General features: G+C 46.0%; 5 protein-coding genes across 12 annotated transcripts; 1 reads left to right on the top strand and 4 right to left on the bottom strand.

Moving 5' to 3' along the window:
- Window positions 1-3,990: 3,990 nt before the first annotated feature.
- LOC112573131 (histone H1-delta-like) lies at window positions 3,991-5,733 on the bottom strand. Its single transcript, XM_025253202.1, has one exon. The coding sequence runs from the start codon at window positions 5,626-5,628 to the stop codon at window positions 5,026-5,028; it is 603 nt and encodes a 200-aa protein (XP_025108987.1). The 5' UTR covers window positions 5,629-5,733; the 3' UTR covers window positions 3,991-5,025.
- A 20,861-nt stretch (window positions 5,734-26,594) lies between these two features.
- LOC112573130 lies at window positions 26,595-30,587 on the top strand. Of its 2 annotated transcripts, none has more exons than XM_025253201.1 (4): window positions 26,595-26,920; window positions 27,538-27,606; window positions 28,053-28,146; window positions 28,866-30,587. In XM_025253201.1, the coding sequence occupies exons 1-4, from the start codon at window positions 26,918-26,920 to the stop codon at window positions 29,612-29,614; spliced, it is 915 nt and encodes a 304-aa protein (XP_025108986.1). In that variant the 5' UTR covers window positions 26,595-26,917; the 3' UTR covers window positions 29,615-30,587. The 2 variants fall into 2 exon arrangements, with proteins under 2 accessions (XP_025108986.1, XP_025108985.1); XM_025253200.1 differs by lacking the exon at window positions 26,595-26,920 and adding an exon at window positions 27,168-27,323.
- Window positions 30,561-34,390, bottom strand: LOC112573126. The gene is made up of 3 exons (XM_025253190.1): window positions 34,014-34,390; window positions 33,252-33,352; window positions 30,561-32,832 (listed from the first exon to the last, which is right to left on the bottom strand). Exons 1-3 carry the CDS (start codon window positions 34,279-34,281, stop codon window positions 30,589-30,591), a joined length of 2,613 nt encoding a protein of 870 aa, XP_025108975.1. The 5' UTR covers window positions 34,282-34,390; the 3' UTR covers window positions 30,561-30,588.
- Window positions 34,391-56,383: 21,993 nt separating this feature from the next.
- Window positions 56,384-172,647, bottom strand: LOC112573132 (phosphatidylinositol 3-kinase regulatory subunit alpha-like). The gene is given in 25 exon segments (XM_025253203.1): window positions 56,384-61,125; window positions 62,202-62,381; window positions 62,743-62,985; window positions 63,289-63,530; window positions 63,857-64,040; window positions 64,272-64,476; window positions 65,408-65,523; window positions 66,713-66,920; window positions 67,377-67,508; window positions 67,683-67,685; window positions 68,381-68,427; window positions 68,429-68,456; window positions 68,560-68,670; window positions 68,925-69,023; window positions 69,320-69,442; window positions 69,669-69,720; window positions 74,929-75,009; window positions 86,596-86,730; window positions 88,864-88,976; window positions 98,228-98,275; window positions 124,387-124,455; window positions 167,347-167,494; window positions 168,449-168,650; window positions 169,509-169,734; window positions 172,508-172,647. Coding segments are annotated over 23 exon segments (2,946 nt in total). The 5' UTR covers window positions 168,599-168,650; window positions 169,509-169,734; window positions 172,508-172,647; the 3' UTR covers window positions 56,384-60,896.
- A 1,805-nt stretch (window positions 172,648-174,452) lies between these two features.
- On the bottom strand, window positions 174,453-206,342 carry LOC112573966. Of its 7 annotated transcripts, XM_025254706.1 has the most exons (3): window positions 205,745-206,342; window positions 189,115-190,229; window positions 174,453-177,103 (listed from the first exon to the last, which is right to left on the bottom strand). In XM_025254706.1, the coding sequence occupies exons 2-3, from the start codon at window positions 189,132-189,134 to the stop codon at window positions 176,542-176,544; spliced, it is 582 nt and encodes a 193-aa protein (XP_025110491.1). In that variant the 5' UTR covers window positions 189,135-190,229; window positions 205,745-206,342; the 3' UTR covers window positions 174,453-176,541. The 7 variants fall into 7 exon arrangements, with proteins under 7 accessions (XP_025110491.1, XP_025110493.1, XP_025110492.1 ...); XM_025254708.1 differs by lacking the exon at window positions 189,115-190,229 and having other exon boundaries at window positions 205,745-206,338; XM_025254707.1 differs by lacking the exons at window positions 189,115-190,229; window positions 205,745-206,342 and adding an exon at window positions 195,992-196,788.
- Between the last annotated feature and the right edge of the window lie 3,120 nt (window positions 206,343-209,462).

Here is a 209,462-nt window from a genome sequence, read left to right as displayed (position 1 = left end):
TGCTAAGACCTCCCAAATATGGATGAGGAGGGGCTAAACCTCGCAGGTCGTTTATCTTCTCAGTGTTTTCTCGTGGTCCGCAATCCTCTACTTGAACAAGTTACCAGGAGCTGGCTTATGTCCTTTGTCGGCTGTTTACATGTGCAAAAAAAATAAAATAAAAAGAAACCTGGTGTATCTTACATCCTTCCCTTTCACTCTTCCTATCAGCGAACTGAGGAGGCACTTGTATGATGATGGAGTGAGTAAAGAGGCTGTTACAGTACTATGAGGTACATTTTTATTTGTGAAAAGCCACTTGGATGATGATACACATATTACACTAGTATGGCTGTGACCACTACATTATTAACCTTTTACTGCAGCAGACATTGTGATGATGCAACCGAAAACATCGTACCTCAGTTTGTACAGAGACCCTGTGTCTACCTGTGAAGAACTCAAACTCTTCTGTGCATTCTTCAGTTCATCATCTTCATTCGTACCCTCAGTGGTTCCAGGATGCCACCCGTTTGTTGGCGCTTGTTTCTTTGTTGAATGGTTGACTGGTTGGTTGTAGTTAGTTTGCCTCCACATGCAGATATGCCCTCTTCAAATATTATTACAGGACATAAGCAATAACTAGACAAATCACCAAGACAAACGCACAGAAACTATAGACATATTAGATAAACATGATCATCATCTCCAGAAATATTTCTTTATTTGAAAGCATGGTAAAGATGCAATGCTTGTGTTGAGAGAAAGAGACAGAAAGAGAGAGACAGCGCGCGGTGTACAGGTAGACGATTTAGCCAACATCGCAGTGTGGGCAGGTAAACTGTGGCCAACAGGTGCAAGCGGAGCAGCGGAGGAGAGGTCATGACCTAGCAGGCACCATTCTCCGGATTAGAATTTTGACTTGACAAGCTCGCGGGAAGAAACCTCCCTTTCATTCTCACGGTCCAGGTTAACAGTGTAGTGTTCACTTGTCACCATTGCAGTGACAGACCTCGGGTTCGTATCTTGTCTTGGGATATTCCTTTTTGAATGTGGACGGCTAGGTGGCGCAGCGGATAAGTGAGAATCGGGAGCCTGAATCCTACGCTGTATGTCTTGGAACATTGTGTATGCAAATTATAGGTTTAGCCTGTCTTGGTGGTGGAAAAAGGCGCTGTATAAATAATAATAATATATCATAAAGCACCCATTCTTGCTACAGTAATTCATGGTGCACCTATTAAAGAGCTCATGCACAAATATCCATACAAACACATACTAAAACATGTATAACCAAGGATGCTAACTTTAAATAAACTATTCACTTGATGCGATACCATTTCATATGCTGATCCTAAGAGTTTTCTTGAGGTATTCCAGCTTACTCTCACTTCCCCCACAGCACAAAGTCAACAGCATGCAAGCACTTTCACTAATAAGTCCAATCCATGCACTGCAGACCAGGAATGCAGTTCATTTCTGTATGCACCAGATGTCAAAGGTAGCCATGCAGTTCTATTACCACAGGGGTGGAGCTACACCAGCCTGTAAATGCTTCCCTACATCTCAGTGAAGCAGGATTCAATCTATGTAATATATCACTATGTGAAGGAATGCACTTTTGATGTTCCTTCATCACTATGTGTTTTTTTTCAAGGGGTAGGTGTCAGGTACATCCATGGTTGTTACAGTAAAAACTATGTGCACCGAGATAAAAGGTTTGATTCCAGCTGAATTCTGATTTTAAATATCTCAAACTAAAAACAATGCTTTGTAAAGCATGCAGCTGGCAACAGACACGACACATTTAGATGGTATGGTGCATCGCATTGCAACAAATGTATCAAAGGAAGATAACTCTTTCCTGAGTCTCACCCTGCACAACACTACTTTCCTACAATTAAATGTTTTTTCCTCAGCTTAGAACTCCATAGGTTCTCATCTGTGTACACATCAGAATAGCATTTGTCTTGATATACTGCATCCAAGAATCTCTATTACAACAGCATTAAATTTTAATGGCATATTTGGCATCAAAATTTTCACAGGCCACTTTAGTTTGATATTCAATGATTCCAGAGACCCAGACAAAGTCTGTGTTGAAGGCTTCAGTTTGAGAAATGATTACTTGTCAGTGCTGTTGGATTCTAATTTTACTTCTGTGTCCAATGCAATAACCTAGCACTCACATCACCCAAGTTATTGTTAAATGATAGAGGCAAGGCTGTATGTGACCTTACATCTGCAACGGTGTAGGAAGATGCTCAGCTTTGGTGGGGTTGGCAAACTCCATGCTTACAGTGAACAATGTTCACATTCTTGTCCCCTCAGTGTCTTTATTGAGGGGGTGTCTGCCCCCACTGGTTCCTACACCCCTGATCTGTGGGAGTATTATTTCCTCACTTACTTTTTGTGAGGATGGTACTCATCTCATCCACTTCACTGCCTCACCTTCACCCACTCTATGGAGTTAGGTTATCCACCCAACAGTTGGATAAACAAGGGGGAAATTGGCTGCATCACAAGTATTGAACAAGCTAGTGTGCTTCAGGTAAAGTTGTCATCACTCTTACCACTGGGCTATCTGCTCCCCAGTGCTATGTATAACAAATTGATCACTTTTCAGATATGTTTTAAGCTGCTCTGCTTTTGTTTCTACATTAGAAGGCAGGAACAGAACCAGTGTATGTCACATTTAATATCGTAATTCAAGTTCCTCCCATCCTACTGAAATGTCTGATATTTACACCCTTGACATGTTAGTTTGTGGACAGTTGTTGAACCAATGCATTTTTGTCTGAAATTACCTTTCACATCTCTGGCCTAGTACTGAAACAGGAAACAGCAATAAAGTGGGAGGGATTTCCCCCATGTTCAAAGTTAATGAAAGGATCCACTAGCATTATTTTGATTAGGGAATGACATTCATTACTGAGCTTTATTTTCTTCCTGCAATACTTGTTCCTGGGCTTTCACAATGAGCAAAAGGAGACTGAAGACAAAATGTCTCACATTTCCAGGCTGTCATCATGGACTGTCTTGGTGGGCCACAATGCATGTGAAGAGTTACACCATTTTCCAGTTTAACTGAAAGAGCAACCATTTAAACATTAATACACTTTGATATTAAGAACAAGATATTAAAGGGAAGCTAATATTACTCTGAAAATCTAGCAAATATTTTGACAATCAAACCTACAACTGGTATTGAATATTTTATGAGGAAAAGAACAGCAAAACCAAATTGATTTTGACACTTCTGATCATGGTTGTGGTAAAACCTCTCAAAGGGAGGTAATCACTTACATTCCCGGTTTGAGCAAGTCGCCCACGTCAGGGATACTTCACATATATGATACTCCATAAAAATCTTGTTGACAAGGCTGTAACAATTATTTTGCAAGGTCACCCTGTCAGTATTCTGTCAAGAGTTTGTATAGATGGCAGCATAGTCATAGCATCTGTGCGAGGTGATTCATGCTACCCATGGAGTACTCTTATTAATGTTTTGTTGAGAGTTACTTGTAGATATCAACAGGTGCCATATTTTAGTAACAGAAAGGTCTTGATGGGGTGGGGGTGATATTGCCCAACAATAAAAGATTTTATTAAATGAAAATTTGGACATACAATCAGGTAGTAAAGAAAATCAGAAATCCCCTTTCGACAACTGTTACCTGATATCATTCACTGGAACATTTTTATCCTAAGACCCTTCTTTAGCTGAAGACTTGAAACAGTCATATGCACAAAACTTTGGCAAACCTGGTCAAAAGTTACAGATACAGAAAACTAAACACTTTAGTTAATTTATGACTTATATTGTTAATAACCTGATTAAGCTAATTTAGATTAGGCTAATGTAAAAAATGAACCTACATGTTATTTATCAGTCAGTGTAATGAAAACACACCAATGTTGTTGATTCCTTGTGAATCGTCAAGTATAATCTTTAAACCGTGAATTCTTCCAGTTCAGAACAATATACAGACCAAACATTTCTGCAACACATTTTCATAAATTCATGTAACTTTATTGATGTTTGCTCAAGCCAGCAAAACAAAGCAACTTTCTGAGTCCAGTGTTGAATAAATAAGGGAAGATGTGCTGAATACCTACATGCTGCTTGAAAAGACACTAGACTTTGCAACTAGCAATTTTATATGTGGACACAACACTCATTTAAAGAACTGGTATATTAACTTTACAAAGTTGCTGCCAAAGAGAGTCTTCAACACACTCATATACATCAAAACAGATCATTCAGTGGGCACAAGGACTTAGATACTTTATATACTACAAGCACAAGCTATACAGCAATTGTGCTAGAACTGCCATGAAACTTTTCTGACAAATTTATCCACAAGCAAAACTGACAGATTACAAGAATTATCCAGATAAAATCTTTTAAATAAACTTAATGGTTACTATACACCTGATACTTCTAGCAGCTCTTCTAACCACATTAACAATTACTTTCTAGTATCATGACTGCAAGAGACTGAAACGCATAAAAGTATGCACATTTGGTATGAAACAGAAAGTGTTAACTATCACACTACATGATCCATAACACAGACGAAGGCATGTTTCTGACTGACACATCATAAAATTGAGTTTTCACCACTAGGTTCATGTGCAGGCCTGAATAAGTGAAAAGACACAGACACCAGATGTAGAAGTTTTCATGACAGTTCTGCGACATTAACGATGCTAAGACTGTCGAAGGTTGAACGAGCGACATTCCGAAAACAACGATGACTCATTGCAAGTCACGAGCCGAGTTCAATCTCTGTCCAAGAAAGACAAAACACAAATCTGTACACAAACTTGCTCCTACCTGGTAGGATACAGGTTCAAGCCACAGCACATTATCCATCAACCTTTCAGGTCACAAAATATAAATTTCCCTCATCTTGATGAAGAAAATACATCACTGCATAATAAACGTTATGGCGACTGGAGAGAACTCCACTGTACAAGTCATTGGAAGTCTTCGCAAATATTGTCACAATGTCCAGTTTTACACGAAAACAACGGAAAAGTTTATTTCTTTGCTGCTTTCTTTGTACTGGCTTTCTTTGCTGCTGGTTTCTTCGCTGCCTTTTTGGGAGTTGCCGCCTTCTTCGCAGGTTTGGCCGCTTTTTTGGCCGGAGATTTGGGCTTTTTGACTGCAGGCTTCTTTGGCTTCTTGGCTGCTGGCTTCTTTGGTTTCTTCTCTCCTGCTGCCTTCTTTGCTTTGGGTTTCTTGGGTTTGGCAGGAGACTTGGGTTTGGCTGCCGCCTTGGGTTTCTTGACTTTCTTTGGCTTCTTCACTTTTTCTTCTGCCTTTGCTCCGAGCTTGAACGAACCTGATGCGCCGGTGCCTTTGGACTGCTTCAGCGTTCCGTTCTTCACACCAGCCCGCAGAGCGAGCTTCAGGTGGTTGTTGATGGTCTTCTCATCTTTTCCAACATTGAAGTTGGCGCAGATGTACTTGAGCAGCGCCTGTCGGGAGGAGCCGCCCCGTTCTTTCAACGCAGTCACTGCCTGCTTGATCATCTCACTGTATTTTGGATGGTTCGCTGGTTTCTTGGGTTTGGATGTCTTCTTCTTGGGAGATTTGGAGGGGGCAGAGGGCGTGGAAGCTGGGGCAGCAGCATCAGACATGATTGCAAGGGATGCTTGTTCACACAAATATAAAAGGAAGGCGAGGACGAGAGTGCGTCGTCTGCTGCGGACTGAGGGAGAGGCAAGCCGAGAATACACGAGGGTCCGCCGAGCGCTGCACCTAGTGCGCCAGCGCGGGCCACAAAGAGAGCAATGTTCGAAAGCCGCCAGCGAGCGTCTGCGGGCCTCGCAAGCTGCCACATTTGTGTTTCCTACCTGCCTTCTCACTCCCCATCCCCTCCAAACTCACCCATAATACTACCATTTTTACATCTAGAATTATAGAAGGGTTATTTAACTAGCTGCCTGTCAAAGCACGAAGCGTCATATTAATTATTTTTAGAGAAATAGAAAATTTACGACGATTTGGAGGAGGTGTTCTAATACTGTAGGTCGTCATTTTAAATGTTTTCGAACAAAAGCAACACCCTCTAACGGGTTTCAAATGTCTGACTTTAAAGTCCTAAGTTTTCTTTGTGTGCATCAATAATATTTCTTGTCACTTGTTTGCTTTTAAGGCATAAAACGGCGATTAAGTTTATGTCAACAAACACAGTTCCAAGCATCCGCCGCCATTTTCGCTTCATGTATTTTCTGTAGGGGTCGGAATTTTTCTTTAACGAGTCGTAAATGCAGACCTTCGATGTCAAAAACTATCATGGTAATAAAAGTTTAAGTGCATTTCAATGTGTTTATTCAGTTTTTTGTGTTTTAAAGCGCAAAACTATTGCAGTTAAGGAGAAAATGTCTCCTACACAACCATCATGTTCTGAGCAAAATGGAGGGCCGATGAACGCATTTGTTTGAACCAAAACAAACCTCTTGTAGAGGCTTCTAATCATAATTTATTTGTTTTTTGCGTTTGTAGTTGACAGTTTGTGACATAAAAATATCAAAACTGTGGGGATCTCACAGCTTTGTCACTCTTTATTGACCGAGAGGAATTTGAAGCGTAGTTGTAAGTTGTCACTACTGCGGAGTCTCTACACGACTGACATCCTACGGGTCGATCGTCTCATGTTGTTTTCCAGCTTAGAAACGCGATTATTCCACTAAACTTGCAGAAAACCTTCGTGTGCTAATAGATAATTTAAAACTTTAAAACTTTAGCCTACAAAGAAGCCCTAAAACTGTGTGTATCTGTGTGAAATATCGAGGGCTTGATACCTGCTGTCTCAGTCTCCAACATGGCATCCACCACAGTGTCGACGTGTTCAAACAGACTGCTATAAATTGGTCTGTAGCAATATCTCTCCCAGAAAAATAATTATAACCAGAAATAAGACTTTATTATTTGAAGACAAACATTAGTGCACGCGGCAACCGAGTGCAAGACGCCGAGGGTAGAAGATGTTTGAACCCCAGAACCCCAGATGTCGTCTGCCTCACTGTTTACAGCAGCTCGTGACGTCACGCCCCAGTCAGTCGCGATTGTTTATATTTAGGTTTCTCTTGGAGCCTGCAGGATCAGAAATGGTCGCCAGAGCAAACGGATTGCCACAGATTATGGAATGTCGGCAGGTGTGCTTTTAAAATTTTTTTTGATGAGGCAGCGGCGTTTTTTCATCGAGACTCGGTGAGCAGCACGAACTATGGCTGATAGCACGTGCGTGCACGCTCACGTCGACAGTTTTTAGCATGTCCTCCAGTTCCACGCACACCTGTACGCTTCCCTTTAAAAAAAAACAACACTTTTTGGTTTTTTTCGCCTTGTATCTATTATTGCTATCGCAGTGCGTGTACTACATCTACAGTTCGCGAGAGACTGGCGAAGATAGACACATACTTGCAACATTTGTAAGCAGCTGTCAGGAATTTGAGCTTTTGGTGAGTTTACTAATTTAAATATTCCAAACGTAGAGTCTACGTGTGTATAATTAATGCCACTTTTGAGTCTGAGTATATGCAGGGCCGCCGAGAGCCAGCCCGGGCCCCGGGACAGACGACCTCTCCGGGCCCCTTGTACTTGTAATCGTAAATTATTTTCCCAGTATATAATATATGTTTACAATTCGAATCTCAATATCTACACTCAAACTCAACTTCTGCATGTGTAATGCTTGGGTGTTCTGTCCTTAGACCTTTCTTTAAAAGAAAAAGAGAAGAAGAAAAAAAAATCCACTGACCAAGGCCGGGCCCCCTTGACAGCCGCGGGCCCGGGTACACCAGGCCCCCCTGTCCCCCCCTCTCGTCAGGCCTGAGTATATGGGTTAGAATCCCTTTAATACACTTACATGTCTTACCTTGCTGAAAACCCTACGACGACCTTACCCTTCGATCCATATTTCTATGGTATGAGAATCTGCGTATTAATTATTAATACAGTCGATGATATAGCATTAGCAATAGTTAGCAAAGCATTAGCAACAGTTAGCAAAGCATTAGCAATAGACATCATAGCATTAGCTACAGCTTCTCGAGCAGTAAATGCTAACAAGAAGTTACCAGGTCCAGTTTAACTTTTGACCCTGAAATCACCCAATCGCTTTACTGTGCTTATCTTTGTTCTTGCATTTTACTCGCATAAAATAAACGACTCATTACTTAATTCTGAAACAAAATTATTGGAATAAATCTGTTCTTGGTGACAAAAATGGACATCAGGACAGACAACATATCCGCCATTGTCAAAAGTAATCCTGTCGGCCCATCCCCGCCCCTATATAAAGATTGCTGTCAGATTGTCGAAGAGATTGCTCAATACAAACATGAGTTATCCATGTGTGGTAAAAGAAGATGTTTTATAACAGTTTAAATCGATAAATAATTATAAACTGTTGAGTTCACGAGGTCAAATACTAGTATGGAGCAAAACTGGATTGAACCAAGTGAGTCGCTGTTTTAACCGTGGATGTTTCTATGAGTATCCATTATGATGGGATAACCCTGCATACTTTAAAGTGTGCCCTTGTATATCATACTCGTAATTCCCTGTCATCCTCCATCTCTTCCTCCCACGTTAGTAGAGATTCTGCTTCGGTGCTGAAAAACTGATGGGAAGCTCAAGGGAAATAACCTCTGTCACTGCCGTCTTGAGAGGGCTTGTGGTTATCGCCTCTTGCTAATTCTTTCTGTGGTCGTAAATATTGTAGTGCAGTCATACAGTCACAGAAAACCGAGCAAAAGTGTAGGAAAATTGGACATAGTCATGATTTCAGTCACTTGAACAACAAACACTAATTATTTGAGACTTTACTCAAGTGAGTGTCTCTCATTCCCACAATGTCTCCTGACAATGTTCGTTAAGTTAGAAAGTCTTGTCACATCAATCAACTTGTCTAACTGTGTTAAAACACGAGTAACCTTGCAAACAAAAATAGAACAAACAGTTAAAGCCTGTTTCGAGCCTGATGATTTTCTCAAGTTTCTCTTCTAGTCTCTGTAATTTTTTGATGGCGAAATTCTCGAACACACCAAGTTTCAAAAGAAGTGACAAGATCCACTCATTCCAATGCTTAATTTACTTTATTCAATATTTGCAAATGTATGCCTAGTGGATTTGACATTAAAAATAAAACCCACTGTTTTAAAGTCTACACTTTGACCATGTCTTGTAACCCTACTCGCATTGTATGCTTGTCGGTATAAGAATGGTGGAGGCAAAATAAGACAAAAAACAAAACAAACTGTATATTTTAATTTCAATGAGCCGGAGAGTTATGTCCAGAAAATAGGTCATGATGTTCATTCACCCCCAACCCCACTCCCCACCCCACCCCCCACACTGAGCGCCAACAATGTTGATGTCAGAGCACGCGGTGTCATGTGACAAACTATTCTCCATACTCCAGTTTATACTTCCTCCATTGCCTGCACTGTTCTTCCTTCATGCCACAGAGCTGTTGTACTCTGAAAGTGGGAAAGCACAATTAAGGCCTCAACCTAACTGTCGGGTAGATGGTTTACAAGCAAGTTTTCTAATTGACACTTTGAGGGTCAGGGTGACCCGTCATTCACAACGGCCTGATATTGTTTAATAATGCAATACAATAATCTTTCCGGTTAAATGAAGGTTGTTATAAATATTTAGACAATGTTACATAGACTCAAGTGTTGTTTGCTGCAAACAAAGAAAACAAAACTTGTGTTAGAGTTTTCGTTGCTGTTCACTTTATACAGACCTTACTAATAACAAAGTTCATATTTGTTGGTTCAAAATATTCTTGAAATGTGTTAAGTATTTAGTGCAAAGGAAACGAATTTAGTAGAAACTCTTTCGAGGCCTACAAAAGTAAATAAATAGTCTGATCTGAATATTGACAAACCCTATCGAAGAGCTCCTTATGTTCACCAGAAAAAATAGGATTAAATGGTGGAACTACATTTTCATTTTTAAAGTGTGTCAAATTATGATGCCTGAAATTTCTGAATATTTAAGTTCTCTTTAAAAAAACAAGGAACATATAACGGTATGAGTACATTTCAACCGGAGGGACTGTAAGGTCGGTTAGAAATGGGAGAGAAGCTGCAAAATAAAAAAATCCCCGACATCATGAATGTCGTGCGAGGACAGTTGTTTCCCTTCTATTATTTCTTGTCTACAGCCTCCTCTCGTCCTGCCGGCGACTACAGGTCTCCCCACGAGCTTTTGTACTGAGCAGTAGTACAGACAGGTGAGTGCAAAGCTGACGAACATTGGAAAAGAAAAATTTATTTATTTGCCAAATGACATTACACGAGAAACACTTCGTATTGATGACCAACTTATTCGACAAATAACACACACACACGCGCCCCTACACACGCCCCCTACACACGCTACTGTCATGAACAATGAAATGCAAGATAAAATAAAAAAATTCCTCTCTTAGACCCACATATGGACTCACACCCCTTCCACACTCTCTCTCTCATACACCAGACACTACCCAGACATGTCAGTTCGTGGAATAAGTACAGTCGTGTCCGTCGGTGTGTGCTGATCTCTCTGTGTTGGTGGTCTGTGGTAAGAACTGACAGGGCCGCCGAGAGCCAGCCCGGGCCCCGGGACAGACGACCTCTCCGGGCCCCTTGTACTTGTACTTGTAAGCGTAAATTATTTTCCCAGTATATAATGTAAAAAAAGATCCACTGACCAAGACCGGGCCCCCTTGACAGCCGCGGGCCCGGGTACACCAAACCCCCCTGTCCCCCCCTCTCGTCAGGCCTGAGAACTGAACTGGCAGAGAGGCTGACAACCTTTTACACCTTTAACAAGTGCATGGAACGACCAGAACCCTCCTTCACATCTGCCAACCAGTTCTTTCTCTTCTACTGGTTGTCTGAAGAAGTCCCCCAGCTGGCTGGTAGGTAGTGCTGCGCCCACTCAGCTCCAGATCGTTGACTTGATGAGTCCCTCCTCGATGGTGAACCCTCAACATCATGTCTCAGAATGATTCCACTGAGTCCATGGCGCTGACAAAGAAAGAAGTGCGCGCGTACACACACACACACCATACACCTGTATCCAACAGACTAACCGTCAAATGAAATCATACACCTACATGTTAACACCCCTCCCCCCAAAAATGACACTGTAAGGTCTGGTGTCCAGAAAGGTTCATAAAAAATACTTTTTAAAAGGGCCTACAGTTTCTTTCTTTGTCTTCATTCTTTTTACCATCCTTCATTCATTTCGTCTTCCATTCTTGTATCTCTTAATCCTTATTTTTAACTTTTTTTCTTGCAAGCCTCGCTGGTTGCCGACGAAGGACACAAGGTGTCCCTCCCAGTAATTCAGTAGATTTGATAAAATCGATTGTAAAAAAAGAGCTTCCTTGTCGGAAAAAGCAAGCGAACTGCCATCCTTACTCGCCAGGCTCTCTCTCTCCGTATCTTGGCAACAGAGGAGAAATTACAGAGCTATTTTCCAATATCGCGAACATTGAAGCAAGGACGAGAGAAGTCTGTCGACAGAACAATGACACACCAGGGTCTGTCAGTTGAGTCCATTTCTGAAATAATGGTTGACAGAGCAGCAGATGTGTGTCCTTGTTTTATTATCACAGCAGCAACGGCTGAGCGGACATTGCTCCCCGGTTATTGCGGTTGACAAAATAATTAGCTGAGTGGAAAAGAAGAACGATTTTGTCAATTATATCTTCCTTTAGATAACATTCTTTTTTATTCCTAATGCCTAGCTCCAGCTTTCCATGTTTTGTAATATTTCCTCTTCACAAATATCTTTTCCTCGTATACATGTATTATTTTCGCTCATTTCCTGAAACGTGGTTAAAAAAAAACATAAAAAGGTTAATTAAATCTGAATGGACAAAATTTTTTTAGCAAAAAAAAGGTTAATGTGAACTTCGTGACTTTTTGTTTGTCCTTCATTCTGTTTTTTCCCCTCGTGTAGTGGTAGCTGGTTGTTTGACATTTTTACTTGCAGATGACTTCGGGATATAGGTGGATGGGTGATGAGGAAGGAGGAAAAGGAAGAACCCTGACAACCAGGCATTCAGGGTGACGAGTGCTTTACCTCGCGATTTTTTTATAAGGACAAAACTAATTATTGCTGTTGGGCGATACAGGAATAACAAATGTAAGGAAGGAAAGAAAAGAGCCTGTACACAAGAAACTATGGTCTAGAATACTCGAGATCATGACTGATTACAATAATTTATAGTGCTGTTAGAAGATGCTTGTAGAGAAAACAACAAAATAGGTCAAAAGTGAAGATAATGTACTACTCCTCCTACTTCTCCTCCTCATCATCATCTCTAATTTTTGTTGTGAACAGGCGTTTCACACACAATCAGCAACTAAGGCTGTAGCAGCAGGTCTTTAAACAGTTTCTACAGTCAAAGAAAGAACATTGTGTCCGAGACGAGATCTGAACTCAAGGCTCCAGTCATCGTTGGTGACAAGCGCTGTAACCGTTGCGCCACTGGAACCTCGAGTAGCGAGCAGAAACCTGAGTAAAGCTCAACAAGTCAGTGCTACTGGAAACCAGTAATAAATCAGAAACAGAACTAAAACACAAAAGGTCAATGTTACTGAGAGCCACTAGTAAATCTGAAAAGAAAGAAGGAAAAAAAAAAAGAAAAAAAAAAAGAAAAAAAAAAAGAAAAAAAAGGAGCAGGCAATTGGCGAGTAAATATTATGCAAATTAGATTGACCTTCACCATCTCCACTGTTTTCGACAAACATCTGTAATCGGTCGGTGCCCTCGACACACGGGGTTTCTCACTGGCTACAGTGGCCGGGTCCAGCCCCAGGGTGCTGGCTAATCTGGATTACCTCGGACACGCGCCTCACCTGCCAGAGGACAACCCAACAAGGGAGGTAATGGGCCAGACACATGCTTGCCTTCAGTTCACATTTTAAAAAACTAGAATAAATACGTAAAAAATATTTGTACGAAGTCTGTGTTGTTTTTGCAGGCTGTCGGCTTTATCCGACAGTGACGAAGGGTGGTGTGTAGGGGTGGTCGGGTGCCCAGAGCTAAAATCGGCTCAACACCTGTGCTCGCCAGTCCACAAAGGTGAAGACACGGGAGTGGTGGAGGTGGGGGTGGGGTGAGGAAGGTTCTGGTCATTGACTTCTTTTCACAAACTTTATGTTCAACGGAAATCACTATCACATCTTGGCCAATCGTTGCTGTCGGTACAAGGACGGACGTGTGTAGGTGGACTGCTGTCTGTCAGCCGAGACCAACGCTAACCTTTATTGCGAAGTTCTCCGATGCTAGTCTCGGCGAGCCTAAGCAATGAACGTGACTAAACCGGAAGCTTTGTACACACCAGCCTCGTTTTAGTCAAAACCGTCTGCCAGCAGTCCAGCAATACAAGTTGGTGGTGCAAGTCTTTCTCGTGTCCTTGTGGTATCAGCATTGGGGTCACATTAGATTTATTTATTTTGTCGGTTTTCCCCCTTGTGACACATTAGCCTGCCACTGGCTGTGGCCTTGGCGACAGACGCGTTTCCACGCGTGACAACATCACACACACAGCCACAAGACGATTTGTCACACCTGTCGATGGTCTACCTCCCTCCCTCCCACCCTACTGACGTGTCCTTGACATGTTTGCGACCCACTTTACCTGCTAAGAGTGCACGAGGCAATAATTATGGTCGGAGGGAATAACTGCTAGGGATGAGAGAAGGAGGGTGGGAGAGGGGTCCGGGTAGAAACAGGGGTGTGAGTAGGAACAGGTTTGTCAGCGTCTGATGTGAGTGATTGGTTTGGAACCGGTTTGCAATCGAAGGCACTTGACTGTGTGTGTATGTGTGTGGATGTGTGTGTGGATGTGTGTGTGTCTGTGTGTGTGTGTCTGTGTGTGTGGATGTGTGTGTGTGTGTGTCTGTGTGTGTGTGGATGTGTGTGTGTCTGTGTGTGTGTGTGTGTGTCTGTGTGTGTGTGGATGTGTGTGGGTGGGTGGGTGCTTGCGAGCCATTAGAGAACGATTATTCAGATATGTCACGTGGACCTCCCGCTGAGCTAAACAGCAAATCTCGTCCGTCAACGAATTTCGCTTTGCACCACATTCACGAGGCACGTCCACCCGGTTTGTTACGCCACCCGGACTGTTGTTCCCGGCTAAGTGGAAATAGACTTAAAACTCTGTATTCTTGGACATTGGGTAGGCCTACCCAAACTTATTTATCAGTCGGTGTTATGTTGAAAATGTCTCTTTCCGATAAATTTTCTCACCCACGGAGATTAGTTGATTTACTACAGCGAACATATTTTTGTAGACTTTATAAATAGACTGGTCTGAAAAAATTATGCAGACCTGTTCGGGAAATTCTGTATTACTTGAATTCTTTTGAATGAGGGTAGCAGACGCCATGAAAACGAAACTGAACATTGCAATGAAGATTGTGCCTTCAGTTTTCTTTGTTGGTCATTTCGGTCACTCGTCCCCTCACCGCCACCCGTAGTTGGGGGATCACATGGGTAGTCGTGACAGGTCCCGCTACTCTCACCTACTGTAGGTGATGGTCAGCAGGTCCTGTACAGGACGACCTGTCCACCCTTTGACCTTCGTAAGTCAGTTCTTCCTGTGACCACCGCGGCGTCCACTACCCTCCAGGATACCTTGAAGGACAGTCTTCGACAGGATGTCTTGTCGGGTCACGTGACCAAAGACCAGCTTACGTCACTTGACTGCTGCAAGTAGAGGTTAGTGCTGTCCTACGAGTGGCCATCTTGTTTCCTACAAAGTCCTTATTTCGGAATGAAAATAAATTAATGTTTTTGTCGAGGAACATTTTGGTCACGAGAACTGAATTCCACTTTCCATAATTCCTTTCTTGCTTTTTTTAAATATTTTTTCTGAATGTTTCTGGGTTTAGTTGTTTAGTTACCTTACCTCTGACCCCTCTCATCCCCGACCCCCAAAAAACCCGCATGCGCAGTGACCTCCTCAGCGGCTCATGAATCGTATGTTTGTACAGTTTGCATGTGGAGATAACTTAGCCACTTGGTTCCCTCACCATCGTAGGACATTGGATAACTCACCAACGGACAAATAATCTAGAAAGTCGTAGGGAGGTAGCCTCGTTATCACATGGAGGCTGCGAGTGTTTTGTGTGAGTTTCTCGCCCACAAGCCGCACGCGCTGGCAGTGAGAAGTGAGAAGGACTCTCACATCACGTGACTTACACCGATTAAAAACCTACCCGCAGCACGTGCTTTGCCTCGTCACGTGTCCACTTCAAGGTGGTGTCACGTGATCACATAAACGGCTTCTAATGGCGCCCGGTGGCAGGGCAACTGCTGGCTGGGTGACCTCACAGTTAAAGAACAATGAGCTGGACACCACAGTAATGAGGTAGATGTAGGTGTGCATGGACTGGAGCAGGTAGCATCATCTCAAGAGTTCATTGGTTTGAAACCTCAGCACCGATGACACCATGGGACACAGTCTCCTTAGCCTTTTATCCTATTTGTGAAGCTGGTCTGTAACCTGTGAAGTTATCCTGTGATTGAGGCCACGTGTGTGAAGCTCTAACAAATATGTAATTAGTGTATTTGCCTGTCAGGTGAAGCTAGTCTATAAACAACATTTCATAAAGTTACAATGAAAACACAGTAAGTGTAAGCTAGTGAGCAGTGCTCACCCAAGTGCTTGTTGCGAGGTGTGAGTGTATGTGCGATCATGCTTCTACACTCTCTCTGCCTTTTTTTCACAAAGAAGGGAGGACAACATGAATCCATATAGTGTTTTTAAAAAAAGACAAAACTAAACGTGGGTGATGATGATGATGATGATGATGATGATGATGATGATGATGATGATGATGATGATGATGATGATGATGATAGTGAATCTTTTACGACAATGTCCTGCGGCGAGCGACCCGGATCAAGGACACTTCCACGTGACTGTCGTTTATCTGGTTCTTGCTGCCACGACGGACTCAACCACGAGGTTGTTGTAGCAGCGGTTGCTGTCTTGACGAGTGATGAAAGGTAGTGCTCACATTCAAGTGTCAAAGGTCAGCCTCATGTGTCTGTGGTCAGAAATGCGAAGGAACATGTAGTCAGGGAAGTGATAACTGAGTTGATGATCGCTGAGTCTGTGGGTGAGCAGATGACTGTGACCACTCCCAGACAATTGCGGATTATTACAGATGATTATGGATCACAAGGTATATCACTGAATAGACAGCTGGACAGACAGTTGGATACATCTCTGGATGAATAGGCCTCCCCTGCGAGACAAACTACCGTAAATCTCAGCCACAAATGTCTGTCCCTTAGATTCCTAACAGTGAATACAACTTCTGGAGTCCGACACAAAAAAAGTTATTTGTCCGAAGTTCCTACAATCAACATTTAACATTTATTTGGGATATTACCGTTACTGAACGTTAACGGCTAGAGTCGCTACTCACTGCCTCACTCACACACATACATACACACACACTCTCACACACACACACACACTGCCTCTCTCGCGGTTAATTAACAACATTTATGCTATCACGAGGTAAAAGATGGGTGAAGGGGGACAATATCTCCGCCAACTTTGCCAGAGCAGGCAACAGACTTACATCGTAACAGTTACTTCTGAGGTGTATCGTGAGTTACCTTTGTGGTATGTGTTACGTATTGTACGTGCGGTGAGTTTGTAAGCATAACCCAGGTGTTGTAAACAGGTCTCACGTGCAAAGAAAAAAAAAGTGTCTTAGACGAGATATGAACCCATGACAGCTAATTCTGAGTGTATTCGCCACAGCGCTAACGGCGTTGCCCCACCTGACCGTCTCTGACAGCGAAGTCGGGTATCTTACGTGGATCACTCAGGCCAGACACCCGAAACGCCTCTCGAAATGGCAGACAGAAGAAAAAAAATCATCGTATTCACCGCCAGCCACCTTCGCGTGCATTGCGGGGACAAAAAACTCAGCTTGCCAAGTTGTCAAGTTGCTAATCAGATGGGTCGACACCCTGATAGTCGGGATGAGCGCGCCTTGACATCCAGGTCCAGCCAGCGACCTACCTGAAGATGAGAAATGAAGACAGACGGTGCGAAGCGACTCAGAAGACAAGTCACTAGTAAATAAAATAAGTAGGGAGGACCGCTTGCAGTCTGCTAATCCTCCCGTCACGAGCCTGACCATCAGACGAGGGTTGGCTTTATGAGGCTAATATCCACATCGTCGTTTAATCAAGTCTTCGGTTGCTACATCCGGGTCCGCATGATGAGTAATGTCAAAAAGCAATGAAAGGAATTCAACTAAAAATACTCTGTGAGCGTATGGCCACAGCGTGGAGAGTAAGAAAGAGAAATAAAATGCCGTCGGCCTAATGAAAGAAATGTGACATTGGCGTTGTCACAGTACGTGACCAAACATTCAAACTCCGTACTTAGTGAATATGTCAAAGGTCAGGCTATTTTCGTGAAGAGTCGGAGTTCAAGTTTAATTTGGGAGTGGGGGGTCTAGGGGGTGAGGACAGGGGAGGGCGTGTTTGCGAGACAAGGTATCTCTCATTATGTTGTATCCTCTACATCGTTCTATTATTAAGTTGTTATCGGGCTGCTGTGTCAGAGAAAGAGAACAGCTCCATCCTTGCAGGAGATATTTTAGGCCTCGGGTTACCTCAGCTGCCGGGCATCCAGACACATGTTGTGAGTCTGATGCCGGAACGGGAGCCGGCGACCTTTGCGTGAACCCGGCGAGCATCGTACACGTCAGCCGCTAATTTCTCGGTTTGTGGGTTAGAGAAAGGCGCACTTTATATGCTTTAATTATATTTTATTTCAGGAACTACTTGACATCGTTTTCTGTAAGGGAAGCGGAGATAACTTTCACATCAGGAAAACAAAATATTCTCCGTGGTACCAACACATTTCAAACAGCAACCACGTGACGGGAGGTCAGTAGGTCAACAAAGAATTAGTCTTAGAGACATTAAACCTTTCGCTGTGAAGTGCGCCATATGCAATCTCCTCCCTTCAACGAATAATTAATTTAAAAACACCCTTACTTGTCAGATAAAACAGTTTGTAAATGTGAAATCAATTGATAATGACGACGGCACCAAACATTTCTGGAGAAAAGGTTGGAGGACAAAGCGAGTTTGTCTGATGTCTGGAACCTCGTGATATTTCAGATGTTCGGTGAACAAGTTGTAATTCTCGCTGGTGACATCCTCGATGTGTGAGGATAGCACATCCAAATGCATATCCATCCACATCGCTATCTTCTTCATCGTGTGATGTGTGTGAGATAGAGAGAGGAGGGGACTGCATCATGCGTTGTCAAGATTTAATCACCTCCCCTTGAATCCTAAGCGGGTGGGAAAGCGCACCACCCACCCACACCTACATACGTCACTGGATAGTGAGATGATGACATAGCCGACTAGTCATCGCTGGGTTAACGGGCTCAAGACCCTCCCACAGCAGGAACAAGCGGGTGGCGACAGTCCGACCTCTGTACATGTAGTAGTTTGTCAAACTGTTGTCGGCGAGAAGCACGGTCTGCACTTGCTGACCATCATCGCCCACGTGCCGGCCTCGTGAGTGTGGGTGCACGTGGTGCACGTGGTGCACGAGCTGAGTGCTGACCAGTCCGTGGAGATAATTTCTCCTCCTCCCCCTGCCCCCCGCGCGTGGGATGCCGTCACTCTCTGCAGCAGACGCAGTCGGTCGCCTGGATACACGAGGTCAGTGAACTCGTCAAGAGAGAGAACAGAGTGTCACCTGACGAGAGGAGGGGCAGGGGAGGATGCTGTACCTGGGACCGCGACTGTGAAGGGGACCTGGGTTTGGTCAATCAAAATGTAAGCATAAGGGAGGGAAGTGAAACATACAGATGGTACCTAACCTATCTAATCTTTCTTATACACCGCACGTAACCTCATATAAACTGTGTAGAGCCTTCAGCCCCAGTGCTAAGGGGAGATTAATTGTACACTTGACATTACAGTTGGAGGCTGGATGGTTGTCCGGTCTGTGACTAGAACTCACCATCCGATGTCTACCTGATTTATCAGGCAAGAATTTGTAAAGTTGGGAGGAAGAAGCTGCTCTGTTCTGCTACCAACCAGTGATGACAGTCACACATTTCTGTTCGCAGTGAATGGTGGAGAGCCGAGGACCTGTGATGCTGCATGCTTCCCCCCAGTGGACACACCTGCTCAATGGACACCCAGACCATCTCACATCGCAGGAGAACTAAACAGGAGGAAAAGAGAAAAGCTAACCCCGAGAGGAAAGGTGTGTGGCTTCTAACACCCGTTCCCAACAGGTCAGGACACGTTTTTACCTTCGCTTTATTGACACGGAGAAAGTGGTGAACAATCATCCTCCCACAATACAGCAGAACTGCTGAGGTCGACTTTTTTCTTCTTTTTTTTTTTCAATGTTTTTCTTCTTTTCCCTTCTTCCTATTGGCAAACGCAAGGCTAAGAAATACTTGAACAGAGATGTCGGGTGCGATACCACTGACAAGGACAGGGTGGTGGACTGGGATTGAACACATTGAACATGGACTGGCAGGATTTTGGCCAGGTGTGTACACAACAGTCGCAGACACCAGAAGTGGTTTGTAGTCCATGCTGTCCACCTGCTGCACCACAGGTAAACTGTCAGGTGCGTGATGTAGATGTGTCAAGAATGGTGTAGATGTAAGATCGCAGGTTTCTATGGTCAACCACTTACCTTACCTTGTTATATAACCAGCACTTGCTCTGTCTTCATTTGTGTAACTGTTATAACTGCACTCACTTGCCGGGTAGAGTCGCCCGCTGGGAGCAATAAAGTCGGTGGCTGTTGCTGTCAGATGGCAACTAAATCCACGATTTGTGTGCCGTTAATGAACTGCCCTTAATGAACCAGACGAAATGGATATTTCACTTTAATTTGCATCAGTGTAGGTGCGTGCATGTGTGAGAGAGAGACAGAGACAGAGAGGACAACTGTTGTTAGGATTAAGCTGCTTCTCCATCCCTCCGCCTCCCAAAACCTTGACTAGAACATCGTAATCCACAGGAAAATTGAAGAATTAATTGCCCAGGTGACACTTTGTAACAGATTTCGGAAAGCGACTGTTTAGTTTACCTGCGCTATCGCTAGGAAGTGACGTCATGGTCCATCACCTTCCAGTTCTGCGCGTGCGCAGGGCCCTCGAGATGTCAAAGCGAGGTCAGCGTCAGCGGAAACCATCAACACAACATGGTCTTGACTTCCGGCATCGGTGGCACAAAAACACAGTCACACGCCCTGGTCTCGATCGCGGACGGATTGCTGTTGTGAGCTGCCTTCAAGGCTTGCACACTGCGCAGGAGACTCAAAAAACAAAAAACAAATATAAAAAAACACAACCAGGTCTGCCTACCCACTCCACCCCCCTTCTTTCTGTTTTCTTCTAATCTGCAAACAACAGATGTTACAGAGATAATGGTGATGGGGGATGGGGGTGGTAGAAGGAGGGATCGGAGTGAGGAGTAGTGATAGAGAGATAGATATAAAAAGAGAGTTTGGTTTATTTATTCACCACTTTCTCCGCTCACTAAAGGCGGACTCAAAGTTCTTTACGTGAACAGAGGTCCATGAGCATACATTATATAAGTATCCAATGCATCTTACTATCATTCGTGTGCGCACGCGCGGCGTCCCCGATGGCCAACCTGGTTAATAGTGTCACATCCGGGGAGTTGAGCATCGCAATCGAGATTCGTCGTGTAGCAAACACTGTAGCCAGTCCTCGATACAGAGTGTTGCAGGCCTCTTTCTTTTTTCTTTTTGTGTCGTCTTCCTTTTGACTTCCTCAACCTCCTCATCGTTGGATTTTTCCGCTTTCCGCTGAACCCACCAGGTGGCATCGCTTTCACAGATGATGGGATGTTTTTCCCATTCCCAGAGTCAAGTTTCCCACACCAAGGTCTCCAGCGTGTTTTTTTGTTGTTTTTTTTTTTTTTTCTCGCAGGCTCCTCCTCCTCCTCCACACACACAAAGCACACATACACACATAGACACAAACACACAAACACACACACTGGACGCACGCACACATACACACAAATGCTCTCATACTCTTTAATTTTCGTATGTTATTATTGTAACTGTTATTATTCTTCATTTGTTATCATGTGATTATTGTTTTAACTGTTCTTGGTTAGGTGGTTAGGTTTTAATGACTGATCTGTCATTATGTTGATGTTTGTATTGTAATTGTTACTATTCTTGACCTTGTTTACCACTTCCATCACCACCATCACCGCCGTCGCCTTCTTCTTCTGCTTCCTCTGTCTTTAGTGCCAGACATTGTTATTAGCAAGTTACTTAGTGTTTGGTTGACTATTTCCACCGTTGCTGTGCGGGTTGTACGGGTTGTATCAGGGGTCATGACCCTAGTTTGGTCCTTCTCCTCTCCTGGTGTCCGCTCCTGGCAGTTCTGTAATCATCTGGACGCAAGGACCGCGACAGGCGAGTCACGAATCCAGTCCGTTTTGTTTGTTGACTGTCGTGGTTAGTTTTCCCTCGTAAGACGAGTGTTTGTCTGCTTGTCATTGACGACATCATCGCTACATCAAAAGCCGATGTCGACTGAGGTCCTTGTCTCTAGTGGAGAGACTGAGATGTGAACCGCTTGGTGAACTGGTCAGCACCACTTCCGGGTCAGGTGACGCTACATGACGTCAGCGGAGAATGAACCGACAAACACTGAAACATCAGAAAGGTCAAGGTTTGGCAATATTAATAAATTATTAATTTTTTAGTGCTTTCCCACCATTAAAGGCGGACTCAAAGCGCTTTTATGAGAGACAAATACACGCCACCTGCCCGCCATTGAATCCTTTACACGTTCACTGAAAACACACCTCATCCGTAAACATGACTCCTAACATCCTATCCCATAATGCTCGTCGTTTGTCGCATCCTTCCTTTTATAATATCATGTTACTGTCAGCTCTTGTTCTTGTTATTTGGTTCCTCCTTTTGTTTTCTGTATTTGATTTTATTCTTCGTTTAGTACGGTTGTTAATTTTTGTATAGTTCATATGTTGTTTGTTTGTTTTCCTGTCCTTCGTATGCTGTCCATGTGTTGTTTGTCTGTTTGTTTTCCTGTCCCTCGTATGCTGTCCTTGTCTCGTTCTTGTTCTTAGCAAGAGCATGATGCTTAGTGTGAGTATGCACTTTACACATGTTGCAAACCACAACCTACTTCTGTATCAAACTTAATGACAGATTTACGTTTTCTGGACTTGATAAATGTTTTACCTTCATTTCATCTTTGATTCGCGTCTACTTAATATCGACAGTTGTCTGCCTCCACGATAATCAGTGAAGAGAAGCAGCCCGTGCTTGTCAGGCGATAAACACGTGTTTGATAAAAATCACAAAATGCTAACAAGAGGTGAACCGCGATTGTCCTTCAGTGAAATTACAAAAATAGTCTTGAACAATGGGCGAGACCTGATACTTTGCTTCTAATGACTTTCTGTCCATCTTTGATACACAAACAACTGGTGAAGACAGTTTGTCCTTTTAAAAATAGAAGGACACATCTTACATTGTCCCTATGAGTCTCGCCCATAAAAGGACTTGCCTTTACAGGAATTGAACTCCGTTGCTAGGGACCGTAGCTGTCCATTCTGTCCCGACTCTGAAGAGTCCAAACTCTTCAATTTTTTATTTTATTTTCCTGCCATTCGCTCCTTCCTTCTCTTTAACACGCACGCACGCCTCCGCCACTCAGCAGCCACACACACAACTACAAACAATCCACAAGTCGTTATGAACACGTGCCGAACAGACAGACACCCCGACAAACGTGTTCCTCCTTCTTCTCTAGCGACTTTTTTACCTGCAGTCTTCTCCCAAACAGCACTGTAGACCCTCTACCCACACTTGCAACCCACACACCCGGAGCTATCGCTGTAATGAGGACATCGTCCTACCTTGACCCCGACCTAGTTAGTGGGGTGGGGGAGGGGCCTGCACGTGGCGTGACTGTAGCGGCATTGAGGATCGGCCGGGGATCGATCTGATCACAGCACCAGGACCTGAACCTCACGAGGGCGCCACCAGCACGCCGTGACGTCAAAATCGATACGTCACCTCGTGTAGGGCGGGCGCGTCACAACGTCAAGACGGATACGTCGTGACATGCCGTCGTGACGTCAGGGTCGGCACGTCACCACGTAACCACACGTGCGTTACGATGTCGAGATAGGCGTTAATACATCACACCAGTAACTCACTCTGTTGTGTGAGGGTAGTGTGTGTGTGTGTGTGAGTGCACGTGCGCGCGCACTGAGTTGACTTTTTTGCCCTCGCAGTCCTTTCACGCTCGGTCGCAGATGCCATCCCCCTCCTCCAGTGACCTTTCCCAGTCCACCCACCCTCCGAACGTTGCTGACCAATTAACCGGCAGATGAACTGCATTAGAGTCGGAGGATTTATTTTGTAGCAGATGACGCAGCATGCTGGGAAATGTCTTTTGTTGTCTGTGTGTGTGTGAAACAATCGTCAACGGCAGCCATTGAGAAATATTATATACAGTATATATATATATGTATGTGTGTATGCGTATGTGTGTGTATGTGTGTGTATGTGATGTTGCGGCCCTATGCTCCTCGAGGAGTAACAAGTAACAATAAACTAAACCATGTGTAAAGGGATCAGAGAGGTCAGTGAGCTGAAGTGGAGGCTGAGCCTCACTCACTCGCTGTTATCGTCTGCGTGTCGGCAACTATTGACTCGCCCCTTTCCTCCTCTGTACACGGAGGCAAACAACAGGTGGCGCTTGTGCTGTCTGACGCAGATGCCCTGACAACTTCAATTGATTACATTTTTAAATTAAAACAATTAAGCCGTGACACGTGCCACGTGGCGGATACGGGGTCAGGTGATTCCTCTTGTGGTCACGCGACTCTCTCACTCGCCCCTGTATATCATGACGTCATCTCTCACTCGCCCCTGTACATCATGACGTCATCTCTCACTCGCCCCTGTACATCATGACGTCAGTCTCTCACTCGCCCTTGTGTAGTAAAAGTAGACGCAGTCGCTGGTCAAGCCCATCACAAAGAGAGACAAAAGCTGAACAAGTCACCCAAGCGAGGTTCTGTTGAAGGATCTCCAACATCTCATTGGGTCTCCCTGACGAGAGATGACTGCGACCTAGTGCCAGTTAACGGACGGGTGGTAGCGGTGATGATAATGATGATGATGATGATGATGACCCTGTCCAACAATCTCAATGCCTGTGCAAAGCCATCTGATGCCTTTCCAGCCAGGCTAAAAACTCTTACCTCAGATACTTTAATAATTCTTTTCATCTTCACTCACTTTTCTTTCCAATGTTGAGGGGAGGGAGTGGAGGAGGTTGTCTAACACGTGTTTAGACTTCGCTCGGAGGACACGATCCAAAAAAAGATGTTCTCACGCATGCGCGCTATATATTCCACCCTGCTGACAGGATAACAGCAGCAGCTTCTTCACTTTCTGAATATTAAGCACGATCAAAAGAAATTTTCCTTCAAGATGTAAGCGTGGACACACAAATAGCCCGCAGTTGCAGCTGAGATGACGAGAGATTACAAGAAAACGAGCTCCACTGAAAAAAACAGGGAAAGGGGGGACTGGGGGGACTGGGGGACTCTCCTGAGTTTCAAATGGTATGAAGACAGGCCGGCTGCGTGTTTGTGTGGGAAAAATGAAAGGGTTTGGAAGGTAGAGGTTTTCAGTGTTTTCTCAGAAAGGAAACAAAAAGTCGTTGACGGGGGGTTGCTGGGGTCGTGTCCGGAAACTCGTCCAGGGTTGCGGGTCTGGGGTGAAGGCCGTGAAATGCGGGATGCTCGTTACTCATTTGTAATGAAGTCTGTGTGACAGATTGAAGCCAATAAAAGATACTAATCTCCATATGAATCATGTTAAAAGGGAATAGCCGGCAGTTCCATCATACAGACCATTGCTGTATCATGCATGCAAACACATACAACCCTGGGGAGGAGGAGCGGGAGGGGATAGCTCACCGCCAAAACAATAAATTGTGCAAAGATAAAAAGCAATAATTTGCAACTTCCCAAGAGGCTTCGGTGAAATATTCCTCATCTACATCCTGAAGCATGATGGTTAGATATGCAGATTAGATGAGGCGTGTCTCAATACAGGTGTTTAACACTTCTCTGTCCTCCCTGACTGACTTCACGGCGCCATGTCGACCTTTGAACTGTCGCCACTCTGCGTGTCCATCTGACTGTAAGGATGTCAGACTGTCGTGTTTTCACTCACGAGCCTTTTTCTGTGTTAAAGTTTTATATTGGCTGATACCAGAAAAAATGTCGCCAATTAAACGGATTGAAATGTAAGGAGGGAGCTGAGCAAGGTCTTCCCGTAGGACGCTGGTTATTATTTGCAGATATCATCTGACTCTCCTCGCACACTACCCTGACAACTACCTCCCTCCCCGACTATCATCATAATCAGCTATTACAGTCACGGTTTGTTTTTGTAGGGTTATTGTTTTTCTCAAAAGTGCAAAAAACCCACACAATACAAAAACTCCAGGTCAAAGATGTGGACGAAAGGTAAACGATGGCCATGCAATACTTTTGGTGACTCAAAGACATCGAGAGCAGGGTCAAGGGTCATTTGCATGAGACTGGCGAAAAGCTTTATGACAGAAGGTAGAGTGTGTTTTGGAGAAGGGTTGTGGTCGTGCGTATACGGGCTTTAAACGAGAGAGGAGACACCTTGCTATAACTACATAGTTCAGAAGGGTGGGGACCTTTGGTATCTTCTAAAGTAGGCCAAAGACAGAGCACCGTGAGGGACAAGCACTCTCATACTGCACTCACCTTCAGGAGGGCAACCCTAACTACGACCCCCCGCCCCCGGCTCATGCTCCCAACACTTGGAGGTTGGTCCCCCAAGATAAGGACCAGTCGTCAGTAACGGCCTCCACGGGTAGGCTGGTGCTTGCTGCCAGGGCCATCTAGATGTCCAGGTCTCTCGGCCCCTGTTTTGATATTTACAAGACAGGTGCCCACCCCTAATGACAGGGTACAACCGATGCACATCTTGCACACCTTGCAGGATAGTACTTTCCCAAATCTGTGTGAATATCACTCCCTCCACCTTCATCTCTACACATATTATTTCTGTTAATAAAAGATTTCAGACATCATGAACACGTTCGTGAAAACCTTTGACATTGGACGTGGACATGAAGAAGCTAAGCGTATGTTGATTAAAGCTTTAGACAAAGCGAGAACTGGGCTGATGGGTAAGCAACAGCTGTCCGTGTACAATAGTGACGTCACGCGTTTGACCTCCTTAAAGAGGGTGATGGTAACCTGTATTTCAAGAACGGACTTGTGGTGGTGGAAGCGAGTATTGGTGTAGATGTTCAGACAATACAGTCGTGTACTGAGGACAACTACGGTTCTGGGGTCGAAATAAGAAAACAACGCACCTTTGTGGAGACCCGACACCCGCAGGTAAGTGTGACTAAACTAGGACATCATGCACCCGACCCCAGCGAAATGAGGGCATGCTGAGAACCGGAGGTAACTGTCATGGCGGAAGAGCACGCGTGGTGTAGATGCTGAAGATCCGCTGAATCATGCGACCGCCTGTCACCACCCCACCACCCACCACCACCCCCGTCACCCGTCCACCCGACACGTCACGCGCCGACTACCCGGATGGCCGAATGCAAATAGCAGCATCGATAGGCTCTCTTTGTTTGTCTTTTGACGACGGCCTGAGATGTTTGCGCCATCGACTGTTGCTTGTCTGTCACTTGTGAGCCGCGGGGCACTTGAAAGTGCGAAGCCAGTTTAGTCCGCGACGAGCTATTCTGGGAGCAGCGCGCGCGTCTTCAAGACGAGGCTAAACCAGGAATGGTACGTAAGCACCTCCTCAGCAGCCGAGGCAAAAGCTCTGGTGCCACTAGAAATGAATCCCCCGAGGCCGTGACACCAAAATGTCTCCTGGTGGAGTATTTTTACCTCCTTGATTTTCTCTCTCTCTCTCCTAACGACTTTAAATACTTTCAGCCATGCTTGTCGTTTGGTTTAAGATCAATGTCACAAAATGAACGAGTGATGAATTGTTTACCTGTTCGATCAATCAGTCCTGGCATGAACGTAGATAGGTGGACTGATGTCTGTACGCCGAGACTCACTGTCGGCCTCTTGCGAAGTGATCCGCGGTCAGTCTCGGCGAACCTCTAGCCGGTCGTACTTCCGGAATAGCAGCGGGAAAATGGAATTTGATGAGACGTTTGATGTCAACAATATAATTACCGTAAGTGTATTGCTTGTTTGCACTTTTAACCAAACTTGTATCTATTTAGAACACAAAAGTATTTGCTTCACTAGTCTGATATCTTTTGTATGAAATAATAAATAATATGAATTGCATTTAAACTTTTAGATCTAGAATCATGAAGTGTTCGCATATATGCTTCACCTCCGTCTCTCGCTTTGATATAAAATCCGGTATTTTGTGGTGCTTTCAGGATGATGATTGCTTGCTACAAATGCAAGATAGTAGTAGTACTGTTACCAAATCGGCAGTGACAGTCAAGGTAAATATCATCAAGGACGTATATAGGATATTCGTGATATCGTACTTTATTGCGTGCAATATTTTGATCATTGGACACAGTCCAGGATTAACATTTAAGCACATAGACATTGTACTCCAGTCCTGCAGTCACTCATGTTTAACAAATAATTTAAGATAACAAATTTATGTAGGTATATTTTGAACATCAATGATCACAAATTGAAAATGTCAGTTTATGACTTTAAGCATGGGAAAATATAATTATGAATTAAATGGTAAAATGATATATATATATATCCAACATAAGAAATAAATTGAATAACAGATAATATTTTAGTTGTCACCTCATTAGAAAAAACGTGCTTTCCATTCAATAAAGGTGTTTGATTGATAGATAATATGCTTGATCAGAAAGTAATTCATGAGCAAATCACAAAAATATTCAACCTGTTTATCACATTCCAGACAAATGTACAAGTCATCAGTGATGTTTGCCAGTCCTTGGCAAATGACAAGTGCTTGACACCAGAGGACAGAGCATTTTTTAATCAAGGTTACAGTGAGTAGCAAACATGGAATCTGACATATATATATCTAAAATTATACACACATCCATAACATCATAAGTCACTTCACTCTATATAGAGCGATAGCATTTACACCAACACACTACTGGCGGATGTTGAAAAAAGAGTATCGGTCTATTCACATGATCAGCAAATTATGGTGACACACAAAGGCAGGAATGGTGTACACACTGTGTAATAAATAACATTGGATAAAGAAAATTATACATTAAAGACAAATGCAAGAGACATGTACACCACTGCAATACATTTATATGGGGCAAAGCAAAAGTATATAAGATGTGCGACACTTCTAGAGACATGTACTACTATGCAATACAAACAAGCAAAACAAATTATATATGCTAGTAACAAATGTAAGAGATGAGCACACCACGTGGAAAATAGTCCCATGAGAAACAGCAAATATGACAGGGTGGTACAGAAATACTAGAAGTAGGAATGTAGACACTGAATAATAAACACGACTGTGCAGGGTACGGTAAATTATTCAAATCAGTGACAGAATCTAAGTACCATGTGTGAAGAACATCTTGGCAAGAATAAATAGTAGTACTAACACACAAGAGTCGTACTTCTATAGGGTCTGAGTATGTAATGGGATTCACTACACTATCATTATTACAGGTTATCATAGCATTGAATGATTTAATTACATTTGTCTCATTGATATATATATATACACTTTCAGAGGGTGAACTTCTTGAAAAAGTGAAGTTTCTGGATGACTGCCTTGTGCCATGCAAGATGTTTGTACGTGCTGCAAGAGAAAAGGCATGGAGTCTATATCATGCAGCCTACATAAAAAATATGAGCTCTGTGGTGGAATGCACAAAATCGACATCTGCTGCTGCATGGCTTTGCCTTAAAACATTTGAAAAGTTAATTGCTCTGAATTATCCAGTGCAAGCAGAGCAAAATCAGGCATGCCAGTCATCAGCATTCCATGATAAACTGAAAGACATTATAGCTTATATAGGAGGCAGCATTGTAGCGAAAATAAAAAGATTATGCAAAGGGGAAGAGCAACAATGTTTGGATGCCCTGTGCACCAAACATGATACAACCATGCTGACAGCCACTTTAGACAGGGGAGGGCTCATTTATTTAAATGAAAAGGCTAAGGAATTATTTTATGCTCTAGAACATAGGTTTGTACAAACATGTAGAAGTACTCCCTCAAGCTGTAGAAGTGTAGATTTTGCAATAGCCTGTGTAGATGACGAAGAGCTGTTACATAATTTTTATTCAATTTCTTACAAATCGGATATTAGTGAGACTGCTAAACAAAGGGTGTTTTGCATGGTTGCTCGTCTGTATTTTCAAATAAGAATTCACCATGAGTGTCATAAGTTCATGGAGAGGCACCAGCAGCAGCAACATGCGTCTAAGTCAAAACAGCGCCTAAGGAAAAGTTTACAAGATGCTACCAATGCTTAGGATAATTATTTGCTCTGACATCAGAGAACCTTTGCAGTAAAACAGTATTGGGAAGAACAAAAAAGCTCTAGATGTATATCAGCAAGTAGGTTCAAAAATCATAAACTGTTGTAGACAGAAAGTAAGATCTATTTATCAAAGTAACAATAAAATAACAATATCTATGCAATTAGTGTTGTGGCCCTTTGCTCTTAAAGGAGTAACAAGGACTAAACTAAAGTATTATGTGATGCATACACTGAAACACTTCAAATTGAATATTTTGTATATTATGCATCTGGAAAGCCAAAGGCATATGAAGGACTGTTTTTTGCTGATTTTAGTTCTGTGTTCAATACAGTACAACCATACTAAAACATGTTCAAGCACAAGAATATTTTACGGAGTTCAAGTGTTATGCTATACCTGTATGCAGAAATAATAGGAACATGATCTTATCTTAGATAGGACAAGTGAAAAGTTGGTTGGATTTTTGTTTTGTTACAATGCATCTCTTGCCTTATCCGTAGCTTGTAGGCAGCACTTGTTGGAATTTTTTGTCCCCATAACTGAGCACACTTTGCAAATAATTGCCCATTGGAATTGATAATGTTAGTCATTTTTCATTTGACAGTTTCAGAATAATGAAGTGTATTTATAGAGTGCAATATCCTACCCTTATAAGCCAGCTAATGGCATGTTCCAAATGCAGTCATAATAAATATAACAATATTATTAATCATGATATGGAGAAATGTAGAAGCCAATCAAGATTACAGCAATTAGGAGGAGTTTGCTAAATACCTTCAAAGCTGGAAAAATTTGAATTTGGCAATTTATGATTTCATGTTTCTTGCACAATATGGCATAAAGGACTCCGTAAGTTCTTTACCAAAAATACTGTAATAAACAAAGAAAACTTGAATTTAAACACTTTTTAACACAGTTGTTATGAGCATGACTTGTGAAATAATAAAAGTTATTTTGACATCTGCTCAATTTCTTCTCTTTTTCTTTAAAGGACTTGTTGTAATTGTTGGCTGTACATTTTCATTTTGTTGGTTGGCGCGTGGTTGAATTGCTAGTGCCAAGGTCCTCTGGAGCCGAATGTTAATTTCCTGGTGTCCAAACTGATGTAGGGTGGGATTATCATCAGTACGCCCGATGCTTCGATGCCTTCCAAAGTGTTCTTCCAGTGGGTCCTGGCATAACTTATTACTCAGGAGAAAATCTACCCCATTAGCCAACAAATAATGGGATGCTTCAATGAAAGATTTTATTGTCATCACAAGACCTTTGTAGGTCTGTAGTGACAAAAACATTTTTTGCCGTTCACTACAAGTAAAGTTACCAGGGCGATTTTCAACAGACTTTTTCCAGCTATGAAGGTATTCAGCAAATTCTTTCAAAAACTGGAATCGAGGATCATCATGGGATGTGTATGGCAAAAGATCTGGCTTCTTCTTTCTTTCTGCCTCATGTAAGTGGCGGACATTCAAACAATCAAAAAATCTGTCCATCAACAGTATAAACTTTGAAGTTTCTACGGCATCAGGGGATCCATACTGCCTCATGACAGAGCCCACCTGCTTACTCAGGACTTGTGCAGCAAGGCGAACATTCATCATTGAATGTGGTGTTAAATGTACATGGTTATATGTTAATTTTGTTCGACTAAGCCCATTTTTCATATCTTCATAATATAGGTCTGCTACATGTTTCCAAAGCAGGTGATGACCATCCTTCCACATGTACCTTTTACTTCCACTGCTTGCTAGATTATTTCGTACAGTCTTGACAAGGTGTGGGGGATCAGACAAAAAATAAATGTAACGATCGGGGGCAAAGACGTTTAACGTCTTATAACATAGGTCATCAGCATCACCGTGAAGCTGTTGAAAACGCTGGTTGGCAGGTGCCTTGTCACAAGTGGACACAATAACTTTGAGGCCACAGCCTTCTACGACACCCACAGCCTGCCAGAAAAGAGGATACAATTCATCGGCAGTTGCAGACCGAGTACCAAAAAACCCAATGCTCATTTTTATATGAGAATTTATCCCTACAACATAAAAAACTAATGCTTGAGTTGCAAGTTTGTGTGGCACATAGCTGAAGTCAAATTGCCACTTATCTTTATTTACAAACCCAACCAACTTTCCACTTCTCTTATCAAAAACAAGATCTGCTTTGATTGACATTTCGTCATGAAGCAGAGTAACAAAGCGCTGATTTAGCGCAAGTTTTACGGCAGCCTTTTTCAATTCTTCGGCAACCTCTGGCTGAAATCCTGCAGAAGCTTCATATATATGCGTGTACTCTCTAAGAGTTGATGAGCCTGGTAATTTCAAAACTCCAGTTTTTCTGAGAGTTTCATACGCTGATGGGCTCTTGCTGTGCAAAAGGATTGCTAACCTTAGCATCATGGGGTGCCATCTGTGGCCATGATCCTCTGCTGCAAATGCTTTCTTCTGTTCTTCCCAGAACAGTTGCTGCAGAGGTTCTCCAATGTCCAAGCAATTAATTTCTTTCAGACTATCAGAAATGTCAGGGTCTATGTCCATGTATTCCTGTTTTAAATGTTTTTGAAACTTAGCAACATCCTTCTCCAGCCTACTCTTATCTTTGCGGACTTGTTTAAATGCTTCCTTCAGTTTGTCATAAGGGATACCTTGGAGAGAGTCATTTGGTCTTATTGCTTCTTGGCAACGTGCTTCTTGTCTGCTTTTTTTTTCATAGAGTGTCTTCTTGACTAATAAACAATCTTTGCATGTTGCTTCTGCAGTACTCACCAACAGTGAACAGGTAGTTGCCCTTATACAGGAATAAGAGCAGAGCTTACCATTCTCATAGACATATGTAATGTGTCGGAAATACTTCTTATCAGTTATTTTAATTTCAGCTAATGGTTGCAGATCAGTTTCAGTGACAGCAGTGCAGAGAGTCTTCTCACCCAATTCTTTCAAAAATATTTTCAGCCTAACCATTTCAATGTCTCTTGCAAACCATGGTGCAGGCATTTGAAACACACTCACATTTGCCTGTAACCCAGTTGTTGCAGACAAGCTCACCTTCACATACACTTCTTCAGTTTTACTTGACAACAAGCCAAGAACGACAGCATCATCAGAATTTTTCATAATAATCCACTCAGGAGGCAGATGTGTCAAATCCTTCTTCATGTCCATGAAGCTGGTGTAGGCAATACGAACTGGCACGACAGGGGGCTCACGCACCTTCTGAAGAAAAATATGTGACAATTTTAAACATATGCTACTCTTTACTTAATCCATACACACAACATGCTGTAAATTACATGCAGTTAATACAAAAATAAATCTAGATTTATCTTCATACTATTACACTTTTCTTCATCACTGGGTTTCCCCTTCCTGTTTGCCATAACTGAACACTTATGAAATTGTTCACAAAGACCATATTTCAGGTAATGTACCACTCCTCAGGTGCCACAGAAAAACTCAGATTTACTTTACAAACAGTAGTTCTTCTCACAGGTATTCATAGTTTATCCCATCTGTATAAAGTCCTGTTATATCATGGGATCCTTATCTTTTTAACGTAAAGATTTTTGTTTTGTTTTAACGTAAAGAATCTGTTCTTTACACTTACAAACTTTAAACTTTATAATTACACTTACAGGCTTGGGTCTAGCTGTTTTGGGAGTTTCAAAGGATTTTTTAGGCATCCATCTAGTTGGCATGCTCCCAGGAACTAGTCCCACAATTCTTCCAGAAGGTCCTGTTAAAAATGCCAAAATGAATAAATAATTAAACATACATATAAAAATGTATGTGCTGATATATACTTACAAAAAAAAAAAAACACCAAACAAATCAGCCTAAGAAACATCTTAAATTCGCTGTGTTGCCGGAGGGGTGTGTGAGCTGCAAGCATATCACTGGTAATAGTGAAACATAAAATATAAAATTGTATGAGCTGATATACTAAAATACAACAATAACAAATCAAAGAAAACAATGGAAAATCAATTTATGTATTTTCTAATCTTGATTTTAAAACTCTAATATTGGTTTACTGCATAAGAAACATCTTCAATCATCTGTGTTGGCGAAGGGGTGTGGGAACTGAAAGCACTGATGTTGATCTAGGCCTATTCATATACAACAAGTTTTTTTAAACAATAAGAAGAATATTTACTCAATGCACTTCTCAAGTAATCTAATGAAAATTTAATGAATGACGCGATTATTAATAACTAAATTTTTGTTTCAATGGGGATATTTTCATCTATGTGAAAATTATCTAAACCTTAAATCAAATCAAAGCAAACTTCATTGACTTATCAGATCAAATCATTATTGACAAATCAGTCTCTTAGTCACGAACTAAAACATGTACAGGACAAAGAAGAGTAAGAGGTAAACAATAAGATCAATACCTTTTTTAATGCATTCTTCTTCAAAGTGCCTTGAACAAATCTTGGCTGTCAATGGATTGAAATTTTTGTCTGAACGGTTTATTGCATGAATGAGAGCCGTTCGCCACTTGTCTTGATCTGTCGATATTCCTGCCCGCGGAAGCGAAAAAAAGCTTAAACCGAAAGATTTGATACTCGCACAGTGGCATTCTGCCATGCAGCAGTATAAACCACCGTGTGTTCGTTTCTTTATTGTCGTTACTCTTGCAGATTTTACTGACATAGCCATTGAAGTCCTTCGCTAGGCTTAACCGGAAGTTCTGAGGTCCCGAGCCTCGTTCTAGCAGTTAAGTGAAAAAAATCGTCTGCAAGCTGTCCAGGGGATCTACGTTCATGGTCCTGGAGCCGTTGAAGACAAGGTGCGAGCACAGATAAGGTCGTGGTTTGTGCGGCCTTGACCTTTTGACAGGTCGACAGTCGCGCGCAAAATACTTTGCAGGTGAGAGTTGAAGGAGGTCTCACCTGACATTATCCACCAGCTGATTATCGATGAGCAAGTAGAGGACAAGTTTGGCTTTGCAAGCGATGACCACTTAATGGAAAGGTAAAAGAACTCTCGTGGGTGGGTGGGTGCTGATTCAAGTGTCGTGGGTTCGTATCTCGGCTCTGACATGGCTTTCTGTGGATGGGAGACGTGTTTACAGGCAGTCTGTAGGTTTTCTCGGGTACTGCGGTTTCCTCCGGTATACGTGCGTTTGTGTAATGCGTTCTAAATCATCCTCCATCATCATCAGATTTCTTATCACTCTGTTATCCTAAGACGTCGACAAATGATGTGAAAGGTCGTGTGATATGCCACGTTTCACTTCAATGTTTTTATTTTATTGTGGGGTTGGGGATAACTGTATTTTCACCCCTTGAAACAAGTGTTCTCATCTCTCGTTGATACAGGTGAGCTGACAGGTGTCCGTGAACACGCAGTCCACGTATGTCTGTGTTTACTGTGCTCACCTAGGATGTGTACACGCAACCCAGAGAGAGAGAATAAGGAAGATTGTGTGAGGAAGGAAGACAGGTCGAAAGTACAGAGGTGGGTGGGTGGAGTTTGATAATGGCGGGAGAGGGGAGGTAGAGCAAAAGAAGATGCTGGAGATTACGTTTGTCGTGATAACATCCGTGGTGTGAGGTGCAGGTTGGTGGTGGTTGTCGTAGTAACCTCCGAGGTATGTGGTGCAGGTTGGTGGTGGCTGTCGCAGTAGCCCACGTGTCACCTATACTGTCGTCAGGTGACCTCTCAACCCCCCGTCGTCGTGCGCCATAAATCTTCAGCGCCTGTCGGGCGAGGCCGCCTCACGACCTCTACATTTTTACCTGCTGGTGACGTCGACACCCACATGACCAGCCAAGCGAAGCGCGCATGTCAATCTGCACCTTGTGTGCAGGCGGCCAGGTGGTGGGCACGGGGACTGGAGGCGCGGCACGACAGGTAGTCCAGGTGTGTCGCCTCCACTCCGCCAGGCTTCGCATTCCGCCAGCCGCCTGGTCCCCGAGTCGACCCCCGACTCCCCGGCCTGCTAAAGTGCTCCTCACCTTCACCTTATTTTCTTTTCTTTTTTGCTTATTTTCTTGAGAGGAGGACGGAGGGTCAAGTCATTCCGAAGATTGTGACAATGTTATTTTCTCAGACATGAGACATCAGACAGTTTTATTCCTCTCATGGAATGCGAACATATTCCCTGTATGGCGTAACTCGTACCACCCACGTTCACATCCTCCTGCTGGGGGAACCTTACATCCACGTTCACACATCACTTAGAATCTCAGCGCCTCGTGTACCTGTCTGACGTCACTTCCCCACAGAGCCAGTACTGCTCGTCCGGCTACACGGATAGCGAGCACTGTCCTAGTCCAGGGAGGTACAGGGGACTTTCTGTGAGGATTGCTTACTAACCCGACTTCACGGTTACACAGCACACAGGGGCACGCGCAGGAATGAACTACTCCACTTAAAACCGCCGACCGAACACCACCTTGATAGTTCTCCCGACTCCATTAGAGTGCAGATGAATACACAGACATTGTCTCCTGAGAGAATGGCGACTGAGACCTGTGACAGGTACAGCACGCTCTGGCCGCGCAGCCCTTGGAGTTCTGACTTTCGGTTGACTTGCATCGAGGTTTATGACACAAGAGTCCGACTTCCCCCGAGTCCATACCCTCCTGGCTCAAGTCTCTGTTTCGAAGAAAAATCTCCTGGTGTTGAAGAAAGCTGAATGGTTTTCTCTGACCACCTCCCGTACAACATGTTTCTCTAAAAACCAGTAAATGTAAACAAGGCGTTTGACTGGAGGCGCCCGGTAGTGTGGGGGTGAAAACACCATGGAATGAAAGGTCTTGGGGTCACATCTGGTCTCGGGGCACACTCTCTCTGTGACCCCTGTTCGCAAAGCCAACTTTCGTGTGGTTCCCCCAACCCCACCCCCGAGCACTCTGGTTTTCTCCTCATCCCCTCTTTCCTCTAGGATGTCTAGGTGGAAGCACTTTCCCGCTAAACGAACTCACCTTTTAATTACTGAATGGTCTCTGTCTGTAGATGCACCGACAGTTCCAGTCAGGATTTCATTTCCCTGTTCTGCTTACAGTGTCCACAGCACAATCATGTCATTTTGTCTGTATTTATAATTGATCTTATCTTTCTAACTCTTTTAATTTTTGTCTTTTGAGGGGGGTTCAGCCCCTTGATTTTTTCTGGTCGTTAGTTGGCCAGCAGCGGACAAAATTCTCCTCACAGACTCTCTCCCAGAAAAAAAGAGGTTAATGACTGCGGTTAACATCGTTCCTCAAATCCTCTTCCTTAAACAACAAACTTTAGAGCTTCACTAAACAATCGGGTTTATTTTTTAGTCTGGTTTCTGTCTGTAAAGTCTGTGCTGCAGTCTGTCCACGTGACTGTTGTGAAGGCCGGAAGTAGAATGGTGACAGCGTCGGCCATTGCAGGCAAGGTGCGGAGGTCTTTGTGTCTGAAGAAGCTTAAGTCTGGATGTGGGAAAACTGGACAAACAGGATGAACACACACCTCGGGGATTAAGATGTCAGGAGAGCGTCCGAGTACTGTCAGACTAACTGCCAATAATGTTTTTATGAACAATAACAACAACGGACAACAAAGCTCCAACATCAAACTGCTGCAAGAACACTGACCAGTCCTGAGTTGCCTGACCTTTCCTCCCTTTGTGGAGGAACACTGCCTACAATGGCCGCTCATCCTCCGAAAGTTATGACCACTTTAATGTGCAGATAGGAGCCGACAATATTCATCCATTCCATCCTGCGTCCATCGTTTCCCCCGGAGACTCGCTGGACTGCAGGGAATCCGGGAAAGTGCTTGCACTTCCTCTTGTTCAGTTTAGTGTTGATGGATTGTTGTCAGCAATAAACTTTATGTTTGTCGTATTTTTTGTCAACTTGTTCACAAGGGCCACACGGTACATTGTAGTGAATTGGCGAAAAGACGAGACAAGAAGAACCAACGAATATTTTGTGGTTGTCGTGAGCTTTTTCTGGCATCTGCAATCTTGACATGCAACAGGCCGGGTGGGATGATTCTTCGGGGTATGCTGATAGGTCACATCTGGACTGATAGTGGAAACAGTTTCTTATAAACATCTTGCATTATAGTGACACCACAAAATGTAGTTTGTGAGTACTTTATATTAATATATCATATATAATATATAAATATTGTAAGCACTTTCAGTCTGCCATTAATGGTGGTGTAAAGTGCTCCATAAATTAACTTTGCAATTATTATTATTTATTAACAAAGGAGAGAGGGGGACCTGGAAGTAGTATACATTACAACAACTGACATCAGAACAAATTTATCACCAAAAGTGGATTTGTAGACTCACTATTTCGTGTCTGATGTGTCGCCCCGGTCCGGCACCAGACATACAATTAAGGGATAATAAGGATTATTATACACGACACCATGGCCCTAATCAGGAAGACTGAGCAATGAAGACAAGTGGCATGCAGGCAATCCGATGATGACCCACAGTTCAGTCAAAAGTACACTCAACCTTTTGTTTTCCGCCTGAAATTTCGGTTAAACACTGACAAAGCTGTGTAGCCCCCGCCACCACCACCCCCCACTAGTGCATCTGACGAGAAAGCCACTGGCTTTTACAACTTTTTGCTCAGTGCTATTCCGCCTCAGCCACCACATACATCCCCCACACCAACTCCCATCAAAAGATTTAAAAACAAAGTCACGTGAGAAGTGAGAAAAGTTGTAATGGGCCAGAGTGGATCACTCAACGTGAAGGGAGGGGTGGCCATGAGTCATCCAAGATGTATTTATTATGAGTTTTGGCTCGGGAAACATGTACGCTGGGGTTCCTCTTTATGACACTGTTTTTTTTCTTATAAAATAAACACAAAAATTGTGAGAGGTAGGGGCTGAGTAAGAGCACGGCTCTCTGGTAGTCATGTCTGCCTCACTAATCAAAGAGTTCATGTATGAACAGAAGGAAAAATTAACGACAAAAATATGCATGGATGCTTGATAAACAAGAGATGTTAGCCTCTATACACCAGGTGGCATCTACAAATGGTAGAAAAACTCGACTCTACGGTTGGCAGACCAGGACTGATGGTTGGGAGACAAGTCACAAGACTCAGGCTTGCAGTGTGGATGGAGGAAACATTGGATTAAAATAGAGAAAAAAAAACCTTCTGCATATAAATCCATAGACACCTCGTGACCTGCTCGTGCAGAGCCTGAAGTTGAGGTTTACTGGAAGGTTCGGGGCAGAAACAGGTTCCAGACAAAGCCCAACCGTCTGTCCCCCACACAAAGCCTCGTTTCCGTGGTTACACGGGTGTGAGACAGTCACACAAGAAATCACAACACAGAGTACTTTTCCAAATAGTAAAGAGATGCTTTATTTCCTCCGCAGAATGGTGTAGGAAGAAAACAAATAGGAAGACAATAATCTTAATGAGAGGCTGATAAAAAGCACAGAACACACGGCGACTGTCCTACTGGTGTCTGAGCGCCAAAAACAGAAAACAAACACAAAAAACAAAACCTGAAAGAAAAACTTTGTAATCTTGCAACCCCGCGTATACTTATATACCTTCATCCATCTAAATCTTCCAGAACCCCCTCCCACATGTCATGTGACCGTATCCTGTTACCTGGCCGTGACCTGGTTAAATGAGTTCACCGGCCGGTCAAGTCCAGGGCCCACAGTGTGTGTGTGCACGTGCATGTGTCTGTGTGTGTGTGTGTCCCCCACCCCCAGTGCCTGACCTACAAACAATAAGTATCTGTACCAAAGGTCAGGCAGCCCAGGGTGAGGGTTCAAAGCTGTTCGAATGGTTTGCTTCATAAGCTTTACAACAAAAAGGAAAAAAAGGACAAAAGACAAGCCAACTGGTTCGCCGACCTCCTGTGTCAGGCTGACTTACAGAAATAAAAAACAACAACAACATGATAAGTGCATGAAAAGTCCACCTTGTAACAGCCAGGGGCTCATGTCACACACGAAGGTCCATCCGGACAGACGAGGCTTGAAGAGAAATGTCTGCAAGGTGAGACAATGTCGACCTCTCTGTACCTTGCGTGGAAGATGTCATCTATCTCAACAGCCTCCTTTCTACCTCCTTCCTCCACTCTCTGCCATCTTCCTTTTTAATTTTCTCTGTTCCCTTTCTGCTCTAAAAACTGCGACAATGTGAAAAATTACTCACCTGCTCATAACGGACATTTACGATTTTCTGTCTGGAGAGTGAACAGTCTTACATACACAGGTGTGTAAAGTGATGAAGTCGCGGACAAACCATTTCAAATTGTCCTTTCCATGTGTACTCCATCTCTGTTATGTTCATTCCTTACTCCGACCTTTATTCAAAGTTCACAGCTTTTTCAGTCTGCATTAGAAACTCGGTTATCCACAGCTGACACCACAATTTTCTTAGTTTTCGTAATCTCTCTGATCACCGACCAAAGACAGCCAGCAAATGTCCAGAATTCATTGGCGAGGCAGCTGGTTAGTCAGGAGTGGGAAAGTCGGGTTTACACTTTAGCTTTAGTGCAAACACTATTCATGTTTCTCTTCCCATGTCCAACCCACGTCACCATCAACTCACACCCGTAACCAACCAACTTCCTGTCACAGAAGTAGTCTTGGATTGGTGACTGATATCTGCTTTGTTTGTATTATTGTTGACTTCAGATGCCCCCATGGAATGAAAGCAAAATAAAGATGTAAGATATCAGGACTGAGGTCAGGTTTCTTGCTCTGCCTGTTTCATGGACTTCCTAGATGACAAGCTCAGTAAAGCTGACAACTTGTTGTAAATCTTGTCAATGTTGTCATCTCACTACTGTGTCATCATCACAGACACAGTGAGCCCCACGTGACCACACAGACATCATAATGACACGGTCTGACGGTCTCCAGTTACTGGCCTGACAGCTGAGAGCCGCTGACATACTCACCCAGCGACCCACCCCGTAACCTACATCTGTATGTAACGATGTCCTTTCTTATTATGTTAATGTAAATTATTACACACCAACCTCAAAGGTGGGTGCGGCTAGATTAATCATCCACCAAGTGCTGAGCGTGTCACGTGTGTAGGTGAGAAGCGAAACCGCATGTTGCGTGACTGTCGCCATGTTGTCTCCTTCCACTTCGCGACTCTTCTTAGAAATGGAGGAGGAAAGTAGAGTGTCAGCACTACGACCTTTGAACCTGATAGTTCGCACTCTAGCCGGTTCCACATCCAACCTACCCTGATGTTCAGCGGGTATCTGATTCCAGAGGATGAGGGAGGATACAGCAGCAAGGGAGAAAATGTGGGGCACTGCCCTCACACAAAGCTAGTCTCGAGATAAATGGAAGATTGTAAAACTTTATTTCCCTCTGACCTCAAGGTTACGAGGCAGCCATTATTTATTTTCTATTTTTTATTTTTTAGCTTTATACAACAAGCAACAAACGGAGGTAAATGTCCGCAGTGATGAATTTTGCAACCCTGAAGGAAACAACCAAACTGCCCAGCCATGTGCAGCTGCACGTGTTCTCACACACAAACACAGAGACTGACTACCGCTCTCAGACAAGGTTCGGTGCGTGCACTCAGTGACCTCCCACAGTTAGTGGCTCAGTCAGCCAATCGCCATCGTTCTCACCAGTCCATGGCATGGTGCCACCAGAGTGGATGGAGGTGTGTGGCTCCCTCTGGCACCCGCTGCTCCTCAGTACCTTGCTGCGACTTCATGGTTGGCACCCAGACCCTAATGGCCTGGCACCGCGGCCCCACAACGCGCCGAGCCGCCGCCAGGGACTCAGTTGACCTCTGCCAATGGCCGCGAACTTGCAGAACCGGAATGACTCCCGTCACCCGCTAACCTCTGACCCCCACTTTACCTCCCGGACCCACACCGCAGCGTTCCGGCTCTGTCTATGCACCTTCTGGCGACCTTTGTGTACTGAGGACATGAAGCTCTCGTCTGAGACTTTAATGACGATGTTATCAGCTTCGTGGTCGTGTTTATTATGTCGAGTTTTGATGGACTCGAGCGTCTACATACTCACCTCCCTCCTTCACCACCTCGCACCTTATTTCTGCATCACCCACTGGTCACCTACTGAAGTATTGCTGCTGAGGTCTTTACATGTGATCGTTGCTGAGTTCTCAACTATCACAGTCATCGCAACATTTCCATCATCATCATCATCATCAACAAACAACCAACAATGACTACATTGTTTATCAAAGCGTTGAAGATTATCATAAACAAAGGGGTTAAAGGTTTGGTGGGGGCATATTTTCTTTGAAATGATTGAGTGAAGCTGAGTGGAAGATACTGTGTCCCCAAATATAGAGGAATACCCCCCACACACACACACATGTTACCATCTCATCGCTCGCCTTCAAACATCTCCACACCCTGAAGAGCGAAAACGTGACGTCACGTTTGTACACAGGCGCCTAATTAACATATCCCAAGTATCTGATTGTTGAATACATGTGATACGAAAATGTATGCGTGTACAATTCTGTTGTAGACTTCTTTTGTGCATGGCAATGTTGTAGGCAGGGAGGTAATGCACCCGGATTTGTGGCGGAGGAAGATGCTTGGCATTGACAAACTCCGTGTTGACAGCGAACTTTCACTTTCTTGCCTCAGTACTGCTCCTGAGCGAGCGACCTACCCCTCGCCCACTCCTACCCCGCTGATCCAGCCCTCGGATTAAGCTGCCCTACTCACGAGCCGTCCGTCATGCACGCCTGCACGCACACTGAGTGCAGAAAGGTGATAATCGGCTTTCATTGTCGCAACTTTCACTGTCGGTGAAGACATTACACAGAAATCACAGGGTGGCGCCTGGCAACCGTCGGAGCAATGACCTACAAGTGATCCAGTGTGTCGAGAGCACAGCAAGCATATCCTCCCCCTTGCGTCACCTTTGACCCTTTCTGAGAGATCAGATACTTGGGTAGACAGTGCTGCAGCTTAGCGACCCTCCAACCCACCCCCCTCTGGTGAAACTAGAATTATCCAGAACCTTCGAATTGTATAAACGAGCTGAGTGTGTGTGTAAGTGTGTGTGCACGTGTGTGAAACCTCTTTAACATTGTAGTCTCTTTAACTATTCCTGTTCTCCGCTCCTTGATGATGAAGACATTACCGGCCACGGCCGCCATTACGGGTACCCCCCCCCCCCGAGCTGTTAAAGCCCCGCGCACGTTGTCGCCAGCACACACGAGGAGCCTGGCTCTCAGTGGCATCAGAAAATAACAGACGATGAGACCTGTTCTAACTGGCACTTCACGTTTCTTCTGACATTTAGCCAGCAGCGACCCCGTGACCTAATTCTCGGCAGGGAGGGCGCACTGATGGATGATGTCATTACCCCGATCCAGTCCTGGCTATTGATTGGCCGCCAGGCTGCACGCGCCAGGACCGGGGAGCTGACGTCGACAGGTCGAGGTTTAGTGTGTTAGTGGGACGTGGAGTTGCCCACTTGCAACAGTTTTTTATATTTTTTGCTGAATCTGTGGGGAGTGTCGGGGGGAAGGTATCCTCTGAGCCTTGGGTATGTCTCCGCCACCCCTCCGTGCTTGAGCGTTTCATCTTCTCCGCGACAGTTTGGTTTCTTTTGTTTGAAGTGAATATTGCAATGTCAGCGAAATTCAGTCGTTGTAGCAGTTGGCTTTGAGTATTATGGAGAGCATCCTTCTTCGGTTCGTTTTTTTTTTCATTTCTCCGCGCGCGTGCCAGTACTCACTCCTGCACACAGGCGCGTGCGCATACAAGCTCACCTGAGAGATCAAAGGAGTGAGAGCCAAGGTAACTACGAAGTGTCCTGATTGGCTGGGTCATGTGCCACGTGACCACCTGTCTGTTTGCTGTGTCTAGTGCTTGTAGACCGGTGGTTAGCGTGGACAGTAGTCTAAACAGTCCAGTCTATGGTTAGCGTGACATCCACGTCTGAACAGAGAGCCGTCGGGTCGATTCCTGCTCGGCGGATGACTTGAAACTTTCAATTGTTCTTCTCAGTATGATGGCATGATGGGTAAACAAGGGTTACTTACAGACTTACAGTTCCCTGACAGAAACTGTCAACAATAAAGCCTGAACTTTGTTTTTATCTACTATCAGCCGGATGAATGACTATGGTCATGATAGCTACTTCAGACATAGCCTTCCACGACTGTAGCTAAAAATAAATAAATTCAATCACGACAATGACCAAGCATTTGTATACAATAGACAGCGGGTAATTCTCACTTCTTATAACAACACCCGGGATAACCTTATCTCCTCGTTCATAACCACGGTCCTTGTTGTTTCCCTGCTTGTCCACCCACCCTCACCTCTCCACCCGGTGAACCACCGGCCAGCAGAAGCTGATTTCTGTTGAAGCAAACAAGGAGGGAAATGAGTGTTATTAGATAAAAATAAAAAATAAAATAACGGGAAGAATACAAAAATATCCCGCATGAACAGGAGGAGAGGGAGTTGAAGGACGAGATGGAGGTTATCTCGGGGAACAGAAGAGCGAGCAGCGGTCACGTGATCAGAGGCATTGATCACGATGATTAACAATAACGGGGAGGGCATGCATGGATACCGGCGAATGACGAGTGTTGGCTGAGTCGCTTCTGACCTTCTCCATGGCATCCTCCGTGTGTCCATCCTTGCTTTGTCCTGTCTGACTTCTCCGATCTTTCCTTCCTTTTTTGGGTGGGGGGAGTGGTGCGGGTGGATGTCTTAACAACTGTAATTCAGGCAGAGGCCTTGCATCTACCCCCATCCCGTCTCCCCCTATCCTGGAGGTATTTTCACAGGTTTCTTCCTTACAGAGGGGAGAACCAATCCAGAAGCTGAAGCGGCCCTCAAGTTGGGAAAACCCAGGAATACTTCGCGAAGTGCTGGTGGCAAAGTCGTCTGTAGAACCCGGGTAGCCTGATAATGGGGCGACTACACTCGCCCCCAGTTGCTGTGGTATCCAGCAGACACGGGGGTAGTGATGGTGGTGCTGCCAGGATGTCGTGGTACTGATGGTGAGGTACTTCAGGAATCAGGGAAGTTTGTCTGTGATGGTGGGTTAGGGCTTCTCACCACTCGCCACTTGTCGGGTTTCAGACTTGGGGTCACTGGGGGGCTTCACGTACTACAGGACCGGGGGCTGCTGTCCTCGTGCATCGCCAGCCGCCTGCACGTGCGGGTACCAGACCTCTACAGACACCCGGGCACCAACGTCTGTGTGTGTGGGGGGGGGGACATGGGGGGGAGGGGATGTCTGTATGTTCCGTGACCATGGTGTGTGTGTGTATGTGTGTGACATGCAAAGCAGAGGAGACGGATGGGGGAGGGGAGATGTGCGTGCGTGTGTGTTTATGTGGAGGGGAGATAACTGAGGTCAAGATCGAAGGCCATGAGTTGTCTACTCAAGCACTTGAGGGTCATCGTCTCTCACTCACAGTAACAATGATTTGAAAATATTAGCAGCCGCTCTGACAGACTTCCGATGTCTACAAGTTTAGACAAAAAACGCTACACACACACACACACACACACACACACACACACACACACACACACACACACACACACACACACACACACACACACACACACAGACACACCACACACACACACACACACACACACACACACACACACAATGTCACACCGCGTTCACAGTGCAGACATCGCTGAAGAAAGAATATTTTTTACACTGTGTCCCTCTTTCCGGTATTTGTTTTTCATCTCGTCGAATTCATTCTTCTTAAAGACACCAGGTCCCTCGCTAATTTTTTCCCCACTCTCACCTCCTTCCATTACTTTCTTCTCTCCCTTCTCGCCTTTTTCCTCTCTCCTCATAGCCGTTGATCCTCCCATCTAAGTTGTGTAGAACAACAAAATGATGACATGTGTAAAGTGAAAACATTCAGATGTTGAATGCTTGTCTACAATCATTTCATTAAGATAAATCATGGTATGTTCAAATAACTTTTAAAAAGACGATGACTTGTCTAAAGGTCACTAAGTAGCCTTACAAATATCTTTGACCGTTATTCAAGAGTTAAAAATAAAGAACGTACGAGAGAAAAAGAAATAACTGGAGGGATAAAGGACAAACCCCAGGCTATCTGTTTCCCTCGTCACCTGTCAACTATTTACAGCCACAGCCTGTCAGGCAGGAGAGAAGAAAAAAGGTTGGCCATGGAGGTTCCAGACACACGGCACAGCACCCGTTAAAAGAACTATTGATTTGTGAAGACAGCAATGGTCACGTGACTAACCCCTGATCACACTCTAAGTGTGGGTATTGAAGTCTGAGAATAGCAGCCGGTACCGAGCGCGTGCTGGTGCCACTCGCAGGAAGAATAAAGCCGCCAAGTCATTTCTACTCCACCCCTTCCTGTCTTTCTGTGTCTCTGGCACCCGCCACAAAGATCCCCAGCGCGCATTATCGGTGACCCTCGACCTTTGTAAAGGTGATTTATTGATGATGTTGTCAAGTGAAAGACATCCACGGCTAAATTTGAATATCGAGCGTTAAGTGTTCCAGTGTATTGACAGGCACGTGTTCATCCACCTACCCGCACTCTTCCTTCTTCTCTCTTTCTCATTCACACACACACAGCGTCAGTGCAACACAGTATACTTGTATAAGTATATCATAGAGCGATATGTGTTTATATATAATACTAGTCAAGATATCAGCGTCGCTTGTAGGTGAGATTTTATGGGTAAGTTTAATTTTTACTTGCCAAGGTTACCCGGGTTAGCCATCAGTGTAGCTAAATAGTGAACCACGTGTTCTTTTGATGTCTCCTTCCTTGATGACCAATGGTTCGTGTTCAGCGACGACAACACTCTGTTCCTCGTTAAGACAAAAATAAAAATGGTTTACTCGTTCTCCCATCCCTCATTTTCTCTCTTTGCAACTTGGTGGCTCGCTCACTTCCTCCTTCCCTCCGTCTCCCTGCCCATTGCCGGGATGGTCTTTCACTCCCTCCAGCTTTCTCGCTCCCCCTTTCTCTCTCTCCGTTTTTCGCTCTCATAGGATGCTCACTCAAACTGCGACCATGTCCATGTCGGTTCTGATGATTTCATTGTGTATTACTGTTTCAAACGTAACCTATGACCTTCCTAGCATCCAAAGGACGACCTGCCAAATTTGGTGGGGTCAGACAAACGTGGGTATCACGTGATCAGTGGTGTCTCACACGCACACACGCATACACATCATCACACTGAGCTTCTATTGTACAACAGAGAGGTCGAGGGGTGGCCAGGGAGACGAGTTAGGGACTGTGCAGCCCATGAAAGATTTTGTAAGCACCATCAGGTACAACGACGACTCCAACAACAGCGCTAGCGACTACAGCTACGACTACACCACCGGCGGCTGACGAGAGGACGGCGTGCGCCTGGCGGTCGACAGGACGACGTCACAGATCACGTCAGCTGCTCGTGGAGCCTATAATTAGCGGCCACGTGACGTACCTTCCTTTGGCGTGGGCTTGCACTTTGTGTGGCGTCACCTCAGGTCATTGCACGGTACATCTGAACACCCTCCCCTCACACTCCCCTACCTCTCTGTCTCTCTCTCTCACGCTCCGACAAACACTAAGTACAGAAGACAGAATATCATAGACTTACTGCCTCCTGGCAGACAGACAAACACACTGACAGGATGGTATTATGCTACAGGACGGCAGAGATGGGGGATGGCATATGCAAGGGGGAGGGGAAGCACTCTTATGTTTCCTGTCATTCAGTCTGGTGAGCACGACTGTCGGGGGACTTTGGTCATGTGACCAGCACCGGCCACCCAAGCTCCGCGCCACGAGAGAGCAGGTGGAGCGACTGCGGCTCAGTTGCTGATTATTAAAAGCCGTTTCCATCAGCACGTCCTGGTCAACAGAGTGCGGGGATGGCGAGAAGGAGGAAGTACACTTTGGTCATAAACAGCGTCTGGAACTTAATCCGTCCCGCCAGTGACCTCAGCAGTTTTATTCCTCTCCAGGTTCACGACCATCCCCTCGCCATCGACCTTCACCAGCTCCATTGTTCTCAAGTGCGTACAAAGTCCATGTTTGATGGGTTGTAGCTCCTGGTCACACCACAGACCTGGGTGTGTAGCAAGACGACCTACCCGGAATTTCTGAGGGAGTAAGCTAGATATCCACCCCTGGGTATCGGACGATTTCGAGTAGGATTCAATTTCTACTTGAATCATCACGTTTTAATTACTCATCATTAGGAATAACACATCATGTTTAAATAAAGTTCCGCCATGTGCAGACATCAGCAACTGTAACAACTACCACCACGTGACAGTGTAGCACATAGCAACCCAGAGCGAGGTTCGTGTGACCGTGCTTTGTCCTAAAGTGCAGTTGGATGTTGGCGACACATCACGCGCTGCTCTCATGCTCCTCCACCTCCCTCTCCCTCCCTCTGTTGCCTGCAATGTCTAACAAGTTCATTGTCATCTGGGGATCAATGGCACGCTGCGACCCAACGGTCAGATCACCAAGAACACCCCTCCGCTTGTCCTCCCATTACGACCCGTCACGACCAAAATAGTTCCCCAAGATGGCTTAGCTCCATCTCACTCTCGACCGTCCATTGCCGGCTGCGGCTGATTAAAAAAAATTAAAGTGCTTCAGGACTTTGCCACAGATTACATCAAAAACAGACTTTCTCTTCCGGTAAACTTTGACCTCTGCCCTCTGGCAGCCTGCGTCACATAAACGGAGGCTGCAATCAAAAGCTCAACTGTAGGTCGCGCTGGTCACATCCAGTGTCACGTGACACAGAGATCATGTGAGCTTTCTGTTCCTCTCGTGGATTTTATTTTTTTTATCAGTATTTTTTGAAACCACTCACTATCCTGCTCCTTTAAGTGAGATGCATTTTATTCCAATAACGGGCTAAAGTTCTTTTCCAGATACGATTTCCCCGACTGTGGAGGAATATTCCCTCGTCCCCGTCTTCACGCATACAAACATCGTTCATTCTTGTCTGACCATTGGACAAGCCGTTCCATGTTCCTTTTTTTAGGACCACTAATTCTTTGAACTGAGAAGATAACGTGAACCTGTGAACTCTCCCTCCTTACTGGAGAACTTGTTCAGCTGACAGGCCAGCCCCTGGAACAGACCAAGGTCTGAGACTGTCTACGTGGCACTCAGCTTATCGGCGTCGAGTGTCCGTGTCGGGTGTCTTCTTCAATCATGTACCCAAGAAACTTGTCAAAGTTCTCGATGTTTCGCACTCACTGCTCAGAGTGGGGTTTGGTCTTTTTATTGTGTCAACCTTTCCTCCAGTCGCTAATCGCGAGGTCACGACCTGCAGAATTAACATGTTTCCAAGTTTCCCATTGGCTGAGGCCTTCACACAGGGAACATACCCTGTACAATGTCGTCGTCTGTAATGTTGGTTCTTTCTGTGCAGACGTTCGTCCATCTTGTGGGAAATAGTATCTTGCTGTACTCAGTCATTAGAGAAAATGCCAGTCCTTGGAGGCATCTACATAATAGTACTAGTGCTAGTCTGTATGTGTGTGCTTCGTGATTATGTAGATAGTAGATAGTAGATAGTAGATACTAGCTTACTTACAATGTCTGCTCTACGGACAGGAACTGTTTTCACTTGTCTATTGATGGGCTTTGATCACAAATTGTGATGACCTGGTGGATGTGAACTACCAGCTTGAGATCAGTAAGTCCGACAGACCCTCATCTGTGCCAAGATGCTACACCGCTGTTGTGACTGTTATTGAGTGGATGTGGTGGTCTGGTGTACATACAGTAGACATCTACCTCCTGTTACAGCATCTTCAGCTGAATATTATCGTAGTTTGACCATGTGTTGTTCACTTCCATGAAAGTGTTTGGTGTTGCGATTCATGAAGCATGAAGACCAGTTGATCGTCCTGAAACTGTTATCTCGGTGGATTTGCACTAGTTCTCTTCTGGCGGCTGGAACTCATTTTGATTTTTTAAATAGACATTCTGCAGCCAACCCAACGAGCAGCCACACCTCCCACACACCTCCCACACACCCCAAAAAGACTTCTACTTGTTATATCTTCTACGACTGGACTTTGGGTATGGCGGGAAACATCATCAGCCTGGATCAGCTTTCCGAATGATTTGCGCAGCTGGAGCAGCTTCTTGCTGAAGATATCATTCATCTCATGTGGCATTCCTTAGACAGCAATCTTCCTGGTGTGTTGCTTGTGTCCGTCTTTGTTTTCTTGTTTACTCTACAGCGCCGCGAGCTTGCCGTAGGACCCGGGTATGGCGCTGTATAAGTTCACTATTATTTTTTTTTTTCAATACCAGTACTACTACTTACATGGTGGACGGTCTCTTACATATTTATTTGACTCTTTAGAAAGAAGACAACTTTTCTGCTTCCTCTCGCACAACTTACAGAAGCATCTTCCCCTATGTTCCCTCCCGCTGTTTGTAATTCTAACCCCAGGCCTTCTCGACTGCTCAATTCATTTTGATCACATTGCTGGAGTTTTCAATTAAACAGTTCGGGTGGTTGAATATTGGCTCCAGCATCCGGAGATCTTCTTGTCTTTCAGCTTTGATGAGTACAGACGAGTATCGCAGTATCGCTAACCTTTATCCAAGTCATCGTGAGGTTTGCTTTAAATGACATTTCTGACATCTTGTAGTCATACACCGAGCACTTGCTGACCCTGGCGCTGTGAGCGGCAGCCATCTTGGTCACCCGACTATTGTTTTTTCTCGTTGTCATATTTTTCATACTACTTTTACACTTGGATTCTGTTCTCTCAGAAACTCACTGGTCTCCTCACCTCTACCGACCCTCACAGTTGGTGAAGGAGGGCTGAGTGGTTCAAGTCCTGGGTCGCGCGACTACCTTTGTGTTTATATATGGGGTTTATAAAAATGCAATAAAGTGCACAGAGAAGAACGTGGAAAACCCCTGCACTGCTACAGGGGCTCTAATGACGTCAGCGTGCACTGCTACAGGGGCTCTAGTGACGTCAGCGTGCACTGCTACAGGGGCTCTAATGACGTCAGCGTGCACTGCTACAGGGGCTCTAGTGACGTCAGCGTGCACTGCTACAGGGGCTCTAATGACGTCAGCGTGCACTGCTACAGGGGCTCTAGTGACGTCAGTGCGGCCAAAGCCGAAGTTGGCTGATAAATCAAATCCTGATCATGTTCCTTCGTGAGTGTGATGATGCCAATCGCAGGTTTATTGTTTATTATTGTTTGTTTAAAGAGGTTTCTTGATCTAACTATTGGACACCGCCAAGGTCAGCCACCCCCACCCTGTCCCGCTCCTCCGTGTGAACGTCACGTGTGGCGCATGACGGGAAGTCCTTTGTCTTTGTTTTGTAGTCGTTCCTCTCTCCTCTTCCCATTTATCATTTATCTTCTTTCTCTTTCCCTCTCACAGTTTCGCACGTTCTCTCTTTCTCCCACCCCCCTCTCTCTCTGTGCATCCTCCACCCCACCTTCTCTGTTTTCCCTTTCCACGCTGTCATCCGCTGAATCAGACCCGTGGTCGGCAGAGCATGACGACAGGTCTGTTTGCAACCTGATCTCGTACCCGCTCACCGCTCAGTTTACTTTCTTATTTATCTCGCTTGCAAAGACCGTGAGGACTCCGGTCTGTCTTCCTCCCTGACTTACGATCGCCGCACATCTCTCATCTCTCATCTCTCCTCGCCGAGGTCAGGGCCACATGCCCTCAGCTTCTGTGAACTTGTTTCCAGACGCACATCCACGTCGTCTGCCAAAGCGCACGTGCGTCTGGCTTCGGCTCGAACGACATTCCTCTCGAAAGAGTCTGCACCCATTGGTTTCGACCGAAAATAAGTGGCCGACCCCCTCCATTAGATGAAGAGCAGGTAATTTCTGTAATCTCTGCAATACTCCAAAACATCCTTTTCATAAAACTGCGCAGCTTCGGCAGTTGTTCAAGAGTTCACGGAAAGGTTATGTGCGTGCGTGTATGTGTTTGTGCGTGCGTGTGGTGAGTGCGTTAGATAGAGAGTACGCATGTCTGCAGACAGGGTTGGGGTGCAATTACTGGGGTGGGATGGCGGGGATGAACAGCAAGATGTAGAATGGCGGGATGCAACTGCAAGATGGAAGATGTGCAACCTCACTCGTCTGGCCGAATATTGAGACCTGAGGGCGACTACCATTCTGTCGTCTGCAGTTCTCTCCGTTCTCTCAGCTGAGACTTGGACGAGACTTAAAGCCGCTCACTTCCGGTGATCACGTGGCTCGTGTCTTTGGGCAGAAAACCGGACAATTCGACCATTGCTAAAAGTCGATTCGACCACGAAGATAAATGAAAATAAAAGCAACAGAAAAAGGAAAAGTTCGTCTTTCAGCCAGAGTCCAGGGTCTGGAATAAGCTCATTACACGTGACTAACCATGTGACTAACGAGTGATGTATGTGTTCAACGTCTTAAATAGTCACACAACTTCCTGGTGTGTGTGTGTGTGTTTGTGTGCATGTTTACGCGCTCTGCTTGCAGACGTGGGAGGAGAGATAAACACTGTTGGACACGTCTTGTGCTCGACCTGGATCCCCTAGATGGCGCTGGACAATGTTTCAACACTTAGACGACTTGACTGCCGCAGTCGGCACATGGCGGGTTTCTGTTTTGATCTTCTCCATAGCGGTGTTCGCGCATGCGCACAACTCAGAAGACAGAAGGAGATAAGAGAGCAATGATTGTTACGATTGCTTGTAAATATGTTTACGTGCACTCTGGTGTTGAGATCCAAGCTTGTATTGAGAAGCGCGCGCGCACGCACACATACATGTACGTGGTCCATGTGAAGAATGTGTGTGCGCCTGTGTGTTTGTGTGCTTCGCTTACTCGTCACCAGACAACAAAAACTGAAGTAAGCGGGAACAGATGTCTTCCTGGAGAGTGTACAAGAGTTGTCTGTGGCTGGCACTAGTTGCAGGACGTGAGGCAGCGCGTGCAATCCTGATTGTGTGAGGTAGTTATGACGGTGATGGGGCGCCATACTGTGTGTCTCCTGCCATGTGTGAGTGTGAGTCAGAGAGACACTGTCAGTGACATGGCACAGATATACAGGCACAAGGAGGTGAGATAGGAAGATAGAATTGAATTAAATTTATTCATTGAAGAGGCCTTCAGACCATTCAAGGAAGGGGGTCAAGTATAAACCCGACATGTGTTCTGTCAGACATTTAAAATGACATCTCTCTCGCTGTTCACACCTCGCAAAACTTCAAATTTTTCACTTGAGCCTTCATCATTTGGCAACAGGGCAACTCTTGCTAAAAACAAATCTCTGAGGGACTTCAAAGCCGTTTTCTTACTACCGAATTTTTTCTGGAGCCGTGCAAGTCCATGACAACGGACGGCAATTTTTTTAAATAAAAGAAGGCCAAGCAGTCTTGTAGATAATATTAAGTATTATAAGATTTTATGAAGTTTCCTGTCATCCATGCCAGTAATAGGAATCCATGACTTACTACACCGACACCCATTAGACAAGGAGCGCCACCCCACTGTCTGTCTCAACATTGATGTGGGGTGCAGGGGTGCACCTCTGTCCGACACGCTGCCTGCCTCCACTCACCCTGGCTGTGTGCAGTCACGTGGTCGGCCTGTAATGACAACCACCTCAAGCAGTTAGCCAGGGTTCGTGACCCAGACTTCATTATCTGGCGACAGCCATGCAGTGTGTCTCGGAGGTTACAGGGAAAGTTGAGTTACCCACAATGCATCTGTGTGTGTTAACTGGGTCGGTGGTGTGCGATAAGCTTCTTTCTCATCGGTTTATCTTCTTGTCGGGGTTCCTGGGCACTTTCTTCGCCACCTTGAGCAGACGGAAGTATGAGAGCCCTGACATGCGCACTGGGGGTGACCTGAGAGCCGTGCAGGTGTGACGTACGACTTGGCTCAGTCCCCACCCCGGGTACTTGATTTGTTTGTACCCAAATTGATGTAAAATGACAATAGGTCAATCGAACTACGACGACAGGTAGATGTCGTGACGACAACAGGTGGATGTGACGACGACAGGTGGATGTTGTGACGACAACAGGTGGATGTTGTGACGACAACAGGTGGATGTTGTGACGACAACAGGTGGATGTTGTGACGACAACAGGTGGATGTTGTGACGACAGTAGGTGGGGTAATGCGGGGTTAAAGGTTTCTGTGGTCCTAACCTGCGTCCGTTTCGTTGATGAAGTATCTGTGCAGTGTGTGAGCACTTTTCAATGTGCGGGAAGACAGCCAACTTCTATTTATCCACATTATAGTCGCTGTGTGAACCGCTGACCTCAGAATAATTATCAAAGTAATGTGCAGCTTAGGAAAGTACACGACGATGAAGTGCTCGTTCGTTGAGGACGAAATTAACGAAGTTTAGGACAGAAACACCGCACACTAAGTCACAAATAAAAACAAAACAAAAATCAAGGCCAACCATTCTGTTGTCTTCAGACTCCAGTCACCAGATAGAAGCGAGTTTTGTTTTGCCTCCTGCAGTTTCTGTTGATATTTCCGTTCTTGGCCGGTCAGATGGACGGCTGATCGCTGTACTTTGCGGGTTCTTATTGCCCTGTAACAACTGTTGTGCTGCAGTATTAACATGAAATACAACAGAAATATAGACAAACACACAAAGCTTCCACTCACACCACTCACCTACATAATCAAGCGTGCACATTATAACGGTTACTGGGCCGAGGAGGGGTTGGTGGGTGGGGGAAGCATTTAACCGAATTCCCGGTGCGCGACATATGGTCAGGCTATTGTCAGGGATTTCCGAGCCTATTGCGACACTCACAGTCGCGTCATCAAGAACAGGTGATACACTTCAGAGCAGTGAAATGCACCTGACAGTAGGCGTTCTCTCGAGAACCGGAGAAGATAATAGTAAGTGATTCACTGTGTCAAGGACAGGGTAGTGGAAGGTGGGGGCCAGTGACTCCACCGCCTGTACAGTTACAAAATAAAATCAGGTTCTCCATTTCTGCTTGATGGGCTGGGAGGGATTTCCATCTAAGACCTCAAAACAGAGACTTTTCGATACTACTCAGCAGTGGTGTGTTCTCAGACACTACCCACAGTTTAATTATTGTCGAAATGTACACAGATGCCCACATTGTAATAAATACAACGGAATGATCGATATTTTCGTATCCGCCGAATCCCTGGATTTGAACTAGACTTAGGTTTTCGACAGTTGGTGAGTAAATAAGCGGGTTTGGGTGGCCAGAGAGTATTTTGTTTACGATTAAACATCAAGTGTTTGATGTTTGTGACAGTGAAGCCTGCAGTGGCCGCCGAGGGTGAGACACTTGTGTGCGGCAATGGACGTGTGCAAGAGTGCTCACCCAGTCATGAGTAGACCGCCAGGTGGCCATGACTGCTGCAGCGACACATTACCCCGTTCTCCAGCGCCAGACTGACTCAGATGACTTCATTATCCAGGTAATGCTGGCTGCCCTTGACATCACCTTGCACGCGCGCACGCACGCACGCATAATTAGCTTGTGTGTCGCTGAGGGCGTAGAAAGCAAAACCACACGAACGACAAATCAGAAAAGACAAATGACATTTTCATATTTTTTTAAAACGGGAACAACCATGACAGAAAATCACTTACCTATCACGGATTTAATTACGTTTGAAAGTTCTCACTAGACCTCAGTGAGAATCGTGTTATCCACTGAGCCATGGGTGAGTCTTTACCTGAGCTCACCTGCCAACACCTTACTTCGTGACGACTGCGCCATTGCTATCAGGCTTCAAACATTTTCACATCTTCTTCGGTCTGTTACTTGCATTTCTCTTTATTCCTCACACTCTTCACTTTCCTGCTCTCTCTCTCTCTCCGTACCAACGTCTGTACCCTGGACCCGGAAGCTGCTGGACATCGAGTCCATCAATGACAGGCGACGGTTGATCCACTAGGACGACTCTGTACCGATCCGGTATTCTTGTCCCTCTAAGCTGTGAGGGTCAGAGACACACTTACATTATCCTCGAAACATCCATGACCCCCAGTAAAGGTCAAGCAGCTTGTTGCCAAGCTGTAGATAATCTTCTGTAATCTTGTTCATCTCGATGTTGACCGACATTGATGCACTTCAAACATGGCCTGCACTCGACAAGACCAGACGATTATGTGGTGAGCTCCTCGGCTCAGGTTACAATGTCCTCAGCCAGACGATTAGATGAACTGATTCCAGTTTCATCGCACCACCGACTAACTTCAGTGCGTCATCGGGGAAATAAAATAATTTCACTGAGCGATCTCCCCAGTCTCAACCTGATTCAGGCAGTGAACTGTTCCTCCTGTTTACTGTTTGATCGATGAGTTAAGTTCTGTTCATGATTTGCCCAAACCTGCCGCTGATGAATGGAAGATGTCTGCTTCCACTGGCATGAATGATGATGCAGGTGTCTCTTTTCTTAGTTTACTGGCAGCTGATGTCCCCTGTATACAGGTCATCAGCGAAATATTTTTTATTGACCTATTTATGTTTTTTTCGATACATTTTGTGTTTGGGGGATGGTACTCTAGTGACGTGTCACTGCTGACTACGGGACACTTACAAATATTTATTAGTCTGTTTGGACACGAGAGCTCAGCAAGGACTGGCAAGCAGACCAGACGACTGTGGGGTACTTTTTCACCCTGTATGATGATCGTTGATCCTCCTGAATCAGGTTCAGATCGCGAACGATCCACCTGTCAAGACACAGCTCACTGTCGATGTCAACATCTGCAATTTATTCACATCAACGCTCGCACACACATTTCACAGCGAGACTGAGACAAGCACTTTAACATCAAGTGTGTTTTATTCAGTAGTCAACGGTTTAGTTCTGTACAAATAGACCTACATCATTACATGTACAGCAATACACTCTTCTTATTCTGTTTTACTTCAATGTTTTGCAAGAACGGAAACATATACTCTGGTCGCAACTGTTAATTTTCGTTTCTCGCACACCATTGCAAGAAAATAAGTCATCAACATCCCAAGATATGAAAAAATAAAGACACGGGCCTAGACGACCTGCAGCGAGTGAATGCAGGTCCGTCGATCACCATCAAAAAATAAGTTTCACTCTCTCACTCACCCCATTGTACACACTAGCACACACACTCGCGCACTCACACGCCCACCCTCTGTAAGGCAGCCCAGCTAAATGCGCTTTGAAAGAAGTTCTGTTGAGCGCTAGGTACCCGAGATCACAGGCGCAGCCATCGACAACGACCTCAACAGCACCGTGGTGTGGACGAGCCAAGTGACATGAGCAGCGACTGGACAAACCATTTGTCCACTTCGACCTCGAGGTCAGGGGGCAGGGGACAGAAAGACAGCTTGAGAAAGTTCAAGGCAGATATAGTTGGGGGAAAAAAAATGAGTTCAGCCGCAGGAACGTACATCAAGCTAGGAGACAGGAACAAACGTCACTGACATGCGCACACATGTCTCACCTCAACTACCCCTCTACCCGCTCCCACAGTCGGCTGAACTTGTAATCTCTTATCAAGATCGATGGGACCAACCGTGATACCACCTTTTGACAACAGGGTGCAAAGAAAGACGGGTACCAGCGCGCGCCTTGTGTACACGCACGTGGCAAAGTCGACTTAAGCAATGGCTGAGCTACCCAGGGTAGAACACTTGGCAAACTAACTCGCCCACCTTTGTCCTCGCCAAAAACCAAAGCCTTGGTGCCAGACGATAAAAGCAGGGTCGTCTCGACTGCCTGGCTGCCAGAATGTCCTGCTACTGTGTCGACATGCATGCAGATTGTTTTTACACCAGTCACGCACACAAACACACAGCTCGTGCACACAATGCCCTATGTATCACAAGTAAAGCACGCGCGGTTAAGGACCGGTTAAGTAGTATAGTACAGTAGTGTGAGACCGAAAGTTCCAGCATTCACCCCACTGACACACTACAGCCACGTTTGGAAGATTTCTTTGTACAACTAAGCATTCAAAATATACAATTACTGAAGATGGCCCTCCATGCAGGTGTAAAATGAAAACAAGGGAATGCTACTGTGACGTAATATCAATGTGGTTACTGGTCCTTTGCCGTGCGAGGGCGCTCGAGGCCTCTGCTGCTCGCGCTGAGTTACCAAGGAAACCTGACTAGATACCAAGTAGACCTTACGTCGACAGTTCCTACAGAAATTCATGAAATCGTCACACCCGGGTGAGGACGGCCCCAAGGTTTCGCTGACGACTGGGGCTTGCCACCCTAAGATCTGCTCATAACTTGTTGTGGGGGTTCAGGGGCAAAGGTTGGCTAGAGACAACCACTAAGTGTATTTACGTCGATTGGACTACCCAGGTGTTACGGAGAAACAGCTTAATCAACAAAAAAGGATCTTAAGCAAATTTGATAGCAGTATTGGCTCATTTCGAGTGTTCCCTTGAAAACAAAGCGTAGGGGGGATGGGAAGTGGGATTCAAGTAACTGACTGCTTGTCCCGGGGACTGACGGACCTATCCTGCGACACTTTGTCGAATAAAATTTCTTGAAAACCTAACTACCAAGATACAGGAATTCAGTGGCGAAATGTGCAGAAGGAAAAAAAAAATGAAGACAAACTTCCTAAAATAATCAGCGGTCACCTAACCGGACATTATGATAAAAAGATGAAAGAAAACAGGGAAGAGGGGGAAAAAAACCCAAAATTAAATCGCCTCAAATAGAAAACAGCCTCCCCTTTTTTGTTGCAAACAATAAGTGCTGGTAGAAGGGGATGGTGGCTGTTAAACTTCCCGTGCAAAATTGTAAAATGAGAGTATCAATCGATAGATTCCCCGGGATGAGGTGTCGGGTGGATGCTCCGTGTCCATCAAGGTTTCAAGCCGGCGGTTTGTTGCACCACTCGACTGTGACCCTCACAGACTCTGTCCCCAGGAGCGATGATGCCAAGAAGTGTGTGGACATCCTAGTTTTTTCTACAAGTCTTGTGGGAAGACCGATTTTATCTACCGCATGATGAGGAGAGAGAGAGAAGGGGTGGGGTGTGCCTCTGCTCTGAGACGTACCTGAGCCTTGGATAAGAGGCTGATGGACGGTAAACCACAATTGTTACCTACATATACGATTAAAGGCATTATGGACGAACTGCGGAGCACAGCATGCGCCAACCTCCCCTCTCGACTTGCACTTGAGAGAATGTTGGTGTCTCAGGATTGTGTGAGCGTGCACTGTTGTGGGAAAATGTCCCCAAGCTCGAGACACACTCCCCTACCAGCCCCGAAGCTTGTGTACCCTACACCCACTGCCGAGAGGGGGTTGAGGGGCAGGGTGGGAGTCGGGCTGACCACGAAGTGGCCCACTGCACAAGCCCTGTGCTGCCTGCCAGTTCCCAACACCACCTCTATCCACTTCCAGCAGTTCTCCTTGTAGTCGGGCTGGCCGTTCGCCATATAAAACATGAAAAATAACTCACCGGAGAGCGCGTAAGATGCACGCGCATGTACCGTTCCATCTGAAGGAACATGTGGAAGAAGAGAATATGGCCTCCAAATGAGCACGAAGTAACCTACAACTTTCGTGTGTTATAGTGTAGGTGTCACGCACACACACATGCACACAGTCAACAAATTGTGAGAAGCCAGCAGCCAATGAAGGCCATCTCTCTGCACAACGAGAGAATCAGGAAGTACGGACAAAACTATTTTTTTCAGCTGCTCGTCTCCGCCGACGGTATCTCCACAAAATTCTACAACATTCCATGACTGCTCAAGACTAACTGCACGGCGGCGGCACGAGCAGACAACCATCTTCCCCTCCCCCTCACGTGTGCAACACCCCAGGTGCTGTGCAAGAGCCACAAGTTCAAGCAGCTCCCAGGCCTGCTTTGTCAAGTGTGACCAACCCAGACATGCGTGTTTGCCATTTTGCAGTCACTAGTAGTAGAGTTTGCAGACAACCTGCCAGCAAGATACAAATAGTTCAAGACTCTTGGGGTGTGGGTAGGGGACTGAAAAAAGCACCAAGGGCATGAGGAAGGCAAGGGGGTGGACAAAGGGGTGGGGCACAGCGTTGGAGGGTGAGGGAGGTTGGATACAGGGGAACGATTATAGCGACTCAAAACAAATCATTACAAGTACCCGTTTAAACAGTGACCTCGAACAAGCCTTCAAAAGGGTGTTGGACAGGACCAACACGCACTTCCCGTCTCTGTGGGCCTGGCAAGGCCGGGTGTGACTTGTGTCTTAAGCTGCTTCCCGAGTCTTTTAGAGACGCGAGGCTGGCTGGCTGGCTGGCCGGCCTAAGCTTCAGTTCTTTGCGCTGCTGTTCTTGCTGTGTTTCTCCTGCTGAAGCAGCTCGCGAATATATTTCCAATGCTGGCGATCTCCTTGTCTATTGAACATCACTGCAAGTCTGATTGCAGCTCAGCTGATCGCACTCACAGACACAAAACGTCTCCAGGCCACCCACCTCCAATTATTATTTATACGCACACCTCCCAACACACTTGTCTCTTACAAAACTGGAGGGAAGGGGTGGGGTTAAGAAAAAAAAAGCATCTACACGTCCAGTCTGACGAATGTAAACCAATGGTACACTTTCGTTGCCACACACTATTTCTCCGCGCCACTCACAAAACACTCGTTTTAACAAGTTTCACCAGTATTCACTCGCGTGTGTAAAAAAAAAAATTGCAAGAGAACAACGCTGGTTGACTGTTCTTTCTCCGCGCCTACCACCTTTACACCCGTGCACCCTCAACTTTCTTTCCTGCAACAGAAACCCACTGATTTGGTCCATTACCCAGCATTCACTTGAGTCCAGGGGGGGAAAGGATGGATCAGCCTTTGCGACACATGTTTATAACGTAAACACTTCGATCATTTCGAGCTGTACTTTGGTGCAGATACCGTTGCTCAGGGTAGTCAACGAAGATGAGAATCGTACAAGGCCAAACACTCCTTTCCTGAAGAAAGACAAAGGGTGTGAAGATATAATGTTTTCCTCTAGCGGTCTTGAAGGACGCTAAACACTCCGAGAGATTGAAAGAAAATAATAAAAATAAGGACGATTATCACCATCCACACTGCAGACCCTGTGGTACAGTCCTCTTGCAAGTGGGGATCGCCAAAGCAGAATGTCTGTCCATCCATGCATGTGGCCGATACAGTTTGGTCTGGATGGGTGAGCACAGCTGGCACCACCGTAAGTCACACACGCACGCACGCACCACACACACACACCGCTGCAGCCTCCTCTCCCACTCCTCCCGCCAGCAACGATGACATCCATGCTGGGAAGATTGTCGGGGCTGGGGAGTGGTCCGAGGCAGTCTGGACTACTACTGTTGCTGCATGCGCAGATACACGTCATTGTGGGGCTGCGGTGGGGCCGGGCCCCGCACAGGGTACAGCAGGCGAATGTCCAGGTCATTGTTGTGCTCGGCTAGCGACGTGCGATGGTAGTGCATCACCAGGTCCTTCAGCGTCGGGAAGATGAAGTAGGGGTCCGCAAAGCCGTACCCGGTGTCCCGATGCAGCACCTTGCAGTGGCCCACCATGCCGCGACACCTGGCGACAGAGACACAAGCTACCTGTGAAAAGTGGACGGCGTGAACGTGTGCTTGTGTGGATGTTTTAACTGGTAAACTACAACCGACAAGTGAGCAGAGACATTCAGGTGTTTAGGACTAGGGTTTGTGCACTGGAGGATGACTGAGCGCTCACTTGTAGTCAAGGGTTGACTGTCAGGATGTTCGCGCATGCGTAAATCATGTCAGCGCCGAAACATCGTGGAGAAAAATATCGTCTCTATGAAACATTACATTATCTTACATTCTTGGATCAGCTGGCATGACTGTCGGCATCAAGCTTTCTCAGACTTACACAAGGCAGTAGGTGCACTACAGCTCTGTTACGTGTTACAAGATACAACACCATCAATCATCAAGCCTGGCCATATCCACATACAGATTACTCAGTGTCTGCAGGGTGGAGATTGCACTCATCCAGCTCCTTACTATACCTTTGTTATAACGCTAGCAGACCATGTTCATCCTAACCCCTCCCTCTTTTTTTCTTTAGCTGTAAGACCTTCGAATACGAAAAACTGGCTTTTAATTTACAAGCTGCAACATTCATCCATTTTGACTCCTTACCCCATCTGCCTTCCTTCCTCTCCCCTACAAAAATCCTCGAATAAAATGTCTGAGGCTACTAATAGTTCATGTTCGACATCCGGGCTAGCTTGGATTTCGTCATGCTCAGACCCTAGACACAGCAGGTTGCGTGCAGAGAGGTCTGCGAAACTGGGGTCACCTGATAACAGCCTTCCCCCACAACTCGCGTCCTCCAGCTACCTGAGCGTCGCACACCTGGCAGGTGTCCCCAGTCCCCAACTACTGCCACGTGAAGGTGGTGGTGATGAGAGCTAAGATAGGCGAGTAGGCGAGGGTGAGAAAGTGTGAGTGTGCAGGGAAGGGGAGAGAAGGAACTAGCCTCCAATTCTCAGAACTACACTGAAACTGCCAAATCGGATTAAGCACAATCTAATGATGAATACTATAAAGTGAAGACGATGACCACAAATTCCTGTAAAGAGAACCGTCCCTAGTGCACAGGCAGCCAGCCAGGCTGCGTCTACTCACACTATAGACAGCACGTGCACTGTGCCCTCCTCCGGTTTGGGCCGGATGAGGAAGGTGCCGTCTGTTCGTCCTTGCAGCATCTCCTCGGCCCGCGAGCGCTGGCAGTTGACGAACCAGTGAGACTCCTCCATCTGTGGCAGACCATAGTCACTTTCTGGCAGCAGCAACGACCCTGCCGGGCTGCAATGAGTCAAGAACGAGCACGTAAGGTCAAGGCTGTGAGTCGAGAAGGTGAAGTCGCCATTAATTTCCCCCTAACGTTCTAGTCCTGATTTTTCAATAACTCGAATTATAAAAAAAGTGAAACACACATAAAACCCATTGCATTCAAAATTTCATACTACCATTCATACATCACTTAGTCTTTAAATGTTTTTTTTTTAAAAAAACAACAAACCTCAGAATTACATCTTTCAGTGTCAACAGCTATGTAATCAATCAAATACCCAGACAGCCTTCCCACCGCCAAAGTGTTTTAAGGCCAAACACTACCATTAGCAACATAACACACGAATAATCCGCGAGGTGGGTAGAACCTGACCTGTCCTTCTTTCCTTCCAGAATGTTGTCGAGGAAGTCGTGTGTCTTGCCGTGGTCCAGCAACCATTTCTTGAGCTGGTCGCGCTGGCGGGTGAGCCGCTTGATCTCGGGCTTCATGCCGTTCATGTCGGAGATGAGCGTGCGGTTCAGGTGCGACTTGCGGTTGATGTCGACCTCGAGGGCGCTTTTGCTCTCCTGGATCTTCATGTAGCGGGACTTGAGCAGCTCGTAGTTCTCTTGCAATCTGCTCGACACAGAGGTCGCAGGTGAGGTCAATAGAGAACTAATTTTTTTCTCAAGAGACTCAAAACACTTCATTTATTGCTCTGAGCTTATAAACAAAATACTAAATAAGTCGATTCACATTTTATTTCAACATGAAACGAAAGTTTTTGATGTCAATTTTAATTGGTAAAAGCGTAAAATACAAACTCTTATCCCTCCCCATCGAGAAAAATGCCATCGCCCATTATAAACACCCACACATAAGATATTCTAGAAAGCAGGGGTTGGGAAGAGAGCTAATCTGGGAGCCAGAGCTACTTACTTCTGAATCTCGTGCGGCGCTGCTTCCTGGTGCATGCGGCGGTGCAAGTCCATCTGCTCCTGGAAGACGGCCATGGTCTCCTTGAAGGCGTCCAGGGCCTGGTGTTTGAGTTGCATTTCCTGGGATGTGCGTGTGTGCTGGGCGTACAGTCGGTCATACTGCGCCCGCCGCTCCAGGTACTGGCGGTTGACCTCGATCAGGTTTTTCACCTCCTCTGACACGTCCTCCGTTAGCTCGCTCTCCTAGGAGATCGCAATCACGTAAAGATCACGTAGAGTCAATGACGTCACAAACACGTACGTTTCCCCGGGTGACTACGTTCCCCTCTGGTAAACGCTCTCGTTAAATTACCTTCTCGTTTTTCAGCGAACTCCATAAGGCGGCTATTTGAATTCTCTCAGTAATTTATTTCTCTCATACTTGTGTGCGCAGTCAGGGGACAATTAAGGGAGTGAAGTTAACATCACACTCTGTACAATGACGGGAGGAGGAGGAGGAGGAGGAAGAGGAGATGTATGATTCGTGTGATCTGTGAAAGCCTTAACTGTAAAGGAAGAGTTCAACATACCAGGTTCATGTTCCTGCTGACCGGGTACATGAGCCGCGTGTCCAGGGTGCGATTGTACATGGCCAGAGAGTTGGTCTGGTAGTGCTGGATGAGGTCAACCACGGAGTTGAACTCTAGCGGCTCCACGAAGCCGTACTTGCTATCCTTGTGAAGGATCTTGATCAGCTTGTTGCTGCCACCTTTCCTGCAAGCCGACAAAGACACACCACGTGCTATCAAGGTAGTCCGCCATCATGACTACAAGCAATCTATCGTGATCAAGTTTTTTAACATTTCATCGCTTTCATTCACTTTCAAACATGTCTAAAAACCGACCCCAGCATACGACACCTACCCCCTCACACACCTGCAAAAAATGGCCTAGTTGATAAATCCACCGAGGGATCATGTTACAGCGAGCAAAGAAACACTGTACCTCAGCGTGAGGGTGTAGTCACCCGGGGTGGTGGCATCTCGCACTAGGAAAGTGCCATCTGGCATATCTTTCAGCTTTTCGTTGACTTCCTCGCGGGTGATATCTCCCCAGTACCACTCTGCCTCCTTCAAACGCTCCTCGGCTGACGATGGAGATGGCATAGTGGGTCCAACGACTGGTCCTGGGAAGTCGAACCCTAGAAATCCTACAAAATATTAAAACAAACCTACTGTAACGGGACTTTCTCTTATGAAAACACTTCCCTAAATAAAAAGAATTTTATTTACCCTCTGATACACAAATACTGATATTTCTTTGCGCAGTTCACCAACGAAACCTTCCTTACCGACACTGCTCCCCCTAGCAAGTCTTGGCCTCTACGCACCAAGCAAACCGGCGACAATCAACTTCCTTCTCGTCCTAAAGGTCGTAGTCGTCCCTAACAGTCACTTACAAGGGCATATATATGTATACAGTGGTTCCAAGGGTTTAATGTAGCTTTCACCCCTGAAAGCTTGAAAAATCTCTTTGGATCCGCTCGATCACAAAGATATATCCGGGAATCCTACAACGCATGGGTGTCGTCAAAGGGCACGCGTCTATCCCCGTAGCTCAACAGGTTTACTATTGCGTTTCGTTGTAAAATAAAACTGTCAAGTCTCTCTCCAAGCTTTCTCGACAGAAACAGGATACAGTCACGCGTCGCTTGACGACTAAGTTATGTTCTGAAGAATTCGACCGTTAACGATTTCTTCATTGTGCGGTCGCCATAAGAGTACATGTAGGCGATCCGTCATTGTGACCACCACTAAAGTGCATGTAGGGGGTGGGGTCCGTTACTGTGACCCCCATAAAAGTCCATGTAAGAGAGGTCTGTCACTGTGTGACCACCATAAAAGTGCATGTATAAAAGATCATCATTGTGCGATCACCATAAAAGAACATTTCTGCTGTCAGCAGTGATCAAAACGTTTCTGGTCTGACTATATCCGTCAGCATTCTGCTCCCCCTAAAGCACCTCCGTACCTCAACCCCCCAAAAAAGTTAAGAAAAAAGGACATGCCCCAGGACATCCTAGACACTTTTATGATCTCTTTCTCTCTCTCAGCGCGTATAGAGTAGTAAGAGCCACTTACGAGGAGGCAGGATGGGATTTGGCGAGGGGATAGGGGGAATCTGCTCGCCCCAGTTGCCGTTGCGCAGGAGCTCTTCGATGATGTCGATGTGCAGCTTGGTGTTCTCGATGATATCTCTGCAACGACAAACAAGCACATTGTCCCGTCTGTCAACCTTACTTGATGACCACACACACACACTACCTAGCCTTTCAAAAGGCAGCCTTAGCAACATCACCCGTTACAAGCTAAGCGAAGTGCTTGCTCACTCTTGACTCTTTACCTTCTACAACTACAGCGGCAATCCCCGATGGACGGTCCCGTCTCACTTCAAGCCCCTCCCCACAGCCTTTCTCCTGCGTTGCTAGCAGGCAGGGACTCGGCTGCCAACGGTCGCGGGTCTGACCATCTCCAAGCACGAAGCACGCCGGCCGCGTGGCCCCAAAAACCAGTCTTTCGGGTTTGCGCACAGGTATGTGAGCTGGGCCAGGCAGTTCACAGGGCTCAAGAGGGCCCCTTGCCAGACCAGGGTCCTGCACTCCCAGGGCCAGGTGAAAGGCCAGGGGAAATATTTATTGCCCCTATCTCCGACCTGTCCTTTACGTCACCGCACTATCCTGAACCCTAACCCACCTGGTCGGAGGAGGACAATAGAAAGAAAAAATCAACAGGCGAGGTGAGGAGCGGTGGAATGGAGGGAGGTAAATAACTGTCAGAAGGAACGCGATAGCGGACGGGGCGACGGTTGACATGTCAACAGTGTCAAATCAATCCTTATTGTCCAAGACAGAAATTAAACTTCAGGTCATGGCCTGTTACATGCGGGTCTGCATTTTAGTTTAAAAAAAAAAAGAGACTCCTGCAGAGACCTTGACGGCGAAGACAAAAACAAATGATATCCCCTCCCTCCACACCAACCTTCCCATCTTTTATCTCTCCCCCTCCTCCAGGACATCAGTGCACTCGCATGCACAAACAGATGTGAAATGTCAGGCACGCGAGGGATGTTGTTGCCCGCGGGTAAGCACGTGTGCCTTGTTCAAGTGTGAGGCCCCACCCACGCCTTGACCCCCTACACCTCACGCTTTTATGTACCACGAGGACCCCCGCCGACCCCCCAAAAAAACCCATGTCACCAACATTATATTTTCTCCCATAACCTGCAAGCAACAGCATCTCTTCCTACAGCAACGTATGTGATCTTTTATCTCTCACACACCCTCCCGCACTCTTCCCCCCAGTCATCGCAGTCTGCACGATTCGTCCACTCCCCCTTTCCCCCATCATAACGACTGCAATGTGCACGATCGGCCCACGGCCACTTACACGATCTTCTCCCAGGGCGGGCGCAGCAGCACGTGACAGAAGACGTGCGACAGTTTGTCGATGCCGTCCGCAGTGCCGGACTCGGTCTGCATGCGCCACAGGCGGCAGAAGTGCGCCATGATGTAGGCCAACGTGCATTTGTGCGCCGGCGGCATCTCCTCCACCAGGTCCGTCAACGACTTGGTCAGGTCAGTCTTGCTGGCCGTCTCTGCACAGCCAATCACAAAGTATGTACACGAATCCAGCTGTAGACCATACTATCACCTCTGAGGGGTGGATAAAGTGGGGAGTAGAAAAAAATCTCGAATAATCTTCGCCGTAAAAACACATCTCCTAGCTCCAACTAAATCAGCACTAATTTACCACAACATCATTCCCAATTACTGACATGAATGTTCCAAATACCTGAAAGAATTAAAAAAAAAAAAAGCAAAAGGGCGAAGAACGAACATTATTAAGCGGAGAGACGGCAAAGAGACTGATAAGGTTTCTTGGAAAAATGCAAGATGTCTGTACTTGCTGCCAACGAACCCGAGAGAAACAATCGTCACAATTTTACATCTTCCGCCACAAGAAATGCGGATTACAGGATGGGAAGTTGGGAAGAGGAGTGAAGAATGTGGCAGAGGAGAGAGATACTCTAGATGATAATCAAAGCACTCACTGGCAACTTCGATGAACTGGTTGTACATGTCCACTGGAACGACAGGGTTGGGCAACTCTCTCAAGTACTTCTTCAGGGCACCCGCCACACTGTGGACATCAGACGATGACAGGTTCACCTTGTCCGGCTCACCTGTGAAGGACAGACAAGGCGTTTTGTACCCAAGCTGTTTCTACTCCACTCCCCTACCCCGGATACACTGAGGTTCCCTTGTCACTGCACACTACTCCTTACAGACCCACTGCACACTTTACTGCATACACACACACCCTCCTGCACACATCCTTCTCCCCTCACACACGCTACTCACTCTTCACTCGGTTGCTAACCCCTCCCTTGAGCGTGCTTAGGAGTTACAGTGCATGCTCCTGCATTCCTGTATGTCCAACATGCATCCCCAAAGTCAGTCCCTGTTGATATCGCTTACTACAGGGAGAGGGCAGAGAGTGGAGGGGCTACACATCCTGTTGCAGGACACCGACAGCGCCAGTCGAGCGAGGAAAGGACAACAAAACCACTTTGGTGCACCAAGTTTAGGTGAAACATGTCTGCTTGTCAACCCTGGCTAAAATGTGTGGAAGGAAACCTGTTCAGTGACAGGCGCACTTCTCACCTTTTTAACGGGCAAAGCATGGGATTATCTTCCTAGAAACTCCCCAACATCCGCCCCTTCCCTTTACTAGACCCCAGGTCACCCCCGTCTTCTTCAAAGACTGCAAGTAGCATAGCGGACTCGTACAGCCTGTGACTGGTGACAGGAGACAAGACCTCACTATGGTCTGTAACTTCCACCTCAAACTTCGATGACACTTTCGCTCTACACTAGGGTGTAGAAGGGGCAAAGTCTGTACCACACAGCTCTGTTTAAAGTGTACTAAAAATAAACTTTTAAAAATTAAAAAAATTAATGCCATCGCCAACTTTGTTATCTTACTACTTGTGCAGGAAAACCAAACAGCTGACAGTCACTAATACGATTACTGTAAGGTACAAGCTCCTCTTACCCAGATTGAATGCTGCCTTGATCGCATTGATGTCTTCTGCTCTGGCCGAATTCGATAATGCTTAAGGCCTCCGATTCTGGAACAAACACCAACATGATTTATTGCCTCAACTAAGTGAACAATTTACAACTTTCTACAAAAAGTGTGGAAATGTGTGTGACTTGGCGACATCAACTTACTGTGTTCATGGCACCACTTCTCGATCTCCTGTACACATCGTATCACCACCCAAGGCGCCTCCAGTCGCGACTTTTCCACCTCCTCCGCCAGCTCCGAGCCGAACACGCCATCTGAATGACACAGAAATGTCTGATAGGAACTGGACATCATGTCAAAGGTCAGACAATATGGTTAGTTCCAAGCCAAACATTTCATGTGAACACCATACTCTCTCTCTCTCACACACACACACACATACGTCAGAACCAAGTTGAACAGTTCGTTCAAACAAGTCCGACAGATGTCGGATCCAACCATACACTTCATGCAAAAGTCACGAACAAACATCAGACTGGAAGACTGAAAGATGCAAACAGTGACTTACTCATACAAAAACTTTGTCTCCGCAGTCGCTCAAGCTTGGGTACGTTGCACTGGGTCGGGTGCTGAGCCGAGCAGAACTGGTGACAGCTCAGGCCGCACACTGCCACACACAAAGCAAGAGGGCGAGTCAGACAACAGGGTACATTTTATTGTTCTTTCTCAATTTTAACCCCACATCCCCATACAATCACATTTTCAGCGGAATAAGCAACAAGAACCAAAGAATGAAACTACAAGAAAAGTGCAGCGGACTTTACATCAAGTGCAGATATTATCGAATGTCTCCGTTAAACATCTATTTTTTTTTAAAATCAGTAAAGTGCATCTTGTTGGTCCCATGTCATTTGTCCACGAGGTCCCCCCACTGTAAGCTGTGCCCACGTCACGTGGCCTCACCTCGACATTGCAGCCCCTGGCGCACGAGGCCGTACAGGAACTTGTCGCACACGTGACAGCGCTGTAACGACGTGAAGTTGTACTCGGCGAAACGGTGCTCGGAGTCTCCAGAACAGCCAGCAGCTGTAAGGCAACAGATAGTTGATGTACATCTCTACCAGAACTTACTAACAGAAAGACACCCCCCCCCCAACACACACCTTTACAATCTTCTACAACAGAAGCGGCAGGAGACAGTTAATTCATAAAGCTAGGGGAACAAACTCTAAACGAGGCCGCGAGGGCTGTGACAAAGCAAAGCACTAAACACTGCACTATGCTAGGAAAGGGGAGTGAGGATAGCCCTTACCTTCCATTTCTACACACTGTCCTGCGGTGGGCAAACTTGAGGCATAAGGTTGCTGCAACAAACAAAACAGATGTTAAATAAGTGAAGCTGCTTCTAGTGAGCGCCGCTGGTTGGATGAACAGTTCTAAACCACAATAAAAAAGTTCGCTTCACCGTACACACCTGTGTCACCTTACTCGGAACCCATAACCCGTGCTACTCGCCCCTCCTTGACCACATGGAATCTGAACGGCGCAATTTTCAGCCAAACCGCTGGCAGGCCTCCAAAGTATTTGAAGATTGCAAAAGGCACTTTCAGAAGCTCACACATGCCACCGTATGACTGTTTGGAGTTTGACCGCCTCCCCCTCCCCCCCAAAAAAAAAGTCAAAAAACAAACCCCTAACCCTCGACCATGGGGCTCGAGCAAGACGCTGGCTCACCTCCCCCCACTCCCGGCACACCAGCTACCACGGAAGTTGTCAATGAAGGCGATGGAGGTCGCGGCGAGTAGGCAGAGGAGAACCGCATCGCTTAGCCATCCCCTTGACCTGCTCACAGCAGCCACAGGACGACATGATGGGGGATACAGGGAGTGAGGAGAGCTTTAAGGGCTCTTGGTGAGCTTGTGTGTATGATGGAGGTTACGGTAGTTGGCGGAGGTGATTGTGAGGGGGGAGGGAGAGAAGAAAAAACAGGAGGGGTGTCTCGCAGAAAAACCCTATCCCCACCCCCAGCAATTACCTTGTATCTCACGCCCCCATCTCACTTGCACCACCAGCAGCCACCCACCCTCCCCACCCACCACTAACCCGATGGCGGCGGCCATGTTGTGGAGGAGACATGGAGACATCTGTCAAATCATTATGCGCACCGGAGGAGCTCTGTTGTGGGGGGAGGGGGGATGTAGAAGGAGCAAGAGGACAGGTTTACCTAAGGTTTTTGCACCTACCACCACACTGCAACTTTTTGACAAACTCTGTCAGGTGGCGAAAAGTCTGCCACAACTGTCCGCTCTTTGACAGCCTTCCCAGCATTCCTTTACTCTTTCAACACTTTCATCCCCGATGAGAAAGCCTCTAGAAATAATGGGTTAATCCAGCCAACAGCGGCAAGGAGGGTGTTGAGGATTTCTGTTCACAAATTCTCGTGGGAAGGAATATCTGAGAAGGCGACTGTAAACATTAGGATTTGCTGCTCTGATACTTTAATCTCAACATCCCGCTCACGGAAACAGCATCAGCAGAAGTTTACGACTACCGTAAAAGAAAACAAAAGAACAAACCCAGGGATGAAAAGAAAAAAAAGTAGTAGAATTAAAAAATGCAGCAAAAAACAGAAAAGAAAAAAAAACATGAAAATGAGGAGAAAGACCACGATGTCAAGCAGCAGGCCAGCGCCCTGGTGTCCATGGAGACAAGTGCTGCTGGTGTGACTGGCGGTGGACCACAAGTTTCCTTGCTGAGAGCACCGGACGCACCGCCTTCAGCCCGGCGCCAGGCAGGCGGCCAGCCAGGGGAAATGCCTCTTGACATGGCGCTCCAAGACATGTCAAATTACCCGCCATCCTTAGGGGCTGGCACCTCCACCACCGCACGAGGTCCACCACCAGCCCCTCATCACGCCACAAACTACAATCAGCCCGAAATATAGCCGCGGGCAAGATCATGTGCAAGATGCCACAAAAAACATTGCATGTGACACACACAGACTAGTAGACGAGGGGAAAGTCGTTCCCCAAATGTAGAGGCAGTTAATGCTTGCACCCTGCGGCCAAACGACACAAAGCACCCACAAGGATACACAGAAAAAAAGGAGGCTGTCCAAAATTCAGTTCAAGAAGACGGAAGGGGGAGACATTTCGGTTTTTATATTTTTTAATATTTATGCGCGTTTTCTCTCCAGCAGGCCATACAGGGTACAACTGTGCCCGGACTGGGTGTTACGAGCCGTGTTACAGTCGTTGTTGCCAATGAACATTACAGATTCAATCTGCGATGGCGGCAGTGAGCAGCTGAAGATGGAGTTGGTAGCCACCCTTCATTTGGCGCCGACTGAAGGAAGGCCAGCGCACACGGGTGTAGCGGGGTACACAGGGGGGGATAACAAGGGTAGAAGTGATAACTTTCATGCATTTGAAAGCCACTGACAATGTGAAGAACTGGTCCTTGACAGCTTCACAAAGATTCTTGGTCCACCGGAAGACAGGTGTGGGTGTGTGTGAACGGGTGCATACAGGTCACCGTTGTGTCCGACACTTTCAAACTTACAACTACTGCAGGGTCAAGTCTGTGTTTGACCTCTCCTGGCAGAATATCCCCCTCTCCCTTTTCCCAAGAAACCTCCGTGTAAAAGCTTCTGGTCAGATTCCCGACCTAGTGGGGAGTTGTTGTGTTTGTCACAGCCTGAAGCCGGTTGAACACAAAGGTGATCTACCGACGAGTGGAGCATTGTGCGTTCGGCTAATCAAGAGAAGCGCGTAGAAAGAACAAAAGCTTCCACTTCCCCTCCCCAATGCTATTTACTCGTACACCTCCCCCTTTGCTCAGCCACCCGCCTTTCCCGCTCTAGAGTGAAGGGTTGGAGGTCAAGGCTGTATTAACTCACACGCGCAGGTCGGCACGAAAGTAAACAGACCCACTGCCTTCTCCTTCCTCTTGCAACACCTGCCCTTCCCCCCGTCCTCTCTTTCTTCCCGTTCTAGCTCCCCGTTGTTGAGGTTTGCAGTGCAAGAGGTGGGAGGACAGGGGGGAAAGTGAAGATCACTGCTCCAGTTCACGGCCACGATTCATCTTTCCCTTCCTCACAGTCAAGGTTATCGGTGTGTGTGTGTTGAACATCAAACCTTTATTCCCTTGTTACTACAGCTTCGCAGTGACAAGCTGGCGCTAGGGGGAGACGGGTGGGCGGTTAGAGACTGCATGTGGGGGTAGCTCGGTAACTACACCTTGCACAAAGCATCCCCACCACCACCACCACCATACACTCTCTCCTGTTATTGCTACAACGTACGGCAACTGCAGATCACGTGTTTGCTACGCGCTATTAAACAGCACACGCATGTTTGAACACCGTGCACACGTTGCTATGTGTTAATAAACACTCGACAGCGCGGCACGTGCTTGCATGAAGGTAGGCACTTCTTGTCCGCGACCAGCAAGGGTAGGTAGCGCTCAAGCTCCTCCTGATGTCCGAGATAAAACTCCTCCCGCTGTTACAACCAGCTCAGGGCCAGGTGCTAAGGCATTGGCATCTTGGTCAAGCCCCCAGTTTGGATCCGTTGTCCTCCAAACCCCGACAAACCCCACAGCCGCCTTTTCGGAGAACTGTGCACGTGCGTGACCTTTACATCGACTATCAGTGTGACCTCCGACGGTTCTGATGTCGGCTCATGGCTGTGTGCAGCATCCTAACATCGGTACTTACTACGAAGTATAAACTTGTTAGCAAACTGCACTCATTTTTAGGTGTAAATACCCGATGTTGTTTCTGGCGAGTTTTCTAAATAAAACAATCAAACAATAAAACGCTATGACTACTAGGAACAGACAACAATCGCAACAATCTTATTGCTGGCTCTGGTTTCCATGGCATCAACATTGCCTTTCATGTTCTGAGACCTTTTTCATGTGAATGTGCAGTTACTTGCTCATTCTACTGTTTGATATTCACATAGCTTACAGTGATTTAGTTCGTAACACACGGGAACCATTAAGTCTTGATGAAAATAAACAGCACACGACACCGTGTGGAATTGCAGCGTTGATTAAAACTGATTGAGTTCAATAAATTTTTTTTTTGGGGGGTGGGGGATAGTTACCGAGCATATCAAATGTTGCTGTAGTGTTTTGTTTTTGTTTTCTGGTAGTACACTTTTTTCTTCTCATTTTTTATAACTATTGTTCGCTAAATTTTTTGCTTCAGTGAATATTTGCTGGGGAGCCAAAGAGCGGAAGTTACAAATGCAAAAAATATTTTAAAATCGTTCTGGAGCGCAGTACAACTCGCACAGTTGTGGTTGAGTCCGTGTGCCTCTACGTGTGCAAGTCAAATTATTCCTCTTCCATCGCCTGGACAGGTAGTCCACCCTGACAATGTCTGCTGGTTGCCGAGGACACCGCAGGGACCCGAACATCTTGTCCTCCATCGGTCCTGTCCATGCTCAGACTCTGGTGAGTCAGACAAGTCCTGCAGGAACTGCACCAGTCACTGGCAGCGAGTCGAGAACTCTGGGAGTCTCCAGCGCGGAAGTCCAAGTGCATACATGTTTGTATTTACAATGACTGGGACTTCTTGCTTGGCTCCTCCTGGCAACAGATGTTTGTCTCGGTGGCTTAGTCCTACAGCAAGTCTGTAGCAATGACCTCCACCACACATCTTCCTCACAACAAGCTCGGCTTGGTCTGTAAACGGCAAAGGGTATCTCGGTCTGATTCTCACAATCCAAGCAAGTGGAGGAGAACGTCCCCTCCCTCTATTTCCCACTACAAGCTTCCCTCATCTCCGCGGTTAGAGAGAAAGCTCTGCTTTTTTAAATTTCACCTCCCTTCACGCAACTCTTGAGAAGGACTTGAGTTTCTTCCGCTATCTTCTTTTTTCCCTCCGGTCTGGCTTCCCTCGGAGTTGCGCAAGCTTTAGGGGGAAAAAAAAAAATCGGCCTCCAGTGCAGCGGCACAAGAGCTGCAAAGCGACATGGTGGGGTCAAGGGTCAGGAGGGTGGGAGATGGGATTTGGCGGCAAGAGATTGGGTGGTTGTGTGCGTGCTTATCTTGTGGGCGCGCAGAAAGACATTGCACGTGCGTGTGTGTGTGTGAGTGTGAGAGGGAGAGAGGTGGGTGGTGGTACAAGGGTCGCGAAAGGTGAGCACGAAACCGGGTTGATGTATGACGTGCCTCGCCAGAGGCCACCCTGACCTCCCGCAGCCTAGCTTCCTGACCCAGTGACTACCTTATACACACGCCTACCGAAACCTGGCCTCACCCACACTCGGTGCCCCCCCCCCCCAGTCATTGGCATTCACTTCCCCTTCCCCTGTATGTGTGTATGTGTGTGTGTGCACGTGCGCCTATCCTAACTGTAATAACAGTCTTGTAGGCTCGCAAGTTGCTGGGTTGCTACGACTGAAATAAACCCTTAAAAATAAAATAGGGAAAAGGCCGGTTTCAACTGCTGGGCTCTCAGACGCACCAATCCACAATTAATGACATGTAATAAAGCTCTGTACAAACTGACATCTCGACATCAACATGTTATCAACAGTAAGGACATAAAGGTGACTCACATTATCTGGGTTCCTTCCACAAAGCTCATCAATGCACACAAGAATGGACTTCTGGTGATAATCTTCCTTTATTCCCATATCCTGCAACAGAGAAGAAAGGAGGGCTGAACACACGGGTGTGCAAGCGGCTGGGCACGGCTTGCAACTGCGCAGCATCCAGTCACGGTAGATGGCGCTGCAGTGCCGCACACAGTTGTATCTGTTGTAGGCTTAATGGCATCATAATAAAGTACAAGCACATCAGCGTGGCGGTGGCAAGGGGCAGTGTGAGTTATAGTGTGATTACAAATAGCCACAACAAAGACCATGGTTTTACATTTCCCAGAAGAATGAAATGGCTCGGCAGTTCTTCCTAGTTCAGGCAAGTCTTCAACCCTGAGGTCGAAGGTCAAGCGCACTTCTCACAAGACGAACATTTCATCTTCCTCTTTCAAACGCCCGCGCGCACGTGAACATCCGTCTGTTGTAACCCAAGGACAGAGGCATCACAACGGTCACTTTGCATGTTTTGCTCCTGTCACTCAAAACACATGTTTTATTATTCATGCTTCTTCCTCTGTGACCTGCTAACCCAATTTCTCCTCGTTAGCTTCCCCCACCTCCCAACATCCTTTTCGCTGGCACGCACGTGTACACACGGATCTCACACATCGTTGTGAGGGTAGAAACTTGTTAAGGCCACGAACCTTCCCGAAGGTTTCTCCTCCATAAAAATTTCTATCGTGACTGAATGGCATTACTGTTGTTGGGTGTGTGTGGAGGTGGACAGGGTGGGGGCAAGAAGAGGAGAGAGGGAAAGGTTTGTCACGACAAGAAACCTTCATGCACGAGCAGCCAACAGGTTCCGACCCACAGGGCAGTGAGAGTACTTTTGGGAGAGTAAAGGGAGAGTAAGACTTCTCATCTTGCCCCCTCTCCTCAACTTTATGATGTGTCCCCGACAGTCTCTCGCTCGTCCAACGTATTCAACTGCGCCAAGCACCATCTTCTATTTATTATAAAGCACAGTGTGTTTCAGTTCCTGGAAACCTGTACGATTCCTCAGATAAAACCACAAAGTCCACTTTCACCTCTGCAACATTATTCTAGTTCTCGCTGTCACAACCCTCCACTTCCCCGTCCTTCTCACCAAAAAAAAACAAAAACCAAAACCCGGTGAATCACCTCCACTTCTTTCCATTCTTGTCATGAGCTCCCAGACCGTTGGGGTGGAGGGGGCAAGTGGAGGCGGTGAGAGCGAATCAAGTCGGATGGAGCACGCTGTGAACTTGCAGGGTGGACGGGCGAAGGATAGAAAGACGAAATGCAGCACGAAATGGAGGTTGATGGGGGATGCGAGTCAGGGGAGGTGCACACAGGGGTGGTGATGGTGAAGGACGAGAGGGGCTGTGGTGTGGGTGGTGTGGGTGTGACGAAACTCATCCTTGTCCATTCCTTGTGCTGCGTGCCGAGGGAGGTACTGCCAACTGCACGGGGCTAGCAGACATCCTTCTCTCTCTCACACACACACAAAGCCCACTACGACTTCTACAGGTTCACCTGCTACAGCGTGGCAGTGGAAGGGCTGTACAAGGGCTGTACGAGAGCGGGAGAACTTCATAAAAGATTTTAGCAGCCAGCTCGCAACTTCTTTTGTTACCGCGGGAGGGAGAGTGAGAGAGAAGACTGGGAAGGAGGGGGATAAGGAGTGAGAGACAGGAAAAGTGTATGACGGGAGAAGCACTGTCGTGGTGCCGTTACGGCGGCTGTTGGGATGGTGCTGGTGCGTGCTTGATGGGGTATTGTGATGGATGGCACCCGTCTGATCGAGAACGTTCCTTCCGCTGTCCACAGCGCGCTGGCCTAACTGCCACCGTCGCTTACGTCACCACAAGCGTCAACGGGTGGTGGGGCAGACGAGGGGAGAGTAGTGGGGTGGGGGAGGAAAGAGGGCGTGACAACTGAACGATCACCTGACCAGGGACGAGAAGTCGGTGGTGACTGTCTCTGTCACCATCCCATGTCCTGCACACTACAATGTACAGACGTTCTCAAGCTCACCACGGAGACTGTTGTTTGTTTAATGTCACTCGTGTATCCACGTGCCCACCTTCACCGACACATCAATTAAAAAACAAAAGGTACAGGTATAGCGGTGGTCACTGAAGTGTATCTTGTGTAAAATAATACAAATCCAAGGTCGATATACAAAAGGAGTTCGAGTGGGTTCGAATCGAGGGTTCTGGAGTATCAGTCAATGTGAAAGTCCCTTGTGTTCTGTCACGGTGCAAACTGCTGGTAACTTAGCCGACTGTCTGTGTGAGTGTGTGAATGGCAGAGAGAGACAGAGACCCCCACCCCCTGCTGCGGTTTTATTTCCACCTGAAATTGTTTTCTGTCCAGAAATAACAGTGCAAACAAAAGGGTGTTGAGGAGTAAAATGACTAGTTGACAGACTGCGGGGTAACGGCGTATGGCGGACGGCATCTCTACTACAGCCTGGCGATACTAACGTTTCTCACTTGGCGAGATGACATGGAGGGTGGTTGGTGGGGGGGGGGGCGGTTGAACCAAACCGGTCACGTCAAAATAGGTCTTGCGCACGCGCAGCGTAGTTGGTGTCGCCTTCAAGGAGAGAGGCGAGGGGGTGCGCGATAAAAATCAGCCCCCCTCCCCTTCAACACAGGAAGTCAGACGTCAACGGCTGGAGGTATGACGTCACATGTAGAGGGAGGGCGCGGAGGAAGGGAGGGAGAATTTTTTTTTTTCTGAGCTGCTCCGGAGCAGGACCGACAAGATCGGAAAACAATCAGTACCCGGATTTGGCGACGTGTGTAACAAAAACAGCATACCGCAGATACCCTCCTCCCCACCCAACCTCACCCCTCTCTCGCGCACTGACTTCCGGGAAGTGCAGTTGTGCGATGTGGACTGGTGCGTGGGAAGGCGTTGGGGAAGGCTCAGGTAGCACGGAGGCTGCTCCGAAGATGCGTGGTGAGGGGACCTCAATGACCTGCTCGCGTGATGGTGGGTAGGTGCGCGTGTGCATGCTGGGTGGAGCAAGGCTATGCAAGGCGTCAATAGGCGCCACTTGATGCCCGCAGCACTTACTGATGCCATTTCCCGAGGCAAGGGAGCAACTTCTCATACCCTCGTTTTGCGTTAGGCCCTCAGAACAGGTTCAACCGCACATCTTTCATCTACACAGTTATCAAAAGACAATAGCCCCATCAGTCACACGCCGATGATTCGAGTGCCTTACTAACAGGTAAGATGATGGCAGAGAGGCGAGTGGAAGGAACTGGGGAGGTAATGGAGGGAAGGAAAGGAGCTCACGGCGACACAGAGAGACATGGAGCACGCGAGGTCACGTGACCTAACCTACTTTCGGGTCGGGTCGGAACTGTCAAGAGAGGGGCTGGTTTGTATGAGGGGCGGGAAGGGAGGGGGATACCTCCGGCGGGAAAGACGAGGAGCGATTTCGATGACGTTGATGACCTTGATAGAAGAGCCAAGTATTTTCCCCTCTTAGCTTCCTTCGCCTTCCCCTCCCTCGTAAAACTTGCCATCTCCTCGCTCACGTGAACACAACACAAGCCGACTGCTCCCCCAGCATCCACCCTCCTGTGGCGCTAGTGAGCTCTGAGTTGATTCCTCTTGTAGGCCAAACACACAAGCTGCTCTCCTCCTCTCTCGGCTGCCATTAAAAAAGTCACCTCAAATCATTGTCTGTACAATCTACCCATGTACACGCTCACATCTTGGACAGGTGTACACCCTAGTCCTAGCTGACTACTCCATCGCAGATGTGTCTCTACAACATGTGAGCACCCGGTGTCTCCACACGGGTACAGGATGATAATGCCGCTGACAAGCTGCGATGAACGCGCGGAAAATGACATCTTGGCGACAGGTAGGTGCTGAGCATGTGGTATACATCACACTTTATACATCTCACTGTGATGCTGTCACAGGAAGCGCTGGCAGTTTGGGAGGATGGGAGATAAAAATACTCACAACATGTGTCAGGAAAGTCCTCGTAAAAAAAGTAGTTTAAGAACTGAAAGAAGGATGTAAGCGGGTCACGTGACACAGACAGTTTTAGTACGAGGGTGAGAAAGACCTGAATACAACATCCCGCTACCTGGACAAGAGAGGTCGCTCGCTGACTTCCGCAACAATAACCACACACACACACACAATGGAACTCTGTGCAGAGAGAGAACGACAGCGAAACCGAGAGACTACAGGGGTCGTAGTTCTGAAGCGACAGCAAGTCGTACCCCCAGCCCCGAATAAAATCGGGAATTCAAGAAAAAGTCTCTTGTTTCTGAAGTTATAAAGTGGTGTCCAGACCCCGCGGTAGCTACCTCGTGTTTCTGTATCCCAGGACACCTCTGAAACTATCAGCTCGATAACTACGGCTCCAGGTGGTAGAACAACACATTCAGGGTCTGTACACACCTTTATAATTTTGGAAACAAGATGCTTGTCCCTGTCCCATGCTGCCCCCTTGTTTCATAACTACCGCTCCAGAGGGACTGAGACCTCGCGCCAGATGGCTGACATCATCCTCGCGGTGTCCAAAAATATCTCAGCCAGTTGTTTCCCGTTCAAATTCCGGTGGGCCCCAGTTACTTCTCTAGACATCTTCCAGGCATCTCCTCTCCCCCTCCCCACTAACGCTGGCCCTCAGGTACGGCAGTGACAAGTCTGTTGAAAGCTCGGTGCTCACCTGCGGACTCATCAGGCAACACTCAACACTACTCACGCCCAGCTCCTCGTCCTCTTTAAGCACAGTCACCCCCGCCTACCCGCTCCCCACACCAAGACTACTCACCTACACCGGTCCCCCGCGCCTCATACTTGGCGTCAAAGCTGCTCCACCGATGCCAGATGAGACGGTGGTCCAGAAGGACACCACCATGGACACTAACCACCACCTCTGCCGCCGCCACAATCGATCACAGCATCTATCTGGCCAGCTCGCTGCGTACCGCCGACAGGCGCCCGCCCCAGTTCCGCGGATCCATTTCCAGCAAACTCTCCTCCAGTCTGTATAAATAACCTCCAATGGGTCAGCTCCCTCTCTCTCTCACTCCACCCCCGTGCCACGCAAGTCTCGCGGACTCCCGCGTCTCCAGCGAGAGTCGTCTTACGACCCTCTCAATCCTTTACCGCCAAGTCCTTTTTTAATTTTCTTTCTTTTTTTCTCGGTGAACATCTCACGTCAGCTTGCACCAGATGATCCCCAGGGACCTAATCACAGTTCTCTCCAACATCCAAAATGTCTGCCACTAGGCTGCTACTAATGGCGACCTGATATATCCGAGGGCCTTGTGTTTCACGAACTTTCGCTGCTACGACTCGTCCCAAAAAGTCTAAGGGTGCAGCAGCAGTTGCCTGTCAGTGAACCCAGGGTCAGCGACTGTCAGCATGGAGTACCCGACCGGCTCACTGCAACACGAGCAGTCTGTCGAGCGTCAAGGCACACAGGAAGTCGAAACTAGCGGAAAGGACGTGTAGCCACCTCACAGCAAACAACGGACAGACCGCTTTGTTTGAATGGAGGAGAACGAAAGTCCATTTACAGTTTCGGTGTCGACCTCGTTTTCGCCTCCTCCTCCTCCTCACTCCGACAAACCCCAAACCCGCAGTACTGCCAATCCCGAGTTACATAAGGCAAAAGGCGAGGTGAGCAGCAGAAGCTGTAGTCAAATGTCCGGCAGCCCCTTCGCAAGGTTCTGACTTTCCGCCTGTTAGATGTCTGTCTCTTGTTGGCGAGCTGTTTATTTACCTTTTTCTGCCACATGGAAAACAGCGAAGCCGTATGTTGTGGAAGGCCCGCTGGGCTTCCTCGTGTCTCTCGCATCACGCGCTGAACCCTGGCTGACCAGCAAAGGTTCTGCTCGGCGGAAGACCAGTGGGCGGACTGCAGTGCATCAGACATCATGAATCTCTCCATGGACACGACAGCACAGCAAGCACAGCACAGAGTTAGGGTGAGGATGGCAGTGGTCATGTCACACACTCTGACAGAAACCATCCCACTCACTGACAATGGGATGAAGAACGAGAATCTGGAGTTGGGGCGGGGGGAAAAGGGAGGGAGAAGATTTAATCGCATCGCCAGGTCACCAGGTCCCGTGGACATCATCGCTTCCTTGTGTGCAATTTTAGCTCTACCCGCCTGTCAATCTTGTGACATCTTTATATATACTGTACGCACGTTCTGACTTCCGCCACCCTAAAACCTTTTCATAACTGTCTCGACCATCACACAGACAGCTGTTCCACCAACAGAGATGCCTCCCCTGTCGTCTCACTTGAAATGCTCCGGAAGCACGCGCCTTCAAACGGACGCGAGATTACCTGGCCTCGCCTCACTCGCGGAGGGAAGCTTATCCAACGGAGGATGGTTGGGGATGAGAAGAGGGAAGAGAAGAAACAACAAAACTGAGCTTTGCGAGGGCGGAGTAAGAGCCGCCCAAGGTTTCTATACCCGCGCACCATACGTGTTGTGTCACTGAGCGTTTAGCTGTGCAAGCGGGTGACCGTTTGGAACCCGTCCAGCCCAGCCCCAGACTCTTGGCCGACTTCACCGCAATCATTTCACAGCTGGGACTTCTAAGGGAGGGAAATCAAACATGAAATATCCAGCTGACACAAATATCGCAGAAAGAACCAACTTTGTTACATGCTGTGCAGACATATCTTAGGGTCCGACGTCTACACTATTGCTTAAGGTAAACCTTGGATGAGCTAGCTGCGAGAGCGCTTGCTGTCACTGTCCGTCGACCCCCACGTGACCCCACGCATGCTAGCCGCGTCAGAAGAACAAAGTAATGAGGTTAACTTTTGAGAGAACACACACACAAACGCGCGCGCCTCACCTTGTGCAAGTCCTTGGGCATGCGTGAACAACAACAGCATGCCAACCCCAGGGATTCCCTCCAGCTCCTTCATCACGCACTGGGCCACAGCCACAAGCTCCTTCCCCCACCAACCGCCCTGTTTCTACCTCCTCCCGTCTGTGCTGTCAGCCTGCGGCCAGGAGGCAGGAGTGAGCGATGGAAGCTGGTGTCGTTACCGGCTGGCGGAGACAAGGAACAACTCGTACACTGCACCCCGCGCGGTCTGCATCAAGGCGGCGCCACCGTGTGTACAGCAGGGGGTCGGGGGTCAGGGGTCAGGGGCTAGAGTTACGAGGCAGGTGCAATGTAGACACGGTCACCACCACTGCACCGTTCTGTTACAATCATAGGACTGACTACCTCACTTTCCCCATCAAGTGGTCAGTGGTGCCCAAAGTGTTGGCTGAACAATGCTGTTTGGAGAGTGAGCGGAATGTAGGGAACAGGGGGAGATTCCTTCGTGTAGTAGAGCCAGCGCCTCCCACTGACACCGCAGTTAAGTTACAGAAAGTAGTCCTCAGACACTTTTGACCCCACAGATCAGTGGAGATGAACTGGGGAGAACAAGGTTTGGCAGACAGACTTACGCGATTACAGAAACACACTAACCCTGAAAGCAAGCAGTTCACCCTCCTCCCCGACTCCATCCCAATCCCTTGCGTACGTATGCACTAGTCAGGAACTACTGTGGTACGCACGGCCTTTTAGTTGAACAGATGTGTTGCCCGCCCCTCCAGCAACCCAACACGGTGACCCCTGGTGCGACCTTTAGCCCTCGCTAACGCTCGGTTTCCCGCTGCACACGAAGTGTAAAAATGTTAAAGAGAAAAAGAAAATCCTTACAATCTGCAATCAGAGAAGACTCAGAACTGAAGAACACCATTCTCGCACAGTGGCGGTCAGTAGAAGTGGGTGATGTGAGCCAAGAGACAAGCTTCCATTGGAACCTGCATGTAAGAGAAAGGTGCCGTGACGTCACGTGAGTACAGGCAGGCAGCAGGTTTGTGTCTCAGACACCCTGTTGCACTTTCGCCTGTCGGCTGCTGGGTGGTCGTGACACTTGTGACGTGCGGGAGTTGGCTCCAACGGCCTGCAGCACCCACTGAAGCCACCTCTCCCAACTCCCTCCACACGTCTATGCATTCCTGTCCCAAGCCTTTCAAAAGCTCGTCAGACTCCTGGAGGTGTGTGACGTCAGGACTTCAAAGAGGTCGTTGGCACTTTAGCTCCCTACTCTCCAGACAGAATATCACCTTCTCGCACCACCAAGTCCTGACAATTCCAGACTTTCCTTGTCCGAGCACAAAGCGCGTGCACACGCCTCCCCCCCCCCTCCAGCAAAAAACAAAAAGCCACACACCCAACAACAAAACTCACGTGCACAGACGGTTGCTGCCGACTCGACGGTCCGTCCGGCTGGCAGCAGATAGTTCACTCCTCTATCCCGCCCCCACTTCAGCGGACTGCAGACACACAGCAGCAGCAGCAGCAGCGGCGGCGGCGACGACGACAGAGAGGTGGGGGCGTGGTTAGCACGAGGGTACGAGAGGAAGAGGGAGGAGGATGCAGCGGCCAGCATGTCTCGTGCACACGTCACCGTCCGACAGCCAAGGGCTGCAATTCAAGCGGTGGGCCAGACCGACCGATCGACATGGCTGTGAGGTGCCAGACTGCAGCGGCCAAGAAAAAAAAAAAACAACTCTCGGCGCTTCTACCAGTACCAACACTGCATCTGAAGAAGGATCTGGATGAGAGTGGATAGCACGCGAGGACGAACATTTGGAAGGGGTGATGGAGGGGAAAATGAACGCCACTGGTAACTTTGTAAGATTCTTACCTCACTGACCTCTAGGAGCATAGTAAAGGTTCTAAAAAAAACAATCAGCCCCGTCTTCCCTCTTTAAAAAGAAAACCACAAAGAAACGGTACCGTGAGACGAAAGCGGAGGGGAAGTAGCCACACTTTCCCGCTAATATCGCCAAACTGTAGTGACCTCCCATCAATATCTTCCTGCCAAGTGTCTTGCTATTGATGCAAGGCTTGAGTCTGCTTGTATGTTGCAGAGCATCCGTCCTTCCACTCTGAGGCCTTGTCCATTATGTCCAGAGAAGTACTGCAGCTGAGTTGTTTAAAGCATAGTATCACAGGATTAGAATAAAGTTGCCAATACACCCCATCAAAACCAAAGTGTTTGAGAATGAAAGTGTTTGAGAACCAAGCTCTCAAAATGTTGTCCTGGATTTTCACTGTTGGTCACAGTTGCAGTAACTGCTAAGCCACTATAGGGGTGGGGAACAGCAATAAAGCTTTTTAAACGTGCACTTCACCGCCAGTTCCAGTTACTAACAAGCCTTCTCTGGCTGCAGCCACTCAACAGAACCCCTGCTGAGAGCAGTAAATGCAACATGGAATTTCTGATGCTATCGTCAGTGGCTTGTGCACTGACCTGGACCTGCAGGGATAGACCCTGCTCACATGCTGCACACAACTTGCTGAACACAGCGCAGCCATCTTGCTACACACGATGCCGTATGCAACACTAACAGGCTGACATCTATCTCTTCAGTTTTAAAATAATGCAATTATCACTGGCTGCATGTGGATTTTTACCTGCAATACAACATCTGGTACCTAGGAGATATTGTGTAAGTATACTTAAACAGAGGAGATATCTGTGCAGATGTGTCTAAACTGGGAAGGGGGTTTGAGGAGGACGCAGTCCTTTTATGATAGCAAAACTAAAAATCTTCTTAAAAAAAGTCTGCTAAAACATTATCTTGCAGATATTATGGCCCAGCAGAATCTCCAAGAAAAACTACAATTGGAAAATTCACCCCAATAATCTGAAGTAGGTGAAACATGGCAGGAAACAGGTGTACAGAAGATAATCAGGCGAATGACTTAAAAAAAAACAAAAAACTCACTCCCCAGCTTTCTTAAGACAGAAACTAAGTCCATAAGGTCAGCAGAAGAAAAAGGTGACTGTTCACCGAAGGTTTTCTCAGTGATTACCTTATGAAGCATCTAGGTACAAAGAGAAATTATTAATTTCATTCTCATCTAATCCCAAGTTTCATTTTGAAAGTCTGACGACTAAATAGTGTCACTAACAAACCTGTAATACTCATAAAAGTTCTTAAAGAGACCTTTCTCATTTCAGTGAAATCCCCGTTAAATCATACTGATTAAAATGGCCACCCACATGCCTTGACCAAGAGACTATATCAACCCAAACATACATTTGTGTGGCAGCTCTTGAGACCAGGCACTGTTCTAGCTTTCTTAGTGTGCATATTCCCCGAATACTGAGGTGGCATCAGCAATTAGCAAGAATCTCTCATGCTGTAATAACATTCACATACAGTTCCTCTTGGACTACAAGACTGCTTGGCTCTTTCTAGCAGATGCACTTCAGTGCTTTCTTGTAGAGAGTTCTTACACACGTGCTCAGCTCAAGAGTAATTTTTCTCCCCATTTATAACTAGTACCAAACCCTCCACTGCTTCTCCACCAGTGCTGTTATTCCACTGTACTTCATGTTCATTCTTTGGTGTCAGTGTAAATAGCAGCAAAGAACACAAGATGTCCCAGTGTAAGCACACAAGACGATTTACCAGATGTACCACTATGAGGACAGGCTTCTTTCCCTGGAATGGAATCTGGTGATCTTGGACTGTCTGGCCTGCCGATGCTCTGTCTAGCATCCACATGCCTCCGTATCTTGGCAATGTACAGCGCATTCCTAGATCTAGGCCCTACAGAAACATATCCGCACACCTAGGCCCTGCGGAGACGTGCCTCGTATGCCAGATCTGATGAAGCATACGCAGTGTATCAGACCTACAGGAAGCAAAACCTCCCCTTCTCTTTGGAATGAACTCAACCAAGGGAAGACAGGACTCCTGGATGACCGCATGCTTTGGTCGTCCTTACCTCTCAACACCTTCAAACCTGCCTACTCCTAATTCCTATTTCGCAATCTTTCTTTGGCACCGGAGCCATGCCCCATCAGCAGGTGTCTACCTGATTTAGAACACCTCAATTTGCAGAGTTTAAAAGGATGGAGAGTAGAAGCCTCCCAAGACAAGTAACCATGTGTTCTCTCCCTTTTTGTGGAAATGAAGATACTTTGGTTATCTGTTAGAGCTGGAGCTTGATGGGGTGGGGAAGGTATGCGGCCTGTAAAATACTCGTTTCCAGGCACACCCTTCAGCCTTCAGAGTTCTAGCTTCAAGTTCCATCCACAGCTGATACTCTTCTGGCACTGCCCTTGCCACTGCCATCATCAGCAACGGCCAGGGGTGTGGGAATGATAGGGTAAGAGAGTGACCTCCCTCTCTCAGGCTGCTGGAGAGAACATTGGGTCATGCCAGCTACTCCCTCCTTCCCTTATATCTTCACCAACACTTGCCCCTTGCATGAAAGACCATGTTTCAAGCCCCCACCACTGATCTCTCTCATAGCTACAAACATGTTTTAATACAGATGTTCATAGACACCCAACATCTAGTTTCCATCTTCTTTCGATGTTTAAGTACCAACATGTTTTTTCAATTAATGCACAGAAAAACTTCTTCAAACATGAAAACATTTTTAAATAGAAAATTAACTTATTAAAACAGTGACCTTCCTGAAGGGCAGACTTGTCCTCATCTTTCCATTTCGGGTGAGTACTTGTCAGAACACATTTCTCATCTGATTTTCACCATAAGTAAAGCAAAATATCAAAGATCATACAAGATGCTGGAATATGAAGGTAAACAATGCTACTTACATGTAATTTGTCAGCATCCATCACTTTCAAGTCTTCACCAGTCACTTGTTTTTCTCGGAAAAGCTCTGCAAAGCGGTACAAATTCAATGCTGCCATCCATTCGATCACATTGTTCACGGTCCAGCTTTCGAGCGGCTGACAGAAGGGGAAGGAAAAAAATTTTTGTTAATGAAGCACACACTCACAGAAATCAAATTTTAAAAAAATTTGATTTAGTGGACAGTACAACAAGAGAGTATTATTAGCAATTTTATTGATGCAAGTGAAGAAAAGAAGTCGCCTAAAGACAGCCGAATATCAACTTTACAAAAAAATACCTTCACACACACCCTTTCTCTATCTAGTACTTAAGTTTTCCTTCTGCCAGCCTTAAGTCAAGAAAAGACAAACTTAAAGAGAGATGCATATTTCTAAGCAGTAGGAAGGAATGAACATACAGTTTCCTAAACAATAAACATCAGCTCTACACTCAGTCCAGACTGCAAAAAAATACTAGGTCTGCTTTTCAAAAGAAATGTGAATGAGCACACCAGTGAGAGATAGTGAGGGAGAGTAACTGAAAGTGGGTCAACAATTAATTAATATCATACATGAATTTTTAAAAAAGTAGATTAAAAAATATTAATGGTGAATGTGCTACACTAAACTTCCTTTTCCAAAGGCCCCCCCCCTTTTTTTTTTTAAAAAAAGTTCATTAGTAATTTCCTGGCTCGCCTGTATCCTATGCAGCCATCAAACCGGCTTTCTTGGAATGCTATGGCGATAGTGGGGAGGTGGGAAGGGGAACTAGGTCAGAGATAAGTACAGAAAAGTGGCGGTGATGGCATGATTCCAAACCCACACAGTGCTGTATAATGCTACCTGCTACCCGAAATGTGTGCGTGAGCCCTGCCTATGGCTGAATGATGGTAGTGGAGGGGTGGAGAGACAAGCAGAATGTTAATGGGTCTAATCTGGAGGTAAGAACGCTGTCCTTACAAAAAAAAAAAAAAATATAGTGAAGGGGGAGACTGGGAGTGTTGCTAGTAAAGGTAAAGTGTACCAAGAGTGTAATCTGAGAACAGGGTAAGTGGGGAACACTGGGATGGGGCTTCTAGGTTGTGAGACTCAAATACCAAGAGAATGTGGGTTAATTTCAGTAGAGTGGGAGCACAGTTCCTTGGCAGTCACCCAGACTTCACTGGCCTGAGCATCTGCTTTCTTCTCCCCTTACCTAAACCATATCCATTCTACTTCAGCCTGTCGGGGGATAGTCTCTACCAGAATGAAAAGTGCAGTAAATGTCACCAAGTCCACCAACTTCATTCACGAGCATCATAGGGCAAGAATCAAACAGTTACACGAGGGCACTCTGCTAGACACAACTCACACACATTACAGCTACTGACTATCTGGCCATCTTGACAAAATCATCTTTGAAAACAAGAAAACCTGGGCATTTATTTCTAACATCTTTATCAGCTTAATTGTTTTTCTGGAAAAAAATGTGTAAAGAGGAGGTGATTTAAGCAAATATAACTACCAAACATCAAGATCCGAACTGCAGTACAAGTGGTATTCATACAGTATATTTGAAGCAAAAGAAAGATCAAGCATTTCTCATACTTTTGTTACAGGAGGTGGGGCAGCTGAATATTTACCTGTATTAGATTAGAATGTGTTATTAATTTGAACTCATAATGTTTAATGTTTATGTGCATTGCCCAAGGGACCACATTTTGACACTCTGGTCATAAAAGCAACTCAAACGCTCCACCTCCCCCATTTTTTTACTAGTCACAAACAGATTTGTAAACTTTAAGTATGCTAGATGAAGTTGTACACTTGTTTCACCAGCAATTGATATCCCTCATCTGAGATAAAAAAAAGGACATTTGACTCTCAATCTGTGAATAATAATTAAAAAAATACAGGAAGAGCTTTCACTTTCGTTCTGAAAGGGGACCAAATCATATTTTCTCACGACTGTGCTCCATCTTTCTTTTGTACAAATAGGCAGTTAAGAAACCTTCTGGGCTGGTGTTCTTCTGATAAAAAAAAAAGAAAAAGAAAAAAAAAAAGACGGAAACACACAGCCTGTGCTTTTATCAGTTCAGCCTGCATGCCGTTCTCAAACAATACACCGCAAAGGGAAAAGTAGGTGAAGAGTCTATGGGTTCTGATGTTAAAAAAAGAAAAAATTGTATGGAAGAAGCATTTTGTCAATGAGCAGCAATTACCCAAAGTGAGGAAAGAGGCAAAAGAAAGAACAACGGACTGTGGCCTCACCACAACATGGTCTGAGATGTGGGGTTCAAGCTTGGCAGCTGCTGCACGGTCACGGTTGCAGTGGGAGTTGACGATGAAGGGAGCACAGAGTGTGTGGCAACACTTCCCACAAGCTGCAACACATGTGATAGAGACATACAGTTCCCACCCATCTCCATGCAAAAAGACATGTGCACACATACCTCTATGCACAAGGTACACACTGAAACACACAATGCATATGTGGAAATATTTTCACAATGCAATAAAAAGCTTCCAGATTGCAACATCCACCACATTAGCTGTAGCCCAAAGACTTTTCCTGGACGTACTTCATTATTTAAACATCATCTCTGACTACCTCCTCAACTGACAGTTTATAACTGTATAATGAATGTTTTTGCAGAAGTCACGCGTTGAAACACATTAAATACTTCTTAATATTTGTCCTAATACACTGCTGCTGGCCAACTGTTTGCCCTACGATATCAACAGTTCTCTGCAGAAATAAAATAAAATAAATTAGGTACATTTAAATTAGACTGCTCATTGATTGGGTCACATTGACCCAAACCATATCTCTGCAGCCATATCTACTACCTGCCTGAGTCAAAGCAACCCTGCCATGACTGCTTGGCAATACAAATCACACAATGGGGCAGAAAACGTGATTCATTTTTCTGAAATCACTTTTTTTAAACGCGCTCGTCTGGTAACTTAAAACATTTGTCACCTTTTGGGCATTTATTTAACAGGGCCTGGGTGAGATTAACTTGAGGTGTTGGGACGATGTGATCTTATGTGAGAGGATATGGTCATAGCGGGGTCGATTTGACTCATGCAGAAGGTCGATGTAGCCAGGGCAACATGGTTTCTGGTCAAAATGACCAGCTCCCCACACACCTGTTTATTGTCTACGCACCAGCACATTAACAATGCTTCCTTGTTTTGCAGAAGTCATGTGTATAAAAATAAGAATCTCGTGACCAACTGTACTGTACTGCAACTTTTTGCTGAAATAACATTAAAAGATATAAATAGTGCATTTTAAGAGAAACATCTTTATCTACCAGGATGCACGTTTACTGACTGCTCCTACCTGGAGAGTTAGTTCCTCTAGAAATCTTCACTCAAGTGTAACAATGGCAGAATAAGTATGCATGACTCAGTGAAAGAGAATATGATCAAAAGTATAATAATATGATCATCAGAAACCATATAAGAAGCCAAAAATATTTTAGGCAGGAGATAAGACCATTAATGAAAATAACCAAGGGCTTAATAATGATGATGAAGTTGTACGCAAGACTGTACACACTGCACTTTCTACAGTGGTGATTAAGAGAAAAACTAAAATTAAAAATTTGGAAAACTAATCTAGAAAATGAACTACTGTTAAGAACATTATCCTCACATGAAGAGATGTTTAGGCAATGAGTAATAATATAAGAAACAATATCTTGAATATTATTTACTGTTATGAAGTTTTGGGGTTTTTTATTCACCACTGAATCCAGTGAAATATGAGCAGTGCCTCAAATATTACGATACCTTCGGTCAAATGCCATGCAATGGGCCACAGAACAAGACCATTAATATGTAGGGCCACACAGAGGACAGTGTGTAGACTGGCTTCCATCCCCACCCACTCAATTTTTAGCGCTCTCTTAAATGAGATTTATTCACGTGATTGTATTAATGCCGGTTGTTGCTAAACCATCATAAGTTGCTTTGTGATGTCGACTTTCCCACATCATTGTCACTACACCCGTCCTACACAAGTCCTTCAAAACACCTTCCCCTCGCATCCCTTTAACAAGTTTTGTCTCCGTGAATCCTGCGAGCAGAATACAGAATCAGCAAGATGTACGGACGGAATAATAATGATAAAAACCACTTATTCCTCACGTGCGCAGGTGGAGATAAGTGGGGAGGTGGCGGCAGACCATGGTCCTAACGCAAGGACGCGGCCTCGACTGACCTGACCTCGGGCAGTATGGCGGTTGACTCACACGCGCCCGGTCCCGGCCACTCCTGACCCCAAAGGTCACGCCGACGTTTGATCATCGTACGTTAAGGCACAGCTGTCAGATCAAGATACCTCCACCCTTCCCTCCAGCACCCTCTTAGCTTGCCCGCCTCCTTCTCCTCCTCTCCCTCCCAACGTCCCCTGGCGCTGCAGCGGTGCGTTTGACCCTGTCCTGGCCCCAAGCCGCGTGGTAGGAAGATCAATTTTCTCTTGTCCTTTGACCCCGCCGTGTCAACCAACACCCACCCTGTACACCCTCTCGCACCCTCAGCGGCCGGCCGCTACAAACCCACTGACACACATTCTCCCTGCGCAACCAGCTTATTTTTAGGCGCAACCTTCCATCCGCGATTACTGCCACTCGGCACAAATCACGCACGCTCCCGCTCGTGCACACACACACATGCAGCACGCTCGCACGCACGGTGTGTAGGCAACTTCCCTCGCCGACTGCAGCACGCCGGGTCACAAAAGCCGGCATTTTCTTCCTCAAACTTCGAATAGAACCGCTTTCCTTCCAACCTTCAAAGGCAGACGTGGCTACAGTCAGCAGCGCCACCACGTGTCCGTCAGCACGGACAGCAACTCTGTCTGTCGTCCCTGGGTGGCGCCAAGAAAATGTCCAGCACCCTGTCCCACCATCAAACAGGAGCACACGCACACATCATGCCCTCTCACGGGCTACATAAAGAGGAGCTTGAATTTTTATTTTCTTACTTTTCTCAAGTGTGATGCAGGCAGCCGCCGTGTAAAGCCCGTCCGCCCCACGCGATATCTAGCAATTATTTGCTAAGACAGAAATATGGAAATTCAAGTACAGACAGCAGTAAAATGCTAGAGATCGATTCCCTCCGCCCGATGTTGTACTGCACGTATTCCCTCCATTTCTTCTCCTGTGTGCGCGTGAAAACGTGCGAATTCTCGTACACTTGCACGAGACAAAAATGAGTGGGCGAGAGGGGTGACAAAATGTGTGTGGGGTTGCAAGTGAGCAATAATAATAATTGTTGGTACTAATCACGTCCCAAATGTGTATTAGTTACCATCAACCACAAGTCTACCCGCCATCGGACGGCAGCATCTCGAGGGCTGACGACATCAACCTTAGCCTCGTGAAGGGCACGAGACATCGTCCCAAGATGTCTTTTCTCTCAAGGACAGCGTGTAACCGCCGACCTGCTTGTATGCACGGCGGACACGAGAGCAGACGAGTCTTGATGATACCTGTACCTGGCGTCAGTGCCACCTGCGGAAGATTGACCGAGGGCGCGCACGCGCGTACACACACACACAGACGCACGCGCACTACGCCATGATTCATCGTCAGAGAAGCGTTCAGAGTTTGATGCCAGCCCGACACAAGAAAGATCGCCTTAAAAAAAAAAAATTCTATCCACTGACATTTCAGACCAGGTTTTGAGGGCGAGAAGCTAAAGTCATTTTCTGGAGATGGTGGCGCCTCTCGTGGAGGTTGGCGACATTATGTGGAGTCTGCTTCCAGTAGGATGTGAAGCTGTCTTGCATATCCTCTCTCTCAACAGCTGTGAATGCCAGATTTTTATTATACCAGTCCTTGGTCCTGGTCCTTTCTGCTTGCTATCAGTTGTACCTTTTCTGTGACCTGCTGACCTCACTAAGTTAACGCAAAAAACCAAGCAGGTGAGGGACTAAGGAAGTAAGCGTTACAGCGAGAAAAGCACCGAAAGAACACAAAACAAATAACAAACAAAAACTGAAAAAAGAGGCAAAATAGTACTTTCAAATCACAGATCATTCAAGTAAACGTGAAAAAAAATTATAAGACCATTTGATCATCAATACATCGTACTTTGGCTAAAAGGGACCGCGGCCACTACACCAACATCCACCCGGAGCCGGTAGCTGGCCAGACGATGGGTTGCTGTAGTCAGTCTTGGGTGAGACTAGGTGGGTAACTTACCTACAGGGCAAGCTGCCTTACACACTAGGCTGTGTAGAAAACATCTTAATTCGCGTGTAAACCGATTCCTAACACGTACAGCCCTGTGTACAGTCAAAGTAGACTACAGAAGAGATGGTTGCCCTTATCACCAGTGTGGCCTGCAAACGCTGAAGATAATAAAGATAACAGAGAATCAAAAGTTGCCTTCTAAATATTTTAACGGATGAATTGGAGAGCCATAACTGCTGCATAAAAGATGCCGTTACAGATACAACAGTAAAAAGACTTGCCCAAGGTGCAGGGGCGACTTACCTAGGTATCCATAGTCCATCTTTCTGGACCTAGTACACTCCACATGTGTCTTGCCGCTGTCTACTCCTTTAATTAAATCCAGGATTTCACAGGTTCAGATAAAACCACACACACGTGTAATAATAATAATAGTCGATCATATAACTCCTCAGAAACGGAACACAGGATTTTCCCTCCGTGAGGGCACAGCAAGTCCCCCTGTGAGGGCCCAGAGAGCACAATCGGTCTGACCCCGAGATGAGCACCGCTGCCTCACACAAGTCACGTGCCGAGTCGCTGGATCCCGCAGTCCACGCTCGTCTCTCTCTCTCACCAAAGGAAGCCGCAAGTCCAATCCATCTTTCCCCCCAGCAGCCTTCGATCGGAAGGCATTCCACAAGAAAACTGCAGCGAGGGCTGTAAGCGTGTTGCGAGGACAGAATCTAGCCCAGCTGCACCATTAAAAACCCTCGGCTAGGAAACCTTCATGCACTGACACACAGCCTCGCCGCCACGTCCTCTCTCCCTCTCTCGCTCCCCTCGCACGCAGTCAGACCCTCTCAGCAAATGCCTACCGGCCCAGCGTTCCACGAAAGTGTGTCACGACCTCAGCCAATGGGAGAAGGGCGAGGCTTTGACAGACACGGTGTCAGCACCGCAGTCTCCGCCCTGCCCGCCAATCGCAAGCCGAGAATGGAGAGCACGGAAAGTGGGGCTCTCGGCCCCCAAGGTTACGCTGCACACAGCTGAACAAGCGCTCTCTCCCCCCGCGCCCCCTTGCCCCCCCGCGCCCCCTTGCTTGCCTTCTTTGCCCTCGCGGTGTTGCCGAGCTGCTGGGTCAGCTGGAGCCTTGCCAGATTGCAGGTCAGCGAGAAAAGGGGGTAAGTCACTCGCTCCACTTCGGCGTGTAGGCCGCGTGCTGTGTCAGCCATTGCCCACAGGCGGCGGCACTTCTGACATTCCAATCTCCACACAAACGTCCATACTCCGCTGCCAGTTCAAAGGTCAGTGTTTGGAACGGACGACACACACACAATAAGTACAGATTGTAAGTATACAGTCAGCTGGGGGTCAGGCAGCGCATGGCCTATCAACCATGAGGTCCGTTATTAAGAGTAACGAGCACACCCTGTCTGTGATCTGTGTGATCACAAAACACATTCACACAATATTTATATACACATCGTCTCCCCTTCATCTCCCCCAAAACAAAACAGATACACCAGCAACAATGGATAAACTGTTGACAATAGATTAAGTGATGGGAATAAATGGCTGCAGCATCTCTCTGCACTGACCCAGGCCTCACCAGGCGTCTTCCCACAAACCACAACAAAGCTGGTCACAGTGGACCACTCCCACATCGGCTTGGAGAGAGAGAGATGTAAGGTTTTGTTTTGCTGTGATCAATCAAACGGCGCAGAAGCGATAAAGATGTTGTTATGCTGATACGGGTTTCAAAGTGCCCTCCACACACAGGACCCCCCTCTCCCGACCTCTCCAAGCCCTGCCCGCTTGCTCTGGCGATCTATAAAGGAACGAAAAGGGTTCGAACACTTGGTCCAGGGGCTGATAGATGAGACCTAGGAGCAAGGAGTGTGCTGTAGCCACGACTGAGGCGCCATCTTGGTTGTGGAGGCCGACCTGAGCATTCAACTGTGATGACATGACCGTCGTGGTATTATTTCTGTTCACTGAAGGCACAAAGTGGATGGAATACTTTATAAACGATAAGTCTGCGAATAAACAATCAGACTAGCGATCACACACTGTGGACAGCTGCTGTACCACAATGGTGTCTGACCACGTGTACATTTTAAAATACATCGTCAGCCACCTCAAGATGCGCTTGCAGTGTCCTACTACTACAGTGTCAGAGCGGGTGGCAGCACCCCAAGCAGGAGCATCCAGCAAAATGCACCCAATCAAGAGTAACGAACATTCTCTCACCTCGGTTACACTCGACCCGCACACGCAGCGCATTCCCTTTCACCCCAAGCGACCCACGCGGCCTTGACCTTAGACAGGCGAGTGGCTCACCGGGTGGGTGCTGTGAGTGTGAGTGTCACCCGGCAAGTCCGACTCCCTAAGCTGCTGGCGATAAGGCTTTGTCAAGATCCACCCTCGCTTCCCCCACAACCTGCGCTCAGCTTGTCGCCGATAAGGGGACGGGGCGGGTAGGGGAGGAGGAGGAACCGAGGGCATAAGCTTGGGAAAGGCGATAACTCCCCTCCTGACCCGCTGACCTCGTGAGGGCAAGTGCCAGGGCAAACAAGCGCACTGGTCCCACTTCCCATCTCTCTCTCTGTGGACGAACAACAGAGACAGGGTAGGACGGAACTTCTCAGGACGACAATCGCCATTGCCGCTAGCAGTTGTGTTGACGTGGTCTGGGAGGAGGAGGAGGGAGAGTGAGAGACACTCACACAGCTGAGCAACGATGAGGAAGGTAGGGAAAGGGGGAATAGTCTGTTCATTCCTACAAATCTTCCTCCCCCTCCACCACTCTCGTGACTCTCCTCCCCTATCCCCAACCCCCGCCCTGTAGCTGCAGCAGCCGTGACGTCGGCAAACGTAACGACGTGTGCGCGTGCTCACACATGTGTCAAATGTTCTCTCACTCACACACACGCACCCTGCTCGCTAAGTACAGTAAGGTCCCGTGCACGCCTCGTGTGACTATCGGCACGTACCCTAGTGCACCTCGACTCACCTACCCCGTGATCGTGTGATCGGGTATCAGGTTACCGCAGTAACACAAGGAACGTCAATGAGCGGTGCACACATACCCACAGAACTCTGGCTTTACAGCCGATTGCTAGGCCCTGCCTCGCCTTGCACTACAGCTCTTGTTGCCAAGCAACGTATACAGCGAGAAAAACACAAAACTAAAAAATGTGGGCTACGAAAGAAAGAAGGAGGAACAAAAGCAACAGAAAGAACGACAGCTGGATGGAGTAAAGGAAAGAACAGACAACGTACACAAAGACAAGAAGAAGACAAGAAGTTGTGATTCACTCACTTCCGTAGTTTACCTAACTTCCTTTCTGTTATCTGTGGCTAATCATTCACTCAATCACTCCAGAGTGCCTCGGCACAGTAAGTCGTGCTGGGTGGCTTCGGTTCTCAGCAGAGACCAGTGGGGTCAACTGTCTCCTCCGTCATTCGGTGGCTCGTAGTCCCCTCCCTCCCACAACATTCCCTTTTATATGTAAGAACTTCAACACCCGTGTGATCTGCAGTCCAGTACTGGGTACTGGGTATCTGATACGGTCTGATAACATGGAAGAGGGTGGAAGAGAGGAAGAGTGGCTAGAGGAAGTGCAGGTGTAAGTGGTTAAGCTGGTCAAGAGACAGCATATCTGTCATGTCTGTACACCCTGCTGCTGCCTGTGCACGCGCTTCGTCCCCCCGTGACCCCGTGCGCTGGGCGGACACAACCTTGCATCACGGTGCATGGCCTCGGGGTGGGGTGGGGATGAGGGTAGGAGAGTGTGGAGGAGCGCAGCGGTCTAGGACGACAGGGAAGACAAGCAGCTGTATATCATGGGTTGTGTCCTCTTCCTCAGGCCTGTCGCATCTTTTTCATCTTTCTCTCCACCCCACCATATTACATCTTGCACGGAAACATCCCCAACCACTCGCCGTGACACGACAAGCTGGAAGTCTTCCTACCACCACTCCCCCAAACACGTTTCCATCTTACCTGTCATCGTAATGTTCGTCCCCTCTCTCCGCCCATCTCTTCTTCCTTCCTCCGCCTCTGTCCACCCGAAGCACCCGCTTACTTTTGTACCAGCCATACAGGGAAAAGTTGGCGGCGGGGATGGGGAGGGTAGGTCGCTAAAGACAAGAAACACACCGTGTGATGTATGTTTACTGAGCACAGTACGAGCGTATCTGCACAACCTACTCACCTCCGCGCTTTTCTGTGTCGACTAGAAGTCGAGCGCAGTAAAAAAAAGAGTGCCGGGCGGAGGTGGCTGTGCTCGTCCCATGTTCAACAGCTACAACCGCAGCCATGAAGGAGTCGGAAGTCGACCACTAACTCTACTCACATGGTCACAGTGGTTGCTTTGTCCACAGTCCTGACGACCATGTCTTTAGACCCTCACTCACGTTTAGCCAACTCTCCGCAAGATGTAAGCAGCACGCAGAACAAAAACGCTTTGTACCTCCGTCGGGTTAAAAAAAAAAGAAGAAAGAATAAAATAAAAATCAAAGATAGGAGGATATCAGGAGAATCTACGGCAGAATTTTATTTTGTACTAAGGAATCCATGGGATGGGAAGTAATCCAAAATGGCAACAAAGTACTGTTTAAGATTTTTGCTCTCTTCCTCCAAAAAGTTCGGTGTTAACTCCTTATCCTTTTCTCTTCTACCCCGCTCCCACCCGCCAACTTAGCACAGCTGAAAGTGTGCTTGTGGTACTTCAAAGCAGCCGCGCCAATGGGAAATCCCATGGTGCATCTGGTGAAAGTGGGGTGGGGAAGGAGGAAGGTGGGAGCCCGCCAGGTGTCTGACAGACCCGTCGCCAGGTAATGGGGGCAGTTCGGTAAAGGGCGATAACCTCAAGACACATCCGTTTCCAGCCCTCGCCCGCTGACGTCAGCAGAATGGGAGGTGGGGGGCTCAGGTGAGACTTGCCAGCATCTTGCCAGCGAAATCGCACGTGGGTTAAGGGGTATGCCAGCGCGTCATGTGACGGATCTCATGCAGAGTATGAGAAAAGCGGGTGGGCAGGCATGTACTGGTCATACAGGCCGCTGTTAATGAGGTAGACACGCGATATCATATCCTCCTGTCTTCCCTCACCCATCCTCCCCAGCAGCGATGCACCGCGCAGCCTGCGACGTGAACTGACCTGTGACCTTAGTGCAGTCTCGGCCTCTCACGTGCCCACGATGGTTTGTTCCGGAAAAGTGACCTCACGAGGGCTGACGACAGCATGAAAGGAGAGGAACAACGAGTTTCACGACAGGTTTGGATGCGAGCATCGGTGTCTTGCACAGAGGGAGGTAAAGGGAAAGGGGAGAGTAGATGAGTCTGCAGTTATCTGCACCTGGTGCACCTGCAGAATTGATGAGTAGGATCGGAGAGAAGAGAAAATTGAGAAGTGGGTAGGAAGTTCATATGTACTTACCTTCACATCGCTTGCCAACAGTTTTCTGCCCCCAGATGTAGTCATGACCTGCAGAACAAACAAGCAATATGTTTAAAACTGTAGGCATGAACGAACACACAAAACACACAAACCACACAAACCACACACACATGCTTGTCTACCTGTGACAGGACCAACACAATTTTAATGACGACACCAGGAAATGAAATACTGTTTCTAGAGACGCTGGCAGCTAATAAACAAGATTAAAGATGGAGTAAAAACTCTCGTCTGAAAATGTTCAGAACTCCTCTGCCACCTGGGTCGTAATTAGCTGTGTATCGTGAAGATAAAACATCAGGTCATTAAAGCTGCAGTGTCTGAATGCAGAAGGAGCGGAAGACAAAGAAGGAGTCTGACGATTGTTTTACTGAGTGAACTGTATCCGTCATGGCGGCGTCGGCACAGCAACGGGCAGACAACTCTGCCTGCAGCAGCAACTCGTGTGGAACGGCTTGGCGAGGGCATCTCCAGAACCCGGGCTTCCTGCACACCCCTGGACAACAGCCCAAAAGCTGAAGACCGTTGCAACCGATTCCATGAAACAGGAACGAATCGAGGAAAAAAAGTAAAGAAAGATAAGACTAACACAAAAAAGTAAAAGAAGCTGACCTCACACGCACGTGTTATTTCTCTCAGTGGTGCGGCGAGTAACTTGCCTCCCTTTTCTGACAAGTTGTAAAGAGACGACGGCGATTGTGTACAGCAGTAACAACAACAACGACTACAAGAAACGGGAGTCCGGTTAAGACTACGCTACTTGCTTTATCTCTCGCGCAAGTCTCGCAAACGAGCTCAAAACACAAACAAAATAAAATGCCAGACGACCGTCGCTATCAGCAGGTAGCTGCTTAGGACGCAGACGACAGACGACAGACGACAGACGACACACCCCGGAGTGGAAGCGGTCGTAATTTCACTGATGTCGACACGACTCGCTTGTGTTCACGTCGCTGATGTACATGGACAGAGGTTTGCCCTCGTGAGCGAGACAGAGCTTCCCTACACTTTTCCCTCCCCATTCCACCCGACAACCCGGTCCCACTGCCAGGCCTTCCGGGTGTGTCACGTGATGCAGACGATCCGCGCACTTGCTGCTCCAGTTTGTTCTCATTACTAGACTTGTATGTATGCGGCACTCACTCGTACGTGTGTTCCCAAGCGCCCCGAAGTGCACACCACGTGACGAAACACTTCTGCCACTTTCCACTTTCAATAAAAAGTCCGACTATAAAAACCTGGCCGATGGTCGGCCAAGTCCAACCGGTGCAAGCGAACTGCTTGAACCGACAGACAGAACAAGATGCTGAATAAATAAATAAACGTGCACACCAGTCAACTCAGCAGATTACAGACATCTTACTATGGTCGATACCACGACCGGTCACGTGGCAACCTACCCAATGACTACCCTCCCAACTCGCTTGACCTAGAGGTCATCATCACAGTTAAAATTGTGTGAAAGCGTCCCTCCCCTCTTCCCCTACACATCCTGCATTCACACAAATCTGCAGATGAACAGTGTTCACCCTGGTGTCTTCATACCTCTGTCTGTCACAGACTTGATGTGAACTTACACATTCATTCAGTCAACCAGATCCACATCAGCTTCCTATACACTGATCAGATCCCCAAACCCTCTACAAAGTCAAACTTCTTCCACAGCGGACACGGAGTATGAAATATAAACTATCAAACATAAAACTCTTACATTGTAAAATTAAGTTTCTGTGGGTTCCTTCTCATATGGGAATATAACGAAAGAAAGAGGCAGATACAGTAGATGGATTTTCAATGAACAAAACCCTAATCATTATCAACCTCAACCTTTCTATTTCCCCCAGCAGCCTCAAAATGTTCCACTTTTTACAATACAAACAGATTTGAGCATTCAGGTAAAATGAGACTAAATGGCGAAATTCACAAAGTAAAAACATCGTCTTACAGGAAGCTGTGAAGACAGACACCACTCCAAACGTACTTTTATAGTGTAATGAAAACACATCAGAGAAAGAAATCAGAAAGATCTTTAACAAACATAAAAAATAACAGTTCTTTCAACCTACCTAACGAACTTTAGTATGATGTTCTGTCTTTAACGACACAGATGGTGGCTAAGCATCAACATTCTCTATTTATTTTAACAATAGTAAGAAAAACAAGGAAACGATAGTGATACCTTGCATCAGACCCAGAAACAACTAATTACAACAGTCTAAATGTCTTGCTACGAAAAACAACTAAAAATAATCTTAAACTCCACAAGCTTCGAGACAATATCCATCACGGACTCTAAGAACAAGGAATAAAAAGTGAACGACAGTAATAACAGTAACCAACACCTGCGACCCACAATCTACCACAATCCCTTCTACTGTTTACCCCCTCCCTTATATTCCCCAGTTTCCCTCTAAAACTTAAAAAAAAAAATCGCCATTACTTTCATTCCCTCCCCTGCGATCTTCATCAATAGTTCTTTCCCTTGCACACCAAGACACACGCATGCAAGCACAAACGAAGACCTGAGACAGATAAAGTCTCAGAAGATAAAAAAAACAAACTTATTTTAGACAGTTCGTGGACAGACAAAAAAAAAAAAAAAAAAGCAAAAACAAAAATCCCCCCCCAAAAAAACAAAACAAAACAAAACAAACAACAGAGATACACAGGAGACCGACTCTCCCCCATTCAAAGCCGCGTCAAAGTTGTTTTCCAACATGAATGAAAGACCAAAGGAAAAAGAAAAAAATCCAACTCTTTGACAAGTCGCTTGGAGCGAGGGTGAGTTTCCTCGATCGTAAATCTGTCCGGCAGACAAGCAGACGACTTGCATGTTGCCAGTGTGCAGTTAGCACGGTCAGACCCCCCCGCAGCTCCCTCCCCACTGACGTCCGGTCTCCTCCCACTGGCTCCAGAATAGGGCAGCAGTCCCTAAAGAGGCGGAGGATGGAATAGGTCCTACAAGACAGCCGGGGTGGGAGGGAGAGATCGGAGGAGGGTGGGCTGCAAGTACTCCAAGTTCACCTGGCAAAGCGGCCCAGGTGGCGCCATATCCCCCCTCATTCATCTGTAGCCGACCGTGCATAATAATGTGCGCCGGTTTCGCTTCACGGATCAAACAAAATTCCAGCTGCATTTGCCAGTGCAATTATGCAAATAATTTATTATACAAATATTTTTAACGCAATGTGCAAAAAAAAAATATCAAATGAAAAGCGGCACTCAGGCAGATTGTGCTAATGGCAGCTTCGAACTCAGCTACCTTGAGTTGTCCGCCAAACTGAAAACATCCACTACAAAAATTACACGAGGTTGGCGAGCTAGTCTAGTGTTTTATGACAACTCCTTGTGTGTGTGTGTGGAAGATTCCCCAGCTCCATTAATTCCCGGCTCCCCTAACTCCCCATACCGCTGGAGTAAAGCAGGTCGCATAAATAGTCCGCAAGTCAGCTACGTTTTATTATGTATCTATGTCCATTTTCTCCGCCTGCAACAGCAATCATTCTTCCTTTTATGCTCTAGCTCGACTTCGGAGAAACGAACCAAGGATGTTTTGCGGCCAGTTCGATTTTTTGTTTCAGGGAGGCGATGCGGCAGATGATGGAAAGCAGTAAGAGAGAGAGAAAGGAAAAAAAAAAAAAGCCCGGGACTCGCGGTGCAGAAAGGTTGCGCGCGTAGCACACCTGTCAAGATGTGTGTGTGTGGCCATATAAGTGCGTGTGTGTGTGAGGGGGAGTGGGGAGGCTACCCACTAATCCTCTAATTAGTAAGCAGCTAGGCTTTGTCGCGCGCCGCCGGAAAATTAGAAAGTCGAAAAAAAAGATAAAAATAATGAACGCATAAAGCTGACGTCGACGCAAGTGTTTTTCCCTCAGGTAACTCAGTTTATTGTTTCATTCTTTCGGCGAACTATCAGGACATACAAAAAGAGAGGAACCTACATTTTGCACAGTTCGATGCGCATGTCTGACTGCGAGAATGGACCGCAACCCACAACTGATCTGCAATTAATGATACTGTAATTAGAGACATGCACATGTGGATTGGAGTAATAGTCTAGGTCTTTGTCCTGCTATGGTTACAGAAGACTAACTAGGGCTACAGATATATCGAGCGGAGGTTACACAACCCGAGGGTACTGTTGCACCTCTCGTTCATAACTATACAATGTGCCTGCTTTCCAAACCTCTGCATTCCTCCCATATTATTTGTTGTTTTAATTTGGAAAATAAGGCAGTAGCAGACAAGATGGAGAGTACTTTAATTAATTATAGTTGTTGCATGTCGTTTTCATTATCATATTACGACCAACCCCTCTCGTTGCCGCACATCTGCTTAGCCACAACAGCCTTAAATTGAGACTAAACTGGAGATAACCAATGAACAACAATCAGTTTATGTTCGGTCGGGTCTTTATACCCCAGGTGGACCTCATACACTCCAGATAATACACGAACGAATCTGAAACTGTCTTCACTCGACAGACAGCCTTAACGCCGCCATTTGTAAACAGTCAAAGCCTCGGGTCTCGTCGTGTAAACAATCAGCAGTTGGTGTGACGTCACCCACCTAGCGGTTAGCGGCGCACCATGCACCCTGCTCCAGGTGTGGGCAGACTGATGGTTGGGGAGGAGGTGAGAGACGAAAGAGGCGACGTGGCTGTGGGAGAGGAGGGAGGATGAAGGGGAGAGTGACGACGAGGAGTGGCAGACGGCACCAGAACATTCTCGACACCAGCATCCAATATGTCATCGCACAGTGTGCGGACAGGTAGGTGCTCAGACCGTCGTAACCTAGGTCACATAAACATCCAGCACACGCTCAACCAATCAAAACACACCGTGTACGAGGGCAACAAAATGACAATGGTGTAACTCTGTGATATTGTAATATCATAACACCAGCAGGCCACCTTCCTTAACTCTCATAGCTCGACGGAGAAGAAATACTTTACAACAACACACTAATAAACCCAAGAACAAAACCGTTAAAAACGCATAAAACAGCAAAACAACCTGCCAATAGCATGAATCAACTAGTTTATGCCATCTGGTGGTAAAGATTTACAGAATGCGGTCACCTGGATTTTGTAATCTTCTACCCAATGACAGACAATGCCATGACCCAGTTGGCAATCTACTGCAGATATGAACATCGAAAAGGAAATATTATTATGTGAAGAAATGAATCCCATGACGATTGTTTGACAGCTCATAGACAGCGTCAAGATATCTTAAATGGGAATTGAACCGTGGTGGGCACAGTTACGCACCAAAAAAGACTTTTCTATTTTTGTTCTACTTATACATTTAATCTGATGTCATTACCCATTCCATCCACACCCGTACTCCCATTCCCCCTCCCAAGAAGGATGAGAGACAGAGTAATGGAAACCAAACTTGACTACTGTAAACCCTGGACTATCAGCTGATGTAGAAAGCCTCCATTTGGATTTGAGGTCAGCAGGTGCTTGGCCCAGCAACAGAATCCCGACAGACGTCTGCGACGAGCGGTCTGCTGTAGAGGAGGGAGATGTTGGGGGCACTGACCAACTTCACAAAGAGAAGCCATCAATACACACCACACTTCATCCTGGGACCAAAGTCGACCCACAAGAGAACCAGTGTCGTCAGCTCCCCGGCGTTCACAGACAGGGTCACGGAGAAAGTGGATCACGAGGGAGAGAGACCGCCACACGGAGGGGGACAGGTTCTGGGAGCCACGAGGATGTCGCGCCAGCCACAACTCGTCCTCCGTGCAACAGGCACGAGCATCACGAGCATCAAGCACGAAGAAGGGTGGCTTGGCCACAGTTTCAAGGGCCGGCATCCCTCTGTCTCTCTTGGCACCTGCTAATATTTTTGTTTAAGACTGCAGCTATATCGTCTGCTTCCATGTGGACGACTCATCGTAGAGGTTTACTTAGAGGCCGCCAACGATTAGATTCATTAGAAGATGCGGCTCCTTGCTAGTAAATACTGATGCTAGACTTACAGCTGTAACTTTTACAAAAGGTAAATCAAGTTTTGTCTGCCTTCTGTCATTTTTAATCAATGATTTAACGACGATACATACGTCTGTTGCGACATTTCGTCTTCGTCTGTCTTACTGTAATTTCAGTTTGTCTCATCATTTTTTATTTAGCTTATTGTGATAGAACACAGCCGCAGATTTTAGTGCAAAAAATAGGTTTAATGAGCTTGCAGTTGCCCTAAAGCCGTAAATTCGTTGTTGTTGTTGTTGTTGTTGTTGTTGTTGTTGTTGTTGTTTAGCGTTAACCAGCCAAACCAAGCAACAAATCGACACAAGTGAGCAACCAAATTGCGAATCTCGTCCTTCAGCCACTCATAACTGCGCTAAGACAACTCCCCCCACCCCATTTCCCCCCAGACATTTTTCTTCTTCTGCAAGTTCCACGAAGTGAAGTGTAGGGTTACAAACTTCATCCACTTCGTGACGACTTTGTCTCCTTGATAATGTCAGCCAGACACAGCAACAATGGCGGCCATAGAAACTGTTTTAATGACAGTTTGACAGCACCAGCAGTATAAAGACCTGTAAGAGATTAATATTTGCCTCACGACACCTGTTCAATGCCCAGGCAAATATCAACAAGCACCATGTGCAGCCGGGCGTCTTGACTGCACTTTAAAGTGCACGACTTGCAAAGCCAGGACATTAAAAAGCTGCCATAAACTTGACATACCGACTACAGGCATTGGACTCACTGGCATTGACACAGGAAGCTCGCGAACATGTGCAGTAACAGTGCACCTAAATAAAAAATCCTAATATAATGTTTGAAAGAGAAGTTCACCTGAGAGTCAGGTGCCACACCACAGGTCTTGCGACACAAACTACAGCCAGCAGCCCGCGAGCTCCGGACACGTGAACACGACCGTTCACTTCACAGTCACAACAAACTGCAGCCTGACAGCAACGCTCTTTGGAACTCAGACAACGAAGAAGGAAGGACTGTAAATGTTAAATCACATGACCCCAAATGACCAATACATACTGCTACTGCTACGATGAGGTGGTGGCTTAAAAATCCAACAAAACAACAACAAAAACAAGAAGATGGAAAACCTCCAGAAAGGACCGATTATTAACCGCCCAAGGAGAAATTGCTGACGAAGTGGACTGTGACTGTGTTGCTCTGAGATAAGGTTTAGAGGCAGCACGATAACCGGGTGCCACCAGTCCTGGTACAAGACAATCATCAAAATACGAGGCCGCCGTCCAAACTTCTGAAAACACACGAGGACATTCGTAAGCCTTCAAAGGCGGCAACAAGTAAGGATCTGATGATGATGATGATGATGATGATGATGATGATGATGATGATGATGATGATTGCTGTTCGAAATAAGCATTTAATCTTCCCTCCTCCCACCTCTTCGCAGATGCCAACTCCACAGAGGGATAGAGGGCGAACCAAAAAGAATGAGATAATGGGTTGAAATACTTTTACTCTCCATCTGTACAGTTCCCATGTTCGGATTGTAATTTTTCAGGGACATAGTTTAACGGGTTAAGGAATTTCAAGATCCTGCCACAGAAAGACAACTTTCGGTTGTATTTTAAAAAAAAAATGCCCTGTGTTTGTTTCCGATGCTAGTCACAAGCTACAAGACGTGTGTGAGTGCAGTTCAAGACCCGGCTTGGCGCAATCTATTTTTTTGTTCTCGCTGAACATTTTCCACATCTTCTTAAAATGCTCCGAGGGTGTCTGAGCTATCTTTGACCAACTACCAACCTCCAGCCTCCATACACCCCACTCTTTTTAAGTATTCATACTTTCGTGACACAAACACTTTTTACGAGCTTCTCGAAGTAATCACTAATAATAGTGAGCGGTTTCAAACGGTTACTAAAGATGGTGTGTAGAGGCCAGGGACGCTGTAGACCTGAAGGGAACTGCTGAAACAGCAGAAGGCGGGTCATGAAGCACAGACGAGACTATTTTAAGCCTACCTCCTCTCAGTTTCAACCTCCCATGTGGCCTTTACGACGAGCTTTAAAATATCGCGTATTATTTTGTGGACAAGAAAAGTCTGTTAACGATTAATAAAATAAAAATGTGGTAAGGGGGGGGGAGACTGGACGAGCGTGCCCTCGGGTGGAGGGGAAAAAAGAAGGGATGAGAACCCAGGGAGCGACAATCCTCTTGCGCAATTCCTGACGGGCGACCACACCACCAAATCCCGCGCAACCACTACTACCACCACCACCACCACCACCACCACCACCACCACACCAACACCACCACCCCGCGAACACGTACATCGGACAGACGGACGCCTTGTACAGACAGCATCACGTGTGACGATGATATCGCTGAGCGTCCACGACGACAAGCAGATGTGGTGTGTGCGTGTGGTGTGTCGCGTGCGTGCGTGCGAACGTGTGTGTGTGTGAGTTAGAGAGAGCAAGCTTGGGGGTGGAGCTCCACACAACTCGCGTTCGATGAGATTTTTTCCCTGCTTCCCACAGAACCAATGACTTGTAACACGAGAGTAACGTGCTCGCTGGCAAGACGGCAACGTAACGTCACAGACAGCGACGGCGGCAGCTTGTGAAGTTTGCGAGCGCCACCTTCCTTCACAAGCCTCCTCCCACCTCCGGTTGGCTGCACGAGTGACTGTAGCCCTGTTTTTAATGACTGCAAATAGCAGCGACCTATGACCTATGCAGATTCAAATGTCTTCTGTCTACTGACCTTGGCAGCGAGTGCAGCGTGGTGTGTGTGCTGCAGCAGTAGTCCTCCCCGCCCCTCCCACTTCTACCCCCGCCCCACCACACTTCCCCTTTGTCCTTTCTGCCCGCGCTGTTCTCGTGACTGTTATCTTCCCCATTGTTCTCATCTGCATTATTAAGTGTTCTAACCGCCATTATTACTCTTGTAGACCACAGAGTCCTCCTCCTCCTCCGGCCAGATGTTACGTGCGCACATATCGGACTGCATTCGTCACCACGGTAAGTGGGAGACCGACTACTTAGTTCGTACATCTGTACAAAGGCGGGTTGAAAATGTTACTTTAAGGGCCAGCAATGGATGGAACTAAGGCAGAACCTAGCTACACTACAACACCAGCATCCCTGTCCGCGCATGGCCGGTCACGACTCGCGTTACGTCACGCAGCATCCTTGCGCAGGCGAGTCCGAAGAGCCGGAAATAATCCCTTAGGAGGTGAGTAAGTGGAGCTCTTGATGTGCCGACAGGGACGTCCGATCCTGACGACGAGCGCAAGAAGCGACATGTGGGCTGCTGGCACAGAACAACGACCCCCGAGGTCGACGACCTTTCTCGTTTTCTTTGAAGTCGGACGGGACATACTTAAATGTCATCTTGTCTTGAACAGGAGTTGTATTTATACATCACAACCCACTTTACAAAGATAGAGGATTGAAAAAATAACCAAACAAAAAACAAACGAGTTAACGACCGCAGGGAACGATGCCAGTGTGCTTACGTCACGTGATCTTTACGCGCGCATTATCACGTGCTTTTTTTCATCTTTACATTTCTTGTGGCGATAGAGCAGGTAATGGGGAGATAGTGGTGAGGAGGACTACCCCCGGCCCTAGCACACATACACGAGCACTCACACACGTACATAGACAAGCGCGCGCGCACACACACACACATACACAGGCACACATACACACGCACACACACAAACACCGACTATTCTGTATGTCGGCTGCAAGTGGAGGCAGCATGCAGGGTTATCAGTTCGAAGCCCAGCCAGACACAAGCCCCTCACTGTTCCATCAGTGCACAGCATCTCTGTGCCTGCAGGCCGCTATCAGTGGAGATGGCAGCTCGTCGGCCTCACAACCTCACAACCAACTCACAACATCCAGACGCAGGTGGTGCAATTACTAAGCTGTGCATCTCGCCATCCCCAGTGTCAGGCACAAATATATGAAAGCTGTGAGTGGGGTGGGGTGGGGTGAAGGGTAGGGAAGGGAAGAGCAGACGAGTACAGAAAGTGCACGCATACTAATAGGTCAAACCTGCGTTTTCCAATGCGGCAGACTGAATGGTTTGTGTGAACGACCACCTCACACCTGTACCGCCATTACCCGACATTACACGGGTAGAAGGCTGCAGTCTCTGTCCGTGCATGTGTGTGTGGTGTGCATGCCTGCTTCTCGTGTTTGTTATTCTTGCACTTAAGGTGTTACACAACTCACCCAATACCCTGATCAGAGAGAGATCACCGACAAGAGAAAGTCAGGATTCCGTTGACTGCACAGCTAGAGTGTTATGTAACAGACTCAGATCCCACAAATATTCTTACACACCCGATCCCCACCCCAACCTCTCCCTATTCCGCTCACTCACATCTTGTGGACAGAGCAGGAGAGAAGCAAGCAACAGAGCCCTGACAACACAAGTAGTGACTTTTATGTCTTCCTCACACCCTCCTGTCCTCCTCAACACAAATTTTTCGAACAACGGCAAATAAAATGTTGACAATGCTTAAAACAAATTCTTTAAGGAGTCCACAAAGAGTGGAACAGGGGTTGATGGACAGTGGTAACCTAAACAAGTATTTTCTTATCAAGGAAAACATCGCAACCAGCCCAGGAGTCGCCCGACCACCGCCATGGTGACAGGTGAAGTCTATAGATGGTCCTCTCCATGCTGTGATGTGACAACAGGTGAAAGCTAGCTACACCTGGGCAGAAACAGTCCCACACCTTCGTTATCATCATGATGCGGATGTTGCTGGAAACCATTAAGGGTTATTAAGTGAAAGTGAATGAACTGAACTGTAAGTGGCTCACGTTAAAGATGATGGGACACACCACGTGACGCAAGACAACGACACCATCATCATGCACACCACGTGACGTAAGACACCATCATGTAAGACACGTAAGACACCATCACTGTGCACACCACGTGACGTAAGACAGCGACACCATCGTCGTGCACACCACCTAGATGTTCACCACGCGGGTTGTGGTGCTGTGCACTGCTGTGGACACCTAGCGGCGCTCGTCTGACTGCGAGATGACCTCAAGACTGACCTGTGCACATCGAAGCTTATCGAGTAGACGAGGTCGCAGCCACTGATATCAGCGGGCACTGGCAGGTCAAGGTGGCAATCATGGTCACTGATAGCAATACGTCTCTCCTTTCTTACCATCCTCGTGCAGGCTCCCCACCCACACATCGCCCACATTATCATCGTCTGCTCCCTTCTCGGCGATACGTCTACACCTTCTTCTTCTTTGCATCCATTAACCGCTGTTTGAAATGAAAAGTACTGGCTAGTACAGTTCTACACTATAACAGGACACAACCTCGGTAAATAAACAATTCTTATATGATGTCATCTACAGTCGTGTGTTGTTAGGTCTCAACCACATATACACCACATATATACATATATATATACACCACATCTGGAACTACAAACTTCACCGCAACTCCAACACAACAACAACAAAGCGATGTTGTCATACTGTGAAGTAGGTCAGCCGGTCCACCATACAGATGCAGGTCACAGAAATCCCTCCTCCCCACTCCTCCCTCAGACACTGGGACACACACACACTAACAGACATGTTTGCAAAGGGAAGGCAGGAGGCAGAAAGCCCCTCCTTGTTCGGCCTTCAACTCCGACTTTGTTTAGTTTCTCGACTGGCCTTGCCAGCCCTCCACCTCTCCTCCACTCCGCATTAATTGGTGTTGTCCGGGATCAACAGCCAAGGCCGCTGCACATGCAGGCCAGCCCTAGTCCCCTGAGCCACTCACCAGGCTATATTTAGTGCTGGCACCGGGCCAACACAGCCCCACACCAGGTCTCGGTGTTGATCAAGCAACAGAAAGTGTGTCTTGGTGCCAGACAGCCGTCCTCCGTGCCCAGAACGAGTCACCAACTCTGTAATAATAATAATATCACAACTTTTATATAAGTAATCCTGTTGACAGGTGTAGCACGAGGTAAACACCTGTGTGTCATCAGTACACTGGAGTGACGGCATGACTGAATGAAGGAACAGAGTGGTCTGGTAGACAAGAGGAGGACTGGTCGCTGGGGGAACTCGGAATGAAGCAACAGGTGGATGAGATGAAACATTACTGATAACAAATAACTGAGAGATGCCAGCCTGGGAATACAGTAGTAGCGGCTACAGGAACAATGATGTATGATGTGACCAACAGTGCCAGGTGGTACACTGACAGACTGCCATCACTGACAGACACTGACAGACTGACAGACACCGACATCACTGACAGACACTGACATCACTGACAGACACTGACAGCACTGAGAGACACTGACATCACTGACAGCACTGAGAGACACTGACATCACTGACAGACTGACATCACTGAGAGACACTGACATCACTGACAGACACTGACAGACACTGCCATCACTGACAGCTCCACCATCAAGGGCCAGCAGTCTCAGTGCTGTGCCATTGACAGCATGATGACTATTGAGATGACAGTAACGAGTAATGATTGAAGTAGGCAAAGAGCTGCTTGAGGACAATCAATCGTTTCTAAGATTGTGGAAAGGAAAAAGGTTTAGTACAGGACGATGACTGTAAATCAAACCAACTTCAAGAATTATCGCACGGCATCGAGTCTCTTTCCTCCCGAAATCTTAGAAAGTGAAATGAGCGATGTTACTGTGGACTTGACTGGTGGTGTAAGTCACATTATAGACTGTGATATAAGTTATATTATAGACTGTTATATAGACTGTGATATAAGTTATATTATAGACTGTTATATAGACTGTGATATAAGTTATATTATAGACTGTTACATCGATTGTTATACTGATGTTACAGAAAGCAGGCGGGTCAAACCCCTCAACCACCAGGGGATGTGAAGACGATCACAAGCTAGGGGCTGGCTTGGCATCAACGGCTGCTTGCATCACTCGGTGGAATGAGCTCAGTGAGCAGGCTGATGGTTCTCCAGGGGCGAGAAGCAGATACAGTGATACACTCAGGCTGGCACCAGAGCCATCTTCATGTGCGAAATGGCGCCAAACTGTGGTGGAGCAGGATCATCAAATGTTAGACAGTAGGTCGACATGATCCATGGCCGCCAGTGGACAGACTGTGTTGCCCACTCATACGTCCATACCGTAAATAAAAGCGACTCGGGAATTTGAGATGGTAACAGTGTACCTCCTCTCATCCCTTCTTTATTCAGATGACATGGAGACAAAAGGCAATGCTTCTGTTGACGAGACTAGTCACACAGGGCGACAGGAGAGGAGGGCGAGGGGGGAGCAAGATGAGGTGAAGTGAGTGAGGCTCTTACAGAGGAAGCCAGCTTGACACGACTAAAAATATAAACCGTGACATTCTGCCATCTTGAACACCGGATAAGGGGGGGACCGTCGACAGCTCGTGGTCACCACCACAGCTACGCACGTCACACAACACGTCACGGCACGACTCTTGTAACGTCCCCGCCAGGTCTCCGCGTCACGTCAGAGCGGAAGTCACAAAGAGAGCCTGCGCAAAAGTACATCTCTTGGGATTTGATCCCTGAGTACAACCGCTCCCTGCACTACTTGCACAGTGAGAATTGGTTTAGCAGGCCGGTAGTTAATAAAGGTATTCATAACTGGGGGATAAATGTAGTGTGGAGTGTGGAAAAGACAAAGACGTCACACGCGAAAACTTCTTAGTCACAATATGCGCGCGCACACATAACACCTATATGAAGGGGGAAGGAAAGAACAAACAGGTTTATATAACAGAATAATACACTTTAAAAGAGTTTTAAAAAACACACAATGAAAAGCCATTGATCTTTAGCGCAGGAAGTGTCGTCAGCGGTGCTTAGTTACTATAAATAGTCTCTCGGCTCTGCTGTTGTTTTTTCTTCTGTGAAAGTAAGAAGGAGGGCTAACGGCAGTCTGAAGTGGAGCCCTTGAAGCACTCGACAGCAGGAAGGTAGCCAACCAGCCGCCAAGAGGTGTATCGAAAACCTCTTCTTGATGGCGGTGGGGGGAGCGGCGGGGAAGGGTGGCTGGCAGGATCGAGTAGCAGAAGGAGCAGCCTGGGGCCTGGGGGTGTTGGTGAGGGAGTGTGGTGAGGGAGGGAGAGCAGTAAAGACGAGGGCACAGCAAGTGGGTCAGTTGGCCACGCAGCTCTCCCCCTCCCACACACACACACCTTCCCGCCCGCGTAATCTGACGTGTTGAGATGTGGGGCCTGCCAGTGGCCAACTGTGCCAGCCAGCAGCATCATCAGTTATCTTCCCATTCATCCCCCACCTCACCCACCGCCTCCACTATCGCCGCCGGACAGCAGCATCAGCAACAGCTGGGCAGGAAGACTCAGTGGTTGTATGGCGAGAGTGTTTCGTCACCTCGGGGTAGGGTTAAAATATACACACATACATCACGTCCCTTGCTGCTTCCATCGTCTGGTGTAAGCGGCTGAGTTCCACTCATCTCCATCTAACAATCGTTAATGATAGGGAGGGGGAGAGGGAAGGGGAGAGGCCTGCATTAGACGTTATGACGTCAGCACACGTGTCCAAGACGCACGCGCCTTTTTTATATCTCACTTTCCCCTCACCTCCATTCCGCGGAATCAGGACTGAGCCTCCAGAACGTTCGGCACCGCCATGCACTTGCTCATCTTGTCTGCCAGCGGCGAGTTGGGGAAGGTGGGGTGGAACTACCAGTGTGTGGGAGACATAATCGGGTGGAGCTGGTGAAACATGCGGGGTCCCGGGTTCAGATCTCGTCTTGGAAAATCCGAGGGAGCTTTATCATGACATCACACCCGTTTAGCTGTCAGGCAAGTTGTCTGAAAACTTCCGTGTCCTCGCCCTTTGCCATCTTGACCTCTCTTCTTACACACAAGATCGAAACCAATATGAGTGGAAGCACTTTCCTCTCCAATAAACCAAAAACAAACAAACAAACATCCAGCAGGTGATATCATCCAGCGGCCCTTATATGTACGAGGAAAAGACAAGAGCTAATGTAAAACCAGTTCTGAGTGACAGAAGTGTTGAAAGGATGTGACACCCGTTGATCTCAGTAGGATTAAGCAGGGAGAACTCTGCTTCACACATGGAAACAGCAAAACCAACCGAAAATTTCCAGCATAAGAAATCTGTATCACCAAGTGTGATGATATTTGTTTGTTTATTGGTGTTTTATGCCATGCCAGCAACTAAGGCTATATCATGGCAATAAAAAAGTTTTTATGTTTAAAGGTTTCAGGGTAAATTTTCTCCAGTTATTTAACTTAAAATCAGACCACGGTAATAAGTTAACTAAATGTTAAAGAAACAAATATGGTGTAAAATGGGTGGTGGAGCCCAAAAAGGCCGCCAACAAAACAGAAATTACATAAGATATATTAGACTTAGATTTGGTGTAAAAGTCCTATTCTTTTTAAAAAACCAAAAATAGCTGCCGATGGGATGGACCTAAATAAAACATACAATGAATCCACTGTATAAAATTTTTGACGAATGGTCTGAAGCCCCGGACAGTTCATGAGAAAGTGTACTACGTCAAGATGTCCCCCACACCAGGGGCAACCTGGTGGTTGTTCCCCTCGCAAGAGTATCCTTGCGTGGCATATGTGTGTCCTGTCTTTAGTCTTGTTAGGACTACCTCCTCCCGCCTTGTGGTATGGCACAAAGGTGGGCGGTCAGAAAGACAGGGAAGAGTGGCGAATAATTTATTCTGACAGAGGGTGTTCCAGAGGTTTTGCCATAAAGTCAGTATGTAGGTTGTAAGTACAGTTTTACAGTCAGATGAAATAAGGAACTGTATTTTACCAGGGGACTGACATGCAGCCTTAGCAGCCTGGTCTGCTCGGACATTGCCTGGAATGCCAGAATGGCCAGGGGCCCAGATAAAGACAATGTCCTTGTTCGTTCGATAAGTGCTGCATGAATTTTATGAATCTTGGCCACAAGGGGTGATCAGATTCATTTGAAATAAGAGCTTGGAGAGCAGAAAGAGAGTCTGAGATTATCAGAAAGTTGTGCTCCGAAGAGCGGTGAGCATGCTGCAAGGCAAGTATGATAGCATAAAGTTCTGCTGTAAAGATAGAACTTTCGTCTGCCAATCGGACTGAAGCAGCCCGTTGTGGTTGGCAGGATGGAACTGCAGCCGCAGCGACTGGGCCACCACTTGGGATTTTGGAGCCATCTGTATAGATTGAACAGAATTGAGGATAATCAGAAATAAGTTTACGAAAATGTTGAAGATAGATGGGGTCACTAGTGTCCCTTTTTTGAAAGTTGTAAGATCAAAGCGAATCTCAGGAACAGGGAGAATCCAAGGAGGAGTTGTTTGTAGAGGTAAAGGCTCTACCTGCTTGATATCTACTCCGGCAGCTTGAAGATGAGGTGCTACTCGGAGTGAAAGAGGCTTTTGCTCCTTGGTACGAATGGCATACAGGCAGCACGCTGAGGTCTGAAGACAGCACGATACGCAGGATTCCCAGGATGGATTTTAAGCGACAGGCATACGATAGCATGAGTTTCAAACGACGGAGAGAAAGTGGAGGCTCACCAGCTTCTGCGTACAAACTTTGTACAGGAGTGGGCGGAAGGCACCCAGACAGATGCGGAGCCCTTGATGATGAATTGGATCAAGAATTTTAAGGTAGGACTCTCGAGCAGAGCCATAGATAATGGATCCGTAGTCTAGCTTTGAGCGGATCAGGGCACGGTAGAGACGTAGCAGAACCGTGCGATCCGCTCCCCAGCTGACATGGCCAACTACTCTAAGAATGTCCAAGGCTTTCTGACAAGATAGGCGTAGAGATTTGATATGAGGTAGAAAAGACAGTTTACGGTCAAAGATGACCCCAAGAAATTTAACCTCTTGGACCACCTTGAGTATCGTGCCTTTGACAGTGATAGAAGGGTTTGGAAACATACCTCTCAGTTTGCAAAAGTGGATGCATACTGACTTCGTAGGAGAGAAATTGAAGCCGTTTTCTGTCACCCACTTTTGTACTGCATTTACGCACAGCTGAAGCCGGCGTTCGAGGCATGGAAGGGAGCGGCCTCGTATGCAGATAGCAAAGTCATCTACATACAAAGAGGCCTCTAAACCTGGACAGACTGATTTCAAGATTGAGTCGATTTTGATGTTGAAAAGAGTTGGAGAAAGAATGCTGCCCTGAGGGACGCCCATTTCCTGTTCCTGAGGATCAGACAGTATAGACCCTACTCTGACTTGAAAATGGCGTTTGAAAGAAAATTCTCAATGAAGAGTGGCATACGACCCCGGAAGCCCAGGGCATGGAGGTCTAACAGAATACCCCGCTTCCAGGTAGTGTCGTATGCCTTCTCTAAATCAAAAAACACCCCTAGAACATGTTCTTTGCCGACAAAAGCATCCCTGACAAAGGTTTCAAAACGGACCAAATGGTCCAGGGTGCTGCGGCGTTTTCTGAAGCCACACTGCAGGTTGGAGAGGAGACTCTGAGATTCGAGGTACCAGGTAAGGCGAGCATTTACCATACGTTCTAGAGTTTTACATAGACAGCTAGTGAGAGCGATAGGACGGTAAGAATTTGGATCAGAGGTATCCTTACCAGGTTTTGGAATGGGTATAACTACTGCCTCTCTCCACGAGGGGAAAAAAGCCGGATACCCAAATAAAGTTGAAGATATCTAGAAGGAGAAGGAGAGAAGACTGTGGGAGATGTTTTAGTAGCTGATAGGAAATATTGTCAGGACCCGGTGCAGAATCCTTGCACTTTTGAAGGGCCTGTTGTAGTTCAGAAAGAGAAAAAGGTAGGTTGTACTTTTCGGAGTTGTCTGAAGAAAAGTCACAACCCGATGATTCTTGGACAGATTTTAAGCGTTGGAAGTCTGAAGAGTAGTGAGAAGAGGAAGAATTATGAGCAAAGGTGGATGCTAAGAATTTGCGACATCCTGTACCTCTGTAAGAATAGAGTCTCCAACCCGCAGATGGCCTATTGACTCAGCCTGAAATCTTCCCTTTATCTTCCTTATGGCCGCCCACACCGCTTTGGAAGTGGTACGGAGGATAATGAGGACACAAATTTCTGCCACGCAAGTTTCCTTGCCTGTTTAAAGATATACCGGGTTTGAGCTCGGGTACGTTTAAAATTTATTACATTTTCAGGAGTGGGTTGACGGAAAGCAAGACGCTGGGCTTTTTCCGCGCGCGCTGAGCTACCCTACACTCCTCTGAAAACCAAGGCACCCTTGGTCGGTTATTACGGTGCCTTAGTACCGGAATCGTTTCTGATGCAATTTTATTTAAACTTGTGGTGAAAACTTTAGCAGGGTGTAACATCGGGTCTTTTCTAATGTCTTCAATCTCAAAATTAAAGAACGGGTTTCTGGTAAGGTGGGTGGAGCAGAGGGCCTGAAATTCAAGCCAATCTGCCTTAGTTAAATTCCACCCACCTTTGTGAAGGTTATCGTCCCGCTCCAGACCATTTGTAAAATATAAAACAAGGGGAAAATGATCGCTACCACACAGGTCATCATGTACAGCCCAGTTAAATCTAATAAAAGTGCTGGGCTGACCACTGACAAATCAATTGCTGACTCTGTGCTGTTGTGTGGACGGCAAAAGGTGTTTGAACCGTCATTCAGTATACAGAGATCATTTTCCATAAAAAATGATCCCAACAACTCTCCTCTGGTGTCAGTCGAGGCCCCGCCCCACATGGGGTGGTGTCCATTAAAGTCACCCAAAAGAAGGACGGGAGTAGGAAGTTGGGTTAAAAGACTCTCAAGTCCTGTCGGATATCCGAGCTGATGGAGGTAGATAAAGACTGCATATAGTGATAGTTTTGCCCAGAGAAACTCGGGCAGCAACAGCTTGAAGATTAGTATTTAGTGGAACCTGGCTATATAAAAGGTTTGAACGAATAAAAAAGAGCAGTCCCTCCTGAAGGTACATCATTTGGTGAGTCTTGACGTAGAACTCGATAGCCTTTGAAGGAAAAAGAGTTGTTTGAAGAAGATGAGTCTCTTGCAGAGCTATTACATCAAGAGAAAAGCGAGATGTTAGGCATCGGAGTTCTTCAAAGTTTGCTCGGATTCCTCGACAGTTCCATTGAAGGATTATAGACATGTGTTATCTGTGAGAAAGGGACGTAGATCGCCCCAAAGTAACTGAAGGAGAAGATCCAGGAGAGGCAGGGGCGGCGGAAGGAGAAGGCGACATTAAGCGTCGCTCATCCATATCCATCCCCTGCTCGCCAAGAGGAGTGAAGCGATTAAGAACTGGTATAGGTGCTGCTGTGGTGGTCCCGGGTGTAGTGGATTTTTCAGGTGATTTTTGTTTTGTTTTGGTATTCTTGTCTGTCTGTGGTGTGATATTCTTGTTTTTTGGTTGTTTTGAATTGCGCGTTTGTTGTCTGACGTGTTTCTGGTTGGTGAGGTGGAAGGCTTTGACTGTGATGCTTGTGTAGCTTGGGATGCTTGAGTTTTCTGTGTTGACTGGGCGCCACCACAACTTGCAGGAGGAGGAGGAGAGCGGCATAGATTGAGTTATAGGAACAGGGCCTTCTGAGGAGACCCAAGTCATGTCAGTCTGTATGGACACAGAGGTGGAGGGTCGCTTTATGACTGCTGCTGAATAAGATATGGAATTCGAAGTAGAAGGTGTTCCTGAGGAGCCACCCACTACGCGACGGCGGGCTTCAGCGTACGAGACGCCAGATTCCGCACGTACGCGTTGAATGGCTGCCTCTTCCTTCCACTTCGGGCAGTCTTTAGATGATGCGACGTGTGCTCCATCACAGTTTGCACATTTTGCGCTTGAAGAGCAATCAGCTGCCGCATGGCCGGTACCGCCGCAGCGAAAGCAGCGGGCCTGGGACCTGCAGAAGCTCGCCCCATGACCATAACGCTGGCAGTTGAAACAGCGCAAGGGAGATGGAATGAAGATTGAAACTTTTACCCGTAAGTACCCGACCTCAATGAAGTCGGGTATTTTGGGTAGACAGAAGGTTAGAAATAAGGTGTTTGTGGGAATAGATTTCCCATCCCTCTTTAGTGTGACTCGTTGTACTGCTGAGACCCCCTGAGATGCCAATTCTGACCTGATGTCAGTCTCAGTCATCCCAGCAAGGTCCGGGCAACGAATGACCCCTTTCGAAGAGTTGAGGGATCGATGTGATGTAACTTTTATGGGGCGATCGACGAACTGTTTACCGTCCCATCGGCGTAAGGCTTCAGAAGCTTTTTGATTTGCGCACTGAACAAGGAATTGTCCAGAGCGCAAACGTCTTATAGCAGAAAAATTGTTGGAAATGTTTTTAAAACCTTTCGCTATGGCAAAAGGTGATAGAGACGAGAGAGGTCGGTCCTGCTCTGCGCCTTCTACCACCAAAAAACGGGGCCAGGCCCCCTCAATACTTTCTCTCACTTCCTCTTCACTATCAGAGGAATCATCTTCACGTATGCGTTTCCCCAGGTTAGATAATTTTTTGGCCATGATAAAAGGATTAACGTTTCGTTCCTTGTGCTCCCCACCCACCACGGAGTCCAACTAGGGATGCGACCGAGCGGTACCACTTGGTATTTCCAGCAGGGTCACACCAGGGCTACACAAGGAATATACTCTGGCCTTCCAGAAGCAAGACCAGATTGACCCCGGCCGCAGCCTTCTAGCAAAGCTAGGGCAATTCACGACCAGCCGCTTGATTGGTGTGGGCCACACCAACCCCCCGTCTAGGGGAAGTCCGGGCCAAAGAGGTGTGTTGGTATGATGGGCCGCAGCCCATCAGGGACCTCAACCTCCAGGATCCCATTCTCCCCCGACACGGGTCGCCCTGCACGGCAAACGCAGGGGACCTAAAGAAGGCCGCAGACAGGAAATGATGTTCGAAGAAAGATGTAATGGGAGAAGGAAAAACAGAAGAAGGGCCGGTGAAGTCAGAAGAAAGGAAGGGTAAAACTGTAGTATATGAGGGAGATGTTTACTTTGAAAAAGAATAGAGATGAAAGGGCTAATGAAGCAAGAAAAAGAAAAGCCTAAGGAAAAGGGGTGGGCCAGCTTTGTCACCCAGCCAGAGAAAGGCTGGGTGTTCGCCCCCGGCACTAGAAGCCGGGCCCTTGGGGGCAAGTGTGATGATACCCGCGACTAGTGAGTCGTTGGACAAAAGAACAAAAGACACTACAGCTGTTGCTTGCTTGACTGGTATTTACACCAGTTGAGCAAACTATTTCAGTTATGTAAACAGCTATTACTTAAAATAAACTAACAACAAACAAACAAACGCGGGAAGCAAGATCCGAACCCCGAAACCACCGGCATATTAGCATCGGACTTGAGGAAACGAAGCCTGACGTCAGCAGCGCGTGTACAGTGTTCACAGTGTCTTCACCAGCAAGTTGTGACGGTTTAGTGAACACCAACACAATCTCATCACCAACAAGATGTTATAGTGAGCATTAGTGAACAGTCACAGGCAGTACGTGCAAAAGCAGCGCGGGACACTAGAAGCGATCCTGCTAGCATCCTGTAAACTCTCCGTGAAAAAAAAAAAGGTAGGGGAGGGATGAACAAGCTTATTTAATTAAACTTGGCTCCTCCACACCCCCTCCCCAGCTGTAGCTGTGTGTTGACAGAGGACGGGTGTGAGGAGAATGTGGGGGACGGTTTGAAAGCTGTCCGCACTGGCGCACCGTACTGCTGGGGCAAAGGTCAAACGTCAGGGTTAGTGGGACACACACACAGCCACATGCGCCGCGCACTCTTTCCTTTTGTGGATTGTCACCACGGTGGAGATTAGGCCACCCACCAGACAGGGTCCTCCACTTGTCATCGCTGTGTGGGGACTAGCAGGCAGTTTATTAACAAGTGGAGAGAGGGAAGAAGGTTGTGAGGTAAATTATGTGATTACAGGCACACACGAGAACTCCTGTGAAAAGCGAAGAGCAAACGCGTGCTAAAGAAGAAATTAAAAAACAAACAAATCGGACAAACAAAACCACCATCAAAACAATCTTCCCTTAAGACCCAAAAACAATCCCCCACCCACCGACCCCAACAATTAAAAAAAAAAGCCAACCAACCGAAATGACCCTTCTTCATTAAGAAGTGTGTCAAGAAAGAATAATAATAAAAAAAAGCACGTGAGAGGGATGGAAGGAAAAAAAGAGGCGCTGAGTCAGCCAACTCAACACTTGTTCTAATCCACCACCACCACCACCACCCACAGCTCTCCTCAAGTAAGATAGACTGAAAGTGCAAACACAGCGACGACTCACACACAATAATGTGACATATACACAACTTATGTTCACTTCAGTCTAACAGCCGACACGCATGACTGCACATCAGGTGACAACATCAAGTTTTAGCAACTCTCTTCTGTCGTCGGCTTCCACCGACCTCCCATCGCTCAACATCAATACTTGTTGTGGATATCTCCACGTGTAAACAAAGTTCACTTTATTTGACTGACATCTGTGCTTGTCTTCTCTTTCTTCTGTAGTATTCGTCCTACTTCCACCATCACTAGGGAGAAAACTCTGTTTATTCCATTGAAGTGCTACTAAAATATCTTGAATCCACCTGCTTTTACAACCCTGACAACAACTGTTTCTGGTCTGCAAGATGATAACATTGAAGGGTTAACCCTTTTCTGCCGCCGGACCCTGGCCTCGTGACGCCGAGTCCCCAGCTGGACCCTCGCAATGGCTCCACACAGACAAACAAACATCCACTGCACATCAGATATCCGTCTTCCCAAGTTAGTTCTTTAGAATTCAGAGAACAATCGACTGCAGCACTGACCTGACAGTAGGCCAGGCCACGCATATTCTCGGGTTAGTTCTGAGAAACAGGGAAAGGAGAGGCGGGGCGAGAAATGTGTCACCCGAATCCTAATGACATCAGCCTCTTTAAATCTTTAAAAATATATATATAAATATTAAAAAAGACATGTAATAAATAAAAGAATTAAAGTAAACAAATAAAATAAATAGAAAGAAATTTGGCTAACGGAGGTTAACTATTCTAGCGACAAAATATTTTTCTTGCAATCATCCCATTCTGTAGCTCACTTCCACCACAGGAGGCTGCGACACACCCGTAGAACTGACGGGATTGCGAAGGATGTCAGTGGTAGAGTGTCAAGATGACAGTGGTAGAGACAAGATGTCAGTGGTAGAGTGAGACACGATGTCAGTGGTAGAGTGACAAGATGACAGTGGTAGAGTGTCAAGATGACAGTGGTAGAGTGTGACACGATGTCAGTGGTAGAGTGACAAGATGTCAGTGGTAGAGACAAGATGTCAGTGGTAGAGTGAGACACGATGTCAGTGGTAGAGTGACAAGATGACAGTGGTAGTGACAAGATGACAGTGGTAGAGTGTGACACGATGTCAGTGGTAGAGTGTCAAGATGACAGTGGTAGAGTGACAAGAAGTCAGTAGTAGAGTGACAAGATGTCAGTGGCAGTGTGTCAAGATGTCAGTGTAGTGTGTCAAGATGTCAGTAGTAGTGTGTTAAGATGTCAGTAGTAGAGTGTCAAGATGACAGTGGTAGAGACAAGATGTCAGTGGTAAAGTGTGACACGATGTCAGTGGTAGAGTGTCAAGATGACAGTGGTAGAGACAAGATGTCAGTGGTAGAGTGTGACACGATGTCAGTGGTAGAGTGTCAAGATGACAGTGGTAGAGTGACAAGATGTCAGTGTAGTGTGTCAAGGTGTCAGCGACTGTCGGGACAAGATGGAGGGTGAGACCCACAAGGAGCTGACGAGGGGCTGAGGAGACGACTGTATGTAAACAGGGTTTCTATACGAGATGCACTTCCAAGGGAGAGGAAGCGGTCGATAGGAGGCGCTAGTGCACGTGTCTACATCAGTGGATCCGTCAGCAGCCAGACAGGAGAGAGAGAAAGAGGAATATCAATGTGGAATCTGTGACGTATGTCAGCCGCACGCACGCACGCATGCATCATACACGCCGGCGCCAGTTCTTTTGTCTCGTCAGCAAGTGTAACGGTCCCGCCGCGGGAGGATGAAGACGAGTAACGAGCGTGCTGGGGGTCAAGGGCGAGGAGGATGCGAGGCGCCCGGTGCTTGCGCTCGTTCTGCCGCACACAGCATGAAGAGGAGAGAGAGAAGGTGGGGAGGAGGATGTGCGAGCAGCCAGACCATCAGACAAGATAAGAATGCAGCAACACAAGACCAGTGGAGATGGGGGTGTTGGAAGGGTTGGGATGGGTGGAAGACAATAAAGGAGGAAGACACCTCATTAACACATTGGATGCCAGACGACTATATCCGGGTGCCACGTCATGCACCAGTTCAGTCCCGACCCTGGGTCGTGCTACAGCCAAACACCAGTATCGCATGTTTAGCTCACGACCACAAGAGTTTGCAATGATTTCAAAACCAACCACTTTCCTGCTGCTACTTTGATAAAAAAAAATTTAAAAAGATGTGGATTGGCTTACAACGCCGGGTGGCGCTAATCATCTCTGCTCCAACCTTCTCTCTCTCACAGTAACACGTGCGTCAGTACAGTCTTTTCTCTTCCTTGTGATTTCCTTATCACTTTCTTTTCTGTGGCAAACTTGCATTAATTATTATACTCAACACTATAAGACTTTGTGAGATGATGTTGCACACGGAGCCAGTGTTCTGAGGACGGTTAAGGGAGGGACAGGCTAGGCTATATCGGTTGCTGGGTGTATTTACATATCTTTTGTACATTTTCCATTAAAATGATTTATCGCAATGAACCACCCACCGTTACGTTCACAAGCAGGTGCAATGACATTCCTACAGCAGGCAGTCGTCAAACTAAGGTATTCCCACACAGTACCACGGGGGTAAGGCTTAGCCACCCCAGTGCCGCAGGGTGCCTGTCGTTGTAATAGCATGGGCTGGAGAAATGTGAGGGGAGGGGGGCAGACGATTGCCTGGCTCCTAACATGTCATTGTCGGTTTGACCAACACGAGACTGCCGTCTGTCAGACGCTGTTGTTGCTGTTGTAGTGCCAGTCCCAGGACAAGCATCCATGGCGGCTGCAGAGCCCCAGTATCACGGGTGGCAATCGTACACGCATGGCAGGCAAGACCAACCCCTCGCCACCCGATGCGGTGAGGCGAGAGACAGGATAACCTGCGGGACACGTCAGCCACTTGCAGACCTGCTTCTCCCCTTCAAACCCTCCATTCCATGTTCCACATCCATTCCATGTTAGAACTGTGACACAACTCGTCATGCGCACAACCCCTTGTCTAGTCTGGAGGCAGGTGGGTGGAGGAGCAGGGGTTGTGCAGGGGCAGGGTGTGAGGAAAAAGGTGGAAAAAGGAGGGTGACGTCAGTGAACTTCACCCAGTCTCTGTGACCCGGATCTTCCATCTCGCCCTGCACGGCCCACAGGCTGTCAGACAGCGCGAATAGGTCCTCACATACCATCTCCCTTCTGGCTTCTAAATACTTTCGACATTTTCACTCTTTCCATGCATCATTCACAGCCAGCCTCTGTCTCTCTCATCCCCTTCCACCGTCTGTGCGCGTGCGTGTGCGTGTGCGTGCGCATCCACTTGCCTGTAAGCGGCCATGAGACCAGTTAGCACTGTAACAACCTCGTCCGTTTTTTTTTCTCTTACTTTCATTAAGGTTCACTATAAAGTCGGTCTCTTTAAAACTGAAAAACAGGGTTATGTAAACTGGGATACGGCGAGAAGCACGTCGGTTTATGAAGCCCATATACATGCCACCAGGCCTCGCCGTGTCTTTCTATTTTGCCGTTAAACGTAGGATAGACAGTGACGACAGTGACGACACGTCAGACTAACGACAGTCAGACTAACGGCCAACAATCAACAATCAGCCATTAGTACAGAGTCCTGCTGCTAACTAATGATACCCACTACAAGGACCATTCTGACATTTACAGCTTGCTGACTACTTCAGCACCAGACACTTCAGAGTAGCAACAGTTCGCAGCAAAGCGGATGCTGATCCACGGGTGCTGTAAGACAGGAAGAAAGAGAGAGGGAAGAGGCGAAAAAAGGAGAGAGGGAGGAAGAGCATTAAGGAGGCATGGCCGACAGACGGGTACGTGCTGTGTGCATTCAGTAAAACAGAAAAAAAGAAGCTGAGAGTGTGAGATCACACGGATACCGAACCGTGTACTTACAGTGCATGCAGGGCGCAGGACGTAGGAAGTAGACATCAGAGCCAAAGCGATGAGGTATCTTGGGTGGGCCTGCAACACAGGAATAACGAGGCTAGTCACTCTCATAGACAAACATTTTAAACTGTACAGAAATAAATTCATGATTGATTCCATTTTTAAAAGGTTGTATTTAAGTAAGTTCACGGTTGTTTGGATGTTGATGAAAAGGAGCCGAAAATGGAAATGATGAGTTGATGAAAAATAAAAACCAAACTCCATCGTCTGTAGACCTCGTTACTGTTTGAACACCGCCAGTTCCGGCAGCCTTTCCACACTCGGGTATAAAGGTCCAGACAATGTCTATCCACCCACCATTCGTTTCACCCAAAGCCCGCTGAAAAATCTAATCAAGAAATGGCGGGTAGAGGGCTGAGGGGACACCACGGACGCCGATGTGTCGGGCGGAGATTAAATCAGTCAGGAAACTGATCGTCGGCAGATGTCCAACAACGACTCGTGCGATGCATCGCGTGGTGTCCACGGCTCAATTCAAGCTGTTTCACTGTACTCATGATGACTGCTCTTTGAGCCAAATAATTAGCGACAGTCGCCCCGAAATAGCAACCTATCAAGCCTGTATACAAACCCACCCATCCCCCAACCCCTCTCCCTCCAGACAAAAATTAGTGTTGGAAATACTGCAAGATAACTGGTTCATGCGCTCATCCACCACAACAAACTTCATACCACAGACGCCAAATGTTACAAATAAACAATAAAGTAAACATGGAGGAGAGGAGTTGACTAAAGATATGAAAACAAGAGACAGGGTGTGATGAGCAGGGTGAGGAGATAATTGTGTCAACGTCTCTCAAAAGCACCCGGAATGTTCCAGCACATCTAGGGTCAGTTTTCCCAGCGGATGCCACACCCGAGGGTAACGCCTCCGGTTGATGACGCGCCTGTGGATGACACAGCCGGTACTGACGTGTCAGCGGATGACGCATCCAGGTGATGTCACGGTGGATGATCTACTCAGGGGCAGCCATGCAGGTCTGTAAACCCATTCAAGACGTTCCACACTTGACCGTGCGACCATCTCCTCATGAGACTGCACCTTCCACAGACCAGCATCCGCAGTCTTCATGTCGAGGGGAAAGGCATGCCGGGAAGGGGTAGGCTCCTCCTGCTTCCCTCTTACAGATTTTCGCTGTCCCCCTCCCCATCTCCCCGTCCTGGACTGACTGTGGAGAGAGCGGCGCATGCTGCCGACAGTCCAATTAGCTCCGGCCACAATTGGCCCTCGTAATTACTCTCAGATTAGAACCTCTCTCTCACACACAGAGCAGGCAAGCCATCAGGATGTGGAGGGGTGTGACGTGTGAGAGAACATGTTTCACAATCGTCTCACATACGCGTCCATGTTGTCACCAAAATAGTTTCCACAAGAACAATGTCTGCTTTCACGTTCTTCTCGCCCCTTCACTCATTCTCCTACTTCCCCTTCAAGAGTATCTTGTGACAAGACAGCCCCACAGGTAAGGTAGGGGCTAGTCGTGTGTTTCCTGACCTTCACGGTGTTACCTGTACAACAATCATGCTTTGACACTCTCAGCCCCACACATCAGTCACCAGAAGGTCCTGGACACACGAGGTCGTCTGTAGATGACACCAACGGCCTGTCCTAACTGCTCGGCATTAGTTCCCTCAACAAGACTTTTTTCTCTACAATCTCTAATGAATGAATAAAATCCGAAGTGTAACACATACAGTCAGTATTCTCCCCAAGAAGACAAGCAGTCGATGCCATGGAAGAAGAGAGAAAGGGACAGAGAGAGAGAGAGGAATGGAACACAAGTACATCAGAACAGTCTGATTCATATCCAATATAAGTTACAGCCATCCATTTCTTTAGTAAGTTCTAACGTGTTCATCTCAAATCCTCATGCCAGCTTAGCCACCTAGGTATAAAAAGTCCGAAATAAATCTTTAGAAACATGAAAGTCAAAATAGCGGAGCTCCCAAAAAAGAAGTCTTAAGAAACAAAGGTTTAATTCCTTAGTTTGAGATATACTTTTTAAATTATATTTATTTGTCCCTGATATAAAACTACTTTTATTTTCATAAAACACTTCTTCTCCTACGTTAAAAAATCGCTTGTAGAATTGACGGAGGAAAATAATTCATTTACGGCGATGAAAAACACAGAAATAAATCCATCAGTGAAATTCTGAATAAATAAATGAGGACACAGACATCAACTGCATCATCCACAATAAAAATAATAAAAATAATATTACATTTAAAATCAGAAAGTTTATAAAGTGAACTCACCGTATTTTGCAACAAGAACTTTAAACAACAAATGTCAAAAAACCTATCAGCAAAAGCTTATTTCCTTTTTTTCTGAAGTGGCCTGCTTACAAGACAGAAGCTTGTCTCTGAAGCATTTTATCTTTCGAGCGGGACAAAGACTAGAAGGTACCCACAATAATAAACATTGACAAAAGTAAAAGTATATTTCCAGAGAACAAACTACTGGTCGGACTAAGGTCACTAAAGGTAAACCTCCAGGTCGTTCAGGTGAGATGACGGCTTAAAAATACAGCAGAACAGATTGTCGATTGCCGCCACAGAATGATGATGATGATGATGATGACGACGACGATGATGGTGATGGAGATGGCGATGATGGCAGCAAAAGATAAAGTGTATAAACTATGAATCGTCATATCAGCACAGACCGACAACACCTGTGACACCTGTAGTAACGAACACCATCACCCTCAGTCTCAAGGCCGGTCTATGTCCCCCTTCCCCCACACTTTTTTTTTCTTTTTACCTGAAGCAACAGGTTTCACCTGTGAGTCGCTCGACACCACACTGGCATCCTCCGACTTGGCCGCGGCAAGTGGAGGTTCGCTGCGCAGGCCCTGGCGCACTGCCACGTACCCACACTGACTGCACGCGCCGCGCGCCGGGAAGCACCACACCCTGGATACACCCGAGCCCACTGCCGACTGCAGCTGCAGCACCCGCCGCCACACAACAAAAAATAATAAAACAGAAACGGGTGCTGGTTGGCGCGCAAGTCACTCGGCGGTCGGAGGTGGATGAGCGTACCTGAGTGACGGGTGGCGGCAAGTGTCTGGGGTACACTTTGTGACTCGGGTGCTCCTCGCTGCCAGTCGCTCGCCTTTTTATCTCAACGACCGCAAAGGGTACTGCACGAGAGGGAGGGCTGGCACCACGCACGCCCCCGAGACCGTTAATGTGACAGACTGAACTGTAGCTGGTATTCGCTGCTTTTTGCTTTTTTTGCTCTTTGCTGCAGGGAGAGGGTGGGTGGGGTGGGAGAGGGCGACAGAATGGAAGCTGACGGCAAATGCCGTCTGACACCATATTTCGCTCTGCCATGCAGGCGGGGACACTACTTCTGGTTGGAGGATCGGGTGGGGTTTGGTGCTAGTGGTGGTAGAGGGGTGGGAGGGTTCTCTGACAGAGAGCTCGCTGATTGCGGTCTTAGCGCAGCTCTCTCCATCATTGACTTTTGTCTTCGGTTTCCTCCAACTATCAGTGCATGATAACCCTTTCATCTTTTCCCGCCCTCCATCCCATCCCAGCCCCGGCGGAAAATAAATTTGTGGATCTGAGCCTCTCTTGTGCCGACCACAGTCACTAACACACGCCGCCCCTTTTACTTGGATGATAATTCTGCTTGCCTTGTCCCCCACCACGACCACTACTGACCCCACTTGTATGTTATTACCAGGTGTCGGGTGCATAGTTGCGTCAGTTGGATGCTGACGTCTGGCAGGCCGGCCAAGTCACTAATTCTGCACCGCTCTGGTCAGTCGCAGGCACCAGAGGGTCCTGCAAGGTCCACAGCCACGACTGTCCCCCAACACCATCAAGGCATGCGAAACAAACAGAAGTCATGGTCGAGGAGACTCCCTCCCCCGCAGGCGCAGTACTAATGACAGGACAGCTCCTCCTCAGAAGTCGCCGTCACAGGGCGGTGATCACACTGTGAGGTCCGGACTCGGTGGGTGGTCTGCTCTCACTCACCTACCTTACCTTTGTTGTCTCACTCAAAACTCAGCCAAGCGACGAAAAGGTTGCGATGATTGTGAGGGCAGAAAAAAAGAAGAGACAGATGCCCAAACCCGATTGTGCTCACCAAGCAATCGTCTTCAAACCTCCCGGAGACTGTAGGTCGGCCCATAGGGTGACGGTTGTGCGAACAGGGTGTCCCACCATTAGCGGCAGGAGGCGGGTGGAGGAGGCAGGGGACAGTCTCTCACTTCCACGCCAAGCGCCTGTGGGAGGGTCGGGTGCTGTGGGAGGGAGGGACGGGCTGGTGAATGGTAAAGATACAGTAGGAGACTGAACTACCTGCTTCATCATCATCGTCAGTTGAGAGACGCAAGTTGCCAAAAAGTGAGAGAAAACCCTTGTTCATCTATGAATATTGAGGCTGCTATCAACATTCACTGCACTATATTCACTGTCAAGTCAAGCTACGACACCAACCAGTAGGAAAAGAGTTAATGTGTGAATTACGGACATATAATTATACTTATAATTATATAAGTCATAATCCTACTGCAACAGGACTTCAAGGACTGACATTTTCTCACACTTCTCTGGGACAAAGTGCACCTCACGTGCAAAACGAATGTTTTACTGTAGACATCGGCATGTCTGGAGAAGCTGAACGTAGTCTTACACACAAGACAAAAAAAAAAAAAACAAAACAAAAACAAAACAACAACAACAACAACAAAAACCCAGTGTACTAGTCGGACTTGAAACTCTGCACGCAAACAATTAAAAAAGCCAGTATCAATCGTTTAAAGCTCAGTCGCCCTGCCTCCCCCTTTAAGACGAAGCCTCCACGAGCGATGGCGGCATAAAAAAACACACCGTCAGCATTTCTCTCTTTTCATTGCTTCAGAGGAAAAAATCTTGTCTTCTCTTGACAAAAACTTTTTTCCAGCACACCATCGTGAAACAATAGCTACTGGTGCGTGAAAGGTTAGACAAATAATTAAATGTTGCCTGGGTCCTTGTAAACTAGCCGGCATCCAGCCCCGTGTCCTCCAGTCTGCTGACACCAGTTCATAACCGACTCACAGACCGTGTTCACACAAAGTGGGAAGGACAAGCCACTCACACCAGGCATCCAAGCAATACTCACACTAGCTTTTCGGACCAGCTACTTCCGGTAAACGGTCTATTCAGCATCAGTCATCGCGAGGCCGAGTTGCGAGGAAGATTTAACCAACGGCAGCAGCTCGGAACCATGGGCTGACGTCAGGGGAGTGGGGAAAGTGGGGAAAGGGGAGGGAGCAGCGCTTGGCAGCTGTCTAGCCAGGCAGGCACTACGAGCGTGGGACTGAGATGCACAGTTTTTCGTGACCCTGTCTTCCATTGATCTCACTTCATCGCCGACATATTGCCAAGTGAACTCGTCTTTCCTGGCGCCGTGGATGGGCGTCACTCTCTTCGCCCTCCTCCCATTCCATCCTCTCTCCCTTCTCTCTCTCTCTGCAATCTGTGTGTGTGTTGCTATCGGATGTGAATAGACCAATCCGCCAAGCTCTCCCGTGTTCCTGCCCAATCCCCTTCAAAATGGATAAATACACATAAATTATAAAAATTTAAAAATCATTCTAGATACAGGTAAGTGCAAGGTTGCGAGGAAACAAAGCCCGCGTTTAAGTGGGATGACTGACGGCTTTGCCAACTCCTTTCTTCTCCCAGAAACTCAATAGTTTGTGTGGCTTTGCATCGTCAGCTCGCAAAAAGTCAGTCCTTGTCTTGAGGGGAGAGGAGGGAGGCGGAGGAGCACAAGCCGGGCGGTGAATGCCAATGGCTTCAGTAATGAAAGGTCGGCGGTTCGATGCTCACCCGGCTCTGTGGCCGGCAAGACCCTGCCCACCTGATTTATCACGAAGGTTGGGCTCCGCCTTCTGCGTGATGACACGCTGAACCACTTACAGTTCACTGCCCTTACAATCTTTAGACTGTTCTTTTATCAGTTACCTCGTACCTTCAGATACCACGCTAGAATACATGTATTGGTGCACGAGGATTCAAAGGTGCTGGCAATCTGTGACATCAATGAAACTTGTGTGCCAGAGAGAGAGAGAGAAGTAGGTACGAGAGAATGATGAAATGGGAAAGGCAATTTACCCACCACTGTAAATGTAGGACAGACCCAGTCCAACACGAAATGAAGATTTAAAGGACCAGTGAAGCAGACATTATTCGCAGTCGTCAGAAAGATATTTCTGCTTCACTGGTCCTTTAAATCTCAGCTCAGCGAAAGATGTGTTGTCCAAACTCTGGGTTAATCCACCCCTATCTCGACATGTACGCCTACAAACTTCATCTTGCAAACAAAAAGGTCAGATGTCAGGACAGTGCATGAATATCGTTGCCAAGACTGCAGCCAATGAACGAGCTAGAAACGTGAAGTTGTGTGACGTCACCAAGCCCACCCCTTCGTGTGCACTGGGGTGTAGACGAGCATTGTCAGAAACCAAACGGGTGCTCACCCACATTTTGGGAAACAGTATGGCGCTCAGCTGTACCCATGTACCCACTGTCCAGTGGTCCTGTCAGGCGGAGATGTTCAATACAATATTGCTCGTCCTTAGCTTGTATAGAATCGCATTCTAAAGATTAATTAGTTTTCAGAAAAAGAATTTAAATTCTAACGTCATCTAACGTGCGGTTGCCATGACGACCAGCCTACCTTAGCTTGGATTTGGGGAATTATTATCATTATTTGCACTGAATTCGTCAATCATTAAAAATCGTTTTTACTCTCAGTGTAAGCGAGTGTAAAACAGTCCTTCGCGAAATGTGCTTTTAAGACTTCAAAGGTAAAGAATGAAAGAATAACTGTCATTTGTATTAACACCATTATCAGGATGAAGCGACTGGAAGAGATAGACACAAAACAAAATAAAATAAAAAAGCAATGATTTTCTCACAAAGCAAGCTTTTAGTCAAACTGAGAATGAAAGCGACTCCCTTGACGAAGCACTAATGTGTTTCAGTTTGCGGCGGTAAGTGTTATCTGCTTGCCATTGTGTACGTTCACATATTTGTCAGCTTGCAAGAAGTCATAACAACTTTCCACAGTTAACTTCTATTATCGATACCCACGGCTACACATGCTGCAGTTTTCTTGAAGCTGTGTCTAATAATTTTAAGCAGTTGCTAAATATCCACAAACACAGACATCGATATGTATACCCGATTTGACACCCTGAATTTGACACCCACAGTCTGATCACAAATTAAACGGCACCGAACACGTTCATGTTTTTAAGGTGAGCAGACACACTCTTTCTCTCTCTCTTCTAAGCTTTCTCCTCCTGGATAAGGATGGCGAGGTGACTTGGCCGTTCCTCGTCCATTGCAGCAGCCACCTAACCTTCTCCAGCACACAGCCTCGCCGCCGTGGACGCTCCAAAAGATTAAGCGACTTTTGGGGGATGGGAGCTCCATGCAAGCCTGGTGTGTGAGGGTGCCGGGAGGAAAATGTCAGGCCAGCAAACTCGCCGCCCTCCACGACGCCCCGAGGACCCGGCTCCCCCGGCCTGGCGGTCCTGCCATCGATTCCAGCCTATTCTGGGAGCTGACGGACACGCACGGTCCCGCCCAGCCACCAGAAGCTTCTATGGCATCGGCACCGCTGGCGGGGCTTCTTCACACATACTACATACACACTCACCAGATGCAGCCAAAAACCTCAACAAATGACCAAAAAAAAAAAAAAAAAAAAAAACCGGAAAATGACCCTGCTTCACGTTTACAAGGAGTCAATCTATTGTAGGATGACCTTCTATTCATTCTTCCGGTATGCGTGCGCACCTGCCGGAAGACGCGAACCTCTGCACTGAGCTGGCCGTGAATGTAGCAAGCATCCTCCTCACCTGTGTGACCAGACACGGCGCAGGTAGGCACAGCATACCGACACACAATACTTACATTACAACCTACAGCACGAGTGGTAAGCTAGGACCAGGATGTGTAAGTGTTTTGTAAGCTTATTCTGTACATAAAAGTGTCCGTAAATCCGCAAGTTACAGTTAAATTTATGTACGTTAAGTCAGCTCTTGCAAGTCAACCTAGACTACTGCTGTACTGCTGATGGAATTTATTGTATTCTCAATGCAATGATAGAAGGTGGTAGAATGAATAAAGAATCTTGAATCTTGAAAAAACATTGCCTGCGCCAACTAGGAAGTTTTGAACCCTTTTCCTCCACAAACACAAGCTCGTCGACCTTAACAGTCCGGAGCACTGGGTGGCACTAGGTGAGACTCCTTCCTTTGGTCCTTGTCAATGTGAGAACAGCGTGAGTGAGCGACAAGTGTTGAATAACTAAAACGACAGAAGGTAAGTAATGCCAATGCCGCCCATGCAACTGAATGTTAAAGGTCAAGCTTTGTAATGTAACTATGACAACAATCTGACTGTTAATGGCCGCCAAGTTTGTATTTACAAATAAAACCACATGGAACGAACGACAAATTATGAATGGCAAAGTTCTGCGACGGAAGCGGTTGTGTTGTCCCCGTGCCACAGACTTGCAAAGCGCCCAAGTATTTCCCCTCCTGTCCCCAGCTCTCTCCCCCCACATTAATGTAAATATGCTTGCATTTATATAAGTATGTCAGACATTGATTTACTTGACGGATGTGCGTCGGAGAGAGGAAGGGAGGAGCAGAGAGAGAGAGAAAAGACAAATTGCTCGTTGACGCAATCAAAGAATTTGTGCCCACAAGGCAGGTTGATGTGAAAGCAGACGTCAGTCGGAGGTTTTATCCTCCCTAGGATTGGCTCCATATACCGGACTAAGAAAAGAGAATCACAGGCAGGTGAAGGAAGCGAGCGAAAGAAAGTGGAGAAAAGTGGCTGAAGAGAAAAAGTGTGTGTGTATGTGGGGGGTAAGTGGGTGGGTGGATTCTCTTTTCTCGGGTATCGATGTGGTTAGCTCATGACGCGCATGTCCTACATCTGAGGATTCGACCGGCCTCGGCACGAAGGTTGCAACTGTATGGACTAGGAAGATCATCGCTTTCCTCTGTCAATATCCCTCTACGCACGCACACAGGTATGTACGCACAGACACTACCTCAGCTCCCATCCCCACCGTTTCTCTTGTCACCTGTCCTACTTCTGTGCCCTTTGTCACCTGAAGCTTTGTCCACTGTTCCATAAGTCTTGGTGACGTGCTTCTTCGGTCTACAGCTCTCCTTCCCCCACCATTCGCATCCTCTCTCTCTCTACCTTCCCTCCATCTACATACCCGATGAATGAGATGTGGACTAACGGGTGTCTGAGGTCACATGACTGCGGCGTATCACTGGCAACCAACCAGTCAGCTTGAAGTGCGCGACTCCAGCAGGAGGGTCAGGTGCCGACCGTTTTAATGCCTGACGAGTTTCATGTCAGAGACATGGCACATTCTGTGGTGTCCCTGACCAGTGCCACTCGTCCCGTCTCGTGCACTTAGCTCAAGTTACTGCCATTTTATATTCACGGTCTCGCCGGCATCACAACACCGCCCTCGGCAAAGCCGTACAATCCGCCATCTAATGCAATACAGCCAATAAACATCAGTCTGTGCTGTATGTCACCCAGGGCAACCCGTCTAATAAACAACAACCTGTGTAATAGTCTCCTCAGGCCACACATCGCTAAAATAAGCAACAACAGTACCACACATCTAATAAACATGACCTATGTTATTTTAAAGCGGGAACTGTCTTTCTTTATATCTTTCCTATTCTGTCATTCCTGTAAATCACCTGATTCAGCTTTTGACTATGTTGTTTGTTTGTTAACTTTGAGTTTGTCAAGCTGACAACAGACGCTGTCATGGCAGGGGCAGGGAAGGGTTAATTTGGTAAGTTTCAATAAAATGTGAACTAGTTAGCCTAAGTTATCGATTAAAAACATTGTCAAAAATTATAAGGATATGATATCTCTGTTATGTAAGAGATGATGCTAATTATTCTCACTCCTACATACCTGTCCATGCATTACCTCCCTCACTCTCTCTATTATCATTCGTTGCCTTCTAAGTATTGTGAGAAGGTGCTTTATGATTTACATCTGTTAAGGAAAAAAACCTCTGGCGCTGATCCTGTCACCTGAGTTGGCAGACGTGAAACGGAAGACGTGAAGTGATTAAGGACAGGATTTACCATGTCCTGTTCGTATCCGGCTCCCAATCGAACGACTCTGTGATTTTTTTCTTTCTTTCTGTGGAGGAAAAAAGTGTCAGTCACGCGATATTGTTATGTTTGTGTGCTGTCGGGGCGACGGTGTGGTGGTGGTGGTGGTGGTTGCCAGCGAGGGCGACATGCGAGCGTTGAAAGCCAGAGACGCGAGTGATGACGACTTTAACGGAAGAGCATCTGCTTACCTCCCCTACATCCTATATAGGGCAACGGCAGGAAAGGACAATCACACAAAAAAGCCGACGATTTGCGTGACATGGATCCAGGATAATGTGGGATAAGCACGAACTTTCCAGAAACTCGTCTCGATACCCAGCACACACGACTGGACGAGTAAGCGACCACAGAACCAAGGGGGGAAAAAAGTAGGGAAAGGAAGGTAGAGTTATCCATGGAATACCGCCAATCGATTGTCTCCCCTCTCCCCAAACTTAGGGCAGTGGTTGGAAGGGGGGTTACAACTTAATGAGTGCAGGGCAATAGTTTACAAGTTTGACCTTTCACTCCTCCTCTTCCTCCCGGTGTTAGCGCGTGCACGGGTCTGTCTGGGCATGAACAGGGTATTGTTGCCGCACATCGCCACCCACCAGTTTCCCAGGAGATCGGTGGCTGGCGCTGTGGCCGAGTGAAATGATAAGCGTTAGTTAATTAGGACAAGGATTTAGCCTGTCGTCGTCATATCCGGCACTGGGGAAACGACCCTTTCTTGCCCATTTTTCATTTCGTCTCGATTCCCCTAACCCCGCCCCCTTTTCCCCTCTTTCTCTCTTCTCCTCCCAAACTCTTTTTCCGGACGACCCTAGTAATGCTTACCTCCTGTTGACAGTCACGATGGCGTCTGCTAGAAAAAGAAGTAGACGAACGAAAAAAGAAAGTAAAAAGAAAGGGATAACTGTCACTTGACAATACGGCTGGTCTGACTCGAAACTGAACCTCCACTCGCTCACATTTGTTTTCTGAGTGAGATTGAGATTTGAAGCATCATCTTGTCTTGGAGATTTGTCTCTATTTGTAGTGCTGCCCTTACATAAAGTTCATGCCTAGTATTATAAAGGAGCATTTTAACGAAAGCTTCATAAATTTCTGGAGAAAGGTTTTCTCCACCAAGTTGACCGTTTCCAATGATAAGACTGCTGACACCCTTTGACCTCGTGTCGTTAACCAAACCTGTGAACCTCCAAAATAATGCTGCATTTGATGTGAAAATGGCAGCTTGCTCTAAAAGTGATGGAATCACTGACACCGACAATTATCTGTGAGATGTTGGAGGTAAGCTGATGGGCAACAGGAGCTTGGCAGACTCATTTCTTGAAGAAGCACACAGACGATATCCTTTATTCCTCCTTCTAAAGCCAAACGTGAAACAGGAAGCACAACAGGTTCACAGTTGTACCATACATGCAAACATAATCTGCCGACATTTCTTATAAAGGAATTATAACTTATTGTGGATTCTAGTGTCATGGTGTGAGAAGACTAGGCCAAATTTTACAAACAAGCTTCAACTCCTAACAAAAGCGACTCTCAACCAGAGAGCTGCAAAGGTTTATGTGCGTGCGTTTGTTTGCGTGTGGATGGCAAACAAGTAAATCCTCCTATGCAATCTAAACTTTTGATATGCTGCTGCTACACACGTGTCTGTTCCTTTCGTGCTCTCCTCCTTATATTTTTCCGTTGAACTGTCATCTCCTTAAACTTAAATGTTTAATATGGAGAATAAGCCGTAGTTTGCTAAGTCCAAACACAAGCACACTGGCCGGACCTGCTAAGGTCTCATCAAGTTACTTCATGCTTTAGTGCCATGCACAACAAAGGTAAACAAAAGTGACATGCCGGACAAGTTTTTAAACATAGTAAACAGCGAAATTCTTCTCGAGACCTCTGCTTTTACCTTTGTCCCGACCCCACTGATACTGTTGTACCCCGTTGGCGGTAGTTATAAAGCACACTATACCCTGGAGAGTGTCCAGCAGAGGAAACAAGACTTTCTTAATCCAGAGGAAACTACTGACTGCTGCTTGTTGAAAGGTTCTCTACTCGTCCGCTCGCGCTCCGGCCTGTGAAGACGAGGATTGCTGCACTCCACCAAGCCCTCAACTCATGGAAGCTTGTGTACGGCCATCACATTCCGACTGACAGCCGCGGTTCCAGACTGTCACTTGGGTGAGCTTACATTACACTGAGCTAATGATGACTAGGCGATCACTCTACCCTCACCCTACGCACCCTACTCGGAGGAGTCAATCTCAAACCATCACCCCAACTATCAAGGAGTCTAATCGCATGATGGCTTTCCATGTTCAGCCAAAACTACTGCGAGAAGACTGGGGTGGGTGGTGTGGAAATAAAGGAATATTGCGACTGCGTCCACTTGAACATAGCTTGCCACCAAATAAAAAAAAGACAGAATTTACGCCACAGACATGGCTACCCACGATCAAATTACAATTGCACTTTACTTGAACACACGATATGCTGTGCTGATGGGTTGACACGCAACAGAAAGGGAGGAGAGTGAGAGGGACGAGTTTTCAACATTGTCTAACGCCGACAACAGCCATTGATATGAAGGGGAGAAGGAATGTTTGTACAACGAGGTCTTTGTCTTCGATTGCTGAGCGCTCAACAAGGTAACCTCCTGTCTGTATTCTGCACCTATCCCAAGCACCCCGTGTGCAACAATACAGAAGTTTGTCAAGTGTCCGCAAAGAAGTCCACCCACGAGTACCCAAACCGTCGACCCCAAACCCTTTCCCGCTTGCTCTCGTTGGAAAACAGGAAGACACTGCTTTTTCTGCCTTTCCTCTTTTTTTAAACTCCGCCATCAAACATGTGCAGACCGTCCTGGAAACCGGACAGCGCGCGCACATCCGCTCATGTGTCTGTTCTCAGCCTGTATCAACAAGACTTGGCTCTTTGCTCGCCATGTTGGCGTCTCACCACGTGACCAACACAGCCACTGCCTACATACCCCTTGTAAGGCTGAGGTCTTGGGCTACATTTCTGAAACGTGAAAGTACTCCAAGGAAGCTACTCCAGCCATCTTTTCTTTTTCAAAGTCGCTTCCACGCAAATGGATGCAATGCGCAAGCGCTAACGAAAAACTGTGCTGACGGGAACGCGCGTGGCTTAAGTAGACTTTATTAAAACAATTTTAAAAGTTTTAAAACTGTGTTGTGTGCACCATGTTTCTACAAAACTAAACGCACCCAAAGCCTAACCGTGTTTAAAATTAGAAACTTGTTGCGCAACTGGCCCCTGGATGACGATGATGGCTGCCCACGTCTTCAACAGATGGCGAAATGAAGAAAAGCAAAACCAATGATGGGGTGAGCGAGGAAACTGAGTTGTTATATAACTTGGTACCTCCCCTGTCATTGTCTCTGTCTCTCTCCATCCCTCTGTGACCTGCAGTGGTCAGTAGGTGAGGTGACTCACGGCTGATAGCTGCGGGCGCTCCGCGAAGTGTCTGCGTCAGCAGGTTCTGGCTCCGGTGTCAGCAGTTGTAGCCAGGTGACCCGGTGTATTTTTAAACAGGTACTTGCGTAAGTTGGTCACGTGAGCGCTTCGGTCGATGGAACGATCAATAAAACGTTGAGCGAGAGGTCGTGGGGGAGTTGATGGGGAGGGGAGAGGTGAGCCGCTAACCTTTGTGTGTTAGAAGCTTTCTGCCTCTGATGCTTCCTGGTGTGCATAGCGTGGGGAGGCCATACGTGAGTGAGAAACTGTGTGCATACCGATGGCCGACCCCGGTAACAGTTTAAAATAAATAAATACATTAAAAATAAAACCGCGCGGAAGATGCCATACAACACAAAGACAGGCTTACACTGAATTCTTACAACTACAAGACGGAGTGAGAAATGAAGTGTGAAATAACCGTTTCTCTGCTCATTGTGATGCACATGGCGGACTGAAAACGTCTCAAGCTTCTATTTCTAACGGTGCTTACGTAACTGCTGACCCAGATCAGTTCAACACAGATCGATTGTCGGTTCACAGAAGCAGCCAGCACTTTTGCTTCGACCTTCACCTTTCACCCCTTTTCTTATAATGCGACATCTCTCAGCTGTGTGTGTTTACATGGAGACAGCTGTGTGTTGGAGACAGCTGTATGTGTCGTGGAGACAGCTGTGTGTCACACACTGGACTTGCACTCGGTTTTTACAACATCCATCTCGGCTAACCGTCTCTCGTGAAGAGTGAGCACTGCTCAGCCTTCTCCACAGCCAGCAGCTGTTAGTCTGTTGCCGGCAAAGCTTGGAACACAGCTGTGTTGGGGGCACATCTCAAGCCAAAGCTTGCGCCAAGGTTCGCAATGACAACTACTTAATAAGCACGTGGTGTCACACACAACATGTTTTACACACACACAAGTAGACAAAGTCGGACAGAAACAGTGACGTGTCAGTCCTGTGTGAATCGTGACGATACACCACCAGGTGAGTGCTAACAGAGCAGACTATCTGACTAACCATCTCTAATCTGTATAAAGTAAATGTTGCAAGCGCTGCACACCGTATCTCAAATACAAGTGTCAGCGGAACGACTGCCCAGGATTCAACACCAGCCAAGTACACAAGTCTTTTCACAAGTCTGCACACTGCACCTTGCAGCAAACTTGTCCTACTTCCTTTGTAATTACTGTAACTAGAGCACCTTCCCATGTTTAAACTGCCCACTGGGACAAGTACACTTGATCACTGTCATTGTCTCTCTTTACAAAACACACACACATAAAACAACAAGGCAAATCAACAACAAAATACTGAAATAAATCCTGAGACTGACAGTCGTGGCCCTATTCAGTATCAAGCCATCATGTACAAACAACAACACTTCCCAGCTCAGCTGGAGCTTACATCACGCAGCATATTCCCTCCCCCCTCTTCTCTCTCTCTGTTGCCACTAAATATGTGTGGTAGGCAAGATATGTAAGACACAAAGCTGTGGCCACGATATTCGCCGTGCAGCTCCCCCCTCCGCTACAATATGCAAGAGAGCGCCACAGGCTTCCCGGCATGCCACTGGGGGGACCTCCATCAGCCCATGGCAATGTGACCAATGGCAACTAAGGGGCTACCGTAGCGCGGTGGAGTGTGAAGGCCCGATTTCCCACCCCTCCCTCCTACCTCCCCTTGTCCCGACCTGCAGAATGACCTCATGTAGGCGATAACAAGACAACATCAGCCGACAGCTAACTTTTCCACCACCGTTAACACCAACCACTCTCCCAACCGCTGGTGACGACTGTGGAGGGAGTTGTGACGAGGGGAGAGGGGAGAAGTGAGGAGGCAAACGCATGTTCATAACCTCTCCCACGTGACTTTACCGAGCCCTGCCATTGGCGAGATTGGCCTCGTGAGGTGTCGGTCTCAGGGCGTGCGTTGCGTCACGCTGTGTTACGGACGTCACCAACCTAACGGTAAGATCTCTTGCTTGCTCGTTGGCAGTCTACATGCGCGAGGTCGCTAGTCTGTCATCGTCAACACGCACGCACATACCCTTGGTACAAGTCAGTGTGGCGGCAAAGTGTGATTTTACTCAATCTACCCACAAAAAGGTCTCGTCTACCCCTACCCACCATAACCTACTCCACACTTCATGCTGCAGTTGTCGTTGCGCTCCCTCCAAGGCAGCATCGTCGTCTACGTGACGGTGTTCATGGAGACAACAACAACAATGACAATTTATCTGTTAATTTATTGTACAGCCCCTTTCTCCCATCTGGTGGCTTCTCCACTTGTTGGTCAATCACTGTGTCTTCTGTTGACCCCTTCGACTTTCTCCTTACAGGATGTCTTCCCTACCCGATTAAATAAGCGCCATTTATAACTGGATTTTCCACTAGTTTCGGCAGGAGTGGATTTTTTTTCCATTTTTTTTTCTTTCCCATATTCTTTAGGTTTTGTGTGAAGCGTAATGGATTGAAAAGTAGACAAAAAGCTGAGGACACTGCTCAGACACAAGTATGTGTCAACTGTTACCTTCATTCTTTCGCTCGACCCGGATGTTGCGAGTATGGAACCTCGCACAGCTCGCCTTTAAAAGGACTAGCGAGGGTGCAATTTTGTTTTGAAAAAAGTGAATTGAGTTTGCTACAAAAAAGAAATTCTACCGAATCTGTGGGAACAAGATCTTTCCGTTCTCAAGATACAAATCTTACCATCCTGAGAAAGCGACAGACCTCGTCCTTTAATTTAAAACATGCACCTCGCTATACTTTGATGTAGGACTGATGGTGATCTTCTGCTCTTAGCTTTGTTGCCATTTGCTTTGTTTGCTAAGGTATTTTTAAAAAAATCATTAACAGTTCTAACTCTTTGCCTAACAGGCTGAGGGCATCGCTCTCCTTGCTTTTGTTTCTGTTGTTGTTGGACCTTCATGTTCACACGTGCCTTTGTGTTCACTTATTCTACATCGTTGTTATTATTGTGTTAACTTGTTCTACATCGGTGCGACTATTGTTTTCACTTGTTCTACATCTTTGTTGTTATTATGCTCACTTGTTCTACATCTGTGTCACTAGTTCGTGACCGTGTTCAGCGCAGTGAGTTGGCCTTTGGCTGAGATACTGAGCTACATTAATTCTCACATTTATTTTATTCATTAAAGGTATCAACGGGAATCAATGTTTTTTCTTTCCTCAAATGTGTGATAAGACTGTAAATGTTCACTGTATTCAAGTGTATGTCCTCGTGCTGGGCAGCAAGATATTGCTTCTATACAAAAGTTGAATGAAAATATCTGGCATTTGGAATACTGATGCTTTAAATTCAATTACTTATTCTTTGAAACGCTAGTTCAAATTATTCTTCCTTTCCTTCTTTAGTTTCTGTTCTGAATAAAAGACAGCATTAAACAGTGAGAGGGGTAGGAATGAACTGAGAGGGGTGGAGCGAAAAGAAAGTGAGTGAAAAATATCGAAAGCTAAAGAAACATTCACAGACATTTCTAACGAAATTGGAATTCTCTCCAGGCTGCATCTGGGGAAATAAGGGCCATAGATCTTGCTTAAGCTGGCAAGGGCAGAAAGAATGACTAATCGATCACCCAAACGGAAATCGGCACCTCCCGTTCTACCCCTTCTCCCGTACCTTGCAACCCCCCTCTATGTTCAGGATAACACGATGATAGCAGATAACATTTTATCACTTGCAATCTTCCCTTTAATTTAGGACTGGCGCATCAATGGGTCTTGATGTCAATAACTCATGTCCTGAGTAATTTTGTTTAAAAGGAAAGTTTCAAGACATTCGCTAAGTATTTGTGAAAAACACAATGGTACCGACAATCTACTGACAGATACCCAGTGTGATAAGGGTGGCAGAGATATCAGTGGCGAGTCTATACCCTTATGTGATTTGGTAACTGGAAGTCAAGAACTGACAGACACAGGAACCAAAGGTTTTCTCTCAGACGAAAACACCCGCATGTCCTCCCCATGTTACACGTTACGCTCTGTTGTTGTTTATATCACTGCAGGCGTACATACCTTGTTTTATTTCAAAGTGAGAAGTGATGGAGAACGGGTATCAGTGTGCAGTTCTGTCTCCAGTCCTAGGAGGATTGGTGGCCGTGGTGGCGAGTAGCCCTTCCAAAACTGTCAAATACTCCCGCAGTCTCCATCAGGGTTCCTAGCGAGGGCCGGAGATCGAGAAGGCGGGTCTGACTTTTCCACGCCCGGCAGTTGAGATAGACTAGCTTGACATGGGGGTGAGGGGCTAGGTTGATGATCTCATACAGTTTTTGTACTTCCGTCTACATCTTCTACCAGCAAGATTCCTACAGTCAGCTTGTAGGTACCTCTTCCTTTAACCAGCAACCACCACTACCTCACAGAGTCGCCCAGCAGCCTCTTCCAGCCCGAGCTCTCACCAGCCACTCACCCAGCCCTGCACTCACCTACCAGGTGAAGAATCCCGCCAACCGGCGAGCAAACACTCCCCGCAGGCACCGGCGGCATTTGGGGAATCATGATCGACGCGGGCTGCCGTAGGAGGCAAGGCCAGGGTCAGCGCTGTCACTAGTGCCCCAGTGACCTACATCCGGGCTGACAGCGGGTCAATATTTTCTCTTTATAATCGCACGGGCCGCTCCGAGATTGGGAGAGATGGAGAGGGGAGGGGAAGGTGCTGTGCTGCTGGGGCCATGCTGCGCTGCGCGGCAACCTCACGTTGCCTGACTGCGTGCTGCACACACGCACGCGCGCGCACTGACACACACACACTCACGCGCACACACACACACGCACGCACACCCTGTGCACGCCGCCTCGCGGTAACGTGCAGCCAGCCAGTCCTGCCGACTCAACCGTTTTTAAGCGGGTGACGTAACGGGCACCTTACTGCACTGATTTCCAGTGCTGATCTGTCAACCGTTCCTCTTGTCTCCGGTGTCTGTGTGCAGGCTTTTCCCTTAAAACCGTTAATGTGTGCTGCTGACTTTATTTCTCCTGACAAGGTGGCGAGGGGGAAGTGCAGGGGGGAAGGCAGCGAGGGGACCTAAGGACACATCCCCCCTTGCTACTCCGTGGTCATGAAGATAAACTGGCTGCGCACACACACACGGAGTATATACTGTGCACGAAAGAACTCCCTTGACTGATGGTGTAACGGCTAAAACATGACGTCATGTCACAAAGACAGGGAGGTTGGGTGGGTGGCACGAGTTTGGTCTCCGCTACCCTTTCAAACTTATAAAATCTTGCTTATAAATTCTTTCCACACACACACACAGAGGAAGAATGGCAGAGCCCAGCTTTTATCCCCGGTTATCTTTCCACGTCCCTCCTGTCCACCCGTGTCATAACAACAACAACAACAAGATGTATCTACTGGACACGCAGGGCAGGCAACTGGCGTCCGGGACAAGGGCGAGCCTCCATCTGGCGACCTTTCAACCCCAACGCGTGCAAGCGCGCGCACATACACACATACACCATCTCCGGCTGCCATTTTGTCAGGTACACAACTGTGGCATAACATTGCCCCCTCTCACTCCTCCCGATGTGGTTGGTTACAGCACGTGCAGGTGTGAGTGCAGGTGTGAGTGGTGTGTGTGTCTAGCCTGCTATATTCTCATCTTTAACTCTCATCTCAAACTGTAACAAGATGCGGCAGCTTCACCGTCCTTTCAACTTCCAACGACGCCGCAACAGTTAGTTTCTATGGATTGCCTCTGGCACTGAGAGCAGACCGAACTCAGTCGTGGCCCCCAGTGTCCGACATTTTGTGAAGATGAAGTAGGTTAAAGGATAGTCAAGGTAGAGCTGCGCTACCCAGGCACACCTGTAGTACAAACCGTTACTTCGCGTTCCCTCAGGCTGTTCTATTTTTAGCACCCTGATAACAAACAAGGACAAGGAGGGAGCACAAACTGGAGCTCACAGATAAAGTGCTTTCACAAGCAACTTCATGTCCTCGGTGTATCATCAAGCCGGTGAAATGACAATCTCAGGTCTGTCCACTGACTGTCTACTGACTGTCCATTGAGACCACACCGCATGTACAGATGGACGGCGCTCCTCCAGTCGCTGGTGCATGTCTCCTATTTATGACAACAACTGTTTCAGTGAGGATGGTATAACAAAGGTTGTAACCATGTCCCTGTGTGAAATTCTGTCGGCACACAAACCTACAGAGATAGAGATGTGCAGCCTTATCTCGCACGTGCAGCTTGTGTAGAGAATGGTGGTTGAAACACATACATGAAGTATTTGTGAGGAGGAGGAGGGCTGAGGTAGGGGAGAAGTTGGTGCACACCTGCAGGCTATGTAGGAGCTGGCAGGGGGCGATGTCAGTGGGACACCCTGTCCTCGTGAAGACAAAAACGCTGAGTGTGGAAGGCAGACAGGAGGGAAGGAAGGCAGAGAGGAGAGCGAACAGAATGTCGCACACGAAATGTTTTTTCCCATCAGCTGAAAAATATATTCGTGTCTTGAAAGAAGAAACAAACTCAACGAAATAATAAGAAATTATATTGTCTGTCGCCGACAGAGGCCAGCGACCGATATTCGGTCCACGCTAGCATTAAAAGAAAACAATTGTTATTCACAGAGGTGTATGAAGTTGTAAGAGTGCGCTCGCCTGTACACACACATCTCCGTTTTTACAGAACCAAAAACTCAAACCGTAAACCTATTCAAACCCCAGTCCTAACAACAATTCCAGAATCCGGTCAAGAACACTCAACGCACACTTGCTGAGCTCACCACCTAAGGGGAAACTGCAGCAAAACAAAATGAAAATATATTTCCAAGAAAAAATTAAAAATAGTCAAACACGTTACTAAAAGAAAAGTGAAGCTGTATCAAGAATCGAACACAAAACCGTGTTCTGATGGCTGCATTACAGCACTTCACCAACACCCAACATCTGTTGACAACATTCACTGTATGTTATTGGCCAAAGTTCTGATGGACTTACATTTCAGGTCTCCTACTTTCTGTTTCTACTGGTGGGATAGGGTGGGGAGGAAGTCCGCTGTCGAAAAGACGGAAAGACAAAAGGAGATACCTTGAGGTAAATTGGACAAAAAACTGTCTCGGGGTGTCGTAAAATTACGATCCCCACACTTCTGTGACCTTTTGTTAATTTTATCATAAACCTTATTAGGCGCCACGTGACTAAATCCATCAGTTGCACGTGCGCTACCCGCGCCAATCATAGACAGGAGGAGGAAACCTGAGGCCAGCTCTCTGGGGCCAGCCACACGGTAGTCAGGTAAGTTGCTGACCTCTCACTGGACTGCCACACCTTCACCATCCACCACCTCACAGGCAGTGTGAGACCTGCCGCCTCACCCTCCACTGGCTTGTCCACGGGTATCAATACTTCTAACCCAACTTTGCCCCCGATGCACTTTAAAATCCTGAGTAATTTAAAGGGCCAGTGCAAGTCATAATTAAAACATCCAGGAGGAGTTTAAAGGCGAGTTTAAGGGAGCAAGGACGCCGCTAGCACTGATAATGTGTTACAGATAAAATTCCTCATTTTCCACCTTGTCGCCTTGAACGATCAAACCAAAAATATGTCAGTATTTTTAAAACTAACCAAGCCAATATTTCGCCTGTGGTTTGGGCTAATGACGTGGGAGAGAGGGGGCAGACTATCGAACAGATTAAAAAATAATAAAACCCTACATCCAGGGTGACCCAAACACACAAACCGACAACTACAGCAGTTTGTGTGGCACTGACATCCCATTTCTTGTCAGCTGAATCACACTGGTCTCGTGAACTCTTGACCTGCGCCTTCGTGACAGTTCCTCAGAGAGCACAGACAATACTTTCCATATTTACAACGATATCCCTGGAAACATGTGACATGGCCGATGTCAATAGTACCCAGCGAACTGTTTTACACGGTTTGATGTCACTCAGTGCATGACAGAGAGTACGGAAGCGAGACCAGCGGAGCAGGAGGGAAGAAGGAAGAAGAGAAGGAAATAGGAAGTATTTTAACCTCTTCTTTTGACCAAAGTTACAGCGAGAAAACCGTCGTGGTCAGTGCAGTGCACGTGTAGAAAGCTCGCTCCACAGCTGTTGTCCTAGAATGGAAAAATAGAACGGTCCGACGATGATGATTATGATGATGACGACGAGAACGACGACGAAACTTGGAATCCTGCTCGCCTCTGTCCCAGCCCACAATATCCATTTTTTCATAAACAAACAAAAACACGATACTACGGCTATTTATTAAAGGGTAGCATTTTCAAACACTTGAGTAAGAATTAAGAGCTTGTGGTTAAAATGCTAGGTGTGGATCGTCGTTGTACACGGTGGTGTGTGTGACTGTTAGTGCTCGTCATACTCATGTTACCACGACCTGTAGCTGCAGGCAGGTCTGTGGGGTCACGGCATGAGTTCATCACGGCTATTTCTGTGCACAGTCGTCACCTGCAGGCTGCACATCATCACCTGCCCCGCTCCCGATCAAACGATACACCCGAGCAAAGACCGCCCTGCGATACGCTACCTCGCTACCCGTCATCGCGGGTTCCACGCAGAATCGCACTCAGATGATTTCATTCCCCACAACTGCCCCAGTGTCGAGAAAAGACTGGAATGCCAGAGAAATGCTAATGACAAATAAAACTGCACGGCAAGGTAAATCTGTTCGGCGCTATTTAAGAAGTTCAAATCATGTGGCAACTACAAGTCGATATGTCACGCGGAATACGAAACTTGTGCTTTGTAAAGCCATTCATAGACCGCGATCCGTGTGAGTGGACAGCCTCACAAATAACTGACTGATCACAAGTTGTGCGACCTGCGTGGGTTGATTTGTTTGTGGTACCCTATAGAAGAAAGAACCTTTCCACGACATACCGACAATAATAAAAGAACACAAATAGTTCCATAGTGACTAACATTTAAAATAAAGTAGTGAACAAGTATATACCACCATTTACACATATTTACACTTAATTTGCAACTTACAAAAATGGTAATAATAAATTCAATGAGCCAGCCCAGATCTTAGGAAACCTTTATCCAACACAAAACATCTCATTGCAGACAGGAAAAGCGAGAATGAAAGCAAAGAAGAAAGGCAGCAGCAGGATACACCCTGCAGTCACAAAAGGAGAATGGAAGGAAAGAAGAAAGGCAGCAGCAGGACACACCCTGCAGTCACTAAAGGAGAATGGAAGGAAAGAAGAAAGGCAGCAGCAGGACACACCCTGCAGTCACAACACACGCTATAGCAGCACCCGATCCACCCGCTTGTCTGTCATGGCTGACGTGGAGCTGTCTCAGGACGAGAGATGCCAGGCGATAGGTTGGCACTAGCAACAGTCTGACGGGAACGAGGCCCAGCGACTGGGATTGAGAAGAAAAAAATGAGGTTTGTAGTGTATGATGTCAGTACGCATCTGCTGACCTTCTGTGACCTGGGCGTGGCTTACCTGCCTCGCTATCGTCGTCACAGCCCTCGCCTGCCGCCTAGGCGCGCGGCTATAAATAGCTCAGCCCACTGCCCCACTGACAGCGGCACTAGGTCATGAACCCTGCTCTCTCGCTCTCTCACACACACACAGATACCTGCTCTCTCTCTCTCACACACGCACAGTGAGTTGCTCTCTCTCTCTCTCACACACACACAGATATCTGCTCTCTCGCTCTCACAAACACACGCACAGAGAGTTGCTCTCTCTCACACACACACAGATAATGTCTATGTGACTTGCTCTCTCTTTCACACACACACACGTACAGTGAGTTGCTCTCTCTCTCTCACAGATATCTGCTCTCTCTCTCTCTCACACACACAGATATCTGCTCTCTCTCTCTCTCACACACACACACAGATAGTGTCTCTATGTGACTCGCTCTCTCTCTCTGTACCCACTTGAGATAGCGGGTACCACAGCCGTTGTTTCAAGCAGTCCTACCATCAACTGACGGCCAAGGTTAAAACTAAATAAATGAAGCAGCCTTGCGGATATCTTCAGATTGTGTCAAATTTGATGAGTATACAGTGTGACGATACACATCCTTGTTGTAGAATCCTAAATTAAAGTTTCCGGACCCTGAGATAAAAGAAGATATCGTTGGCCCGCTGGGTTTTGAAATGACTCCTTGAACGGTTGTTGTTCACTTACACTGTACACCAAGCTCAGTCAAAAAAAAGCAACAAAAAAAAACAAAAAACAACCAAAACTATTTTGAGTATGCTGACCCCGTGTAAGAAGTTTCATAGTGTAAGTGTAATAAAACCATTTATATTTCAATGGGATGCCGCATACAGCATCACTGTGAGTCACATAATTTTTCCCATCAAAATTTAGTTGGAACACCACAGGTTTGCTATTGTTTCCATTATTGAGGCTGATATACAGGTCACAAACTTGCATTATGCCAAATCTCAACATGATGTGTAGACAACTGCTGATAAGAATTGTTTTCATTCTTTGGTCAGTTACCTATTGCAGCCAGGTAAATCTTATCTGTAGGACCGTTACACCATAAATAGTCATGTGATCAGCAATCGCAACTGAAAATGTAGCAGACAGCACAAACTATTCAGTCAACAGAATGAAAGAGAAAAATGAAAGTGTGTGTGGAATGACAGACACCAGCTTTAGTACACAGTGCCATTGTCTTGATGGCAAAGCACAGCCCGTGATAGTCATTAAAGGATTAAAGGTCCCTGATTAGTTCTTGCCACCAGCCACTGTATAGTTCTGAGCCTGCCTACTGGTCTGTTTTACTTGACTGACATGTGTTGTTCAGAATATTTACACTTTTCAACAGAATATTTACACTTTTCAGTTTTCAGTTTTCAGTATCATATGTAGATGACGACCAGCATCATATTGTAAGCTGCTTCAAATGAAGATTTCAGGAAAAAGTCTGTAAGAGCAGGCCCTGAGATGATAAAGTGAGTAAATAATCAGGTCATCAGTATGTGTTTTCTAGTGAAATCAAATGATGATGATAATCCGTTTTCCAACGTTTGTACACGGCCTGTAAACCACATCACCACATGTACAGCTCCACTAGCGGGTGGTTGACAAGAAGTGAAAGTAGGAGGTAAGGGAGTCAGATTTACTGCCCCCAGGGTTACCAACATTCCTCTCGCTCCAATAGATGACATTTGCCAGCACATCATCACTGTCGTCAGACACGGTTGTTTAGCGCCGGGTGACTTGACCTCTGACCGGCCACGCCCACCACACGCAGACAGGCAGCTGTGTTTCTGATGCTCCCCATGACCTCACGCGCTTTCCTCCTGAGGTTTGTATTTACTTTATTTACTTCAATTAAGTTTAATTGTTGTGATCCTCTGATACAAGCCTATCACACTTTGAAGAATAACAGGGTGAGAGAAGTAGAAAAAAATGTGTAACCAAAACAGTGTATAATATTTTACAACAAATAAATATGTGAAGCTATCTCTAAGCTAAATGCTTACAATTCTAAACATAGGTTATTTTGTCTAGGCTTTTCATTAGTGTTTACTCATGAAGATTTAATACGGCAAAGTACAGAGGAATGTTGGAAAGACTTCAGTGCATCTCTGTCACTAGAATTTATAATGAAATACCGTAGGGATAGCTAAATAGGAAACCCTACTGTATTTAGGGTTAGCTAAATAGGAAACTGTTAATGTTGGCACATACAGACAGTCTCAATGTCCTCAGGTCCATCAAAACTGTTATTTGAAGCTACAACAGATCAAAGGTGCTTCACTGGACATGGACAGACCGTGCCAACACCACACAGACAGTCCACCCTAATGGGAGTCCATTTTTTTTTTCCTTCATCATCGTTACAAAGATGTGAAGACATGTACTTTTATGAGCACATCATGCGAAGACCTGTTGTACTTTAATTATAATAACCACATACACCAGTCACATCACTGGACTGGCCACACCTACATGCACGCGTGAGGAAGGCAAGTCATGTGCCAACAAGATCGACCCCACATCCGATATGTCTTGAACTGCAGTTCCCGCGAGGAAACCCGAGCTTGAGGACAAGAGGGCTTTGTCACCTCTCAGTACAAAGCTCTCGGTGAAGGAGTCCCAGGCGCAACATGGCGACTGGCAGGCGTCGCAAGAGGACAACATAATGGGCTTCTCCTATTTCTCCTGTAAGTCGCTGCTAAGTTTGTCTCAGAACTCAGCGAGCTGACTGGCGAGCCGACAACAGGGTGTTACCCATGCTGTTACCCATGCCAGCCATTATTTACTATACGCCACACAAAAAATCGGTGGGTGTTATTCTGTTACAACATGAAGCCATCAGCAGGCGCTATAAAAACTGTACAAACTAAATGTACATAAAGTATCATGTTATCTGAGATTTCAATGCAATACAGAGGAAAAAAGTATCAACGATCCCATAAACAATACAAAGACGCAAAGATTTAATTTCTAGTTATTTAGGGATGGTACCTAGTATCTAGGTCCAAGTATGGAAGACCCTGTCTGATACTACAAAGCACCGCAGCCTCAAGTTATTAGCGATCCTCATTGGTGTTGTTCCCAGTTATCACATTTCAACTGGCATCTGGACTGAGGATCCCATCTGGGATCTCATAGCAAGTAATAGGATATCTGCACTCATCTCAAGCAATTAGATATCTCCACTCATCTCGTACCAAGTTATCTGAGATGTCATGTGCTGTGTTCACACAGTGTGAGATTATCCCGCTACCACAATGTGTGTGTGTCTGCCGCCTGTCTGCCCGACTGCACGTACTCTGTAGTCAGCCATGCAAAACCACTGACCTTGTTTTGTTCAGAAAAAAAAAAAAACTTGGCTCGGGAGGAAAACGTGAGGTTTCCCGAGGAACGTTCACTCCCCGCGAAAGACAGAAATGGTAGTGATAGGGCGTGTGTGTGTGTGAAAGAGAGAAAGATAAAGAGAGAAAGACAAAAAGAGAAAGAGAAGGGGCTGCCTTTACTACAAACCTTCACTATTCCTCACATCGACATACAGAAGACAGTAATACACACAAACAAAGCCAAGCCTGACAGCCGTGGACATAAGTATTACAAACCACAAACCGACTACAACGATGTGGTGAAGGACGAGTACAGCATCTGTATGTAGGTAAGTGGGCCGCAGTCCTGACCCACTACACGCAGTCGTCACTACACCCGCCATACCGACAGGCGGGTGGTGGTGGTGGGGTGGTCTTTCCCCAGATTCCAAATTATTCCGCAACTAAAGCTGGTTATCATTAGCCTGATTATTCTGGCATTTGCTAGAAACTGATTGCTCTGCTCAGCCTCTGAAAAAAAAAACCCCTCTTGATGGGGCAAACAGGGACTGAGATAAGATATCATAAGAAGGAGAGTAGAGACTGGAGGAATTCTTCGCCAGCATCAGGACCGGCGTGTGAAGGAGATAAACTAAGAACAGGTAACAGGACGAGAAGAAGCAGGAGGAAGAGACTGGTAAATCCTTAAAGAAAGAGCAGAGTATACTCGTTTCTTCCAATGCAGTGTCTTCCAACGATGAAGCAGACGTGTGTAAATTTGAGGAAGTAGAAGCAGCAGGGAACGAGAAAAAAAAAAGTATTTTCTTCATTCTTCTTACTCTCGAGGGAGTAATGCTTATTAACACATCCACGTAAGAAGCGTTTACAAAGTCAATCAGGCACGTGCTGTAAATACTACACTACATTAAATGTCATCAGATATGATATCAAATATACCGCACTCACAGCCATGTGCAAACACAAATACAAACACTCAACATGCACATAAAAATAACAATATAACAGGACCAGACAGCTGTTCCAGTAATAGCTGGACTAGATGAGGCATATCAATAAATAATTTCTTGCCTATTGATTTTTCTTGTTTTTTTTTTCCTAAGTATACTTATTAATTATTTACGCCATTTAATAACGTGGCATTAACTGATGTCAAACAGCAGCAAGCGCGTCACACAGCTGGCCTGCAGCTGGCTGTCAAGTCACGTGACCAACCCTCCTCAACTGCCTGCTGACCGGTGTGACAGTCAACCCCTGCCTAGCACCACCCAGCTGTCACGGTGTTCATCAAGCGGGTACGATGTCCACGGGAGTCCCTACATCAGCAGCTGGTGGTGCGGTGGGTGGCGACCACCCTCATTACAAGATTCATGATGCTTTGTTCTTCCCACCTTTGAGGGCCTTGCGATTATTCGCACACACACATGCTTCAGTCGCACTGTGCATTTTAAATAAGACGAGTAAATATTCACAACTATGTATACAAACACCAGTATACACCCGTTACAGAAACATTTATTTCTCCCTCATATTCACACACACACACATACCCTACCTGCTTGCTTTTTCCCACAACCCTGTCATCGATGCGTCTACCTTTTGTGCGAATGGATAGACAGTTTAAGTCCCAATCCAGCAAAAAGAGAAACATTGGGGAAGTCAGTGGGTGACAGTACAGACGAGGACGACGATGTGGCTGCACGTGACGACGTGCATGAAGTCCGCCAGGACAGACGATGGATGGCAAGTGATGTGTGCACTGCCAGCACGCGCTACACATTTACATGCACGTGACGACACGTTGCCATGCCAATGTGCACTTTGTGTACAGTCGCCACGTTGTTCACACCAAAAATATTTCCACACGACTAACACCAGGCCCTCTACCTCTCTAGCACGTGCGTCCGTGCATGCGTGCTCGTTTGTGTTTTTTAAAAATATAATGGGGTAGTCAAAGGACGCCGGGCAAATACCAAGTACATGTACGAGGATTGTGTTTTGTAAGTCATATCAAAGTGCATAATTATAATATTATTAATGTTACCACAGTTTTGATGGTTTGTTTTACAAAGAACTCTTCAGCAAAAAAAGGCGGAGGAGGAAGAGAATCAGGTTCCGCCCTAGACATGCTCAACCACATCAGACTCTTACAGCCACAGGACTATCGGATTCTGTACCCGTACTTGTCTGAAACTTTTATGAACAGTCAGCTAAGGGTTAAAGATGAGTCAGCGAATTTTAATATTCACTTGTTCTGGTCGTTTGTTTACAATCTGGAACCATCAATTCTTTAAAAAAAAAATTTTTTTTCAATTGAACTCTCTAATCCCCTCTCCTCGCCCTGCTCTTCAAACACGAGAGAAAGAGAGACAGAGAGCCCAAACACACATCACTCTTGTGTAACCTCTCCTCTACCCCAGGGATGGGGAAGGTCCGGTCAGCCAGCCGTGTGTAAGGCCCGGGAAAGCATTTTGTCTGCTCCTGCCAACGCAACCGAGGGCGGGACTCGAAATCCACTACATCTCTGGCTTTTCTTACAGCAACCCACATTTATACTGAGAGAATCATCAAGCGAACTTTGATGGACAATCAAAACACACCAATAAGGAGAAGACAGAACACATACGAGTACATGACAGGACAGACACACATGCTCGCGGTATTACGACAGAGCCAGGCTGGGGGCAATGACCGAGGTGGACGTGCACAAGTTCACACAAGTTCACACATGTTCACACTGCGGCCAAACTAGGGCTTGAGCAAATAAAGCAGGCTCACCGTGAAGTTGCTAATTTTGTACGCCCCGCGTGTTATAAATATTCAAATGGCCCGTAGCACACAAGTGTTGCCACCCGATTTAGCCTCTTCGTTCTCTCCAAGGCGCTTGTCACGCAGGGTACATGGTGTCGCTATCCTAGTGCGCAGACACCCGACTGAAGTAGGTCAGCGACGTGACCCACTTCGTGGTGTTCAACTACTCATCATCATAAAAGACCTAGGTCACCTAACACGCATGGCCACACTGCAGCCTACATCGTGCCGCCGACCTCAGGTCGCACTTCCGGTGGAGCACCAGGCCGGCACGCATGCGCACTGAAGCTGAGCAAAGCTCCCCTGGTTACCGTTTGGTGCACGCGTTCCTACCCGAGCATGGAACTGAATTTTGAGCATCAGGCACCGACATTACATTTTATGACACCACCACCATTATCATCATCATCATCATCATCTCATCTCTGTAACACAGTCGGAAGTGTTTCTTTGCTTATCGTGCTTCCACAGCCAGTTCCACACATCCCCGAGGTCTTCTTCCTTCTCTCACCAACGAGCAGTCCAAGAGGGTGAGAGGGGTGGGCTTTAGAGTGAGAGTTTCGCGACTCAAGACTGTTTGTGACATTTCTGGTGACTGCCAGGCACAAGGCAACGAAGCACTTCTGTGAGGTCAACAGCTTCGGTACTTTCTGTACTGACAAACAATATTTCTGTTCTCCAACTTCACACCCTTCCTTACTGCGCGCTGTCTTTTAACACACACACACGTACACTGACGATCACATGCGCGTGCTCTCTCTCTCTGTCGCGCACTCCTTCATGCACACCCCATAATGACAAGGCCCCGACCTCAAAGAGTTCAGAGGTGAGAAGGGAAGAGTGTATGATCAGTACCCGTGTCCTGTGTGTACTAATACCCGTCAGTTACCGCACACTAGGGCAACAGTTCTTCTGTGTCTCTCACAGCTGAGGCAAACGTGGACAAGTAAAAAACAAACAAAATCACAGCTACTTCAAATGTTTCAACGATTCTCCAACGGCTGATGTCACAGGACAAAGTGTGTGTGTGTGTGCGGGTGGTCACATGCTGGCAAGATTTGCCGCGTGGCTACTTGGCTACACATGGCTACTTAAAGTATTGGGTGTTTTTTTTTTTAATTCTCACATGCAAACAAGTTGGGAGGATCGGTGTGCAGTTGCGGTGGATGTCCAAATCAAGACCGCTTCATGAAAATCTCAACCACGTGTGGCGTTGTCCGTCCAAACTGCTGACATCAGCGAACAACAGCCGGGTGGCCGCACATCAAACATCATCTGATCACCTAGTCGTGCTGCAGGAGTGTGCCGACTCGACCACCACGTCTCACCTGTTACCTGAAAACGTCTACCAGCCTCAATACAAGTCCAACATTTACATTTCTTCCCCATCCAAACCCACCAAACCACTCTCGGAGTTGGGAGGGCGAAGTATGGCTGATATCCACTCCTCTGCCTCTTCCCTCCTTCCTTCCCCCAGATTGGACTGGCGAGCGCATGCGCGTGCCGCAGCCTGACAACAGATGAAGAGGCCGAGTGATGGGGTCTCGCTAGGCGAGTCACGATGAACCGCTCACCACGGCCGTACGTGGCCCGCTGCCTGAGTTCAATGTCCGGTCACGTAGGTGTCTGTGTACAGGAGGGGGTCATGGTGCGGGAGGAGCCTGGCTGCTGCTCGTGCGCATGCTCACTGGACGCTTCTGCAGTACTGGAGGGAGTGTGCATGTTGTTTGTGACGGCGCTCCATTGTCACCCACTCCTGTCTCTCAAAACACACACCACCCCGCTCTCTCTCTCTGTCTCTGTGTGCCATGACTTTTCTCTAACTCTAAAGTGTGTATCGTAGGAGAGGTCGTGCTTGACAAGACCGTGCATCTTGGCGCTAAAGGTTGTAAGAGGTGTTGAGGTATCTTACCACAGGTGTGATATGTGATATTGTTGTGTTACATCACACGGACCTATCACCTGCATTGTCTTCCAGTCATAACTTCCAGTTAATGCTACTTTAGTTATGTCTAAGATGCTCGAGTGGAGCATCATAGAAGCATTTGTCAACATAGTACCACATGTAGTTGAGCTCTGATGTTTATATCATGTTGACAAGACCGAACTACAGAGTTTGTTGATTTGCTGACTCCGCGTGGAACACCACAACCGGTGTATTCAGTTTATTTCTACTTTCACTCCTTCGCCAAAAATATCCATTCTTTGGCCTGTCCCCCACTCCAGGCACCGAACTCTCCACGTTTGTTTTCTCTTTACCGGTGTGAACACCTACTGCCCTTTCAGCAGCAGTCAGAAATCATTCCCGGACACTTTGAAGCAGTTTGCGATACACAACAAAAGGTTTCCTTTAAAGATCAGAGCAGCTTTTGAAGTGGAAGGACCAAAGGTGAATCTGGACACAAAGCAACACCAAGACTACCTCGTCAAAGAAGACTGAGAGGCCGTCCAAGCCAGAGATTAAACAAACTGCAAGCTCCTCGTGTGGGAGCTACGACAGTGTCAGGCCATGAAAGGTGTCCCGTTGGTAGCTTTTCACCTGACGAGTCTGATACCACGTGTTCACAGAACCGTCTGCCTGCTCCTCCGGCAACACGTGGTACATCAGAAATATCAGTGACTGACATACACCGGGTACTGGCACACACTAGCCCGCTACCCGCCAGCTGGATGCTTCATGTGCAGCAGTCATAACACTATATCGGCCTACCCTGCACCCGGCTACAGGTTGTCATGACATCACACACAAACATGGCTGATGACCCATGACCCAAGACTAAATGCACATACATTCTCGGCAAACATGCCTGGAAACACGCAGCCTTTACAAACATCAAAGAAATGGGTATATATTCTCTCCACAAACAAACAAAACAACAAATAAACCACGATGTATCCTCTACAAAACATTACTGAAAACATTACAAAAATAACTCAGAAACACGCACATGCAAACGCTTTTCTCTACATTGTGGCTGAAGACACAGAAACGCTTGATTTCAAGAAAGGCAAGGAGGGGCGGGGAGGGAGTGGGAGGAGCTAGCAGATATGGGTGAGTCGGTCATCGTGCTCCGCGTCTCCTATTGTCACCACCCGCCACTGCTCCCTAGGCCCTCCACAGTCGTGACCTACCCCGCCCCCTACCGCCACCTCAACTTACTCGGCCCACTACCTGTGGCAGGTCTGATGTCTACCTGTCAGGTGCGTCTGTCGCCGTGGATTTGTTGTCTTCATCTACCCACGTTGCCTCCTGTCTACCCCATCCTACCCTCCTAACCCAGACACGCACGTCCGTCTTATTACATCACAAGGACTGGGACCAACTAGTCTGGTGCTGAGATAGGGGTGAGGAGGGGGCTGAACAACGAGGGGCAGCTCCAGCTACCCGCTCAACTCTCGACACCGCCCAGGAATGAAGTCGCCGCGCCCTCTGCTGTGCAGTGATACGGGTAGGCGGCGTCGACGCTTGTGGGTGGGGCAATGGTTAGGGTTGGGTGCGGGTGGAAATGGCTGTTAGCCGGGACACTTCCTTCCCTACATCTTGCTGCAAGTCCACAGAGCCCGCGTGTTGCAGGATGGCAAGCCGTCAAAATGCCATGACCTGCACACAACCCCGAGATGGAGGGGATGAAGAAGAAACTTCTGTTTTATGGTTCACTGACCTCTCCTGTGTTACTTACACCCCTTTCCACACTTCCCCTAAAATCCCTGGCGACATCTGGAGGCTGTCTAGCAGACCATGAGCGGCCATGATATAGAGCTGCTGCCAAGGCTGCAGATTCTGCGCGCTCCTGACCTCGTGACCTGCGGATGACCCCGAGGTGTGCTGCTCAGCAACATGCGTTTCGCCGGGGAAAAAAAAAGACACAAGCCAATTGTTGGAGGGTGGTAGTGAGGGGGAAAGATTGCTGTGGCGGAGACGAGAGCTCTGTGTTCATGCTTCATGGCCTACTGACCTCTCCTATACAATTGAAGAAGTCATGTGGAAGGCAGTCAAACAGACCGACAGGGTGCCGTGCTGCTGTTGTGACCTCGTCTGACGGGTAGCAAGGCGACGTGTGACACACTCGACAACGGAGACAGGTGGGAGGAGGATCGACAGCAGGTGGGACTCAGGTTATTGTCTTTGATCCCAGCATCCCGTGAGCAGACTGCCCCATCCCCGCCTCTTCAATCCACTGACTCACCGTTCCGGGTATTCTCACGTTCTGGTGTTTATTTAGAAGTTTGGTATTGATTCTGTGACGTGAAAATAGAAAACTTGTGTTTACATGTACATCAATTAAACCATGGCAACAATTCGCTCCGTTACACGTCGATTCACTTTGTGGCAGTTTCAAGAACCCATCGACATCTTTAAGGTCCTACTGAAAGTCAACAGCAAAATATAGTAGACAGTGGATGACGACGACGACGACGATAATGACAATAATATTCATCATAGAAGATTCAATTTTAAAACTGATGTAACTGATTAAATCAAAGCAGGAAACATCAAAAAATGTTCACAGTCGACGTGTGTAAAAAATGAACTAAGAAAACCTCAACCTATTCACAAACAAATAAAGTCGTAACACTCAAACTGAATCTAACTCATACCATCGGAAGCATTACCAAACAGACGAAAGTAAAATATACCACCCCTGTGAATACATTGTCAGCAGTACTGAGACATCCACGAGATCCAAGGGAAACATTAACAATTTTTTTCGCTTCACTCGATTCTCGTAATTAGCGTGTTGCTGACTTTGATATCATTAAAGGTCTTATTTTTTGAGACGGCGCAAAGGAACAAATATTTCCCTTTTGTGTGATTAGTTTTGGAACAAAATACAAAGTTAGTAAAAAGAATTTAAAAAAATTGTTTGAGTTTCACGCCGTGCCAGCAACTTGTGGCTCTACATCACGGCGACAGGTTACACTGCTTACACAGGGTGACAAGCATGACACAGGTTGTACAAGAACACCAATAACAATATAAACTTAATAAGTAATAAAGGTAATTCAAAAGGTCGTCGGAGAGATGTTAGGAAGGAAGGGAACCTGGTCAGACAATGTAGCTGAGACTGGCTACCTCGGCCTTGAGGTGGTGAACAACGACCAGTCAGTCCACACAGTCTCCAACGAACTTTTCCTTTCACATCTTCTTCCACCACCACATAGGGTACCCTGAGAGTAGACCTGGGTCTACCATCCGGGAGGTTGTGGGGGACAAGGATGGCACAAGACTTTTCATTGGCCGAGGACACAACACCTGCCCTACCTGCAGGACGGTGTGACACTCGGTGTCGCGCCGGGCGACATGGCCACACCACACTCTACCATTAATTATACATTAACTTCGAAACACAGGGTGCACTTATACTTTCGCAATCCGCCGTAAAACTTCAAGACCCCAGTTTCAAAGCCAGTTTCTTGCAGCGAGGGATGTGCGTGTGGGAGGTGAATATCGGGAACGGAGATGGCTGTTGGTGGGGAGGAGGAGGGAGAAAGATAAGCTAAGAAAGTGCACATCAGACGACATCCATTACCTCTCCAGTCTATATTGTTTCAATGTAGCGGAATGTGATGGCCTCACCCCACAGCGCGGCCACCAATTAGCAATCATCGACGATCGTGTCACAGTCACCTTGCTCCAGGGACCCGCTCTGGGCGCACCATGGGTTAGAGAAGCAGGGGCAGACAACAGTGTGCCACTCCACCCGCCCACCCTTGCTCAAATGCCTTTAGGGGGAGGCGAGGGGAAAATATTAGCTTACATCACCACGGTTTGTCGGATGCCATTGTCGAAGACGAAAGAAAGCGAGAAGAGCGGTGGTGGTGGTGGTTTGTGGGGAGGGGAACCAAGGAGAGAAAGGAAAAAGATTGAAAAGACTGAGTGCGCATGACCCAGGCAACGCTACAGGCATGGAGGAGCGAGGACATGGCGACAAAAGAATGACATAGCTAATCACGAACTGCACCACCAAGTCCACAGCATGCAACTTAACCATCAGCGATACACAATCCTACTGAGGGTAGAAACCGTCTAGTGAACCTCAACATGAAGTGATAATAATAAACGATATTTTTATAATTCATAATATTACAATATTAAATACACATTAAATGATAATTCGACACAAGACATGAAACTGGACTCCAAGAAAGTCGACGGAATATACAATTGTTGGAAAAAATTAGGTTTTTTTTGAGGGGTGTGGGCGGGTAGAGGGAGATAAGTGGATTATGCATTTGAATCAAAGAAACAACATCCAATCCGTGATCTTGGGATATATGGCAACAAGGCGATTGTCCAATCAGCGGGGCCGATACTTAAGACGTCGTAGGAAATTTTGTTTTTCAAAAACTCGGATGAGAGAAGCCATGCTCAAACACTTGTGCGACGTGAGTCGTCCACTGTTCAACTCCTCGGGTTCCCCACTTTTGTTTCGTTATTGAGGGGAGGGATTGTGCCAACTTGCAACATGCAGCCCTGTGCATACGGGCAGTGAGGTGTTCTCAGCAACCTTCTGACCATCGCACCCATCCCCATTCTCTCCCCACCCATCTCGGTAAAGCTGTAAAACACCTCCATGCCATCCAAAGTGCCTGCGACGCCAGCTGTGGGTACTTCTCGCCCTGTCTGGCGCCTGCTCCACTGCCTTACCCCAGCCCCTACTTTCCGCTCGCACTTTTCTTTCAAGGGGGCGTCACGTGACCGCGCGTGAAGGCAGCAGACCAGCTTTTTACTGCGCAACACGGAGGAAAGTTTGACGAGCTCCTCCGAAACTGAGAGATTACAACTCAGCAATGCTGTTATCTTGAAGAAACAGGTATGATAATAAAAGGTCAAATATAGAACGAACTCAGCATCTCTCGCACTGTTCGCCAGGAAGCTGCTTTGCTGTGCCTCGCTTGCTGGTAGCTGACGTGGACTTAAATGTTTGTTCGTACATTTCTAGTAGGAGAAATAAAGTTCATCTGTGGTTTTGCACTTCTGTTTCTGTCATTCTAGAGTCACTAACCGTTTGTCCAGCCAACCGCGACGCACGTACAGACGAAGTGTTTTCAAAACATGATGTCGCGGCAAAGGTGGAATAATCAAACCTCTGTCAGGTCGCTTCTTTTAATGCCGCAGGTGATTTAATGTTACAACAGTCTTATTCCTCACATTATGTATTTCATTTTTATTGCTGCAACCTACTGCGTCTGCTCTAGTGACACGCTGGTAATGCCACACATTAACATTCTGGCTGTCGGCAAAAGATTTGCTGCTTTAAAAATGATTCCACCCAAGCAGGGTAGCACAAGGCAGCTCAAGCATGACTTTGTTTCTTTCAAATGCGTCAAAGCTCGTGTCGCCTATCCCCCGAGACATCCAAACCATTTATCAACAGCAATATTAATTGGTAATTGTCACAGCCGGATTTACCTGCAACAAAAAAAATGCGCTGGCAGACTTTTACTTAGTCGCATGCATTTGTCAAAAAAGCCGCTTCCCTCCCCTTGACGGTGACGTCAGTAGGGTGGGTCGACTGTACAATCTGTACCCGGGTTAGTCTGAGTTCTGTCACCAGTCTTGGATTTCCGCAACTGTGAAATGTGCTAGTCGCTCACACCAAGCTTGTGTTTTCTTCTTCTTCTCTCTCTTTAAAATAATTCATACAATCGGTGCTTATTACCATTAGCCAGTCACAATCTAGATGTAATCTATTTTTTTAATGACAAACTAAGTTCTGACTTTCAAAGGTCATCCGAAGGGAAGGTGACAGCCTCGATGCCACAGTGAGGCGTTGCTGTAAGAATAACCAACTTTTTATGGCCGTGTGCGACCTAAGGTCGACCTCTGTCCTCAGAAAACTTACTGAGAACTTGCGATGTTCTGAGGTTGTCTCAGCAATATGTCCGATGTTCAGCAGCAGCTTTTTGTTTCAAGAGTCATTTCGCTTCAGGTGGGCTTGTCCTCCCCAGTAGTCATGCCACCTACATACTTTTCTCGCACAAACTGTGGGCCAAGAAAAAAATCCGGCTGACACACCCTCATTTAAATGTCGCATTGTGTGGACAACAAGCTGTTCCTACCCTCACGTAATTAAAGACTCGGCAAGAGGTGGAATAGAGGTACAAGCGCCATGGACGGGAAGTCTGAATCCTATCTGATCTGCATCACACCCTAACAAATGCTTCTACAGTATCTGCTTCTTGAGGAGCCCACGGACGCAACACTATGCAAGACAGGGTCGTAACAGCCTCACCAACATTGCCAGCTACCCCAACACCACCATCACCACCACCACAAGCGTGTCAATGAATAGAGAAAATGGTGGCGGGTACACAGCCAAGACACTGCAACCACGGTGACGACGACGACAACAAGCGTGTCCGCCCTGCACTCGCAGTCAAGCCCCAGCATCCCCGCTGACGTCACTCCCAGCCCTCCGGCGCGCACGTGCCGTCCATCTATCGTAGCCCCGCGTGTTCCCCACACAATAACGGGTGAGGTGAGAGAGTTAGTCCACTTTATGATGGGGAAAGGCCTTTTTATTTTATTTTGCAAGTCAAACGTGTCCGGCTGCCAGGCCAGTCTGTCAATAGGTCACACACGCGCACGCACATAACCGTTACATAAAAAAAAAAATAAAATTACTGGCTCCTGGGTTCTTCCTGTTCCCCGGTGGGCGTGGAATGCCTTCTAAAAACGTGCTGTCTGCCATGCCATCATCAGCATCTCTGGATCCGGTGGGATTATGGGGGAAAGGGGACGAGAGCTGCGCAGTCCTCCAACTCAACTGGTTGTACCGAGTAAGCAGCTGCCACGCGCCAGCAACACGTGGACCCAACGTGTGAGTCGGGGTAGAGGTGGGGTGGTAAGTCGATACCACCAAGGCAGCTATCGTCAGCTGGCTGAAGCTGTTTAGTTGCTTTACTTCAGTGCCGGCGATATGTTCTGACCTTTTTAAACTGGCTTTGTATGTCGTCCTCATTAAGCTAGAGGAAAACATAATCACTCTCTTCTTTCCCAAGCATCATTAGTCTGGCTGTCCTCGCCTCCGGTACATCACCATTAAGCCACCCGACAGCCTATAAACAATCCATCTCTCTTGTGGATTGCCGTCGATTTCTAAAAATAACAGACCGTTACCTACCTGATGGGCGATACAGCTTGAGAATAAGCCCGTGCGTGCTTGTGTGTGTGCGCGCGTGCGTGCTTGCATTCTCTTTCCGATATATCTACCATAAATCAGGTACCCGTTTCTCTTAACTGCTAGGTGAGGAAGGGGAGTTTGCCATCCATGTCAGAGACGGCATCGAACCAGCAACTTTCTGCTCCCAAGCACACTAACATTGCCCACACTGTGGTACCTACCCCGTGTAACTACCTGTTCAAAATACACATCGAGTAAGCTATAACAAAGGTGGACACTGAACACACTTCATTTACTGGTAACCTTACACAAGCTAAACGCATACATACGAGTCAGAAGCAATTTAGCGAGAAACATTTAATTTGTCTGAAGCTTCTTTGCTTTTTAAAAAAATTGCCTTTGTTTCCCTGAGCATGAAATTTATCGATGTAGTGTTTGTCCCTGACTCAGCATGAAGATGTATTAAGCAGAATATGGGTTAATGCAGCACTTTGCACAGCTGACAAATCCTACACTAAATCAGCCAAGGTCAAGCATCTGCTTTTTTTTTTTTAAATAAAATCTTTCCCCTCTCTTTTTTGTTGAGAATGTAAAATTCAGCCTGCACAGATGATTTTATTAGCCACAAAATGCCATGAGTTACCCACATAAGACGACCACTTCAGCATATGGCATCTGTCTTCAACATTGTGCAGTTGTTCTTGACAGGGTGCTGGGACCATAAAGTCTCTATAAAAAACTGATACCGACCTCTTTTCATTTGAAGGGAAATGTCAGCTATCTTTTCTGTGCAGTAAGGAACAGGCATCAATTCTCCTACACTGTTGAAAGGCCTGCCCACTAGACAACATGCAGCTAGATTAAACTTTCACAAACAACAAAAAGTTAGCTGAAGGCATGGCTAATGGTGTTTCTACACAGATCCAGCAATGGTGTATTTATGCAATGCTGGCGATGTAAGCAGGTGCCACATGCAGATCAAGCAAAATGCACTCCAGATGAGTTTTAAGCTTTGGGCATCTAATCTTAACCGTACTGGCGAAAAACACCAATGTACTGACTATCCAAAAGTTTATTTGAAAATCTGTAAAATATATGACAACAACAGCCTTAGCATGCTAGACTTTGCTGGCTCATTCTGTAGCCAGCACACCTCTAGGAATCAGCATTAGCAAGGCATGTTCTTCATGGTGAGTTTAGTCTGCCTTTCTCTGGCTGGGGTCAATTGGAGCCAAACTTCCCAAATCCCACCCATCTTTAATGTCTTTAGTAAACTATAACCTATGTTCACTTTGGTGAATTAAAGCATTCTACTTTTGTCTGTTATGACCAGTCTGCAAGGTGCTAGGTTGACAAATGTCTTGCTTTAAGTGGCCATACTTTTATGTGTGGGTAATTTCTTCCACTAAGAGCATAGGGCTATGGGGGTGTGGGGAGTCAGGAGGGAATGAGCGTAAGTGTTGGTTACAAGGACTCACATGACAGCACTGCCTGTCTGCCACATGAACTGGCCTTGTGGATCCGTAATGCTGCACTTGAGCAGTCTGTATAAGATGATAATGTCACTGAGCATAAAGATACAGTTACACCTTGATGACTCACTTCAAGCAAATGCTGCGTACAGCAATCAAAATTTGTTCTCCTCTCTTATCTACTCAGTGTAGAACCAGCCTAAAAGCAATGAAGACAAGCTCATCAAGCGTGACACCTGTCTCTAAAATATACCGATCTGTGTCAAATCAATACAATTTATGACATGTAAAGTTACTGAAAACTGGTGCTGTACAGCAGTGGTTCTCAAAGTATTTCAGACTGCAGATCACTTAACTAGAATAAAAAAATATGGTGCACCACCAGGCCTAAAATAACTCTGTACCATGAATTTCAAATTTAAACTGCCGTATTTGTTTCATTACAATTCAGAACGAAATGTACTTTTGTGAAAGTAGTATAGTAATAGGTTTATATAAAATTACATAATTCGTAAAGATCTTTATTAATTAGAATGTTAATGCGATAAATGTAGTTATTTTGATGAGATTTTAAGATGATAAACATCATTTTTGCTGACATATGATGACTGTAAGCCGTGGACCACCTGACTTATGCATGTGTCCCTCAAGTGGTCGGCAGACCACACTTTGAGAACCACTGCTGTAGAGCTCTCTCAAAAGCACACTGTACTGCACAAGATATAACAATAAAAAAATCTAAACAAGGTTCTTGATATCTTTTCCAAATTGACCACTGATAATGTTAAATCCCTGAACACCCCATCCTAGTCTTCTTAAACTGCTTTGAGGCGAGATCCATTCATGCACACGAGTTCCACTTTAGCACCTGCAAAGTGGTTCAGCAAGCTCCTGCCAGCCAATGAGCACTTACCTCTTTTTTAAGGGCTTGCTTTGTTCACATCATCAAAAGAAAAGCCTCTCATGCTCAACAATGAATGAGATTAAGTGTCACAAAAAAGTGTGAATGCTTTCATTTTTCTATTACTAAGTTATTCCCACATTATTATTATGAAACATTGCTTGATACACAAACACAATGGTTCTGCTTTTAAAGATAAATGGGCTAACCACTGCACTGATAATGTTGTATGACCTGGCCAAACACAAAAGGCTGACTAGGTTATGGTGACATTATATGAACACAGAAACTCTTTCTGAAGAGAGGCAATTAACAAACAACACACCAGCTTTTGTATGTTATATATATATATAAAAAAAGCAGAAAAATGTTTTTCCGTACACAGGCAGCTGATTCAAAAGGATTAATGATTTTTTTAAAAATTCCTTACAGGGTATACAGCAGCAATATAACATTTTCTTTTTATTTTTTCGTCTAATGACTAGTCTGTCTGCTCGTCTTCCTCTGCAGATTCACAACACTCTCAACCATTTTGCTGTATGTTACCCAATTCCTCTTTACATCTTCTTTGTCTGTTCTGTTATTACTGATCAGTACTGTTGTTTATTCATGTGTTCTTTGTATGTTGTCCATGTCTCGTTGTCTCAAACACTGAGAGCATTCTCCTTCATGAGTGCTATCATATGCTATAAATCACATGTTTGCTATATCCAGATGAAAACACACATGTTCTACTGCATGAAGAACTCACAAAGCTCCCAATGCATTACCTGCAGATTTGCTGTACTTTTTAAATTCCAACAGGGTTAGACCAATCTGATAAAACACATGACATAGCAATTCAATATTTGTTTAGAATGAATTAACACTCCAGTGAATGCATTTAAGGCCATTTAAATCAGTGACACTATCAATTTTGCCCTCAATGAGCTTTTGAAATTTGTACTGTACATTCAAACACCATGCCATTTTGGTGACAAAGGAATGAACACTGAATGAAGGAGTCTACGTTACAAATATGGAATTAATCATTATATTCCTTGCATGTTTTTGGCAAATGTGAACAAGCGAACATGCCATGTAAGTAAGGCACATTCTCTGTAATGTACTTTTCCTTCCACTTATTATGAAGACGTCATAGTACGTGGTTGTGCTACACACGTGAAAGAGATTTTAATTTCACTTTTATATTAAAAGGTAGGTTAAAAAAACTAACAGTCAGGCTTATCTCACTGTGAGAGAAATTAATATTTTGACAATGAACACTGAAACCTGTTTGTCAAGAGACTGATCATTACAAAACTGAAATATTGTAAACAAAACAAACAGGCAGGACTTTAAAGTCTTTTTGTTTTGTAATTAGCTCCAAATCCAATTTAGGACTGCTCATTTAGAGGAACCTCTGTGTGCAATATATGTCCTTGGACTGATACTAATGAGACGTTCACTCACTTCTCCCCTCCTGCTCCACCCCAAGCCAGATCCTTAACGGGAAAAAGAAAGACACCTCTACATGAATGCTGGTTTCTAAAACAAATGGAAGAATGAGAAAGGAAACATTTCTTTTCCCCACAACAATGGGTGGGTATCAACTGTAATGATGCTATCCAAACCGCTTTGAAGGAAGAAAGCCTGCAGTATTATATTAAACATGGTGAGCTTTGAGCTGGATGGATTGCCTGCTAACAAGCTCCTGACTGCAACAACTTCATCATGTGATGTACATCAAGTTATCTGAACACTAAGATGCATGCAGGGTAAGTGTCACTTTGACTGACATGAGAATCAGCATTCACTGTATTTAGTGGTGCCAGAAGCACGAAATAAGCAAATACCTTCTCCTGACTGACTGTATTTCTCTCCTTTTTTTTTTTGACTGATCTAAACCTTTTATGCACAAAGCTTTTTAGAGAATAAACATCCCAGAACATCAAGTAAATTTTCATGAAGGATCAATCATTTAATCATGAATTTTAAACACGATAGAGTCGTAGACTAAACACATAAGAACTAGGTAAGCACCAAGTCATAACAAATGAAAAATAATGTCCAGCCCCTCCAGACCTACTGAAAGTGCTGAAAGCACTTTGGAAATACATGCAACCTTGCAAAGACCAGACCAAGATGCAAATGCCAACAAATTGAAAAATACAATGTACTCACCATCTGTTGGTGGTGGTGATGGGGCTTCACTGGGACGATTGTGTGTTAAGGAATTGGAAAGGCTTTCTTTGCGGATGAACTTTACATAGGGATGACCTGGAAAAAGGCCTGTAACACCCTTTGTTAAATTTCGTCCTTTCAACCATCCCTGTAAACCAAATTATTAAAAATATGTGCAACTTCCTTTTCAGACTCGAAGCTAAGTTACTAACTAAAGAGCAGAAAGCTACAAATTATTATGCAACGCTATTCAGAAGTAGCTATCAAGTCAAAGTTATTTCATATAAAGCAAATTAGATCTGCCATTAGACTGGTAAATAAATATCACATTATTACAAAATTAACTGTTGCTTCTCCTTAATGTGTTTTTTTTTTAAAAAAATCCTTCATTTTCCTTTTTCGCTTCCTGTCACTTTCAATGACAGTAGGTCAGTCAACTTCTAAAACAAATGAACTATATGGAATGCATGAAATTGAAATTTGATATGTTTTGGAATATAAGGGAAACTATCACGTTACAGGAAGTAGAAATAAACAAACGTAGTAACCGGCAAAGTAGCAAGCAATATAAGGGAGGTAATTATGATTAGTTTACAGTAGACATCAATGGAGTGAGAAAATGACTTAAGTCCCTTAGCTTACATCCCAAGGGGAAAATATCTGAAGTACTAAATCATTTTCATTTTGCCGACCACCAATATAGTCCCAGAATTAATATTTTAGGCATTGAATTAAAGTTCATCGTCTTGTATGTCAAACTGCTAGTACTAGAATAAAACAAATTAAATCCACTGCACTACACAAGACATTCCTTAGGACCAAAGATGTTCAAGTTTGGATATTTTAGTCCTTAATTTAATATCATTTCCTACCTTTCAAATACTGATAGGATAAAAATGTTAAATATTATCCTATTTTATCTGAAACACAGAAACTGAATGAAAGTGGAAACAATAATGTACTTGGTCCTATCAAGTTCAGTCCCTTTTGAGAAGAAACTATGTCTATGAAGGAAAAGATAGTGTCAACAGACGTTTCAAAACACCTTCAAATTCTTTCTTTTTCTTCTTAGAACATGGTTAGAAATGTATTCCAACATTACCTTGGGCTGTTCCATCGTGCCCTCGACAGGAAACTCAAGTGGCGTCTCAACCTCCATGTGATCTCCTGGGTCTACAGGAATATAGTCATCATCATGTTGGTGTTCCACGGGGTTGTAGCTGTAAAAACCCTCATATAAATATTTATCCATGTTGGTATTGCTGCCACCAGATTGTTGCCGTGTTTTGACTCCAGAGGGCAGCCTGTAAGAAAAAAATTATGAACACTTTTTCCTTCAATCCTTCAGCACTTCTATGAAACACTGTGTGATGTGGCTGAACCTACATTTGTATGTGTTTGAATTTATCTTTGATCAGTAGAATAACTGTGTATGAAACATTTGCTTCAGACATTACAAAATAATAAGAAACACAACTTATGAAAGCAAACTTCACTAAAACAGAGGAAAACCAATAAACATTAATAATGTTAATACCATATCGCCATCATTATTAAAGTAATTACTATGTTCCCAACATCCCCAGTTCTCTCCTTGATCCTGCATGCTCTACATTGATCACCTGCTGTTGTATCAGATTATATTGAATTTATTTTTGCCTTTTGGTCATCCATCTTGCTTAGTCACAGATACTGTGCATTGAATTTCTATTGATTGAGCCTTTGATTTCCGTCACTTAATACTCACTCTTTTTGGAAAATCAATGTTAGCTTTGATGGATTAAGCCAATAATTGCTGTTTATGAAACTTTAAAAGTAAATAAAGAATAATAATTTTGTAGTTAATATTTAGCCCCTCATCTCTGCTCCTTCACCTTCTGTACCTCATTGACTTAAAGCAACATGGCTGGGAGAAGAAAACTAAATCCAAAGATCAGTTGCCTGTGTGAAAGTTGATTCAACTTCAAAAAGGTCAAGGTTTTTCAATAACTGCCGGCCGAAATGAAACAGTTATGATATCGAGAACCGTTGCATGCGGCATCCTTTGTTTGTGTCTTTGTCCGGTCTCTTTGATCCTTCCACCACCCTTCATTTCTCTTCCCTCCCCTTTCCTTCTGCACTCCTCCCACCTCCCCTACCCACACACACAAGCACGCACTCACCCCAAAGCTTGCCACCAGCTGTGAGGGCAGGCTCCTGGCTCCTACACCCGAGCTTCCCCGACCTGGCCCCCCCCAGATGCCTCAGTTTCAGCTCACATGCAAGAGGCCATGGATGTGGCGCACGCACCACACAAACAGGAAGTCGCCTGCAGTATATGGACAGCCAGCGAACTGGATGCTTCCGGAACTGCCCTCTCGAGCGGTGATATCACACAGCCGGCAGTTCCTGACACAGCATAAAATAAAATGCTCTTCCACTTCAGCCTGAGCCCAAACGGGATCCTTACATACATGACACTTTTATACCAGGGGAATCATAGGGGAAAAGGGTTTGCCAAGAGCTGAACCAAGGTCACAGGTGTTTACTAACATTAAGACCCATTGACTTTGCTTCATATTATTTTCTTACCATTCAGCATAAAACAAAAAGTGCATACAAACCTAACAAAACTGACATGTGACTAAAGCACACTACATGTAAGGGATGAGCAATGTACACCCTATCTATATAATGCTCAACAACTGTTAAAAGCAACAATTTATTTGTGTACACAAAATTACTTCACATGCAAGAACATGAATGAAAAAAGCAAAGATGCACCCTCCTCATAAAAGATAAGAGAAGTCCATAAGTGTTGGACTTTGTCGGCTGCCACACCTATTCATATGCTCCCCACTAATGACTGGTACCAATCAAGGGACGAATAAATGAACGAGTCCAAAAACCTATGGGTAGTTTAGAAACTGAGGTATATTTAATGACAGTGATGTCCTCTCTCTTCTCTATGGCTGCTTTTCCTTCCCCAAACCTCTCTGATGTCAGGTACTCATTTAACAGTTGGGTTAGCTACACTAAAAGGTCCAGAACTATCTAAAAAGCATGCAGTCAACCTTGCATGTCCTTGCTCTAGCAACTCAGCTATCCCATACAAAATAGTGAATACCTACTAAATTACTGCAGGTTATCCTGCACAGTTTTAAAAAAAAACTGCAAAATTGTTACAATTGCATGGAAGCAGTTACTTCTCACCCAATCGCAATCAGTTCACATGCTTTAAATATGGACATTACAATAAGCATCCTCATTGTGTTGTATTGTTCAAAATCCCTCTGAAAACTACACATCCCAGTGAGTTGCAAATGAACAAACAGAAAGCTTTATGTTCACTACTTATGTTTCATCTCATACTAATAAATCCAAGTGTAATTAAGATTAATGATTTTCCTTCAGCCAAAACACTTAACAAAAGACTTTATGATGTGAGTACTGAAAAAGACTAGACACATCAGTGAGTTCTAGAACTATGTGCCAAAGGTTAGCAGTCTCCATTGCAAGTGGTATTATCTGGGTGCAGACTTCTTTGTTGTGGTTATAACTACAGACTTAATAGCTAAGGGAGTAGAGTCTCATTCTCTCCATGATTAATGCATTTTGATTTTAAAGGGTAGTGCACAAAATTGGAAAGCTGTAAAGCACATTCATGCCTTCTTAAAAGCAAGGCGCTATCTTGTAGAATAAACAGTCACACAATTAAATGTTAGGTCATAATCCATTTTTCTCCTTATTACATTGGCTCTAGCCATCAATTACAGTTGGTTTCTACTCCTTGGTCAGTAACATACTCTGAATACTATGGGTGCAGAGTGTTAATTTAAGTAATACTAACTATAACAAAAATACAAAGCACTACTGAGATGGAGGGGAAATTTAAGTCAAAGAAACAATACTAAAAAGAAATGGTATTAAACATTCTGCGTAACAGAGATAACAAACACTTTCTTACTGCTTTTTATGATTCTTATTCAATGGTTAACTGATTTGACGATACCTATGTCATCAATTATGTGTTTTCTTACCAATCTATTATGGCAATTGCGTTATTATACTGAACTAGATTTTAAGGGCCTGAACCCAGCTATACACTCCATTCAATAAATAATTATGTTTGTTAACTTCTCCAGCATGAATGTTGCAACAGCATTTCAACCTGACCGGTGTCTTCTGTCAATTACAAATGCAATCAGTAGTCTTTGCAATTCATAAAAAAACAAATCCTAGGAAACATTTTTTTTTAAGCTAAGTACATAACTAGAAGGTAGTTTGACAGATGCGAGTATAAAACAGCTCTGAATATACAGCCTCCTATACCCACTGATATCAGTTCTATTGAAGCAGAAAGCATGCATACATAAAATCACGGTAATGATGTGGATGTGTGTGTGTGAGAGGGTCAGCTCCAATGTTTATGCTAGGACACTTTGTCTATTATTATCAGACAACTGAGTATATTAAAAATATAACTGAATGTATCCTCAAAAATATTTAGAATGAGTGTCTGGATATATTAACCTACTGATTCTGTTTTGATTATGCATTTTTCAATTATGCTGTTTTTAACTTATATAGTTATATTATAACTTACTGTAACATGATCAGTGTACATAAAGATAATACAATACATAATAATTTAATAAATACAGTCACTCCTCATTTAGTTCATAAAATATATAGAAATCATTTGGAGGATCTTCTTCATTTATAATTCTGTGCATATTTGAGGTACTTATGTTTATGCCTCTCTTCAAATTCATAAATAAATTAAAAAATAAAGGACAAACTCATTCACTAAAATTCAGAAGGAGATATTTTACTGACTTTTTTAAGTTCTTACAAATATTTATGTATTTGTTTATATTTCTTTTTCTCTGTACACTGGCTTATCTACTGCTTTCACTTAGGTCACAGGGTACTTTCTACTATGTTTGTACAGTTTTGTAAGCTGTAAAATTTCTTAAATAGCTGTGATAAATACACTAAACAATTTACATCTATTTTAAGCCCACCTGATTTTTACACAGAACGAATACTCTTACATCATCATCATCATTCACTGTCTCTCAGGTAGCTTTCAGTGTCACAGCAACTGATGATGATGCTGACGCACAAAACGAAAGGATGCTAATTATACACGATGTAACGCAGACGAAAAGAAACTCACTCTTCTCCAAGCTTCTTTTCGACTGAAACTGAAAAGAAGCAGCTCTGCACATCAAAACGACAGGCGTCGATCGGCAGATAAAAAGTTGCCTCGGGTAATTCAGGAAGCTATGAGAGTCCCGCCATGTTGCGGAAGCTAGAGTCACGTGACGCTCAATTACCTCCCTTCTACAGGGGCAAGCAAACGCATCGTTGGTGCCGCGCGTGTGTACGAGTCTGTGAGTGAGTGAGAGTAAGAGAGGAGGAGGAAGAGAGACGTGATCTTTATGTACAATGTTTATATTTTGTTTCTGAATTTCGAGCGTGTATTTGCGCGCGGCTGAATTGGTGCTATAAGAAAAACTCGTAGTTTATGTGTGGCGAATACACAGTGATGAATGCGAGAATTATAAAAATGTTCAGTCTTCAACTACTAGTTTTTCTTCTCTCCAAGCCATTTTCATGTTTCAGATTTTATGGGCTACGGGCTCGTTAGACAGTGCATCAACAAGAAAGGGAGGGAACTGAAATAAAAATTGTATGAACTTGGTTATTTCCCTTAGATCTCGGAACCCTGAGTTGCGGCGCTTTGCCAGCTCACAGTGATGGATATTCTTATTGCTGGAAGAACTTTAATTAGCTCCACCAATGCTGCCAGGGCACATCTGATCAAAGTCGTCATTGTACAAACTTATAGGACTTCTGTCAAAATTATCCAAATAATATTTGTATTAAAAAAAAAGCTGTAGGCATAAATATGCATGTTCCATTGTAGAGATATTCGTGATCTACGGGTTGACTATCGTCTTTTCCGGTTTTCCTTTAATCCTTTATGTAGCGCATTTCTAAGCCATAGCCGTGATGATTTCTTTGCCCGATTAACTCTAGGGCTATAAAAACGTGATTCCATGTTGTCCTGCAGGGGTATTTAAAAGTAAATTGAAAAACAGATATTTTCCACTGGGCGCAAGGTGGGTGAGATGTGGCTAACTATCTCTGGACTGTGTGTAATTTGGTGTGTATGTGTTCTGCAATGCTACTGATTTACTTGCATTATTTGATTTATATAAAACAAGTACGATGAAGTTATGAATAGTTAAAAAGAATTGTTTAGGACGATTTTATCTGGATTGCTACGCATGCCAACTACTCGAAGGAACTATTGTGCAAAAAAAAAAAAAGTCTGTTTATTATTAAGTTTAAATTTCTGTATCGATCAATATTTTTCTCTCGCCTTTCATTCCCTGTTTCGTGTATATATAGATAGATATAAATACAAAAATATAGCGATTCCTCTTTTTTCTTGCACTTTCCTCGCACCTGGTTCCTGTCTATCTTACACTCGCTAGCTTTGTTACGAAACAATAAGTATAAACAGTACCTTGGAGTAAGTCTAGAAACAGCGCCTTCTGGTGACAGACTAACTTCAAAACTAGACACAAGATTAGAGACAAATATTAAAAGCAGATTATGTCTGTGTTGAATAATAGTGAGTACCACCACTGCCAATCCCCCTTCAGAGCAAAGTAGTTCTAAGAAATAGCATAGAATGATGGACCACATGACAGCCATACGACCGGAAGCCATTACTGCGCAACAGAAGAAAGAATATCGTTTGAGGAGTACTGATGATCATCGAAGAGTTCACCGTTTATATCAATTGCATGATGGTCTGCCGCAGAATACTAAATGTTCTCAAAATAAAATAGTTCGCAGCAGTGACAAGGCCCATCGTTTTCAGCCACTGCCGCCACAGAAGAGTAAAGACTGTTGGAAGTCCATCTATGCTTATTTTCCTAAAGCATGCCATTAACAGATAAAAAAATACTATTTACAGGTCTATTATATTTATTTATTTATTTATATCAGCTCATTAAAAAGACGACGTAACTGAATAAGGTATTAATTAACTTTAAGGACGCTCTCTCTCACACACACACTCCGCACTTAGCAAAACTAAGAAGAAAATACTTCAATACTTTCATTATAAAAATAAGCTTACAAATGATGACAGGAAAGAAAACACATTCCATGCCTTTTAGAACATATATATATAGAGAGAGCTTACTGCCTGTTTAATGGTTCGTGGAATATTAAATAGACTGAAGATCAGGTTTTTAATTTTTTCATAGTTATGTAAGTCGTAAACATGTCGTAAAATCTACTTTGCAACATGTAAAAATGGATCATTTAATTAAAAATAAAGTAAAATGAACTTTAAACGTTTGCTTATCATGCTTTTCCAGAATCATTGTGATACTTCACACACAAAAGACCCACACTGTATTTTTGGGTTTTTAAATGTTTCTCAAGTAGAGACAGAGCTCAGTGGGAGGACACAGCATCAACGCTTTAATCTGTCCCATGGCAAACATGGACTATAAGACAAATAACATGTCGAAAGAAAAGAGTTTGTGATACGTTTGAATAATAATAATAATAATAATAATAATAATAATAATAATAATAATAATAATAATATAATAATAATAATAATAATAATAATAATAATAATAATAATAATAATATAGTACCTATTTTTAACAACAATAGCAAACTCTTTTATCCTCATTTTTCTTCATACACCCCCCCACACACACACACACACGCACACATACAAAATTCACATGAAATATTCTTCTTTAGTATAGTATCCTGGTATCCTGTCATTTTGCCGGAGCATTGGCAAAGTCTTTGTTTTATGTGAGACACTTGCTACACTGTGCCAGTCATAAAGTTTGTTTGATGTTCCGTTTCTGCCTACACAAAAACTCTTACCAAACCCTAAATAAATCGAAATGTCACAGTTTTAAATTTATATTCACCCTCATCCACTCCCTTCCTCCCGACGGGTCACTTGCCAGGGGTCAAACACTTCTCGAATTACAGCGCGTCGTGTTCTATTGAATGACTAACAGAAGAAAATAGAAGATCCAGACTAAGAGCAAGACAGGATCTGGTTGTGAGCATGCAGTGGGGTGCTCAAGGCAATTTACACCTTTGGGCAAATAACTGAAAAATATAATTTTTATGCGTACAGTTTCAGAATAAATATCATCTTTGAAAAGCTGAAAGTTAAAAAATACAAGTGGTGTCCAGATTTCTATGAACATTCTACAGAAGGTTTGTACCTAATATACAGCAAACAAGGTGTACAAGCACAAAAGGTCTGCATTGTGGACATGATCTTGCTTCCCACAGAAAATATGTACATACATATTTCTTTCGCCTTTGAAATTGTTTGGTTTGGCAAGACATATAACATAACTTTCAATTCAAAACTATTTGTTTCTATGGTATCACCGATATAATAACTATTTCGATATCTGCAATATACTTTGTTTTTTCTGCATGAAATCTCGTTTCGAAATGTATGTTTCAACTTCTTAGAACACTGGTAGTGAATGTGACATCAAAACAATCATTAAATTACATAATTTAATTAAACTTATTAACAGCAACAACCGCTTCGTGCTACAGCTCTGTCATTAGAAGAAGTTCTGTCTAAAGGAGTTGCACAATGTTCAGAGCCGGTCCATGCCGATATCTGGGAATGTAAGAAAGAGTGGAGGGGTATTTCCTGTTGTGGAAGGATTGGGGTGGGCGGGTAAACCCCTTTACAAGCCTTTATTTAACAATCTTCTTGATCCTATTTAACAATGTTCATTTGGTACCAGCGAGACATATATTATGAGGTATTGAGGAAAGAGGATGGTTGAATCAAATAACAAGTTATTGTCTATGGGGAAGTAGGGAAGAGGGAAGGGGAGGAGGTCTCGATGTCCGATTCGTGGAACTTTATTAATAGCACCAATGGACAGAATATTACAAAACCAAATCGCAACACGAGAGGGCGACAGAAGAGGACACAAGTTTACCATTGCTTTCTTCGGCACGTGACCGTGCCAGGAACCGGAAAGCAAGATACAGTTTGGTCACGTGTTCACGCATGACACAAGCACACATACACAGGGTGCAGTGCCAGTGGCTGTCAGAGTTGACAGCAAGAGTTTACACCAGACAGTCCACTCCTACCCGTCCTCTTTCCTTGACTCGTCAAGGACGTTTGGGTTTCTTTAACACTACCCGGGGTACGCCGTAAAAGACGAACTGGGTCGTCTGCAAGTGCCCGTTGCCTTGCTGGTGGGGGTCCATCATCATGGTGGCCAGGTTCTGCGAGCTGTCCCCCATGCGGATGAAGCGGTTGAGGGGGGTCCGGACCAGCGCGCTGCCGTACGGGGTGGAGTCCGCCTGCTGGTGCAGGTGCGGGTACTGGTGACTCGGGTGTTCGCTCTTCTTGCGCACCTCGTCCATGATGCGGCCGTTGACGGCGGTCCGCCACATCGTCCACATGTGCAGGTCCTTCATCGGGTCGAACGACGTCCGCAGCTCGCGCTCGTGAGACCTTTGACCTCCGCTGTGCGACGACCTATGACCTCCCGCCGAGGACTTGGGCCCTGCGGAGGTGGTGGCGGCGGAGGTGCCGCTGACCTTGCGGCTGCTAGGCGACGAGGCGGGTGGATGCCCGTTGCGAAGCTTTTCGTTGTGCAGACGGGACTTGTCCCACCGGATCTTCTCCTCCCGTTCACTCGTGTCGGACTTCATGGCTCTGGTTGCCCTGGAGATAAAAGACAATAGACCATTATTAACTTTTTTTTAAAACGGCTTTCTCATGAATGTGCCTATCTGTCTTGAAGTTATTAAGTTTATTACTTTGTGTGTGTATTTTCTGTGTGCGTGAGCGTGCGCGCATCTGTCAGTCTGTATCCGCTATTTAATAATTCTGGACTAAAAATTGACTGTGTCACTGACAATATACCGTTTAAGAAAGATAAAGGAGTGGGAGATAAGGTAGAGCGAAAGAACGAAGAAACGAACACCAACCAGCCTAAGTGTTCAGGACATCGGTCTATTCATGTACCAAGAGGCCGTTTTGCAAGCACGTGACAAAATGTACAAAAATCGTCGAAATCATGAATATCTATGTGAACCAATCTCATCTGAAAGAAAGAAAGAACGCAGCATCTGCTATCTGTTCTCTTAAAGACGATAGCAGCTCCTCTCGTCCAATGTAAATATTGTCCTGTAAATTATTGGTAAGCAAAGTTCAATCATTACAACCACCCGTCAGCCTCTAACAGTCACGAATTGTTTGGACCCTGCCCCCGGCCTTGTGCAACGTCAGCTTTACAGAACGTGGGTGAGTCCACGGCGCACCTGTCGGTCCACCTGACGTCACCCACCCGACAAAGACGCGATGTTAGCGGGTGGGGCAGCGGGGTCAAAGGAGCCGGTGCCTTGGAGGTCACGGAGGGCAATCTCCCGAGTTCAGAGTTTCAAGAGGGTCAGGAACATGTTTGTTATCTCAAAAATGTAAGAAGACAGATTAGGCTTAATCTCACCGAGCAGAATTGTTGGAAGGAAAAAAGCAAAACGCACGTGTGCCTGTGTGTGTGTGTGCGCGCGCGTGGGTTTACGTGTGTTTGTAACTATCTATATGAGTGAAGCTGAAGTGTTTGCATCTTTGCTTGTTTGTTGTTTTGTTTGTTTTTAACGTAATCATCCTGAAGGGATAATGTCTTTCCTACTACTTCCAACATTACATGTGACAAACACACGATAAACGTGCTGACATCTCTTACTCCTCCACCTGACCCCTTCAAGCAGTGACCTCATCACAAACTTCCCTAATTAGCACCTTCACCTTTGACCTGCAACCAGTGGACAACTTCTACACGTGCTGACATCAACAAGATGCGCCAATGACCAAACAACAATTTTTTAAAAAAATAATGGATGAATGAACTCACTACACCGTCAGCCCACGCAAGATTTGTTTAAAATCTCAGAATGTCGGAATCACCGTTGTGGGTGTTGTTTATTATCATCCTCTGGTTGTTTGGGAGGAATCAAGTGGGAGAAAGTGTACCCGGGTTCTCTTGTCACTTTGGAGGCAGCAGCTGGGAAGGTAGTCACAGTCGTTGTGCAGATAGAGTCGGCAGGGCACGTCCCACTGTATAATGAAGGGAAATATGCGCACCACACCAAGCCCACCACACCAAGCCCACCACACCAAGCCCACCACACCAAGCGCACCCGTTTCTCATGAAGTCCACATGCAGCCTGGCGAGTGAGCCGCTGAGCATTGCTTTTGCCGGAACTATTCAGACAGCAAAGCATTTATAAATCTCGCTGTGATCACAATGAGACAAAATTCTTTCACAACACCACCCCTCCCTAGTCAAGTAGCTGTACCCAGCGACGAAGGCGTTAAAGGCCTGGTGGCGAGCAACATTCTTTGGTAATTCTTTCGTTTGATCTCAGTGCAGGGTACTGTTGCCCAGGATGTGGGTGAAGACACTCTTTGTAGAAACACACGTCTACACACATCATAACGCACATAACGAGGCTCCGTATACAGATCCACCTGATTAACACGTGGTTACAGCTCCTCCTCTGACTTGGCAAGGTAACCATGTACCCTTGTACCCTGTGTTGTTGACCTCTTTATGTGGATCGTGATGATTGTAGACGTGCATCTCGAGACCGGAAGCGGTGTGTGGTGAGACATTCATCCTCATTTCAAGAATAAAATCTTGCACCGAGCTTTACCCAATTATTAGAACAAAAAATGTGCAAACCCATGAGTCCTTTAAGTCTCATTACAAACTGCGCATGCGCAATTCAGCAAGCTCACAGCCACCAGCTGCCTCCCCACTGTGCCCCAAGGTGAGGTAGGAGGCTAATACTTAGCGGCTTACTCTGTCTCTGTAATGTTTTGTGCGTGTGACGGTGTCTCAACACGCCACGAGGCAGCTAAACGGGTTGTGTCAGGTCACGTGATTACGGGGGAGGACAGGAAGGGTACAGGGACGGGAGGGGACTGAAGCAAGAAGAAGAAATGAACAGGGTGAGTGTAATGGGTGTAAGAAAAGGAAAGAATGGGACAGCAAGAGAGGCAGAGCCACGTTCATCAATCTGTCAGACGAACAAACATCGTCAAAAGTATGGACACACATACTTGAGCACTTACTGAGCACTGCATGGACCCTGGGACGCTTCCACCCAGCTTCTCCTCCGACTGTTTATCTCCGTGAATAGCTAAATACCACGGTTGCCTAAAGAACTGTACATACCTACTTCTCTCCTTCCGCGAGCCACACCTGTGTGACGCAATGCCAGGTCTCACAAAATCCCACCTTAGTCCGTTAGACGATGTGAATGAGCGATCACAACTACTCTGAATGTGCAGGTAGGTTTCGCCCTCCACCACGGGGACTGGTAGAGGTGGGGTAAGGGTGGTCTGTCATGTTTTGAGGTGCTGCGACAGTCACGCTTCGCCCACACCCACTGATGGCGGTCGGCGTCATCCTCGTGTCAAAGGCCACGGTCGAGGCCAGACTTCACTTTTATACCTTCCTCTCACTATCTTTCCAGGGAGGGGAGCAAACTCTTAAAATTCGACATTCTAAAATATCTTTAACGGTTCGAGCGATATAAACTGGAACAAAAACTATTATGGTCTTCTCGTATCTCCTTTATGACCCCTGACCCCAGAGACAGCGCAGGTCCAGGAACTATTGCAAACAAACAAACATCGGCACATCATCGTGTGAACTGGGTCACACACATTCTAGACATGTTAGTGTTTCGCAATAAACACATTTCCTCGCATGTTAGTGTTGGGCCACACACACATACACACCGACACATTCTAGTACAGTTTCTACAACTTCCTCGCTTTATTCGCTCAAAGACAGACCAAAAAAAAAAAAAAAAACAACTTTGAGCAACTATTTACACTGAAAGATTTAGTTCGGTCTTCACTTCGGTTTCGCCACATTTAGCGACCGCGATCAGATGTATCGATGTCCTCCACCCGCTACTACAAACAAACAAACCCGGGTTTTGCACTCATCCCCACCCTCTCCCTCCATAAATATAGAAATAAAAATAATTCACTTGAAACTCTTGATTCCGTTCAAACGTGTCTCATACTCTCTCCCTCTCCGTGGCATTCTGCGACTTCCCAGGCCACTCCCTGAGCTGGGAGGCGTTGATCCGTACTATGAATATCTATTTTAGAAAGAAAGGGCATTGAAGTCAGAGGTCAAGTGTCATGGGTTGTAGCGACGTCATGCCCTCGGCATCCGGCTCAAAGAACGAGAGGTGCAACACACACAGGAGGCAGTCACCCGCAGCTGTCACCTGTCGTCGCTTGTCGTCGTCGTGACATTCACGGGGCGGGGTGGCTGCTCTCTGACGTCACACCCCTTGACCTTGGCCGGGTGGCTGAGTGGTTCACCGTCTGGTTGTACAGCTGCACGTGCACACGTAGCCATATAAGCAAAAGTAGGCTACAGAGCTCTCGCTTATCTCGGTTCAACATTTTGTGACGATTGACTGACCTTTCCCAGTCAAATACCTTTTACATAGCTGGGTCAGCTACACTGCGTGCAATGGGTATCGAACCTTGGAGTGTTCAGATGAAGATTCTGTTGCTGTAATCACTAGGTTATTGCCAGGCAACGTACTCTCCGTTACTGACCAGATCATCTAAGGCAGGTGTGGGGAGCGGTTGGTCTAGAAGCAGACGTGAATGCGGTCAGCAAAGTGGGCGAAACAAGAAGCAACGTTTGTATATCATACAAGTAAAAATGTTGTCAAACTTGGTCAAACGTTTCTACGTACAAACATTTTTTTTCGGTTAAGAAGTGTATTTTGGGTGAAATCCTCCGACACTTGAACCTGGAAGACTGATTGTTCCTTCACAGAGTGAAGCTCTTTAAAGCTCGTCAATGACACAGTCGATGTCACCGTATTGTATACAGCACCCATGACAGTAAACAGTCTTGAAGGCACTGTCAAGACAACAGTTTGTGGCCATCACTCACCAAAGTCCTTTTATTTGTGTTCAAAATCAACTTTTTTTACCCGGCCTTTCTCGGGTTAGCACCGTGAGCGTTGGCTGTCCTGGGTTCAGATCTCGTCTCTGCACGCTGTTTGTTTTCGGTCTGTGGCCTTTGTTTACAGGGTTTGCTGCCTTACCTGCTGGCTCGGAGTAAAACATCAGTCTCCTCCCTCCCAGTTAATGTCATTCCAGCTCTGAGTTCATTGTCACCATCTTGTATCCTTTTAGTTGGAATCAAGCTTATTCACCCACAGTGTCAATGTAATTCAACACTCAGCTGACAAACACTGATACTCTTGATGCCCCTTCTCTACCTTGACAGGTGGTACACAAGGCAGCCACTACACTCCTCCGGTTTTGTCTCTCTCTCTCGCTTCCTTCTCTGAGGTTGCTGCTCTTTCTATCCCCACTCGCTGGCTTTCCTCACGCTCTCATTAATACCAATTATCATCAAATTGCGATGTCGTCCACGAATATTCCTGCCAAAGTTGGTGGGGACAGGAAACAATGGTGTGAGTGTCCTGAGATTTCAGCCGCTGTCCGCCACAAACATCCACACTTTGCTTTACTTATATGACAGGAGATGACAGAAAGTAAGATTTCAGTGGATTCAAAGACCTTCATACATCCTCCTGTGGTGACAGACACAGTACCTCACATCTGCTGCTGGAGTGTATTAAAACAAGCAAGAAGAAGAACTAAAAGGTGAATAAATATAGAATGGCACGAAACATTAGTCATTGCCCACCCACCAATGCTGTACTGTCGTTAGATGTAACAATGGTGGCTAACCATCCAAATTCAAGATCCTTATAAGCAGGAACAGACTACAAACTGGGTAGCATACCCCACTACCCGAAAAGCAAAAAACTAAGAAAAAAAAACCAAACCAAAACATAAACTTTGCCGTAAATGAATTAATACGACTGCTAACCTCGGAAGACCATACAATAAATTAAAAATGTCTTTGAAAGTAAACCACAAGAAGTGTGAGGCTCCTTCATATCATAGAACACAAAGTATGATCAGGGTTGTATGTAAACAACACAAAGTGTAAAGGTGACAAATCATACAAACATCACGTCTGTAAAGACATAAATAATATTAGAAAGAAAAGCTATGACAGACTATATCAAGGTCCTCTATCAGAAGAAGCCAGTCTAGTACCTCTAGTAGTCTAGTAGACTAGAAGAGGGCAACATGGGGGATCAGTTCCCCCCACTGTAGACCTGCAGCCTGCTGGACACCAACAGCAAGAGACAACAACAAGAAACGAGGACACCAGCAACAGTAAACAACACCTAGGGCGACATGGATCAGCGACATTCCTATCCTCACCTACTCCCCTTCCTTCCCATCCTCCCTTCCCCATCTTCCCCCAGGTCTACCCCCAAACACACACACACACAGATGGCGAAATCGCCTTGAGGTCGAAGCAGTTTTGTCTGTCAAATTCAACAACAACAAAATAATTTACATTTTTCTCGTCTTCCCATGTTACTAACATCAAGCGCGCGCTCACACACACACACACGAGACTAACATTCACGCATAAAATGCATGTACAAACACATCGACGGACACACAAATGTACATTTAGCACTTACATCTGTGTCTAGATGCATGTATAGATGTAAGTATGACGCATGCACCTACACACAGATGCTTGTACAAACGAACACACGATACAACGCACAGACGCACATAACATACACACCTATAAACAGATGACAGACGTGTGTCACACCCCACACATGAGTACAGGTGTCCCAGGTACAAGACAGACGTACACGTGGACTATCAGACCGGGTACATCAATGGGGTACAGGTAGTGAATGCCGGGTAGACAGGGTACTCCAATAGTTTATTATTCATAGTCCACGGGAGGCAGCTACAAACGGCACGGATGACGAAGCCAAGCGTGACTCCTGACACACCTGCTTACAAACATCGTGTTGTGCAGGTGACATCAACACACACACGTGACATAACTAAGGGGAGGAGCATGTGTGTACATGGTATGTATGCATGCATTTCTTGACCTGTCTGTCTGTCCACGTGTACACGTGTTTATTGATGTCAGTGCTGTCTGATGTCCCGAACTCGAGGTGGACTGTACATTGTTGTGTTTATCTACAAGGATCTGTTTACTGTTGACATTTCTCATCTGATTGTGTCCTGTGTCATGTGATCTACTGTTTATCCCTGACCTGCCCTGCTGGACTATTGTGCGCTTGCAATGAGATCGTCGACGCAGTTATCGCCGTCTGACTCCAACGAGCTCTGATTGATGTGATTTATGTTTTTTCTGATGTTCGCTGCGGTAACTCGGGCTGCGCACTTACCGGTGGTTTGTTTGTTTACTTTGTTGACATACTTTGTCTTGGCTTGTTGTTCCTCGTGTCGGTGTACTACAGCACAGCTCCTGGCATTAGACCTGCTGCTTCATTCTGTCGTCATTGCTGTCTGTCTGTCTTCACGACGTACAGTCCCTCCTTCTGGTGCCTGGCGTCAGCTACTCCGTCTACAGCAATGACGTCAACTACTCTGTCCACAGCAATGACGTCAACTACTCGGTCTGCAGCAATGACGTCAACTACTCTGTCTACAGCAATGACGTCAACTACTCTGTCTACAGCAATGACGTCAACTACTCGGTCTGCAGCAATGACGTCAGCTATTCTGTCCACAACAATGACGTCAACTACTCTGTCTACAGCAATGACGATGCAGGCAGCATCAGCTCTTATCTCGGAAACGCCTTGTATTTAACGCTCAGCCTCCCTGACACCCTCCCTGTCTTAACTTTGATCTTTTTTTCTGGCGTGACAGGTGCATAATATATATATATATATATCTGTATGTTTGTGTGCATGTATGCATGTACGTCTCTAAAGCAAATCAACACGAGCAGATTCCCAGACAGTTATTTCCAAATCGCGAACGTGGCAAAGACTCAGCCGACGAGAAAATTGGGTGAAGCACGCCAGCACGTAAACAGGCAAAACTAAAGTAGCTATTTGAGAGATACCCGCACTCGTGGTACCCGGCAGACTTACCTGTGTGTCACTTAACGCTCCACAAAACGTCCTTCAGTGTAGCAGAATATGCGTATTAGCGTGGTCCCTGCCTTTTGTTTGTCCGTCCGTCACTCTGTGCTTGTAATCCGATACGCTTTGCGTGAACTACTCCTTACTTCCACCCCACTCTGAGCTCTCCCCTGCCCCTCTGAGCTCCCCCTACCCCCTATAAAAGCAATTGTGGCGGGACTCGGGGCTCGCATAGGTTCGCTGCACTAAACGCTGGATTACAGAAAATCCCTGTGTCGGACGGAAGAAAGCAAATAAAACCGACAGGTGCCTAACCAGGACCGGACGGTGGGTTATCGCAGCTTTTTCACACGCACTGTTGGTCCCCCCACCACAGGAGGATGATAGGGTGGGGTGGAACTCAAACGGGCCCCGTGACCTTTGTGAACGCAGACGACAGACCAGCCTGAGGTCTCGGGTAGCAGACTAACCTGTCAGTTCTGTGCACAATGAAAGACTCAGGCAGTATACAGCAAGGAATGTGTTCCGCGAACAAAACGGCAAAAGAAGGGATCGAGAAAGGTCGGGTGGATGAGTGATAAGAAAGTATAAAGGGTAGTTACGATTTGGGTTATAGACACTGAGGGAACAATAAATGAAAAAAATATGATCGTGCCAGACGGCGAGAGAAAAATTGTGTCCTACCCACAATGGCGGTTGGAATGAGTGAACGCCGGGGCCGCTCTTCTGACGAGGGAAAGCAGAGAAGGTAGATTATTGTGAACACAGATCATGAAAGTCTGTGAGTGTGACTGTCACACCTTGGGGCTCAGCAACTTATCAACTTCTCACCTTGATTAGATGATGACATGATATCTCTCATTATGCAGTATTGATGAAACAGTGAATAAGCCTGTCGTGCTATAGCAGAATCCACATCGACGATGTAAATGACAAAAGCAATGAGGCGATGAGAAGCCAGAACGAAGATGGCAGATGTCAATGAAAATCTGTGGATTAGCATGGGAGGAGGTATCTATACTCAGACCTGTGTTTACTCCCTTCAGCAACACCCAGTTAATGTGCCGGGTAGGTGTCTCCAATGCCATGTTTAATACGGTCTTAGCGGGTATCACGCCACCCGGCTGCCGGCCTCTCATGAACAGGACAAAACACCGGCTTCACGAGGGTGAATCATCCAGTTGACTACACTGCATCATCACACCTTAAATTTACATTACAACCCCGAGAAACTGAGACAACAGACTTAAAGGCAGACTCGTCCAACAATTAAAAAAGTAGAATGGGTTTTGTTTAGTAGAAGACTGAAAATCTGTATACAAGCTTTTCTACATCACATTTCCCGTCTGTCTTGGAAAGAGGGCAAAACAAAGTTCACAACGAATTGTTTGCAGGAAAGTAACCAAAGCTGAATTTTGCCGATGACTTGAAGTGAATTTGTTTGGCTCCAGTGAGACTTTAACTCGTGTGTTGCAGACAGTCTGTATGTGTACAGGTGTGATAACAGCAGTGTGATAACACATTTCACCAAACACTGTATCGTCAATGGGGTGTTCACACACGGATCACTCACGGGCGTTTCCAGGCGAGTCTGTAATTTGCTCCTCCACCCATCACAGGGTCTGGGTGGGGTCATTGCTAGACACACATGTCGTGACAGGATGAGACAGATTTGAAGAGATACATAATGATAAATATTGACTACGGGCAAGCATCGACAGGCGAGGGTCCTGGACGGGTCATGTTTGAAGGACTGAGCAAGCGATAAGTATTGTCATCACAGGTACAGGTATTTGAACACAAATATTTTATTTTATGCTATTTTATCATGACATGCTTTGTGTGTGTGCGCGCCTGCATGTATATGTCAAGCAAAATCAAGCTTTTTAGATACGAATTTGACTAATTAAATATATCTTTAAAATGAACTTTGTAAATCAATGCAAATAAAATAATTATGGTTGATCGGACCTCACTCCATGGCACGCTGACATTTGTTACTTCGGTCTGTCAGCTCCAGGATGTTTGTCACGGACTCACAGACTTGCAAAGTAAAGCCGCGATGCTTATACAGACATCTTGGACTAGAACATGTCATAGAAATATAGATGACAGAGGTCGGCAAACATGAACTGATCACATGATATGACTCAGTGAACCAACAGACGTACCAAAGATAACAAAAAACACCCCCCCCCCCCAAAAAAAAAAAAAAAGAAAAAAAGAAAACAGGATGGAGTGAGTGAAAACGACGAGAGAGAAAGAGAGTCTCACATATAACATTACATTAACTCACACAATTACCAACTTATGCACACATACATAACTCATACACGCACATATTTACATGAACCCTTATTCAGACACATAATTATATAACATCCATTCATATACATACATACGTAAATATATTACATCGACTTGTTGCCGTCATCGTTTTAGCCCGTAGTAAATAAATCAGGCAACATTTTGTAAACAATGGTTATTAAGAGAGAGACAGAGAAAGGAGGGAGGTAGTAAAAAAAGAATTTCCATGATATCTACTTTTCTCTCCCACAGGACCGTTATCCGTCGGTGAAAGCCTTGGTTAAACTTTGAACTCCTCCCCTCAACTTCTCACTTTTCTTAATCTCAGTCAGTATATTTTTTCTAGGCCGCCTTTAAGAGTTTTGGCAATGTAAACTCGCCTCCTTTCCTCGGATGAAAAAAGCGAACTCGAACGACTGTTGAATGTTGAACGCTAACAATCATAAACTTTCGCCATAAACTGTCGCCTTTGCCCTCCGCCTTTTTTCTTATCAGCCAATAAACCGCCGCGAGGTGTACACACACCTTGGTGCGGACTTGAACACGAGCGCACAGACCTCACCAAGAGGGTGTTTGTACGGGTGCGAAGGGAGCAGGTAAGAAAGACAGCGTACAGAAGAGGATAAACAAATAGGGATGGCGGAGACCTCCGCAAAATCCCGACGTGCGGTACTTCAAAGGTCCCCGTCACGTGACCCGTGGACGTAAAACGTTTGAAGGAAAACCGTTCCCACGTAGGTCACGGAGGTCTTTGCTGTGAAAGCTTAGAGACGCTGAACCACTTACACTGAGCTACTTCTACATGTGAACACTGAAATACATCTGAACGTTTGCTCAGCTAGGTGTGGAACGGTACACTCAACTACTTCTACATGTTTCCGAGTAAAAATACATCTTACTATCATCTCTTATTTACTAGAACATCACTTGATCACAATGACCGCAGCGTTTTCTATTTTTTTTTTTTTTTTCCGCTCACCCTCTGACCCCATGGCAACCTCCACGGGGAATCCCCGTTCTGCCGGTCAGTTCACCTGCTCGGTGGCTCCTGTCGGAATTAGTTTGCCTGACGGGTTCACATCCAGTCAGTTCCGTAACCACGTTGGGTATTTTTACCCATGAGTACGAGCCTAGGTGCAGACATCAGACATCAGGTAAACATCTAGAGGCCCTGTCTGGTGTGCGGCCCAAAGATGCTGGTACAGAGGGTGCTTGGTGGCACTGAGGGTGGCTATGGCCTCTAGCCACAGAGGGGGCTTGCTAGGATGGCGGGTACTTAGGTAACTACGCTTTTAGCTGAGGGCAGGTGCAGGGCTGACGAAGTGAAGTGCGTCACCCAGGTGCAATAATAAACCCTGAACATGTGTGTGTGCGTGTGTGTGTGTGCATTTGTGCATACTCGACATAGGCAGCGGAGGGTAGGACGAGGGTATACGAGCTATGTCGGGTGTCCCCACCCGTGCCAGGTAGTGGACTAGCACCATACACGTGACTCTCGCTGTCAGATGACCCAGCTTCAGATTGACGGAAGGAATGTTGTCACCCGGCACGAGACACACCCGCCTTTAATTCGACTGTTGCGTGTTTGCTAACGACTGTGTCGCGTGACACAAACACATACCTTTAGTGTCTCGACACCACAGGTACAATGTCTGGCAGTCTGGCACGGTCACTTGGAAAACTCGCCAACAAATCACCGATACCCTAAACACCACAGCCACAATAACAAACAAAGAGATAAAAGAAGCAACAACAAGAAGAAAAGAATATCAAACAACACAGACAGACAGACAGACAGACAGACAGACAGACAGACAGACAGACAGACAGACAGACAGACAGACAGACAGACAGACAGACAGACAGACAGACAGACAGACAGACAGACAGTCTCGATCTTTACTGATACAGGCGGCACGCAGTAAATAAATATTAATGTCCGAGTTACAGACATCCATACATACGAGCCTGCCACAAGGCAAGCAACAGCACAATGTTGTTGTTGTTGTTGTTGTTGTTGTTGTTGTTGGTGGTGGTGGTGGTGGTGGTGGTGGTGGTGGTGTTGTTACTATTGAAATATGTTTTATGATATTTGGAAGTGAGTGTAATGTTTTATGTGGATAGCTAGCTAAACTAACTGTCGCTAAAACAACTCATACATATGTGTTACGAGTTACATACAAAATCAATTTGATGAGGTTTCATGAACTAAACATTTTATATCTTTCTTAATATATTATAGATATTTCTAAGCAGTAGTAACTCCATAACATTAATCCATACTAACACAAGAATAAACACACACACACTTTGAACACAAATTCTCTCTCTCCCCTCCCTGTCCTACACACACCGACTCACCAACAGCAGAGGGAGGACATGGCAGTCAGCACAACGTGGAGACCTCGCGCTCCTGGTAGTAGCTACAGACCCTCATGGTGTCTGTCCATCCTGTCCATCCTGTCTGTCGTCTTGCTGATCCTCACCGTCGTTACTTGAGGAGGGGGAGAGGGAAGGGAGCAGGAGGCCAGTGCCAGTGCTAACAGGGTAACAATACAGTTCCTTCAAATTCAAATCTCCTCCATTCCTCCTCCCTCTGGCACCCTCCCCGACACGTGCTACGTGAATGTCTGCGAGCTGTGGGCCCACGTGACCGTAGGAGGGACTTAGTACTTAGGTGTACAGCGAGGGCCTAGTGGCTGAGTGCTGTACATACAGAAAAAGCACAACAGTCTCTCTATTCACACCATGGCCTTCATTCGCACATACACCCCGGGTGGGAGAACACGGGCACCAAGGTAGCAGAACAAGGGTAGGGAGGGGAAGGAATGTCCTACAATAAACACAATCCTCCAGCCGCTGCCAAGTCAGCTCACCTGTCTCTCTCCGAGCGACAAGGCGCAGTCTTAATGTAGCTAAACACTTGTACATCATCTGTTTGCACCTGGTTCAGTAGAAGTCTCGCTCAACAAATTCAAACCGCGTAAGGGTAAAAAAAAAGTTCCCAGCAGTCGAATTACTCTGATCATGAATCCAAAGGAAACGCTTGATGAGTCCTTGTAGTTGTACTCGCGGCCTGAAGTGGTCACACGGAACGATCCACTAACTCAGGCAGAAGTGAAAGTGTGAAAGTGTCTGTCAGTTACTTTGACATTAATTCAGTTGCCTTGCGCTCACCTGGACAAAGCCTGATATCTTGCAGGTAAAATAGCGATTTAACAATTTAACTAGTGTCACGTGCCTCCACTCTAAGGTACCTGTGAGTTTTCCCGACAAAACCAATTCTCGTTATTTGCTTTGGCTAATTGTATTGCAAGTCACCTTTAACTGCTTGATACTGGGCCGTGGTCACTATAGCAACCAGCTCTGAAAGGAAGGTGGGATTACTAGAGCTTCCTGATTCAGCTATCGACAGGATGGCATCATGTCCTCACAGGAAAGTCTGCATCATGGTCAAGCACTTCAATCCATTGCTCCTATCAGATATAGGATAAAGAGATACACTCCATACAATGTATACAATAGGATATAAGAATCGTTAGCTTCTTCACTTTCTTAGAATTATTCGCATGTTCACGAAATCCTCTGCGAAAAATTTCCATAACATTGTGTAAGTTCTCCTCCTGACAAAGTGTTCATTCGATACTTACATGTGTAGACATGGACATACACTGTATGAACGGAGGGCACGGGTATGTGACCTGTTCACGGGTATGTGACTTTTTCAATCCACCCTCTGACACGCTAGCACGTGATCTCTCTGACTATCAATGACACCTGTTCCTACCTTGCACTCGACTGGTGAAGCAAGGAACGGTCCTGGAGTGTCAACGGTATCGATACGACTCTCTGCAGGTGAAACTCAAACCAAGTCCCTCATAGCACAGACCTCTCATAGAAGTGTGCAGAGACTGGGAAGTCTGTGAGAGGAGGGTGTAGAGGAAGAACACAAACAGAACGAAGAACAGTGTGATGTAAGTTGTATTCGCCAACAAGTAGCGGGTGGACCACCTGAAGGATTCCAGTCATTACACACACACTGCGCATGTCCCCTCGCCACACCTGCAGCACTGTGACTAACCGTCAGGTAAAGTAGTTCTCTCCACCAATCTCTCTCACATTGACCTCCCCCAATAAAGCCATGACGTAAAGGATCCGTTAGTTTCTGTGCCCAATGAAGCATGTCAGGGGTACTTCCTGCACCACCCGTACAGAACTACAGTCTTCGGGTGGCCATACACTGTCGGGCTTTGTGTGAAGTGGTTCGTAAGCCAGGACTAGGACACAGGGTGGTCTAGAAAACCCAGGAATAAAAGGATTTTCTTTTATAGTCATTTAGAGAATACTTCAAAAGAAATTTTTGAACACCCGGTTGACGAAGTGTAAAGCTGGGTGTCTGGGCAGTGACCGAACCTAAACGGTCCCAGGGTAGATCGCGCTGCGCTTATGTATTTGTGTACCCGGGTACTTTCCTTTAGTCTACCCTGCTCTAGTCACTGATCTGTCTGCTATTAAAATATCGGATATTTCGTATCCTAAATTATAACCTGAAACAAGCTTCGTACCTAGTGCAACAGAGGCAATACTCGGTTTTCAGAAAATGTGTGTTTGTGTGTTCGCCCACGGTTCACGGACATCTCACAAGTAATCACCTCACACTGCGTAAGTCAATAACTAGAGTTTACACAATGTGGCTGCACATCTGAACTGAAGCCGGGTTAACTGAGTTCAGATCCGGTGTGGTTCTAGGAACTGGCCTTTCATTTGTCACAAAATTTTAAAAACTTTCTAATTAACAATTTCTTGTAACTAAAAATTCTTGTCAATTATACGGACGTGTTCTTGAAGAGTTAATTACTTCCGAATTTCAGTCTTGGACTGTAATGGCTATACATAGTTATTTCATGAAATTTTCTGGATTTAAATTATGTTCCCCACAATGTGACACAGTTGAGTGTTTGTTTAACACGGACTCGCCTGTCACGTGCTAATGATCAAAGCTCGGGTAGTCAAAGCGCCGCGCGGGGTGGCAGGTAGGAGACTCGCACCCGCCACCCGCCGCCGCTCACCATTTAGCCGGGTGTGGAGAGGGTGGGTTGTTTGTTTGTTTGTACTCACCTGCACACCCTCATTGAATTTCACGCACGAGCGCGCAACTGTCCGATAAACTGCAATTTTTCAAATAGCTTACCTGTGATTGCTCTCGCATTTTATTATATTAGACACTAATTTATTCATTCACCCCTAGCGAGGTATGGATTTGACATTATACACAACTATACTTCATCCATACAATGCTTAAATAAATATAAATAACACAATGATACTAGAAGGCAATGATGTAAACAATATTTGTAGTCCATTAACACGACAACAGCGACATTGTTTATCAAAGCTCTCACAAATAGTTTTTGTAAATTGGATAAGTTTTCTCATTTCATGCTTTTGTAGAAGAGATTAAATTTAACTGAACTCGGGTAACATTTAGGAAATAATCTTTTTCTTTCATTCTTGAAGTAATCACAACTAGACTGTAGTGGACATTGTCTGCAAGCTTTTCATTTAGTTCACCATTGGTATCTGGGTATATTGTTAAATCGTTTCGTTTTGGACTGGAAGATTGTTATTTCAGGTTCTACGCTTAAACTTTACAGCGTCCGTATAAGATAATATAGTAATATATAATATATATATATAGCAATATAGTAATGTAGAGATATAGTAATATAGAGATATAGATAAAGAGGCGTGATGCATTGTGTAACTCCAAGATATATATATATTAAATCCAGAGATGATATTTGTATAGACACCTCAAATAAACATCTTCTAATCTTGTATTAAAACTGGTTGGGAGGGGGATAATTATTTCTCAATTTCTCTCAAACCCATGACAGCCCTAAACTATTTAGTGAATCTTTAATTGTGACAACACCATCTGAATAAATTCCATTATTCACATAAAATAAACCAATAAGAAATGCTAGAATACTTGTGAACATTAACATGAATCAGTATTTTATACCAAAACATTTATAACAAAAAGCTGCTCTAGCAAAAAGTAAACAAAGAGGGGTTGCCAGAGCAAACGGTGAAAGCTTTGGATTTTTTTCTTAGGTATATGCTTTGTTTTTATTTGTTCTGAGAGCGTGCAGTGTATGTTTTAATAAGCTCGAGATGTATGATTTAGTTTTGGGTTAGGGTTTAGGTTTGGAGTAGGGTGAAGGTTTTAGTGTAGGCTTTAGCTGTGGATAGAGTGAGGGAACACAATGACGGAGGGAAGGTTGGTGAAGCTGGTAACGCCACCCGCTGTTCGCGCATGCGTAGAACAGGTCAGTCACCCGAGTGGATGTCACAGTAAAAGTCACTAACGGGGGAGTGGGGAGGGAGACCTGTGGGGCGAGACTGGGAGGTTGGTTTGGAGGGGGTGAGGGGTGAGGCGGGGGGACACTGGTTTCCTAGAGTCCCTCCTGAGCTGTTACTAAGATCATCAAAGTCCTTGTTGCGATAAGTGCCAATCCTCTTTCCGCCGATGGTTCGAGAAGCTTTGTTCCAATCAAATCGTTCAACCTTTCAGTGTCTGGTTGTTTATCTGTACGGTAGGCTGGATACGAAACGAGTTCGTAGATAACTCGATCTCATTATGTATAATGTATGTGTGCAATAACGCGTGTGTGTGTGTGTGTGTGTGTGTGCGTGCGCATGTCTGTGTGTGTGTGTGTGCGCATGTCTGTGCGTGTACCCCGTTTGTGTGCGTGTACATGGCTGATGTAGACATACTCACTGCAGACATACTCACCTTTCTTTCCGCATCTTCCTGTCTCGTGGAGGAAGGAGTGTGTGTTGGGGGAAGGGAGTGGCCGAGTGGGTAGTCTAGACCCCCTCCCCCCCTTGAAGGAAAAGGTGACCCCCAACCCCGTGAAAAGTGTGCACCTCCCTTTCCTCACGACCGTTAGGTCACGTGACTTCTACAACCTTTTAAAAACTGCTGGGTTTCTCTTTCTTTGAAGTTTTGTTTAAAATTTAATTACATCACACATTATACTAATATACTTTCTTGGTTTTATTTTTCGCCATGTATCTTGCTACAAGAATTAAGATTATTATGTTGGTGCGAACCGCTCGCTCTCCATCAGGGTTATGCAAGGGGTCACATGAGTGAATGCATATGTCACAGGAAAAATATCTGCATAGGAAGAGGAAAAAGGAAGTGCAGGAAACGTGAATACAGGAAGATAAGAAAAATTAAGTAGGTGGGGAAATCCGAGGATCGAGCAGGAAAGTTCCCCAAGCCACCATGGGTAGAGGGAGCCATCAGAGGTACTCAGTACAAGAAGACAATGAACCCCAGGCCTCTAGCAATCAACGGGTTACTGGGGCATCGCATGGTATGTGCACATACCAACAAATATTGTGACATAACAGTCTGTCTACGTGACTTTAATAATTTTCAATGAAAAAATTCGCTGGCTTGTACTTTGATTCTTTCGTTTTCTCGTCTTGCGGGTTGTCTTATTTGTGAGACTTGATGCAGACGATCCCACTGTACCTTTCACTTTGCCTTTGCAGTATTCTCCTTGACATTAATTGAAAAAGACAGGTAGGGAAGTCCCATGTAAACTACTTTTAAAAGAAGTCTTGGTTTTTTCCTTCATGGAAACATTTTAAGGTGTTGTGAAAGGCAAGCTGGTCTGACACCGACAAAAACCTCAAGTTGAAGGTGTGGCTGAAAACCTGGTTAAAAGCTGGCCATGAAGTAGACTTATATCAGAGAATCCTTACTTATCAAAAGGTTGGGTCTAGTCCTCACAAGATAGCATCCTCTCAAACGAGCCGACTTTCAAGAGTTGAAAGTAGAGAGGAGAATAGAAAGAGGACAGCCCTCCAAACCTCATAGAAAAGTCATTAAAGTAGGTGGCTGTTGTAGCACTCGTCACAGCCATTAAAACCAACAACTATATTGAAGCACTTGTTGGAGAGCGCAAAACATCTCCTGCAGACAGAGACAACAAAAGCTGACTGAAGAGACCAGAGGCAACCTTGGCCAGGACTTCAAAGCCGATGGTGGCCAAGCCAGCAGGAGCCCATCCACTGTCCTTGCCTCAATCCCATCGCGTGCATAAATAAATAAATGTTTATTTATACAGCACCTTGTCCTACCCCGAAGACGAGCTGTAAATGCAAACACACCTAAGACCTCATCCTGATACTATCCTGTTTCTCTTTGTGCAGTTCCTCCGGCAGACTGAACAAACCGTTGGCTTCATGTCTGCTCAGTGAGGCAGAAGGACATTGCTCGGGCATGTCCCACAGACCGACACTCAGATACTCTCCTGAGTACGAGAGTAAGTAGGAGAGTAGGAGACACGTAACTGCAATAAATTTACATAAAACTGCTCTCACGGTCCGTTTACTGCCTGTAATTTATGGGAGCTTTCATGTGAAGGAAAGAGAGAGGAGTGCATTCCAGCGGTGGTTACCTGATTGCTGTCTCTTTATCACAGTCTTCCATAGAGAGCATCTTTTAATATACTTTAACCTCATGCCGAAACAAACATTGTATTATTATTATAGGTTACATATGAATAAAAATATTTACAAAGCAGAAGTTGTGATTGTGAGGGCAGAAGGACTTAGAGACACCATATCACAAGCTTCTGTACAACTGACTACAATGTTAGCTGATGAGTCTCATCCACTCCGACAGGCATTGGACAACAGACAGAAGACAGAAGGTGGGATCAGAACCTTAGAGCCAGAACCACGTGATATCTGCATTCTTTTATTCCCGCCATCCACTTATAAACCCCATCATGGCCAGGACAGGCACTCGAGGGAAGGGTTTCACACACCTGGCACCAGTTCCTGCTTTTTATAAAGAGGTAACCATCGTGTAATGTCTGTTGTAGTCGCATAGCAGATTAATTAATTAATTTAAGGAAGGGATTAACAAAAATGTTTTGTTGTGCAGAATCCCATGGGCATCAGACCAGACTCTCTGCACTTACACAGTTCGGACGGAAAAAAGATACTAGCAGTGTCTGTGGAATCGGAGGCAGGTCTTGAAGGCCAATACATAGACATGGGCGCATGCTGAAGCCACTGATAATCGGCAGAAAGGATTGCATAAAGTAATGTGTGACTGAAAAACGAAGAGAATGGATAGAATAATCCACACGATACCTCAAAAACAAGCAGAAAAGTTAAAAGAAGAAAGAGAATGAGACCAGTCACTCACCTGTTTGTCTTCGCCATTCAGTACACGAGGACAGAACACTGACAGACACTCAGGTGTCCACGAGTGATGTGATGTTCGCTGGCTGTTGAGTAAAGCTGCTCGAGGCTTTAACTGTCAGAGAGAATGTAGGATCTCATGACGACTACGTAGGTGTCTGGGAAAAGTAGAGGTTCCGTGAAAATCATTCAGCGACATATCCGGGTAGAAAAGCGTGGGACCAGTCGACCAAAAAGTTAGGCAAAATGGCCGGACAGGACAGGCGACTAGAGTACGAGTACAGATGTGTAATTGCATGATTGTTTATCATCCATTAGGGACCTCATTGATGCACAGGCCTGTTGACCAGAAGTCACGTGAATCCCGTATTTACACGGTCGTGAGAAGCAGCCACACCTCGGCGACTCTTGTGGGATCGTGTGGGGTGGAAGAGAATAGAACATTCCGTTCGAGCAGAGGAGGTGTGTCATCCACCCACGCTTGTCCTCCAGACCTCATGTTTCTTTTCCTCCATTGCTGTCCTCAATGTGTCACACCTTGTCAACAACATGGCGCGTGTGAACCAAGTGAGAATCCTTGTTTTCCAGAAACATCCATTGTTGAAGCCTTTGTGTCTGTTACCTGAGCTGTAGTGCGACACAAGGAACTGTAGGAACAAGAGAGAACTGAGTCTCAGTAGCACTTTCTCGTGTCATTCCTCCATTACTTCCCGTTTAATACAATTATCTCCCTTAGCTGTATTCACTGCCCTTAGTTATCAAGTTGATGCGGAAGCACAATGCCATCGAAACAAAACTTTCGCAAACAAAACAACAGCACGAGCAGCAACAAACAAACAAACAAACAAACAAACAAACAAAACACATGTGCACGCATGCACGCCCACACACACACAAACGTGGGACTTCAGGTCAGATGACAGTCGTGCAACCTCTGACCCTCATCGCTACAAAGTGATTCACAACATCGATCTTGTGCACTGAGCCTCATCATCATGTGTCAACATCCGCCTGGTACCCGGCACCGCCACTTGACGAGTATAACATCAACCATCCTTGACAGACGGAGAAAATATCCTCCACACACTTTTCCCCGTTTCACGAGTTTTGTCGAACTTCAGGTGAGTTTAATTTACTTTGAATTATACCGCACACTGCTCTGTGTGAGCGCAATATGGAGAAACCATATTAACCACAATAATACCAACCCTCCTCCATTCAACACACGCTCACTTCACTTTTTTACCCCACCCATTCACTTTTTAAAAAATATAAAAAACAAACGATCAAATAATAATTGAAAAAAGCAAAGAAAAAAGAAACTTCAAACAGAAAAAAAATAAAAATAAGTAAAAAACTAAACTAAAAATAAAAAACAGCAAAAAAGCACAAAAAACAACTAAAAAGAACAAAAAAGTAAAAGAAAGAAAAAAGAAACAAAAAACACAATAAACCAAAACGTTTTCAAAGATCAAAACCAAGAAAAAAACAAAACAAATAAAGACACAAACAAACGACAAAGGAAATAAAAATCAAAGAAAGACACGAACAATAAAACGATGAAATAAAAAAAGATATAAACTAACTGACGCGACGGGGGCTGGCAGCAGTAAATTAAAACGAGTAAAGTAGGAGGGGAAGAGAGAGAGAAGGGAAAGCTGGGGCTGGAAAGCATAAAACTATGATTTACAACAAAATGCTGAGTAGCTGGCAGGCTGCTTGAGGTGTGGAGAGCAAAGCGAAGGACGGAGGCAGAGTATCGGGAACAATTGTCACATCCCTAAACTTGTCTCCCCCTGACCGCCACAAAACTTAGTTGCAGGGGGGAGATAATCCTCCTCCCGAGCCTCTGCCCTCCCGTCCTCCATGAAAGGTGCTGCTGTCGATGTGATTTACAGTTCGCCGAGGTGGTGGCCATGTGTGGAGGATGGCGACAGGGAGGGATGGCCGCATGTCACGATCGAGAGGTTGAAGCCACCGAGACAGGAAATACTTTGCCCTTCGTCTTCTATTTTTACACAATGTGACATTTCACGAGGACAATATAATCCGACTACAATATATCTTTCCTACATTCTATACTTCTCCACGGAAATCGTCGAGAAACAAGTTATTCCAAGTGTTTTTCTAATAAACTGTCCTAGCATGTAGCTACAGTGATTCATAGTCTTTACTGAATGTCAACACTGCACACACGAGCTCGGCTGTCCTTCCTGCTTGAAGACTAATTAATTATTGTGAATCTTAAAGATAATTTCAATTTGAGGACTTCTTTGATGGTTGATTAAAAAAAAAAATTATAATGTTCGCTCAGTTTTCAAAATAGTTTTGCAGTTAGAACATCGAAATCGGAGGAACAAGGGGTCAACTTTGTTTCAATGAGAACACGAGAAAACTCGTTGTTGTCATGTTAGCTGTTTATTGTTGACGACAGCCCTTTGTCATTCATCAAAGTGTCTAGAAATACAGTATTTACACAGCACCACACACCCGGGGTGGGAGAGACGGCGTTAACAGCGTGGCAAGGTGTGGACAACAGGCAACATGGCAACGGTGCTGACGGCCCTCGTCACCATGGCGACACCGGGAGGAACCCTCGCGGAGCAACAACAACACGGGGCAACCCAGCGACCCAACAAGCAACAGCTCGCCATGTCGTCATCACACGCAAAACCTGTTCCTGCCAATCACGTGGTCGAAAATAGATCTCTCGTCAACATAAGCCTTCTGTCTCTGTCTCTGTCTCTGTCTCTCTCCTGACATCCTTCGCGTGCATGGGTCTTTTAATATTACCAGACGCACCCGGCTTTTGACTGACATGTATGTTCCGCATACCTCAAGCTACCCCACCCTTCGGATCGTGGGACTAACGCTCGGGTTAGAACCCAACCCTGACGCTAATGGCAGTTGTGTTTATTTCTGTTTGGTTTTTACATTTGTTATTTGGCTGAACGAAGCGCAAACTTTGACAAACAGTAGACACGTGGCAGCCAGGTGATTCAGACCGCAAGATAGTGTTACCTGTTACAACAAAACTTTCAACAGGACAGCTATGGCGAAGATTTTTTTCCAATGATTGGGTAAAGCTCTTCCATCGGCCGACATCTTGACAAGGTACAATGCTGACGTCAGCGTTGTCGGCCTGTTTCTACTGATGTGTATGTCTATCTGTGTGTGTGTGTGTGTGAGAGCGCGTATACATGAGAACCATTCGCTCAGTGTCTTTGGGTGTTTGTACCCGGACTCGCGAGGCATGCTGGGTCACAGTGGCGACGCCCCGGGACCAGACGGCACTTGACGAAGGAATGCAACGACCTTGGAGCTTGGTGTGGCGTACAGAGGTCCCTCCCCTACACCCCTCGTATAGCTGAGCCTGATGTGTGAATGTACTGTGTATTATGCATTACGTATTATGTATTATGAAACGTATTTATCTCATTCATTCCATCATCGACGACTTACGGACCCACGAAAACTGAAAGGAATGCTGCTCGTTTATATTCTTTTCTCCCAACAGGCATCCACCTTGAGCCCTTCGCAACAGATTTAAACAGATTGTCTAATAATGACACAGACGACAGCTCCATGTCCGTGTTTCCCATTTACGCCGAGAGAAAGCGAGGTTGTCGTATGTACAGGACTACATTCTGTGAGGAGCCAGACCTGGGGTCAGCAGGTCATCAGCACGCGGTAAACACGATGTCCCTCGCTAACAAACCTTCTGACCACATATCAGCCAACATAGCATGCTGTATATTGTATTATAGCTTAGTGGTATTTTGAGATATTGTAACCTACCTCGGGAATAACTATGCAGGTATTTAAGAATGACAGACAAGACACTAGTCGTGGGAAATACAGTCAAATACCTACACAGCGTAGTTTTAATGTACGTATGGGGATAATTCTGTGTTTTAATAAAAATGACAAAGATAAGACACGTGCTATGGGGGAATACGTATATGAAGTGTAATTTCAGAGAATTGTTATTAAAAGTAATTATGGAGAGGAACAGGTCAGTGAAAACAACAGTTATAGACTTTACAAAACCTAATGGCTGAGATCAAAGGTGCCGACATAACTTCCACTGTGAGAGGGACACGTGCACATGATTTAGTGATATCAGCACAAACTGTCACTTGGAGTAAGCTCTAACAAATCACAGTTCACACAGTCACTAAATTTACACTGAGAGGAAGACAAGGGGAGGAAGCATGGAAGAGAAAAAAATTCTAAGTGGGAGGAAGATTAAAAAAATAAATGACAAACCAGGCGACATTCACAACAGAAGAATCAAAACACTCCAAACTCAAAATAATTCACCTGTCGAGAGAAATGTTTACAGCAGCAGACAATGAATGATGCACGCACAGACCAGTAGTGAGACAGACAAGGTCTCCACACACAAACAAACACACAAACACACCTGTACACACCTGTAAAAACATTATTCCAACCCCAAAGACTACACACGCCCCTACTCGCACCCACACGACCTGTAGAAGTACTGACCTAGGAAAGGCAAACCAGTGGACATCTTCGGCCATCGTGTCTTCCATGGCTGGAGGAAACGCCTGCACTCCCTCAAAAATATCTGACCCTTGCCATTCTCCTCCTTTATAAACAGGGTCACCGCTAGGGGTCGTGACGCCCCGGCATCTGCATGCAGCATCACTAGAGACCCGCACGTGTGGACAGTCGAGGGAGGATGAAGGGGGAGGTTAGGGGGGAGACAAGGTTGGGGGTGGGGGAGATAGAGGAAGTCGCAAGGGGAGAGCACTCGTTCTGTTGGCGTCACTCTTGGATGCTTACTCTTTTATTGTTATCATCGCGTCCATATTTTACGACTTGCACGGAGAGGAATGAATGTTTTTAACGGTTCTGCCCCAGGAGATGCGAGTTGGTTGCCGGGAGATGGGAGCGTTGGTGATCTGCAGGCATTAATCCCTGGGTGAGATGGTGGTCAGTGCGACAACGATGTCAGGTATTTCATGTTGTATCTGTGGCTGCCTAACAGACGTGTGTCGTGCTAACCTTCCTCGCAATATTCAATTTAGTAATTATTAATATTCACTAACTCATTTCCGCTCCATCATGTCAAGAGTAATCGAAAATACTACAGACAAACAACTGCAAGATGTCAAGACGTGAACGAAGGACGAAGGATGAAAAGACAAGAAAGCTGAAAGGTATCAGCAAGTCATTTTGCATATAAGGCTAGCACCCTATTCAAATGTGGGTCGGACTCGAGAATGCTTCGGTCACGAGGAGGTCTTGAGAGACAAACTTTAACAACCGCAGCCCCCCGTTGGTGAAAAGTGACAGGTACATCGGACTTGTTGTGGCAAGGGCTTCTCTCATCTGGCAAGAAAATATATGCATGACTTCGCTCGCTATATTTTATTTGGTATTTTGAGCCACTCAGCGGGAGCGAGCTGTTAAAGAGTTACATTTTTTTCTTAACAAGCCGCCGTCTGCTTTGGGAACGTTGAGAGGACCTACTACAGTCAGCAAGTACATTCCTCCACTTGCCCTCCCTTCTCCTCACCCTCCCTTTCACCCATACAACGACTTTGAACATGTTTGAAGTTAAAATCGAGGGAAAGAACACACAGTCAAACACTTTCTCGTGTATAAAATACAGAAGCACAGAGAGAGAGAGAGACAGAGAGCCTCTTTTATTTTTCTCTCCATGAAGTAAACACTGATGTGTTGTATTTGTGAATCAGCCATCAATACATAAATCATATGTTTAATTAATGCGTAAACATGTCAATGATGCAAAAAGCCACAAAAAGAATAATATTGTTTGTATTAGGTATTCGCCACGAGAGAAACCGACTTCACTGAAACATGAGGGTTGGACCTGACGAGGTTTGGAGAGATTTCGCGAGAAATTTACGTTTTTTATAAAGAAGACATTGACATTGAGGAATAGATGATGATAGAAATAAAGAAGTGCGATGATGTCTGCTTAAGGCAAGCGGCGTTTGGTAATAATACTAAATGACAGTTTGATAGTTGACAGCCAAACTCCGATCGTTCGTGGTTGGGTCTCAGACTATGTTTGTTTGGTTTGAGTTGCCCTGGATCATACTTATTTTTATTCTTCATTATCTCCGTGTATCTCCACCTTCTCCGAAGTTAATGGCGACTCCAATAATTCTACTTCACAGATCGAGTTGCAACATACCTCTACGTCCACACAGCAAACCTCGACATCGTAAGTTAGAGAACGCACCACGGGAGAAAGGGAAACAAACAGAGAGGGAACAGAGCAAGCAAGGGAGCGAACTGCGTGAAGGCAACTATTATCTCCCCTTTAAGACAAGTGGTTTTGGTTGTCTCCTCCCACAATCCCGTAAAAACAAACCAAAAACAACCAAAAAAAAAAAAACAAAAACAAAAACTCCATTACATCTATTCTTTAGGTCTGAGGTGAGAGGTGATTACGGTATATCCCCGCTTTGCTTATCTTCCCTTGTCTAGAAAGTTCGGCACTTCTTCACCTCCCCCTTCCTTCCGTTGCCCAAACTGAGCTGTCAATTTAAAAAAATTAGGAAAGGGACATCAAGAGTGGAGTAAAGTACAAATATTTCGTTAGACCTGAGGCCACGTGTGTCGATTACTCATTAATCAAGAGAGAAACACTCGTGTCCACAAACTGAGGTGTGACATTACTCACCTAAATATTTGACAGTGAGTTCTTCTTGAACAATTAGTGCATACACAAGGTCGTGGGTCTCTCTAGATACTAAAGTCACGTGAGTGAAAAGGAAGAGAAAGTCAAATGGTAGGCTACCCGTACACGACAGACACTGATGTGGATAATCATGTCAGATCCACATTTCTGGTTGCAGAACGATGGTTTACTTTGATTGGTTACTTTGATCGGTTACTTTCATCGTTTACTTTGATCGGTTACTCTCCAAAATCGCGTGTAAAACACAGATTCGGGCTTCAACCTTTCCCCCAAACCTGCGGCCCAGTCCGCACAATGTACCCCGGGTACGCTCACATGAAAGGCGTGACAAGCAGATAACATCTGTCTGGCGTTCTACTTTCCCTGGCTGAATAGTTTATGTTCCTCTGACTTCTTTTGACTGCACACTTTAGAAAGAAGAATAAACGAAAGACTTTTAGCAAGTGAGAAAAGACACAGTTTAGTTTTTCTCGAGAAAGTTTCTCAGCTGTCCTTCAGGTCGGGTGGGTGATCGGTAAAGTGAAACAACAGTCGACAACATGAGTCTTTACATCAATCACACATTCCAGCAGCATTACAAATATTTGTAACCACTCCAGTACATCAGCACCTAGCGAGAAATACTTAGAACAGAGATTTATATCTATTCATACTTTTCTTGATACTTCATACTTTTTATTTCCCTTGGTGGGTGAAGCACATACAACATCCTGTGTAATGTTATGTTGCTTCAGATGTTTGCACGATTTGTTTGTTGCTGTTGCTGTCACAGGCCACCCGTTCATGCTAACAACATGAATAAATAAGTATTTCCTTTTTTCGCGAGAGGAAGGGGGTAACAGGCGAAGGTTTGCGCTTGTTTCCCCTTACAAGGTTATTTCTAGCACTTTCTTTATCCTGGTAAGAAAGTATTTCTGAGAAATATAAAAAAAAAATTGTCAGAGGAGCATAATAAACTGCCTTCGTCGTGATATCGCAAACAAGGAATCTTTGAAAAGTTTTTTTGTCTGCTGACAACGGAACTTTAATATTGAAGTAAATGGGGGATCGAGCGGGTAGATGGGTGTGGACGGATGGGCGCAAGTAAATTAAAACACTGAGTGGTTGTCAAGATTGTCGCCTCCAACCTTTTCTGGGGAACAGTGTTTTCTTGTCTTCTAAACACAGAAAAGTACGACAAACTGTAAGAAGAGGCGGTAATGCTGGTTTCAGTTTAGTCCTTTGTGTTTAGAAACAAACAATTGTTGTGACAACAACTACAAGCCGTATATATACACACACACACAGAAATGAAGCATAGAGCACGCACTCACCTACCAGCACACATACGCACGTGTACACACACGCACTCACACACACACTTTTTCTCTCCTAAAAGCAAGTACACGAGTGATATTCAGAATTTAACCCCCTCCTCTTCAGTTCGCTGCAATTCCACCTCCCCCACCCCCCACTCACACACATCATAAAAAAAATTACAATGAGTTTACTGTGTGTATGGTTGAAGGGTGGATTTGAGGTGGAGGCTGTACCCCACTTACAGGTCAGTAAAGCGGATAATCTGTGCGTGGAGTTCCACAGCGCATGTGCCCGCCATGACGACCCGACACATTCACGACGGGCGCCCGCTTTACGGCAAACAGGACACGCTAGCGAACACACCAGCATGCAGGACACGCTAGCGGACACACGAGCATGCAGGACACGCTAGCGAACACATCAGGATGGCCTTATCGACTTGACGTTTAGCCATATGTACCCGACCTTTAACTTTCTGAGTTTGAACAACTACATGATCCTGCTGAACATCGGTTTATCAGACATCAAATGACTGGAATGGGAATGTGGCGTAACATCAAATTTTGTGGATGAATATTTGTCTGTTTGGCTGTTGTGACTCATTCAGTTCTGACGCGATGGTGTCCAGTGGGTCACTAGTAGTTACACTAGGAGTTACGTTAGGAGTTACACTAGGAGTTACACTAGTAGTTACACTAGGAGTTACGTTAGGAGTTACACTAGGAGTTACGTTAGGAGTTACACTAGGAGTTACACTAGGAGTTACGTTAGGAGTTACATTAGGAGTTACACTAGGAGTTACACGGTGCAGAGCTAGTCAAGCACATTGTCTTTAATGATCAAATGACTCTCGATACAAGATACTATTTCCCCAAACATCGGCGATAACATCTCTCGTTTTGGAGTTGCACGCCTACAAACATCACCATACACAGAGGTCAGCACCACAGACGTCACGAGAGTGCATGGATACGTGTAGGTTGTGAAGGCCGCAGCCAATGAGAAAGCTGGGAACAGATGTTCATTAGATAAGTCGTGACGTCACGATGGTGATCGCTGAGTGGTGTCGGCATACATGTCTAGAGGCGTGTATTTCAGAACAGAAGAGTTTCCACCACTAACCTCACCAGATGAGAATAAATATTATCTTGCAATGAGTTTTATTCAATCATCAGAACAAAAATTACCTCGCTAATCCTTTAAACCTGCAACAACGCGTAAACTGATAAATGAAATCTCTTCTCTGAGATACAGCACACGGCGAGAAGCAAATGCAGGTAGGTCGGTCCGGTTAAAGACTCCGGAACTAACTGAAGATCTCTCTCTCTCTCTCTCACACACACACACAGACACAGACTTTTTAAAATGTAGACATTATTGCCAAATGTTTGACTAAAAGACAATCTTTGTAAAAATGACGGTAACACATTCACCTTCATCACGTCTACACGATCCACGTGTGTGTGAGTGTGTGAGTGTGAGTGTGTGTGTGTGAGAGAGAGAAAGACAGTAGGACATTATCAAGCATAGAAATGCCAGGTATTACATAACACGTATCAGATGGCATACATCAACAATAACCACACCCATGCCACGCACGAACACCGTCAACCCAGATGCTAGACCTCACCTGTGTGACGACTATACACCTGTCTACACAAACTACAATAATGTCTCAGCCAAAAATCAACGGAACTTCAAGGACAGTCTTCACACAAACGGAGGAGACCATGGTCACGTGATCTCGGTACTCACCTTTGCCAACCTGCCTCTCGCCCGATTCAGAGCCTGTCGCTGGCCTCGTCAGGTGTGGTAGGAATCTGTAGCAACAGGTGTGTCAGGAACTGGCAGCTTTAGTCACAGCTCGCGGACACGAATGCATCCGGCAAACCCTCGCCAGCGACTTGCGAGCAATCAGTTGGCTCACTTTTCTTTTACAAACCACTGGCGAGTAAAACCTGTCATACAAAGTCAGACTATAACCTTCCGTAACCGTACACGGCTGCCAGGTGAGTGGGACCTGTGCTCCGCCAAGCGCTGCGGTAAGGATAGAAGACACCTGAGACTCGCACCCTCTTCCTTTTTTTTTTTTTCTTTTTTTTTTATAGACCTGCGAGCATGTGCTCCGGCATGACACCCGACTACCCGTTTACGGCTTGGAACGAGGTCGGGTGGGTAAACAGCCAGCGCTGTGTGGAATCGTGCGAAGCTGAATGGCGGACTGGGTTCAGCGTGAGTACCCAGGGACGCTCTTGTGCGGTCCGGGTACTTCTCTACCCTTTCATTCACAAGGCCGAGCAGGCTTGGGGGAAAGGGGTTGTCGTCGATCGATGTATGTTGGTTACCTTTCCTGTCAGTATTTCCCACGACACGATCTTTCATTTTTATGGGAAAAGATAACAGTATTTTTAAACATTGGATCTGAAGAAGCTAAGAAAAAGCAACGGTATCCATGGAGAAAAATCTTAATGTAAAATTCAGATTTAATATCACAAACAATTTTGTTTAGATAGATAGATATTCCAACAAATAATATTAAAACTATTGCTTGATTGTCTTTCAAGTAAATGGGAGTAAACATGCAGTTAAGCTCCAAGTTGCTTCAGGGTGAATAGAACAGCAATGTCCTGTGTTAGTCGCGAAAATAAGTTTGGGTTTTTTTCTTGTTTTTTATGGGGGAGCGGGTAAGCAAAGTACACGTGGAGTGACCGTTATTCTAACTTCTGATGTCACTGATGGCAACAGCCGTTGATCTTACACTAATGAGACGTAGCCATAGCAACGAGTCTTGTCTTGTGACAGCAATGCGGTCTCTTCTTGTTCCACAGCGCACGTGACGATTAAGATTTTTTAAGTGAAAGAACCCGTGAACAGAACCTTTTAGGAAACTGAAGTCAATTCAAATGTAACAGCATGATGGTAGCCTTGTTGGCACCAAAATCCATGTAGTGCACGGAACTCTGTAGACAACAAGTACAGCAAAAGTTCGGCAACGACTTGACATTACCCATAATTTGTCACCAAGAGGCTAGCCGGGTGGGAGTACGGAAAAGAAGGTAATTAAAAAAAAATAAAAAAGGTGTGTTGGGGACGGGATCTGATCTCACGGCTACCGACAACTTATAACTTCAAAGAAAGTCCTTTCCTTGTTGTCCTAACGATGGCGCCGTCAAATATACTCGGTTTAGAAAAAATCCCGAGACTAAGCTAAACATTTGTGTTTGTCTCACCTACTGGTTGCTAAAGAAAGGAAAGGGTGCTGTACTTTGAAACATTGTCTGACGGGGAAACAGTTCCAGTCTTGACCCTGGCAGTTCCCTTTCTTCTCAGATTTTATCTCATCGAATGTCTCGCTTCAACAAAGGCTTCATGACCAATTTCCGGTAAGTGGATTATGAAACTGCTATCTTAGGAAATAACGATGATGATACATTGAGTGGGCTAACTGTGAGTGGTTTACTGGCTCTAGGCTCCTAGAAGAGCTTTTTCTTGTCACTGGGCCAAGCGAACGTGGAACTGAGAGCTGCTATGAAGTAGTAACCACAAGGCTTTATATCAGTTTCATAAGGCTTGATGTAATTTATATCAGCTGCAGGTAATTCTTTTCCTAACTGAAAAGGACAAAATGAATGTCTCTGCCCTGTGACTTATATGTCCTGCATGTCTCCTTTACAAAAATTTCGGAACATCTGACTGCAAAGGTTCGACAGCCACAAACAAATCGCAAAAGTCTCACTTTCGAAGAGGCCAACCATCTGTGATATCATTTGTTTTAAATTGGAGAGGGAATCAACACTACGATGCCCAAACAATAAGGAAAGTGGAGAAGAGAAGACAGAAGAAGAGGAAAGATACAGGGAGGAGGATACATGGAAAGTGTGGACAGCGCTGGTGTGATTAACTCCCCATGGGGCTTTGAGGAACCGTGAAAAATGGACAGAGCTGGTGGCGAGGTCACCGTTGGTCAACGAGCATGAAAGCTGGGGGTCACATGACGGTGATTTGTCACTGACCACCTTACAAACTCAGCTTCATCTCCATGTTCCGGTGAGATGGTCGAGGAACTCGGGAAAATGTGCTTCTGGGGAAGAGATGGAGATGAGAAATGATGTTACAAAACCAGATGCGTAGGTAGAAATAGTAGGTTGCCATGAGAACGCTGTGGTAGGTAGAAGTGGTATTCGAATATTAACGTCTCTGTGGTAGACCTGTAAGTCCAGATGTAACTGTGCTTTCAACATGATCATAGACTTACAAAATGGTGGAAGCAGCACACACACAAACCCACTTATCTTTTTAGTCTTCTTTGTCCTCCTAGTGCCGCAACCATACCACCCCAGCGGATCCGGTTCTGGGCCGAGGATCGATCTCCTCCTGGTCTGTCTCCGAACCCTGCGTTTCACCTGTGGGTTCAAGTCCAGAACTTGTCTGGTTAAACTCGGTGTCAAATTGCAATAAAATCAAATTGTCAACCGTACACTGCAGTCTATGCAAAAACTTATTAAATACATTTTTTACTAAAAACAAGGATATCGGCCGGCAGCTCTTCCTTGCGATGTAAGTGTAGAAGCAGGACTGAAGTATCGTTGGAAGTCAGAGAAACATTGCAGTGTACTGCTGACGTCAAGCAATGTCTGTAAGACACAATAACAAACACGTTAATGCTTTGTACAAAGCCAGGGTCGTGTTTTCACGAGCAAACCGTCGATGTCGCAGTTGAAGATGTGAAATATTTTCACGGGTGAGTCCCGTGCTGTGTCCTGGTGACCGTTAGCACGGACACCTCGTGTCGCGTAGTCACTGGAACTTATTCTCTCCCTTGTCTTGCTTGTGTCTTGCCGTCAACACAAAGTCCTCGACATTATGGGATAGCAATTGTCATGAACTGTGGAGGACCGGCCATCTTGTCACTTATTTCTTGTTGGTGTTCTTTGTAGGGTACTGTTGTCCGTTTTCGATGTCCTCCATTGACTGGGCAGACAACTCTGACCACGCGTACAATGACGTCTGGAGGGGAGAGGATCGGGTAGGTTGTTGCCGTCTGTCACTCTGATCTTGTTCACTCCATTGAGTATGACGTGTGTGTTCCTGGCAGTTGGAGGTACCTAGGGGGACAGTAGCAGGGTGTTCGTGGTCCGTCGTGCACTAGTCATCTTCGTTAACAGCAGCCTCGTTGTCGATGACGTCACCGGTTCTGGGGCGCGTGCGTCTCGGTTCAGCGGATTTGTTCATTGTTGTAAACGGCGAACTTGACTTCTTCACGAACTTTAGACACGTTAGTTGGTAACGGCTGTATAGCCTGGTGGTTAGAGACGAGGTCTGAAGACTGAAAGGTGGTGTGTTCAAATCTGACAGTGACAAAACAAGTGTCCTAACTGACAAGTGAGTGAGTGAGTGAGTGAGTGAGTGAGTGAGTGAGTGAGTGAGTGAGTGAGTGAGTGAGTGAGTGAGTGAGTGAGTGAGTGAGTGAGTG

Source organism: Pomacea canaliculata, linkage group LG10, assembly GCF_003073045.1.
Source record: "Pomacea canaliculata isolate SZHN2017 linkage group LG10, ASM307304v1, whole genome shotgun sequence".
Taxonomy (NCBI): domain Eukaryota; kingdom Metazoa; phylum Mollusca; class Gastropoda; order Architaenioglossa; family Ampullariidae; genus Pomacea; species Pomacea canaliculata.
This window is presented reverse-complemented; position numbering and strand designations above follow the sequence as displayed.

Excerpts from the sequence above, each read along its gene's own strand:
- LOC112573966 (XM_025254705.1), bottom strand. The coding sequence starts at position 178,665 with ATGCTTTGCTGTCTGAATAGTTCCGGCAAAAGCAATGCTCAGCGGCTC. Across the intron at positions 177,104-178,348 it reads AATAAACAACACCCACAACG|GGCAACCAGAGCCATGAAGT; the intron begins GTGATTCCGACA and ends TTTTATCTCCAG.
- LOC112573130 (XM_025253200.1), top strand. The coding sequence starts at position 27,180 with ATGTCTGTACGCCGAGACTCACTGTCGGCCTCTTGCGAAGTGATCCGC. Across the intron at positions 27,324-27,537 it reads ATGTCAACAATATAATTACC|GATGATGATTGCTTGCTACA; the intron begins GTAAGTGTATTG and ends TGGTGCTTTCAG. Across the intron at positions 27,607-28,052 it reads AATCGGCAGTGACAGTCAAG|ACAAATGTACAAGTCATCAG; the intron begins GTAAATATCATC and ends ATCACATTCCAG.
- LOC112573126 (XM_025253190.1), bottom strand. The coding sequence starts at position 34,281 with ATGGCTATGTCAGTAAAATCTGCAAGAGTAACGACAATAAAGAAACGA. Across the intron at positions 33,353-34,013 it reads AGAAGAATGCATTAAAAAAG|GACCTTCTGGAAGAATTGTG; the intron begins GTATTGATCTTA and ends CATTTTTAACAG. Across the intron at positions 32,833-33,251 it reads AAACAGCTAGACCCAAGCCT|AAGGTGCGTGAGCCCCCTGT; the intron begins GTAAGTGTAATT and ends ATTTTTCTTCAG.
- LOC112573131 (XM_025253202.1), bottom strand. The coding sequence starts at position 5,628 with ATGTCTGATGCTGCTGCCCCAGCTTCCACGCCCTCTGCCCCCTCCAAA.